The 288,358-nt window shown below is 41.0% G+C and overlaps 11 protein-coding genes and 1 long non-coding RNA gene across 13 annotated transcripts in view; 5 read left to right on the top strand and 7 right to left on the bottom strand.

Annotated features, from left to right (window-relative positions):
• The window catches only part of cntnap2a (contactin associated protein 2a), a 185,463-nt gene extending 116,201 nt beyond the window's left edge, over positions 1–69,262 (bottom strand). The window contains exon 1 of the mRNA XM_068748225.1: positions 69,166–69,262. Coding sequence (XP_068604326.1) covers positions 69,166–69,262 — 97 coding nt within the window. The remainder of the gene's footprint in view (positions 1–69,165) is intronic.
• Positions 69,263–107,078: 37,816 nt separating this feature from the next.
• On the top strand, positions 107,079–158,357 carry tpk1 (thiamin pyrophosphokinase 1). The gene is made up of 8 exons (XM_068747982.1): positions 107,079–107,158; positions 111,303–111,377; positions 118,843–118,912; positions 128,388–128,460; positions 130,960–131,055; positions 134,045–134,191; positions 138,080–138,188; positions 157,783–158,357. The coding sequence occupies exons 1-8, from the start codon at positions 107,116–107,118 to the stop codon at positions 157,932–157,934; spliced, it is 765 nt and encodes a 254-aa protein (XP_068604083.1). The 5' UTR covers positions 107,079–107,115; the 3' UTR covers positions 157,935–158,357.
• Positions 158,358–158,535: 178 nt separating this feature from the next.
• On the bottom strand, positions 158,536–160,044 carry sec61g (SEC61 translocon subunit gamma). The gene is made up of 4 exons (XM_068747983.1): positions 159,937–160,044; positions 159,476–159,578; positions 159,225–159,327; positions 158,536–158,703 (listed from the first exon to the last, which is right to left on the bottom strand). The coding sequence occupies exons 2-4, from the start codon at positions 159,567–159,569 to the stop codon at positions 158,694–158,696; spliced, it is 207 nt and encodes a 68-aa protein (XP_068604084.1). The 5' UTR covers positions 159,570–159,578; positions 159,937–160,044; the 3' UTR covers positions 158,536–158,693.
• A 1,159-nt stretch (positions 160,045–161,203) lies between these two features.
• Positions 161,204–166,373, bottom strand: zgc:112332 (uncharacterized protein LOC553712 homolog). 2 transcript variants are annotated; one of them, XM_068747979.1, is made up of 7 exons: positions 166,363–166,373; positions 165,763–165,878; positions 163,185–163,340; positions 162,881–162,985; positions 161,844–162,053; positions 161,491–161,683; positions 161,204–161,306 (listed from the first exon to the last, which is right to left on the bottom strand). In XM_068747979.1, exons 1-7 carry the CDS (start codon positions 166,371–166,373, stop codon positions 161,204–161,206), a joined length of 894 nt encoding a protein of 297 aa, XP_068604080.1. The 2 variants fall into 2 exon arrangements, with proteins under 2 accessions (XP_068604080.1, XP_068604081.1); XM_068747980.1 differs by having other exon boundaries at positions 165,763–165,875.
• A 593-nt stretch (positions 166,374–166,966) lies between these two features.
• si:dkey-73n8.3 (uncharacterized protein LOC100150965 homolog) lies at positions 166,967–169,775 on the bottom strand. Its single transcript, XM_068747776.1, has 8 exons — positions 169,762–169,775; positions 169,528–169,643; positions 168,986–169,141; positions 168,775–168,879; positions 168,347–168,556; positions 167,618–167,810; positions 167,299–167,450; positions 166,967–167,029 (listed from the first exon to the last, which is right to left on the bottom strand). The coding sequence occupies exons 1-7, from the start codon at positions 169,773–169,775 to the stop codon at positions 167,348–167,350; spliced, it is 897 nt and encodes a 298-aa protein (XP_068603877.1). The 3' UTR covers positions 166,967–167,029; positions 167,299–167,347.
• A 2,765-nt stretch (positions 169,776–172,540) lies between these two features.
• On the bottom strand, positions 172,541–183,115 carry tnfrsf11a (tumor necrosis factor receptor superfamily, member 11a, NFKB activator). Its single transcript, XM_068748170.1, has 10 exons — positions 183,041–183,115; positions 179,012–179,090; positions 178,543–178,668; positions 178,035–178,181; positions 177,860–177,950; positions 177,045–177,121; positions 176,801–176,908; positions 176,554–176,603; positions 175,337–176,249; positions 172,541–172,824 (listed from the first exon to the last, which is right to left on the bottom strand). Exons 1-10 carry the CDS (start codon positions 183,113–183,115, stop codon positions 172,541–172,543), a joined length of 1,950 nt encoding a protein of 649 aa, XP_068604271.1.
• A 2,573-nt stretch (positions 183,116–185,688) lies between these two features.
• relch (RAB11 binding and LisH domain, coiled-coil and HEAT repeat containing) lies at positions 185,689–209,883 on the bottom strand. The gene is made up of 31 exons (XM_068747858.1): positions 209,439–209,883; positions 206,417–206,506; positions 203,338–203,409; positions 203,141–203,196; positions 202,919–203,032; positions 202,475–202,669; positions 202,268–202,362; positions 201,673–201,799; positions 201,362–201,537; positions 200,560–200,635; positions 200,380–200,475; positions 199,668–199,691; positions 197,174–197,286; positions 197,008–197,098; positions 196,361–196,432; positions 196,133–196,273; positions 195,813–195,977; positions 195,303–195,450; positions 195,046–195,202; positions 194,839–194,962; positions 194,322–194,370; positions 194,068–194,147; positions 193,842–193,948; positions 193,437–193,536; positions 191,969–192,051; positions 190,181–190,244; positions 189,942–190,080; positions 189,727–189,843; positions 188,612–188,700; positions 188,247–188,317; positions 185,689–186,910 (listed from the first exon to the last, which is right to left on the bottom strand). Exons 1-31 carry the CDS (start codon positions 209,881–209,883, stop codon positions 186,790–186,792), a joined length of 3,597 nt encoding a protein of 1,198 aa, XP_068603959.1. The 3' UTR covers positions 185,689–186,789.
• Positions 209,884–210,935: 1,052 nt separating this feature from the next.
• On the top strand, positions 210,936–220,630 carry LOC137903678 (GPI ethanolamine phosphate transferase 1-like). The gene is made up of 28 exons (XM_068747808.1): positions 210,936–211,162; positions 211,323–211,444; positions 211,531–211,629; positions 211,866–211,972; positions 212,130–212,254; positions 212,385–212,515; positions 212,677–212,796; positions 212,991–213,031; positions 213,126–213,185; positions 214,390–214,482; positions 214,735–214,790; positions 215,094–215,172; positions 215,450–215,655; positions 215,780–215,896; positions 216,248–216,347; positions 216,427–216,519; positions 216,827–216,918; positions 217,465–217,570; positions 217,646–217,754; positions 217,888–217,990; positions 218,075–218,177; positions 218,371–218,457; positions 218,896–218,951; positions 219,077–219,152; positions 219,330–219,403; positions 219,555–219,597; positions 219,715–219,767; positions 219,898–220,630. The coding sequence occupies exons 1-28, from the start codon at positions 210,936–210,938 to the stop codon at positions 220,019–220,021; spliced, it is 2,802 nt and encodes a 933-aa protein (XP_068603909.1). The 3' UTR covers positions 220,022–220,630.
• Positions 219,467–221,917, bottom strand: LOC137903679 (uncharacterized). Its single transcript, XR_011105788.1, has 3 exons — positions 221,865–221,917; positions 219,700–219,776; positions 219,467–219,619 (listed from the first exon to the last, which is right to left on the bottom strand). It is a non-coding gene; the product is annotated as an uncharacterized lncRNA (long non-coding RNA).
• Positions 221,918–222,393: 476 nt separating this feature from the next.
• On the top strand, positions 222,394–231,409 carry LOC137903713 (GPI ethanolamine phosphate transferase 1-like). Its single transcript, XM_068747850.1, has 28 exons — positions 222,394–222,620; positions 222,750–222,871; positions 222,958–223,056; positions 223,269–223,375; positions 223,714–223,838; positions 223,967–224,097; positions 224,259–224,378; positions 224,573–224,613; positions 224,713–224,772; positions 224,981–225,073; positions 225,323–225,378; positions 225,767–225,845; positions 226,122–226,290; positions 226,436–226,568; positions 227,206–227,305; positions 227,385–227,477; positions 227,775–227,866; positions 228,405–228,510; positions 228,586–228,694; positions 228,828–228,930; positions 229,015–229,117; positions 229,311–229,397; positions 229,785–229,840; positions 229,975–230,050; positions 230,231–230,304; positions 230,456–230,498; positions 230,616–230,668; positions 230,798–231,409. Exons 1-28 carry the CDS (start codon positions 222,394–222,396, stop codon positions 230,919–230,921), a joined length of 2,781 nt encoding a protein of 926 aa, XP_068603951.1. The 3' UTR covers positions 230,922–231,409.
• A 1,113-nt stretch (positions 231,410–232,522) lies between these two features.
• On the top strand, positions 232,523–233,476 carry gpr141 (G protein-coupled receptor 141). Its single transcript, XM_068748184.1, has one exon. The coding sequence runs from the start codon at positions 232,523–232,525 to the stop codon at positions 233,474–233,476; it is 954 nt and encodes a 317-aa protein (XP_068604285.1).
• A 1,144-nt stretch (positions 233,477–234,620) lies between these two features.
• On the top strand, positions 234,621–243,885 carry hnf4g (hepatocyte nuclear factor 4, gamma). The gene is made up of 11 exons (XM_068747834.1): positions 234,621–234,651; positions 238,869–239,034; positions 239,206–239,300; positions 239,758–239,864; positions 239,994–240,143; positions 240,379–240,466; positions 240,939–241,091; positions 241,855–241,904; positions 242,085–242,271; positions 243,253–243,372; positions 243,764–243,885. Exons 1-11 carry the CDS (start codon positions 234,621–234,623, stop codon positions 243,883–243,885), a joined length of 1,269 nt encoding a protein of 422 aa, XP_068603935.1.
• The last annotated feature ends 44,473 nt before the right edge of the window (positions 243,886–288,358 follow it).

The following is a 288,358-nucleotide window of genomic DNA, read 5'->3' as shown; positions in this document are numbered from 1 at the left end:
TCATGGGATATTAGCTCACAATGCAAATCTTAATCATGTTTTAACAACAATGAAACAAAACAAAAAAAAACATTGGCTTTGACACAAGGACTGGATTAGATGGGGATTGCTTTGTTTTTCGACTACAGTAAGTGTGATATTGAATGAATGTAGGTATTGACCTTGCTTCCAAATATTTCCCAGCGCTGCAGGTACAGCTTGAATTTAAAATAGACACTCTGTTCTAAAGGGATTAATTTATTGTACAGTGTGGTCCGTGGCCAAATCTGGTTTAGGTCTAGTATTGATCACAGAGGCTAATCTAGTGGTAATTTTGAGATGGACTGAAAGCACAGAAATGTCACTGACAGGGGCTCGTGGCTGCCATTACAGCTTCGGCCTCATTTTGTGAAGAATACATTTTATTATTGATGCCTGACTGGCTGATGCCATTTTCCTTTTTAGCAATGCAATTCTGTCACAGGGGGTAACACTTTGAGGTCAGTGCGAAGGCATTTGAGAGAAATTGAGTCAGTTTATTATCAATACATCTGCATGTCCAGGCTTTCTATAGACAATACAGATCCATTATTCAGAACAGAGTATAACTATATAAAATACGACGAACAGAGACAGTAATCAAAAGGATTGAAACATCTTGTGAAGTTTCAATAACCTTTATGCAGCTTGATGAACCAAAGCAAAAAAAGATCAGACAAGCTCTAAAAAGGGGAAGGGAGATGTAATGTGGATGAATACACTGCCACAACCAGCGACAATGAAAAGGCAAGATCACCCTTGAATCAGAAATTAACTGCATGGAAGATCAATGGGTTTATAGCTAAAGAAGAGGAGCAGAGCAGGATGAACCCGGTGCTTCTCTGCAAGGAATGGCTTCAGTATTTTTCTTAGGCAAACTGCTGCATGCCATCATCGCCACTGGTGAGATGAGAATCTCATAATAGGAATTTCTAAGCTTAAAGTTACATTTTGAATGGTTCGTTTCTCAATTGCATGCACTCTGTAATTTTCTACATGTACAAGGCATGTGTCAAAATGATTTCTAAAGATGCAGCTGGTATTTTGATATTCAGCACCAAAATCATAGCTTCAAATGTCAGTGTTCAATAACAGTAATTACACAGTAATTGTTTAACAATAGTAGTCAGTAAATAATACCTGTATAGTTACAATTAGATTAAAACAAAAACCCTGGAAAACACCTTATTGGTTGTTATCTAAATAGAAATGCTTTTCTTCAATTACAATTGTAACAAATATTATTATTTTTGTAATCTTTTGGCTCAGATGTTCCCTGAAAAACTTTGTAGTTTATAATAATTCTCTTGGAGAAATGTGTCCTGAACTGGCGTGGCAGCTTTCTTTAGATTACCAGCTGGATAATGTGTCCTCATGATGGCCTCTCTATCCCTAGTCTCAAGAAATAGTATCCATATTTGTTCATTGAAACCAAAGCCTTAGGCGAGGATCTGCAACACATGCACACACACACACACGCACACATACACACATGCACACACAAAGCGTTTTACTTAGATTTATGATAAAGGCTGACTCCACATCTTCTGCTTCCCTCTCCATCTGCTTATCTTTATTGACAGCAAATAACTGCTTTCTGTCCTCGTCTTTTTTAATCTCTCAACTGGTGACTCATGTTATAATTTGGGATATTGAAGCACTGATTGTCAGCAGAAGCTGGATAAAGACAGTTATTGTACAAACACAGTGTGGATGGCTGACAGTACATTCAGTTGTGTTTATTTATAAGAATATCCTCAATTCTTCCCTCCGAGCACCATAACTGATTCAGCACAATCCTCTTCAGTAAAGCCAAACCCTCGGGCATGTTCAGGAGCAACTTCCAAAAGAGACACACTTGGTTTTATTTTCTCATTCATGATGAGCATAAATTCTCCCTCTAGTAACCTGCCTACCTGCTTTCTTTCACGTTTTAAATTGATCAGTTCACTCTCTGCTCTTGTTCTCAGTGTGGTAACACGCATATCGTTTCTGCACCTAGATATAAAAGATACAAGTATCCATTCAGAGTTTAAACCACGGCCTGCACAATCATTAGCGTTATCAGAAATGACCTGTTTAATAGGTGTTGAAGGTTTTGCAGGGAAGGTGTGTCGCTGATCTTGATGATAAATGGCATGAGCTATGGCATGAGTATAAAGTTTTTTTTTTTTTTACCACACTATCAATTATCAGAAAAGTCTGATATTAGTGGTGACAACATATTTTCAATGATTACATCATAACAATATTCCAGTTTTGCAAATGTTGCAAGCATTGCACCGGTCATGTTGAACCGAGTAAGTGTGCATTCAGCCCTGTATCGGTTCATCTTAAACCACTGCTGTTCAGCCTGTGTAATAAACCACCTCCATCCTCCTGCCCACACTCAAACCCATTTATATTCACGTTATACAGCCAATTCTGTGAAACTCTCAAATTTACTCTGTTGGTTTTTTTAGTCAGCAGGTATACATCTCCCCCACATATGCATCTTTTGTTTTCGATAATTGCAGTCGTCTTTTCCCCCTCCACGTCTTTTGAGCTAAGCCATGCATTATGTTAATTGTATTGCCTGAGGGAAATACACTTGTAATTCTACTTCTGCAAGGAGAGCAAAGGCTAAATTTCAATCCCCATTTTTTTCTGTTTATTACGTGAGTTTTGCAGTAACAAGACGAAGGAAGCGCTGAAGCTAGAAAGCTTGTCTGCTAAAATGATAGCATCATTCATGCAAACACACACCAACACAATAAACGCACAAATATGACTCCAGACAATAACCTACAGATCAGGAAGCTAACACCTACATTGCCTGTCATAATAAGAAATCAATTGAGAGACAGTCTGAGGTGAAACTATATACAGGGTTGCTTATTGCTTAAAAAGATTCTATCCTTTAAAATAATGCTCTCATTTTTATAGATTGAGATGTAATATATATATATATATATATATTACATCTCAGTCTTTTTCTGTCTGTTTCTCGGGAAAGTCTTCATGCAGCATGTGGTCAACAATTTGCTGGAGTAAGAACTTATCTTGGCTGTAGCTCAAGACTCCTTAACCCCTGGTGTTTTCTGAATACATACAGTATGCATGTGTGTATGCCATAATCTTGTAAGATGCAGTACTGGTAACATACAGTATTAGTAGCTGTGATCGATTAGTTTGTGTCTGTGTATATCATAACAAAATAGCAATACACAAATGTGTTGAATAACTATGCATCAGTGCATATATACACTCCGACAGTCTGAGCAGGGATTTCACAGACTGCCCTTGAATCTCTATTTACAACCTGGCTCTGATTCACTCTGCCTGATTCACTCTGTCTGATTTTGTTCAGACAGAATGAAAAAGGTAACTTTGTATATGGTGTGTTCTGTCTTTTATTACTTTGTCTTGGATGTGTGACCAGTATGTGAGCAGAGGGGTGTTTTCCTGGTCCCCTGCTATTCTCTTGTAATAGAGAACATGTGGTAATAACAGTGATCTATCACACTGATGGCTTTGCACTGCCACCACAGTGAGAGCAGAAGCTGCGACAGCGTGGGACAGCAGAAATGAACAGAGCTCAAAACAATAGAAAACTATTGGCAGAGTCAAGCAAGGGAGCAAACTTCCCCTTTCGCACAGAGGTCAAATCAGTCATGCATTTGATCACACAAGTCTTTTTCAGGAAATAGACACTTTGTTCCCTGCCTTCATTAGATGGTGTTGATTTGTGCTGAAGTCAGAAAGCAAACCCAACAACAACAACACGATACTTGACAGGAGAGAGCGTGTGAAGTCATGATTTTGGCTCTGTACAATGAGATTGAGAATTGGGTATCTGCATCGGGGGTATATACCAACGAAAAATGTCTAACTTCCATACAAGCCTTCAATGTACAATAAATATTATTCTGCAACTTAATGCACCAACGTTTGTTCACAAAATGTTAGTAGCAGAAAGAAACTCAGTGAAACCTCCTCTTGTTCAAATGAAAGACCTTTTCCTTCAGATTTAAATCAAGTATCTGCCCTGTCTTTAGGCATGTTTAGAAACCCAACCTCGATAACATACCTCTGACTCCTATCTCCCTCCTTTCCACTCATTCTTCAACAGCCTGCTGCAGAGACTTTCAGTATTACGAATATGTTGAGCAGAAATAAAAACACAACTAAATAACTGTTGGAGTCTTTCACAACACCACTGTTTCTGTAGTGGGACGTTTATTCATAATGCGTGCTGTCAGATGTCTTGCAGGAGAGTCATCACGCTGAACGATCATGTCCCAAGGTGATGATGAAAAACAAGGACCACAATTATTTGTGGCTTTGTAATAATGATGCTTTCATCACGCTGTGATGCATCCGTGCACAATTGACATTACATCATTAAGTTGTAGCCAGGGAATGTTGTGATTGGTTCTTTCCCAGATTAAGTGTTGGGCAGACATTTCTTCTCAGAGGGAGGGGTGGAAATGTAAGCACTTAAAGCTCAGAATGGCTGGAGTGCAAATTGAGCCATTGTTGTCTGCTTCACTTTCATGAATAGAAAATGCAGTTGCTGAACAGTACATTCTTTTTAGCTTGAGTGGCTCAACAATAGAGCATCCCTCTATTGACTGAAGTAAGATGCAATTCCAGCTCAGTTTATGAGGTGCAGAGGTGAAATAGTCTAATGAATGTGATTAACTATAAGATAATCTTCCAATACATGACTTCAGGTTAATCTTTCCATGCTAGATAGTATGCCTCAGCATTAGCCAATTATTTTCCCATCTTGTTTTGATGCCACTAAACTGGCAGCAAGACACCGAAACCATGCTTGAAGTCTTCCATTGGCCATGCTCCTTTCAACCTTGAGCTTATCCTCTCTCTCTCTCTTGGTGTCTTGGACTCTTTAAACTCTGTAAATCGCTAATGGTAGCAGCAGGCTTGAGCTGAATTCCCACTGACAGAACTAATGAGAGGAGCGCTGTAGCGGTAGCATATGTCAGTGTTGGTGCAGCTGTATTTGCATTATGAACTCATAGTTGTGCTTCAACAGTCTTTTGCTCTACCTGTGTGACTTCACCTCTCCAGCCGAGCCTCTCACCATGATTTCTAACTCTCCGTCTCTTACTTTTCTTTCCTCCGGTTCTTTCACCAGTTGTCCCGGAACAAGGTGATGCATCTAATGAAGTGCAAATGCTTTCCAAGAAGAATGATGACGATTACCTGCTTGTACTCCTCACCTCTTTCTCGCTGTCTTTTGCAGGGGCTGCCTTGCACCTGCTGCACCTTTTCTGCACTTACGCCACCGCCTTCATTCTTTCAACATGTCATTCCCTCCCTCGCCTCCTCATTCCTAATTCCACCAGCTGTTGGTGCTTCCTAATAGCCGTCATGTTGATGTGGACGGACTCGGGACCTTTTATCTCATACCGTTTAAATGTGGCTCATTAAAGTAGAGGGTGGGGTAGAGGTGGGAAAGGTGACAGGATATGGCATCATGCTATTGCGCTTGACTGTGTTCTCTGACAAGCTGTTATCCAGAATGTTCCTTCAAGGTGGTCATAAATATATAATGGCATGAAGTTCCTGATCATGACAGGCGTTGCACAGTACATTGTAGACATATAATTGAAACAAGGTGATGAATATAATTAACAACTTGAGGAAAATGAGCCAAGGGTGGGTACAAATAACATATCTAAGAGGACCATGCATGTAAAGCCAAGCACACACAGGCAACTAACTAATGCTACAACCTAAGCGACATTGAGACAGATTAGCCGTGAAAAGATTGCAAGAAAATTAAGAGGGAAAGGATGCATAAGATAAAAAAAAGAGAGAGATGAGTGACGAAAGACAAAGACAGCTGGTGTTTATTCACACATATATCAAGTGAATCACGAAGAACAAGTTTTTCATGAAGGCAACTAACCTGGAACATCTCGCTCAAAATAAACTAGCATCCAACGCCCACACACCATCACACAGAAAAGTGACAATGCAAAACACTGTCAAAACAAACAAACAAACAAACAAAAGCAGAAACAAGCAGCTTTTATCCACACTTCCAATAAATAAGTTGTCTAATCCCTACTCTGAAGCCATTTAAAAAGAAGCTGGAGAAAGGATGTGCATGGAGACGTATTACAAGCAGGGTGCTGCCAAGTGGAGGCGTATGATATAAAACAAAACAAAACAAAACTGACGGAAATTCTGCTAGCCAAAAATAATCATGGTGCACTAACATAAAGGCAAATTTGAATAATAATATTTTCCAAGGGCAAGACATATTCTAATGTAAAAAGGTTTTCCCTAGTTGGTGTCAAAGGTCAAGGGCAGCATTGTTTATAAATTTGTCCTCATTACAAAATGTAAAATCCATTCAGCAAACAGATGACTGCACACCGACATCCACATTACAAACAATAGACTTACCTGAAGATGCCAGTCAGTCGGGAGCATGGAGAGAAAAACAGATTAAATTTAGGGTAAAATTTTACAGACACAAACGATCACACCAATCGAAACACGTTGCGTATCATAATTCATTATGATGAAAGTTAATCACTGTAATGCCATATGTCATGCTTATTCACATCGATATTTATCTTCCAGACGTCTGAGCACTTTGACAGGAATTGCATTGATGTAGTTCATCACCCCCTCCCCCCCTCATGCTTACACCTCATTGATTTATGGCACAAACGAACAGAATGACATGGTTTAAAAACACATTCCACAACTTAGTATTAATATTTTTGTTAGTATTGAGGTACACCGCTGAATGAAGGTGACTATATGGTTTAAGATTGCTAAGTGCCAGGGTGGTTAACCATGTGAATACTCCACTGAATATTTGCACAAATGCTGAATTTATATCATCCTGTGAAACTGCAAGTTCTGCTCCCTAAACCTAAAAACAGTTAATCTCTAACAGCTTTTTAATTAATTTAGCGGAATTAATTTTGTTTTCCTCTTTTTGGTGTCATATTTTTTCTTCAACTTATTATATGTTGGGTACAAATTATATTTCACTTCTATGATAATATAACACAATCAAATATGTTTTAATGTTCACTTCGCAGAAAGTACCCCAATTTCCATCTGAAAACTGTTTTCTATGTTGTCTGAGTTTGTGCTTTACACACTTGCAACATGTTTTTCTTCTTCATAAAATACATCCCAAGTAAATGTATTTAATTCCCACTTCAAATAAGGGATTTATGTTGCTGCCTAAGCCAGATATGCATCATGAAAGGATTTCAGTTAATGTGATGAATATTTCATAAACTGCTGTTTCTGGAATTCAGTTAATTTGCATCTTGGCTTGTGTTGAATTTTTCAGAATTCAGTTTTTTTATATATTTTGTTCAATATGTTTAACTTCTGGCACTTTAGACCCCCAGGATGATTTCATAATCAGAATCAGAGAATCAGAGTGGTTTATTGCCATTGTCAGTGAGGGTTCACAGACTAGGAACGTTTCTCGGTGAAGTCGTGCTACATCTAACATTAATGACAAAATACAAAGACCATACAAGTACAGACACATCAACAGCAGCCGGAGTGGTTACACAGATGTGTACTAGCAGGAAATCATCAAATGTGATCTATAATTTTTATTAAGAAAAGTGGTCCCCACTTCATGTCCTCAACTTTACAGAGAATCAGATAGCACTCTCTAACTCAAGCATCTGGTACTAAAAGACACAACCCTCTATTTTTCTCAAAGACAAAAAACATACAGTGGACACATTCAAGTAGGCCAGGCTGCTGGGAGAAATCACAACCTGAGGCTCCAGATGGTTTGTCACACAGAACCATCTGATCAGTCATCCTTGGGAACTGTTGGGAAAGGGCAGGTGCTTTCAGAAAACTACTTGGCGGGTGATCAGATAAACCATATGTCCATCAACATCTTCCACAAGCCAGCATTATGCAAAGGGAGACATAACGCACACGATGTACAAATGCTAGTCAGGAAAAACACATGTTGTGAGAAGAGTGTGAACATATTCAAAGTTTTGGTTTCTTCGTTTTGATGCAAGTGATGCTTTAGAGAAGAGAACTCAGGTGGAGGCAGGAAATCACAGTGTGTTCATGTGCACTGATTTAATCACCATAAAACCTATTGTTACAGGTTGTTTCAAGCCTGGCATATCTTTAAAGTTGGTTTTTTTCCAGGTATTTTTTTGTGTTTATTTCAATCACATTTTGGTAAAACAAATTGTCAATGAAATTATTTTGGTGATCGTTGATATAAAGCTGCAGCCTTTCTGTGCAAACTTTGCACAGAAAGGTCTATTTCTTAACTTATTATTAACTTACCTGGTTAAATAAAGGTTAAGAAAATATATATTACGGGATTTGTCAACACAAAAAAAAAGTCAGACACCTGGGTGCATGATTGGATTTATTCGGCTCAAATTTTGCTTTGTTATCCTGGATTCTCTTTATCCCTTATTCCAATTAAGGACTTTAGGGTTCTCATTTACATGATCTCTGGTACCTGAAGTCAAGTTGTTGGAGAAGGATGACTATACCCTTAATCTCTTCTTTTCACAGGTCTCTTAGTCATCTGCTCTCTCTGATGCCGTGACATGCATAGACATGATGGCATACGTGTACCGCATACTGTATAACCAGTACTCGCAAAGTCATATAGCAATACTGAAAAGACAGCTGGTTAGATGTACAACACATAACGGTGAGGCTTACATGGGACACCAAAATCAATGAGAACTTAATCAAACGTACTGCTTTTTTTCTTCTTTGTACTTTTTTGTAAGAGGAAGTAGCATACACTTATTTATTTTCTTTAATTAAAAAGACAGTTAAAACTGCAGCAATCCACAACTTTAGGCATCGAACAGACACTGAATCACCTGCAGAAGATGCATGGGAATAAGAAGGTCGGAAGGTCAGCAAGGTTTGCTTCCATCTGACCTGCTAAATGCTACAGCACCTCCATATGGAACAGCACCACTGTTCTGCATGCATCAAAGTACACACTGTCACAGTCGCTGACCTGGCAGACTGTGGGTCTGCTCTGTTTCAGTGCACTGGTGCACCGCATAGCACAGCAAAGGCTGAGGAAACGGGTAAAACAGAACATAGTCTGTCAGATGGTGGCAAAAACCACATAATGGTCAGCTCACGAAAACGGCAATGTTAGTCTACAGGCCAAAAGCCATAGTAGCGTTATTACAAGGACAAGTGCTGTCTTATTAATCTCCCTTGCCGTGTTTGTATCTGTCATGTGGCTGAGATGGGCATACACACCCCTTTTGTAATGAACAGTGCACCTGCCCTATGATCTGGCTGAGATGTGTGTGAATTGGTGGGCAGACACCACCTACGCTGGGCACCATAGGTTAGCCCACTATGATGAAGGTGATGGGAAAATCACCACCAATCAAAATGGAGGATTTTCTTTCCTTCCTAAAGGAGTAGATAAACAGATACCACACAGGTAAATGCAAAATAATGCAATCACGGAAACCTCCAAAATACATGTCTGCTGGGAAACTGTTGCACATTTCTAGAATTCCTAAATTGCAAAGTCATTCTGGGAAAAGCAACATTTGTAATGCTGTTCATTCTGTAGAAGCAAATATGTTCATTCACTTGAGGAGAAGAAAGTGCAACAACCTACAAGGTAACTTCACGTGCTAACTTAGGCTATTATGCGCCAAAATAATCATCCGTCTGACACCGCCACCATTGACTCAAGTAAATGCCCCATTGCCAAACAGGCTATGCATCCCTCTTAACTCTTCTACATGTTGTATGATCATTCAGGGTTAACAGCGCAGCAAATGTGGAACTCAAAGTCGTTTCATGAGCTGAATCTCTTCAGTGAGCAGTGATCCCTTAACGGTATCTGTCTTCGCTGAAATACATCCAATAACCTTCATGTGTAACGAGTTTTGGCCTAATAGCTTGCCATCTTGTCACAGATTTATTGAATATGGAAGCTCTAAAGACTTGATGAGTAGTCATCCTGGAAATTACCCAACAGGATGGAGCAAGACTGGCAGTTTATGGAATCCGCGCCATGCTCAACGGGCGACAGAGTTTGAAAACTGCCCGGTAACACCCCATCTCACCTCTTTCTTGCCGTGCATTCCTCTCTGCCCTTGGCAAGAGAGATTCAGTTCGACAGGGGATAGATGGATGTTATAGATAAAGGGATGGAAAGAGAAAGTGATAGAAGGATAAGCAGGGGGCCTAACCTCTAATTGTCAGCGCTGCCTCATGCCTACCAGCCTACATGCCTCGTTTCCCTATCTGTGTTCATACATATCTACATCACTGTATGTCCATCTATTTATTTATCTATCCATCTATCCATTGAAAGCATTTGTCTCGTCAGCGGTCAGAAATCTATACATTCAAATCCTGCAGCAGAAAGAGGAAGACTCAAAATTGTAAAGAAAACAGGAAGGATAGAAGATGGATTTGGGTAAACATGAATGAGGAACGAGAAGCGAAGAGGGCAGGTTGAGAGAGCGCAAGTCTATCTTCACAAGCTGACACTGACATTTAGTACATTGCTCGTGGAGTCAATACAAAGCATTCTGCATCGGAGACCACACACATACACACACAGCACACTTAACACATGCACACACACAGACACACACACACGCATTATGGATTTGGTCCTCTCCCCGAGAGATGGATTATTGTTCCACTTCATTCTGAGAAACAGAGAGAGGAGCACGCCTGCAGGTACAGGCAGACAGGCAGGAGGTTAGATGGAGTAGCAGGTAGACGGATGGCCACAGAGCAACACCAAAAGAGCAAAGCGTCTGAGCTTCAAATTGCAAATGAGACCCATGCAGAAGATTAAGTCATGTTGAGGGGAAACATACTCCAAATGACAACTTTAAGTGCGCCATAAAGTGCTTCGGAAAAACAAGAGGGTTGTGAAATGAGTCACTTGAAACAGAAGCTCTCTGCAAGAGAAAATTAATGTTCTTTCTAAAGCAAAAGAAGCAAAGTAGAAAAACAAAACACTCATCTTCATTGGAGACGAGATGACTTAAGAAAAAACTCTCCGTTTTGTCATTTTCACATCTTCCAGCACATTCTGCCAGAGCTGCGTTGTTTCTCACCACCTGCCCTTTCCTCATTTAGCACTCCACTTTTCTGCATCCGTGCCCGTGCCTGACGCTATTCCTCCGTGCCTGTCAACAAGCTTCTCTGTCTTATAAATAATTACGTTACGGCTCCGCTCGCCAAAAACCAAAGTGCTGACTGGGAATTCAACACAAGCAGAAACGGAAGCAGCTCCGACTTGCCACTCCTTTTCACCGTGCACATGTGCACTCAGGACTTCCAAGTTTACTGACCAGTCACGAATAATAAGCAGTTTGTGGGATCATTTACATCTCTATGTTGCTTTTAATTAGTTTCATGAGTGCAACAAGACAGCTTCGCGAGCTCACTAATTATGCACTTCATTAGGAAATAACAATGTTGACAAACAATAAGAGGTGGGGGATTGCTTGTAGGAAATGTATGTGTGTGTGTATGTGTGTGTGTGTGTGTGAGGATTGTGTGCCCAAAGGTGTTTTTGAATTAATACATATTGTATACATTTTGTCATCTGGTGCTCTCAATCCAAACACTAGAGGTATCAACAGGTCCGTCGGGTGTTGATGCATTTCTGTGTTGAGTTTTCCCATGATAAATATATGGCTGATATTCTGCCAAGCTTTGCACTCCTGGGTCAGCAGTCTCTCTGACTGATGGACTCCTCGAACCCAAATAGCTCAAAAACGCACCCAGTGGCAAGCGTGAAAACACTTACAGACAAACCAGGCCCTTTAAATGTCTTTTTTTTTCCTAAGATAAAAACACAACGTAAACCTATACCCACACGGACAGATGGAGAAACTCATATCCCGTTTTCAGAAGGCCAGCTTAGCAGTCAGTTCTAACTGTGCTGGGAGTCTCTTACTTTCCATATGACCTTTTGTCACTTTGCCGCTGACATTTTAAGTATGCTATTGCTAACCTGTGTCAGAGGCCTTGTCTACTGGTTGCCAAGCAAAGCCGAACTGCTGAGGGAATTACAAAAAGATGGCGCATGCAAGTACAGAGCATGACTGAAAGAGAAAAATATAAAAGAAATTCAAATGAGAGGCTGGGGTCATGGCTGAAAGTGAGGTCAGATAAAGGTAGGTTGAAAGGTTTAGCAGATGAGAGTGAGACGGAAACTCAGACAGTTCAGAGGCAAAGGGACTCCAAAATATAATGATAGCTTTTAAGTGAGACTTAAGTGTTAGAAAGGATGGGCTGAAAAAAGTGATTCATCACAAGGAAAGAGAAAAATGGCAAAAGATGGTGGGGGAAGAAAAAAAGACAAAAAACTAGAAAGAGGAGGGAGTGACAGAGAACATGAAGTAGCCGAGAGCAGAAACTCTGAAAAGGGTGCAAAGGTGGGACGAGAGAAGCTTCATGAGAGAGTGCTATAAAACAAGAGTGTAAGTGGGTGAACCTAAGAGAGCGGAGATGGGGTGTCACTTTGGAAATTACAACTGCCTGTGGTGGAAATGTCACAGAAATATGAGAGGCCATTTCAAAGCCGCGACAATATGTAAGCGTCATTCATTTCCAGCCAGAAGGTCTGCAGGATCAATAGCCTTGGTATTAATAGAGACCCCTCTACTGCGTTAATGAGACAACGTGGCCCCAGCAGCAGTGATAGAAGAGACATTTCCACCTGGCTCAAAGACCATCCTGTTGACAGCAGGGCAGGGGACACCGTCCTTTTACCAACAGGGCCGACATCAAGGCTCGACTCATTCAACCGCTGTCCTGGAGTTTCCCAGCAGAGGTGTGACAGGTAGAAAAGAAACACAGATATGACACTGAAGTCGAGACGGGTGTCCTTGTTTATGATCCATATCAGTTTATATCCTTTTAAGGGTTAGGGTGGTGATGCAGGTGATGACTCAGTGGTTTCCACTCATCAAGGGCATGTGTGTCCTTTCTCGGCCAGGCTATTAGATTCAGGTGGAAGGAGCTTTTCAAAGGAGGAGTGGGAATTATAAAAAGGTCACGGAAGGATTCCTTCCTCTGTCAGCACCTGTTTTGTCACTCTGCCATCTCCCCCACAGGCTAGTTGACATTTTAATAAAATGTTCAGAAGGACAATTAACATATCAGAAGTGAGACACGTTGGGCTGCATTAGAGTGTCACACGTCAAACAACTGCACATATTCCTCTTTTCCTCTGAAACATTTTTTTTTATTCCAACTCATGGCAGAAAGGGGAACACCTCTGAGAGTTTAAGCATAATGGAAACAACATTTCTGAGGCACCAATGTTGGGGCCTTGGCCGTCTATTCAGATGCTGGGATTTAAGGCTTTGTGGACCCTTCGGCTCTGATTAAATGTAGCAAATCTTGGAACTTCGGCAACAAGGTCCTTGCTGTGTTGCACTCGGTTGCCTTTTGAACACTGTCAGGGTCATACAAGTCACCGGGAAACACCGCTGTCACAACCCAACAAGATAAAACAGCCCTGGAGAACTATCACGCATCATTTCAGAACAAAAGCTTAGGTTTTCAGACACAAAAGACACATTTTTACCTGTTGAGAAAACAAAAAACTTAGGTACTGCAATAATTGAATATTAAGAAATATTTAGACAACTTGAATGTCAAAATCAATATGAAAACAAATAGCACCAGAGCTCACACATTTGCTAACTGCTGTAGTCATCTTTACTGTTTGATAGAGTATGTATGTGGAGCAAATAGTTTAAACCTACTTTAGTATTCCTTTCCCTTTGCGCAGTACATACAATTGTAATATACTGTGTCTTTAAACAGTAAAAATATACTTACATGTGTATATATATATTCAATATGCCATATTAAATTTGGAAGGAAAAGTAAGTGATGATTTAAAATTTTAATATAAGCAACTCAATGATGGTGAATCAATTTAGCACAAATAATGACATCGAGTAAAAGCTTTGCCGTTCCTCTACTCGAAACGCAGAGACGCTTTCCATCGTCAGCTCAGACATGTCAATCAAGTCTCCCGTCTGACACAGACTCCTTGCAGAGTCATCCAGGTCCAGCCCGCTACCGCATGAGAGAACAATCAGTTCAAACGTGAAGCATCGGGGATGATTAGCTCCCTCTCCTGTAATACGCTCTATGATGGGATTTAAAAATGTGTCGACATTTTTACACTGACATTTGAATAAAGTCTCTCTTCTAGGAGCTTTGATGTAACTTTGATATTTAAAAACTTAACATGAGTTCCATAACAAAAGCATTTCCTCCACAACTTTGGTCCCATCAGTTTGAAAATTCTCACTGTTCTATGAATCAAAGTGGCAGCTTAAGTCTCCTGTGTCCGCCTTTAAAGCTGCAATCCAAGAGATTAAACACAACACCAAAATGCAAGAGACGCAGCACATCTATCCAAGTTCCAGCATTAACATATGCATGATCACGAACTGCAATAATCCACTCTGGTATGCATGTCAGACCCTCTTTGGTCAAAGGTATTAATCATCACCAGAATAAGTATCCAATTTAATCAAGTAAATTTTCTGTGGTAATTTTCTTCTGATAGCATTAACGGATGCACAGTTAAACACACTCTTGTTAAGGTACTGCTTTGCACGCAGATAATGTGGCTTGCTTGCATAGCACACGGAGTAGTAAAAGACCTCGGGCTGTAATCAGAGCAGGTTCTGGGGGGTCAGAAGCCTCCTTGGGGAACAGGACCAAGTCGCAAACAGCAAAGCTCTGAATGAAACATCAAATCACCGTTGTTTGAAGCAAGGGATGCACGCATAGCCATGAGATCAAATGAGTGTGAATGCATGTCCGATAGTCAATTGAAAGAACTCCCAGCATTGTGTGCACGTCCGTACACATAGGTGTGTGTGCGTGTGTGCTTGATTTGGGTCTGCAGTGCACACAAGAGAGATTTGGGGCATGAATTGATCAAAGACACTTTGATCGTGTGGACTTGGTCCAGTCCTAAATACTGTATACAAGCTTGGTGCACACACACACACACACACACACACACACACACACCATGATATTGGGAGGGCAATCATACTCGGGGCCCTATGTAATGGCAGCTAAATTTAATCCCATGACAGCTCCTAACTTGAGTGGAGAAAATCAATCCATGCAAATGGGGGCTCAAATTGCTACAATCAAAAGTTAAATGACTGGCAGAGTGACGTGACGCTCTGCACAAGGCCAGGCGCTTTCTTTGGCTCTTCTTTGTCTCACCCAGTTCAGTTGGCGATATGTATTATTCAATTCCAAAGAATTGCATTCATCTTGAGTAAGAATGCATTTACTCTGTAATATTAAATCTTCAAAACTGTGGCGCTGCCTTCACAATCAGTCCATTCAAACTTTGTTTCAGTGCACATTTATTCCACTCCGTCACCTTTGTCTACTCTTGCAATCTCATTGGGTTTTTTCTCTGTCAATATGCATTTTCCTCACAGCAGGAATGTTCACCTTGATGCCCCTTCCCTCAACAATATATATCTTTTTTCATTTCTGTTCACCTGTCAATGCCTCTGGGTTACAATCACACACATCTGCAGATTCATCTCCCTGCCCTGTAGAGACACAAGCTTTTCTTTAACGATTCAGCAGCACCCGTGATACATCTTTTCCTATTTCTTTCTGTGTCAACTCTCTATTGACAAGAAATGTCTTATTTTTATTTATTTTTTTGCTTCTACTTCTGAAGGTGATAACATGTTGCAGTGGCCTGTAGTGGATCACAGTGGCGCCATGATGACATAGAATAAGGGTGCTGTGATTTGTCAGTCACTGGAAAAATAACAATAAGACACTTCAAATACCACAAGTGCTGGCATGTTGCTTACTAAAGCTTCAATCGGGATGATTCAAATTCCGGAGGGATGTGAGTAATGACATTTTTTTTTTTTTTCAAGCTTTCCTTACGGCCACTGTAGAAGTATGAGTAATTAATACCCTGTTTGAAACACCTAACAAATTGAATGGACATAAAATACTTGGAGAAATCACTTGAATATATGTTATGCGTTTAAATCGTTGGTTGCGTGTTACCGAGGAAGATGCCGCCTTTGGTCAGCCAGAGCCATCAGTAGCTCAGATTTCCTTTTTAAGGATGGAGAGACAACAGACGACAGAGTCCAGTAAAAGTGGAGTAAGATGGAGAGGAAGGTGTGAATGTGTGGCACCGGAGGTGCAACGTGCCTTTATGGAGTGTGGAGGAGTCAGCACCAGAGGACAAACACTGCATATCTCATTTGGAAAAGTGGAAGCAACCATGCGTGAGCACATTGCCTTGCGCACACACTTTTCTCCCACACACACACACAGTAACACAAACACTAAATAAGTATTCTGAAGTGATGAAATGATAGTGATAAAATGCCCTCTCCTAATTCATTCAGCCATGATGAATATTCTAATAGGAGATAAATGAGGATTTGTTCCTGCTCGGTCTCGGTGATGTCTTTCAACGACACCACATCAACCCACTGAACATCAAATAGTGACATAAACGCAATCATCACGCCAACATGTAAATGCACAGGATGTGTTAACGCCTTCTCCTCACTTTCACTCTGTCGGCAACCCATCAGCCGCCATCCAGGAGTTCTAAAACATTTTTCATTGCCTTCTTGCATTTATCTCGTATCATCAACCGAGCATAATAAAAAAAAAAAAATCAAATCTATTTAAATGGTTTGTTAAAAGAAAGGTGATGCGAGGCTGACAAACAATGGAAGGCATTGTGATTCATGCATGTACTAAGGTTTATGAGTGAGCAAGCTTGTGGGAGACCTTTGAATTTAAAAGACTGAATCTGACCTTGACCGAAAGTCAACCCTGTATTTTTACAGTTTCCCATCTGTTTAACTATCATCAAAAAAGAATTTAGACAGGCAACATGGTGGGCATACAAAGCTTAATTGCTCTTAATGACAGCTAGACAAAGTTGTACAAAGTGCTGGAATGGCACATAGTTGATCCGTGATCCTTATAGATCTTTCTAATGGTTCAGTAAACATGTAATCATAAAAAGATATGAGATACTGTAGCTGTACGAATTAATGGATGAGGCACTTTTCTAAAAGCCTGTTCTTGCCCACGCTGGTTGAAATGTTGCTGGCTGAGACGTCATTCATTATCGATGGTGTAACTGGGAAACTGCATGCTTGATAATGCAGAAATAGATCATACGACTGTAATGATGAGAGGAACTTTGCAAACATCTGCTGTCCCTTTTACTGGAGCAGCTCTGGCTTATGCTTTCTTGACAAGCACAATCGCTTGATCACTGATGTAATGTAAGAAGAAGAAGAAAAGGAAACCATTTTTCCTTTTTTTGATTTGAAAAGCGATCCAATCGTCTGAACCTTTACTTTTGTGGTCAGTTGCACCCCTGTGGCCCCATTTACACCCCCCCCCCCCCCCCCCAACCCCGCCCACTCTCACAGGATGGTATTAATGCAACAGGTCAAACATGTCTGACAAGGTGCAAGATATGCACTTCAGTATTTTTGTATTTGTAAGCTTTTTCTGCCACCGCGTTGACTTTTCCTTCACTGGGGTACTAACAGATCTGAAGCCTGTGCAGATAATAGAGTACACTCGTTCGACACTCTGGTTCAATTCAGCAGCAGTCTAAGATGTTGAAGCGGATTTCTTACGGGCCCATATACTTTAAAAACACACCCTCTCAACAAATCTAATCTGCCCATGCTACTTTACTACGAACACCTCTAACACATACCCAAATAAGCCTTTCTACTTTTTCTGCTCTTAATATTGAAGAATCTAACAAGGCAAAACAAATTCAGAAAGCCTTACTAATTAGGGTAGAGGTTAATTTGCCCCACCGCACTGCCGCCAAACTGCAGCACATACATGCATTAGTATCACAAAGACTGAGAGAACATGAAAAATGATAAAGATGAAGAGAAATGGAGGGTTAATTTGATCCCAAAAAGATTTTGGGTATATGCTCATGGAACTGGCGCACAAAGGGGAGATTACCTGTTTATATGGCGATTTTATCTGCACTGATTCTTAATTTCCTGCTTAATACAGGTATTGATCACAAATGGCTCTTCCTGATCTGTGTATCAATGTCTCATCGGTGCAGCAGGTCAAGAGGCCACTCTATCATTCATATTACATTTCAGTCGATGCGCACAAAGGCCTCCCTCCTTTGATTTACTTTCCTCAGTCTTCTTCCACATACACTCGGACCGACTCCCTGTATCTTACTGGCTGCATGCTAAAACCTTGACAAGCACGAACATTGAAACCGACGGATTTGTCAGGAGAGGTGTCTTATCGGCGAAAGTAATTGACCATTTTTTTAATACTCTGTTAATGAGAACCGAAGTTCTATAAAGCAAACCCACTTTGCATACAGTGTGATTTACATTGCACACGTTCAGCATTACTCTTATCAAAGCAAAAGAACAACATAACATTATTAAAAGTACACAACAGTAAACATGACTGCTATGTGAACAGGTCGCGCTTGCCAGGAGAATTTATTCTGCTTTTCTAGCAGACAGCAAGAAAAAAATAATAATATTGACTGAAATGCAGGTGATAATGAAACTTGTGTGTGCTTGCTAGCTGAATGCCAGCACAGTTGAAGGGAGTAACTTAACTATAGTCACCCTGAACCAAGATAAAGCCCGACTGATGATCTAGTCCCACAGAGCCAGGCACGACTCCACAGTGTTATAGCACTGCGGTGACACTTTCATTTTAATAGCATTTCTCACCCTCTTCATCAATTACTCACACGGTTGTGTTTTTCACACCAGTCCAACCCTGAATAGAAATTCTGTCACATACCAAAATATTTAAACATTGCACATCTGCGGTGAGTAGAGCACCGAGGAGTTGCATGGATTCCTGCCCACATAATATGGATGAATGGGCCCACTGTCCTGCTGGAAGACTTGCATCCTTCTGCAATCCAAGTGGGTATTTGAGCGTTAATAGAGTGTAACCTTAAAGAGGAAAAGCTTTGTAAGAAAACAAAAACACAAAACACTCAATATTCGATGGATTAAACATAATTTTCTTCTGCTTCCAGTTTTCCTGGTTCAATTAAATTACGCTTCGGTCCAGCTGTTCTTTTTCTCGTTCTTACTTTCTTGTATTTGTATTCGGATCACCTTAGTCGTGGGTGAGGCAGCAAAACAGTACAGGAGAGGGCAGGGAGTGAAAAGGACACAAGGAATAGTAATTTATCGGAAGTGGAAGCGATAACTTCTCTCCATCTCTTTCTTGCTCTTACTGTTCAGCAGGAGTACACATGAATATGCAGACCCACAGAGTGGCTCTGAGACAAAGGCCAGAGGGATACACAGAAAAGGAGGCTCACGGAAAGAGAAATGGAGTGTGTGTGTTTAAAGAAAAAGACAGACAAGATGGAATAGCCATAATTTAGATTACTGTTATAATTATTTGAAGTTAGTTGAGTCAACTCCTCATCAGCAGTATTGATGTGAAGTGTTGAGAGGCTACACTGCTGGGGTTTAACATGCTTTTTTTTTTATCGGAGAACCCTTGAATTGATCTGCCATAGAAAAATGATAGCCTGTTCTTAAAGGAAGCAGCACAACATGGAGGATGAGATCCTGACCAAAGCCAGTTTTACAGCGATACCGCACTAGTACAACCCAAGGGATCAACATTTCAGAACGATGTAATTTTGGTCCCAGAAGAATATCAAACTGCATACTGATTCATATCATATCTCAGTGGCTCATACAGTTATATCAATACAGCGTCTGGCAGACAAACGCGCTCTCCGGTCTGCTTCATATCAGTAGAAGTTCCCCCAGAGATGAAAAGTGCCATCAATCATCTTAATGCACAACAGTGAGGTGATCCAATAGCATAATTGACTTTCTCTAAGGAGGAATCTATAGGAGAAAATACTTTTTGGATTTTGGGTCAGAATTTTGTGCATTGGAACTGGAGTTTTTACTCCCATTATTTCTGTCATTTTGTAGCAACAAAACTGGATGATAAATTAAAGTTCCCATACTATGAAAAATAGAAAATATACGTTTTCATGGTTTATCAGCAAAAATAAATGTCCCAGTCCAGGCCCAGAAAAAAACCACATGTCTTCTTTCTCTTTCATTACAGTTACACACACACACGCAAAACAGTTTCTAGTCCAAGCCACCCCGCTTCCAGAAATGGGCTTGGCTAGCCTGAAATCATTTGCATTATAAATTAGCTCAGCCATTATTCAGGAGTACCGTAATTGCTGAACTATTATGCGCACCTGTGAAAAAGCCGCACCCACTGAATTAAAAAAAATATATATTTTGTACTAAAATAAGCCGCACATATTCGTAAGCCGCAAGTGCATTGAGACAAATGCTATTTAACGGAACACGGCTCGTAACGATATCCGCAGCAGGTCTCCAAGGTGAACAGCCTCTGGCATGTTAGAATAAGGGAAGTCGGCAAATCAGATCCGTAACTTCGGGATAAGGATTGGCTCTAAGGGCTGGGTCGGTCGGGCTGGGGTGCGAAGCGGGGCTGGGCTCGAGCCGCGGCTGGGGGAGCAGTCGCCCCGTCGCCCTCCCCTCTCCGCCCGTCGGAGGCTGCGCGGCGCGCGCGCCCGCCTGGCGGGGTGTCCCCGTCCCCCTTGCCCCCGTGCCCCTCATCCTCCGTCCGCGGGAGCGTGGTGCGGCAGGGGTGGGGACGCCCGGGAGGTCGAGGGGGTGGGTTCCTTCCCCGCTACGCGGCGCGTCCGACGCCGCGTAGCGGATGGCGGACAGGCGGCGGGGACCGGGTACGGCGGTCCGGCGGCGGCGACTCTGGACGAGCGCCGGGCCCTTCTCGCAGATCTCCCCAGCTACGCGCAAGCGGGGCTTTCCCTCCGGGCGGGCGGGCGTTAATTTTGTAACGAAAATAAATAGTCTTTAACGAAACACGGCTCGTAAAGAAAGTGGGAAAATATACGTAAATTTGCCGCGTCGTTGCATAAACCGCAAGGTTCAAAATATTGGAAAAAAGTAGCGGCTTGTACACCGAGAATTACGGTATGTATCCTACAACACATGATCCAAGTGGTGTTTTAGGCAGGAAGTGTATCTATGGTTGGATTTTTCTATGCTTGTATTAATTCACAATATATTGGCCTATATGTTTCCATAAAATATCAACTGAAAAATATTTCAATCAATCTCAAACTCTCTCTTGTACTTCATGTAATTCCACAAAGCAGCAGCCATTCAGTGAAAAAAAAGGCTTTTCCAGGATTTTGAGTCAGAGGAAAGCTGAACAATTAGTTTCTCATTTCAGCCAGATGCAAAACAACAAATAACTTACACTGGTATTGGTATACTTTTAATGAGCCTTTGCACAGTCATACAGCCTACCGCAAAAGCACACACACTACTATCAGAAACAGCAGGAGCAAGTAATACATCTCAAAATGCAATGTTTAACCAAGCAACTGTCTTCCTTTACAGTTTCTAAACTGCACCTGTCATGTCTTTGTAGTATCTGTTGCTCTAAATGGATGCTTAGAGCATCATCATCTGTCACAAGACGTGTGAAATAATTTTAAGACAAAGATAGTATGCCTACATCACAGCAGAACTGAAAAGAGGTTGGCATGAACAAGTACTTATAAAAAGCATGGAGTATACTTTTCCAACCCAATGTCATCCAAAATCCAGACTATGATAAAATTACAGATTCAATTTTCCATGCCTGGATATTCATTATATTCTTATTGGCCTCTTGTTATTTTTCAGGATACAAAATAGTTTTTCAATCAACTCTTCCTTTGCTAAGGTTCACCGCTACACAAAATCTCATCAACTCTTGCTGACAAAAGACTACAGATAGGGTTATATTATTATTGGGTGCCTCCTGTGTATTATCCTGTGCCTACAGTACATCAGTGTGGAAAGATAAAGCACGCATTGTGCATAAAAACAAACACACACTCAATCATAATGTTTGAATGTTCCAAACAACCTCATTGTCAGCATAATCAGGAAGGAAAGCCAGGTTGGAAGCCCACAGTCCACCTGTATGGTTGAAATGATAAACACTATTGTATTTGGGTCATCAGGAAGACTCAGCCAAAATCAGGGTGAAGGCAACACAACTATGTTATGAAGACAATTTTTCAAGTTTGACAGCTGCAGCCATCTTCAGGCATTGAGGTTAGATGTCTCCTGTGGCATCATTCCGTCCAAATACCATCTGGCCTGTCTCATTCCCATTGTGCCAGATAATGCCGCAGTCCCTTGGTATCTCATCCACATGCGGACAGTATCCTTGAGCATGAACATCATTGATCAATAAAAGATGATCCAACTGTATAAATGTGACAGTTTCCAGAGGGGGGGGGGGGGGGGGGGGGTTCCATCCAAGTTGTGCACTACTTTCATAAATGGAATCAGTTGGTGTTTTGTGTTTAAACCAAACTCCACTTGTTTTTTCCTTTCCTAAATTGAAGACATCTTTCAATGTGACCAAACTAACTACGATTTCATGTTATCCATGGTGGTAGAAACGATAAGCGGAAGTAAAACAGTGTGCAACTGGTTGAAACAGAAAGGGTCTCACAAGATGGGAAATCTGCTGAAAAATGTGTTATGTTTAAACTGCATGCTTTCCAGAAGTCTGCAATGTGGACATGTTCTGTGAACTAGAAAAGATGGGTCCAAACCAGTGGTGACCTCATCCATCTTGATCTTGGAACTTCTAAAAGTAGGTCCAAATTGGGACTGTGACCTTGTCATCCTACTGATTTCTGAAGACACCCAATATGGATCATATGTGTAAATTGGAGCACTGTCCCTGCATTTTTTCAATTTGTAAAGGCAAGCTAGCAGCCATAACAATTGCCAGGGGGGTAAACCACATTAGAAGCTTGCATATGTGCAGAGGTGATAATGGAGATGTGAGGCCAGAGTTGAGTAAATTCAAAATGGAGAATTGTGCATATAAATGTGTGGGTGAACACATAAGAGTGTTTAAAAGAAATTGCAAGGATAGTTTGTATAAAAGTATTATGCTGTCATTCAGAGGGCCTGGAGTCTTTATCGAGTTCTCTATGAGGGAACGGACCAAATGGTTTGAATTGCAGGACGATTTACAGCCGTGATTCATACTTCAAAAGACTTTGATTTTCCCCTGGCCTTTCTGCTTAGATGTGCTGAACTCTCTTTGGATCAAGGCTGTACTTCTCAGATACACTTTCCAAACCCAATTTGAGCCAACCTCAAATCCCTCTCCCTCTCTTGACCTCCGTGCTCTCGGGACAATCTTAACACACTGACAACATTTGCTTGATGCGCTGGATGTGCAAGTTACCCTACCACTATGCAAATGAACGTATGCATGCCATCTTTGATCTCTCACTCTTTTCTTTTTTTGCACACTGCACCAGTGACAAGTGTGACCTCATTTTGAAGAGTGCACCAAAATGTGCTTGGCGGCAAAGTGACACATTAATGAAGGGAAATTTTCAAGTTGAGGGCAACAGAAACGGAGAAATTCTACAAAGGTGTTCTTAAGTTAACTGCATGTCATATTTGTTCTGGCCTTTGTGTAGAAGCTGACAACAATATGTGGACACTTTGTGAAACTTTATTCCATCTCATTTACTGCAGGATGTTTTTGTTGTTTAGTTAAGTTGAGTTTAGTTTTAACTAATATTTCCACATCCAGCAATGTTTTTGTTGCTGTTATTCTTGTAAAATCGAAATCACCCAGAGCAGGTAACTACTACTGAATGGCCAAGTAAATTCTATTTTCTGATTTCTCTGCTACTAAGGTTTTAAAGTCTTAGCCATGCCAATTAAAGATCGTCTTCTTCTCCATTCTAAAGCTCCTCTAAGGCCAGCAGGTCTTCATCAAGGCTCCCCCTGCTGACAATGCAAAGATCTTAGGAAATAAGAAGCAAGAAATGATGCTAGCCCCCTGCAAATGGATACTCGGGAATCCCAAATAGCTTTTGTTTAATAAGGGGCAAGCATGTATGGGAAAACCACAAAGCATGATGAGAAAACAAACACAAAGAAATGGATGCAAACAGATAGCAAGGAAAATGCAGGTAAAAATAAATACAAGTCATTGTCTATTTAGACAGCCCTGCCTTCAGTGTGACACCTTTAAACAGCCTGTCTGGGGTTACCCTCAAAGGAATTTCCTCTAAACTCATAACCCTTCTTCCACCTTTGTCTCCCAAAGCTTTCAGTCTTCGTGTCACTCTCCCCATCTCTTATTCAATGACTCCATCTGTCCGTCTATCTCTTCATCTCTCGCTGCGACGACATCTTAATGCCTCTTGCCTTTCATCTTTTGGTGTCTCTTTCTCCTTCACTTTGGTTCAATCCGTGCATCTGTTCCAATCACTAAACCAATTAAATGCTGTCTGCAATTATCCCCTTCTTTATGCATCTCATGTGTGCGTGCGCGCGTGCATGTGTTTACATGTACCCCTTGGAAGAAAGTCCAATCATTATTGCCCTCTAGACATACATCCACACAAACATACACACATGCCAAGAAGGTCTTGTCACATCAGAGGCAGACAGGCTGTGAAGTGGTTAAACTTGGAACACGATCAATCTTTAGGTCATTTTTTCCTCCAAGAACATTTTATTGTTTTTTAATCCAGCAGTGGAAGTGGCAGCCTTCAGTGTGGATATAAATCACAAACACAGCCCCTGCTGTAACTATGCCCAGAATATATATATATATATATTTTTTCTTCCAGTGGTCCAACAAAAGAAGAATGTGTGTCGTGTATAGAAAACTTCTGCTTGGTGTGTTTAAAACATTTTCATTCCTTCTGGTACTTTTGCATTGCACACCTCAACCCGTCTCAAGTAACACTGCAAGCCGACTAAATATCTTCCGACATGTTGATCAGTACCACACATCCGGACTGCTGTTCTGTGCATTTTAATTGGACGCCCCTGTTAACTACTTCTGTGCTGCACAACCACTCTGAGCCCCCCTTTGGGAAGCATGGAGGACTTCAAAAAAACAAAGAAAATGCTGAAAAGAAGAAAATTAATGAAGACGGAGGTGTAAGAATGTGTTTGTAAGAGACAAATGTGACAGTGGCGGATAAAAGGGGCTGAATGAGCCTTAATGTCTAGCTGGCATGCTGTCATTGGGGCTGGACTGCAGCACAGACTGGAACTGTCCGAGGTCCTGTTTGCTCTGAGAAATAAGGGTTGCAGCTGCTCAGAAACATGAAGATCCACGGATGGAATTATAAGCCCTGGTAAATGTGGGAATGGCAGAAGCAGCATAATCAATAAAGAAATCAGTTTATAATTGCTATTATATAATGGAAAATGTCACAACAATAAAGTTCTCACACACTAGCTGTTGTTACCGCCACCATAAATGCTTTCAGTGCGAATGGTCTTTATATCCGTGTGTGTGTGTTTGTTTACTTATTGACAGAAGCAGAAACGTAAACATTTTCTATGCATTATACCAAAATGAATGACCCGACTCATCTGCAAACACTGCACACATATATATTCCCAGCAAACTTATGGGAGCTCAGAAAGTGTATTTTCTGTGAGTCAGTGCTCCGTTACGTCATGTCCTCTTCTTGTTTTTATACCGTGCAGAAGGTTAATTAGAGAATTTAACTTTAGGCTAAATTGCCAAACGCATGGATTTAAAGATTTTAATTTTTACTTGTGTATAATGGCATTAAAGATTTTTGAGCAACACTAAACTTTCATTTGTCAGTGTTGGTAGGAGCTGCCTGTTTTGTTGCTGGGTGTATTTGATGCATTATAGAATCTAAAATTGTATGCTGTATAAATAACAGAATAAGACATGAATGCCATGGCAACGGTCTTTCTAGGTCATTATGAGAGAAATGGGGACAGAGAACATTACTGAGAATAAAGGCAGACATGTTGAAAGAGGACCGTCTTCTGTGTGATGTCGCTTTCTCTCTTCTTCACCCCTTCTTATTTCTTTGGGTTTTATGTCTCACCCACACTCAGTATGTAGTTCTATTTTATCTTGACCCTTCCGTTCACTTTTTTTTACTTGTTTCCCTGCTCATTCTTCTTCTCAAACTGAGCTTATCCACTAAAAAGTGATCAATGGTCGAGACAGTTGTCGGATCTGAGTGACTCATTTCATCTAAATGGTTGTCCCTCCTGAGATTCCGTGGCAACCCTGTGTACAAACACACCTCTGCATCTTGGTGTGCATACATCAGTATGCATCAGTTTACACTGACATGCTTACTGTATGTGTGTGTGTGTTTTTTTTCCTTTTGTTTTTTTTTTTTTTTAATGGGAGAGGTGGGAAGCGGAGAGTCCCTGGGAGAGGCAAGGAGGGTATCCATGCAGCAAATTAAAACTGGCCCTTTTCACTTCCAACTGTCCATCATGAAGGATGGGTTTATAAAAACAGAAGGAAACAGACACACCCGCATGCAGGACAATGTTACACACTTTTGGAATAAGAACAGTCACTCTCCCACCTCTAAAACACACACACACACAATATATCACACATCACTAAGTGCAAAGTGTTGTCAATACCCAATCTCATCTCCATGTAATTAGTCCCTATAGATTCTTTATTGAACCCAATCAGGCAGCAATAACTCAAACATTGACATAAAGTCATGTCTGCTGATCAAACGACTCGAGCTAGTGTAGACGGACCAAGCACCGAGTTTCATACAAATCTCCTAAAAAAATTCAATACAATGTAATATTCATAGGAGGGAAGCCTTTATGGGTAACTTTCTGGAAGTGATTCTGATGCTGCCGATGCCGGATGTTTGCCAGAAAGTGTCACAGCAATTAAACCAATTCTTGTTCGAGCAGGTTCATGCTTGAGTTCTCTGTAGATAACGGAACAAGCTGCATCACGACTACAGTATGTTCCAATTAGATTCCTATTAGCCTGACTCAGTCAGTCATGTCACCATACAAAGTTGGTAGAGACTACGACATATGAATTAATACTACAATTAAATATTTTAGGAGTATAAAATATAAATAAAAGAACAGGAGAGATTAAGAAGCTCATCATAGCTTCAAATGCTTGCCTGGAAAAACAGAGCTGGCTTTACCACACAAAAGAGCCTGAATCAAAATTAGTAGTAATTGAAGTGACCTCTTATGATAACGGTTGGATGAGCTGCAATAGAACTTCATACTTCATTCAACTCAATGTAATTTATACTAAAGCATTTGATCAACATGTACTACAAGTTAAATGATGACCGGTATTTAAATAGCACCGTCCCTACTGGTCCTGTCCCAGTATTAGGTTTCCTCTTTAAACTGCATGCAGCATTTTGCTTGTATCGTCCCTCTATAGCATTAAAGCCTCCCGTAGATACGTGGAGATTATAGCATAATCTCTCCCGTGAATGCAGCGTCCTCCTCCAATCATCATGCCGTTGCTTCGGGCAGTACCAATTAATCAAGCAATGCTCATCATGCTAATGTTAAAAGCAAATTACCTCCTCACTAAGTAAAGCTCATGAAAAAAGAAAGAAAGAAATGAGCGCCGTGATTGTGCGATCGAGAGTGATGACCTGAACACCACAAGAGTGTGTAGTACAACGGTCGAAGATCTGTCTGCTTAATAATCAATGATCGGGAGAGCAAACGTAATGAACAGGCCGATGTTCAACCCTGCCGTGTAGTTTCCATTATTATTTTAATAAAAGCATCCTCTTTCATTTCATAGCTATAGCACTTAAAATGTGCCTATGTGCTAAAGTAAATTATAACTACACAATAAAGCAAACGGTCTGCTCTTCTGTATCTTTGTGTTGATTACCATCACTTATGAGGCTCACAGCTTGCCAGAGAGGGGCACACATCTCCCACGTGTGTCACGCCTCACTCAAATTTCATGACTGCTTATCGGTGCCAATAAGCAGGCAGGCTTGACTGAACTGCACTGCTCTCTTTTCTCATACACATTTCCGAATCATTAAGGACGAACTTTATTGTGGCTTTGCAGATATTCTCCCATTAAAATATTTATATGGAGGCAAAATTATATCTCCGACATCAAATGATCACTTTTTTGTAAGACTATGCAATTAAAAGTCATCCTACGCTGCGCTCTAAGAGCAACAACAGGCTTCCACTCTTCCCCCTCTCACATACACTTTGCTCTCTCATCCGTCTGTATCACTGGTAGTGGCTCAGTTATGTAGTGGTCACAACAGACCATGAATATCAATCTGAGGGAACACAGGCAACGGAGGGACGGAAGCAGGGAAGTGGGGGGTCAGAGTTCCCCCGCTAGCCGGCAAAATGGAGAGCGACAGAAACTTGGCCTGGTCTCCATTCTCAGGTGTTCTGTAATTCACCTTGCAGCGCCTCTATCTCATTCTACACTACGCTGCACTTCAATCTGTCACCGCGGCTCTCCCTCATTTTACACCCTTCTCTTATTATGTGTCTGTCACCCTCGTCTCCCGCGGCCTAATGCTCACCATATCTCGATTGGCAATTCATATTTAATGCAATACTTAAAATAATTATCTCTCCCGGTGCCGTCAGCTGCAATGACGTTGTAATCTGTGCAGGCAGATTTTGGAACACCTTTGCGTGTCCAGGGTGTCTCAAAATGAGTTCCCTGCAAGAGGATTTTTTTTGTGGGTTTTATTGTGCTCATGCACGTGGCCTTCAACGAGACCAGCATCTCTGTCCCCGTCCCCGTCCCATTTCTCTTGTACACACTATCAGTCTGTTGTTCCACTTTCAACGCTTCCTCCCATCAGCCCCCTCTTTATCATTCTATCTTCGGACAGAGCGACCATCTGTTGTTCAGAGCTCACTCTTGATGAAGGGGGGAGTCAGACAGATGTAGGAGATCAATGCTGTGATAGTCATTTCTGTCAAAGGAGAACTTTAAAGGGGGAGAAATTTGAGCTGACAGTGTCACTACAGTCAGAGGAAAAAAAAAAAAAAGGATTAACAGGGAGTGAAAGAAAGACTGGAGATGAGAAGCAGAGGGAGTGACAAATGGTTTGATATTGTCATTTCAGTAACACAAGCAGTGGCGGAACCTGAGTCTCTGATATGCGCATGCATGATTAACTGTTTGTTAATGCAGAATAATTAAACCTTTTATCCAAATGAGCTTCGCACATCGATTACCAGCCACACAAATTGTATGTTATGTGAAGGAATGCGTGCATCCTCCTTCACATCCAATTGAATCCAGCTCAATGCAGCACCGCCCACTTAAAATCAACACAATTAACCAGCATTTAATGTGATCCAATCGGCTTCTGGTTTCAAATAGGGCAGGTTAAGGGTTTATCTGAGAGCCACTTAAGCAAAGTAATCAAATGAACATTCATCAGAATAATGCTATTATCTTACTTGCATGAGGAGCTCCACAGGTTTCAGTTTCCTGACCATATGCAAAACGGGATCCAAGCCACAAATCACAGGCAGAATTTGTGCTTTGGATCTGCATCAATAAAATAACTTCAGAAGTTAGTTTGCTTGGGAATGGAATAAATGGAAAAAAATGAAAATAGTTGTATTATAGGTTATTACAAAATAAAAGCAAGAAGTAAATGACAATGAATAATAATGAAAGAGATTCAGGTACCATCTGTGACAGACTTCAGATTGACGTTTGCTATCGGAGATGAAATGTTTGCCTTCCAAGCAAAGAAAAATATTTCTCACTGAGCTAGATGTGTTTGCCTGCACCACAGGGAAAGTGCAATGCTTTGCTACAGTTTTTTGACACTGAAAGAAAAGCCATGTTTGCCTCTAATGATATGCTAAATTTGCTAATATCATTATTATTGCCTTCTTTTTTTTATTCATTTGGTTATGGTTTGCCTCAAGGGAGTTTATTGCATGGAGGAATGACCAGAGACTGTCATGTTTCCATGAAGGCAACACAATCATTTGTAACATACGTATTCCCTGGAATTAAATTATTGCTAGCTTTACTTTCTGCATCTATTTTTGATGTGCGTTCCCGTCTCAGTAAGGCCAGATGTATCCTAGATAACTGGGCAGGGCATTAGGACAGTAGGGATGTAGGTCACTAATCCTGCACAACATCGCTTAACAAACATAGTGGGAAGGAAAGGAAAAGTGAAAGGAGAAAATCAGGAGAAAGAAAGGGAATTAAAGACAGAAGTGAAGAAATCAACACACATGGAAACATATTGGAAACATATCCCACAGAAATGGTGCAGGCAGAGGGCAGAATTCGACAAGTGTATTTCAGGTGCAGAGAAAAGCTTCCAAACATCCATGCTCGGTTTACTGAAGATCCTCAACTCACTGCGCAAGAGTCATCAGGAGGCAAGTTCTCCAAACAAGATCCAATTATAGTGAAAACAACGTTATTCGACAGAACAACTCACAATGCTGCAAATAACTACAACCTACATTAGAATCTCATCAACAGTTTGTGTTAAAACAAAATATTCCCAGAGCTCGTAGGGATCCGAGACATTTCTGGTGCCAGTGAGTGAGTGGAAAGAAGGCGGCTAGCTATATGGAGCAGCCTGTGCCACGATTTTGAGATGTTTTTGCAATGTATTATTTAATTTGTTTATGTTGACCAGGATTGGACAGTTAATGGTAATTTGATTTACCATTGTATTGTTTCTATTTTCTCAGTCCTCTCCATGGCAGCTAATTACATCAGACTTTATAAATATAATAATAATTTCCCATGAACACTAGCTCAACAAAAGACTGAAACAAATAACACTCGGTCTGTGCATGAGAAGGCCTTGAGAGTGCATGACGTGAAGGGAGGAGGGAAGAGAGCAATAAATAAAAAAGTGTGTTAGAGAACCAATGCAGAGAAAAATAAAGGATTCTGACAGCTGAATTAATGGCCAAATGACTCAGTCACGACAGCCCATCAAATTAGAATGAAATGCTGAAAAATGCAGGATTTCTCATGATATGATCAAGAGAAATAATAAATCAAAATATTTGCCTGTTCAATCGCGGTGGGAATGAAGTCTGAAATTGGCAGGGCTGGGATGCAACACAAGGGTATAATAACCCAATATAGGAATCCATATGAATCAATTCCACATATACGGTATGATGTTTGTGTTACTTCTGCTGTGTGTGTGTGTGTGTGTGTGTGTGTGTGTGTGGCTAGCGCTGCCGCCTCACAGCAAGAAGTATGCGGGTTTGAATCCGGACTTTGTATGTTCTCCACATGTCTGCGTGGTTTTTATCCGGGTTTCTCCCACCACCAAAAACATGCAATTTAGGTGAACTGACGACTCCACAGTGTTTGCACGAGTGCTTGTCTGTCTCTGACGTATCCGAGGTGTACCCCGCCTCTCACCCATGGCAACCGGAGATAAGCTCCAGTAACTCCCGTGACACGGAAAAGCAGCTGTAGATGAGAAAGTCGTCTCATCTAAAAGAAAATGGATGAATGGATGTTTTTACTGGTCCTTTTGTTTTTTTCAAAAGGTTGATTCGGAAGTGAAGCAACGATTTCATGATAGAAATAAATTAAAATATGATTAAATTAAGCAGGTAGTTTTATCATGATCACTTTGGACCTCAGAGTAGTGGCATTGGATGGCATCTTATTTTTCTTAGGCTCAGCTCCTTTGATAAAAGGTGTACCGGCATTTGATGCTCCGGCAGTGTAGGAGAGATTGTGTCCCTTTACTTTGCCCCTCGTAATTGTGCATGCTGCCACAGGCCTGTCTTGACACACCCCCACCCTAAACCATCACAATCCACCATCCATCCGTAAGAACAGCTTTAGCCAAGCGTTTACCCCGTGCTGGCACAGCACTTACATTAGCTGAAAACAAGTGTGCTGAGCTGAGTCCAGTGATATGGAGTTAAGTTGACCCCTGTGAGACTGAGCAGTCTACACGATGGGGCTCAGCAAGGTTTGCGGAAAACTTACTCATGATTTAGTTCACGTAAATATCTTATTGCACATGAATTGCATCACACAGCTGGGAAACTGATGATGTTTCCTGTATTCCCTGGCAAGCAGGGCTTTCGATTCATTAACTACCTGACTATATAATGATTCAACTACAAGTCATTTTATAAGCCCAGTCACACAAGGTCAACATTTTGCTCTATGCAAATCTGTATCTGGAAACATCAAGCCACGGAAGTACGGTAATTCCTTTCCTGCGTTATCTTGCATCAGAGAAAGACAAACATTGACACTGTCAGAAGTGACGTCTGAATATTAGCTACCGAGCTACGTGGTACACTGATTATATTTTTATAATATCTTTTTTTTGTTTAATGCTAGCAATCGCAGCGATGCAACACCCATTAATCTATTTCATCATTCCCAGAAATGCTCAAAACTGTGCTTCAGCAATGCATAAATGTTCAATCTGAAGGCTCAATGGTTGACTTAGCACACTAGATAGTGTACATCTACGGGGGGAGCCTAAGGCACTCTGAAGCATGACTTACAGAGGTGCCCTCTCCAGTTCTTGTTCAAACCCTTGACTCTGCAGCATGTCACAGCACTTTTCTCACTTGCTTTCCTAAGATCAATACTTTGCCTGCCATAATAAAGCAAAGACCTAAAAAATAAACATACTGTGTCTTGCCATTAATCATCAGCTGCTCCTGCTGGAGGTGTTGCTGGCAGGTTTACACTGGACAGCAGCGTAGGCAGGATAAATCATTGGGGTTGAATTGTCATATGCTGCTGTGCAGCATGGCTGACAGCCTGAGCACAGACAAAGTCAGATAATACATTTCCCTCATAAACACTTCTATTGAGCCCGATTTCAAATCTATGCCACTAAAACTAACAAAAAAATGTATGCAAACGATTTGCAACCACACTTATATTTAACGCAAACACATCAAAAACACATACGTGCAAGTACTACGTCCTCAGTGTTCCATTTTGTTGTGTTGCCCATTGCCCATGTGGGTTACGCCTCTTCTCCTCTCCATCTGCTGTGGGGAGCACCTGCAGCTGAAATGTGTTTGCAATACGGCCATGGCTTTTTAAAGCCCTGATTGCCAGCGTTGTGGTGCCAGCGGGCCAGTTGGCAGCATTTGTGCTGCGTGCAGTTAAACTCTAGTAGCATAAGTAACTTACTTTCTTTTCAGAAGTGTGTTAGCCTTATGTGGCCTTATAATTTGGTTCAACCTGTTCCCCGTTTGTGTTTTGCTTTGATGAAGTCATTCCTTATTGAATCATTAATATTCGGCAATTTATAAATAAACTCTCTTCTAAACATCACTCTCCCTATTTTATTATGTTTCAGTTATTAAACTTGGTGTGTAACTCCACCCATCTCCTGGACTCGTCGGGAACATAACCCCGGGACAGTCTAGCTTCAACGTCATCATCATCGTGTGTTGAGTGAGCTTTCCAACAGAGCACCAACGCCACGTTTAAGACTGTTATGTGTCAAATTCTACCGACATTCCAGATGCAGGCTGGAGTTTGATAAGGAGCACTATGCAGTGCATCCACACATCAATCCTCCATGGGGCAGTTAGGAGGAAAACACACAAAGTTGTCTGCAACTTATAGGTTTTATAAATGGCATGACCTGCAGAAGTGTATATATATATATATATGCATTGATGACTGAATGCACACAAAGGTTTGTGGACCGGTCTAACAACCTCGGTAAGATTATGACTATTTTGTGGTTAATGAACTGAATACTTTTTTGAAGCAGAGGTCGGCATTTTGTGTAAATTACTTCCTCAATGCACCATATTCAGTAACTCACCATTACATGTGTGTTTCCTCTCACATCAGTGTGCTATACCTGAGGTGAATATAGATCGAGGGCTCCCTGCTCTTCCACTTCCAGACACATGCACATGGTGGAGGTAGCTTCACTTTGACATTCATACTACAAGGTTACACCGCCTGTCAATCATGTGGATGCACATTGCACCCAGACGCAATATCCGATGAGACACACAGCACAACAAACTAATGAATAATGTAATCTCACTGGCCTTCACACGAGTAGGAAAGGAGGAAGCAGCGGATACAAGCCATTACAGCACCAGGAAGATGCTGCTGATGGCTACCAGTTGCTTTATATAACACCTGCATGAGTACATATATTACTACAGAGCTGCAGTCAGGGTGGTCTTTAGATCTGGCGGACTATTTCAAAAATAGAACAGGAAAGAGTCAGTCAGGGTGGTCTTTACAGGTCCTAAACTATACTGCGCCTCTGTTTACTGCCACTAATGTCAACACAGGAGTTAACAGTTCTCTGTGCACTGGATGCAGCGCACAGCGTAGTAATATATTGAGGGGAAACACCTTCTCGTATTCTCTTTTAAAAAAAATCATATCTGCCCCTGAATCTGAATATATTCACCTCTTAATTTAGATGTGAACATGTGAAATTGCTTTGGCTCTTAAAGGCTATTTCAGACCGATTTAAAGTGTTTACTGCAATTTTCAACCTCAGTATTTGGCCCATCTTTGTGTCGAAACTGAATCTAATTTGTGACATTTACGAAAAGGTCTTTCATTTTCACTCCTTGATCACAATCATAATTTGTATGCCAGTGTGTAGGTGTGTGTGTTTGTATGCAGCATCAGTGTGAACAATAGGAGCAGTGCATGTGCATTTCAATGCGGATGAGACTAACAGATAGCCATCCATCCATTCTTTGCTTACACCATTTTCATACCTGCCTATTTTGCTCTGTGGCTCCTGTGGGCATATTCTTTGAAGGCTGTCCCAGATACAGCAGTTTATACAGCATCAAAGAGGTCTGTACAGCCATACTGTATGTCTGAATGCTTCAGGACATGTCGTTATTTCTCTGGTATGACAGGTTTACACAGCTGCTTCAGTATCTTTTCTATACACACAAAAACCCAAAATAGATAAAGGCATAGACAGACACGCAAACACAGCGCACACTCTACTCAACTGATTGTATGGGAGCTTGCAATGGCAGCAGCAACAGATTGCTTGACATCATTACCTTTCACAGATCACAAGATAAGGCCCACCTTGTAAATGCCCCATAAACAGGAATCAATCCAGGTAAGATGGGAACTGTATCGATTAGCGTTTCTTCCTGTCAGATAGTTGGAGATAGGTCATGTGAGGGAGTGCATGTCAAATCTGAAAGGGTGGCGCACAAAGTGCTTAAAGGGAAGAAGTTATTTTTAAGTAAATATTTGGCACACAGTCCAATCCTGTATCACATCCTAGCAAAGTGCTCTGGAGGAAGGTGTATGACTACTCGATAAGGCAGGTGGAGCTGGTGTGTTGGCATGCAAGATGAGCAATATGGAGTGAAGCAAACGACAAGGATATGACTGGGAAGAGGCACGACAGAGAAAATTGGAGTCATAATGCGGACGTGGTAAAGTTGGAGGCAGGAATTGAGAGGGAAGAACAGCACGAATGTAGACATTGCTCACTTCAGGTTTAAGAGAAATGAATGAGCAAAGATTTGGTGGTTTCTTGGGGGGGAAACAAACTTGGTAGAGAAGGATATATTGGCCTTTTAACTGGGTAGATAACGGTGAATGACAGCGAGCAGATGTGAGGAGGCTAGACAGAACGACCAGAGCTAGGGAACGGAAGACAAATCAGAAAAGCAGCATTCTCTCACAGGCTCATAGCCCAAACGGGTCACAATCCCAGCGTCCTAGATGTTTTTTCACATCAACATGCTTGTTTTTCCTCGACACCTTTATTTTTGTGTGAATTTTTGTAAGTGAACATACAATTAAATGTGCTGCACTGAGATGCAATGACTTTTCGCATCACTGAAAACTATCATTAAAAGTTATTTTTAAAGAAATGCAACCAAGTTGTGCGATAAGTTTGGTTTTTCGCCTTGTTCTCTTTAGCCATTAGTCATGGATCCAAAGAAAGGCAGCAGAAATACTTCTGGAAAACAAAAGAGGAAACTAGTGCGACTGTTGAATTGAAAAAGGAAACAATCGCCAAATATAAAAAAATAGCATCCGTGTCTGGGATCTTGTTGCACAGTACGGTATGGAGAAATCAAGAAAACATTAGGACAGTTACCCAGTCTAGTTTATGAAGGAGGACCCCCTTTCATAGGAATAACCCTTCTCCCTTCCTTCTGTCCCTCCGACACCGCAGCAAAAACGCAATGTACATGATAGAGAATTGTGTTAAATTAACCTTCATTTTGCTTTTGTTTTTCATACCATTTACACTTTTATGTATCCGTTTAGATATATAGTTATAGTAATATAACTAAATGGATATTTATCTGCTGTGTAGTGCGTCAGTTGTGTATTTATATGCATGCAGTGTTTTTATATGCACTTATTGTATTTATATGTTGTTGTATAATAGGGTCACAGTTATACCCTCTTATTGGAAAAGGTGGCTTAGAAATTAGAGACCCAAGAATAGCATCGGACAATGCATCTCACTAGAAAAAGAAAGCAAAAAGTGTGAACTGCTTTGATTCTGATTTCTTTTTCACTTTGAACACTTGTGGGACAGCAGCCCAGACCTCTGACCCAGAGTTATTCAACAGGGAACTCTGGCAATAATGAGGAAATTTCCTCTCCTGTTATCTTAATTTATTACAATTTGGATAAGAGGGGCAGACAGCTAGTTCAAATCATGTATTTTTTCTAAATAACACAGCCACAAGCGGCTAACAGCTTTTGGTCAACTAATAAAAGCTGCCAATCACCTTTGGCCCGCTTGATGGAGGCTGCCAATCCCATGTGGTCTATTGTGTGAGTGAATTTTAATGATGGGGAAGGGAAAGAGGCAAAGGGGACTACACAAAGGCAGAGGAGGGAAAGTAAAGAAAGCACAAAGTCTGAGGGAGGAAAGTGAAGAAATTCAGTGAAAACTTTATGAAAAACAAACTACCATAGCATTTATTTAAATGACGATGAATATATTTATTAGATAGAATGTTAGGGTACAAGTACAGTCACACAGTAGCATGTATTACAGTACAAATACAGTCAAACATCCTGTCTAAGAGGAGCATTTCAAAAAAGCCCTTGCGGTCTTGTTTCCGTTGAAAGTCCTTAGTACATAAATCGACATTTAACAATACAAATTTAACAAAACAAATAAAAACAAAACCAATATTAAATTACTCAATTGATGCAAAAATCTACACCATGTTGTGATTCAAAAAGGCAAAGTACAGTTTTGGCTTCAGCAATGGCCACAGTGGAATATTATTAACTGCGTCTTCTGGTTCTCCATCATTATCACTCTAATGTCTGTGGGACTGAAATTCATAACCCGCAACTGAAACCTACATTTATTAACGTAATTCGAACCCCAGGTGATAGATCAGGGATTAGAGCTCATAACACCACCGTCTGCCCAATGACCCAGTGAACTGATCCATTTCTGTTGTAGTGCAAGGCTCCTGTATTTAATCAAATATTCTGCTCCTTTTTTTCAGTTTGAGCAGTTGACAGAAAAACAGGACGTTTTTTTAAGCCACACATTATAAAATATTTCCTGCAAATTGATTTTCAAAAACGAATAATCTGCACTTTCAAGTTACAATTAATCTGTGGTTCTCTAATTTGACCCTAAATAAGAGAAGTTACAAATTTTATTGGGGAGCAAAATGGCCTTCAGTGTCTTCCCCAAGGATGCCTGAACATGTAGACTACATGATGAAAAATAAATTTCTGGTAAATTTATTTATTTACATTATTTAAATTGCTTTGGCCTTGCATAAAGTATGATTAGATAAGATGAGTGAGAGTTGGACTCTGCCAGGACTTCCCTTTGTCACCGATTCTGTTCATTACGTTTATGGACAGAATTCTTAGGTGCAGCCAGTGCGTTCAGGGGGTCCGGTTTGGTGACCACAGGAATGGGTCGCTGCTTTTTGCAATGACGTGATCCTGTTGTCTTCATCAGGCTGTGTCTTTTTAATGTATTGTTATTTTGCATCAATTGAGTAATTTAATATTAGTTTTATTTGTATTGTTAAATGTCGATGATCTATGTACCAATGACTTTCAACGGAAACAAGACCGCAAGGGCTTTTTTGAAATGGGAGGAGGGAGGAGTAGAGCCGCTGCTCCTCCGCGTTGAGGAGCCAGATGAGGTGGCTCGAGCATCTATTGAGGATGCCTCCCGGACGGCTCCCTGGGGAGGTGTTCAGGGCACGTCCTACCAGTAGGTAGAGGAAGACCCAGGACACGCTGGAGAGACTATGTCTCTCAGCTGGCCTGGGAACGCCTCGGGATCCCTCCAGTAGAGCTGGAAGAAGTGGCCGGGGAGAGGGAAGTCCGGGTGTCCCTGCTTAGGATGCTGCCCTCCGTGACCCGACCCCGGACAAGCAGTTTGAAGATGGATGGATGGATAAAGAAAGCATTCACACCGTCTGCACTGACATCACCTCCCTGTTAGTCATCTTAAGTCCAAGCTTAGAACCGCAAATTTTTTCCAGCTATTGTGAAATTTAAAATATGAAACTAAACTGAAAGTTTCCACTTTCAGTTTAGTTTTTTTGTGTTTTCATGGTATTTAAGTTGAACTCAGCCGGAGCCTTCTCCCACTGAGCGGTTGTAAGGTCAGTGACTTCCACCCACTGTGACGTCAAATACACAGACTCTAAATCTAGAAGCAAGGCTCATCCAGAGTACCCCCCCCCCCCCCACTACACGCACAGACACACAAAATAGCTCAAAGAGCACTTTCTTGGTCGAAACAGCAATCTTCTATGGCCTTTCCGCTACATGGACTTCTCAATCTGGTTTTCTGCTGTCAAATTCCCTCTCTTTAGTACACGTCTCACCTGTTTTGTCGACCATCCAACACAGCTCTTCTGCAGGGCCTCTCTTTACAGTCGTCCACACCTCCTTTCACTCAACATCTGTCTGTTTTTCCTTGCCTCTCTTATTCTATCACTTCAGACTGAAAGCCTCAGCCCTACATAGTCCATTCCTCACTTTTTCTCTCCCACAGGGCTACACTGTGGTGATCGTTCCTGCCGACTTCACTGTCAAATCTTACATTTTATTATTGGACTGCCGGCAAAATCTATTCATCAAGATTGTCTGCACTCTGCAAGCATTCATACTGGGACTCACAAGAGAACACACTGGACCTTTGACAGGTTTAATTAAACTCATAATGGGCTCTTTTGCTGCTCAATCATCTCATTTCATAATGCATGTATGATTTCGGACACTATGAATAAAACCTAATGAAAGTCATTTTAGACAAGAAACCAAGTCATTTCATTCATCACCAGATAAATACATGGAAACAAAAAGATAAAGATACAAATATTACTGTGATATTGTACAGAGTGGTGTTCAGATTCCAAAATTTTAGTTCAGATGGTTATTTTTAGATAATTTTTCACTGGAAAAATATAGAAAGGATGATGATGATTCTCTGGGTTGTGCATCGCGCATGCTTCCTTACATATGGTGAACAATATGCCACATTCTTTTGACACATAAGACATACAGTGAAGTACATCGTACTCGTAGCAATACACAGGAAGGTATCCGATACCGTAGCACTCGTCAGTTTAGTAAAGCAGACCGTGATATAATCACTTTGTCATCATTACTTTCAGTATATAACATGATGCAGAATTGCATATGCATGTATGCATACAAAGATCCTGTCAGTACGTTCTTGCATTTGTTGAATACTGCAAAATCAGCGCATTCTAGACGATAAGGTTCAGATCGCAGCAGCCTGGGGTGAATTAGGTTGTGTCTTTCAATCCTCAGGCAGGAAGGAATTCCGTGTCATTTTTGCGGAGCGCTACCTCCCAAAGGCTCCACATCAGTCTTCATTGTAAAAGGAACCAGAGGCATTAAAGCACGCAGGAAGATCAGTGTCAGCGTCCTAAGCAGCACTGTGCCTTGTGTTTCTGCGGGGATAAATCATTATTATCCAATGAAAGCCATGTGACAAGTTGTCTGAAATGTTATGGTTAAAAACAGAGTGAAAAACTTCAGATTCTCCTACAGAGCTGGTAAATCTGTCACAGCTGAGACCCAAGTGTGCTCAACCATGTCTTTGTTCTCTGTTCACCGTCTCTCCTAACTTCTGCTGTCTCATCTCCAACCTTCATGGCTCAGAAAAGCTGGCAAAAAAGATTTAGTCAAGCAGAAATGAGTGGGGCGGAAAAACAGAGCTAAGATTTAATCATCTACCCATCCATCCATTTTCTTTTATTCATCCCAGTTTATACAGTATGAGGATGTATTGCACACACCTACACATACAGTACATAACAGCGTGTGTTGTCGTGAAGCTTAGCATTTCACTCGGCAGATACTCTTTCTGGAATTTCACACTGACTGAATGTACAGACATGCACAGCTGCATTTGGGAAAAGCATGATGAACGTAGGAAAGCATATAGAACGGGGCTGCTGGAAGAAATAAACAATGGCATGCAGGAAAGCTTAAGGAGACTAGAGGGAAGAGGGGGAGCAGGAGGAAGCCCTGGAGAATATGGGACTAAACCGTAGGCATCAATGGCGAACAAGTTGAAAGAAAGGAGGACATAAAAAATGAAGAGGCACCGCAGCTGGAAAAGGCAGATTATTCTAGGGCGTGTTGATGGTCAATGTTCAAGATGCCGCACAAAGTGGTGGAGTCTGACTGACAATAAAACAATCTTAAAGAGACAGTAACACTCCAAACCACAGGAGAACCAGAATAAATATTTTCTGCATGTCCATCTGCCTTCACCTGATTTTTTTTCATCCTAACATTCTCACACATTCTTGTTATGGCTTGTAAAGTGCTCCTCCTCACTTCCTCTTGTTTTTCATCACACACTCAAACACGCTGAAAGCATTATCTACCAATTTCCTGATGGGCAGTGTGCCACATATATGCTGAATCAGCAGGGCTCTTGTATTGAATGGCATAACAATTTCTGCTACCCTGTTAGAATCCAGTGTGAATGTGCATGCTCACTCAGGAGCAAATCTGTGTAACTCGTTGTTCCTCTGACTCTTACTAAACTACACCTTCAAAAATTGGTCTTTTCTTTTCCATGCTGTGGAGCTTCAAAGCACAGAAGGAACCATGCCTGGGGGCGACAGTTCCTTTGAATAGGGAGGGCATCAAACCACCCAACATAAATTAATTAAGGGGCTCTAAAAGGCACGCGCCTCATAATTGGTTTATTTTATTGTGTTTTTATGCACTCTTTTTATATCATTCTGCCATGATAAAGTATATGGTCCATCTACATTAACATCTATTAAATTGTACCAACAGCTGGGACATCTGTGTCCTCAGACATCAGTTACTTATTCCTCACAGTGGTGCAAAAGATACCGCAGAAAAAAAACTGCAATATAATTAAAATATAAAAGTAGTAGCAGTAGTAGGTGGGGCCTAACTAAACTAACTACTAAACCTACTCATTACCATCAATGAACATCTAGTTTTTAATATTAATTTTAAGAAATATATTTTAAATGTACTGCTACCTTTTAAAAAGAGCAGAATTGTATTTCTGTTTGGAGTTGGACTAATGTAAAATAGCTGTAATCCAAAACGAACTCACCCATCCACATAATACAAGGAAGGTCATCATGCAAATATGAATTTTCTTGTCGAGCCTTGATAGGACTTCAAAGAATTAAAATCAAACAATGTGTTTGAATCCATTTGGTTTGGAGAACTGTTTAGCTTCATGCAAATCACAGAGGAGAGATGCAGAGAATGCATGAAAAATATATTTTCATTGTGTATAGGATTAAAAAAGGATTTTGCCATATGGTGCACGCATGGCAGTGTAAGGAGATAAGAAAAGGCAAGGAGTACATTTGAATAAAAGAGCTGGAGAGATGAATAAATGTTGAATATAAAAACAGAGCAGAGAGCACGAGGAGATACGAGGCAACCGGCGACTGTAGTTCTCATTGACAAAGCTCTCTTCTGCTAGCCAGGATCTAAATCGCCTCGTACAAACACCTCCAGGTTAGATGGTTTTATTCAACAAGAGTTTCTTTTATATTTTTTCAAACTCAATCCTTTTCTTTGTTATTTCTCTGCCGTTGTGTGTTTCTTGCCATTGTTTTCTCTCTCTCTCCTTCCATCCACAGACTCTCTCTACTGTCCAGTTTTTCTATGTACCCCTGTCATTCACTGCGCCAGTGTCATTCCGGAGCGCAATCAAATAATGTGATCCACTTGGTGTAGAATCAGCTTAGCTCTCTGTAAGCTTGGCTCCAATCAGAGCACATGCAGTCAACAGCTTCAGCTCTAAGCTGCATGCAAACAGGATCCCCCCCCCCAAAAAAAACCCCAGCTATGGTTCACATCTAAACCGTTAGGTTAGAAGGAATTTATTAACCTCCAGCAATTATCACCATTCATCACCAAATATTTTCTCATCATATTCTTGCTTCTACCATCATTGATTCTCTCCGCTGGAAATCTGGATTTCTGCTGATGTGAATATTGCTAGACTAAACGCTCCATGTGTATGGCTTTAGATTGCCTCCAGGCTGTTCCCAGTTTCCTCCCTCTTTACACCTTTCCTTATCCTTTCACCATCTATTCTGCTCCAGTGCCAATTCTCTAATGATAAGCCCACTAACATGTTCACATCCTGTGCTGCCGAGAACAGAGGTTAGGACAGCAAGCCAACAAAAGGCAGAGATTTCATAAATGAACAAACAAATGTGCAGCTTCTCTGGTTAAGTTTTAGCAGCTACCCTGTTGCTCAGAGCAACAGCAGCTCATCCTGCGATCGCGGTTGACCTTTCACAAGCATGATAACTGGAACAACATTTGCAAGTGTTTGTTTCCATTATTGAGTTCAACAGATAAATTAAAAATACAAACAAGTCATCAGCTAAACAAAAAGCTACCCAACAAAACAAATTTGGCCTTTTTCCACATGTTGGGTCTTAAAAGGTAAATCATCCAGAATAAATATCAATATCATAATACACATTAGTTTCACCCCCAAACACACAAAGCTTTGCAGACAAATATGTTTGTTGTCTACATTTCCTTGTTATAAATTAATTAATTCATTTTCTTAACCAATGTATACAAAATCTGTTACGGGAGCCTATTCCTGCAGTCTACTGGAGAGAGGGGGGGGGGGGGGGGGGGGTACACCCTGGACAAGCCGCCAGTTCATCGAAGGGCCACACACAGAAAATCATTCACACACACTCACACGAATGTGCAATTTTAGCATACCCAATTTACCACAGTTGCATGTTTTTGGTGGAGGGAGAAACACAGAGAACCCGGAATCAGAACCTGTGACCTTACTGCGAGGCAACAGCGCTACTCACTGCGCCACCGTGATGCCCTCCATTTACTCCCATGCACACGAACAGATCCCATCCTGTTGTCGAATTAATGGCATGCATTATTCATTCATCTACAACCTACATGAAATGGGTAACATAAAAACTTGCTTTTTAAAGATACTGCGTTAAATTCAATTTCATTAACTGGAGAAGTTATGGATGGATATTATGTTGGGGGGGGGGGGATAACATAGCAATATAGTAAAACAAAGAAAGGCAATTCAATCTATGCAGTCTTTATGTAATTCCAGCATCTCTTAGTGTTTGTTCATCAAGCTCTATGCGCCGAGGAAAACAGTGGGGTATTTGTATGATAGAATACTTGCTGCTCACACCAAAATATAACTTTCTGACTACGACTTAATTTCAAACATTCAGGCATCGTAGCCGTCACTCTAAACAACAATCAACAAAACCAACTAAATCTAAATGTCATCCTAGTTCTCTTGATTTCTCACCAAGTGCAATCTTCCTTTCTATCCTCCACCCTCTCGCGCTTCTCTATCAAATGCTTCTTTCTAGATTTGACTTCCGTCTCACATTCAGCCCAGTTATCCGTTTGAGATTAAACCCTTTTTGCACACCGGTTGGTTTCAAAGGTTCAAAGCTGCTCACCCAGACAGTTGAACTGTGGACTGTAACACCACAGCGCTAGCCAGACTGGGTCAAACGGGTCATTCCCAACACTCGCCTCTGCCAATTAAATATTCTGTTGGTGGGTATATAATTGGGCTTTGCACACACGCGCACACAGATCATAATGTTTGCTGACACTTATTGGAAATTCATAGCATATGCACTCTAATGGCCAAGCACAAATGGGGTTATGTCCATTAGGATTAATTCTTAACTACGCGGCATTTGATCTTCATTTTTTTGTAGGTTTTGAACAAGCGCGTTTTGAGTGTGCATGTATGTGCCTGTGCATTTTAGGGTGAGTGTAAAGGAGGTGCCGCAGCACACATTATCCTGATTGTTGAAGCATGCAGTCAGGCCCAAGAGCCACAACACAGACTGCACTATCGATCTTTATTCACAACCTCCTGACTGCTTGGTTCACCTGCATCTGCCCACACGGCGATAGAAAGAAAAATGGAAAACGGGCAGATTAAACCATCAGTGGCCTTCCACTCATCTGTGTAGCAGCAAAAGCGGTCCAACCATTTCCCTTAACGGCCCAGGTCGTTTGTTTAGCATTTTGTCCAAGACAAAGATAACGTTGAAAGGAAACGTACAGGAGAAGGCAGCAGAGACAAGGCATCAGCGTACCCTGTGCTTTTCTGCAAAGGGCTCTAAACTAAAGTGAACACCATATCAGTGGTAGGTGTACCGTTCTGTCCTTTTATTCACCGCAGTAACATTATATTCTGCTGAGTGGGAACACCTGGCCAGTTATCCCAGGTTACGTAACCCCGCCCACCCAGTCACCAGTGGCATTCCTGGTCAGCTGACTCCTAAACCTATGCCATCATACTTGCCTTCTTGTCTTTGGCGTCTCACATACACCACTTATCCTTACTTCCACACCCTATCACAGTATTCATAGAACTCGTTCAATAAACTTCCATAATTCTTCGCCCTCGTTTGTTGCGGCTGTCACAGTGGCTCTCACACGGGTGTCACTTTCACACTCAGCACCGACAGTTAATGTTATATAACGTCGCTCCTCTCCATGAAACTATGAGTGCATATGTCAGAGTATCGGTAAGGCACATTGCTATCTCTTAGCAGTAGGATGCTATTGTGCAAAATAATCCGTAAGGTTTTAGTTGTACTTGCGTTTTACTAACTCAGGATAGCCGCGGTGTCCGAGTGGTCGAAGAAACACGGTGGCGTCCGGCAGCATCTCGAGCTCAGCATTTTATTCTACACCGCAGAAGACAGAGTTTCCCCCTTCTGAAGCAACAGGCAATCACTCATCACCCAGTATACTCCTTAATTAAGAGGCCCAAAACTATGCAGCCCAAATTGAAGGGGTAAATTAATTTACATGTAATAGAGAGTTACATGTTTAATAAGATTTATTGACACTGCAATTTAACAATAACCCTTAAAAAGGAGATAATATATGAAGTTACCGCCTAAACTGTAACTTTAACAATGCTAAAAAATAAAATCCCCAGTTTAACCTCCCCTACTCATGAGGCCACTTGAAACAGTCCAATTAGGGTGATGATGCACACCTGGCTTGATCTCAGATGGGCAAGCCGCCACGTCAGTGCCCCCGCCCATCACCTCTAAGACAGAAGAAGCTGATGAGAAACAAATATCAAACCAATAACTTCTGTGTGACTAACTAGATAAGGATCCAACCATTAGCAGTTAACACAAAGATGAATTGGGAAAGAAATGTGAGATATTAAAGTGAAGAATATCCAAGTGAATGAAATTGTGGAGAATTAAATAGTTACAAAAATATACAAAATAATGAAGTGGCCATACTTAATGGTAGAAAAAACAGCAGAATTGATTCCATATGATTTCATTGTCAACAAAAAAAAAGAGATAAGAGTCACAAATTAGCAGGAAAAACTGTTTCTGGTTTCTGTTGCCTAAAGTGTGAACATTTGTCTTGTTATAAGAAAAGGTGATGCAACAGTGTTGAACACACCTCTGTCCAAATAGATTTGTAAATACATTTTAATTGTTTGAACATTAAATATATTGTCCCTGTACTGAATAGAGATCAAAAAAGGGTCAACGGTCAAATTGTATCAATGTTGCATTCTGTTTTTACTTTGCACTGCACCAATGTTTTGGATTTGTAAATAGTAAATAGATTTGCTTCCTTGAGATCTCATATTGTGACTCAGTAAGTCAGAGTAAAAAAATGTCACAAATTAAACACTGTTGTCATGAATAAGACAAGACAGAGCCTGGGTTACTCCGTATAACATCATCCGAAACATAACTCAGGACTTCTCATCGATCAGCATGATTCATTTCCTGTAACAGATCTAACAGCATGAAGCGCACGAGAGCAAGAGAGTTCAAGTCAGAGGGAGCAAAACCTGCTGACTGAGGTTGTGCAGCTTCATATACAGTAACAAAGAGGGATGGAGACTGTGTGAAAGTAACAGAGGAAGAGAGAAGCAGATATTGAGGTGAAGGGATGGAGAGAAGGAAGAGAGAAAGAGATGATGTAATGGAGACAGAGGAAGACTAAAGGATAGATATAGATAGGTAAGATAATACCAGAAGAAATGTGCAACATGCAGTTGAGTCTGTTAAGTTATATACATACACTTCAGTCAGATGGGAACTCAAGTCACTTTCCTTAAAGCAAATGCATCAGAGTCATCAGTACCTCCATATAAATGCACACAATCATAATAATAGAAAATGAATATTCTTCTCTGATATCACTCTTTTTGTTTTTGCAGTTTGTTCTCAGTCTTTAGATAAACCATTGCCCACTTTAAATAAATCATCATAACTGGGTTGTGAGGACTGAAATATTAGAACTAATACAAATCAGTTTCTTCACAAGTCTTAATGACAACCAACAGTTTCACTGTCAATCTATCGTGGTCGACAAGCTCATCGACCATCTCCACACCTCAACTTCTCTCTCTCACTCGCCAACATTAATCAAACGCAGGTGACTCACACACTCTGTCAAACGCATTTCACTTGAAACTCCACATTGCCTTGTATCATCCATCCATCCATCTTCTATCGGTTATCCGGGGCCGGGTCACGGAGGCAACAGTCTCATCAGGGACTTCCAGACTTCCCTCTCCCCAGCCACCTCCTCCAGCTCTGCCATGAGGATCCCGAGGCATTCCCCTCCTAAGGCACCGGACGGTTTGCCAGAATTTCTTTGAGGCCAACCGACAGTCCTCCTCCATAGCCACTCTGAACTCCTCCTAGGCCCGAGTTTTTCCCTCCATAACCACTCGGGCCGAGGCATGCTTGAGCTGCCGGTACCCGTCTGCCGCCTCCTGCCCCTGTGGTCTTGTATCAGAGATTTTCTTTTTCCTACTCGGTCTAAATTAGATTTTTTAGAGGCTCGTAACTGGTTTATTACTTTTAGGCTGACGTTGAGGTGATGCTTTTCTCGTGAGCAGACAACAATCAACAAGGTGTCATTGGAATTCTTTTGTTTAACAGAATCTTTTTTCCCCAGATATGGAACAGGTCAGTGCAAGGAAAAGGATTCAAACTGTTTGATGGACATATTTGGAATTTGAAAAACAAAAATCCTGGCTGTCTTTATTTTTATTTGAGAGGGCGCTCGCAAAATTTGACTTTCAAATTTTGGAATTAATATGACAACTTCTGACTGCTTTTCTCCTCATCCAACTCCTCCAGTGTGTCCCTCCAGAGAGCTGCAGGAGACACATTTGTCCTTCGTCTGACACATTGTGCCCCAGTGGTTTATACCTCTGCACCTCCACCTCTCTCGGTTCCCTTCATTTCTTCTCCTAGCTCTTGTTCACTGTCCATTTCTGTCTTTCTGTTGAGCTTTTGCACACATGCCTGCAAAAAAAAACTGACAAAAGGACATGCAAATTACCACACACACACACACACAAAGAGATGGCCCCAAGCCTCACTGGGTGTAGGAGAGAGGTCTCTAATCCTGTACCAGAGAGAGTGGGCCTGCTGCGGATTAGAGTTGGGTTGTGGGTGGCTAAAAATATAGAGGGCACAGAGGGGCGGACAGCAAGATGGAGGGTATGACAATTAGAAATCCCACTTTCTGATGGCCACACTGATGCGGGCAAAACCTAAAGTGATGGGCGATGTGTTTGATCATCATCAATCAACAATCATCCTCCTCCTCCTCCTTACTGGCTTCTCTACATTCTTATTGGACCTGTGGTGACCATAGATAACACTAATTATAGTTATAATAATAATGCATTGGTTTTATATAGCCCTTTCCAAGGCACCCAGCGATGCTTTACATTGTGCATTATTCATTCACTTCATACTTGGTGGTGGTGGAGCTACTATTGTAGCCACATATGCTCTGTGTTACTCTTTAAATGCTAAGGAGGGATTTGAATTTAATTTTCAGGTTTCTGATGAACTATTTAATTTATAGATTTCACAATTCATCAAGGAGCTACTGTCATGGAGGGCTAGCAAGTTAGTCCAAGTGTGGTTTTTATTCTCCTGCAGGTTCATGAGGCAGTAGAGTAATCCGGTGGTGGTTCTTGAAGTCCCCTCCAGCCAATATTAACTTGTCCGTAAGAGGATAAAGGTAGGAAGACAAAAACCATTAATTAAAAACAATTATATTTTGGCAATGCAGATACCCATTCTCTTTTTGTAATGAAGACAGTCTGCTTAAGCAGAAATCCCTGATTTTTTTCAGAATGCTGCCATCAAATTTTGTGTTTTTCCAAATTAATAAAATAAAACTTCTCTTTTCTTTTTCAATCTCCAGCCTCTTGGCTTGACTCCTTTGCCAGCATTACCTTAGGACAAAATACAGCCTTTACCAGTGAAGCTGCTGCTAATGGACCATTTGCAGCAGCTTCACAGGACCAAAACCCTGGGATGTGCAATGAAAGGTAGACTCTTGTCATATGCTTGTTTTGTTGCGAATATGACTGTAAAAAACATTTAAACATGCATGCAACTATTTATTCACTCGTCATGTGTGGCTAAAATGTGTAACTGAGCAGTAAGAATAGAAATGTCCATGGTTTGGGTCAGAATCAACATGCTGATTGTGACTGAGATGTGCCACACAAACTTGCCCCTTGCACGTGTTGTACCCCCCAGTTACACCTCCCAATGGTGACAGCCGACCTCATTTGAAAATAAGCTCTCATGCATGGATCTTACACTTGGGAGAAAATTCAAGCCCAAGCTACGGCTTATAAAAAAAGATAGAGAAATTAGCACAATGCCAAAAAATGTCTGGGGTTACATTTTCTGCAGTTTCCTGAGAGAGAAATAAACACTAGCATCACCCTGGTGATAAAAAAAAAAAACCCATAATGATAATGAACATGGTCAAGGGTTACCAACTAATGATTAGCTAATATATTTTATTAAGGAATTCTGTTTTGAAATAGTCTGGAACTATCTTGTTTGGGTTTCAGTGAGCATGGTGTTGGTGGAGGGATACACTGAATATTTGTGCTCTGATTTAACCAACCACAAAATCTAACACTGTTTGCTCTCTAAACTACAATAGTTAAGAAATATTGTGAAAGTAAGCTGCAGCATCACAACAACTATCTGTGAGATGCTTGTGTTTGAATACAAATCAAATGACGACTCATGAATGGCAACTTTACCACAGCTTAAACCTCTCTATCCATTTTGACTTTAGTGTTTCCAAATGAAACATGGGGGAGAAGAAGACAGCTGGCTCTGTGTGTGTGTGTGTGTGCAAGAGGACTTAAATCCAAACCGAATGCAGATGATAGGCTTAATCCGGTCGTTCTGTAGGTCATGATGAACCTACAACATCAAAACACCCATACAACCATCAGTATGGATACACTACACACGTCTTATATGTTGCTCATTGGTTAATTTAATTTACTCATTTGTGGAGAAGCGCAAGAAAATGAACTAGATTCTGTTTTTCCCAGTTTGAATTTGTGGCATGGGGAAAAGGAATAACTGTCAGAATTAAATGGGAGAGAGAGCATCGTGGCGCCCGAAAAAGAGAGTTGCAGCAAGAAATGAAGACCGAGACAAGGAGGCAGAGTGAACGTAAGACTGGTGTGCTCTGTGTCTGACCCCTGATACATGAGACTTTCAACAACAAGAAACCTTTTAACAACAGGAGTCCATTTAGCTCAGAGTGACTACCATGGAGGCTCAGCTCTGCAGCATCCTTTCCATTTGTAACACCGTATGTGGAGGAACACACAAGAGGAACAAACACAGCAAAACAAAACCATGTTGATAACAGAAGTGGCTAAGCCCCATCATTAATGTGGGTGATTCACTGAGTCCTCCTCACTATGATCGCAAGGCAGAGTGCAAAATGGACAGGAATGGTGGAGTGGAGGACTTGTACCCTCCAGGGAAATAAATTGTCAGCCCTAGAAGCAACCTTGGAGAGGAGAAGAAAGCAGGTGGGCACAAGAGAAGAGAGACTCACATGTGAGGAAAGATGAATAGAAAGCTAGAAAGAGATGAGGGAACTTAGTGTAAAATGTTCATTGAGAGACTGCATCGTGAACCCCCCTTTATTTTCAGATATTCAAAACATACTTAATTGTTATTGATTATTAAAAAAAATACAGCCTTTGATTAAAATGACATTTTGCTCAGTTTTTTGAAAACATTATGTTACATCGACTGCCTCTTCATGTAGAATTCAACATACTGCATATGGTGCTTACATCATTGCCATTTAACAACTGTCAAGTAGCGTATTGAAAATCTGTTTCCCGTTCAACTCATCTACAAAGGAGTGTTTGCAGTAGCATTAGAAATAGAGAGATCATATCCTTATTCGTTCTAGCTGTTTATATAAATGTTGTTTACTCAAGAATAAAAAGGACTTTGGATTTACAGTCTTCACAGGATTTCCCTTTTGCTTTACTCTGTGTATTTGGACAAAGCTTTAGAATTTAAAACATGCATCCTTCGGTACAAAATCCCATATGTTCAGGCACCAAGGTTTCTTGGCAGTAGTGTATGATCTGACTGGACCACCACACTCCCAGGATGCAGGCCGACTTGTGATCCCCAGCGCCTCTAAAAGTGGAATAGGAGGCAGAGCCTCCGCTCACCAGGCTCCTCTCCTCGGGAACAGGAGGCCGATAACCTCTCTAAATTTAAGAATAGGTTTTAAAATGTCCTTTCCAATAAAGCTTAGAATTAAAGCTGACTTAGGCCAGCCCTTAGCAATGCTACTACAGGCTCAGACTGCTGGGGGACTTTTTCCCACCTCTCCACTCTATACATTAATCTCTTATTAATAACTTACTAACTAACTCTCTCATCCTGCAATGACCCAAACGCTGTAGTAGGATTTACAGCTGGAATCCTCATTGATGCCAAATTATGATGCTGCTGCTGCTGACTGATTATTATAACTATTCATACAATTGTTAATACTGTTATTTGATTTATCGGTTTTGCTGTTGCAAATATTGCAGTCCTTCTTAGTGGCTATCGTTCCTATTGTTGTCCATCCATGCATCCCTTTTCTCCCTTTTCTCTCTCTCTCAGTCAAATCAGAGGGCCACCGACCTCGAGTCAGGATTTGTTTGAAGATGTCATTGTGTTAAAAGGTGAAGCTGGGTTCTATCTTCCCCTGCAGGTCTTTCCCTGCTACACCTGTAAACTTTCTGTAATGATCTGGCGCTGTAGAAATAAAGAATGAATTGAACTTCCTGACCTTGCTCTTTTTTGGAAAGTGCCTTGAGATAACTTATGTTATGATTTGGCTCTGTAAACATCAAATCCATATGCCTTAGCATGATGACCATATATGTCAATAGTAATGGCAAAATCCAGAAAAATCAAAAAGAAATAAACGAAATAATGAAAAATTAGAACAGAAAAATACTGTTAGTCTCTTTATAGAGTTCACAGGCAGGAAAAGAGTGGCTGACCACTAAAGCTGGCAACAGTTACTCTGAACATGCTTTCAAACATTCTCTAGAACAAAAACATTATGCCTCATACTCAAAGTGCAAGGTGCGCACAATACACAGATATGCAATCAAATATGGAGGTCAAAGACACAGTTTACCAAGCAGACTCACATGCACTCTACACATGGTCAGAATAAAGACAGTGTTAGCTTTGCTGCTAACGAAGTCTTTGTAGTAATGACCATGATGGCAGAGGTTTCAATGTGTGCATCTTTTTATGAGAATTTGTAGACATCCTTTTCCCATCTGACTTATATTTATCTCTAATTTCGAAGATAGCAAAGAGAAAAAAAAGCATTAAGGCGAGCTCAAAACAGATTCAAGGGGAAGCGAGTCAGACAAATTGAGAGAAAAACACGAATACCGGGTCTGACTGATGAGATGGATGAGGCAGCCAGTGAGTGACAGAATGCAAAGGGGAGTGAAGGATACAGAAAAGAAAGGTTTGACTTAATGGTATGCCAAGCTTCAATCAATGCTCCACCCAGCTCTCACCCAAACATCTTAGCAACAAGTCACATTCACAATCTCGAGCACACAGCATCAACTTTGGTCTGACAGTACGAGTGTCAGGGCATTGGCTCAAATAGGTTTAACTTAAAATAAATGATAAAAGAACAATAAGCTCTGATGGAAAAGCAAATTGAGGATTTGTTAAATGCATGACACTCTATAGTCTATATAGACAAAAGGTTGCACACAATCACAATGAGCAATTGTAGGATAAGAGACGGCCACATTTAAAACCCAAACTGACGGATGGAAATGTGTGTGTTGAAAGAGAGAGGAGTAATGCTACAGGAGCGAGTGAAGAGAGGTAAACAGACATGAGGAGGACGTGATAAAGCCTGGGCTTAGATGGGCCTTTATGGGTTCACAGACACAGGCACCCTTTGAAGTTGTGAGGAGATTTTGGGCTTACAGCGCTTGCAACAGAGACTGGAGAAAGGCGGACATTTGATTAAAGTTATGCACACAGACATGACAAGATATTAGAAATCAAAGAACCAAGGACTGCATCAGAAATTGATTTTGAAAAGAGGAAGATGAAGGAAAAATAAATCTGCACCAAAAAGCAGGATAGATCTCCCATTTCAAAATGAGGAAAAGTATCTGTGCAATCTTCAAACTTTAGATGCCGGCTTTGATACTATCATTAAAACACCAACTGTAGACAGAAGGAATAAACTGCAAAGCTAAAAATTTCATATTAAAAATAAAGAAAAATACGAGCCCTGTTGCAGACCTTTGTTGTATGATTACATTATGTAGTACAGTCCATCATCAACTAATACTTGACTCTTGGAGTCCTTAAACCTAAAGTGATATATGTTTGTTTGACATTAGAAAGTAATACGCTTTTGAACCATTAGAGGTACACCAAATGGGATTGGGTCTTTACATCAGAGGAAATAATTTGTTCGCAAATGGGATCTTCGTAAATTGTGTTAACGTGGAGATTTAGATGAATTCAGAGCTGATCCATTCATCACAAGTGCACACATGAGACTACATTGAAGTCTCTGTGCATGTTGTACTGTTGTGTTTGATCACCATGAGGTCCTCAACGATACGGTTCTGGGATCAGTTTGTTTTCTCGAGTTTTTTCTGTGCATATTATAATTACTCTACTTAGCCTTTTTGCTACACTCGGCCCCGCAGCTGCTGTTAGCATGGTTCACTGATGCAGGAGACTCAAATTATGTAGGGCAACTTGACTTATTGTCCTACCGGGGGCTTCATTTCATTGTGCCTTACTGTTGATGATTAACCAAGATAAGCAAATAGTGATATCATCTATGTGCACCATCATGATCATGACGTGGTTCTCTCTTTCATGTGGATTTTCACATTTGTGGGCGATGTTGCAATCCATGCGTCCAGCTTTCTTGGTGCGTTTCTGGAACTGTGAACTACTGATGAGCCAGTTTGAGGCACTGTACGGTTTCCTTGCCATGGTCAATTGATCAAATTAGTACACTCAGTCTTACAGCAAGAACACAGACTGAGGCACTTAGTGCAGAGACTGTACGAGCGCATCTTTCAAGTGGAAGAGGTAAGTAACAGACTGTAACTCAATTGGTCTTGCTACATTACAGTTTTGTGGTGAGGTAAAGAATGTGACTAACTAACTCATCATGGCACCATCCATGAGAGACACCCCCCCCCCCCCCCCCAAACAAAAAGGCTACAGTTACAAATGAAAACTGCCAAATATTGCATAAAAGAGAACAAGAGAAAACATACTTAGACAATTTCTTCCCGAAACATGAGTGTAGTTCAAAATAAATGGGACATTCTACAATAAATACCAGTCAATTGTAAAGTTGTTACAAGCTATTGCACCCCCAGAAATATGGTGCATTAAAAAAAATTACATTAGCAGTTCTTTCTGGGATTTGTGCACTTTCAAATCTTTTATATTTTTTCTCATTGCTCCCTAATTTATTTCAGTGTTTTTGTTTGGATGGAAAATAGCTTCTGAAACAAGCTAACGCAGCAATGAAACATCCAGTGCAACCCAATGAACATAGACACATAAAAGCACAGGGATGCATAAGGTAAGGTGAGATGACAAGTAATGGCTTATGATCTGTGTCAAAAGATCATAACAAGTACCAGTGTTAAAATACAGTAAAAGTTAAAGTCGGGTGTCCACAATTATACGCTTTAAAAACATATATAATGAGTATTTTGTCTTCGCTATGGAAAATTACACAACAACTAGCCACCACAGGGCATGTTACTCGGAATGATTCTTTGGAAGCTTGAGAATCAGCCTGGATCCCCAGAAAGCATAAAATCAAAGCCTTTTGTGCTGCTCTGCTCCGCTTCATTGCTTTAAACCCCCTCAGGCGTGAATTCGAGACGCAGCAACGTTTGGTTTTATTAGAATAAAATCGATTATTACACCACTAGAAATTGTGTCCACGCTTGACAGTGTCACCCCCTCAATTTGTTTCTAACAAGCAATAAGATGAGAACACAACCCAAATCACAGCACTGCTGCCTACATGCAAATAAAGACGCAATGGCATGTTGGAAGGAAGACGCTGATGCTGAAAGATGTGGGCAGATATATGCTTACAGATCAACGAGAGAGAGAGAGAGAGACCAAGGTAAATGCTCTTTAGGGAGCCTGTAGAAAAGAAGGATAAATGGTTTTTGAATGACAAATACAGCACATGCTGCGCTGTTAAGGTGCTTTATTTATGACATACATTAAAAAAGAAGTCAATCATGTAAATGATTGACTGATCAAGGATTAGAAGCATTCAAATGTATACTTTTATATTATTCTGTTCAATTAGGTCAGACATTTTACACGTGCTCAGTCTTAATTTCCTGTTAATGAGGTATTCCAAAGTACAATTACACACCTTCATTGTCAGCCAATCTTGCTCCTGCCTTTTTTTTTTTTTTTTTATCTGATTATTTACTGTGCCTCCAGTATGTTCATGCGCCCTTGACCTCCCCTTTCACATCCCATATTCCCCAGCTTCGTGATTTCATCAGATTCAGTCTCAACAGAGTCATGAGCCACCACCGCCACCAGTGTCTGCCTGGCCTCTGTTTAGGATTCATGTTGCTCCTGCTCAGGGCAGACGGCCCTCAATCACAGCTTCCCTGAAGAGTCTGAGCACAAAAGTGTCTGACAGACTAATTATCACACATCATCTGCTGCCATAAACAATTATCTTTACGTCATTCACTTGTCTCTCCTGATTTATATAAGGTTATAGTTAACTCTGTGTGTGTGTGTGTGTGTGTGAGAGTGAGGTCATTACTTGTGTAGTTTTTCCTCACATTTTCCATCCTAACCCACACTGGTCATTTATCAATACAATGTTGTATTTGTAACATTTTCACATCAATATATTTGTGTGTGGCATTTAGCTGTTCATTCATATTACAGAAACTATCCAGATCTCTATAGCTGAAGGTTTATATTTTATCTCCTGGTGTTTGGAGGAGACGCAAATGAAATAAAAGGATTTGGGGAACAAAGACAGAGCAGATCAATCAAGGAGAAATTAGAAAAAAGCTAAGAGCTGCATGTGATGAGGATAAAGAAAGATTATGTGACAGTCAGTAGGTTGCTTTCACAAAAGAAAAGGTTTGAAAAGGATATAAAGTAAAGTAAAGAAACTCTAAAGATAGATTTTTTTTTTATTCAGTAACAAGATCATGCTGCGACATGCGGATTACATTGATAATTTTAATGACGTTAGCAGAATCTTGTACCATAATGATTTTCACAATGTCTCAGGTGAATAATATAGGAACACTGTATGATTTATCTGGAGAACAAATGTTAAGAATCAGCGAGTTACATCAGAACAACAAGTCAGAAATGATGATCGTGAAGTGATGAAAGATGCAGTGCAAGAAGGAAAAGGTTGCTAGTGATTGTAAGGTTAAAGAAAGTACGGGGAACAATCGGTTCCAGTGATAAATTATTCATAATTATCTGACTGAGTGCATTATTTAACAAATACGTCAGTGGAAGGATGGAACCTGCAGCCACTCATTTACTATTAATGGTAGTTTGGAAGAACGTCTTCAACAACACAAAATTCCATCATACAGGAGATGCACTCTCACTCAGCCCCCTTACACACTGCATTCTGAATAAAACAAAGCAATTGTCATCACCTGGTGAAGGCTCTGCAGGATGTCATGCATCGTCGATCATCCCTACACATTATCCTCCTCCTTTGGTAAAGAAAGATGTTTTGCGGACCTGTGCCGTTCGTTGGGCATAAATGTTAACAGCCATATAAAATTTCATTCACAGATCTCACAGGGGTGGGGGCAGAAAGCCTTGGGCATACTTGGCTGTGGACGAGACACCACTTAGAGCAGTAGAAATAGAAATTAGAAGGTGTTGTACCTCTGGAGCCACATGCACCCGCTGGCTAAGGATTAATGCTTCTCTCCGTGTCTCTCATCGACACTACATTTTTAATAAATAAATACTATGAAGCAGTGAGGGCTGCCCGTGATACAATAAAACAACACCTGGGGGTATTCTTGTGAGATATTTTATTATTGACTTTATGTAAAAAAAGAAAAAACTGTGAAATGCTTTCAAATTTCATGCTGTAGAGGCATTTGGATTGTACTGGATTTGTCTAGCAAGCCATTCTTTCAGGCCTGTCAAGAGTAGCAGTCTTTTTGTCAAGACTAGACCTACTGCTTGCACTTGTGGGTAGTCATTCAAGTAGGCCAAAAACAGAACTGTGTAGTTGGTAGGGGGGTGGGGGGGCTCTACACAGTTTGTTTGAATGCACTTCACATTGCAGATATAATATTAAAATGCTGAAATAACCCAGCTAAACTTCATGACAGCACCAAAAGCGGAACTGCACCAAGTGTCCCAGTAAAAGTGAGAACCAGCGTGTGCACAAATAAACAATTTAGAGGCTGGGGAATGCAGTGCAAATGCCACTGCTCGTCATTGACCAATGGCTTCTCTGTTCCTCCCCTTGACTCTGCATTCCTCTGTCTTCTTTCTGTGCCTCACCCATTCATCTCAGCAGCAGTACAAGAACCCCAGCTCTCCTTCTACTTATTATATGCAGCTCACAATGTGAAAGCGCCCATCAGCCATCCAGGATCTTTTGGGTCTAGTTTTTCCTCATGTTTTCCTTCTGTGCAAGCCAGTTATTTCCCTATGCCTAAGACTTCTGCGTCAACTCTCCTCTCCAGCAATCACCACCCACATCTCATAAATCAAAACCTGCGGACAGCACACACCACGGCCAGAGTCAGCTGTCCAAATGAATCTTATACCTACCAGCCTTTCCCTTTTTCTACCCAACATCAAACTCTACTTAAAGCTAAAACCCAGTCTCGGAGTCTGCCTCTGGGCCCCAAGTCAAACACATACCTGAAACAATAAAACAAAGATTTGACATGTGCTCAGGACTGCCCCCAGAGTAGATCTACTGGATGTTTTGAGGTTATGGACCCCGTTCTATAGCAGTATACGGGTTGTTGCTCGAAAAGAGAATAAGATCACCCATTTGCAGCAAACTCAGACCCAAACACATAAAGACTGTCTACTGTGCTGACATTAGACAATAGTTGAGGCTTGTTAGGCGAAAGAAGCGAAAGAAAGCACTGGACATTATTTGGTTTATCGAAAAGATGCTTTAAATGATAGGTTAATTCTCAGTCATAGTATAGAGAATAAAAAAAATATTTGATATAAAAGTATAATATCTTTCTATTATAATATATATATATATATATATATATATATATATATATATATAATATATCAGACTTTCTATTTTCAGGAATTTAGATCTGCATCAACCATGGAGGAGTGATGGGGGAGATTAACTCACTAAAGCTCATGCGCACAAACACGTCTGCACGGAATAAGACACACACACTGCACGTCAGGGCGGTTTTCACAGACTCACACATTGCCACCCTTTGAAGTTGGTGAGTTGCTAATGGTTTTGGATTCCATTCGGGGGGGGGGGGGGTCTGTGGCCTGCTGTCCATTAGCCGGCGGACACACTCTGCTGACTAAACACACTTCTACTGGCCTTGTCCTCTGTTTCTCTCAACCATGGCCCACTTCATCTCGGAGATTAAAGTCAGAGCCCAGCTCCTTGTTTTTCTGACTCTTCTGAGTTCGTGCACGTGTGTGAAATGTGCAACTGCCTGGGAATGTTTGAGCAGATACTGATGCTTTTCAAATAGGTTTCTTGATTTACCCACCTATCCATCCATCTTCTTGAAGACGAGACGATCGTAATCGTCTATAGCCGCTTATAACCTTTGCCGGTCACGGGTCTGCTGGAGGCTATCCCAGCTGACTATGGCCAAAAGTCGGGGTACACCCCAGACACGTCACCAGCAAATCGGGGGCCACACGTGAACAGTCATCCACACACACACACACACACACACACACTTCACTTGCACCTATGGACAATTTGGAGTAATCAATTCACCTAAACTGCATGCTTTTCAATGTGGGAGGAAGCCAGAGGATCTGGAGGTAACCCATGCAGACAAAGGAACGGAATCAAACCCAGAACCTTCTTGCTATTGGGCAACAGCGCAACCCACCGGGCTGTCAACTGTTGCCCAGTCTGCTTTTAAAGTTGAAAGTTTATGCATTGATTCTTTCTTTGTTCTTATTCCGTCTGTTAATCAAGAATGGGTTGTTTATTAATCATGGCTAACAAATGAGTTGCTAATCTATTTGAACGAGTGCTAGGCTTACCGTTACACAGTCTTACATGTGTCAGACTGTTATGATAAGCAGTATTATTTACAAGGGACAAAGTTTAACTTTTTTGCAGCTTTCCAATACACACACAGTGATTGACAAAACTTTACAATTTAAACTGATTGCCAATTTATTCAAGGATCCAGCCCTTAATCCACAAAAGATTTGAATGAAACAGGAAATCACATTATTGCACTGACTAAGCGGTGTGTTGGGAATCACACAATGAAGCCCAAAGATGATTAAATGAATTTAAACTTTGTAGAATTTGTGAACGAAAGGAGTACTTTCACCATCCATTTGAACATGGCCAAATGCAACCACACCAAAGACGTTGACATTCCAACATATGCCCCACGTCCATAAATTGACTCGTGTAGAACATCGTAAACATAGGAGGGAATGATTGTAGAAATAAACAAATAAGTGAAATAAAAATAAATATTCTCATCCTTCCGCTAGCAAAGCTTTCTGTGCCACTGCCCATCAGGGACTAAAAGGACTAGATGTACGGACCGCACTGGCTTTACACTCAGATAAAGGAGCAGATCCCATACTGAGCTTTTTGGACAGCACTTTGCACCATGCCCTTCAAAGGATGCCAACGATCATTTGCCTCCCTTCTCTCACAGTCAATCGATAGCGCACTTTTCTGCCTCCTTAGTAAATAGCAAAGAATCTGCCGACTGTACTGTGAATGTGTTTTTTTATATATGACTGCATGCGAGCAGTAATTTTTCATCACAGAAACAACACTTGGAGTAACCTGCACACATGAACATGCATGCCTTTGTGCACATGCATATGTAGCGGCTCACTGACTCGTTCATACTGAGACGTGCACACGGGAAAGAGAATGCTCACATATTCTGTCCATCACCCGAGCTGCTGACATACAGGCGCAGGACAGGGTGATGGCTGAGTAGATACATCTATAAATCAGATTTGATGTTTCCTGTCTGCAGGTCCGCCTATTTGTGTGTGTCCGGGTGTGCATGCTTTGCTGTGCCATGTGCTCAGTCAGCATCTCCGTTTAACCCAGACACAGATTAACAAATTGAAACTGATCTGTGATCAGCAATGCTGTAATCCCTTCCATTCTGGCTGCCATCATTTCATCTCTAGGCGACTGGTACAACTGCCAACCGACAGAATGAGTATCTATTAAGTAATAACATTATGAATAATTCCCAATGATTCCCAAAAGCATACAGGGAATGCCAATGGCATGCTCTCATTAATCAACATTTTACGGAGTATTAAACGAAAATCCAAATTAACCAATTGATGGCTGGTCTAACTGAAACTAGAACTGAGCCGCTGTTGTACCGTCTTATCTACTTATGTTGTCTTGCATTACCTTTTCTGGCAAGTCCAATTGTTCTAAATCGAGGAATTATTTTACAAACTCGTGCAAAATATATTCACTAATTGTTTGTCCTTGTTTCACAAATGGTAGGATTAATTAGTTGGTGTTATTTCTGAAGAGCAAATCAACTGAACATACTGTGTTGGAGGAGAGACGGTGGCACAAAAGAGAGACATACACCGTACTCTTATTCAGAAATATATTCGTATTCTCTTTTGAGAAATTATTATTCAACCTTGCAGAAGTAGAAAGTTAAGTTTCTCTCAAGAGTCTTTGCAGAGGTGCCACACATTTCATTGGACTGGTATAGGTGTCGAGGTGGCAGTAATGAAATGAATTGACTAATTAAATACAAGCAATCCAATTTGGGTGATTGCAGTTTCTAAATAGTAAATACTAAACAGTAGTTGTCTGATAAAAGGGAAAGGCACTAGGGAGAGAAATTGAGGACAGCAGAGTGTCTGAAGCTGCGTATCATCGTGGGGCCTGACTTTGACCTGGTATATTTCTGGTTTCTCTAAGCAGAGCTCCGTCCTAACTGGTTTAATCAGTCTGCTGCATAGCTGTGCAATTTAGAGATGATACATTTGCTGATGCATTTGTGCTTTTGTTCCTTTCAGAAATATCCCACTTATACTCGAAGAAAATCCACTGCATACATTGCAATAAAGATCAGGATGTCTGAAGGCGTTCCAAGCATATATTAAGCCTGAGAACCAACCTTGGTCCCCTTTTTTCTCTCTCGCTCATGTCTATCATTTTCTTTCAATTTTCATTGATTTCTTTTGTGCCGTTTTCTTTTTAATATTCGAATCCATTAGGTAGTGCCTTGCATTAAATATGCTCGACAAATAAACTTTCCTCGGTTTGTATTGTCCTACTTACTCAACAGGCGCTTATTTTGTGCCCCCCCCCCCGACATGTATGTGTGTATATATCCATACATATACACATATGCATACACACACACACACACACATTAAATTCATACGTATAAGATTGTATTTATTTCTCCCTTCACATTTCTTCAAAACCATGTGAAAACTCACTTTGTGTAAAGTTTTTTTTTCCCCATTCAAACTGTGCTCTCTCGCCCACGCTCTCCTCAACGAGCTCCTATTCAAACAGCGCTCTCGCTCACCCTTAATGTTTGTGAAATGCAGAGCTCTCACTAGGAATAAGCAGCAATTGCAAAATGTATGAATGTCATCAATGCAAAGCTCTTCACTCCAGTGAAAACGTCACCTTGACCAACACATCCTTGGAAACGCAGTCGCTGCACTAAAATTGTTACTCAAATTGAGAATATTTGTTAAATATTCCATGATGTTTTGAAATGCATAAAAAATGACTAGCAATACATAACATTAAATAGCAGTAGTATATATATGGCCCTTTGCACCCTCTTGGCCTCTGAAGTTGAGTACCCCTGATGTGGATGCTGCAAAAACTCAAACTGTCATCTAAGCTGCAGTCAGCAATTGGATACATGTTGATGTTATTATTAGTTTAGAAGTTATTCACAAAAAGCACACTTTAAATCATGGCAGCTTCTTCTGGATCTCGATCCGTAGCTTTTGAAGATACAACAAATCTGTTTGTCCACTACTAATTCCACAGTGTCTTGGTAAAGGTCAGCAAAAACAGAAGCTCCTTTGTGGAGGTAATGAGAGAGATATTATTGAAAGTGTCCAAAAACAAAATGGTTTTGTTGTTAAAACCTACCCTGATTTCAGCTGGATCTGTTTCCTCAGGTATGAAAGATAGAACTATGGAATACGGGACGACACATAGAACGGGAGAACCTGAAAGTACTGAGGAAACAGAGAGGATGTTCTGGCAGAGAACTGTCCAAAGAAGCAGCAGCTGATTAGGTGAGATGTGTAACAGGTGTGTCTCGTTCAGTTCAACAATGCCTTCTTAGCTGTGCAGGGCAGAAATCAACCTGCAGCAAAAGTCACCATAGCAACCCTCACACATGGGGTTTAATGTTTAAATGTAAAAAAAAAAAACTCCTGACTTCATTCTGGATCAGATACAGAATACATTTTGAATTTGAGTGAATTGAATGCATTAAGATGTGATTTTTTGGAAAAGGTATCCATTATGAGTAAAGGGCTAGGGGAAGGCAGATGGCCAAGATATGATTTGTGAAAAGATACACAGTAGCTATATATAGAAAGAAGAATAACGTTGGAATAAAACAACAGACAAACACTGGCACGGCAAAGGGAACATGTAGACGCAGGCGCAGAGAAGGCTGGAGAGAGAGGTAGAGAAAGGAAGCAGTGACCCCCCCACCTTACTAATCTCACCTTACAATGTAACAGCACCTTGAACCACAGCCACATCCAACCTCAACTCGCCTGCAGAAAGAAGTATATTCTAATCACATTCATCCAAACCCACACACACCTTATCATCAATGCACACAACCACACATAAGAAGCATTCAAATCTTTAGATGTCCTCTATGTACATCTGACAAGGCCCAAGTCCCCCTTTTAATTAAATTAATCCCTAATCCAAATTCCAGCATGCTGTATGTGCCATGAAAATGGAAGCACTCAGGGATCTGCTCTATTCTGGGTTCTTAATGTGATTATACAGCAATGCTAACTGGTGATGTGTTGAAAATAATGTTACTTTTGCTGCCATTTGAAATAAAGCACTATTAATTCTGACTGCAGTTTTTACTTACCCAATCATTGATGTGCTTGTGCTGGAGTGCTTACAACAACACATGCACACACAAAATATCGTACACAATACCAAAATAGAGAGACATGCAGAAATACACAAATTATGTTTTCCAGTAGCTACTGTAGCTGGGCCCAGTGTGTTCCCATTCTGCCTCTCCTCTTTTCCTTGCAGTCTAAAGAGAAGAACATAGGAGCGGTTCTTCAATGGAAGTGGCCCAAAGATTGATTTGCTTAATCTTGGACTGTAAACGGGGTATTCAAACATCTTAGAAAAAAAACCTAATTGAATGCAAGGGCTGTGAGTAATAACAACATTTGTCTTAGCCGCAGCGCAGTGCCCTTTTCCATTGCACTTTTCCACATGAGCTGGTGGCTAGATTTCCAGCATCCATTATGACAGACAGGGACTTGCACACATCCAACAACCCTTTTTCAAACAAATACACATTTTCCCTTTGTACCTTATGAATGGTGGGGCCCAATATCTATAGTATAAGAAGAGCACAACCCTGTGTGTGTCTCTGTGTGTGTGCGTGCATAAGTGATACAGCTGAACAGATGTTGGATGGTATTTATTAACGCGTAATCCCCAGATTCGTTTTACTGTGTGCGGCACACTCAAAGGGTTAATGATGCAGAATATAGGTTAAACTCACAGAGCAACTTCAAAAACAACAGTTGACTATGTTGCTGACATTATTCTGAATGCAGCTCTATATGAATAAAGGATAAACAATGGAATAAAGCGTGCTTACTTAGAAGCTATCAACTAGCTACGAAGTGATGTTTGCTGTTTTATTCTTACATGATCAATAACTAATTGGTTAAAGGGCTTTGTTTACATCTCATTAAATTACTGCAATCACAATATAATGTCCTCTTTATGATGTATATTACAAGTTCATTTCAGCTCAAAATCATAGAAGTCTGCTACATCCATCCTATAAAAAAATCTTCCTTCAAATGGCAAATCAATACTTTGATATCTAATACGACACAAATAGCAAAGGAAAATTCAAGCAGTTTTTCTCAGTTAGTGACAAAGTGAGAATACTGAAAAGTACAAACCTGCAATGCAGTGTCTTTAAAGTCATTACAGTGTAATTAAACCACATAAACACAACATTATTATATTTCCCTCATAATAGCCAGCATATCAATATCCAATTTTCCATCCATCCAAAGCAGGGAATTAAAAACATGTCTTTCCACAACAACACCTTTGATCGCCTCTTGGATGATTCTGGGTGGTTCCAATGCTAGGTAAAGTATGTCATCCCAATCCCATTGGACATACCCATAAATGCCACCAAAGTGAGACATCCAAGAGACATACAACTGGCTCCTTTCCCGAAAATGTTCCACCTTACAGTGGTGAAAGGGTTTGTTTGAATACCTCCGAGATCCTGGGAGTTGCACTGTGCAGGGCAAAAGACCCAGAAGCATCTCTGAGAAAACTAAAGAGGACCAGATAAACGGTGTTTCTTCAACTTGTATGAATTAGCAAGAAATAAGCTGCTACACCTCAGCCGGCGCCCCCTTCTGGAGCCATTGAAGATCCATTGGCTGCAATGTTACCAAAAAACCTAAATTGATCTCGAACCCAGGATTCTTTTCTGGATCATCACCAGAATGAATATTATATAATATTGAATGACAAGGTGTCTTTGCTCTGCAGCGATCTTTCTTAGAGCTGTCTCTCCTGATCTTTCTCTCTCCTCTGATTAATAATGCATCCTTCTCTAAAAGTCCTCCTTGCTTCCTCTTTCTATCACGCCAGTCCACTCTCCATCTCGGACACCCTTGTCTAATGAGGTGGACAGATTCCGACATGCTGTAATGAGAACACATTCCACTAGAACAACTTTCAGATCACACACACACACACACACACAAAAAAAAAAACATGTACATGCAGTATTTGTTCCTTCAGGTGCAAATTGTTATTGCTATTATTCTCAATGTCCTGCACAGGTTTGTGAGTGTGCACGTTTGTGGGTGCGTGGGAAGAGGTGGATGGAGAAATGTGTGAGCTCTGTGGTTTGAGCCTGTGTGTGTGTTACTTCACTGGCATTGTTACGAGGTTTATGCTGCACGACCTGTCGTTGCACATTTGTATCATTCAGCCTTGCTCCCATGACAAAACATAGATAGCCTTGCATAGCCACTCATTTCCAAGAGAGACACTCCAGTCCTTCATGGATGCCAATAAAGCTGAGAGGGAGTAGAAAGACAAGCATGGTGATCTAACTTTTCATTTATTTATATAATTCAGATGAATAAAATTATGAATAGGAGCACAAATCTCTGCTTAACCATGTTAATAGCAATTATTTAGGAAATTGGATGTTTTACATCACTGCTGTACTGTGTATATACACACACGCACACATCTTTGTTTCATTATCATTCAGTGCATTTATTTTTCAAGTTAAATTCATATCCATTTATTATGGGCTGCTATGAACCACCAATTCTTATTCTGTGTGCTGTGAAAATAAAGTGCTTTCTGAAATGCAAGGGGCTTAGGTCAAGCCAGTACTCTTGTCTCAAAAGTACTGCCATGTGCTCATATTTTTCAGTGAGCTAAAATATTCATATCCTGATGGGAAAGCAAAACTTAAGAGCGGTATAAGATGTGTGGCGTGCTGCATGTCCGATTGGAGATGTGGAAACATGCACATACATGAAGGTGGTGCTGCTTTGTGAGCAAGTACATCAAATTACTTGCTCAATCAAAATTGGAAATATTTGTAACCATGCAAGAATGGAAAGGTACTGACTGTTGGAAGAAAATGTGTGAATGGGAAAAAAGGAGGAAAAAATGCACAAGGGAGAGAAGTAATTATGGCCCGACAAAACAAGAGATGAGGAGAGCCCAGTGGGGATAGTAAAAATTAGAGACAGTTAGGGGAAAAGAAGTGCAGCAGGCAACAGGGGGTAAATAGAATGAAATGCTAAAAGAAAGAGTATAGAATCAGACGACTAAAGGGGAAGGAGTAGGTGGAAACCGGAAAAAGGAAGGGGGACTAGGTCATTAATTGGAAGGATAAATGCAGGTGAGAAGGGTGAGGAAGATCTACAGTATAAGACGAATGAGGAAAAGGGGTTGAGGGAGATGTATTGAGATAGAGGGAGAAAAGGGAGCAATACATTACAGAAAGCAGGATAAATTTAACTGAAAGAACACAATGCAGAGGAGAGGAATGGCGGTGAGATTAACAACTCAACTCTGGTTTCCAAGCCCCGAATGGATGCCTGATAAATCTGCCGTAGACAAGCAAGCACAGGTACTGGCACACGTCTAGTATTGTGGTAATCTAATCTGGGCCAAAACAGCCTGTTTCCTCCAGCACTAGTGGAATTATCACCTCTTGCTGGAAGCAGTCATGCACACGTGCACACCTTCGCACACTTCGCAACCCAGAGCAGGCATCATGTGTTAATTTAAAAAGCAATATCTCATTGATATTTCTCACGGTGACTGATGATACTAATTACAGACTTATTTGGAGACTGTAGAAATGAATGGCACCACTTCTGCCAGCGTGACTGTGGTAAAACTGTGAAGTCACACCAGACTATTTTCTCATTTTCTTGGCATGAGCCAGATCCAGTCATGTCGTTAAAAAAAACTGCTACCGGTACTTTGAAACGCAACTAAAAATGCATGCATGGAACTAAATACCACTATGTGCTTGCATTTGGACTCATATGACATGCAAAGAATCACAATAAAGAACAGGAAGCCCCGTCATTCTGAGCGGCCCTGAAGGTGCAACCAGACTGATGTCTATGCCAAACGGCCAGGCATGCTTAATGAGATAAGAAAAGGCTAATCGGATTCTATATCAGACAGGCTCTAGGGGCATCCCATTTAGCCACCCACGGGGTCACTAACACACTGACTTAAAGGCACATCCTTTATTTCTCACAGTCCGGTGTCGAGAATGTAAAAAATGTAAGGCGTGCCCTTTACATGCGGAGTGATGAATAGCAACGGTGCAAAGTGGGAGTTCTCGAGGCTGGTTAAAGAAGGGATTTTCTGTTTCAAAGAAAAAAATAAAAGTTACTATTTAATTCGATTGTGCATAAAGAGTCACACATTAATGTTCCAATCACAATATCAGCTCCAACACAAAATGTATATGTGAGCCACCTTACCCAGCGGGAAGTGTTGATTTCGGCTGAATTGCGCTCTTAGAAACATTTTGAGTTTACGCCTAGGGGGGCTCGACAGTCACTGGGTCAATCAGCCCATTGACTTTAAGTATAAGATATATATGTTAATCATTTCTAGTCTGCACCTCAGACCATTGGTTACTATTGCTGCTTTTTTTTTTTTTTTATCACCCGTCTGTTTCACATCAAGCCTGAGGAGGCTAAAAGTCTGAAATCAAATTTAAACTTACATGTGAGTGAAACTAACGCTCCAATTCAACGTGCAGTTGAGTGTGATTTTTGGATGGGCTCTGCTCTCTGCCTCACACACTATACTGCTAACTTGGGTCTATACTCTGACATTCCTGTTGTGTCCTGTTGTCGTATAACCTTTCGGGAGGCATCGTTAGTGCTATGGATATATATATATATATCTAAATGTTTGACATTTCTAGTTGCTTAAAAATAAATTACCAGTAAGAGCATATGCCATACATTAATAGTATATTACAAGATACAGTATTAAGTCACACTGATATTTTTTCCAACTAACTATTTATGCATATTATATGTAAATATATATATATATATGATTATTTACATATAAAATAAGCATCTATATTCATATACTTGCTCCAGCCTGCAGCTGGAGGTGCCTTAAACGAGAGATTGTGCATTTACTTTCCACAGGAACGCTCAACGGGGTCGCGCCTATCAGTTAATGCGGATGAACGCGAATTTCCTTATAAGTGGATCAACAAAGTTTCATAATTGAAGCGTCGACAATGAATCCATAAAGTGCGCTTTTGCTTCACGGAGCTCCTGCCCCTGTGACTACTCTCTTTCTTTCACCCACCCACTGAAGCGCACACGCAGATGTTGTCCTCTTCATCCAAACACGCGCAAAGGGCTCGCGATGGAATCTCTTCGTCTGTCGGATGGGATGATTAATGAGGCGCGTCCGCGGGACCGGACAAGCCCCGAGATCGGTCACCGACTCAGTCACCGTAAGCAACACCGGAAAGAGACTGGACTAAGCGTGTTTTTTTTAGACCTATCGGTCCAAAAAAAAGAACGCTGAAATAGTTAATTTTAAAATGAAAAGAAAGATGAGCAGTAAAAAAAATTATGTTAATACTTTGTAAAAAAAAAAAAAAAAAAATCTAATCTTATATTGTTGCTAAAACAAAAGCGACATATAACAATCATCGTCTGGTATAAAAGTGTTAGAATTCTTTTTCACAGAATCTAGACTTTAAACTCATTCTTCATGTACCTTTCGGTCAGCGGGATACGCTGGAGAGCGTCCACGTTTCCCATTGGTTCTTAACTTTCACAACTGTTTAAGATGTTCAACATGTTTGGAATTCATTTTGGGTGAAATGCAGCACAACGTCTGAACGCAGGTGCGACGATAATGTCAGCGCAAAAGAAACCCTGAAAGGGATGAAACGAGAAATCTGTAAGTACTGAACCTGAAAGAAATGTCCGGACTGAAACTGCACGAAACACCAAATGAAACAAATCAAGGATGTAAATCCTGCCAGAGCAGCATTAAAATCCGTCCTGCTAAAAACAAATGGCTCCACGTGTAACGTGTGTAACGTGAACAGCAGCCGGCCACACAGTGAGGATACCTGCATCCCCACCGGTGAAAGCACCGTCCCTGCCGCCGCTGTTCTGCTCCAGAAGCACCAATCACCCGTTACGCGCCGGGAGACGCATGTGATAATGGAGAACAACAACTTACGGGATGTTAGCAAAGCTCCGCGTGCACTCTTGACATGGCTGAAAATCCACAGAAGAACCAGCGATAACATCGTCGATCCCTGGGTCGGACAGCGCATCTTGCCCCGCGGTGCGGACGCAGCAGGACGGGAGACGGAGAGGAGACGGCGCGGTGGGGGGAACGGCAAGTCGGTCCGTCACACTCGCTTCTCAGTCGAGGACTGACGAAAAGGAGCCGGACTCTCACTCCCTCTTCTCTCGCGCTCTCCCTCTCCCTTACACTCTTTCTCTCTCTCTCTCTCTCTCTCTCTCTTCCCATCTGTCTACTCTGTGGTCCCTCGCTCTCGTCAATAAAGTGATGATGTAAGGATCTCCGGTGCCTGGAAGCTGCGCACTTCTCTGAGCAGCTCGCTCATTTGGCGATTTCTGAATCAAGTAAAAATAGCAGCACTATCTCGCCCTGAACTGGACGACAGTGATTCCACAGTGGTGTGTAGCATATAGCTTCCAGGAGTTCAAGGAGAGATGACCGCGCAGCTCTAATCCACTGAAGTGATTTCTCCTCCGCGGCGCTCCGGTGCGCTCTCCATGGTGCTGAACTTTCTGTCGCGCTCCCGCTACAAATGGTCTTTCTTCCAGTTTTATTTTTTCGCCCACCCCCGTCCTTCTCTAGGACCTCGTTTTCATTGACTTTTGCCACAGTCTTTATTTTTCCATCTTCTTTGATTATATAAAATTAACATTTAGAATACAGCTCTCTGCCCAATTTAGTTTTTGCTACAAAAATATGTCAGAAAACATGAAAGATGAACACATTATTAGATTACCTGTAATCTAATGTACCTGTACTAATGTTGAATTATTTTTATAGCGTGTTTTTCAAGAGATCAACTAGTTTCAGAGTGCAGAGATGATGGTTTAGGGAAGGTCGCTCAAGCGGCATTAAAACATTAAAACACATGTAATAACGTAATGAAGGGGAAAGTGTCTCCACAATTTACACATTGATTGAAAAATACGTTCTCAATTCAATTTAATTCCGTTTTATTTATATAGCGCCAGATCACAACATAAAGTTATCTCAAGGCACTTTGCAGGATTAGCAGGGAAAGACCTGCAGGGAAACACAGAACCCAACGGCCCACAAGAGCAAGCACTCTGGCAACGGATGCAAGGAAAAACTTCCCTTTAACAGGCAGAAACCTTGGACAGAACCTAGGCTCATGGTGAATGGCCATCTGTCTGACCGGCTGGGCTGAGAGAGAGAGATAGAGAGAGAGAGAGAGAGAGAGAGAGAGAGAGAGAGAGAATGGCAGGTCGGAGACGAGTCAAAAACAAGGAGATGGATAGGGCCACAGGTCACACTAAAGATAATTAATCCATCTCAGTTCATAATAGCCACAGCTCTGCAATGCTCTGGGCCCTGGGCCAATTCTCTGGGCTTGACCCCTTTTCACCCTCTACAACAGGGATTCACATGTCCATGAAACAGAGCTACCTGCGTTAAGGTACGTCTTTAACCCTTGTATTATGTTGAAAAATAATTACGTTGTTTATGTTAGGGTCATTTTGACCCGCACTGTGTAAATCCACTCAAAACAGTAAAAAAAAAACGCGTTAAACCAATAACATCTTCATTTTAGATTATATGAACATTTAGAAAAGAGATTTTTAATTCCAACACTATATTTAAGAACTATTTGAAGTTTTTTCCCCTTCATGAACACTTTTTTTTTTTCATTCGACTTGCTCCATTTCCTCAGATTTTCAATGTTCCACAGCTCTGGTGTCGCGGTTGTCAAATCGGATCACACGAGATATCATTTGAAATGTCTCCAGAGACATTGTTGCTCGAAGGATTGGCCTTCCATTCTCTTGATTCCACAGACTTGCAGTTGCTTCTCCCTTTGACCTGTAGACTCCAGCTAATACCAGAATTCAGATGTAAGCATGCAAGTCAGTCTGATCCAGTGGCTTCCATTTCTCTTGAAATACACACCTTCCCTCCAAATTGGTCATGTCCAGTATAATCTTCTCTATTGGTGGGGATATGAAGAGCTGAAATGCTGATTGAATATCATCGACTCGTGTGACAGCAAATCTTGTAGGACCGGGAGTCCTTTTGATGACATTGGAAGATGACAGTCCACCTCGGCTTTGGTGTGGTGCTGTTGACCATTTTATATTACCAACTTTAGATGCCCATGTCCCCTCTGTAAATGATTATTGCTGCATTCTTTGGTGTTCATCTGATGGAGAGGCAATGGCAGACTCGTCCTCTGAATCCTCCTCATTGGAGGAAAATTGACAATCTGGATCATCAATAACATTGTCCCCGGTCTCTGAAATCTCTTCCTCTGCATCACTAAAGCCAAAGTAGCATCAACTGTAAACCTTCTGGAGCTCATTTTTGGTGTGTTTGTCAAAGAGATGACATGAGAACAATGGCAAGGACAAGGGAGAAAAGGTTCCTCCTCTACTCACACCTGGGTCTCTGTGTCAAAATAGCTATTCAGAGGGAGTCAAAATACAAATAATTGGGCAATCTAAATAAAGGACATAAAAGACATCAATGTTTATTTTGGATCTGAACAGTTTCTTACCCTCATTAAAGTGTCCGGGTCAAAATGACCCCAACATCATATTCGTATACAAACTCTGCACAGACATTATACTGCACATCAAGGTGTCCAGATTTTACACACAAGTTCATGACCCAAGATGAGGAAAAGTCACAAAATTGTGTGACGAAAAATAAAGGATAACCAGTACTTTGGTCAACACGAAAACTGAAACGGGTCAAATTGACCCTTAACATAACATAAGGGTTAACTGTAGAATTTGACAACATGTGTAAAACAGTGGATAAACTTGTTTCATTCCCTCTGAAATGTTTCCACTGAGTTCTTTTTCATTGTGCAGTATATAGCTGTTGGTGGTGAGCTGTTGGCAGAGGTACAGGAAGAACACATTGTCTGCAACGTCAAATCTCAGTGTGTTTTGCTTGCACTCTGCCTCCCTGCAGTACTACTGAGGAATTGTTGGTAAAATTGATCGGCTATGTGTCCTGCACAACTTCAGTATGAGACCAGGTTTTTTTTTTAAGGTGAGAAGCGAATTTGTCACAGATCACCACACTCTGGTCACATTCCAGAAGTAGCACATTTTGATTGTGACTCAGCACAACTTGGCTTGGCTGAACTGGTAATGGAAATGCAAATTATAATGACATGGTTTGCTTCTGTGCAGCCAAAGAGTCAGTGGAACGTCCCCATTAGGTTGAGTGCTATTTTTAAACTAAATGCGTCAGCGCTAAAATGCTCACAATGGGAGAAGATTTTCACACCAAGTATAGTAGTGGTAGAATGTATAGTTTTACATGCTAGGATAGCGTAGAGTATACTATCACAATTAGAATTTAGATGTGCAGTATTTTTGATTGCCATCCAGTTTAAAGCTTCATTGCATATTAGTTTGCATCTTATTCGTTTATCTGTGTTAGAGTTGTATTACCAGGGGGACAAACGGGAAAGTAAAGGCAGCACAAGGAGTGCACTTTATCAAGGCTTATTTATTCTATCTAAACAATTAAAAGTGGAGATGTGGGCAGTAATACAACTGTAGTGCAACAGCAGTTCTGAAGGGACAGACTGTATGGTGGCTCAGGAGGGATATTTGTACTCCTTGTTACATTGGGCAATTATTTAATTTGAAATGGATATGGCTTTGGCATAGTATGTTACTTTGATAACTAAGTCTTTAATAAAGGCATAATTAAATGTCCCGTTTGTCCTACATCTCCTTGCATGTATCTTGAAACCGTATTGCAGCCAATCTTCCAGTGGGATCAATACTGTATTCATTTTCTTTTATACCTAACCCCAAACCTAACCTAATTCTGAAAAAACCCTGTCCACATCATTAGGAAACTAGATTACAAACTGGGAATCATGTGTGATAGTACATAATTTAAATTCCAAGCCATCCAATTGTTGTTTAGATATTTCAGGCTGCACAAAAGTGGCGGAGTAGGCGACCAATATACCAAATTACCACCTATTGAGCCACAATATCAAGTATGACTTCTTTTCACTGGGAAGGAATCTTTCAAAGAAAAAGCTTCTTTGTATACTTTTCCTCGCTCTCTCGCTCCTCTTCCTTTTGTTGTCTGTTTCTCTCATTTTCCCCATGACTCCCTCCTCTGCCTGTCGATTAGACCAACCAAGTTATTATTTGGTGCATGAGGTGAAACAACACAAATAATAAGCTGTACATAATAAATCTTGGTTTTGTTTAAATTGCTGAACATGTCACACAGTCAAGTAAAGTAACGCTCCTACAGAAAAAGAAACCCTCTTTAGGTCAGAGAAAGCTCACAGATGAAAAATTAAATAGATCTAACAATATCTGAAAGTCTCCAGAGAAAGATTATTTTTAAAAATAGAGCCACAAGGATGAGAATAAAAAATAAAATAAAATAAAAAACACTTCCCCCCCCCCCCCCCAAAATAAAACTTGAATAATAATGATTTGTATAGTATCTTAGTTAGCTGTGATAAGAGCTGTCAGTTTTCATGCTGTACGCTCAGTCAAATATGATAATATCTTAAGTGTGTTGAGAAATCATTAAACATTTTAACTTCTCATACCCTTCCTATAAATGTTTAAACTTTAAATGCAATATGTACATATAGAAAGGGAAATAAATATATGACTAATAATCTGATTTATGATGATAAACCATTCACACATAAATGTCGCTATGAAGGACCATGCTTGTAGTTTTTCATTTTACCCGACTGAGTCATTTGGTTACAAAGGCTATGTTTACATGTCATTATTTAAATTTCAGCAAAGTAGGGCATAGGATGCAAAGGATGCATCTGATTGCAAATCAAATTGAAGAAACATGCACAGCTGTTGAGATGTAAGTCCTGTTATATACCCTCAGATCCACCTATGCAATAAAACTGCATAAGCTTTATTTGTGTGTTCAGTGTTGGCAAAGATTTAACTAACAGCTGTCAGCACTCCAGCTAATGAGCTTCAACAGTTGGGTTTGCTAACAAAATATTAGCATTAACGTCTCTGACTTGTGGACACTCATGCCAGTAACTGAACGGAGTGCCTTATTTTTAAGCTCTTCATTATGCTCCTTCTGGCACACCACACAACATGGACAACATAACAAGCACCTCAGCCTCTTGGCTTTGTGATTTTCTTCTTCCATTTTCTTCAATGATGAATTGGCTGAGATGTTCCCCACACTATATTTGGAACTAACTGGTGTCTCAGCAGTAAGGGCTGCTTTTGTTTCCAAAAGTAACACAAAGACCAGTTTTCCCAATAATATATGGCCAGGTAGAGATTGTAAATAAACTTCCAGATGCTCCAATTTAACATTTATATAGCATTTCAAAATAATGAAGAACAAACTTAAATGTCCCAAAAGTCCTAATTGGGAATCTTTGTGTCTTAATTCTGTGTGCTCAAGTTATTATCTTGTGGGAACAAGAAAAATTACCTGTATACACAGCATAGAAAATAAAATTAAAATTAAAATCACTTTAAAGGACATTGGGGCCCTGCACAAACCAGAAACTCAATTCAAAACAAACCTACAAAAAAGAAAAATGCCAAAAATGAGCTAGAATTCTTGTATGTTTCTATTATCTTCAGTAGCAAAAAGAAGTGACTGTCCAACAGGTCGCATTGCATTTTTCTCATTCACTCGTAACCTGTAAACACTCCCAAGTCACACCAACCCGCCTACATGCATGCCTTTTATCATCTCACCAGCCCTTATCATTTGCCAGATTCTCATCTTGTCCATGTTGTGCTCTTAGTGCACCAGGTGTTTCAGTTATGTATACCAAATTTTCCATCTGGTGTCCGGTGTCGGTGTTTTAGCTTGAAGCTTGCCTTACCCCTCTGGATTATTTTCACTTCCTTTAATGCTTTCTCATACCTGACCATCAGTGTCTTCATGCAAACATTTAACCTTTATTAGTAAGAGCTAAAAGTGTAATCCCTGCCAGTGTTGCTCTATTTTGCTTGCCGTGTATTTGCATTGCTCATGCACCACGAGAAGGTAGAAAGCTGCTCCATTTCAAAATAAGCACAGTGGAATTGACTTATGTTAATTAACGACCTTTGGTGTCAGTCTATCCAAGGATATTTGCATATTCTGAAAATAGAACGAGAACTTGGAAACTCAACATCTGCACTTCTGTCAAACGCTCCTTTCCCTCCCTTCAAATATATTACTTCTATGCAATTCAAATGACTGTGCATGTTGAACAAATCACTTCAACTTATGCAGTATGTAAATTACTATAAGCAAATTCCCTTAATCATCCCTGTCTGGTAATATGTTGTTTGCTTCTGTGCAGCAAACAGGTAGTGCCATGAGTGCAAATAATGTAAAAGAGATGCTTCAGGAATTCAGCGGGCACCATTAGAATACGTTTTTAAAAATATAAAGGGTGTAAAGTTGGGAGAAACAAGCCAAAAAAGTATGCAAAGTTGTTTTGGCACCTTTAATAAATACATAAAATACTGACCCACCTATTTAGTTTAAGACAGAAGGAACATGTGTGCGTAAAAGGAAGGCATTACATCATAATAACTGAAGTGAATAACGTACCGTAATACAGAATACAAACTTTACTGTCCAGATGCAAATATTTGGAAAAAAAAACTAGAATATGTAAAAAAAAAAAAAACCTTTGTTTTTATCTGCCATCGCCTTCTCCCAAATTGTCCGAAGAGCCTATCAGATGCTATGTATTGTCTGTAATCTGATGTCATACCTTTTTTTTTTTATCCTTTACAGAAAATCCTGTTGAAAAGATCGCCATGGTCTGTTACTGCCACAAAGAGCTTCCTCAAGTAATACAGTCAGAAAAGATAATACAAGTGAAGTAAAACTGGACAAAGGGAACTGAAAGTTGCCGATGTTGCAATTAAATCCAAGTCCTTTTTCAAAGGCCGCTTAGGTCAGGCAAATTTCCTTTCTCTTGGAAGACAAGGGACAGATGCAATCTGGACTTACAGGGAATGCTGGTCTTTTAATAATGTCACAGCATAATTGGTCTCTGAAACATTTCATGGCCTTAATTAACTAAATGAGCCTAAAAGAATGTGTGAGGCCAGAGGTAGAGGAGAAAGGCAGAGCAAGGAGTAATACCACCGATAGAGATCAGACACCTTATCTCTTCGGTTCACCTGTCTGTTCTCCATTCTTAGTCCTCTCAACTATGCACCCACACTCCCAATAGGGTTAATTCTCTTAACTTAGATTAGGGTTCTTCACATTCACCTGCTGTCTGGTACATGTTGGATAAAAAAAAAAGAAATTATCTTGCTGACTGTGAATACTGTCATGTATTCGGCCGTAGCATCCTTTCTGTGACGTAACAAATGGGGGGAATGGAATTTTACGTGTTGCAAATGGATGTGCAGAGTAACTGAAATACCTCAAGGGCCTATGTGAATTAGTTTTGGCTCAATCTGATCTACATGTGCCTATTATCACTTAGTGAGCACTTATAAGGCACAATTGGTGTGAAAAAGATTCATTGAGTACACACAATATACACTCTTAATTTTAGGACAGTCTGAGAGCAGAAAGATTTCAAAAGTGTTGCACTTAAACTCTATCGTTACTGTATTTTAAGGTCAAAATTAATTTTAAGGGCATTTCCCAATACAATTGTTACCATCGGGTGACAGATTTTGTTTAAAACTTCTGCTTTAATGGATGATTCTTTAGGATATTGTGCCTAATGAATGGTGTTTCGATCCATCTTTTGATCTGCTACAATAATGTAATGAATTTAAATTAAAGTACCTCAAATTGAGGACTTTTTGCAGAAATATTTCAGTGAGATTAAAAAAAGACATTTGATTAATTGGTTACAGATCATAATTAATATCTCAAATTTTTTAATCTCATTACATTAATGTAATCTGTTAATACAGTTGATAAAGACAGCCTTGGGTTTTATCCCTAGAGTTTTTACATATTTTTCTGTGTCCCAAATAAAATGGAAAAACTACTTACCGTAATGACACAAAACACACATCAGTGTCTTACATTTTGTGATGTTAAAAGATATAAAACAAACAACTTTCAGGTGATGGACTTATAAAATACAGTATAAACTATCACTAATCAATATTAATAACATGAATATAATTTTTCTTTACACCATCTTTTAAGAGAGAACATTCAGTGGGTGTCATCACACAAAATCAACTTCAAGGATTCCCCATCTCATAGCACCTCTGCCACACCGGCTTGGACATGTGCCACCACCCTCATTAGATTAGCAAAATGCTTAATAACCAGGGTTAAATGATAAAACATTCCCAAAACATTCCATCAGTCAGTAAAGGGCACAATATCCTTAATAGAATGTTCACTAATTACGATGTGATGGGATTGCCTGGGCTTGGGTTCACCGTGGCACTCGGATTATTTAAGGATATGGGTAATGTCATCAGACATTTTTATTTAAGAGCAGGAAGCTAAGATGATACTGGCTTATATGTGAAGTACTGTAGATGGAAAGCTTTTAATCGAGGGAGATGGCATGTGAGAAAAAACACATTAGGAGGAGAGACAATCAAAAGCAGATAAAAGGGAAGGGGGCAGAAACGGAGGGAAAGTTAATGAACTCGAAAGTGCTTTATTATTATTCCAGCTCCTTTGCAGACTTAAATGTACTTTACAGGTCTGTGGCTCAAGCAGTTGTCCTTTTTATCACATACTTGAAAATGCAATTAGTCTTTTCAATTTCTCAGGCCGCTCTTCTCTATTTAGTCATAAAGTGAGGTAAGATCGCAACAAAATTTCCCTCATAAACATAATTGAATTAATCGTCTCACATAGAAGAGATGTTTCAATTTGAATGGAAATGGTGAAATATTTAATTCTATTACTTCGGCCTTATTTAAAGAAAACATGCTAACTAGACTTAATTGGCATGTTAGTTCACACACTCAAAAGTATTTTGAGTGTTAAGATGTTTATTCTTTATTTATACCACTATCTTAAATGTTTTATTTTTTATTTTTGTCCTTGTAATCGTTAGTGGAATTATCTACACCTCTAAATGTTGATTGTTGATCTGAGGCCACAGTTGCTCCACGACATGGCATTATTAATATATGCCATGGTTGAAGAAGATTATTGGATCTTAACAAGCAATTTGACAGGGAGAAAACAAATCTGAGGGTTTGTAAAGACACTAAGGAGGTGTTATTACGTGTAGTAGGATATTTGAATGACTTCAGAAAGAAAACAAAGGACTTGTTCTTTCCCACAACAACATAATCAGGAATATATTTTTCTCAGGGATCTGTCTGGGCATGACTCTCTGTCTGGCTGTCAGTTACCCACCTCCAGCTGCCAATCAATATACACCGAGAATCCATCCAGTAATGTTGCTTACCGTATTCTGGATGTTCACCAGTGTTATCTATCCATCCATCCAGCCATATTCTTCCACTTTTTCTGCTTTGCGGGTCACAGGAGTTGCTTGAGCCTATCCCAGCTTGCTATGGGATATTTATTTTCTCAGTCCCCTCGAAAAAAGTCCATCTTCACTATAACATAGGTGAGTAAGATCTTCACATGATGAGAAGGTGGCCTGGCAAGATTCCAAGCCAAATCATTCACAAGAAGCTGGAGAAGAAATATTGTGGTGTCTCTAAGACTGCACTATTTATTTTTGCTTTGAAATATCTTCTGTGTTTTGTCATCACTCCAGTCTTTATCACTCCTGCAAAGTCCAAAGCAGACTCTCTAGCTCTGAGCAGTTGTGCATTTGTTGTGTGCAGACGTTTTGCTGTGGAGGCATTTGTGTTGGCCATTTGTCCATAAATGGGATTTATGGTAGCAAATCCAAGGCTTTCTTTACCAGCTTGTCTTCACTCTCAAGTAATGAGTAAATCAGAGAGAAAGGATGTGTGTGTGTGCAAGTAACAAATATTTTTGCAGGATTTTTCGTCTCTTTAGAGGCTGAACGTCATGATGCCTCCTAATCTGTGAGGATTGCCTGATTTGTGGACGCTTTCAAATGTAGCAAGCCGCCCTTTTGCCCTTGTGATGCTGCGGTCCTCATGACTGAAATCCCATACCCTGCTCCCACTTCTTCTGTACCCCACCAAGAAAACACACACACACACACACACACACACCTCTTACCCTTACATCCTCCTGCTAAAGCTCTCCAGTACAGCAGATACAATGTTCCACTGAATGCATAATGCATACCTACAGTATTGTACCATTTTTTCCCCTTGCATTGACCCTACAATGTAATTTCCACAAAAACATTAGCGCATAATTTAACACTTGTGTTTTTGTTTTAAATGCAGTTTTAGGTCAAAAGCAGGGTCAAAACAAGTTATATTATTCATCGATTTGTTTGCCTTGACTGAGTGTGTAAAATGAAGCAAATAAGACCAAGAGATGAAAGGCAGTGCCGCTTCTGTTTGTGGTTTGTCTTTTGTTTTCCTTTTCATAAAGTGAGATACTGAACTTTCAGGAACTTTAAAATAGGTTCATAAAAAATACAAAGTGAAACAAAATGATTATATGCTACCTGTGTATTTTTGCAGTATGATGTTTATGTCCCTTCCATTAAAGTGCATTCCTTGAACTTTAACTTGAACCCTCTAAGACAATTACATTTAAAAATGGGTGCATCGCTCTATAGCAAAAAAGAAAAAAAAAGGTGCAACGGGTGCCCGAGTACAATATTATTTCAGTATTTTCTGCAGAGAATTGGCTCTCACATTTTTAAATATTCATGGATTTGGTAGACCGGACTTCATCCCCAACCCCAAACTATTAATTCACCCAACACCCTCATTATTTCATCCATGAACTCAAACTCACCTCATATAATACATTTTAATATCAATATGACCCCATCTTAACACAACCACCTTGCCCAACATTAAATTATTACTAAAACTAGGATGATGTAATATTTCCGCCAATGATGTTAATGTCTCCCTTGTAATTCTAGCTGGGAAGTTTTGATGACTCATTTCGGTGCAGGGAGTGTGGGGCTAATGGGAAAGTGACCAGGGCGGAAGATAGAGACATTTTAAATTTATTTGGCAGTAAGAGCAGTACTGGCAGTAGATACATATATATATATATCACATACACACACATACATATTCTTATTCAAAGCATCATCAATTACTCCGCATGACGGCAATTTTTTACACAGTTGATCTCTCAATTTAGAACAGATTTCCTTTTCACCTAATTGGACGCAGTGTAGGTGGTAACTCAATGTTGCTTAATGCCATTATGCTGTGTTGATTCAGCTCCAGATGTGCCTCCAGTGGACTTCATGGCAGGTGGTAGTGTTTTTATGGCACCTGCACTGAACTCATGATCCAGGGATCCATGATCATTCCCCATGAGAAGATAAAGCATTATATCCGTGTAGTGAGAGCTTTAGTAATTAGGACAGAGACCTATTCTGGTACGAATGCCACCAAAATGACGCGGTTAGTTTGTCAATGGTATTAATCACCAGAAAAATAAAATTGCTCACATTTTATTTCTGATAGCCTTTTTATATTCACCCCGTCACATAAGGAACCTGGTATTTGTCAACCATCACTATACTTTTGACATATTTTGATGTATAAATTATGAATCCTTGCCAACACTTCTGGAATGGACACACCATACTCGAAAACAGGTCTTTGCGAGGTGGTTGAGGTGAGTTGCTGCAGGAAAACAATGGGCGAAGGAGGGAATTTGCGTTCTTGCCAAGAGATTATTTCCTGCCTGAATATTTAGCCGATTTCAACAAAACTGCTGCGACTCGCCTCTTGCGAAGTTTCAACACGAGACTCCTAGAATTAGACTTACTCCTATTAAAGACAAATTATTTTAAAGCGTCTCCCTAAACATGAACTCCTGTAGTTCGATGTTGGAATCATCCCAAATTATTACTTTGCAACCGCAATTATTTATATATTAAGACATGCTAAAATATCCAGTAAATCCACCTTGTTCAGACGATTGTAGGTTATGACAGATAAAACCAAACAAGAAAAACAACACGACATTAGTGAATCTGAACTGAATTTCATGCCATGTGGGTTTAATAGAGATTAAATAGCACAGTGAAAATGGCTGATGAATTAGGTGCAGCAATGAGCAGAAATGCCAATAAACAAAAGGTCTTATCTTGGGTCAGACAGCTCTGCTTCTGTCTGGGCCTGCCTCGCCCAAAACGACTCCATTAGCAAATACAATTCCCATCGTTACAGATGACTGAAAACAATATTAGAAAGAAACAATGCTTGCAGGCAATCAGAGACGCACACACAGCATGAGCCAGAAGAAGGTTTGCGTGATTCTAGACAACACACACAAATGCATGGAGCCACATGTACACCTGCTCACATACACAGACAAGTAGAAACAGTGGTATTATTTTCCTCTTGAGCAATTTGATCTGATGCCAGATCTTAAAGAAGCCCATTGAGCACGTGAAAATTCTATGAAGATACCGCAGAAAAATATCAGGAAGAGAAAACACTCCCTTCTAGCTTGCCAGTTTATTCCCTCTCTATCGGAGGAAGAGGTTTTTTTTTATTATGAAGCAAAAACTGTAGAGGGTGATTTGTGAAAGCACAAAAATACATGATAGAAAATGGGAAAAGGATCGAGAGATGGAGAGATTACTGATATTGTTGCAGGGGTGAATTGTGTGGCGTTAGCTAAAACTCAGTGTTTGTCTCAGTTGCCACCAGAGGATTTGTGGCACTTTCTGGCTGGAGTTCAGAGAAACATTTACCACAGCAGGTGATGTGTGTCATTTCAATCTTAAATGTTAACTTCATTGATTTCAGTAAAATAATCAAGTTTCTGTTTAAAGATAAAGGAAATCTGCTTCAGTTACAATCTACCTAATCAACACGCTGATATTAGCTTGTAAACTTGGCATCAATCCAATAGTTGTGTCTACTTTAATTGCTTTGAATCAGCACATACGGCCCAAAACCTTTAGATTTTTTTAGACTTTCTTTTCCCCTCTCTCTGACTGTCAGTTTGTTTCCCTTGGCCATACAACATTTCTCTTGTTCTGCCAGTCGGTTTGTGTTTGTGTGTGTGTGTCTGTAGCTGCAGTGTTGCTGATTGCTGTTCAGCAGACAAACAAGGTCTGAACCATTCACCTGAATTCCATCAGCTCATAAACCCGGATATTTCAGCCACTCATTGCTGTAATGCTTAGTTTGCCCACATAGTCATAAAATGATGGCCAATCCAAGCGCCAGTGCTGTAATATTTGACTTACTGCTTTTTTTCTGTGCCTCAATGTCAATACCTTGTGATCTCTAACAAATAGTATAATTATATGTTAATCAGAATATCTTGTTTTTAGCTGCGTTTAACTTACCGGTATATATTTTTTATGTTGAATGCATTCAATATTTGTTGGTAATTCAAACTATATTGATAATATTAGCTCAATTTAAGGTCACCTATATGTAATGCATATTTTTGATTGTGTGGAGAAGCCAGAGGAACCAATGCAAAGACAGGGAAATCATGTAAACTCCACAGAAAGCCCCTCGGTTGGGATTCTTGGAGGTAACAGTGCTAACAACCATTCATGCTTCCAAGTTTCTAACCAAAGGGAGTTAATAAACAATCCCTGCCTCTTCCAGAACAAAGTTGTGGTATGTGTCTCATATTTGATTGATATTAACTCACTTTATTAAAGAGTTGCACATCAGTACATGTTCAAATGTCTCCAAAAGGAGAACTAGGAATTAATTTCACATTAAAATAGATTAAAATTGACAGTAAAACATGCAGCATTTTGCAAGTAGCATTGCAGAGAGCTCTGTGATAATTCCTTGATTGAGGCATAAACAAACGTTTAAAATAAATATAATAATATCTGCTTTAAAGACATATCCTGTTGTTCAAAACAGAACTGCACGCTTCTTGAAGATTAAGTTGTATTTTTTTTAATTTATTTGTTCTCTAATGATTACGAGTCTCTTATAGAAATCAGCAATATAATTTGACAAAAAATAAATGTTCATGGGGAAAGTCATTAGTACATTCAGCCTGTTTGTTGGATTACCAAATGCTGGATGCCAGTGGCTATGTCTAATGATCTAATGAGTTAATGATCCATCGAGCAGTGCTGTCACCCAGTAATGGCGACTCAGCAGAAATAACCAATACCAATCAAGGTGAGGGAACGTCTGACTCAAAACTATAAAGAACCCAGTCCCAATCTACAGACACATCTTAGATATATTAGCAAAGCATGAGTCAGTTCTGCAGCACGTACACAGTCTTTGTCATCAAATACATACATTTAATGTTGCTGCTTTGGTTTTCTCTTTTTCAGTTTAATGGATACAAGTACGGATAACATTATGTGATCAAAAAGTAATTTGCTGTTAGCAAGGTAGCAAAAACAATGAATGCATGGGCAGCTGGGGAAGCGGAACCAACAAAGGATAAGAATAAAACAGAGATTAACCCGTTTTACGCTTTGATTTGTCCTTGAAGCTGCATCCGACGTGTTCATCCAAATTAATTTCTTCAGGGGCCTGCATAGTTGTGTACAAGTAAACATTCGAGACAGCATGATAAAGTGATTACAAATACAGTCATACAAATCCACTGGTGGTGGTGATGGTGTGTGTGTGTCTGTTGTTATTAATTGTGTTTATTAAATGCTCCTCATCGCTCTCTCTCTTTCATTTATACCTCACAACCATAGGGAGCCCCTCTCCAGACACATGCACTTCTGCTCACATACAAGCATGCCGACACATGAACAAGACAGTGTTGTTGCCACCAATGTACAGAAATTGCATTTAAATGTGAAGATCAGACCGTGTTAGTCATTGTGAGGATGAGAAGAATGAAGAGTTAAAAGGAAGGCATCCAGGATTTTCCAGAGTTCAGCATTAATTTGAGGGAAAGAAATATAAAAACAGTTTTAGGAAACTGCACTAAAATTGAACTAAAATTCACTTAAATCCAATTCTAAGACTTACCTTGCTAACAAAAATTACTTAATGTCAGCATCCAAATAAATATTTAACTGATATTGCTTTTCACATCTTGTCCAGTGGAAAATCTAGTTGTCTTTTCCCAAATGTTGATTAGATCTGATTAAAATGCCACCATGAAGGCCAATAATGAAATCTTGCTGATGCTGATTTTCTGGCCTCTTCCTTTATAATCTCATCACTGGCTCAACCAGTTCATTAAATTGTCAAATAGAAATTAGGAAATGCTCTTTAGCTACAGCATATTAACTGTGTTAAGGGACGTGTGAATGTGAGATTAGGACCAACTGAGCTGATCCAGCACACAGCGCCTCACCGGCATACAAATACATTATACTGTATATTCATCGCATAAAGGCAGCACAGTTTTCATGCTCCTCAGAGTTCAAAAAGAGAAAATAAGCATTTGTTGGTCATTTAAATGAAAGCTCTCACACCAAGTTACACATATTAAAAATTTTAAAGCTCCATATATTGTTGACCAGCTTTAGCGAATCTATAGGTCAGTTAAATGTTAAACTTAAACAGGACCCTACAGTATGTTGTTGCTATTTGAGAGTTTCTTTGCTCTTTGAAATAGGTTATCTTCTCAGCAACATTTGCAGCTGTGGTAGCTCCTGTGCTTAAAATTAATCCATATATTAATAATGTCAGGGCTCGGTCTCCTTCTTTGGGACGCGACATTAAAGGAGAGGAAAAGTTTTAATCCATGCATAAATGATGAGGGAGTTTTGTTACTGAAGGATTAACATTTCCGACTCTTCTGCACAAGCACCTTTGATCCCATCTTACACACACACACACGCACAATTTGCCAGCAGTATCAAATGTGCTGTCTGCAAATCCTGCTCTGTGCAATTCAGACTAGTGTGAATGTTTGTGCTGTGTTGTGACACGATCAAAGGTGCTGGTGCAGGAGGGGTGGAAATGATAATCCTTTTGTAACTGAATTCTCTAATCAGTTATGCATGGAATGATACTCAGCCTCAGCTGAAACTCAGCACACCAGGGGCAGAGAGAGAGTGGGAGAGAGCACGGCGACAGAGACAGACAATAGCAGGAACAGATAAGACCGGTTAGCACATGCTAATGCTCATAAACTCATTAATATTCAAACATTTAGATGCACAAGGACCACCGCAGACTTTGCATGCGCAGGACTGGATTTAATTCAAATGCATTTCAAATACATTTTCAAAGAATTTGACTGTCTTGTTTGATTTTATTTTGGATGTAGATTAAGTAGTTTTTAGTATTTTTTTTAAACAATAAGCCGAAAACGGAAATAATATTAACGATTACTCAGTAAAGTTGGTGAAGAGAAGCATAAAGCCAACATAGGAGCAAATAAAACAACATATTGCAATATTAAATCTTACATTTCCTTTAAAATCAGATTTTATGTATAAAGTAGATATTTTCCATCCAAACTTGTCGGTAAGGGTTATTGTTGGCTGGTTCTCCAATTTTGGAACTGAATTATCACTTGGAGCTGAGAGCTACAAATTCACATGGACCCATTTTTTATGGCATGCAAATAAAATAACAGAAACAGACATTTAGAAGCACATGGATTCAAACTCAAGCTGTAGCAGTGTACCTTGTTTGGGCTTCACACATACATTTACATTAATATGCACACCCCTGTGTGAGATGTGTGGCGACAGTGACCAACTCTGATAGACAGCCAAAGGAAATATGTATAGAGGGAAAATGGATCAGTGAGGTGAGACATTAGTATTTGTTTGCCCTCCTTTCCCTGCAGCTTGTTATAAGCAATTGTCTGAACAATCTGTCATCCAGATCGCAACGGCTCCCCTATTGAGGCTCGAGATGCGAATACACACACACACACACACACAAACAGCGAGTGATCATTAAGCCCCTGCCAAACTGCAAGCAAGTGTATGCTTTGTTGTCTCCCGAGATGGGGTAAATGGGGTTGATTATTTCCATGTTGGTTGGTTATTTTAGCATGCTGGCTAACTAGACATGGGTTATCATGGAGTCGTTTAGCAGGGTTAGAATAAAGGGGAACTTGATTTGCTCCTAAATTTCAAATCGCGCCTTAAAACTTGACTTAACACTCATCCTCAAAAGTCTTGTGACTTAATCATTATCCTTATTCGTTTGTTAAAATCAAGGAAGTGTGTGACATTCACAAGTTCAATATCACACTCCAACAGCATATGATTGTGGGCTGCAGCAACTCCAAGGGGAGAACACATCAGTGTCGTGAGGAAACTTACTTTCCCTCCAGTTCATTCAAAGTAATTGTCAGGACAGTTTGCAGGATCACCCAATTTCTTCCTATGTACAGAATGTTTTGTCAAGATGATTGATGTCAAGCTATTCCACTGTGAGCTCTTCTTGTTTGCCCAAAGTTGCCCATTCCCATGCGAGGCTTCTCACTGGACTGTTGCAGTCTCATGAGTAGGATACTTTGTGTCCAACTGTTTCCGAGACTGCCGGAGAGAATCCAAATCCATATGTTAATTTCTGAAGCAGAGTTCACAAAACCAGGTAATCAATCCAAGCATGCATACAACTCCAAAAAAGAGGCAGACAAAGAGACAGAATCCAGGGTTCAGTGCACAGCAGCCAGAAACAGGAATGCTGGAAAGCAGGATGAAACGCTAACAATCTGGCAGGGAACCGACAGCTGAATAGAGTGCATGTACTGTGGAGGCTGATTGGGAGATGAGCAGCAGGTGGCCACAGCAGCGCAGGCGACAGGAATGAGCCGATTCCATGCAGAGATGTGGCGAAGGGTCTGAAAAGACATGAGGTGTTAATGACCAGAGAATGAGGAACGAGTGAAAATAAACTTAAGGATGGGCATCGCTTTTGACACCAACCTTCATGCCTGTTCCAAATTTGGCAATGTTATATGATTCTGATTGCATAACAGTAACAAAATCTCCCACAACATTTGGAGCCTGAGCAAAATTGAAAACAATTTCCACACAATTTAGAAAGTCTGAAGTTTGGAAAGTTGCTCCAACACAAATAAGAAGGTCATCGGTGCTTTAAGCATTTGTTCCTCTCAATGGTTGAATAATTTCATGCATATAAATGTACAGAATATTTTAAACACTCTTTTGTCTCAACACATCTTATTAAGCTACAACTGTAATGACGGCTGTGAGAGGATTTGCAGTCCATGGCCAGAAAGGGAGCTGCAGTATTAAGATCCCACCAATTCAACTCGGCTCAGCTGTTAGTTTAACCCTAACCCAAGGACACTCGTCACTAAAACTCCCAACCGCTAGTTTGCTATTTATTTACAACATATTTGACCCTCTCCTTTGCTTAGCTCTTATAGTTTGCCATCTTAAAATGCAATCACTAGATCAAACCAATCAGGGGAAGGTTTCTATCACACCAGTTAAAAAATAAGCAAATACATTATGGATATAAGACAGATGCTGTGCTGGCATGTCTCAGCGTATTTCTTGGCTCACTGTAGGAGTTAAATGCTGCTTTGAAGTGCATAAGATCAATGGTTTTTCTGTTGCCTGTCATGAGTCGAGGAGGATGACACAGCCTGATTACAGAGCGGGACATATCGCAATACATTTAAAACACAATCTGACATGAATGCTGGACTTTCATCATACTTTTGACATTTTTCCATGCATTGATTCAAACAAGTGACAAATGAAGAGGAACTGATCCTGGTAATTGCTTTGCAAGCTTCCCATTCAGCCCAGAATGTTAATGAATTAAGAAAGTCTGTGAATCAAATGCCACTCACCAGTGTCGGAAGACTTGACCGTCCTAGGACTGATCAAAAATTGCCTTCAGAGCCAACAGCAGATCAAGGGTTTAAAACACAGGAGTCAAAGTTAAAGTTATTAAACAATTATGGATAAATTAGGATTAGGACCATGTGCGCAGGTTGCATGTATGTATCTGTTTAGGTTGTTCACCTTTTTATCGGCATACTCCAAACGCCAGAAAGTATCATCAAAAGAGAATTATTATTTTTTGTTTCTGTAAGACAGGAAAAGAAAGGAATTTATTTTAGATAGTGAGCTCTCAAAGACTTCCTCCTCTCTTATCTTTGCTTTAGACAGATCTGCAGCAGAAATAAAGCCTCTTATAGAGTCCCCTCTAGCCGTCAACTGCCCTGACAGGATCAGATTTGACACCACACTTTTTTTTTAGCTCTCCTAGAAAGGTTAAAAGTACTGTTTAGCATATCCCTGCCACCCTTTGTCTCAATGGAGATCAAAAGTGAAACAAAAAGACACCGTGTTGTGGGAATATGTGTAAAAGGCTCAATGCTTGTAGTTGCTGCTTTTACGGAGAGCCATGTGAAGACAGAACAGGGACCCAGGCTTCATGTGGATCTATTCTACTACTTTCCCACAGCCATGCTATTTCTCAGTCAGTGGTGAGGTGATCAATAGAAGATGGGCTTTCTTTGCATTCAGTGGATGAGATCGTTTGATTTTTTGCATGCTTTTGTGATGCATAATTTCGTAAAGCATTTTGTATTTCATATATTAAACTGTACGCCTTTTCTTTATTTAACCTACATGTTCTCATTTCTGAGTTTCTAACAAATAAAATGGTGATTTAACCATTTTTAATCATGAAAGCAGTGGAATAAGCAACAAAATACAGATCTTATCTACTAGGAGTATCAATGGAGAAAGGTATGGGAAAGGCAAAATGATATGGGTCCAGTGTTAGGTGGCAGGCAGTTCTTCATATGTGCCAGGATCAGTCGCTTGAAGCACTTCACAGTAATGGGTGTGAGTGCGGTTGTCATTCAGGCACGCCAGGCTGGAGTGTGTCGGCACTGGAACAATGGAGGTGGATTTGAAGCATGCTGGCACAGCTGCTTGGGTGAGGGACAGGTTGAAAATGTCTGTAAAGACGCCTATGAGCTGCTCAGCGCATGTTCTCAGCAAGCGACCGGGAACGCCGGTCTGGGCCAGCCACCTTTCATGTGTTGGCTTAGTGCAGCGTGGACTTCTGTGGGGGTAAGGGAGAAGGGCTGGTTGTCTGTAAGGAGTGTCAAAGTGATTTAAATCACTTCGACACAGGGCAGCACATATTTAATGGACCACAGACTCAATCAGGTGTTGCCACACTGACTGTTAAGAGAGAAAAAAGCTTAATCAATCCTCACCATCATGTCAGCTTACTGAAATGAGACCATGATTGCAAATATGGATAACAACTCCTCGTCCTGCGCCCCAACAACAAGCAAGGTCAAGTTAATGAGTGTTCTTACAGGCATGAGGAGGTGGATGTAGCGGGATGGCAGTTGCTGATTATTGAGCTACTTTGATGAAAACAGCCTCTGGAAAGCAGAGCAGGGTAAAGGGAAGGGTAAAAAAATGAAGATGGAAAAAAAGAGGGAACGGCAGTGATATTAAAGCCCTTTCTGGCCCACTGATGAAAGACTAATCATGATAAATGATTCTTAAGTCTCGCTCATTTTTTTACTGGTAGACACGTGCACATGCATGCGCACACACACACATGCAGAAACATTTTGCTAAAGAATACTTGATTTATCTTCCGTTGAAACCAAGTCAGGCTCAAAATATGGAAGGAGATTGCAAAAGCGAGATGGATGGGTTAGATAAGTTCTGAAAGGTACAATATAAGAGCGATTTTCAATGGGTAGCCCAAGATCAGAGCAGCGGTCATTTTTTTAGTTGCACAGTATGACACAAATGGCAAATAAATATGTGGACAGTACAGAAAAAGGTAAACGGATATGTCATCAGTCATGTCATCAAGACGTACCGGTACTTACTTTAATGTGCAAAATCTTATGTTAATGTGGAAACAGAATGAATAACGGGAAGTACAAGGAACACAAATGATCAAAATAAATGTATCAAATCCAAAACCCTGACAACAAACGGACAAAAAAAAAAAAAATAGATACATAGTTTGTCTGATCTGCACCAAGCTTTGAAATACGTCTTTTTTTTTAAAGAATGCCAACTATTTGCTAGGTTATATCAAACGATATCAATATCATGTGCGGCATATGAATATGAAAGCAAATACCAATTATATTTGGCACATGTTGACATTTGCACAGATTTATCCATCTCTATTTTTGAATGAGTGTGAAATGTTGAAGTATAAAGTGCTGTCAGTGAGCACAAGGGCAGGAAATGTAAAAAGCCTTTTATGTGATTTATATTACTGTACATGCATTTTAACCATAATTTCCCATGCCTGTACACGAGGAATAAAGAAATCCATTGCTTCCCATCAACGACTGCAGCACTGTTTGATGCTGCATCACACTATAAAGAAGGGGTAGCTTGTGGTGTTTAAGGATTGAGAACTGGTTGCAAATTACTGATGCAAACACCAATAAAAGCAGAATTACAGTTTCTGCTCTCACACAAACACACATCGGTATACTTTATAGATTAAGCATGCACACAGGAACATTCAGACACATGCCCCTGTATCTCAAACATTCAGCTCAGTGGGTGAGTTTGGATTATCTCCTAATTTCTACTTGTCTCTGCTGTAGTTAATGGCTTCTGCCTAATGTCTCCATAAGCTTTATTGAGAGGAATGAATGTCAGGTACAACTGCAGGCCGCATCGCATTTCTGCCTCTGTCAGCTAAACTGCATCGTCTGCCTGCAGTAATTATTACAACACACAGCAGATTCAGCACCAATACTGTATGTGCACGCAGGGCATTAGCTAAAGAGCTAGAATGTATGAGTGGGTGCGTTTATTTAATTTTATCTTTGTATTATGTGTGTGTGTGTGTGTTTATGATTGATTCACTGCAAATATAAAATAAAGAAGAACAATCACTGCAAGGCAAGAAATACAATTTGACATATTGAAAGGGGTCATTTTATGGAGTGTGACTGGTCGAGTAGGGAAATTCATATTCCCTGTCAAATGAATTGATTTGGAAATTTTAACACATTGTGCTGATATACAGCTCAGAGTTTACCGATTTTTCTGTAGAACATGAAAAGTATTTTGAGATAAAGGCTGAAGGGTAAAGCCTGATTTGTGTCATGTGTATTGTTTGTTTTGTTTCCATATTTCTCTCTCAACGTGAATCATGATAAATGGCACAATTCAGAATAAATAAGGTAATTAAACATTTTTAAACTCCACAGCCTAAGGCTGTTGTCCTGGTTTGCTGTTGCTGGAAGTCTGACTTACCAAGCCGATCGGTTGGCTTGTCCGTCAAGGAAGTTAATTTCACACAATTATCTCAGACACTCCCATCCATCTTTCCATTTTCTGTAGACGACTGAGGTCGTCTTGTCTACAGCTGTTTTATCCACCTTGCAGGTCCCAGATGTTGCTGGAGCCTATCCCAGCTTACACCCTGGATGTGTCGCCTTTACCTTTTTTATTTTTCTATTCATACAGTATATGTTATCTCAGAGATTGAGGTTCTGATTAAATCACTTTATTGCATTGTTTTTAACAAGGGATCTTTAACATAATTGCTTTTTTGCTTTTTTTTTGTTATAATAACGAGATCAAGAAAAACCCCTATTTCTTTGGATTTTTCTAAATAGCGTTGGAAGAGCATTTGCATTAGCAAAGCCAGGGAGGTAGATGCTGAAATGAATGCTTGGGACAGACTTTCAGAACAGATTTGTTGTGTATTTCTCTGTGTGCTGACATTGCCTGTCAGCATGTGACAGAGAGAAAGCAAGATTTCTATCAAATCGTGTTTAATCTCTTCATTCATCCATCCATCCACCCACTGATCCAGTGAAACAGTGAAAGAGACAGCACAAAAGGGCTTGTGTGTGTGTGTCGTTGCATCTCAGCTCATTCCCACTTGATTTAGCGCTCATATTAAAACAGGAATATATTATAGCTCAAATTCAATTTGATAAGAGGGCAGTGTCAGCATTTTGTCTGTCATCTCCATTGATTGGAAAAGACTGGGATGGATGTGGATGCCTACTCTTATTCAAAACTCTCCGATTCTCTCGTGACTGTACAAACACACACAGCGAAGACAAGTCAAGACATATTTCTGCGGCTTTAAACTTAATTCTGGTTAACATTCGGGGAAAGAAGCTGGCTTGCGGCCTTTTCCTGAATAAACAATGAAATAATGTAGAAAATGCATGCAGTGTATTCCAAAAATTAATTATTTGGCTCAACATTTCTGACTTGCAACAAACATTGCTGTCATGATTTACCCTCCAGTTGCTGTTAAGCCTTGGCACCTGTGTGTGCTTAGTTCTGCTAGGCATTCTGTTATTTTCATAAATATGCTTAAAGCTGATGGCATCCACACTGCAAAAAATAAAAAAAGATGATCTGCATATTCTATCCCTATGGAGTAAGTATGTAGTTATAAAAGAAAAGTGTGTTTGGCTGATAGGTGAGCCTCTGATAGTGGTCTGTCTTCTTTGGTGGGAAGAGCAGACAGGTTAAGTAGCACTAAATTGAGAGTCTCAAGCTAATTGCACTCTGGTAAAACAATGTGCCGTATGTCGGTCATACTGCGTGTACACACGTAGCCGGGTTTCTGTAAAACCGAATATCCTTCCCCCTCCGCTTAGAAAAAAGTTTCATCCACACAACCTCGTTTAAAAAAAAAAATCCATCCACACCTTACTGCATAAGTGCATTGTTAAACACATTCATAAGAATACCAAACCATTCAGCCCAAATCCTATCCAATCAGAACGTTCGCAAAACATGAAACATGGTGCCAGGCTCATTTGTGTGGACCGACGAGGAGGCAGAGCTGCTCCTGAATGTAGTTTTGGACTATAAACTTAACATCATTTTTAATGACAGAAATCTGCGGTTTCATGTGGATGATAGGCCAAACCGTGGAAAAATCTTCGGTTTTTGATATTCCCTGTGTGAGAGGCCCAAATGCTGTTCGAGTGGATTCAAATACATCCTCAATGTGTCTAAAGAAGGTTCAAACCTGCACATAACTCTTCACCAGTAATCATCAACCAGATGGTAACGTCAAGTGTAAACAGGCTCATAGGATTTAGAAACACTGGGCCTAAATGTAATCTGGTATTGGGAATAGGTCAAAGAGCAACATGAGAGTACCACAGCTCATGAGCAGGCTAAAAACTGTTAAGCATTCCTCAGGGTTTATTTCAGTTCAATTTTAGTTGCAAAGTGAAGTAGAGGACATAGTCTGCGGTGAGGTGTAGCTAGGGTGAAATTTTCATTATACGGTGGATGATAAGGAGTTATTCTGCTGTCTTGCATCTGACAGAAGGATCATTTCAGCACCCAGGAGGGCGAACAGTCCAGACGGCACAGTGATAGCCAGGACGCCACAGGGAAGAGAATGCAGAAGCTATTAACTACAAAGTGCAAAACTGGAATATAAGGTTGAATCATTGCCCGGAGGCAGGGGGTACAGTTCCTGTTGGATCCCTTATATTGTTTTCCAGCACTAAGGTGACTTAGAGGAATTTAGAAAAGTAGAATACGGTGATAATGGGTGAACTGCATGGAACAGAAAGAGGCGCACAGGGAGCTGAGCCAGCAGGGCGTCTACTCAGGAGATAACTCGACTTTGGACAGGGACTAGAGTGGAATCCCTGGTGAGAAAAGGCTGGATTTGACAGATGTTGTAAATCTTCTGAATCGTGTCTTTGCAAAGTGAGGTTTAAGAGGTCACTGCTGGTCCCACTGGGGGATGTGTGAGGGTCTGGTGGTCCGGGTTTGTTCTTATACAGACGGTATAGAGGTCCAGAAGGAGTAAGGACTTGCAAGAGATGCAATTTGTTAGGGGTGCAGGCAATGTATAGTCCTCGAGTTGGTTTAAGAGGAAAACGTAAAAGACATGTTTGCTAATTAAACACGAGTGACCCACACGCATGAGAAAGCACTTTAGAGAGAGGAAGCAAAAGCTAAAGAGTAGAAGGACAACCCATATGTTGGGAAATGGCCTCCCTATCTATGTGGGAGAAATTCCTTGAATCAGTATTAAAATGTAATCAAATGTTTCTGATTAAAAGAGACACATTTATAAAAGTTAATCTGTCAATAACATTTCAAGCTATTCTGCAAAAATGTATTAATCAACTAAAACTTCAGTTTACTAAATGGATGGTCAGTTGGGAATCTTGGATTCAATCTCATATTCAAACAATTGGAAATCTATTATTCAAAAATATTTGAGACAATATTTTATTTACTTATGTTTACTTATGTCCATTTAAAAAAACATGAGGGATCCCACTTAAAATCTTCAGCAAACTTCTCTCGCACTCTTCTATCATGCATGTCAATTGCCATTCACAGAAGCGAGACATAACTCTGCCTAAGAGCACTCATCGAAGGCTGCAGCCTGGAAATGGGCTCGTATATATGCAAAAGTTGAAGGTGTGAATAGCATGAAAATGTCCAAATGCATTACATCTTGCCAGTCAACACAGATAATTGCTAATAGGGATTCTGCGGTCAACACCGGGAAGAAGAGTTGCAAATCACAACTCAGGTTGTGTAATCTACACCTGATTAGGAACACAGAATTCAGTATTGCTTGGACCGCTGCAAAAATAATCTTCTGATCATAAATATATGTGCGAGTAATCTACGTGCATTACAGATTGCTTGGGAGCTATAGTATGTATCAACATATGACTCTGGTACATTTAAGATAGACATGGCTGCTCCTCTTCCTCGTTCCTCTGCTTTCAGGTGATAGGCGGCTTTAACTGTGAAGTCAACTTCAAGTTATGACAGTTTGGGTCCAATTTTAAATATTGCTTGCGCTCGTGAATAAAATACTGATTCAGCAAGATTAGCTTGATTTCAGATTGCAATAAACGTGTCAGCAACACATTGGTGGACGTTATCTTCACAAGAATTTCAGTACCCATCTACCTCAATGGCGCCATCCCGACTAAAGTAATCCCCTTTTCAAATGAAATGCCTCAAAGCCAAGTCGGTCTGCATGTAAACTTTAATTTCTTATCACTTTAAATTCCCTCTCTGAGTCTTTTCTTCGTACGTTTTAATACCCGGCCATTTCCTCATGGAGAGCTACATGCTGTCTCAGCAGCAGACAGACAAAAGCAGCGAGGGACATGGGGAGAGGCTCAGAAGCTTAGTGTCTATGGGAGGGTGACCCTATATTGTTCCTAATGCATAAGGGACCAGGAAGAAGACCGGAGGATGAGCATCCTTGGCTTAGCGAGTAATGCATAAAATGAATTTCTTCCCCACATCTACTGATTTGCTGCTTATTCACTGAAATTCCTCTCATCGCGCCTTCCTTCCCGCCTTCTATATTGCATTTTCCTTTTGGCTGAGCAGCTCATAAAATTGATGTCATGGCAGGATCATGAGTATGTGAATGTGGGCATATGAGAAAAGTGGTGCTAAATAAAAAAAATTGCAAATCTGATTGCAGGGAAAAATTGATTCAACGAGAAGGAGAACAAATGTGTAGTGTGTGTGTGTGCGTGTGTGGCAGAGATTAAGTAAGAGTGTGTGCGAGTGGTCTTTGCATGTGGCAGAAAGCGATGCTGTCCCAGGTTGTAAAGGCAGGTACAGTTGCAGAACGCTAAGCGCAGTTAGCTTTTCTCTCGGTAATTGCTCCTCACCATAAATGCTAATTCGGTGTCATGACTGCTTGACTGAGTCCCAGATGGGATTTTTAAATTGCCCAGGCGCTGTCTAATTTCATTCTGTTTAACCCACCAATGCACAGGCTCTTTACGGGGTTTTGTGAACTTAAACATTCTGTTATCTTTTTTTTTTTATGTCTGAAGTCCCCCTTGGTTTTCTGTGTTTAAATCTGTTGTTCTTCTCAAATGTCCCAGTAGAGTTCAATCCATCGAGCTTAATAGAAATAAAAAAAACAATTCATATAAATCTGGAACCATAGAGGACATATATGCTAAAGACAGAAATTACTGCTAAAAATATGAGCAAATTGTTAAACATTCAGAAGTTGCAAAGCCCTGTGTGATTAATGGCATGCTGTTGGACCATCACGGAGCTCCAAAGTGAGGCAATTGAAAAGAGTCGCAAGCTTGAGCTGAAAAGAGACACTGTCATTGCCAGTACAAGGGATTCAAACACTAAAGTTGCAGCTTTACAAAACACTGTCATTACGGCATTAACCTTCAAACAATAAACTTTAATTTTTGAGATGTATTTTTGGATTGAAGTTTGTGCGTGTGTATGGGGTCATATTGGCAAAGCCAATTTCACAGTCGGTCTTCATCTTTTTACTGTCAGTATGATGAGCACTCCATTTGCTTCGCAAGGCCGTTCGGTTTTTAGTGTGTGTGGTGTGTGTGCATTCTTCCCTAATACGAGCATACTGTCGGTGACTGGGTTTTCACACCAGGGTGCACACCGAGGGTGGAAATATTGTTTTGCAATAAGTGCCTCTGCTGTATCCGAGAAGTAAGGACTTGGAATTCTTAATATGGATGAGGCTGTAACAAACCGAGCCTCATCTAGCTCATAAAACTCCTCGTCTCGCATCTGTTGACTTTGGAAAAAGAGCTATTAAGGACTTTGTGGTAGCTTCACTTTGTCCTTATGTCTTCCATAGCAGGAAGTATTTAAACAGCCTTTGAGCATGTGAAGAACGGCAACGCTGCTCTTCTTTCAGCAGTGTCCTATGTATATCTATTGTAGACGAGTCCACGTCCCAGAGGACACGTGATCAACAGCAGGACTGGGGTCAAGAATGGCTCATTAATGAAGGAGATCAAACACAATAAATTCCCTGGAAACCTGGCAAATAATGTTATAATTGCTACATCTTGACACAAATAGGTGAAATAAATTGCTTCAGTGGATATAATACTTCAGGTTCTGGAGGATCGGATAAAAATTGCCAGGAAAAGTAAACCTCTTATTTTTTTGGTGGAATGCTGGGGCAATTTTTCATTTTAATTTTACGTTTCAAAAACCATATGTTTATGCCACAGTTCATAAATTATTTTTGTAACCCACTTAATTTTGCCAAAACCTGTCCAGTATTACTTTCTGCTGATGAATAATGCTTCTGCTGAGACAAAAATCCTCTTTTTCTTAATTTTGCAGTGCGATATACCGGCTTATATGGCGTTCATTAAGATTGGCATTAAGGTTTGCCTGTGCCGTGATTTGTGAATCAACAGGGCAATCTGACTTCTCACATTAGCTTATATCATCATCTCTGGGATCAGGTGCACCATTCTCAGCATCACCATATCAAGACATATCATCTCAGATCCCTTCACTGCTTCATATTTTCCATCTTTACTGTCTCACTTCTCACATTAACAACCAATGCATGCAGATTAGGCAGTTGTTATCTCTTGAACACTCTCAATATGTCTTGCATGTGTTATGAGGCCAGACATGAGCATGAAATATAGATATTGAAAAAAATATTGCTGTGAAAAAACTGCTGAGAAATGCATCAGTAAAGGTTCCCAATATAAATAATATATTTCATATCCATTTTTCTCCTCAGCATATACACAGTTGCTATACCATCTAAGTATAGCAATGCTTCATGCACTGAACTCTGCAAATAACATATTGCATATTTTTCCTCTCCACTTCCATTTTCTATATTTTTTCCACGATGTTGAGACTGAGGTAAGCAGTCATTCCGGTTCTTATCACACATCTTTCCTATATTCTAATGATCTTATACTAGTTTATCTCGTGGGAAACGACCATAACGTGCATCAATTTTACGGTCTTGCAGCGATGCCAGTAAATTATCTGGTGGTGTAGAAATCATTTTGCTTGTGAGTCTGGAGAGAGTCGATATCTCAGCAGTTACCGATGAGCGCAACACGTACAGTCGCAGAGAAGCTTGACACCAAATGTGATTTAGCCTCATATGCAGGGATATTGCTCGTTGGAATTGAAACCACGGAATGTTACTCGTAAAATGTCTCTTTCTGTATAATGCTCCTGATCTGTTGCCAGGTTTGTGTGCACACTAAAACAAGCAAATCAACATTCTCACTCTTTCACTACTCATATTAGGCCATGCTACTGCCTTGCCCCCTATGCTAGAAAGACTCAATCACAGTGATGGCTACGGGGCAGGGATCCATGCAAGTTTAGTTGAGACATTCTGGATGATAAAGTCAATATGTTCTAATTCAGAATGTCTTTACTGACCACATAAGACAACCAAGACCAGTCAAATCTCTCTTCCTCTCACTTTTTTTAATCCAGCGAGAATGGCCATTACAAAAGGATACATCTGAAGCATCACTGCCACATTGATCAAAAACATTCTATTAGAGGGAAGAGCCTTGGGCATGGAAATGACTTCCGTATTTGTTCAGCATGTTTCCTGTGCTGCATTCAAGTTGTATTTATATGGCCCAAAATTATGAATTCCAGTGCCTCAGTTGGCCGGTCTAGTTTAGGGAAGTCTCTGTCCTTGGATGCTTGCGGACCCATAAACAAATGAAGACTTTCCACATGCACAATCATAGAGAAATTACAGCATAGTGTACAAAAGAAAGCATAGAAAAAAAAGGAACTCACAGAATGTGATGTCATATATGCAGAAATAAACAAATACATATTTCTACTGTTAACCTGTGTTAATTCTCATTTACCCTTTACCAATTGTTTTCTACAAATGCAAACTTCTTATTCTTATTCTCTTATTCTATATTACTATTACTATTATTACACAGTGTGAGCTGTTTTTGCTGCCTTATTCAACTACCATGAACATTTTATAATGAGCTACTAAAAATCAGAATATAATAAATGACTGCTAACATCTCAAAAAGGCATAGGACAAATGGAGCTTATGCTTGCATAAGTGCAATGTGATCATTTCAGAGCCAGAGTGAGAACTGCGTGTGTGTGTGTTTGTGTTTGAGAATACAAGACAGAAGAAGAAAAAGAGAGCTAGAAGAGATGGTGTGTGGTACGCTGTGCTGAGGGATAAAAGAGCTGCCCCAAGAGACTGCAGAGCGGCGTACGACACACACACATGCACACGAACGCAGACGCTCTTCAGGAAGATTGCTTGTAGGTTAAACCCAGCCCCAACAGCAGCTCTAGCAGAGTAATCTATTCTACTCTGTATCTGACAAAAGAAATCTTTTTTCCGCCTGTCCTTAGTCTCTTTCCTTTGTTCCCTCCTTTTTTTAGTTTCCTCTTTCCTTCCCAGCTGGTTGTTCTGTCCCTCTTTTTAACACCTCCTAGATTTCTAAGATGAGATGTGTGTTAAAATCCCATTAACAGAAAAAATTCAAATTCTGAGTGCAAAATAGGAAACTATTAAACACACAATAAACCTCAAGATGAATAATCGACTAGGAATGTGACTTTGAAACTATTTAAATAGGATTAATTTCCTTAACCTTTTCAAATCAAAGAACGATGCACAGTAAAATACACAATTCTTCATTTAAGATGATCACAATCATCACATCATAGTGTTTGTGAAACTGTGAAAATGTTGAATATTCTATCATGTATTAGCAAATTTAAAGTCATCTCAAAACTAAACTAAACTTTAAACTTAATTTATAAAGTTGAAAAGGATCTGACAGCAATCTGGCCTCTTTCTCCGACCAGTACCGGAAGGGAACCGTACCAAACCAAAAACAGATCTCATCTCTTCCCTTACTAATGATTCTCAAGGTGCGCAAATGCACTGAATAAATATCACAAGCACATTCACTAAACCCATACAATCCTCCATTGTATAATCATCAGTTGGTTCCGAGTTAATCCAGAGCTCCTCTTTATGGAGTGAAGAAGCATTAACCTTAATATCCATCTTAAAGAACTGCAGATTTAAGATTAAAGCATGTGTGATTGTGCTTGTAGACGAGAGTGTGGACAAGCATCTGCTTTTTTTTCCTATTGATTGTCCTTTTGCCGTTTGTACGTTATAATATAATAATGTAGCAGTGTTTAATAAACAGTAGAAAGTTCTTTAAATTGCTGCAGCAAAAAAAGTGTAATTTCTAGGAAATATGTCTGGGGGAATATTACTGATTTGGAGTTTAGGTAAACTAAGGCAATTTCGATGCTGATGCAGATTTGTGGAGGAGATTCAAACCCGTGCAATTACAGCCACCACTTAAACCGAGCTAAGAAGACTCCGACTCGTAAAACTCAATCCATGTGAGCACAGCCTTGGGACATATTTTCTGAAGAGCAAAGTTGTTGCATTGCTGCTGTGTCACAAGTTCCCGCTGTTGCTGTATAGCCAGAGGATTTCACCGGTTCTGTCCCTCTTAATTCTGATACTTTTTCCACATAAATATGGCCAGCACTAACCGGAGGATTAGAGACCCAAGCCCAGGACCAGAAGATTACCAGTTAAAATCCCTGGATGTGAACTGGTGAAGGATTTCTTTATCATACAAGAAAATTGCAATTTAAAGAGTTGCCTTGGGCAAAGCACTTGACCCTCATCTTCTCCAGTGAAGTTTCAGGAGCGAATGTGTTGTGAATTTGGACTCTGACGGCTTTTTGGTGTGACCGTGTGATTATACACTCAAAAACCCTCTGTTGGGTAATGAAAGGATTTTCTGGGAACAGACTCAGTGACTTCAGGAAATATAATACAAACCTGGAAATACTTGAAATTATTTTCAATTACTTTTACTTAGGACTTCCTGTGGAGCGATGGCGACGGTGGGGATTTGGATTTCGGGAAAACGAACCCTTTAGCTTATAGAAAATTACCAACCCCTCCCTCAAAGAATAATGCACCCAAGATCCATCAGAGCAATGAGCCGGTACCGAAATTATAGTTAAAAACTAAATGTTGATCATTTAAGTCCATCATCAAGTTCAGAATCATCATCTTGTTCTATGGTCTCTTCTTGGTGAGTAAATTCATGATGCAGCTGCTCAGCTGTTGTTTGGTCTGAAAACTAAGCAAAATTCAACATGCTGGTCTTTTTCTCCATCTCTTACAGTAAAAAGCACATCCTACAAGGGGTGCACACACGCACACACACACACACACACACACACACACACACACTTGAAAGCAACCACAGAAAAACCTCTGCTGAAATTAGAATGCTCCATTCACTGTGACAAAAAAAAAGAGGAATAAGGGACGTCTGTGTTCAAACGGGGAGCCCTCCCTGGTGGCCATCGGTCCTGTGGAGAGTTGTCGATGCAATTTAGTTCAATATGTACATTGGAATTGTTGATCACGCAGACGCCATCACAACTCGCTTCTGTGCAATTATAAATCATTTCCAGTCTGTAGGAGGCATTAACGCAACAGTCATAACCTCCTACAGCGAGCTCTGTTTGAAATTAAATGAGACAATACTCGCTTGTATTTACAGTCTGTAATCAGTTGGAGTGACAGAGGAGTTTCTCCTACAGTTAGTAAAAACCTCCAGTTCCTCCACCTATGAGAATGCAGCTCCACCAGAGGGCAGGGTTACTTATTTCCATCGACATTATTCTCTGAAATAAGTGCCTCTTTTAAAGTTGACCTTATTCATCATTCAAGCCAAGGTCTCTATTGATAGACAGGACAGTTTGCATATTTTATTCTGGGTTTCTGTGAGATGTAATTCCAGTTATGTGGTGCCATGAATTTATCAGATTTATTCAGTTTGTTCAAAAAGAACAAACAAATGCTTCAGTCCCGCTATTGAGTTTACATCAATGAGATGTTTTTATAATAACTCGATGTAGCAATCTACAATAAATGTGTAACACAGTGTATATTCCTAACAACTTTCAACTAATAGGCACAAATAACCTTCCCAGAACAAGTGGAGTGCTGGAATGCTGACCTGTTCAGGATCATCCGCAGTGTATTTTACACCTAGGCCTCCAGTGCCATCCTTCCAACCAACCATCTGAGAATAAAGTTTACACTGACAGGATACTGCACGACATATCCAGACGATGACAATATTTTGTCAGAAATTATGTGAAACATGGAATTTGGTTGAGATTGTCAGGACTCACAATTGGAGGTTAAAATTACAATAGGATGAGTCAAGAAAGACAAAACAGATTGGAAGGGGTTCTGCAAATAGTCTTTCCGAGGAGTGGCAGTGGTGAGTGTGAAGACACACTCTATTCATTAAACTGATTGATCCATTGAGTTTCTGTTGTTCTCTGTGTTTGGACAACATAGAACCCAAGAGACTTAGCAGAAAAAAGCACGAAAGATCAATGTTGTTGTCAGGTAAGAATGAAGTTGGAAGTAAAGAAATAAAGAGAGTGTGAAATGGCCACACATAAAGCCATAAGCACCAAAATTACACCAAGAAGTTACAATATGCAGCATTTCTTTTTCTCCGATAATAAAAAAAAATCCAGCTATCTTTAAGCTTAATGATCTCTAAAGAAATATGTATGTCCCCCTTTACAAGGTATTCAGTTTTTGAAGAACTATAGAATAAAAATGTAATACTTGTATAACATAAATAGTGCAGTATAGTTAATTATTGAACTTCTCTGCCTTCCTGAGGCTGTCTACTGAAGCCCTCTCACTGTGACTGTCTAAAATAACCTATGTACACAGCTGTGGAAGTTTGCCTCCACCCCCATCGCCAAACCCCAGTTTCTGCTGGTATCGAAGGGAGCTCAGAAGCGTCCTCCCCTGTGGCATTACCCAGCACCATCTGCATCATCCTTCTATAGCCTGGCAGGGCACACTGCAACTCCCTCTTGATATGTTCCAGCAGTTTCTGGGAGGCCAGTCCAGTCCTCTTTTATTCTCCACTCTTTGGTGACAGATATTGTGCTCCAGCTTCGTAATTCTGGCCTTCACAGAAATCTTCCTTGGGCTCCTAGCAGTGGAGATATAAATTTTTCAGATGACTACTACTAAAACCCCTCCATACACTTTAAACCATATATTACTCCGTCTACTTATGTATACCTCAACGGATGACGTGCCTTCGGGGCAGATGTGTGGAATTGAATGATGAGTATTTAATAACCAACTCATTTTAAGAATCACATGTGGGGAAAAAAAAACTTCCTCTCCTGCTCTACTCCTGTCTTAGAGCACATTGTTTGGCCTCGGCAACAGATATCAGCTTATATGAGCTGTTGGAATGATGCTACACCACTCCCAAGGTTGGTTCTTAGCCTTGATGCTGAACGGGGACATACGTCCTTGGACAATAAAATTGTGACCAAAAATAAATTCACCAGTTCGCCTTGAATCTATGACAGGAAGGGATTAAATGCAGTAGAGTAATCCCAATGGGGGGGGGGAAGCCTCCCCATTCTCTGCTAATGAATAAGGAGGTAAAATAATGACCATGTCGTCTTCAACAACCTGGATCCAGTCAAACCTCTAATATGTCCTACTTGGTTTTGTTTGGCCCTTTTCTTGAATCTCTGGTAAAACGAGGGAAATTTAAGTGCCGCTAATTTTTGGGGGGGCTGCGTGAGGGAAATCTCTGTGAGTGCAGCTCATTGCATTATGTTGTTTCTGTCATATTTGGACATAGCAAAAGAAAATACTCTGAAAACAGCTGAAAAGGAGGCTAATTTCCTCCATTGCTCTTGTGTCCTATTCACTTTTAACTAAAATGTGTCATGAACACCAAAAAGTTATGCAGGCAAGTACTGGATGAATATAAAACCTGAAGACTAATTAAGTGGACAAAGGCCTGCATATTGCAGTGTCCGTCAGTGAAGTCAAGCATGACGTCAGTTGTGGACAAGTTACTAATTTGAAGCTACCGTGTGCAGACTTTTTTTTTTTTTCAGAATTTGTAATTTGAGCTGCAATCCACTTTTATCCTGTAAGTGAAATAAAGTGAATACAAAACCCAAGAGCATGATGTAAACGGGCAGACAGGCACAATCGGGCGAAGTAAAGCTAAAAGCAAAGGATGAGACAAAAGGGAGCTTGAACAGGATAAAAACAAGACAGATCAAAAGGAATAAAGGAGAGAATGAAAAGAAGACGAAAAGGAGAAATGACAGAAAGAGTCAAGGTAATGATAGGGAGTATTAAAGATAGAGAGAATGCATGAAAGAGAGAGAGAGAGTCTGAATTAGCATGTCATTGACTGTCTCCCTTCTTTTTTGTTTTATTATCTGCCACAATAACAGGTGTATTCTGCCGGGGGTGAACGGCAAAATAATGTGAACTGTGAATTCCCTGATAGTAGGTATTAAATAAAACTGAAGACAAACACACTTACTTCACCTTGATATGACCTTGAGGAGAACATTAAATAAATCGTCCACAGCAATAGCTCTCAAAAGATACCCTTCTGGTAATTAGAGAAGCGATGTTAGAACACGGTCTTCTGAGCTTTGGTAACTACAATGGTGTTTGTTACTTAGCAGGTGCACCAACTGGCAGCACCCCGTGGATCTGTCCTGCTTTATAATGAAGGCAATTAGCTACACAAGATTGATAGCCAAAACCCAGAGACCAACCACTATGTTCTGCAAAGAGATAATTAAAAATCAATTGGCAGGAGATTTTGATACACCATTATTACCTTGCACAGTAGAAAGAAAGGCAACAATGAATACCTGGCAAAGTTCCGCTTCATGGGAATGGTGTTTTACGGCGGTTCATCCCTCTGTCAACCATGAAGGTGCTCCTGCTGTTTGTTAAATGTGACTCGATTGTCTCTTTATCTTAAGATGTTTGTGTTGAACAGCTGTAGCAGTACAGACAAACAAGAGTTGTATTGACCTACTGCAAGTCTGGAATAGAAATTCATACCTCCAAACATTTTACAAATATTTCTCTAAATTTTATGAGTTGAAAAAAGAAACCTGCCTTCTTTTTCATTAAGATCCATCCAGCAGTTTTTTAGTTAATCCTGCTAAAAAGAAAAAAACAGACGCCGTCAAAAACATATTAAAAAAATATATATTTCTCTACTTGCTGGAGGACCTTCGCATCTCATTAAAAACATCCCGACCTGTATTCAAGCATCGCCAGCGCTGTGTGCATAAAAAAGCATTTCTACTTTTGACCTGTAGGGGTCCTCGTTTAAATTTCCTCCTACTCTCCCGTCGGGCTCAAATCTCCTTGTTGTGTCGTTGACTGTTTACGCTAGTTATAGCGGAAGCAGCTAGCTCTATTTCCACGTTTTTGTTCGTTTTTGTTTGCTTGGTGTTTTTATAAAGACGTCGACATGTTTATATGTAACTTCGGTTTGATACAAATGAAACACGGCGTCAATCATCTGTAACAATAATACAGTTTATCCGTGGCAAGCAGACAGCAGCCTCGTTCAGTCCGCCACGGTCTCGCCATACATCATTGTTTGTTGCGTTCAAGTCTAGAAAGGCATCGCGTAAATCCCAACCTCCGAAAAGCGCTGCTACAGTTTGTGTCACGGAAAGCACAACCGTCTCAGGTATAGATGTGTTTATGTGCTGTCGTTTTATTCTGGATTTACATCGGTAGTTTTAAATTTGGTGCCGATGATTTGTGTATAAATGTGGCAGCACTTGTTTGCAATCTATGGATGCTGCCTTTTTTTCTGCCGCTTATATCGATCCCCACTAATACAGGTGTATCTTGTGAAATGTGGGGATATATTTATGCAATTTATATGTGAAATCAGGGGCTTGTTTCAAATGTAAGAACTTGTTGTCTTCTTTACTTGTTATTAATTATATTTACAATTTCCTCGGTTGTGTTTGACACACATTCAAATTAATAGCAGAGGGATCTCAGTAGCTTGTTAAACAAACCTGTTGTGGGTTAAAAGTGAAAAGCTTGTTAATGGAGTGAAGTTGATGACTAATTTCTGCATATTTGTTGCGTACTTGTGCAACAGGTGTGAATATATATTGTAGCGATCACGAGGGCCGGTCACTGTGCGTGTGTGAGGCGCAATGCATCATGGGAGTGACTGGGTTGTGCTTTTGGCACCATGAGTGAGAGGGGTGTTGGGTTGAATGTCCTCAGCGCAGCAACCATGTGCAGTCAAGTCGTCCTGTGTCACTAATGAACTGCGATATTAAACCGGTGCGCATTAAAACATTTAAGCTCGTCTCGGGTCGCATTTTTGATTTGTATGTTAAATTACTGACAATCCTTTGACTTTGTTACTGTTTTATCTCTCAGTGCAACTTGTAGCTCCTCATAATGCATGTATTAAATTATTATATGAGTAATTTCTGCTTACCATAAAGAGTCAGCAAGGCTGTCAATCATTTGCTTGAGTATAAAAAACAAACCTGCCATGCGCAATGAAACATTTGCAGAGGCCAAAGTCTTGTCACATATCTTGCTCTGTGGTGCAGACATTTGAAAAGCTATTAAAGACAAAGTAGTGATGCTTTCAGGAAACGGTAACACGACTGAGCTTTAATAATTTAGTGCTGCAGCTATAGTTAAGTTTAAAACAAATTTGGCTGCTTTGTCTGTCTGTTTCTGCTTTATGTTTCTGTCTCTGCAGGTTAGAAATTTGTTCAGACACACCTGCGATAATATTTAGATCATGTGCAGCATATCGTGTGCCAGTCCAAGGTGCAATCAGTTAATCATATGCCATCAAAGAAAAACATTCATTCATTCATCCTCTGAACCGATTTGGGCCACACACAGACAAACAATCATTCACACACACACTCATGCCTATGGGCAATTTAGCATAACCAATTCACCTAATTTGCATGTTTTTGGAGGTGGGAGGGAACCGGAGAACCCACGCAGACACGGGGAGAACATACAAACTCCTCACACTTCTAAGCTATTACAAGCATCATCGCAAACGCGCTGTGTCAATCTTTGGATCTAGTGTACTTGATTTCAAAGTAGTAAGCCATGCGGAGGGCTGGTGGATAAATCATTCTTAGAGAAGTTACAAAATGGTACGACTTCGTTTGACCGGTTTTAAAACAAATCGAGGACGCTTGAAAAAACATGTCTCCTCCCCTTCAGTTCCAGGTGAGGCTCCTGACTGACAACAAGGCTCCAGTGGATCGTGGCCATGAATGAAGAGTTGACGCCTCTGGACTGCCTGCTGCCCTCAGGTACCAGCTCTCACAGACACGGTCCCTTGACACATACACACAATCAATCACACGGCACACGGCAGTGAGACACACGTGGTAGGTTCACTGACAAGCTAGGACCAAAACTGCCACAATTAAAAAATAAATTCTATATATAAATATGAAACAAGATTCAAAGATGTAAAATAACTGGAAATAAATACGAAAATGAATATAGAAATATAATTAAATAGCAATAAATAAATAAAAGCACTTTTTTTCATGCTGCAGATGAAAAATGCAGCAACATGTTTTTTTTCAAATGAAGGGCCGGTCTTAAGTGTGCCTTGGGTTGAACTGTTCTATTGGCAGTTTTGGTCCTCCGTATATTTGTGGCAGATGCCCAGACACAAAATCTGTAAAAGTCTGATCAAAACACACACTTACTCACATCACTGTCACACTCGTCTTCTACTCCGAGCGTTTCTTCCCCTCACTCTGACACACACAAACGGTCTCGGGGGAATTGAAACTCGAAAGCAAATTCATGTATGTATGTATGAGATGCACTTTGCTGTCTTTTGGTTACCGCGTACATAATGAATCTTTACTTCACTTGTTTTGTTAGCTATTTGAGAAACAATTACTGTGGACATTTTTCTGAAAATAAAGAGTCTCGTGGCTTGTTAACACCAGTGTCATATAAATCCACTTTGTTCAACCACAACACCGGAAAAAACAATTTAAATTTGACATTTGACTAAGATATTCCCAGCACTGTATCGGTCTTTTCAAATGCCGTCTGAGATTGTTTTTGTGGCAAGATGTACATTATCTTGTTGATGCCCTTATAAACAGCAAACTGCGCAGATGGTTTTTTGCTGTCTGCTCCCCAGACCCAGGAAGAAGCTGGTTGTAGCTGCCTCTAGCAACTACTCTTAGGTCAAGGATTATGTGAGCTCCCTGGTGGTGGATGTGAGTCTGGAGGAAAGAGGGCTGATATGAGCCTCAGGGTCTTTACTCTTTACTCAGAGCTGTAAAGGTCAAGGAAATATTACAACAGTTTGGCCTGTGGAGGAGATGGCAAGTAGATGTGTCCCCATCACCCTTCTTTTTTGTATGTCTCGTATTACACCTCCAGTCACATTTGTTATTTCCATGGCATTTTCAAGCTAATTTTGTCGTTCTCACAAAAAATATTCCTGCATCACAAATGGAGCTCAAAACGAAAATTTGTTTCCTAACCAAACTCTAGAATCTATCACCTTTGAAAGAAACTTAAAGGTCAGATATACCCTTTTTCCACAAGTTAACGCAGTTCCCAGGTACTTATATGAAATATCTGTGACAGTCTTGGGTCAAAATAGCAAACAGATGTTGCAGGACAGCGTCCCTCTTTTCTGTCTCAAACAGCTGTCAGAAACGCCTCTGAAACTAAATTCATGGTACCATGGTAACCGGAGAGGTGACTTTTTTTTTAGCACACACTAAAACATTTTTGCCAATTTTCACCAGAACATTATTACCAAAAATAAACTTTGTCCACTCTGTCCTTCTTCAACTCATGCTTGAGCCACAGGTAGAGCGTGGATGTGCCGAGCGCAGACTCAGGGGAGAGTGCAACCACATCTTGTGAACGTGCCCCCGATATGATGTCACAAAGGGAGAGTGTGCTGTCAGACATGTTTCAATACTTGATTACAGAACTACGCAGGATTGACTGGATGGTTCAATTTAGCAGTTTTTGGGTTGGCAATGACCCAAAACCACCAAATGGTGTAGAAGCAGTGTTTCCCCCCCCTTTGGTAAGTTCAAAGCATCCAGCGCAGGTATTGATAGACCCGAAAAAGGCAGCAGAGTTGGGTGGAGGGGCCGATCTTTAGCCTGATAGTCTGACAAAGCTATACAGCGTATACACTTGGCATTCTTACACACGTGTGTAATTTGCTGGAACTGACGCAGGAACAGAGCAGCAGTGCTGATTTTCTGTGTTTGTATTCCTCGAGAAAGTCAATAGCTGACAAAGGCCAGCATCAGTCAAGAATCGCTCACCTCTGATAGGAGCTTCGAAGCATCGAAACAAATGTTTATTCAAGTATGTTAGCTGAGCATTAAACTCTCAAATTTGACGACTGTACAAAGGTTTATTCTAAGTATTTCACAAATAGTCCTGCAGATGCTGAGAGACCAGAACGGGTCAGAACATGTGTCCACATGATGACATTTTTTTTTGAGACGTATGAGATTCCCATCATCTACTTTTGAAATCTCAATCCCAGCTGCACGCTATGAGACTTTTCCCTGCATTAGTTACATTTAGAGTTTATTTCTTTGGCATCTTGAGTTCAAACTCTCACAGAAAATGTTTATCTAGAGACTCTAGTTACATATAAGCACAGCCCCCGGATGTCTGCATTTGGAAATCCCCCGCGTGCATGCATTGCCTTTTAAATTTCCCAATTTGAATTATAAATGCCTATTCCTGCAATATTTATGTGCCAGTTTGTTTGTGTGTGTGTGTGTGCGCGTGCAAGTGCAAGTATGTGTGGTTTATTAATGCTGTCTGGGATATTTAAAATAATCGCAAGGTGACATTTCTTTGAACAGTGTGCACGAAAGGCAGCGTACCTCCCCTTATGTATGGGGGGGGCTGAGATGGGGGTTATCTGGAAAGTCACGGCTTGTTGAATTTGTCTACTCTCTGTACATTTTCCAGCCAATTAAGAGACAAGACTGACAAATCTGCTCCCTGCCTCCTCATCTGACCCCTTCTTTTTGCCCTCCCTCCTTTTCTCCTTTATCCTCTCTCCCCCCCTTCCTTTTCATTCGACCATATTCTGTCGAGGTTGACTTTTAGGCTCAGAAACGACCTTCTTTTGAAGCCAACAATTTTCAACAACAATAAGCCCTCTGCTGCAACAAAGTCACAAACCCAAAGGACATGTTTTCTGCATTTTCTCTGTAAATCCTTTGCAAGAAATGAGGTTATGCACATTTCAGAATGAGAATTTAAACCCTGGATTGATGGGGGGTTTTTTTCCCCCTTTTTCTTCAACGCTACTTTTTCTGCCCTCTCTGCATTCACAATTTTTCAGGAAAGCTATATTTGGAAAGAAACAAGCTTTGTTGGCAATATCAAGTCGCAATGCTCTGAGATTGGAATGGAGAAAGTTTGTGTGGAATTTCTGTAAGTACCGGTAGTTTAGGAAAGAGTGAGGAGGGCGTTCTAACCGTTGCTTAGTCTTGTGTATGACGTTCTAGCTTTGCAATAAAAGGACACCACCTTTACTTTTCACTGAGAAATCAATCACAAGTGCATATAAAGTGAAAGAAAAATGAGCATGAATCTAAATGCAGTGACGTGAAGGCAAGAAGAAGAGAGACTGTGCTTCCGTCTCCGCTTTGTTAAGACTCTTCTCGCAGTACTGTTTTTACTTTGTCAAAGTTTTCCATTATTTATTTCGGGGCGTTTTTTCATTTCCCACAGATGAAAAAAATGACATTCAACAGTATTAGTCAATGGATCTGCGTTAGCAGTAGAGCAAGAGAAGAGCTATAAGCATGATGAATGTGGGGTTGAGGGACGAAACCGATTTGTGAAATGATGCACCCCGGGATGGATACATTGACAGAAGATGGAGGCACAATGGGAGCGAGGAAGAGAAGCTGTCGGTTTCATTTGTTCTGCTTTTGAAAGGGCTTACCTATGTTGTGATGTGGGTACAGATGGCGTCACCAACCTAACTCGGTACATTCAAATGCAAATTGATCAGATGTACTACAGCTGATATTAAGATGGTGACGATTATGGTTGGGAATTTTGTGTTGAAGAGATTGAAAGGTACCGTTGCCGTCACATCATTTTGGATACATGTTGTGCTGCGTTTGAAACATTGGAGCTTTTTTAGTATCAATTAGGAAACTATTTTAAACTTTCCACAAACATTGAATCAGCATCCAAGCTTTGCATGTGTGTACTTTGGTGATAACGTCGTTATTTATAATCTTATTTGTCATCTTTGTTCCCATGGACAACATCCTCCCAAAAGGCTCTTCTGATAGAGGATGTGCTGTGTTCCTGCTATGCTGTGATTATGCACCATTGTCATGCTGTGCCTCTATCTGATTGTGTATGAGTCATGACTCCCCCCCCCCCCCCCCCTACATCTATGGTTTCCTACAGGGACACAGAGGATCTGCCTGATCATGTTGAACCAGCCACTGGATGAGGTCTACCTACATGTCCTCTGGAGTAAAGGTACACACAGTCTTTAGATCTCATCTTCCTGCACTAACGTTGTTTTGTACCTGTTTATCCTCCACAATGCAAAAATGTAATTGCTGCACTGAAAATGCTCTCTGCTCATATATGCCTTGAGATCTGTTTAATGAATTTAAATAATACCCCCAGGAAGGTATAGCTGATGAGTCCTAATTTCTCATGCACCCCCTTCTCATGAATGCAATATTTAAGGAAGCCTCGAGGGGAATTTGTTCCACTTTTGCACAAATGTTTACTCGAGCCGTCAATTGATACACATTTGGCCCCCAAATGTCAGTGTGGCTTCATTTGTAATTTCATTTTTTATTTACGTAAAATATAAAGAACTATTTGATGAAATTTCAATTTTGTGTCCGCTTGACTAGATTGCAAATCTTAACTTGAAATTAGACAATTTTTACACCAAAATCAAGACTAAAAAAATCCATGTCATTCTGGTTATTTGTCTTGAGCCTTAAATTAATGTACTAATTCATTGCACTGAACTTCATGCTTAACTATGGAATCTGTTTTGATTATAGATGCAAAAAAGCACTTTATAAATATCAGGTAGGCTAGTTTCATTGTAATAAGGGTCGAGATTCATAAATGCTCATTTAAATGTGCTTGCATTTGCTATTAACAGATCAACACAAGTAGCAGCGATAGTTTTCCACTTCACTCAGCAAAAGAGTAACAGGCTCTGGCATTTCAATTACAACAAGTCCATCTACTCTGAGCTGATTCTTACATCCGTGAGACCAATTCGCATCCTTTCATCGATGATGGGTCGACGGTGGGGTTGCTGTTATGATATGAAAAAATAGGAACAAGCACATTTGTACATTGTTGGTTTAAAATCCTTCCTTATGCATCAAATTGTCTAAATTTTTAAAGCAGGACACTGGGGTGTACATTAATATTCAAACAAATATTTGTTACAGAATAAATGCATACTGAACAATTCAGCTTTGCCCAAGGGTGATTTTACTTGAATATTTTGACATCAACAAACTGCTAACCATGGTTTGGTTTCCATGTATAAACCAAAGGAACAGGCTAAAATGACTTTGTGGTGTTTCTGTAGTAACTAGAGGATATCAATGGATTACATTTTTTCCATTTGCTTCCTGAATACTCTAAGACCCTTTATCAGAATGAAAGAAACTTAAATGTGAAATATTCAAAAGCACAAAGGGCCCATTTTTAAAATAGAAAATAGGTTTGTCAATGGAAACTGAGCTCCAGACTCCCTGAGGTGTCACTTATGAGACACGCTGATGCATGGCGGCGGTGCCACTCAGTTGTATTAACTATGTAAAGATGACTGTGAGCCTCCTAAATCAGGCTGTGTCTCAGCCTCGACACTGTGACTGTTTTTGGAAAATAGTTTGAAGTCATCAGAAAAACAATTAACGTGACTGGAAAAATAAATGCATTGAATTTCACATCACATAATCACATTTGCTTGTGATTATTTTGCTTTTAGCAAGGACAGAGTGGGGAGAAGTGGCCTGGATCACTGGTTCTCCAGAGCGTTGAAGCTAAAACTGTGAAACAACTAAACACATTGTAGGCACAGTACATTATAAAAAGTACACAACTGTATAAAGTCAAGGGAAGAATTTATGGACAACCAAGGTTAAATAGACAATCTGTATTTTCCCCTTCATGGATGATTTCTAGAAAATGTTCAACATCCGATAAAGCAAAATCCTCTTCTGATCTGAAAGCAAAGGTTGCCGGTTGCACCAAGTTAAAGATTAGCCTGTTTAGGGAGATTACTTGAAAATATAGAAGTTGAAGAAGGAAAATCATTCAAAACATCCAAGGAAATGAATGTGATACCTGTGACAGAGAAAAGGAAAAGGCCTGGAGGTTGTATGTACCTCTGAACGATACAATAAAAGATTATGTTTCTTATCAGAAAATCGAATGCATTGAAAATGCATTTAAACATATATGTATTTTTTTTTCTTACAATTCCACTGGACTTCAGAGATTGTGTGTATTTCAGTTGCCAGCATGCAGAGAGAGTATACATACATGCATGAGATTTATAACACTTTGTTTACTAACCAGCATTTGAAGACCGATATTTTGATTTACCACATTTTTCAAATTTAAACTGTGACCATATTTAGAAACTGTAACTGAGGCGAGGATTAAATATTAACCAGATGCATCGTGGGGCTGCTGCATTTATCCCTGTGGCTGATCGTTTCACACAGGAACAAGAATCGCGATCAGCAACCGTTTGGCAGTCGCTGTATGATAGATGGACCCACCAGATGACAGAGTGGTACTGTTGTGAGCTTTGGTCATTTGATATCTTTTTAGTCAGTCCTACTTTTAAAAGAAGTTTCAGAGATGTGGGATAATCTCTCAGGTTCCAGAGGCGATGCTGTGGTGTGGATGTCAGGAAAGCAAACACTTTCTTGATCATTTGCTCTTGGCAGCAGTTCACATAGGAGACGCTCTGGCGGCACGACGGCCATTCGTGAGTGGCAGATCTCAGGGCTCTCGCAGCATGATCATTAACACACTTGTAGAAAGTTTATCTTTCCTCACTTCATAAGACATGTATATGTAATGTTGTTTGAACAGCCGTTGTCTGTGAAGCACTTGACCTCTTGGAGTATCACTCTCCAGATGGCTCCACTCTCCAGGTCCCCCCCACCCACACTCACACCCACAGTGATATAGCATTCTCGGGTCGTCTGATGTGCTGCCCCTGGGCCCCCTCATCACCTGTGGGAGACTTAGAGCAGCAGGGAGCTAAGAAGCGTTGGAGGCCGAAGCAGCACAACGCTGATCAAAGAGAAACTCATTTACAGGTGCCAGACGCAATGATGTGAGGTGGGATCAAGCCGCTTATCTCGCTCACGCACACTCTCGCTTATCTAGTCCATCGGTCACGCACCTCCTCATCCAGTCACTCGCACTCGTCCACACAATCAGTTACTCATTTACTTACAGACCCCTCACTGTGTAACACAAACAAGCAAATCAATAAAGTAGTCAGTGAAGGCAACTCTCTCCAAGATGGAAAACAAAAACAGGGCTGTGTTTACCTCAAGCACTTCTGTTTCATCATCTGTTCAGCAGCTCATTGAAGGTGAGCTTTCTGAGCATCTCCCATCAGCCAGTCGAGCATCAGCCTTGCAATGAAGCCTGGATGGGATATGCAGTTACCGCGTGCACACGTTTACTCCACTTCTCTACTCTGCATTTAAGCACAGGTGGAAAATGAATGAGGATGAGAGGAAGAGCTAGTGAAACTGTGCGACCCAGAATAGCAAAGAGAGGGACAGAACAGCAGAATAATAAAAAGTAACCGGGTGAAACTCGGAGGAAAGGAAATTATGTGTTTTTGCAGGAAATCAATCAAATCTGATGCGAGGTGTAAAGAGCAGGGTGGATCTTGAGACGGGGTGACAGATTGAGGTGGAGAGGTGAGTTGAGAGATGGGGAGAGGGCTTCAAGGCATCACAATAAGGAAAATGATCTTTTTACCACTCTAAATGACCATTTCACCTCTTCTCTGCTGTGCTAAAGTCCACCCAGACAGCCGTTAATCCTCACCACTAACCTCATCAATACTGTGTTTCTATGGAATATAGCCCAGACCAGTGTGTGTTTCTGCATGAATATGAATGTGAATGCGGATAGTTTCTGCACTAGACTCGGCTTCTGTAATAGATTATTAAAAAGCAAGCATCGGAAAGAAAAGTTAGGAATGTAAGGATAGTGCATCGGATGGCTTCCTGTCTGCTATATCATATAAGGCTTCTGGGAGGGATTATTATGGCAGGTTCATTTACAAGGTCATATCCCTTGACTGCTTCGGCTTCAGCTAACACAACACCACTACCGGGATTCGTCAAGATTTTGTGATGAGCTTGTAAGTTATTCATATCCTACTCAGAGAAAAAGAAGGTAGAAGACGGTTATGCTCTTTCTCTCACACTACAAACAGCCAGCAATTCGTTGTTTTCTGTTGTACAATGACAATAATTGCATCCCCGCCACCTTTTACTAATTTTAACATTCAGCACCCACTTGTATAATTTTCGGTAATGAAGACAAACAGAAAGTCTCACGGCAGTCACTCCCACGTCAGTTTTAGGAAGTTTCCGTCACTTGAATGTTTTTTTTCTTCTTTTTTTTTGTACTTTGAGTCTTAAGAAACGGCATTAAGAATGTCAACCCTAAAACTCCAGGAGGAACACAATCTTGACAAATTGACATGCAGAGACAAGGACAGTTAATGCCACAAGGCATATGTTTGCACACTCACGGACAACCTTTCCAGAGAATGAAGCACTTAATTGACAAGTCAGGGATGTAAACTATATAATCCATTGCTGATAGAGACAGTGTGCGCAGCTCCAATGACACCGTCTGCTCTCCATTTTAAATTACCGGAGTGTTTTGGCTGCAGACAGCTGGGCATTAGAGATAAATGACATCAGTAAAACATACAGTATGAACTTGAATATTTCCAATCAGTGGCTCAACGTCAAAACGCAACGACTCTAAGGCCTGAGCTGCAAACAGCCTACACTGCCCCTGTCAGCTGCAGCCAATAGATGAACACAAATGCAATCATCTCGTCCCTTTCAATATTCAGTATGCTACTTCACACTGTGACTGACATGGCCTGTTTGTGAAGTCCTGATTTGTGCATTGATTTGGGTAGAAGCTCGTGTCTTGATTGCTACATCAAGTTGTTGTTAACATAGTGCCAAATCAAATTCACAAATCATGTTACTTTGTCAACTGCAAACAGCTGGATGGACTTGCAATGTGTCCTGTCAAAAGGCAAAGGTTGTCCAACTAATCTGAAAATGATACACTTTTTGCATTTGTGTTTAGGTTTCTGTGTTTGTAGATGTTTATACACATATATTTACTGATAGCTTTACAGTCTTAGTTTCTCTACATTTCCAAAATTGTCATTTTGAAAGTTTCTCAGCCTTTGCACTCCACTAGAGATAATGAGTCATTTACATTCCAATGATTTCTTGGCATGAAACATCGACAGCAGGCGGTGTAGGTTAGGAATGTAAGCACTACTTTAAGGGTTTTGAACATCAATGCAACTGCATTCCCTGTGTGCAGGGAGATAGATACCTGCCTCTGCTGGGGAAAAAAAGATTTCACCTCCATTTAACTCACTTTATCAAGCCTACGTTATCCTTCCATTGTCTTCAACTGCTTATCCTCATTAATTTAGATCCACTTCCTGTGTGTGAGGTGACTTAGCCGCTAAACCTCTGTGCTTCCCATAATGAGCAGAGTAGGCTGAATCTGTGTGCACACATTTCATAAAACATGCTCCTATATTTGTCATTATAAAGTATATTTAGGAGAGCAGCCATCGGTTTTACCTGAGGTGCGTGTTAGATAGCCACTAGGAAGCACGACTGTTATCGTTGTTGATTGAAAGACGTGAAAGAAGAAGACTGTAGTTTTGCCAAAAAACAAAACATGCAACACAGATTTATTCAAAAACCTTCTTTGCAATTGTTACCTGAGGAAGGGAATGCCCTCTTACTTCACTGATCAGGATAAAAACGACTATAATATAATAATGTGTGAATAGAATATTCATTTGATATCTTACATCATCAACATAATTTTTGTAAATATGAGGGCATTCAAAATTTGAGGAGCAACAAAATTCTCAAGGTTTTGGAGTACACAAATCCACAAGTAAACCGGTCTTTTGGTACAAGATTGAAAGCTATATTGGAAAGGCTCAGTCAGAGGATGGGGGGGGGGGGGGGGGGGGGAGTTCACTACAATACAACTGCATGATTTTGTACAGGATATTAAATATGACCCTGTGAACAATTCACAATACCATTGTTGGTAAACAGTGCAGATTATTTATTTGCATTTAAAGTGTGCCATCGTTTTCAAAATTGGGGTTATAATAGGCATTTTTCATAGCAGTTATGTTTGCCCTGTCGAAACAGGAAAAACCTAGTAAAGAATAAAGTAAGCCAATAGTTTTCAGTTTAGGTCATGCAGTTCCAGTTCCATGCTAACCTGGCTCGATCGGAACTTTTAATTGTGCTGACACTTGTCTTCCCACCTTAACGAGTGAAAAAAATGTAATCGATGGAGGGTGCTGTTAAGCGGAGAGAGAGCTTATCACACGTCAAAACTGAAACCACACCTTGAGGTTTGCCAGAGGAGTGCAAAACTGAAATACTGAAACAGCACAGATACCAGATATGAAGCAACTTTAAGAAGAGGGAACAAAATTGAAATGAAGCCCTTCGACTGGAGATTGTTCTACACATTATGCATTCTTTTGTGTGACTTTTTTTGAGAACAATAAAGTGACATTCACAAAGGGCATGAGTTCACCCGTCAAGGGATTTGGGGAATGGACACAGTTGTGAAAAGAAATCTGACCAGCCCCCACTCCATATGAAACAAAAAGCAATCTAAATAAAACAATACATGCACATCAGCCTCCGTGATGCAGACTTTAATTACATTAAAAAAAGGTGCAAGTACACAATTGTATCAATTTCTTTAAAGTCGAGCGCACCACAACAGCCCGAAACAGAAGAGAGCTCTTAAAAATAGGCTGTCTGTTCAATTTGATTAGAACAGATGCTTTGAAAGAGCATACATTTGCAAACAGTTTGCATATAATTTTCTGCGGCTTGAATACCACTTCAAGAATATGAATGACCAGACTAATTTGTCTGTTTTTTTGTATTAAAAAAGGCTGAATCTGCTTTTGCTGACTTTGCCTTGAAAGGGTCAGATCTTTGTGTTCTTTTCTGTTATATTATGTATTAAAGGCCAGAAAGGAATGATGTCACATGGGATGTGACTACTATAAGTGTGCAAATTGTTAAACGAAGACATGTCTATTAACAATTCAATTAAAACAACAACAAAAAACTGTTTATCTTGCGGTCATAAATGGCAGGCCAAGTTTCCTAATTCCTCGCTTCAAGGTATACCAGACATGTCACTTTCAATGGCAATAATTATTAGTATGTAGCTCTGAGTATTTGTATCTCACGTCTGTGAATATAATCGTAAGTGATGTTTCATGTCGAGGGTGAGGCTTTTTCAAATGTGATACGTTTCTGAGAGAGAGTTATTGTACTGAAGGGTGCAGAGAAGATGATGCCTGGTGTGTTGCCAGTGAAGACCAAGGTAAGGTGGTGCACACAGATCGGAGATTGCAAATCATTCCAAGGTTAACAAACACAGTGACCTTGAACTCACCTCTCCACAAATGAAAACTGGTTTATCATGACTCTAAACTTTGCTTATACCAGCTTGAACTGGGTCACATGTAACCGTATCTTTTTAAAATGTCATTTTTTAAAACGAAAACTGTGTCCTTTGTGGATTTGTCATTCATTTGAAACAGAGTGCCTTCAGTGACGCAAGTTCAGCTATCTCCATGTTTGTCTATTTGTAGCTCTCTTGAAGGCATGTGCTGATGGAGCTGCCAATCACCTTTATAACATCACTGCTGGAGTTCAAGACAGGTGAGTCGAACTCAGGTTCTCATTTGCATTAGTTTCTGTTGTGCTTTTGCTTGTATTTCTTCCTCTCCGCATGCAGTTACAGTATGTTCTACAGAAATATGACATTGAGACTGTACATGCTGTATTCTGCATTCAACACACTTTTGTTTGCATGTGTCTTTGCCAGATGAGAAAAAAAAACACCTTGTTTATTTAATAGAGTTGTGTGTTTCTGACTTAGTACTATACGTGCGTGTGCTGCAAACACATTTCCTTTCGTGCATGTGGCTAATGGATGTCTGCTGTCAGGACAGAGATCTGGGGTCTACAATGTCCCTGAAGTGTTGAGGCTTTCACATTAACACCCAGAGTGTGAGCAGGAGGGTACATATCAGGAACTGAATGGTGTGTGTGTGTGTGCAATTCTGTCACTGCAACAGCCATTATGAGGTGAGAGTATTAATGCGTTGTGATGTTATTTAAGCCCCTTCACACTTCTCCTCTGTGCTGAGGGCGGCATGGGTTGGGCTTTGGGCTGGGAAGTCCACCGGTTCGAGTCCCATCTCAGACAAAATGTGGAGTGTGTGCTGGTGGCTGGAGAGGGGCCAGTCTACCTACAGCACCGTTTTCACTGTTTATGCTTCTAAATGATGATGCAAGGTTAGTTATAATTAAAGGTTAAGCTTGAATTAATAGTGCACAAGCACTGAGGGGCCCAAAGGACAAAGCATGTCTGTCTACATGCACATACTTATTGTCACATTTCCAAAGGGAAACTTGCCATGTATCTCTGGCTCTGAGTTTAGCATGTTATGTCAGTGTCTGGTTATCACTCATGTGTGTAAAAATGCTGCAGATTTGTCTTCTGAGCCTTTAGTCTTGAATCCTATCAACTGCCTGCACAGTCGAGAAAATGAAAGTGGCAGGGCTTTGGGTGGGGACGTGTAAATCAATCACCAGTGAGTTAAGATGTGTTCCTCATAACATTTCCATAAATAATGGACCACGGAGGGGTAGGGGTGAGGCAGGGCAGATGGAAAAATGCAAGTATCAATCAATGCTGTTCCAGTAGTTTTGGCACTAAAGACAACTGCAGCTCCATGTAATAAAGTAGAGAGAGGTATGGACAACGACAAAAAAGAAAAAGATTGCTTTAAAAAAACAATCCAATGTTGAAACCAAGAGAAAGACACAATAGACAGCTGTGGGGCGCACATTTATGGATAACAGGCGCATTATTCACTCCGATACTTCAGAAGTCCTGCTAGCAATGCTGACAGTGTTGCTGCCTTACTGTACGACACATTGCTTATTAACATGCACTTTAACGAAGCTCATCTGTGAAAGTGGCATTTATACCATATTGTTGAGATATTGTGACAGAGGTTAATGCTGTGATCAACAACACTACTCGAACCCTCTCTATCATGGTACCAGCATTTTAAATGTTCAGTGAAAACCTAGGCTAAGGTGATGCATATAGATAGAAACATTCAAATCATCCTAAAGTATAGGAAACACAACCCACCCTAAACACTGCTTAGATATCAGTGTCCTTAGTGGATTTGTGTTCATAGAACTCCCATTCTGTCTGTTTATAGAAGGCATCTGCTGATGGCACTGCCAATCGCCTTTGTTGCATCGATGCAAGAGTTCACATTATCTCGGCAATGTCGCATGAAATGTGATGTTGCTGTCATGCTGAAATAATGTGGCAGTAATGTTTTAGAGGGAAAGCCCAAATTTAAATAGACAGATGCAGACAGAGGGATGGGCTCTAATAAGATAAATGTATTGAAGTATCATAAAGAAAATAGATAAACTAAAACTCCAGAATGCATATACATTGTGCACAGCGACACATTTCACTGGCGAACAAGCGAGAAGGTGCAAAAGCAAAACTCCATGCTCCGTATCAGTATCTGAAGTGATTGCACGGTCTTAGATATTGGGTCCACACTGGATTTTATTTTTATTTTGCAAGGATTGTTTTTTTTTTTTTTTTTCTACATGCAAATAATGGCAATGGAGATTCATAAGTGAGGAGTAAAACATAGGAGTAAAGTTTCTGGATAGGGTTTACAGCCTCCTGCTCCAACACAAGAACAGAGTTGTTGCATGGTCTTTCACAGCTTAGAAAGGTACATGGCAACCATGATAGGCGTTAGGGATGAGGAGAGGAGGGGGCATGTCAGGCTACATCTTTCTGCCTTTTATGAGTCAAAATATTTTTCTTTTACTCCATGGGTGGCAACATTGCATATGTATGCTTTCACGCAAAATCCAGATGGAGCCTGCATCAGTTTAGTCTATTTTGCTGATTGAAAGTGTTCTCTCAGATTAAAGTGAGTAGTAGAAGCATGCTCACACCATGCACCATTGATTTTCTATTAGCAGTTTTTCCACATATCGCTGGCATCTCTATTTACTTTGTTAAGCCATAATGAATCAGAGTGTTCTGTTATATGATGATATACATATACAGACGACTGATGTGTTTGCACATGATTGCTCTATTTAAGCAGTTGCTCAAGTCTTAGAAAACTGGGTCAATTATTTGTTCTTTCCTTGTTATCGAATCCCAAGTACTGCAATTAACTATTTGGATTGAATTAATTCCAGTGTTCACTACAAGGGCAGCACCGTGGCGCAGTGGGTAGCGCCGTTGCCTCGCAGCAAGAAGATTCCGGGTTCAAATCTGTGCGGAGTTGATATGTTCTCCCGTGTCTGCGCGGGTTCTCTCTGGGTTCTCCGGCTAAAATGGCTAAAGATGAGAAGAGTGAGATTGTCTTGTCTACAAGAAATTGGATGGATGGAGATTAGGTACAAAGGCCTTTCCATTTCCCTTACTGGGTCTTTCTTATCTCAGCACTCAACAGTTTTTAAAATTCTACGCCATTGATTGCCTTCCAACCAGGCATCAGATTTTGGTGGTCAAAACTAAAATTACAGTTTTATAGAAAATCACTTCCCTTTTTCTCACTGTTACATCAAATCACCTCGATGTAAGATTATTTGACTGATTGCTTTTAAAGCATGCCAGGTCTAAAAGCTACCTCATAGCACCTGACCTTCGTTCTGGCTGTGGTAAAGTCAATGCTCAGATCTAAAGGTGACGGCGTGACCTTTCCCGCATGGTCAGGGTCCCACAGCTTTGACTTGATGTACCGGAGAAGAAAAGGTCCGCAGAATCAGTAAATCTCTTCTTGAATAAATCTTTTTTTACAGCCTAGCTTTTATGTGATGTCATCCTGTTTTTTCTTTGTTATCATATCATTATATTGTTTTATTGCTTTTAGTTGACTTGTGGGGAGCCATATTTTACAGTTTTATTCCTTTTGCTTTATTGCTTTTTTTCCATGATTTGCCATCTTCCCTTTATTGCTTTTTATTACTTTACGGTCTTGATTCTCTTTAGGTATTTACTGACTGGTATTTTGATTTTCTCATACTCTGCCCTTGTCATCTGCGGTGTATATCTTTTGTATTTTGGTCCTGACCATTTTAAAAATCTGTGTCATATCTCTATCTCATTTGCTTGGCCTTGTCTCCTCTGTTACATTATCTCCTGTCTTTATTCATTCAGCATTATAAAAAACAAGAAAAAAGTTAGTACTGTTCTTATTTTCAGTCTTTGTGTAACAAGATGCTGTAACATGAGATATTGTTGTTCATTATTTGTCACCATAAAGAAGCAGATTCAGCCAGAGACTTTGAATGTCTTCGAGGTGAACCAATTATAGATAAATATACAGCATACTGCGATGGATGGTATTCAATGCATGATTGTGTGTTAGCCCGTATTAAATAATATAGCCAACGCTACCCAGATGCGAGCAACTGAGATGTAATACAATATAAACACTGACTGGTGGAAAACCAGTCACGCACCAGCTTGCACAGAATATTTCCCCAGGCACAAGATAACTTACCCAGTGCTTTACAGAAGATTTATTTCAGCCCAACTGTAGTAATATTTAATTGGCCATTTATTTAAAGGGGTTGATGTGACACCCTACGGGAGATGATGGTGCTGTCATGTTATTGATAGCGCTGCAGAATCTTCTGACATTCCTACATCCGGCAGAAGAGGTAAGGATGTAAAGGTTTCTCATTTTTCAGAACATTATTCATGGATTTAAAAGTTCCATAAGGGATATCCCAGTCTGCAACATTAATCTTGTGGATGCTGGTGATCAGCCTGTCAGTGGGGGGGTTATGACTTGCAGCTTCTACTTCATTATGCATGTTCTTGTGTTTTTTCAGGCTCTTGACTTCAACGCTTGTCTCTCAATTTATTCATTTGGGGATACACGCTTTGTTTGCCGACCTTTATTGCTTACATGTTAAAATGTGATCGCTCCCGATGGTATCCAAAGGTCGGAATTTGGTTGACAGTTTCTCAAAATGATTGGCAACTGTTTTTCAAAACCTCATTTCATCCCATTATTCTGAATCTGGTCATCTGCTTTCAATTTGTTAAATTGGCAGAATCAGTGCTTTACAATTAGAATTAGAGATATGCAGGGTAACAAGATAAGAATTTGTGTCTCCGTAAGGCTGTTGTGAATTTCAAGAGTACTGAAGCAGATGAAAGGTTTGTTTCACTGTTCATGATGTTAATGACAGCAGAATGCATCTTTGTGGGCTCATGGCACAAGCCATTTCTTAATCAGACCCCCCCCCCCCCCCCCTCCCGCAGGGCAATTGCCTTTCTACGTCTTTCTACATTTGTGTACTGCAGCTGTTGCAGACTGTAGCCTATGATATTAGCATTATTATCAGTAAATTGAGTTCTATCAACAGAAATAAGTCAAATTCTGCACATTTATTTGCAGTCATAAAAGCAAGATTACAGTACGTAAGTTTAAAGCATATTCAAATGAGCTACATAAATCCCCTCGACTCATAAAACGAATTAAGTTATTATTATATATCAAAGTTGCACAAAAAGTGTTTTTGTGTAGGCTGAGGCACTTTCTAAGAACTAAGACCTCCTGGCTCTCCAGTAACCCTGTATTTTCTCCACTTTTTAAATGACTATTCTATTTTGTCTAATTTATGCTTCTAATCAAATCCTCTGAGACAATGAGTCAAGAGAAGGATGAACAGGGCTCAGTGTAGGAGGAGGTAATTGTACACGAGCAGGATTTAAAAGATTTGCTGTGTGTGTGTGTGTGTCTTTACTGGGAGCAGCAGACTGTGAATGTGTCAGTGTTTGACTAAGCATGTTTATGAGGAAGACATTTTCAGAGCATATCACTGTCAGCAGTGTCTGCATTTTTGGTTTGGGGGGGAGATAGAGATAGAAGCCTCAGAAAATTACATTTTCAAGAGTGAAAGTCTTAGTTGCAAAGAGATATCTCGAGCAGCCTCTGTGTGTCTGTGTCTCGTTTCCATCTTGCAAATTGTATTCTTTCCACTCACTAGAAACTCCATTCTGTTTGCGAGGATTTTAGATAAGTCAGTATTTTGTAGCACTGGGTTCAAGATCCCATTGGTGCGATCAGCAAAGATTTTTAAAGATATGTTATTTGTTAAAAGTATTTTTTGATGAGACCATAGAATTGTCTCAAATGTGCTGGAATCAAAGCAGGGTCTGAAGACGTCATTCACGACTGCTGAGGATTTTCTCTTGTTTTATTTGATACCATCTTTGGCCACAGAGCACTTCCATTTTCTTTTTCTGAGCGGTGTCTCTGCAGTGATATACCCATACAAGTCGTTGCACATTCTCTTCCGAGTTAATTGCTCTGTGTTTTGGATTGATATGCTGAGCCTTGCCTCCTGACATGAGGGCTTCGTGCTTCTGAATTTACATGATGTTTGTGGTGCTCGCCTCTTTCTGGTGTACCTTGTAACCCAGCGAGTAATTGTGAGAGTTAATAAACAGCGTGTTTTGAGGATGGGGCGGGGGGGTACAGATTTGACTGTGGTTGGTCTGACGGCATTGGCCTGGTTTACTTTGGAATTACCGGTAAACAATATTGGACAAAAAACACAAATACAGACATGAAACGCATCAGACATGCTTCACATATGCTCACGGGTGCTGCTATTAGACATTTACATGAAAGTGTAAGGGACACATTTATATCAGCATGCAAGCGAGCTCACACTCAGACTCCTCGAGGTCTTGCCAATTAGATTCTGTATTGCAGTGCGATAATAAGGTTCCTGTTACTACTGATTGCTTGTTTTTCGTTTGCAGCGCTGCTCCATTAAGAAACCAGGCATAAATAAACCGCATACGGCTCACATCTCTGAATGTGTCCCTTACACACAAACGCATCCGATAAACAGGGAACGATCCCGCTCGCGCTCTCTGACGGAAGCGTTCCTCTCGGCAGCAGCTGGTTGGTCTTTGGCTGTTTTTTATTATTATTGAAATCAGCAATAGACCATGTTAATTCCCACACCCTGAAATGCATTCTGCCTCCAAACAGTATTTCGTTGAGTGAAATATATCCGGAAATTTATATTCAGAATACAACGCCTGTATGAAAACTCCCAAACCTCCTGCCTCATGTAATTTTCTATTGTAATCCTCTTAATTGCCAGTATTAAGATATTATTTCTACAACATTTATGCCGTTTGTGTATTACTTTATCCTGCGAATCAAAAGCTGGAGTAAACAAAGCAGGGTGAATTTATTCATTTTGTTACCCAACATTTATTTTCTCTTCATTAGATAATCAGGTAAAATAAATAAGGAGCGGAGTGCAGTGGCTGCAGTAAAGAGCAGGCTTTCAAACCCAACAGTCCAGGTTCAGATTCCTCCCCAGGCACACGTGTTCCAGGAATGATGATGCTAAGAGTATGCATTGTTTTCAGTAATAATAACTGCAAATCACCGTCAACACCGACGTCCAATATTTTCAGGGTTTATTTCTTTAAGCTTATATATAAAAAAAAAAAAAACACCTGCTACTTTGTTTCTATTTTAATATCTGGCATTTTCATTTGTAAAGTTTTGCTCTTAATGTGTTGTGTAGAGGGGGCCGTGGTGCACAACGGACACACAATTAGTTTTCTCCCGATTTTCCTCTTCACTTGGTATGATTGAAGGCATTGAACGAGCATAAGAAATGCCCCTATGTTCGTCCCCGAGAGGTTTTGCCGTACTATGCAAGGCCTGTCTTTTTCAGCTCTGAGAACAGCCATTAATGAAATGCACAAATTTAACCAATATTCTCAAGGCACAAAGTTTATGTTGATGAGTTACTGCATATAGTCAAAAATCTGTTGTCAGAGATAAACAGGTCAAGCCGCTTTCTTTAGCTTGCTTATGTACTGTATATGCGACGTTAATGGTGCACCAAAATAATCCCACCACCTCCACTGGCTCTCCCTCTCTGATTGCGAGATAGGAGGGATGAGAGGAGTAATCAGAGCTCCGTGTCCTCAAGTGATGAAAAGATGAGAGAAGGGAGATGATTGTACGTCGTGCTGTGATCCATGAGACGATGAAAGATATGAGAGGGAGAGTATACGCAAACCAGCATTTAGCTCTAATTAAGTGGTCATATGGAAGGATTAGTTTAACAGAAACCGGCATGATATTTTGGTTAATAATAAGGGAAGAGAATTAGTTGGGTTTTTTTTTTATCTTAATGTTGCAGAGCGATGGAAGGAAGTGCCTTTAATTACATGGGAAAGTAAGTAATGCAGTGCGGAAATGAGACTGGAAAAGGGTTGGAAAGAGTTTGGGAAAACAAATTGCAGAGGATGTAGAGAGAGCGGGCACACACACACACACACACACACACACACACACACACACAAACAGGCAAAGGTCACACAGCCATCCACACCGACCGGTAAAATGCTCTATTTCCCATCCAAATTAAAGTGTCAGTTAATATTAATGCACAAGTGAAGACTGTCAGACACTATGCATGCACACACACACACACACACACACACACACACACAGACTGACGGCATTTCCGGTCATGCATGCAGACAAATAAAGAATTGAGAATCTCACCAGGTCTATTACTAGAAGTCGATGGAGTCATGCACAGGGGTCAGAATTATGTGTGTGTGTGTGTGTGTGTGTGTGCACGTCTGTGAAGCCCTGATCAGACCCAGTGTCTTGTCTTGTCTCTCATCCGTCACATGAAGGTCATTTCTTCATGCAGCCACCTTTCTGCGTTATTGTATGCGTATTGTATGTGGGTTTATGATGAGGGAATTCCTACCTTTATCACATATTATTATTGTTATCCTCGGTTGTCTTTTGTGCGGGCTTGTGGGTCCGTGTGTTTATGTGAGCAGATCGCATGCAATTGCTGCTCTGTTTGTCTTGCTGTATCTTGTTGTCGTAAACGGGAAAGCTGAGGAGCACGCGAGGGAATAATCCTCCTGTATCTCTTTCTTCAACCGAATGGAACATTGCTCTCGCCTCTTGCTGGGGAGCACGTAGACACACACCATCCAGTCAACCATGAAATCATAATACCAGACCTGTTAACGCCTCTAGATAGTGGCAACCTCATGCCTGCATGGTCCTGCTCCTTATACATAAACACAAACACACACACACAGAGAATAAATAGTTAGCTATCTGTCTTCCTCTGACAGGAATTTTCTACTCAGTAGTTGCTGGTGGAGCTCAGGATATTTTCACTGATGTCTGAAACAGACCTTGTTAATTCCTGCAGCAAATGAATTAAATCCACGAACCTCTCGATCTAGGAGTCAGTCTACATTCCTACTCTCACTTATGGTCATAAGGGAGGAGGCCTCTGGGAAGACCTAGGACACGCTGGAGAGATGATGTCATTTTCATTTTTGAAGCAGCAAACATTTTGTTGATGGTGTCAAATGTTTTGAGACAAACTTTCATTGAGTTATCTTCACTGTCTAACTCATATCAGGAGCATACATGAACAAACGGGTCCTAAAATATTATTTCTACTAATTTAGTTCACCATTTGCTCATCAGGTTTGCTGCATTTATTCAGCATGTTTCAAAATAGCAATTTGCACTATGACCTGCAGTAATCCAGCCATACTCGGCTTTAATGGAGAATGTAGCTCTGAGTGTAATGGAGGAGAAGGAGCGCCAGCTGCACCATGTACAGTGTGTGTGTGTGTGTTGCATCCTATCAATAATCAATTATGTTTGTGTGTTTTATTTGAGTTCATTTGAATGTTTTTAATCAATCTATCATATATAGGTTTGATTGTATGTTTACATCAACCTATGTATCTCGACAGTCAGCGTGTGTGTGCGTGTGCGAGTAAAGTGGGCAGCATCAGTGCCACAGAGAATTACCTTGTCACTCGCCATGTCTCTTCGTCTTCCCCCCTGGTGGCATCACTCGTCTCCCCGCTGCACTGATCCAAGAGCTGACACATGCCCCGATGTCCTCTTCCCCTCTCCTGTCTTCTCTTCTTCCATCTCTCATGCTCTGCTTCTCTGTCTTTCCTGCAATCACAACTCTCTCCCTCTGTCACTCATCCTCTCCTTCTGTCCTTATATCCCAGCTTCCTTCCTGACTATATCAGCGGGGATTTTGATTCCATTACTCCCGAGGTCAAAGCTTTCTACTCAGACAAGGTGAGTGGAGCACAACTTGCACACATTCTCCAAACTACAGTTGTATTACACAAATAAATATAAATGGCGCAGGGAATTCAAAATTTGTCAGTTCAGAGTATTCTACATATAGAAGTTGCCTTTAATTAGATATAATTTTCATATTATCCATGTTCTGTTGCCCAAACTGAAAGATGTTCTTACTTGTGTCCGGCCGCCCTCAGCCGCAGACTGTTTTCCTTAACCTCCAGACATATTGGACACTCTAATATGGATTCAAGACCTCAAGTGACACTGACTAAATATTCTTGCAGAGCAGCGGCTGGCAGTCATTTGACATCAGCTTGAATGTTCTATTATACGTTGCTGCCTTAAAGTTCACACTTTAAAGTGAGCCATGTAGTTGCTGTTTGTCGAGTTTAGATACCTGTTGTGACACCAAAAAGAAAAGTAAATTACTTCCTAACTATAGACCTCTTGAAAACGTCTTGAAAGTTACCTTCAAACTAACTATTCCTGCCTTTTTCACAATGATTTAATTGGCTAATAATAATAATAATAATAAACAAATGCTGCCAGAAAAAGGGAGCTTTGTGACAGTTGAGATAAAAGTTGGGTGGAGTACCGGTAGTTTATTGAGCCAAGTGATCCAATGTTGTGAAGAAATGCATCCGATTTTAAAAATAGATACGTGTTCTCTCAAAGTGACCTCACTCTGCACTCAGAGAAACTAAATCCGCAGCATCTTCACATGAAATGAACCATCAGCTCAGCTTGAGTTTGAGAGAATCTCTGAATGCAAGTGGTGATGCGGGCTAACGGCTGAGGTCACGCTGACTATGTTAAGTCACGATCTAAAGTCGATTCGGATTAAATGGCTTTTATGCTCACGACTCTGCAGGAGTTCCACCTGCGGCGACGAGATCATGCAGACTGAATCATCATAGTGGGTACAACTTAACAGTCAGAATGCCTTCAGCCATCGCTCCTCTTAAGAGTCATTTAGACGCAGTCGTCAAACACCACCTCTGAAGCTGGTTAGAGTCACGTCTCGTATTCAGGCAAACTTGGCAAACCAAACATTTCCTATTAACAAATGCGGTTCAGTTGTTTAGAACAGGCAAAAATGTCAGATGAAAACTCTCAAGGGATAAAGGTTTGCTCATTAAATAATAAATGTAGGCTGAGGCGTCTCACAAGCACACATAATCTGAGACAGTAACGACGCTTTACTGCTGCAATCATCGTGCTATGTTCTTTGCGTTCCTCAGGGTGCAATTTGGATAGCGTGCAGGGTATTGGCATATCTTTTAGCAATTAGAAATTAAATGAAAATGTTCTTTGCCCAATACGAGAATCAAAAGGCTGGACAGTTTTGTCAGAAAATCAAGTGTGGCTTGGTGGACAAGGCACCTCGATGACCTCAACTTAAAGTTGCAAAGCAAAAACAAAGTTCTGTCTTCTTTACAGGAGGAAGTTGGACATTTTCAAAGTGAACCAAGAGAAATGTACACATTTTCCTGAAATGCTAGAAATTCAAGGTGCTAAAAATATTGACTCTCATGTTAAGTTCATGCATGAAGTGAATGGAAACGTCTGCAGTCGTTTCGGAAAGGGCTCCTTCCTTTCATTCAGAGTCCCTTTCTTGTCAGAAATGTCACCACATTTTCACAGGAGGATAAACGGGTTGAGTGGGCAGATACCGGATCTGATGGAGAATATTGATCTGCAAGCAAATGTGGCTTTGAGAGAGCCACATTTGCTTGCTTCTGAATCAAAGGACAGCCAATACAGACGGCACGTGTATGCGCATGCAATTTGCAATATATGACGTCGTTTCTTTGCTACCATCTAAACTCATTGTTAAGCCCAGTGCAGCCATAGAGAACACTTTAATAAGTATTTATTTCAGTGTGTCTTGTTTTTATGGACTGAGATGACACCAGGTACATTTTGTTGAAGATTAGCTTTATCAAAAATATATTACGACAAAACTGTTCCTCCTTCCTTCAATAAAAATGTGAACCAATCTGGTGTCTTCAGTCTGGCGTAAATCTAATTTTAGGGACCTCAGCATGGATGGATGGTTGACTTGCTACATATTTTTAATGCATATTGTAGACTTTAGGTGTTCCCTCAAAGGTTTGTGGGAAACATGAATCATTCTGCAAAAAATTCAGGAACAGGGAAGTTGTTTTAGGAGTCGGTGCATCTACAACAGGAGACCAAGCGAGAGAAAACCACGGCATGGTAGGTACATGGACGCTGTAGTACAGATGGTCTGACTGGAGCCTCCAGATTATTCAGCAATGCATCCCACAGAAAAAGCAGGCAAGCCTAAAAGACTGCTTTAAACCTCTCTTCATCTTTCTATGTGTCTGATTTTTGGTTTCCCTTGCTCCGTTATCCACCCTCTCTTATCTATACCTGGGCCTCTGTTTTGTGTACTGTGTACACCAAACTGATTTTGTTTCGTTGCTTCTATGTTTGTGTGTGTGTCTCAATTCTTCTTTGTGTTAGGGGTGTGAGCTGATAGAAACACCGGACCAGGATCTAACTGACTTCACCAAGTGTCTTGCAATCATGTTGGAGGAAATTCAGAAACGGCAGTTACAGGTGGGTGTACCCTCACACACTGAGAACCTGACAGTTTTTTGCTTTAAGTAAATGCTTATACATGTATGGTATTTAATTTTTTTTTATATATGTAGAATGTTGGATGATGTGATTAATAGTGCTTAAATTCTTTTCCTAGAGCTAATTTAGTTTAGCAGAAACACTGAAAAGAAAAGCCTCACAACCTCACTAATGATCTCATTACACAGTATTGTTTGTGTAATCTGCTATAGGGGCCATGAGCCAGACTATCTCCTGACGAGGGAGCAGCCAATTCCTTGGTAACTCATGTTTAATAGAATATTGATCCTATTATTATTCTTAAAATAGTGGCAGTCCTTAGAACACAGTTTTTGAAGTCGTAAGCACTAAGGGGAAAAAAAATAGTCATCAGGTTCTTGAGATGAGCTATTCAAAAGGCCAGTAATGGCGGATTGTGGCCGACTGCAGCCAGACCGCAGGTGTGAGATAGAGTGGGCGTGTGAATATGAAACATTGTGCTACTGGAGGAGAATATGTAGGCTTCCTCAACATTCCCTGAAGAAATAAGCTGCTGCATTAGCAGTTGCATCAGGAACATACGCACCTATGCATGGTTTCCACATTACAATTGTGGTATGCCTCATTTACAATGAAGCATTTTACATTTGTTCTGATCTCTGTCCGTGTAAAGCATCTTCTAGCTGCTTGGTTTCCAAAACTCTGCAGTGAGCAACCAGAGCCAGAATAAAGCTCCAGTTATAGCCAGTCACTGCTTCATTTCCTTTCTGACTCGTATAATGTAAGCAGAGTCGTACAGAATTTACAGGAATGTAGAATACAACAAACAATATAACATGTATTACAGTCATTTTAACAGGGGACATGGTTTACTTTAGTGACATTATTAGAATGGTCTTGTCCGTTTGTTCATGTGCATATTTATTGATTTGTCTCTTCTTGTCCTTAGCCTCCCTCTCTCACGCTCTCTCTCTCTTCCTCTAATGTATTTAGTAATACATTTTAGAGCAGCATGATGACCGTTGCTTCAATTAATTCAGTTCACATCGCTACGCTAACTGGCTAACACAACATCACAGAAAGCTACTAATACACTAAATGCATTTGTGTTGCAGCATTATGCATTTTGACTTTTTTGACTTTGGTGTCAGAGAAAATATTATTGTGTCCTCTTTCATGGGCCATTTTTCTGCCGGGTTAATGTTTACTCTGCCTTTGAACTGTTGCTGAGTGTTTGTCCATCCATCTGCCTGCGAGAGATAGCAGAACGGTAATCAGGTGTCGAAGAATTGCTGATGATTACATTTTTGTTTGTTTACCAGGATTTTTCCACTTCCTTTTTTTATTTTCTTCCCATCAGCAGTTTGTTTGCAGGAGTACATTTTGTAAAAAAAAAAAACATTTCTAATTGTTTAATATCGTTCCTTTTTTTGCTACCCAATAATTTCTATCCCGTTTAAACGAATGAATGAAATGCATTGGTACAATTATAACAGATTTGCAGAGTACCAAACACTGTGCTCCAGTTGGGGCTTTTAGACATTCGATGCATTAGCCCCTGAATGTTTCGTTCACATGCCTTATCACTTGATTTGGATAATTAATCATCCTATTACGTAGGGAGAAATGCCAAAGCATGGAATCACAGTGGGTGGTTCTGTGTAATAATGTACTGTATATGCGCGTGTGCGTGTGTATATCTGTTAACCTGTTTGTGTACATATTTGTTGTATATGCACGTGTTTGTGGTGTATGCCTCTCTCTATCAGATGTACAACATTGATATTTTTCTTCTTAATACTTCTGTATTTCGGCAGAAGTTGAAGCAGCCCTCGTCTTTTCTGGTCTGAGGCAGGGAGAGTTACGAAACATTCCGTTTGGTGAATAGTCACCTCCCATAAAGGCGTAGTGAGGGGTGACAGTACTAATCCAATCTGGATGCTTTCACTTACTGGAGATGCTGATTGCATTGAAATAACGTTAAATTGCTGGAATAGTATAGTAGGAATAAAAACACATTTCAGATTAGGAATCGGTGTGGAATATCCTCTATTGCAATTTACCAAATTTATTCACTCTTGCATTTAAATAAAATAAAATAAAAGATTTAGTAGAAAAAAAAACTGCCAATGACATTCATTTGATCAAGTAGGATCATACTGAATTATTGCCTGCCACTGTGTATCCCTCTAATATTTACATACAAATAATACAAGTCAACATCAGCAACAGAGAATAATTCCGAGCATCCCATTAGGCTATTTATTTATTTTCAGTATGGGGCTGAAGTGAGGTGTTATTGATGGTATTTGCCTCGTTTCCCGTGCTGGTATGACTGTCAGTCGTCACCCTCTGACAGCGCCTCTGCACTCCAGACTCTGTTGGGTTTGCAGGCTGTCAGCACTGGTGCTTGACTGCTTGGGGACTTTGTATGAGGATATAACTGCTGAGAGCTGTAAATATGATGCTTCAGCTGAAAGTTAAGAGGAACCTTATTTTAACTCTGTGATTGCAGCAAATGCCATTTGTGGAAGTAATCCACTTACCTTATTCGATTGGCTGTTAACATGTTCACCTTACAAAATGAAGATGCAAATGTTTATCCTAATTTTAATGGGCCAAATTCATTATTTTATCTCCCAGTGGTTATTGCTCCTGCATTACGTTCTCTCTCAAAGCTCTGTGCTCTGCTCTCTCTTTAAAATATATTGCTACAGTTTAATCTAATCCTCTTGCAATTTGGTGCAAACCATATGTATACATCTACCTGAAAATGCTGTTGATATATTTGCTATTGATTGTGCACTTTCTGTAATTCCACTTTCAGTACCTCTGATCATACATCCCCCTTCCTTTATTTGTTTTTCACAATCTTCGCTGTTTTCCATTCAAACAGTAGACCCTTGCCAAAGCACCCGTCCCATTTATCATACCATGGCATTTTGTTTGCGCGTATGTGTATTCTAGTAAATTTTGTTTGTCATTCCAGGTGGATGCTATCGTGACTCTTGGTGGTCTGGCCGACAGATTTGACCAGATCATGGGATCTGTTGAGACCCTGCACCACGCTCTGTCCATGACACAACTCCCCCTGTTGATCATACAAGGAACTAGCCTGGCTTATCTTCTCAGACCTGTAAGAATGTTATGAGAACATATAAAAACGACGCTCAGGCAGACCTTCAGCGTATTTTGACCCGACTAGACGATATTGTAGTCTAATTTCCTGCAGTCTAACCACTCCCCTACGCTCTTTATATTCTCTTTTCTTACAACAATTCACTTCCCCTTGTTCTGCAGCCACTTTAATTGGAGTGCTACACCCTTTCACTCTTTGCTATGTAATCAACTTCAGGAACCAACACACACATGTACAAGCTAATTTCTCTCGTCTTTTTTTTCTGCCACATTGCATGAGGCAAAGTCTCTTTTAATACTCTCAAATCGTTTTTTTTCTCATCACCAGCCGTTTTCATGTTGCTTAGTTGATTGAGTTTACAAATGGGCTGAGCAGCCGTGATATTAGGACACACTGCCCCTGATCCCCACCCACACATTTGGTTTGTTTTTGTCCTCTTTCTGTTGTTTATTTGCAGGATCTTCAGAACAAACAACTGTCACAATTCCTGATGACACCTTGTAACGTGTCAAGTAAACCCTTCTCTAGTGAGCGAGAGAAGGGTTTACTTCTCTACTTCTTGTCATTATTCCAAAGACATGTTGTCATTTGCTGCTTCATACCTCGACACCTCCAATTAATCTTACTTCAGTGAGGGTAAATCAAGCTCGTTTGTCAACGCAGCTCCAATTCGCTGGTGACTGATGAACGCAGACGCCTCTACACGAAGGTGAACGCAACCTTCGACAGACTCGGTGCTATTTGTTCAAGTTACATCTGTAATTGAAGTGTTTACAACTTTTGCCAAATATCCGCACCATCAGTATTCCGTTCAATCAAGGCTTTTTTTTTACATGCTTAGCTTTGGGATTCGGTGTTGCAGCTGATACATAGAGGGATAGTCCTGGTCTGCACACAGCATGACAAGACGCAATGAATTCATTCATTTAACAAGTCAATATATAGCTTATGTAGACTTAAAACTATTCATATCTGCATGCAATAACCTAAATATGCATATTTTAGACATTTTGTATAACATACTTTCACTTATATGGATTTATTTTGGAGTAACAGATGAGTTCTGACTCAGCTAGATCTATGTTTAAACTTTTTTATTTCCCAGTTGAGGTGTCACAGTGTTATCCGGCTGTTTGGGGAAAATCACTGATTTCTTGTTCCTTTTTTTTAATGCTCACTCAGGACATTGTATAATTCTCAAGTCTTTATTTTTGGGTAAGGACACTGTAAAGGATGCACATTTGAATATTCTCTTACACGGCATGAAAATGTTTTAATCAGCCGTGCTCTCAAGGCAATGCCAAAATAACTAAATTTGGACACAATCTCAACGCAAGCCGTTTGCACGGATGTCATCCGTTTTATTTTTGTAGTCTTATTGCCATCAGGTCCACTGAGTCTCTGTCAGTGGCCTCAGAGACCCACATCTTCTCAAGTTAGCACCTAAAGATTCTTGAGAGAGCCGAGGGCTTTGGGACAGGAAAATCCACAGTGCTGCGTCAGCCCAATCCAGGCAATAAATCATTCTAAGTGCACGGGCTCGAGGTCAAATGTACAAGCTTGTTTTCCTGATGCCCTTTTCAGGAGTGAATCTTGTCAGTACAGCTGATTTAAATGATTAACTGGTTTAGTTGAGTTACATTAAATTGATCCAACATCTGTTCAGTTTACAATGATATAGCATTCAGATGTGAATCAAATCTAGATATAAAATAAATCTAGAAAGGAGGTAAAGAACTGATCTATAGTAGGATAGTCTGTTCTATATAGAAGCCAATGAAAAGTGTCTCGATGACAACGTTCCCAAATAAGACCATCTGAAAATAAGACCTTTATTTGAAATCAAAATGAATACGGTCATTTTGATCATTCATAACTTAGATTTCTCCCATTTAAACAGAAGCACCATTAGTGTGTCTTATTGTGAGCATTTTGATATAAGCAACTCAAAGTCATCACACCTTCTCACCGTCTCAAGCATGAGCAATAGCATCTTGGTATTGTTGGGCGTTTTGTGAATTCTTTCTTCTTTTTACTAAGCATAAAAGTCTGCATTTCACATCTATGAATGTTTTGGCATCTTTTACATGTGTCGTTTCGGGTCTCTGAGTGATGTCCACGGTCTGAGGAGTTGTTCTTTTGTGTTCTCCACTCATACATATGTTCCTTTACATGGACTGAAGGATGGACTGATTAAATTTCTGTGCTCAGAGGTCAAGGTCACTCTGACCTCACGCCCGTCCTATTCCTGTGAATGCATCATCTCCGTAACCCCAGAGGGAATTTCATTACAGCAGACACAAATGTTCACTTGAAGTTAAAGATGGGCCCATTACAGGTTGGAGAGGTCAAAGGTCAAGATCATCAAGGCTCTCACAACATGCTCATTTCATAACCCTTGAGTGATTGTATGTGATAATGACAGAATTTCAGAGCAATATTTCTCAATTGCAACTCGAGTGGTGCAATGGACTAATTCGGGATGAATTAATCTTTAAACTTTAAATTGAATATTGGAGGTAGCACCAAATGTTCAGACAAATAAACGCAAGAGAAAACGTGTAACTGCATAGAACCTCATGGTCTCATATTTCTCTTAAATAGATTCAGCAGTCACCAGGTAAGTTTTAAAATGAAACTTTACCTGTTGGAGTGCAATCTTTCTTTATCCCCTTGCACTTTCATATCGCATAAAATGTTACTGTGGCTGTTATCTAGCTCTGAATAAAAAGTATGTTCTTAGTAAAGGCTGTCCAGCATAATGTGTGTGCTGTGGGTGGGTGTGTGTGCGTGTGTTCTCTTTCTCTCTGTTTGTCATGTGCTGCTCCTTTGACACATTTGCACAAAGAGACCGTGTTTATGTATAGAAAACATCCTCAGGGATGTTTCTGGAACACAAAACGCTTCAAAGCTTAGATATTTCTCATAATTCCTCCCCTATGGGTCCACAGCTCTGGGAAGCCACACAAAATGTATCACACTTTCAAGGTTTCAAAGCTGTTTAATTGAATGTGACTTTCTTCATCGCCTATGTGTGACTCCTTTAGCTCTACCTGTCACCACTTTTTGTCTTTCTGTTTTAGGGCTTTCGTGTTCGGCAGTTTGAGTTTACATGGTTATCTGTAGACATTCGAATTGTTTATATTACAACATTATCACATTACAGTTTCATCCCAAACATGTGACTGTGTGCTGGGCGAAGGAGAGAATCTTTATTTTGACCTTTACAAGTGCCAGGATCGGGCTTCATTATAATTAGTGCATTTAGAGCAAAGTCATTATTCAGCTTGAAGAGTCTGACACTTTGTACCCACTTGGGATTTTAGTTGGTTTTTTTTCTTCCCAATTCTTAGTTTCTCAAGTGGGTACCGTGACATTTTAAAATTCTGTTAATGTCGGTTTTCTTCATGAAACACTTCTCCGTGTCTCAGAGATGTTTCTTCAATCGGCCCCTTCTTTTTTTCCCACCACTGTCAAATATCTGCCCTCATTGACAGATAATGTTCTTTCTAAGCTACTGCAATGAAACAGCGCGACCGATGCTGCACTGTTCAAATGAAAATTTGGTTTGAACCGCTGTTGTTGTATCAGTCCAAAACCGTATCCATACTCTGACACATAGCAAAATAGGCTATGATTTTAAATAACACATTATTTCTAAGTGTGCATAGAAACTAAAAAAAAATGGCTTGCGGGATTGAAGAGCAATCATTTATTTTATCGATCCTTGTTCACCACAGGCGGAGGAGCTCAGCTTCTCATTTGCGGCTGTAAAAAGTCTTTCCTCACATCGTTTTCTCTTTTATATTATCCTATTATTTCCTCCCGTCTGTCAACAAATAGCTAAATAGCCATTCATTGTCAGTCGATGCTCTGTGTCGGCAGGGTAGCCACAGACTGGAGGTGAACACAGGCTTAGAGGGGGACTGGTGCGCCCTTATTCCTGTTGGCGGACCCTGCCAAACAGTCACCACCGGACTCAAATGGAACCTGAGTGAGTCCCTTTTGTTTTGGATTTAGCGTTCCGGTGATGCTCCGCAGCCGATAATTGGTCTCCAGCTTTCCTTGTCACAAACCTTCATTTTTAAGCTCACAAATATGTCTTGTTTTTACTCATATGAAAGCAATACATACAAATGAATGTAATGCCATGTCAACCACTATGTGAACTGTCTGGGGATTAAGTGGGTCTTGAACATGAACATTTTCACATTCTTATCTAAAAAGGATGGAGGATTTTTCATTCATTTTTTCCAAGTCAAGCACCACAGGCTCTCCAAAGAGGACAAATTCTTTATAAAGGTTGTTTGTGAGGAGGCGCATGTTTGTGAGTTTTGATCATTAGTGTATCTAATGCTTCTAAAGTCACCATTCAGAACTGAATCACATGTTCTTCTGCTTCTCGAAAAAAAAAAAAAAAATTCACACCACACCATCATGTTTTTAACTGCTGTAATATTGATGCTGCTGCGCAGAGATATGTCAATAAAAATCAGGGGTGGGGGGGTACTCAGCTGACTTGTTTCATGGGTCTGAGCCACAAACAGATCTGTGTTTGGAACATTGATGGTTGAGATGTAGCCCGAAGAGACGCTCTGCAGTGAAGGAGAAGATATTCTTGATGTTCACGCAGAGCTGGAAAGACCACTCTGCTCATATCAAAGGGGGGGACGGACTTAGCATCAGATCCAGAGAAAAGAGTAAATGAACATAGGATAAATTGCAGATGCTTAAATTGCTTCGGTAACATTCGAGCATGTTCCAGATTTTGAAGGCGCACATACTACAATGAGCTTGTTCTATTTCTAGAATGTTCTGTGCAAATTCAATCACACAGCCATCGGAGGACCCCTGTGGTCTTAGCCCACTCTAAGCCTTATGGCCAGCTGTGCTGTTAATGAGTTGGCACAGACTGAACTGCCATCAGTGCAAGATAACATTGGACCTTCTGTCAATGCGTTTGCACAACATGTCCGTTTCTCCGTTGGTGTCCGCTCTCATTGTTTGTGCATACCTTTGCGTGTGTTTCTGAGAGTCCATACACTTGAGTGAGCAAACTTGTGTTCGCATGCTTGTTTCAATGGGCCCGTCTAGCTTAACTTGCTTTGTGTGTGTGTGTGTGTGTGTGTGTCTGTTTTCGATCATCTACTCGGCACACCTGTTAAATAGCCTTCTGAATAGTAATGAGAAGGATACATGAGTGCTATGCAGATTAGCCAGTGATAACAAGAGGTCTAATTAATAACATGCATATTCAGAGGGCTGGAAGTAATGATTTCCCATTGGGATTGTGAGGAAGGACAAGAATATGAAGGAGAAATTAGTGTAATAATATTTCTTTTTTTTCCATCTTGCATGGTCAAGCGCTGCAAAGCAAATCTCTTTCGTATTACTAGTTGTGCTTCTTGCAATCCACTATTCACCAATTCATGCATTTATTCGTGCTGTTAGAATATGGACGAAGACTCTGTGTAACTTTTCCACGGGCTCATAATAACTCCATTTGCTGGCATCACTCTTAGTCTTGGACTCTTTAGAAGTCCATTGAAATGATTCCCCACACTTGAATATAAAGTCTGTCTGTAATGAAAAATTTATGATCTTTCCATAAAGAAAATGTTGCGGGCTGTCAGCCATTAAAGCCTCGGTGGCCCAAAGGAGACTAGTTTTTTTTGTTTGCTTTAAAGAATAAAATTGTGTAATGATTCATACCGTTTTGATCCAGAGTGCAGCTTTAGGTTGACGCGTCAGTTGGTGAGCAAACGTTTTTTCCTTTTCTGGTTGTAAGGCTGAGAAGAGGACGAGCGGAAATACACTTAACCTAAATTAATTGTATAATGGAATATTGTTTTTATATTAGCTGATCAGTCATTTACATTTGTCAAATTTGATTCAATGCATTATCTATGTTTAATAACAGCAGCAAACTTGATCTTTCCATTTGAATATTGTTGAATTTTTCGTCAAACTTTTACAATTAAAATTATATTTTACACCTTCTGTGTCAATATACCTATCATTTTTAGACTGAAAATCTAAATTCAAGACCAAAACGCTCAATAACACATATTGTATTCCCATATGGGGGGCCTTTAAGATCTCATCAGCTGTCTCTTCTAATGAATACGAGACTTTTGTGAATTGGACTTTTTATGGAATAAGAGCCTTGCGAAGGAACCAGAAAGTGAAATATCTGTAGGAACCTTTGAGCACATTGGTTGATTCCCCGCGGTTCTGGAAGAAAAGAGCACAGCCAACACTTGAAGGTCATGGCAGAAATAATTAACTTCGAGACGTAATTTACAAATGATGGCCTTTCCATTGAAAGGAAAGTAGGTGAGAAGTGATGGTTCAACATCACCGTGATCACACCGATTGGAATTTTCTGCCTCTCTCGTTTTAATATAACTGGAAAAATAAAATAAAAAACTGCAGTGCAGTAACGATACTGCGGTGTGGTGATCGTAACGATGTCAGAGGGGAGTAAAAGCCTCTTTCACAATCATGCGTGCTCTTCCTTTTTCCTCATTGGTAGATACTGTGATGCCTGAGCTACTCGTCACCTTCTGTGTGTTACATTAATTTCCTATCACGTCTAAAATCCAGCTCTCTGTCATACCATCTCTTCGTGTGTGCGGACGAGCACGCTATTGCTACCCGTGTTGTTTGTATGTTACTATATATAAATAGTCATACATAAGTTGAAGATTGATTATTTTAAAAATGTTAATAGGCCTACAGCGTAGGCCTACAGCGTTACCTGTACCCACTCCATCATGGACTCTACCCTTCCATTTCCGCTTCTCACGCAACAGGATTGTGAATCATTTAAAGACTGGGGCGAAAGATGGGAACACATGTATGAAACTACCATATATATATATATATATATATATATATAACCTATTCTGTATATTGTATGATCAAACCATTTGTTCCAAGTGGTGTCTCTGTTTGCTCTGTTTTTTTACATGAGGGGAAATTACATTTGAGAATTAAGTGATATAGATTTTGCTAATTACACAGATTATTTCCCTGCAATGCTCGTAAAATGTAAACATCTTTAATCAAGAAAGGCCTTAAGGTTGAAAATGTCAACACAGTGAAAGAAAAACTTAATTACCGTATATGCTACAAGTCAGAGCTTGATTTATCAAAACTAGTACTCTGAGCAAAATTTCAGTTTTCACAATCATCTCCTCAGTAAAACTATATTTTATTGACTATTTGAAACTCAAAATTTAACAATAAAGGAGAAGGCAGCAAATTTACTGTTGGTTCTTCCTATATGGTACTACCGTGTTACTGTTAGCCTCTCCGTGTCAAAATAACCAATGTGACACCACCGTTAGAAGCTAACATGCGATGTGCCAAGTCTGATTCCGGCCTTGTTTCATTCATTCACGTGCCACACGCAGAATGGTTGGCGTGAGGTGAAATGTGTGGTGGGATGTTCAACGAGACAAAGTGTGAGGTTGACAGAGGTAAGGAAAGGAAATGAGAGCTGGCAAAAAAACAAAACACAAAGCAGTTGTGACGAGATGAAAGAGAGAAGAGGAGACTCTGTATTTATTCATTTGATGCCTTAGGATGCCACAGAGCAGGAAATGAAAGATTAGGAAAAGTGTTTGGAAATATGTGGCAGCTTTGAGTGGGAGTCAGACACACACACAAACAGTTTCATCAAGTTTTCCTTTTTGCACTTTTGTACCCCCTTTTCTCCCATCTGACAGTCTTCGGTGCTCTTATTGTCCCAATTATTTGATATAGATTACAGAAGACGGCGGCTCGGTGGCGCAGTGGTAAGCACTGTTGCCTCACAGCGAGATGGTCGCAGGTTCGTCTCCGGCTTGTGGCCATTCTGTGTGGAGTTTGCATGTTCTCCCCGTGTCTGCGTGGGTTCTCTCCGGGTTCTCCGGCTTCCTCCCACCACCAAAGACATGCAGCCTAGGCTGATTAGTGACACTAAATTGCCCGTAGGTGTGAGTGTGTGTGTGGCTGGTTGTCCGTCTCTGTGTTGCCCTGCGATGAACTGGCGGCTTGTCCAGGGTGTCCCCTGCCTCTCGCCCATTGACTGCTGGGATTGGCTCCAGCTTGGCCCGCGACCCGATAACGGAATAAGCGGTTAGAAAATGAAATGAAATGAAATTATTACAGAAGATAACGTAAGGAATGTTTTGTGAGTTTACACAGCAGACAAGCTGCAAGGCAGTTAATTCCTTACTCTGGACACTTCATCACAACAGAAGCGTGCTACTTCTTTGGCCAAAAGACCCGTTTTATCCGGTATGTTTATTTCTTCTTTCCCCCCCCAACCGAGTCTCTGCATAGACTTTACTGAATTGTATGTAACAAGCAGAACCCAGTGCAGATGGTGTTGTATGTTGGGCTAAATTCATACAATATTGCTTACTTTTTTAATCTGGAGGTGTTTTAAAATGATTATAGCGCAGACGCCATGCTATTAAAGTAATATTTTGAAATTCTGGGAGAAGAAAGGATTGATGCCACTGTCATATAAAGATGATTAGCTTAGCATACAGACTGGAGGCAGAAGGGAACAGTTAGCATGGATATTCTAAGCGTTAGTAGTGTGTCACTTTAACAAAAGCTCGTTTTAGATACCCGGCTTTCGCTGCACAGCCACATTGATGATTTTCTAAAAGCATTCTTGCCCGAAGCAGTCATGCACATTATTCCAAATGAGATAATTAAGACGACTCTGCTGATTACTTTTGATTAAAGTAAAATTCTGTCATTAATTTGGTTTTCCTCTCCTTGTCTCTGTGGTAGCAGCATTCTTGCGACGTCTTGTTGCATCCACATGAGAGCAGGACATTCTTCACAGTCTCTGTCTCTGGTTTTTGTCCAATAATACTAACTTGGAGCAGACGGAGATGTTCTCCACTATTTTTTTAATGGTTGTGTAATATAGTGAATTACATGCTTCACCACCCCACGCCACCAGAGGGCGTGGTGGACGAAGGGGACGCGTTTGGGATGCAGGAAGCCGAAAGCAATGACGTAGTGAGCAACTGTCCTGTCCAGAGCAGTGACGAATAAACCAACCCGACCTGAATATCATGGAGTGATTCCTTCATTTATGACGTTACCACATATTGGCGACGAGGATTCTGGATACATGATTTCAAATGACTGACGGGAGATGAAGGGAACGGATTGACTGCAAGTGGCGGGAAGAGAAAAGAGGAACGGAAAAGGTCCTAGCAAGAGGGCTAATACGGGACTGGCAAGTTAACGAGCGAGTTAACGAGCAAGCGTCGGAGCATGAATGTGACGGTAGGAAACCTGTCGGCATTTGATGCGCAAGAGCAGACTTGGGAAGAGTACTGTGAGATCCTGGAACAGTTTTTTGAAGCTAATGGAATTGATGGCGGTGATAAACAGAGAGCTATCCTCATTAGCGTGGTGGGACCAGCCACGTATAAGCTCATAAGGAACCTGGTGAGTCCAGATAAGCCCAGTTCGAAAACATATGATCAGCTAGCAGCCTTAATGAAAAACCACTTCAATCCTAAACCGAGCGAGATTGTACAGAGGTACAAATTCGATTCACGTTCCCGTCAGCCTGGTGAGGGTGTCGGTGCATATGTAGCCGAGCTGAGACAACTCGCTCGTGATTGTAACTTTGGCACGACACTGGAGCAGATGTTAAGGGATCGTCTTGTGTGCGGTATTAATGATGACAGGATTCAAAGACGGTTGCTGTCTGAAACCGACTTGACGTTTGAGAAGGCATTTCAGATGGCCGTAGCGGCTGAAGCTGCTAGTAAGAATGCCCAAGACTTACAATCCAAAGCACCATTGCCGTGCAACAGCGTGACGATGGAGGGAAAGGAGCGAAGGGGCGCGGATTGGAAAAAGAACGAGTGCTATCGATGTCATGGGAAACAGCACAGTGCAATCGAGTGCAGGTTTAAAGAAGCGAAGTGTTACTGTTGTGGAAAAGTAGGCCACGTTGCGAGGGCTTGTCAAAATAAAAGCAAAGGAAGCACGCGACCTGGTGAAAAGAATCCACACAAAGAAGAGCGGCGTTGGCGTTCCCAAAGAGCACACAAAGTATGTGAAAGGCAGAATAGTGATAGTTCTTCGGAGCAGGAAGAAGTGTTCACATTAGCCTGCGTCAAAGTGGAAACCTCAATCAAAAGAGTTAAGCCATTTGAACTAGATTTAGAGGTGAATCGGAAGAAAGTGACCTTTGAGATTGACACAGGATGCAGCGTGAGTGTTATGAATGAGACAAAGTTTCATGAGATTTGGAAGGAGGACAAACGTCCACAGCTGAAGGAGACCAGACTGGTACTGAGGTCATATACCGGTGAGAAAATCAAGGTGGCAGGATTAGCACAAGTGAAAGTGACCTATGACCAGCAGGTGAAGACATTGCCCCTAGTGGTGGTAAAGGGTGTGGGACCTAGCTTGTTAGGAAGAGGATGGCTGAAGACCCTAAAGCTGAAGTGGGATGAGATTAAGCATGTGAGAACAGTGGCCCAGGGGCTACAGGAAGTGCTCTCGAAACATGAGGATGTTTTTAAAAAAGAGTTAGGCATGTTAAAAGGCATGAAAGCGACAATTCGTGTGGCTCCCGAAGCCTGTCCAAAGTTCTATCGGCCCCGCTCAGTTCCATATGCCATGAGGGCTAAAGTAGAAGAGGAGTTAGAGAGACTTCTGAAAGAGGGAATTATTACGCCAGTTAAGTATGCTGAGTGGGCAGCACCCATCGTACCTGTCCTGAAGCCGGATGGTTCTGTCAGGATATGTGGCGATTACAAACTAACTGTAAATGGTGCCTCCTCGCTAGAGCAATACCCTATTCCCCGTGTGGAAGATTTGTTTAACACACTGGCAGGAGGGAAATGGTTCTCCAAGCTTGATTTGAGTCATGCTTATCAGCAGATTGGGATGGATGAAGAGTCCAAGAAATACCTGACAGTCAACACACATCGGGGCCTGTTCACCTACAATAGGCTCGCTTTCGGAGTGTCATCCGCTCCAGCCATTTTCCAAAGAACAATGGAAAGCTTACTACAAGGCCTGCCTAGAGTAGCTGTGTATCTGGATGACATTTTACTGACAGGGAGAGATGAGGCCGAGCATCTGAGCACGCTGGATGAGGTACTCAGGAGATTGGAAGAAGCTGGCCTGCGACTTCAGAGACGCAAATGTGCGTTCTTACAAAAGGAGGTGGAGTACTTAGGTCACATTATCAATGCCGGAGGCATGCACCCAGTGCAAAGCAAGGTGACAGCTGTGGAAGAGGCCCCACAGCCAACCACTGTGACTGAATTAAAAGCCTACCTGGGTCTACTAAATTACTATAATAGGTTTCTCCCTAACCTGGCCACGCACTTAGCACCGCTTCATCAGTTGCTGAAGAAAGAAGCTCGGTGGACCTGGCACAAAGAGCAGGAGGATGCTTTTCGATTGTCCAAAAACATGCTGAAATCAGCCAAAGTCCTGGGTCATTACTCAGCAGATAAAGACTTGGTACTGGCATGCGACGCCTCACCATACGGAGTGGGTGCCGTATTGTCTCATGTAATGGAAGACGGCAGCGAGAAGCCATTAGGCTTCATGTCACGCACGCTGACACCAGCCGAGAAACGTTATTCACAACTCGACAAAGAGGGCTTGGCCATTATATTTGGAATTAAGCGGTTCCATAAGTACATCTATGGACGAAGGTTTACAATTAGCACGGACCACAAACCGCTAATATCGCTTTTCCATGAAAAGAAACCTGTTCCACAGATGGGGTCACCGAGAGTGCAACGGTGGGCGATACTGCTGCGAGCTTATGAATATAAGATAATCTACAAACCAGGCAGGGAGCACGCTAATGCGGATGCACTGAGCAGGTTGCCGCTGCCACACACGGATGGAGAGGATGACACAGACCAAGTCCTTATGCTGGAGGCAATGGAAGATCCACCCATCACAACAGCTCAAGTGAAGCAATGGACAACCAAAGATGAAACACTTTCTCAGGTGCTGCGATGGTGTCTGCAGGGATGGCCAAGAGCGGTAGATACAGAGTTCAAGCCCTACAGCCAGAGAAGGCTGGAGCTTAGTGTGAAAGATGGATGTGTACTCTGGGGAGCTAGAGTGGTTGTTCCGAAGAAGGGAAGGAACGTCATACTGAAACAGCTGCATGCCACGCACCCTGGCATTTCTCGAATGAAAGGCTTAGCACGCTCTTATCTTTGGTGGCCGGGGATGGACTCAGACATTGAAAACGAAGTTCAGTCCTGCAACACCTGTCAAGAAAACAGGAAGTGTCCAACCGGGGCACCACTTCATCCATGGGAGTGGCCTGAAACGCCCTGGAGCAGACTGCATGTTGATTATGCAGGTCCTTACTTAGGCAAGATGTTTCTCGTCATTGTCGACGCACACTCCAAATGGATTGACGTATACCAAACGAACAGTGCAACAAGCCAAGTGACTATTGAAAAACTCAGACTGTGCTTTAGCACTCATGGTCTGCCTCAGACAGTGGTGTCTGACAATGGGACTTGCTTTACAAGTCAGGAGTTTGCGACATTCATGATGAAGAATGGCATACAACATAGGACATCTGCACCGTTCCATCCGGCATCCAATGGCCTGGCGGAAAGAGCAGTTCAGACATTCAAACAAGGAATAAAGAAAACAAAGGGTGACACTTTGGAAACAAAAGTCGCACGGTTTCTGTTCCATTACAGAATCACACCGCAAACTACGACAGGGTTGTCCCCAGCTGAGATGCTCATGTCCAGAAGATTGCGGTCGACCTTGGATCTTTTAATACCGGATGTGAAATCCAAGATTCGCTTGAAACAACTCAAACAGAAAGAACATCATGACTCTCGCAGTAAGTGGAGGAGTTTTACTTCTGGGGATGATGTGTACGTTCGTAACTACAGCCACGGACCCACATGGATTCCAGCGGTGGTGGAGGAGAACACCGGACCTGTGTCCTATACGGTACAGACAGGAGATGGACGCATAATGAGACGTCATGTTGACCAGATTCGAAAAAGGCAGACAAAGTTGAGCGATGTGTCCGGGCCAGAGGTGGGGGTGGAGCCTCACAGCTTTCAGTTCCCAGAGCGGGCAGGAGAGGTCAGGCCTCCGGACTTGGTCGTTCCAACTTCAGTGGGAGGGGAAGTGACAGACCCTGCTAAGGCGGCCCCGGTTCAACCACCAGCTGAACATCTGCCGGAGGATGGAGCAGAACCGTCACTGGTGCTGCGCCGATCAGAGCGCACAAAACAGACTCCTACTTACCTGAAAGACTTTGTGAGACAGTAGTGAGATCCCTCAAGGAAGAGCAAGAATGCGCTCTGGGATTCACTGGAAGGATGGTAGTCCACCCACCTTCCTAGGTAGTTCTTGTTGTTGTTGTTGTTATTTTTTTTGTGTGTTGTAAGGTTGCATCTGGGTTTTTTTACTCAAAATTAGAGTTCCATTTGAACTGCAATACATGAGCCTGTTAATGCATTATATATGAACAAAAACGTATTTTCCATGTACTCTATAGTTTTATTTATTTAAATTATTCTTCACTCAACAATTGGCCTTTTACTTTTTAACATGAAATCTTGAAATGTGTTTGCTTTTAAATCCAGCTTTAATATTTAGGACTGAGAGTGAAAAATAGATTGCGAGTTAAGTGACAATAACTCAAGTATTTATGACAAAAGCAATGTCAGAGTCAGATGAAGACTGTTTGTGTTCCTCGTAACCTTTCGTAAACTGGGTTGCTGATTTCAATGATTATGTGAGACGAGGAAGAATGTTTATACTCTTGATTGGCCATGTCCAGGCACACACACTCCACAGCCACCTCTTGAACAGAATTCTTGATTTGTGATTCTTGTTGCCGACAGCAACACTTAAAGATCCATGCAAGTGTAACTCTGACTTCCATTTGTTGTCATGCTTTTCTTCGCCCTTGATCTAACCTGCATAAAATGAGTGGCAGCAGACCGCCCACAGCAAATAACCACTGTGGCATTAATCTGGCATTAAGGGATGTCATTTTGTCTCTACAGCCATGAAAGCAAAGGACGATTTGACCACTGGAAACCATTAACATTCTCGGTTCCTGCATAGCAACCTTCAGATCAAACTCTTGTGAATACATCACTGCCTAGAGCCGGTTCACCATTATTGTTGGCTCTGTACTCTGAACTCATTTGCACTAATAATGTTTACCTTGCAGAACCAGCTATATACCAATTTAAAATCCCATACACACATAGTGTGACAGTGTATTTCATTATGTAGTGCTACAGTGGAAATGCTGATTTATTTTTAGTGCTTTTCATGCCTGTTTTAATTACCATAAGAAAACTCATTACGCTTAGATCATTATTTCTTCCCGCAGCCCACACCTACAAATGAACTCTTTTTTCCTCGGCAAACATTTTGAACTAGAAAACGACAATCAGAGATTGCAGACCCTCGCCTCCAAAAGACTATTGGATCTTGAGAGACAGTAAACAGGGCTTCCGGATCAGAGGGGCCAGACCTGCTCTAGCTTGCTGCTCCGGAACGTACTACAAGACTCCATCTGGACTCTTTTTCCCATCATGCCATTCGTTTCCCTCCCTCTTAAAGTGACAGTTTACAACACAGGCACAATTCCAGATGTACAAATAATTCTGGAATCTGGATCCAGATCCGGATCAACGCCATTCTCGGGGAGGACCGAGCCACAGACAGAACCTTGCTTGTGTAAAAATTTCAAGTCGATTGGGTTACTAGTTTTTGAGTTATGCGCTCGGACAGACAAACAGACAAACAAACAAACGCACCCAATTGCAATACCCTCGCCTCCTCTTCGGCGAGGGAAATGAGCCACACATGTCTCAGGCTTTAAGCCATGTCTTTAAAAAGTAATTACCCACCATGCCTCTTATTGCCTGGGATCTATTATGTTCCTTATAAAGTAAATAGAGGTCAAGAGCTATTGTCACCAGATGAAGCACCTTCAATTTGTGCATTTTGAGGACTCTTATGTTGCCACAAAACTCTACTCAAACAAGTAAATAGTGAAGCTGTTTATGATTATGAAGGTCAGCGAGACAAAAAAAAAAGCTCTTATGACTGACAGTACTGCTATCCTTTATGTGTGTCCTGTCTGCTGAAAACCTCCTTAGTAATTTCTTTGAGACTCAGCCTTCTGCCATCTGACAGCTTAATATTTAAAAAAAGCCTTTATCCTGCAGCAACACACAGCTAAGAGCTTCTAGAAGAGTGTGTGTTATTGTGACACACAATCTTTCGGCTTAGCGCTGATCATAATGAACGACACTTTTAAATAGCCATTATCCACAAATCATTTCTTGCCTGCGTAGTTTCTATTTGGGTGGCTGGACACAAATGTGCCTTCTCTTTTCGATAGGAGTGCATTTGGTATTACTGAAACTTTATGTACACGTATGCAGATGCATTTATTAATGTGCGTTATCTGTATGACAAAGAGTGATGGAAAATTCACTGGATCATGAACAATGGTTGTCAGTCTAACGGCAGGCAGAGGAGACTTTCCATTCCTCCAGCACTGCTGCACAACACTGTTTAAGTCATGTATAAGCTCGTTTTTATCAGGTTTCTACATCCATGCACCAAAAACACACACACACAAATACACTAGAATGGCAGTGAACATGGTAACAAGGTGGCGTGGGATGAATGTTGCTTTGAGGGTCTAACATTTGGAGAAGGCCAAATTGCTTGACTCCTATATAGAAGATAAATTGTGTATTTGTGTTTTCTTAGAGTTTGCTATAGCTAATTAGACTATCAGCTGGATCAGCTGGGTTTTGGCAGTGCAGTAGTTTTATGGATGTATTATGTAATTTTGTATTTTTTTTTTGTTTAAAGTCAGTTCTTTTTAACAGCTTCCGGTTAGACCGTGAGCTTCATTAGTTGATAGCGTTTTGAGATGGAGATGAAGTTATTATACCAAAGACTTAATAGCACAATGCTTGCATTCGTGTAACTCACAGCTGGTCTGACTTATATCTGAATCTCCTATCAGAAAATGTATGTCACAGCATTTTCATGATTTAACGATATGTTACTCAGGATAAAGGATTTTCAATCAGTAATGTCCACTCTTTAAATACATAATCTGACAGATCCATGTCAGAGACAGAGACTGTCTATTCAGTCTCTCACTTCATCTGTGTCTCTTTGCCCAGTCCCTCGAAAACACCATAATGCATTCTAAACATAAAACATATGCTAAAACACAAGCTACTCCAAAGATTGTTTGTGAAATGTCATCAGGATAGTAAGGAACCTTCAGACGACCTACCAGATGGGCTTTCTTAGCTCATGCTCCAGCGCTACGAAGATTTGTGCAACACTTCAAGTAAAGGCTGTGAACACACATACCCACACACATACCCACAAACTGGTGAAACTTGAGGCTTCTCCACACAGACACACAAAATCCACCACAGGTGTTGAGTTTGATAGAAAACAAACATGTGAACAAAGATGGATTTCAGCAGCAGTGTCTATCAGAGAGCAGAAGCAACTGAGAATCTTAATTAAAAGTAAACTTTGGGCAAGATTAGAAGCATTGCCCTCACTGTTAATGAGAGCGTGTTTATGAAATGTAAAGCACCAGCATGCAAATTAGATGATCTTTTAATAAGGACAGCATTAAATGTTGCATATTTTTAGTTCCTAACAGTTCATGAGGATGGAGATGCACTTCTCTTTGGCCATTTTGACACTCATAAGAAGAATAATGAGCTAATACTATATTTAATCACAGATAAGCCCATTCTGTGACCTTATTAGCACTATTCTATAACTGCCAGTAGCCTTTATTTATTTTTTACTTCATAATACATCCAGGAAGCACAAGTTGAGCGTAAGCTTGATCGAAAATAAAGGGTTTAGGCTGAAGCTAAACGCTTATAGATGCCTAACCCTTACTAGTTTTCATTCTTCCCCAACAAACAAAGATATAGAATCTCAAACAAACGAGTCTAACATCCTAAACGGTAAACTATGCAAGTCCGTTTCTACATAACCAATAATTGATTAATCAAACAATATATACATTTTTTTAGGTCTTTTAACTTTCAATCCAGTCTGAATTCCTGACAGATTAAGGTGCTTTAACTTTGTCTTAAATTGTCCAACATTTGTACTTGGTTTGATCACCTCAGGCAAACCTACCTGTGAAGAAGGAAAGCATTTCGGAGGCAGCTTTCCTTCTGGCCTCTTTGCCTTTAGCGGATGAGCTGCTTTGCCAAGGTGTTATTTTGTTGGCATGAGCTGCAGGGATTTTCGTTGTGTTCAGGTTTGAAATTAGGTTCTGTGCTGTGATATCATGTACAAGCTCGCCGAGACACATGACAACCTTATTGAAATTGGATACCTTTCTGTAGCTGTGAGATGGTGGGAGAAAAACATTTTGACATGAATTCAGAAACAACAAGAATATGTCAGCTGGGTTGCCTTTAAAAGTTTTGTTTCTGCTGCCGAGATGATGCACTGCATCTAAAGGCTTAGGCGGTGTGTGCAGCTAGAGATTTTAGCATTCAAGAGATGTGCAAAAATGCTGGAAAGGATTTTCAAAGCAGGGTGAAGAAATGTACTTTATCTTGTAGTCACACAAATAGATGTGTCTGACAAAGTCGGTTCATTGAGGTCTTACCCAGTGTTCCTCTCAGAGACAGACATCTCGACTGTAAGATCTCTCCTTTTACTTCCGTGTCAAGCAAACACGCTCCCCGACCTTCTCCTTTTGTCTTTATCTCCCTTTCTCCTTCTCCCACCTCTGTTATCCCGTCCGTGCTCTTGTCGCCTTGCGGTTTTGTCCTTTTCTGTTACGTCTAAAGAAAGTAATCTATCCCCCGTTTATCTCTGCTTTGCTTCTTTTTCATATCCCTTTCTACACGTTCTCTCACTCTATTCCTCTGCTACACCTTTGCATGATGCCGCAACTATTTACCTTTGTTTGTCCCCCGCTTTTTCCATTCTCATACAGAGGTCCAGGACAGGGGAAATGAGAAATGTATGTATTCTGTAGTGGTGCAGTGGGAAGAAAGAAATGCTGTTTTATGTTTTTTTTTATTATTAATCTGTAGATTTCTGATATTGTGCCCATTACACATAGGGGGGGGGGGGGGGGGAGTGAAGACGAGCCTAATGTGAGCTGCTGCTTGCACCCCCACAAGCTAACACATTGGCTAAGAATGAGCACACACATATACTCAGATACATTCACTATTGACCAGATATGCATAAACTACCAACTGACGTATACACACTTGCAAACACATACACAGTAAATACACACTATCAATTTATGTACCTGTACTCCATCATCATTAAACAATGATATCTAAATATATGGTTCTCTCTCCTGTCTTTAAACTTTTGTGTCTTCACCGACTGATATTACATTCACAGCAGAGCGTAGTTTTCTTATCTGAAAGTCAACTTAACCGGAACAGAGTCTGTCACCTCACACTTAGACAAACCCAGCAGTGCCATCATAAACATTTAATGGAAGCGGCTATCATTGCACAGCAGATGGTGCTAACAGTGCAAGTGCTCATCTTGGCTCGTGGCATGGCCAATAAATAGCCTTAAGAATAAGGAGGATGTCAGGTGGAGAAAATGAAGGATACTGCTGCTTTGAAGCTGCAGGCTGATATGTTATGAATAGATGTACATTTTCCAAATAAGAACAGCCATATTTTTCACCGACTTTTAAAATCTAGGAGACAGGTTCTTTCCTTGTAGTTCAACTTTTAGGTATTTGTCACATGTCAGTCAAGGTTTTGTATTTTCATTGAGTGTGATCTTTGTGTACACTGGTACTGTTCAAACCAAGAATGATTCAACCAGTGGGAAAAAAAAGGGTGGGGTGGGGGGATCATCTTAGAGTTTTAACGCCTCCCTTATACCAAAAGTAGGTCAACTATGAGGAGAGCGGAGGAGAATTTAGTGATACTAACGGTATTGACTTTATGGCATGTTCGCTAGCTTGTTTTGTTCATTACATAGCGTATTATCTAAGAGCAAGGGAGAAAAACATACATCTCCTGTGTTAAACTGGCTGATGAGCCAAATCATGCAATTGCAAGACTTCATGGGCTGTTCATAAATTTAATACTTTGTCACTCTCTATTATGATAGGTTGTCCGTATCTGTAACCTACCATGTTGCATTGCTGAAGTACATTAGTATACGCTATTTTGTAATTTATTTTATCCGACGTAATTCAATTAATTTTTATAGCACCAGATCATAACAAAAAAATATCTGGAAAAATATCAGCAAGGAATTATAGAACCCAACCTGTCCCACACGAGTAAGCACTTTGGCAATGGAGACAAGGAAAAACTTCCTTTTAACTGGCAGAAACCTTGTACAGAATCTAAGACTCATAGTAGGTGGCCATCTGCCTTGACCTTGACCGGTTGAGTTGAGAAAGAGAGAGAGACAGAGACTGTGGTACAAAGACACTGACAGAAAGGGGGAGAGATGGAAAGACAAGACAGGGAGAAACAGAAGCAGACGGAATACTGTAATGCGTTTACAATGTACGCAGCGGTTCATAATACAAAGAGGAAGCTGCTAAGGAAACTTGATTAGAGAGCAGCTATCCAGGAAATAACAAAAATAAAACTGCATGTACCAAGTATGTATATTTATACCTTGAAAGAGTTAATAGATTTTTGGTGGTATTGACCAGTAAACAGAAGAGTAGGGTTTTGGCTCTGGGAGGTGCATGGACCAGTATAAACAACGCAGACACAGGTATTTGCTTTTGCGTGGCTGGTGCCTTATTAACTGTGCAACAGCAGGACACAGACCAAACAGCGTTCCCGATATTTACACTCTGCAGAGATGTTTCATCCCCCCCCCCCCGATTCAAGGCAATTCACCAACTCAAACAACCAAACACAGGAAACACTGGCAATCGTCCACATGTTCATCATTCACAATAAAGAAAGTTTGGCTGATTGTCCATTATTGTATACCAGGAGGGGGTCCCTGAACATAAAGATTTGTCCAAAGCACGCAAAAGAGTTCATGGAGGTGAATGGGAGTAGGAGGGAGAGGACTGGCTGCAACAGCCCCCTACCAGACTGCCGGGCGTGGTGGTGGTTAAGAGTTGTTCAGGTTCCTGAGCGGGTCTGTGCCTTAACGAGCACACCTGGCCTGGGGTTGAGCAGACAGGACCAAATATCAATCACAGCTAATCATGTGTGTGTGCGCACGATCAAATACAAACTACTACATTCAACAGCAATGATTAAGTTCAAGTATCATTGTTTCATTTTAAAATGCATAGTTACGACAACGCAAAAGTGCTATGTTAACACTAACAGCACACAAGCTCACTTCTAGCCCGTCACACCTGGGACCTAACAGAGGTGACGTCCATCTTCTAAAGGAATATAAGATGCAACTTGAGTTTAGAGCGGAAGACTAGAGCGTAACTATTTATCATGAGACATACCTGCTGCAGCCATCCTTGTAGCCTCTCTGCCCATGGGAGGCACGCGGAAGGTTGATAGCCTGCTCAGCCAATCTTACTCCTTGTTAAGTGAAGGTGTGTGAGTGTGCGGTCTCATGACCCAACGGTGCGTTCGTGGACACACAGAAGAGTGGGACATAAGGGATTGGCAATTTCATGTCTGTTCCATACAGATGCTCTTATAGCGGTGATGTTGCTCGACTACTGAGTCGTTCTAGAACCGAGGTTCCACAGTACTTGATATATATATATATATATAGGACAGATATTTTTCAGTGTTATGGTCTTTGCCATCAAACAAAAGGCAATGATTGGCTAATATAATTAAACAATAAAGACACTTGTGATTTATGGGACTTCAGGGAAGATGTGGTCTTTGTGCTCTTCCTGTAAGCCTGCTGTATTTACGCTGCTGCTACACTGGCCTTGGACCAGACTATTTAACAGCTCCATTACGTCTTCCTCTCCTGTCTTACCTTGAGTAAACAGCAAGAGAATGGGAGAATATATGTTGAATTGATGTCACACGTTCAGCTCGTTCCAGGAATTGGAGAGTTTAATATTGAACAAAAATTATTTATAGACTTTTTTCTATCTCTTTTTCCTGTTGACCCATTTGTGATTACAGAGTGCTAGTTTATCAGAGATCATTTAACACTAATGTATCAGCGTTTACAGATGCACCTTTTAACGAGAACTTAAAAATAGAGTATGTTCATTACTTTCCCCTCTTTCAAAAATGGCCCCTGACACCCATCTGCCCCTCTGTGGCTGCAGATGACAGGATGAGTGTTTGTGAGTCTCTTCTCCTCTCTCACCCTCTCTCCCGGGTAATTTGTTGTATAAATATAGTCTACTTACGGTTGACGGGCCTTTTCGGCCGTGGCGCTAGAAATGCAATTACAGCCAGCAAACATCTCCATTGATATCACTAAAAGGTGCAACGCTCATTTTGGTCCCCTCGGAACAGGGACCGTTATTGATCAGTATCAGCTTTGAGGAGGGGATTACTAATGATGTAATCCTAAAACCTTTTGTGTTCCGTAAAGAACTTGTATGTCTGTGTGTGTGTGTGTGTGTGTGTCCATGATTGGATCTGTGTGAGAGGCAGATAGAAATAATGTGTGTTAGTAAATGCAGGTGTCACTTTGCACGCTGTTGAGCATCCCAATGTGTTTCTAATGCCCTCTGTTGTAGCACTCTGCTGCCTCCGGTTGTCGTTTTTAGAACTACACCAGCCGGCACTCATTATTGATGTTTTAAGAACTGGAGTCAAGCAAGCGATCTATGGGCGGCAGAGACATGTCTGATCCTAATATAATCACAGTGTTCTAAAGAGATGTTTTATAGATATGGAGCCTTGGCAGCCTGCAGAGGAACACAATATTTGTGGCATACTTGCGTGATTTAGTGTCTTTGAAGAAGCTGTAGCGAAACGTTGTGAAGTGACTGTCCCTCAACTATTTTTCCATATTTTTAAATCCTTATTTTTTTTAAGCTCTTCATATATTCTCCCTTCATGTTTGATGCACAGCCTTGACTGAATATCATTAATTCCTCATTTTATTCTTTGGAGTAGAATAGAATCTGTATTATCTTTACCTAACATGCAGAAAAGCTACAGCTAATTTGTAACACCTGGAATTCATGTGTGTGCTAAGAATCGAGTGTGTATTTTGTTTTATTAAAACTGGTGAAGCTCACACAAATTGGAATTTAGATATATTGCATTAATGATCGTGGCACTCAAACTTCCTTAACTGGAAGGCTTAAGGATTAATAATTAACAAAAAATCAATGCCCTTTAAAATTCTTTTTAATTACACAGTATACTACATCAGCTAACTATTATTAGCATGCAGTAAGGATGCAGTAGGCCTATATTCAGCTGATTGTATCCACCTAAATGATGACGAGGCTGTTTTGACTGAATCATGATAAGGTTTTGATTCGTCTTGCCCTTGGTCTCTGTCAGACCATGAATGTTCTTCTATAAGTTGTTTGAATGCGTTAAAAGCTACAAATCAGTGTAATCAGTTTAAGCTCATTCATTCACACACTGATTGATACCAGGCAGACACAATTGATGATTAAATCATCACAGCTAAAAAAAGGAAATATTAAAATCAATGTTGACCACACCCAGAATTTATGTTGCTGTGATAGAGAGCTTCAGAGGCGTAAACAGATGAGAGTTTTATAAACACTCGTTGAATTACAACCAAAAACCACCTCAGATATTTAACGGCATGGAGCCTGAAATCAATTTTGAAAATGTTTTGATTTGCTGCACAACATAAAAATGTTGTGACAAATAATAATGAATGAATACATCCTCAGGTGTAAAGTATCCTGAAGTGAGTTTGCCTTTTTTACATGAGCCGTGACACAACAGCGCCACTCTCAGGGCGTTTTATTTTTTACATCAGCATATTGACAATAAAGAATGAAAATAAAAGGAACCTCTTAATGGGTAAATTGAAAATACATTTGTAATTTTTACTGTTTTGGCCTGTTGTATAAAATACTGCACAGTGGTCGACTTTTCTGTGGGTGGCAGCTGAAGGGTTCTCTGAGTGGATTTGTTAACAATTCAGTAACCTCAAAGTAGCACGATGCTCAGTGGCTTTAACATAATAACCTTCAAACTCTGTTTGGCCTCAGAATCCTTCCCTCGACCCAAATTTATTTGGTCAGACTGAAAGCGTTGTGGACTGCCTTGCCTCAGTTACTCAGGGGGCCTATCCCAGCTTGCTGCAGGCGAGAAGCGGGTACTTCCCAGATGAGATGCCAGCTGGGACACACAAAAGACAAACACGCATGTTCACACATGCACACTTACAGACAATTTGGAGTGACCAATTCGCCTAAGCTGTATGTTTTTGGAGGTGGAAGGAAGCTGGAGAACCTTCAGAGAATGCACGCAGACATGGGGAGAACATACAAATTCTGCACACAAAGGAATCCAACCCAGTAGCTTCTTGCTGTGAGGCAACAGCACCGCCTGCTGTGCGACCGTGCCGCTCCTCTATTAACCATATTCCCTTTTTTTTTTTTTCAGATAACCAGGTCCTGCAGTTTGGCAAGATAGTGAGCACCTCCAATTCATATGAACCCACTGACCCTGGAACCCCCAGGAAATCTGTTACCGTGACAACTGACCAGCCTCTACTCTGGAGCATGGGGATAATAAAGAAGTGGAAATGTTGCTGAAGAAATTCTTTTATTTAGCATGAAGTACAAAATAATTATTAAATATATTTCCAATAAGATTAAATGAGTGAATTGATGGCCTGTCGCTTCTTTTTGGAAATTTTGCCAAGAAAATTCAAAACTCTCAACATTCAGTTTCCACACCATAATGATCATAAGACCAATAATAATTTATGTCGTGTAGTTTTTTTACAATTGGGTTCTTTGTGACAATTTTGTTTTTCAGCGTCCAGATTTTGATTGAATAAGAGACATTCAAGGAATTCCCTTGTCGGCACCTTATATAGCCAAAACTCTTATTTCACTTTTGTCCATATGAATGATCAGGATTCCTTTGTGAAAACACATCTCATATCAGATTAATTCAAAGTGTTGAATAAGATGCCAGCATGTTCAATTGAAGATACTCACCACCATTTTTTTTCTTACCATCATTCTGCTGTACAGGCATCAGTTTTATATAATTGTCATTAATATTTGAACACTGTGGAAAACCTTCATTTAGCCTTAAAGTACCTGTGCCTTTTGATCAGATTAAATATCTTAGCTCTGACAGTCAGTTCATGCTGCAGTGGTAAGGTTTAAATGAAAAGAGACCAAATCAATCTGATTTATTTTATTTACACTGGGAAATACAAAGGCATTATTATGTAAAAAAAAAAAAAAAAAAAGCCATCCCTGGAGTTCCCCACCACACCAGCCTAATCAAACTTGTCCGTCTTCTCTGGGTATTGGAATCTGATTTTTCTTATCCAGGATTTAACCACCACTAGAAAAAGACAAATGAGAAAAGCACGTTTTAGTGACTATGTACAATTTTGATTTTTCCAAGACAAATATTTGAATGTAAAACAAGTTACTATGAAACATTTCTTCTCTCTGAAATACTGTCTATGCTGACTACCATGTCGGCGCACAGAATGCTGTACGACTGTCAATTCAGACTGGGCGTAAAAATAATACAATGAATGCCAGCAGTGGGACCAAACTTGTTTCTTCATCCGTTTATTAAATGCATTGGCAAGGCTTTACATAAAAGAATTGTATAATGTCAATAAAATCGTAAATTCATTCACACTATTGTATAATTTATTTGCTAAAATAAACAATCTTCCTTTCAGAAACAATAAGCCAGCCAAAGCAAGTGCCTTCATTTAACTTTACACTATTATCCCAGACAACTAAGATTTACTGTCCCTTAAAGCATTAATACAGGAATTTAATTATAAAAAAATACATTTCAGGAAGTGAAGCCTTTATGCCTTAATGATAAATAAAATCAATACTTACACAATGATATTGTTGATGGGGATGTGAATGAGTTTGACAAAGAAGCCAATGAAACCCATGATGGCGAACCCAATTGCTGTGGCCATGGCAATCTTCTGGAATTCTAAAGAAGAAACAAAAACACACTCCTTTATTTAGGATAAACTTCATATTAAGCAAGTTGGTTCCAAATCATGTCAGCGGACAGGGTGGATGAGAAGCCAAACGCTCCTCCCAGTACAACAAAGACCGGGCGAGATGGAAGATCCTACCTTTCCTGTCGGGTTTTGTGCATCTCTTTACCAGCCTTATAGAGTCTTTGACGAACTGCCGGCTGGGCTCCACAAACTGCATCACCTGATCCATAATGTTATGCTGAGAGAAGAATATAAACAACGCTATTAATGGTCAAGCTTCGGCTGACAACAGCCGCCTGTACCGCTCTATGTTATAAATGCAGCAATAATCAATATCCCTCGCATCTGGTAATTGGTATTAAATAGTAACGTTATTTTGGATGTCTAACACGTAGTCTTATAATTCAGTAGGCTGGATGTTTGCTAGCTTGATGTCATCCTAAGAAAAGCTGCGACGTCGACGTCACACTGTTAGCTAAAAAAAAAAAAGAAAGGTCTAAAATGCTATTATACCCGCAAATGATCTACTCATATGTAAAAATAAATATATATATATATATACATAGTTATGTTTGAAAAAGAAGTAACTTGCTTACCTGTTTCTATCGTGCTAGTTCAGAGAAAAGTCTGAGGAGTGAGAGCCACGTAGCTTTCAGGCAGCTTCTGTTCGTGGAAAGGAGTGCTGACGTTGCCTCTCATTGCGCATGCGTATGAGTGTGTATCTTTTTTTTATTTGAGCTTCTTTATTTATTCACACTGCCACCTACAGGTTTGGAGGTTTCAATACAGAAAGAGGAAACGGAGTTTGATAAAAGCGCCACATTTTTTATTACCTCGGCCAAGGAGGTTATGTATTTGACGGCGTTTGTGACCATTTAGATCCCATTAAATGTTGAAAGCATTTTTCATTGTTGGTGTATAAAGATACCAAGAACAATTGATAACATTTTGATGATAATCCGGATCACCATGTGGATCCAATCATTTTTTTATTTTTTTTATTTTTAAGCATGCATTTAATACATCATTACCTATGCCAATGTTGAATTGAATCTAAAAAATGTAAATTAAGTAATACTTAGATTTTTGGTGCAAGCGGAATGAGCTGCTTGGTGGCCATTTAGTAAAAAAAAAAAAGAAAAAGGGCAGGGGCACAATGAGTATGTCATCCAATGTAATGATATACAAATGCATATTCTGTTGTTGGTTTATTAGAATAGTTACTCTTCTATTTAAAATAGTGCATTACTGAAAATGAGCCTGTTCAATGACACATAGCACATGTGCTACCCTGAGGGAGCGTTGGTCCTGGACTCCTTGATGGTGCTGCTCAGGACATTCCTTAGGTCTTAAATACTCCCCCACGTGATTTAGATTAAAATACTGTTCCTTAATGGAAATGCTGGCATTAGCTCTTGATCTTTGTTCCTCATTATACAGATTACATGGTGTGACAAGTCACAAGGATGATGCTCATGTCCAGCGAAGCGGAGGGAATGTGCTACATTCGACTGCATTCTGCCGTCATGTTGAGATGGTACTGGAAGTACATAAAGACCTTCAATTATCTCACTGTTAAACTCACAGAATGTTCCACTCCACTTAAAATTTTACTCAAGTGTCACATGTGTAAAGTATCTAAAAAGGTTATGCCAACAACTTTAAGAATAACTACATTTAGGAAATACTATCAGAATTCACAAACATCGTAACGTTTACTTTAAAGTACAAACATGAACAACTGCAATATGATTTACGGCATTACAGGTCTAATTTATTTATATATACATATACCTATATCATCTAAACTATCATCAACATCAGTGCCTTCATAAAAGCATGTCTTTAGTCGATGTGCCCCTTTCACTGCCAGGCGATGCCGACCATGTCGCAGCTGATCTGCCACAGCTTTTGGGCCAAGTCGTCGTCAGAAGCAGCCCTTGAGCAGCTCGCCGTGGCGCAGTCACTAAGCATTCAGAGGGAGGGGAAACAGCCATTACTACCAGCATGTTGCATTTTAGTGCCTGCTCAATAATAAAAGGTAAAAAATAGGCGACACTCCCCTCTTTAGTATTAACCCCTTTGTTAGTCTGAGCAGCAGAAGCTGGCGCTCTACATTTTGCAGGTTGGCTGAACACACCATCCTGTACCTGAAATAGCCTCCGCTCTGGCCGTCCAGGCTCGGCTCCACGCTGCAGTAGATGGTGGTCTGCGCTCCCTCCACTGTAGTCTTGGTGAAAACCCTGAAGATCTTCACCGCCAGCTGGACACACTGGTGCTGGTGCCTCCACAGGTCTGACTGCACCACCCCCGGGTGCAGGGAGAACACGCACACTCCTGTACCTGTATCAGGTATACAGTCACTCACACACTGTCGTGCTGTGATTCTGTACACATTTATGTAACATATGTATTTCTAAAGAAAATATATTTTGAGTGAAGTGTACAGTTGTTCAAATAATTGGAAGCATTACTCTAGTTGTAATCTAGAGTCTCATCTCACCTTGTAACCGTTTTGCGAGAGAGCGCGCAAAGAGCACATTGGCTAGTTTGCTCTGTCCGTATGCCTTCACTGTATCATAGCTCCTCTCACTGTTGATGTCATCTAGCCGAAGCCCGGTCCAGGTGTGGGCCACCGACGCCACGACTATAATACGGGCAGGAGCTGAACGTTTGATAAGGTCTAGCAGCAGGTACGTCAACAGGAAGTGACCTGCGGAGATACACACATTACAATGAGTTTTTACTCCCCAGGGAATCTAAAATAAGTACTTTTTTTAGAAGGTGTCCCAAAGAGAATTGTCCACATGCCATGTGATTGCCTGCTTCAAATATGATGCACTTAATGAGATGCAATAATCATCATTCTTAACTTGTATATGGTGGAGACTGAAAAAGGAGGAGGGGATGTCCAGTAAATAAAACTTTGGTTCATCAAAAGAGGAGAAAAATGTATTCATTTTCTTTTGATCTTTGAGACCTTCATTCATGTCAGGTCATCCAATCAAAATTGAGGAAATGTGTCTATTTTGAGGAATTAAAGCAAACGACACCAAAGTTAGCATCAAAAATGACTTTAGAGAGAGCTTTGAATGGAACCCCTGTCGACCCACTTAAAGACCTGACTTGAATATCTTTGCTTCCCTCACTATTGTTCTCCATTTCCTGTTTTACTGATTATCTATTCGGTTATTTTTAAAACATACATATAGGAACACATATATTACAGATCACCATGTGGATGGTGTAAATCCAATTAGGAGGGGAGTGAGCTGCTTGGTGGAGGTCTGAGCGCTTTTCTAGCTTTTAAGTATTATTTGATATTGGAAAAATATATATCCTAACGTTTTTAGTAGGGGTATCCCTCCTATCAGTATCCAACCATTTTAATAAAGTAAAACAAAATAGTCCACCTTGACTTTGGAGCAGAAAACAACAATTTGAAGTCTCTCTGCAATTCATCTCACTAACAAACAGTACAACTGATTAAAGCACAGTGTAATAATTCTGCAGAAGCTCCAGCATTCAAAAATGACTCACCCAAATGATTGACACCCAACTGCATTTCAAACCCATCAGCAGTCTTGGAGTAGGGACACATCATGACACCCGCATTATTGATCAGGACATTCACCTGTTTCTCCTCTGAAAAGAACATCCCACACAAACACAAAGCACAGTGAAGAATCAGTCAAAAGAATGAGCTCCAGTGTTTTGCTCACAGACTTGCTGACAGGAGGCAGAATGCACAGAATTACCAACCTGCCGTACTTCAGAGAAACTTTTCCAGGAGCCTATTGGAGGAACTGTGTGCAATGAGGTAAAGCCACACTGAGCTGCCCACCTTTGTTAATCAATTCAGCAAACGCTCTGATAGACTTGGTGTCAGACAGATCCAGTTTCCTGCTGACGAGGTTCTCGTTTCCCGTGTCTTCCAAAATCTCCGTTCTTGCCTCTTCTGCCCTCTCTAGGTCCCTGCAGGCCATCACGACACGCGCTCCTGAAAACAACGGAGGTCACGACTCATGAGTCCGTCCCAACCCCCTGATTCCATATTTCCCTGCTTCTCAATGCACACATAAATCCCAAGTCATGCTTGTGGGCCACCCGCAGCTCTGACTTGTGTTCTGAGGATCTATGAAGAGACCTGAGTGGGAACACATGAGAGGAGCCTTCACCAAACGTCTTGTGGCGTTGAGATAACAATGCGTCGCCACAATGCAATTTATTTTATTGAATTTCTGATTCATAGAGTTTTTGTAGATTTGAAAGACAAAATAATCACTTCCTTAAATTACTGCAGATATTTTACCATACAAGTTGTTATTTCCCTTATTGACTTTTATAATGGGTAAAACCGACATCAGAGGGAGTGTTGCAGTCACACATTTATGTCACTTATACTGATTTCCATGCATTTGCATCTGAGAATAATAATTTGTCTCTTTCAGTCTGTTCAGCTGACTGAGGATCGACGCTGTTGCTATTCGCTGCCGTCACCTCAGAGAAAACTATGTTTCATCTCGAACAAAATGTAGAGAATTTTAAAAGACACACATTTCCTTGCCTCGCTCCACGCATTGTCGGAGGATGCGAGAATAAAGACGCAAGTCAAAAAGTGTGAAAAAGAGAACAGACTTCTTTTCGTCCCTTCTCATTGCGCTAAGGTGAAGCCAAAACTTGCGAAGGTTTCTGCACTTGCTGGAACAGACTCCAGTCCATTTATGCTCCAGAGTGGGAATAAGCCAGTGTAACAAATACAATGATGGGTGTGTGTGTGTGTGTGTGGGGGGGGGGGGGGGGGCATTTTGCTATGAACCCTCTACTTGTTCTTGCAGGTATGGCGGTGCCAGCAAATCCCATAATGTTTTAAATCACAAGACAAAGAAATGATCAGCCATTATACCTTGCTGAATATAAACCTGACAGTGATTAAGACAAATTTTCCAAACACAGCAGGATTTAATCCTTGGAGTTTCCAAGCTTCAAAAGATTTGCTCATTTGCAGGCATATAAGGCCAACTACTCCAATGGAGGAGGACGTGTCTCCATGTCTCCATGGTGCTTCCAATCCTCTTCTAATGTTCTATAAACTCTCATTTAGCCAACTGCTCTGCTCGCATGAGCACAACACCCCCTCAGCTGTGTCGCTTCAGACACAAATTACAATGCATTCTCCTTAATGAGCCCGGAAAGGAGCCATTAATCAGATGGAGCGTAGCGTCTGCCTCCCGTCACAGTGTCTTTGTTTCTCCCCCCCCCCGTTGTTCCCATGTGGAAAAATCCTACTGTTCTCGCAGCCAAGTTCACTCAATTAAATGACACAGTAAACAGCGAGAATGGAAGAGGGGTCGAGTTAAAAATCATCTCGCAGATGATTACGCAGCATGACACATGCACGGATAACATCAGCATGCAAATAAGGAAAATACTTGAAAGATGCCTGCATGTTCTGCATATTTAGACTAATAATGTGCGGTTATGAATAGAATATATATAGAAATATGAATAGGATTAGAGGCAGTCTTCAGTTTTCATCACACAGTGACCCGAGGAGCCTCCTTCTGTTATGAAACCTTCCACATCTAATCTACTGAAAACCGATAAAGTAATTTGGCAGTGCTCCCTCCAGAAGCAACGGACAGCGCATTATTATTATGCCTCTCTAGACTGGAAGTAATGATTCTTTTTTTTTTCACCTCTCATTTCTCAAGATGCTGCAAGATAATAGCATGTTGACATGCATCGCATAGAGTCTAGACTATTGGACAAAAATAAGATATCCATGTGCCAATAATGTGAGTGAAAACAAACACACATGTTATTCTCTTTAAAAAGGAGAGGCGGGTGCCATGCTGGGCAGACAAATGAACAAACTGAATCACCTATTGGACAGTTTTCAAAGAAGTGTATTTGTGTGTATGCGTATCCCCCCCATCACTCTTTGTTGCCTGCCTGACTTTAGGAGGGGAGCAGACCCTCACAATACTCCCTCTGTCCCCTTGATGTCACATCTGTCATTCATCACTGCTGTTTTGAATTTTCACGGGTTCAAACCGCTTCTTAATCTCCCATCATTTTGGCCTTGGAATACGTTAAAGTTATGCCTCTCACACCGACTCGTTATGAAAATCCCTTCAGCCTGATATTCCCACCAAAACAAAAAGAACATTGGATTAACAAAAGAGGAGGATTAAGCCCGATTCTATGGTGGTGTGAGGACAGAGGTCACGCTTAAAGGTCACATTTAATAGCTTTAAAACCACCCATGCATCGGACGTGTTTCACTCCAGGGAAAAGAGCGGCTTGTGCAGAGGGTGAAAGTTGGAGAAAATGAAAGAAAAGACAGCAGGGCATGGACACATTGATGTAATGGAGCCAAAAATAAAGACAAGTGAAGACATGGGAGGAAAAGGCTGTACCTCTTCTTGCCAGGTCCCTGGCAGTTTCTTTGCCAATCCCAGTGTTAGCTCCAGTGATGATGACCGTTTTCCCATCTAACCGCTCCTCTGTGGACCAGCGGTTACAGCACACGCTTCTGGATAAAGCACACACACAAGTAAACCAGCAATGGTGGAAAACAAAGTAATAAAGTAATAGCTGTCAATTGTCTGAGTTGAGACATTCAGCCTACAAAAGACATTTAGAAATCTTTGTTTTAAACATAATGCCTACACACACACACGCACACACACACACACACACACACACACACACACACACACACACATATATCCTCCACATAAAATAGATAATCCATCTCTTTATTCTTTGATTATGAAATTACAACATTTGTCTAATTTCCTTTTTTTTTTTAGTTATGAAAACATTCTAAGTCATTGTGACAGATCTATAAGACAGAAACAAGAGAGTGGCAAGTACTGCACAAATAATTAACAACAATTAAAACGCCTGAATCGACGCAAATTTTCGGGAACGGAACGGTAAAAATCCGAAATACCTCGAACGTAGCTGATGCGTTCAAGATCATGCCTTTAACTTGTGATTTTTGTTCTTCTTACCTGCAGTACATTTTTCCACTTTGGCCAGAAACGACTTTTCCTCCTCCAGCGCTCCAAACAGTTCGTGGCTGAACGTCGTGCTTGTCATCTCCTCCTCCTCCTCCTCCCACAAAAGCGTTTGTCATGGAAACGCCTCGGCTGGGCCAATCAGGTGCGAGCTGACGCGTAATTGATGCTGGAGTTCAGGAGGCAGGGAAACAACAGGCTGTGCCCCCGACCGACTCCGTGGCCGTGCACCGTCACACGTAGCTCACGGGCCGAGCTGTCCCATTCACGTGGAATATGAAACAAACTCCACGAATAATCCAAATAGGTAAAATAAATAATGCATTTTCAGAATCAGTAGCCTCGTTTTTGCTAATCATTAAAATATTGCAACATTGCATCCTGGCCACTTGAGGTCTCTCCAGGATCAAATCTCAGCAGATTGCCGGCGAATTTTTTTTTATTGTCTGCTGTCTATTCACACATTTGCTGCCGAATATTTATTTTTAGTTCCTGATACAATCAATAAACATCAGAAAAAGCCGCCCCCCCCCCCCCCCCCCCCCCCCCCAAAAAAAAGCATGAGAACAGCTTGGAGTGACAGCAATATATTTATTGACTCCATGATCTCCATCTTCCGGCAGAATGATGGAACTGCCAGGGAGCAGGGCTGGAGGTCGACCTAGGAGAAGATACATGGACGTAGTGAGGGAGGACATGACAGTGGCTGGTGTTTGGGGAGGACGATGCAAGGGACAGGGTGAAGGTTGATTTGCTGAGGAGACCCCGGACGGGACAAGCAGAAAGTCCAGTAGTCCATCATGTCTTTCTCAATTTTGCTCCAATAAAAATTCTTCATGTCAAATTCTATTGCAGTGAAGCCACATTTAAATCCTGCTTGCATCCCAGCATACGTCACATTTTCAGCACTCCTTGCATACAGGAAATCACCTCATGAATATTACTTCATAGCATGTAGGAGAGCCAACATAAGACCACTTTATCTCCAGCGGACCCCCAGCATGTGGCAGCTTATCGCCCACAGCTTTAAGGCAGTGGCGTCGTCCTGACCTGCCCTGCAACTCTCAATTTTGGCGCAGTCCCTGTGAGGACAGGAAAGACAAGACAGGGATTAATGTCCTCTTTATGCAGGCTAATGTGTTTGTCTTTTAGTTTTAAAATGCCTTTTCAGACACTTTGATCACCCTCTACGGGGATTTTGTGCAACATTAAGGAGGGAGCGGCTTGCTACCCTATGGTTTTAACTGACTTGTAGTGTCCTCCGGTGAGCAGCTGGTTCTCAGGCGTGACGATGCAGTAGATGGTGGAGTAGGCTCCCTCTGCCGGGGTCTTGATCAGATAACTGAAGGTCTTGACAAAGTTCTGAAGGAAATGCGGGACGTGCCGTGTGATGTCAGTGTTCACAGAACCGGGGTCCACAGAGTAAGTCGTTACACCTAGAACTGTGAACAAAGGGATGCATTTAGGGACGGAACTTCCTCTCAAATGGAGTTGATGTTCATGCCAACGGCACAAAATAAGATGGTATTATGTCTGCATAAAACAATATATTAATATGTAATATATTTTTTTTTAAAAGCAATATACACCCTCTATAAATATCTATAATACTGATCATTCAACTTGAACTAAAGAAAACCTTTCATTGTTCAAACACAAAATGTTACATCAAATAAGGTATAATTGGGCTATGGATATGCTTTGGAATATTCAATATTTATTTTATATGTGATTAGATTCCTGTGGCAGATAATCTGGGATTTATGGAAGAACAGTTTTCAATAAACAATTGCATCATTCACCAAATAAAATTTCTCCTCCTTCCATCTCTTGCCCAGAGCGGCTGTGGTTAAGGCATGAGACTCTCACACTGGCTAAAGATGAAGATTTAGCGTTTCATGCACAAAGACAAAGCAGCACAGAAAAACACACACACAAACAGTACATAACCTACCATCTGTCACATGCGCACCCTTACCCTCAGTCCTTTTGGCCAGCTCTCTGGTGAACAGCACATTGGCCAGCTTGCTCTGCGCGTAGGCCTTTGCAGGGTGGTAGCCTTCCTCGCTTTTCAAGTCATCAAACTGGATCTTACCAATGTTGTGTGCAACTGATGTCAAATTGATGACCCGGGATGGAGCGGAGAACTTCAGCATGTCAAGCAGCAGATAGGTTAAGAAGAAATGACCTGTAGTGGAAGAAAGCAGGTGAAACAGAGGGAGACGCAGGAGGAGCAAAAGAGGAAAGGAGCAGGGACTGCTGGGAGTAGAGGTACGACAATGGCTTATGTCTCGGCATCGCTGCAAAGATTTACTGCAAGAATGAAAACTAGCAAGAACCATCAGAAAAACCTTTGTCTGGATATCCCCACAACTGGTGTAAGTTTGCAACATGTGGATCCCATACCCAAGTGATTGACTCCGAAGTGCGTTTCAAATCCGTCCACTGTAAGACTGTAAGGACAAAGAGCCACACCTGCATTGTTGATCAGGTAGTGAAGGGCCTTCTCAGCTGGAAAACAAGATACGTTATGACATCATAGTTTAATAAAGTCATTTATACTGTAGTTTGGAGAAAGTGGTGTGTGTGTGTAGGTGTGTGTGTGTCTGCTACCCACAGTTGTAGACGCTCTCAGCAAACAGGCAGATGGATTTGGTGTCAGCCAGATCCAGGAGTTTGGCAACTACCTTGGCTCCCTTCACTTCCCTGATGATGTCACGGGCGGCTTGTTCTCCCTTCGCCATGTCTCTGCACGCCAGGATCACCCGGGCTCCTGTGGAGTGGACATTAATGCCCCTTGATGACAGCTGCATAACTGCAGAGCCCGTTCATGCTGAAATTGCAACAAGTTAAGGTGCGGCTGAGACTCTCTGCTCTGATTTTGTGCATTTCACTGGCGTGATTTAGTTACTTGAAAAGGGAACTCGAAATCAGCTTTGTGCACACAAACAAGGAACTTGACTCCGGTTTAACATGCTCACAAAGTACAGGCTTGATGGGCATTTAAAGTTGGGCAAAAAAGATTTTAAAAAATCACAGAAGATAATAAATGCAGTAAACTTCTGATGCTTATATAACCTTCATTTAAAAGTGTTTTCCGGTAAAACAAAGAGCCTCTAAGTGGCTCTCATTTGACTGCCATTAGTTCTGTTTGCTTGCCTCTGCCGGCCAAATCCTTGGCTGTCTCTTTGCCTATTCCACCACTGGCTCCTGTCACGATGGCCGTCTTCCCCTCGAGACGCACATTTGAAGACCACTCGGGGATAAACAGGGACCTGGGAAATGTGCAACATGAAGGCATGAAACCATGAAGTCACTTGAAGCATCGGCACCAGCATACATCCAAACATTTTATCTTGTGTTTTTCTGGTGACGATGTTAAAAACTTCTCACCTGATTGCTTGCATTTTTTTTGAGGTTTGTATAATCCAAATGGAATATTCCTCGTGGGGGTTTGTCACAGCTGATAGCTCAAAAGTCGGCTCCAAACATGCAAAAGGCAGGACGACAGGAGAATGGCGCAGAGACAGTGGAGTGAGGGTGTATTTGGAAGATACAGATCCCTCTCTGTTGAAACTCTGTCATTGTAGCCAATCAATCAGTCAAGCTCCCATGGCAACGATCACATGAAGAGGAAAACGAAGTGGATGATTCAGCGGCTGCCCTTCTTCCTGCAAGGGCCTAAACGCCAAATATCTGTGCGCGATGAATGCGCCATTTCCTATAATGATGCACGAATCCAAGTGAAGTTATATGAGTTATATGAGACATGCAATGCATCATATGCTCTCATCTGTGCAGGAGCCGGATAGCCTGATTGTACAATTACCGGCGGGGGGGGTGTGATCCTACATACAACTGTCTGTGCAGAAGAGTCGCTGCTGCTGAAATGAAGACCCCGGATCCACAGGTGAGCCGGCTGTGGTGTCATCATTTCACCGCAGTGGATTTTCTGGTGCTTTCCAGGGGAAGCTCTCAGTTATCAGGTCGCTGTTATACCGACTGCTGATTGGGGTCACTTTTATTTGATCCCTAACAGAGCAGAACCTGAGGAAAAGCCTATTTTTTTTGTCCACCTCGGACGCGTCGCCAGCGCAAGTGGGGCTACAGAGACAGACAACTGTTGACACACACACACACATACACTCATACACTCGGGACGATTTCGAGCAATCAGTTCACCTAAATTGTTTTGTTGTTGGAGGCGGGAAGAAAACGGAGAACCCGGAGAACACCCACGTGGGCACGGGAAGAACATACAAACTCCACACAGATTAGATCCGAACCCGACAGGTGACAGTGCTAACCACTACACCACCGTGCTGCCCTACTCTATTTTGTTTTATTATTATTGAAAAATTGTGTACATGTTTGTAAATGAGTTGTGTGTCTGTATTAGAACATTTGAATCAATATCTGGTCTGTGAACAAACAAAGCCTCCCTTTGTTCTTTTTATTGGAGCACAGCGACCACTAGAGGGTCGGCTGCGATGTCCTACATGTTCTCACTGAAAAGACTAGGATAGATTGTTTTCTAACACATGGAAGGTTTTTTTTTGGGGGGGGGGGGCATTTGAATCTATAGCCAGGTTCTGTGTTGGCCGCCCAGCCGGGTCTCATGTAAACCATGTGGAAGCTAGTCATAACTTCCTGTTTTCATAAACAACCATAAAAAGGCAGGGTGACATGCACACGCATGCACACACACACACACACACACATAAACACACTTCTGCTGACCCAAACCAGGCCTAAATGAGTGCTGCCAGCTCTTCTCATGTGGTCTCTCTCTGAAGCTAGCTGGTCTGACTATTTAGTTTATCCTCGCAGCTGCTCGCCATCCCCGAGCCTGATGAAAGGAGGCCTGTCTTGTCTGCCTGTCTGTCTGTCAACATAGGGTTAAAGACAGATGCCTCAAATGCCACACGTGTCATTAACATTTCTGCAGAAAGATTGTGTTGAGGAGATAAACGACTCACTCATCGTCAATCCAAGCTGAGAACGGTGACATTGAGAAACCACAGAATGAAGAAAAGTGACAACCCGGAAAGGATGAGATGCAAAAAAACAGATTTAATTTTCAACCAAAATATTCTGGTAGTCATTCATTGATTGATTGATATGTACATGATTCTTGGAATGCTGCATGCACATGTTGAGGCTGTGATTGAAAAATACCTTTGAACTCCTATTAATGGTTGCACTCAAACACATGCACGCCTCCAGTTACATGAGAAGAAGCGCAAAGAGGATCGAAAAAAGAAACATCAAGCGCCCTTCCAAACACAAACGCTGATCACAAATGCATCTTTGGAAATGAAACATAGACAATTTTTACTTTGTAAAATTGAAAAACAAATTAGAACCCGGAGGATTTGCTTTTCTTCATTAAGACCTGCATTATCAAAACAAAACAAAACAGGAATAGCATAGTTTATCAAATGCACAGCATTTTTTTCTTCAAGATACAAAACTGCACTTGTGGTGCAATAAGGAGAGAATGTTTTCCATCCATCCATCTTCAACCGCTTACCGGGATATAGAAAATGTTAAATTAATGTCTCATCTTTGAAAAAGAAGCTTTTAATAATAAACCCTGAAAACCAGAAAATATAAAGATCCACTCTTATCATGTTCTTCCTTTTTATTTTTATTTCTTTTTTTTCTTGATTGTGCTAGATTTTATTTGAAAATTATCAGATTTTCTACAGCATTTCCTTTCATAGCATGATTTTCTGATAGCAAATGCAATTGATTCCACATGGTGGATATAAAGTGTCAAAATGCCAAAATCTAAAGGATTAAAAACTAGACTACATTGAAAAACTTAAACTTTGGCAACTTAATAAAGGATTGGGGGGGGGGGGGGGGTAAATGTCTATAAAGACCAAGCTGCAATTTCTGTGCAAAAATAAAAGCATGACATTGTTCCAGTCTGAATCAATTTCTCATCAGTGTTTGTAATGGAAGGAGTTTCCATTATAAAAAGCCTGCAGCTTTCCACCTGGAAAAAACTACTTCAGAGAGACCTCGGATGAAATTCAGCGACCACTGTGTAAAATTTAAAAGATAAAATTTATAATTTTAAGTAAAAGTCTTCCTTCATTTTTCCTGGGACAGAAAGTTGATATGGTAGACATATTATTTCAGACTCTTAGATAGATTATGATGGTCACTTTCCAACTGGCCGCTCCTCTACCACTTCCTGGACTGGTAGCGTCGCATCTTGCAAGGCACTGTGGGAAATGGATTCCCCTGGTAAGATCAGGCAGTTCTGAAAAAATGGGGCTGTCTCGTCAGCCTCTTCCTGGACAGGACTTCCGAAGGCATCGTCCTGCTCCGTCCCATCGCTGCCCAGAGACGTCTGGCTGACGTAGACAACGATGACATCGCCGCTGAAGTTCATCACCTTACCGCTAGAGATGAAGGTGGTGTTGTGGTTTCCAGACACCTGACCTGAATGGAAAGATGTGTGGGGAGAAGAGAAGAAGAGGAGGTGTGGGAAAAGGGAAATGTGTTGAAATATCTATGTATCTATATGCACATACACGTATTTGGAACTATTGTGGAAGACACTTCTTCGAATTTCCTCCCTACACACGCAGATGGAGCTTCCTGTACGCATGACGTAAATGAGAGGGGTCTATTTCTCGGCTAAACCTCTGATGACAAATTGACAGTGGGTGTAGTGATCGTGCAGAGTGACCACAGAAACGCCAGAGCTACATAGACCACCGTACTGTATCCTCTCTGCCTTCGATGATTCTAGCTATTTTTTTTTAGCGTGAGAAACTCAAGATCTCTGAAAACTCAGAAGTTGACACGAGTTTAAGCTGAAACAGACACGGATGAATAAAAGAAAAAAGTGTGGTTCAACTCTTTCTGACCTTTATTCCATCCAGTGGTGGGCGACTCCAGATGAGGACGTTTTATGATTTATCTCAGTTTACTGTTACTTTACTTGATACCACAAAACTTCAAGAACAACAAAAATCTTTGTTCAGATTTACTGGTGCCCGTGCAGTTTCTCACATATCTATTTCCTATTTTTGTCTTGGAACCGATCTTTCTCCACATTTACCTTCTGGTTCCAATTTTATCCAGCCTTCTGTCTGCCTTTCAGCTGACAGAACCAGCCAACCCTCTGTGACTCACAGCTAATGCCTCGTCTAATCACACACACATGCACTTGCACGCACTCACACACACACACACACACACACACACACACACACACACGCGTACACGTGGCGCAACGACCATTTGCAATGTAAGCAAACTGACACTAGCAGACACTTATACTCGACACGCTGAAAAAGTCAGACACAACTGCACACTTGGAGAGCGTAACTGAGTTCCCACTCTGGATGCCTTTCCCAGAATACGAGTCACAGGGGTTGAAAGTATGTCATTTAACTTAGAAAACAAACTCCTATAGAACCAATCTTCCTGTCTCAGTCTCAAACAAAATTGCAGTTCTACAATGTCCCCTCCAAGATCTTTATGATTTCGCTTGGGCTGCAGTCTGTTGAGCTGCTCCTGAACAAATGGATAAGGACCGCCCGATAGTTGCCTGATATTTAAATAACACTTTGCAGGAAAATCCATTTGATCACGTGCCATTATTGAATGATGGGAAATGGGGTTTATGTCAACCCGACAAATGTGTAATTCATCCACCCAAGTCATCAGTGAGAGTAGAAAAAACATCTTCACAAGTTTGGACTGTTTTTGTTGGGTGGCCAGGGCCATAAAAGCATTACTCAAGTCGTGCACATCTTGCTTAAATTAAAACTGTGGCCACTTTGTGCAACCCTATGGAACTCTGGGTAAACAGGAGCGCTCTAGATGGCATGTTTCACATTGGCGCATTGACATCGCGTTAGAGTGTGGTTCCCTGGCTCGTCAGACACACACATATCTTATTCCTGCTCCCTGTGCGGTCCCACCGAAGTTCGGGATCCAAGTATCAATATTGGTTTTAATAAAAACACATTTCTTGGAAACAATCAAATGTCTTATTCTCACAATAAAACCAATCCTCTGTTGCATGCTTACCAGGTAATACCCCGGTTTGAGCTAACCGCGTCCCAATCAGGCTGCTCTGATAATACCATAACAGCTCAGTGTTTCAGGCACAGTAAATATGCCTCCCAGACTTTTTTCTTTCTTTTCCTATTTTGGCAGTGAAAGAAGTTCTCAGTTAGAACAATTCAAGTTTAACCACGTGGCAGTAAAACTTTCCATTAAACCAACATTAACTTAATTCTGTTATTCTTGGTGGCCAGTCCCACCTATTCTGTGGTGAGGGAGCATTGCTGTGTAGTACATCAAATTATATATGGCTATGACCATGTGGCAATGCAGTGGTGAGTGCCTACATAAACAGAGAGCACAGGATCCACGATGCAGACAACACTCTGCTCCCACAGTCGTCATAATGATCTGTTATCCCCTTAGCACACAAACATTGCGCGTTCAGTTTTCGTTGACATTGATGGGTGGTCATACCAAAAGTATCCAGGAATTATCCGGTGCCATAACATCTTTGTGTTCTCTCGAGAGCTACAAATAGACTTTCTGGGAATGTACACGCTGATATATGGAAGCCTAATTTACACAACGAAAGTAAAAAGTTCAGCAGTAAAAAAAAAAACTGTCTGTCTATGTCTTACAATCATTATAAACTAAGTCACGTAATGAGACAATAACATTAACTTTAATTAAATTACCTTATTCAAATAGTATCCAAATCAAATCAAAAGATGTTGAATGTATATAATTATAAAGCTTGATAGTCAAGCATGAAAAATATTATACAACAGTTGTACATCTTTAGTTACAATTTTGATTCACACACTGATGCTAACTTTGATTGACATGTCATATATATATTTTAACATACAAAACGCTTTCCTCTATCTGGTGGAAATGGACCTCCAACACGGGAATTAAAATGTTGACCCACCTGAGGTAAGAGTAGGTTCCGCCAGCTGACTATGGAGACTCTCAGGTGTGCACTGCAGTTCTGATTCCACAGATGAGAGCTTTTTCCCTCTGCCATCCCCCCAGTTAAGCCCTTGGCCTTGCTCTGGGCTTGAGGCCTCTGGGGACTTGTCCAAGTATAGATCTCCAACAGATGAGGACGTCACCAAGGTCATTGCATACGCTGTACTATTATCTGTGGAGGTGGAGTCTGTGCTAACTGGTACCGGGCTGTATAAATCCTCTTGTCTTCCAAGAGACCTGTCAGAGAGGTGAGATTTGAACTTCGGTCTCAGCTGAGAGAATGGCAACTCAGGACTAGATGGAGTGACTACAGCAGAGTTGTGGAGGAGTGGTGGGGAAACGGAGACAAGAGATGCAACTCCTGCCTCACTTTTGGAATCCTTCCTGTCTTTATTCCCATTATTTTCTGCTCTAACGCACAAAGTTTTCTCCTCTTTCCTATTTTCATCCCCATCAAGTCCTCGACAAGAGCAGGTTCCTGGACTCCCGGGGCTGACAGCCTGGCTGCAGTCCTCATTCTCCCCTACTTCCAATGGCTCCCGGATGGGCATCACGCACGCACAAGATCCTGCCAATAGAAGCGACACACTCCTGACCTCCTCCTTTTCTGACACCTCCTCAGGTTCTCCAGATCCTTCAATCTGATCCTCCTTTAATGTCTTCTCCTTGGTCCCTTCTTCATCTGCTATTTCCCCTGTGAGGGCCAGTGATACTTTAGCATCAGGACCAGAGTCGGAGAAGGTGCATGGAATCCCATCGGTAGGGCTGTGGGGCGCTTGACAGATGAGTTTGGTTGTCTCACAGGGGGTACATCTGGGGCCTTCATGGCCTTCTCCTCCTGCTCCACTGTGGTACAGCGGGGCTAAGGTCTCCTGCAATGACAGACACAAATAAAGAAGCATTGTGAAGGCTGTATTGATGCCTAATTATGTTCACTACAGAACCAGCTGGTTTGCTTGTCTTTTAGCAGGTCAAAATATTATAAACATATTTTGATTCGATTTTTTAAATAAGTATTGGAGTGGTTATGTATCACCCAAAAACAATGCATTGGTCTCAAACGTCTGTCTACTTTATTTATTTGTCATATATATCATGAACAATCGACTGAAATTAATTATACATGTTTTTATATTATTATTATTATCTTGCTTTTTAACCAAAAATCATCTTTACCTGTTGTATCGTAGTCCTCTTTAGATTCTGGACACAGGATCGCAGATTAACTAGAATTGAAGGGGACAGCAAAGAAACAGCATATTATACCTTAATTTAAAAAAAAAGAAAATACAAGAGCAGAAAATATTGTTGTATTTTCCAGTAGTGAACTGGGTTCTGATCCACTTGTGTACATACATATTTGTCTTGCTGGGAACTGACATGTGAGAAAAAGAATGAAATGGGAGAAAGATTCAGGACCTACCAGAAAGTAATTTCAGTTTGTCTTTATAGCAGAAGAGCAGCAGGATGAGGAGACACAGAACGGTGATCACTGGCAACACTGAAACAATCACCCAGGAGGGGGCCGCACCTGAAGAAAAACAAACAGGGGGTGGTCAAATTGATGATTGTCTCCTCTGCTTCTACTGTAAGTCACCAAAGAGTTGTAAATACCTGCAAGAGATAAAGTGCATCACACAGATTTTCTAATTAGTTTTGCGTCTTACCTGAAATAGGAGGGCCACAGACCGCATCGGCTTTAGCGCCACCTGGTTGTGCTTCGCTCCTGCCTTCAGCCTTACAACTAGAGAACAGGATTAAATCATGAAGGGTAGTTGCACGCATTCACATTCACGTTTGTCTTTATTTTCCGCGACTGTTCTACTGGCCAACCAAAAAAATCAGAGTAAAGGGGACTGCAAATAGAAGTTTTATGTACAGTGTTTCATTTTTTTTTACCATCGCCAAGGAGCTTAGGTTATTGCCGGGGTTTTCCTGTCTGTCTGTCTGTTTGTTTGTTTGTTAGCAACATACATTTAAAAGTTAGACGGATCTTTATGATATTTTCAGGAAATGTTGTGAATGTTACCAGGAACAGATAATTACATTTTGGTGGTGATCCAGTAGAGATCCAAGATTCTGAAAAAAATCTGAAGATAGGTCTTGGTCTACCGTAGACCCCATTAAATTTTGAAAGCAAAACCCCATTTACAGATTCAAAAATCAATTAAAAATATAAACTCCGACTCACTTTTACGTTTCATGGTTGGTGTAGTAGAAAGATACCAAGAACAATTTAGAACCTGTTGATGATGATCCAGATCAACATATTGATCCAAGAACCCAGATGCAGTTGAGATATCAATACCTCCGCCCAGGCGGTTGTGCCTAACTACTGATCTAACTGTGTCAATGTGAAGGTGGCGGCGGTTTGTCTCTGAGTGCTTTTCTTGTTTAAAATGCAGCAATGCTTACTTGTGTCATCATCACTGTGAAATAAATGATGAAAACGATTGAACTACGTGTGAATGTTTACACTTACTTAGTCCACTGTTTGCAGTGTTCAGCACTGTTGTCAGAAGAAAAGAAGCCTTTCTTACATGGCACGCACTTCTTCCTCCCATTAGTGTTCTCTGGAATCAACCGCATACATTGAAATAAATATCTAATCAGCAGTGTGGTGCCATTGAATGATTTTGATTCCGTGCTTTACTCACCGGCGTCCAGCTCTAGTCCAGACCCCGCTCTGCAGGCCGGTATCCTCTCACAGTATTCACAGTTAACGGGATAGCACTGGAGGCCGGCGACGCAGTGGCACGGCTCCTCCGCCACAAGGTTTTCAGGCGTCTCCATAAATCCTTTAACTGGAGTTCAAAGCACAGGAGCAGTTTAGTGCACAAGTCCTTGACATGAATAATGATTCGTGTCTGCAGCTGGCTTAAAAGATTATCCTGATAAAGATGCAAATCGATGGGAATTTATTTTCAGACATGCATTTGCATGAACAAAATTTTCCGTCAGTACTACAAAAACATTTGGTGTGATTTATCAGGGGTGTTGCCTTGATCTTGATCTGATATTGTTCTAGACGGGTTCATATTAAAAGGTATCTGTTTTTCCTTTCTCCAGTGTAAGTAAACATATAATATTTCAACATTCAATGCCTAACTAGTGGAAGCTTTCATGCTGCTTTTTGCTGTCCTGGTTCGAGCTGAACGCACTGACCTGGGTCACAGAACTTCTGCTGAAGACAGCGCGTCTCTTCGGTCCAGCCAGGCTGGTATTCGCCACGGTTACATTTGAGACACACAGTTTGGCGGGAATCAGTGCAGTCAGAAAACACACTGGAGCCTAACAGGATGAAAAGTGAGAGAGAAAAAAAAGAGGAAAAAAGACAGTTAGATTTAATCGTGCGTTGATCACAGTTAGCAGTAAAACCCTAATGAGAGAGGAGAAAAGGGAGGAAATTAACCAAATAAAAGCTTTCCTCTTTTGAAGGAGAGGCTACTCTCGGCGGTTCAGATGTAACAGTGAGTCATGTGAGTCCTTACGTGTGGTTGAGTATTTTTAGCCAAAATATTCTATTTTTAAACATCCTTCCTCTTTTGATCTTTGTGAATAGAAATCTGTTCGTATTTGATGCGATGAAACTATGTGTGTGTGTGTGTGTGTGTGTGTGTGTGTGTGTTATTACCTGGTCCACACTTCATGCAGCATCTGGAGTTTCGCAAGTAATGATTTTCATCACACTGGAGAGATTTGGAGACCACATTCTAAAAAACAAACAAACAAAAAAAACACCAAAGCACTGAATCTTAGCTTTAGCTTTTTATGTGATTCACAAAAGTGTATCTTCGACACATATTGAGGGACAACAAGGAAAACAAAAGTAGCACAGACGATCAAATTGAAATCATGACTTCTTCCATTCATATTTCTAATCCACACGTGATGGGATCTTATTTCCCATTTCCAAGGCATGCCAACAACATTTTCCAACTCTGTCAGAAGCACCTGACCACGGTACTGTGTGTCCTCCGGAACAGTCAACGAAACCCACTAGTAAGTGCATACCCAGTTTCTTCAGTAGAATCGAGTGGCGTGGCAACTCGTGAGTTGGCGCAATCGACTAAACTTGAAATTGAAAACACGTGGCTGTCGATATTGTTTCAGTTAACACGTTGTTGAACTTTGAAAGCACAAACTATAGTTTATCAAGCTCATGAAGTAAACGGTGAGTGTAAAGAAAAAGATCTCGAGGCGCTTGTTTATCTAAATTGGGTTCTCATCTCCTCTTTTGGAATTTGCTGCAATTCAGTCTGCCGATGTCTTTCAAAACTGTGATCTGTAGGATTAGCGTGCAGTAGCAGAACTCTCGTAACAAAGAAGACAAAACGGAACACGCTAACATGTGTGCGCTCAAAAAATCACGAGGAACACCAGTAAAAAAAAAAGTTATGCTTGCCACGCACTCCAAACACACACTCCAGCCTCCTTAAATTAGGGGCTGGTGAACGCCTGGCCACAATGCTGAATTAGCCAATCTGGCTGTTATGACAGAAATGATGCCAAAGCCACAGTGTCTATTTATAAATGTAGAAAAATACAACCTATATGCCTGACTGCAGCCCGAACTCAAACCAGCCTCCCTCTCTTTCTCTTTCAGCCCTTCTGAACCCCCACAGACAGACGATTATCTTAGTTTGAATGTAAAAAATGTAGGAATTAACATTGGGATTGTGATATTGTCTCCTTTTCTGTTTCTTTCTACAAACTTCAACGTCAAGTCGTTATCTTTCTGTACGGCTTAAGGCTATCAAAAATGCAATACTGGCAAGTGTTTAATTACCTGCACCCGGCCTCTTGCACATCAGCAAGTCTTTTTTTTTTTATAATCCAACCAGAAGGATAATGATGCACAGCTCTCGGAGCTTGGGCCACAGCACTAATGAGGAACACGTGCTGCAGCGAACAGAAGTACCAGAATCACAATGGTTCCCACACTTTCTAAGAACACCTACGCAGGTAGCTGGAGTTACATAGGAGCCCTAGAGCAGTGGCGGTCAATCTGCACAAGTTGGCCACCATGCACAGGAAGCCAAAAGAATGCTGGGAATTGTATTTGTTTTACCACCACAGCTAAACATTGGGCCTCTGTGATGCAAGGAAGCATGTTTTGATTCACTAAATATATATGTATGCGGAAAAAAGCTGATCCACCCTATGTGATTGTAGGTTGTCATGATGGTGAAGATGGAACAGCCTACCTCAGAACAAACTGAATGCTGCACTTGTTCAGATATAGCTGTATTTTTGAAGATATAATTGGTAAGAAATGGGAGGAATCGCTAAATGTACGGTGGAGTGAAAGGGCAGCATGAAACGGAAAGAAAATTCAAAAGAGTCACTGAATACCCTTTTTTTTTTTAAAGTTAATTCCAGGAGGTTTTGTTTGACTTTGAAAAATCAGTTGTGTGATACGATCACACAGGAGTGCTACACGGTGTGCATTCCATTTGCCACAGCAAAACTGGAAAATTTGCATAACGGCCTCAGCGGCAGTCGGCAGTGAGCCAAGAGAGGCACGGTTTGACTCTTAGGCCTCCAGAAGTTCCAGTGATCTGTGATAAGGAGGTGTAAAAGTCTGTTGCATAACAATTGAATCTTTGTTCATTGTTTGAAGAATCAATAACAGGCGCAAAGGCCTTCAAAGCATATCCTTTGTGCACCACCTGCTCAAATCAGCATATTTTCCATTTTTCCATAGCATAATATAAAGATAGTTTATGTTAAAAAATACTTTCAAACTTTACAAATAGCATTATTTGTACATACATTATCACTTTTTTTTAAAGGGTTGTGCATTATTCATCTGTTGTTCATTGTCTGATTTTAAAAACTGGCTGATCTCCTTGCTATCCCAGTCTGTAAAAGCTGGATATCAAATGACAGACAGAGCAAGTTTCTCCTGCATGTGGAAAATAATCTGGTGCATATAAAACAACATAAAAATAAAATAAAAGGAGAGCAGAGAGTCAGCACAAACAGTGAAAGCCAACAAGCTGTATATGAAACAGCAAGGATTAGAGAGGAGTGGATTGTGGGTTTTCAAAAGCCAATACATTGACAATAGTTTGTCAAAGAAAATAAAAGATAAATCAACCATTATTAGCCCAGGTGTAAAAAATGTGACAAAAGTATGGAAGTGAATTATTTTTCACTTCATTAGAACTTGGATGACTGTTGCACTGGACATCTATGCCACTGTGATAAATAAGTGAATGAACTGATACCACAAGTTTGGAAAACAATTTCCATGACAACTCTAATCTGTGTTTATTGTTTTTAATTGATCCAGCCTGAGCTTATTCTGGCTGTACATCCCTTTCGCGACACAAAGCTCCATTGTCGTTCAAGCCTGCATGCCTGATCAATTTAATATCTCTGTTGTCTGTGAAGCTAAATCCATTTTAGATCTGCATGCCTGATGCTACTTTTTGAAGACATAAACAGAGACATAGCCCTGATCGCTGATATGATGACGGCCAACTGACTTGGCTGGAATGAAAACAGATAACGTGATGGGGGACTGTTGATGTGTGGGTCAATGACAGAAAGATGGTTCGATGCAAAACAAATACAGGGATGGATGGCAAAGCATTGACCATTCAGTCCAGAAGCCATGTGGGTAGGAAAATAAATCAATCCACCGGCGCTCAGTTTATTGGGGATATGTTGAGCTTTACACTCTTTACACTCTCTACATCTTGAAATAATTTTATGTTGCTCACTGTCACAGACAGTTTCAGTTTAATGTGGAATGGGTCAGATGAAGCGGTTGGAAAACCAAGAAAATGAAGGGGAATTCTTTCAGGACACTGAGTCAGTTGTGGCGAAATCATGGTGAGAACAAACCGAAGCCAGAGCTTTGCTCAGTCACCTTAAAACGTAGATGAAAAATATTTCCTCCCCTCCATGCAGGAACTCCGTTTCCGCTCTCGACTAAAACAAATGTGACTTGAATTCGACAGAAGAATCATCTTTCATCGAGCTGTGCCATTACCTCTGACCAGGGACATGATGCTGCCCTCCTCTGGCATTAGTTCTTGCAAAAGATTTGGAGAGGCAGAGAGGAAAAAACAAGGACTAATAATGAGCATCAGTTCCAGTCAAACTCGTAACGATTCTGGTTTACAGTAAAAGGGCAGTGACAGATCACTGGTGCCCAGCAGTCCTACCACTCCAACCACAGCCTACAAGCTCCACCTGGACAGAGTTAACTCCATGGTGTAAACAACAACATGGGGAGCTTGTCATGAGCTGTTTCACCTTCAATCCGACTATGGCAGAGGATGATTTTTTATTTAAAATGCTGATGACATACTTCAGTACCAGCCGGATCAGATCGAGCTGGGATAGAATGCGTAATGAGGGGAGAAGAGCATCCAACCGCCAGTGGCCATTGTTGCGGTCAGAAGAGAGGATGTGGACTCGTCCCAGTTTCCGGTGTCCGTGCGTAAATTAAAATCATTCCCACACTTCCTCCTCAAACCCGTTTTTAAATGATCGCGGGTCTAGTCATTGCGAGTAATACAATGAAATATAGCGCAAAGGTGGGAGTGCATGCAAAGGTGACCATAAATTATTTCAAATGGACTTCAAGATTTTGTTACCGGGATAAAAAAAAAGAAATTCAAATTCTGTGTGCACCGGATGTTTTTACCTGTGCGTAAAAGTTGACCACGGCGAGGGTTATCCAGCCACGGACAATCCATCTTGTCGGGAAGTTTAGTCTCATCTCTCCTGGTCAATAAAGGATATCTATAATGATTTAAGGTTTCTTTCTTCGCCAAGACTTTGTCTCAACACCAAGACGGGACTCAAAAATCACTTATTATCGCGTGCGTAAACGCGACGGGTACTCCACGCCGCCTCCTCCGCAGGACATTCTTGCGCCTTCATCCCCTTTTGGGCAGCTGCCGATCACAACTCCCCGCTCCGCTCATGCGTCTTCTTCTGCTTTCACCTCCGCATTGTGGAGGAAACTGCATGGCACGGCTTGTAAAAATTGTGGGAGGGAGGGAACTCCACGTTGTCATGTGTGAAGAAGAAAGTCAAGTTCACCTCCCTCTGGATGACGGTGCACGAGAATGATGCGAGGTCTCTAGGGAGGGGGAGGGGGGGGAGGGGGGGGACAACAACAACCCTAGATTGACAGTTTTGCTGTCAAACGGCAGGAACAATTTATTTTAACAGTTGCGGATTACATTTTCGTGCACATCATCAAACAAGTCAGTTAAGGTTCCACAAACGGGAGGGAAAAGTATGTATGAAAAGTATAGAGTGTGGGGTCAGCAATGGCCATTACGCACGTTATTAAGTGGCGTTGCTGTCTCATGGAATCAGCCCCTCCATTACGCACGCCCCAGTGCTGAGAGGCAGAAATGCCACTGGGTACATCTCTCTCTCCAAAATTTGCATGGCAGGCTCAACCCATCCGACTTGGAAAATCATCAAGGGGAAGGAAAAGATGTGGGAATATGTTCTTCTTCAAGGTGGCAGTTAGCCTATGCAAATATTAAATTGCATGTCTCAACCATGAATGGATAAAACAGTGAATCCGATTGATGTGGGGAAAAGCAGCAGGAAAACAGGGAGGGAGACAAACACAACGTCATTCCTGAGAGCAAGTTGTACATCCAGGGAAAAAGAGAGCGTAACGTGCACGCCCTACTTGCTGCACATACTGGATAGCAATTAGATGGTTCACGGAACCCTGCACAACCACATGTCTAAAATTTAAAAGCGACTAACTTCTAGTCAACAGGTAGACATATTAAATACATTTTTAACCTATAACTCATCAGGATTTTTGTGTAGGTGAGAAAGTGACGGTTTTGAGTTGAGCCAGTGGAGGTAATGGTCCATGTCTTCCTTCCCTTCCTGTACAAACACGCCGAGAGAATTTGCTTCGCAGTTTGGCCTCTCTCTATTTCACACAGTAGCAATTATAAGAGCCAGCTCAAAGGCTTTGACCAATCAGAAACCGAGCTCAACTGTCAACACGCCCAAATCATTCACACCATTAAAATCTGTATCACAAGAAAGCTTGTTTTGATGTTTAAACAGACACCATGCTGACTTACAAGCGTCTCACTTCAAGAAGTGGCCTGGGTCAGAGCGCACGCTGTGCAGCTCTGCCAGTGGATGGCTTGTATTGATTAGCATCCACCCAGAACAAGTCAGAGTTCATAAAGTCAGCCAACTCCAGACTGCTCCTACAGGATGCTCATAAAAGCACACAGCTGCTTGCTGAACGGTTTCCATTAAAGCAACACAGAAAGAAAGACGCCACAGCTTGCTCCGGTGCCGTGGTTTTTAAAGGGTTCAGGAGTCCATGTTGAAAGCATCAAAAAAATATGATTGGCTAAGAATAAAATGCACATGGGAGTGATCCACGCCGCCGGTGCCAGTTGATGCTCACGTTTTCCAGAACATACGCACACAGGATGACGCCCAGGTGTACGAGCAGGTTTTCATATCCGCAATATGAAATTTCATGCTGAAAAGCAGGATATTTGACCACATAAAGATCAGACTATCAATGCAAATCACTGAGCAGGCTTCTGAATCCATATGCTGATACACAAACAGGATAAAACACACACATTTACATGCCCATGACTACAGAGAGCGTTTAAGAATTAGTGGCAACATTCCTCTACTTGCGCTTAAACTAAACTCTCAGCACATTGTAAAAAAAAAAAGAAAGGTAAATCTGTGTAAATAGATTTTAGTCCTACAAGTTCAGTCATATAAAACACAAAATACAGCCAGGCCCCTTGCGTCCACCTCTGCCCGGTATCAATTATTTGTCCACCTGGCGTGTTATCAGTGGTGATGGTTGAATATTATCTTAAATATGCAAATTCACTCTCGTAATGTTCAACCACTGAATGCAGTTCCTTCCATCCAACCTCGGCCATTTCCTTTTAAAATACATAACTGTGCTGAATTCGCTGAATTCCAGTCCAGGTCAATCACAACTGATCAAAACGTGTTGCAAACAAAATAAAAGTACACGTTGTACGGATTGATAGACATACTGTAATCTGTTGAAATATCTGAGATTGTACTTCTGCGTTATAGTTTGGGGCGAGTTGCTAGGAATGCCCCTTTAAGCGAACTTTGGTTTGCTGTACTGGGCGGGTGAACCACTTCAAAGAGTGGGATGTGTGGATCAGGGACACCAGGAGCGTGTCCTTCGTTTTACAGCCTTCTACACCTGTCGAAAATTAACAGCCATGAGCTGTAATCCACACTTTTTTTTTTTTAATCCTGTAGAAATACTTCTAAAACCACAACTGATCTCAGTCTTTTATTACACATCATGACACCACTTTCAAATGTACATAATGGATACCCATCCTCTTCAGTTCAGTGTATGATACCGGTATTTACCATTTCTCAGAGCATATTGAAAAAAAAGAACAAAACATAGGCCAAAATACCCACTTTAGAAAAAAAAAGAAAAAGTACAATTATCAGACACCGCAACAGACGGACAAGATGGGGAGGGAATAATTATGACCAGTGTTCTCAACGACACGCCTCCAAAACGGATAAATTCAATCTGAATTAAAACAAAATACAATAAGGAAAGTGAAGTGCAAAATATCTTTGGAAGTTGGAATAAAGTATGCATTTAGTTCATTAAGACATCAATAAGTTATAAAATAGAAGCTATCAAACAAAAAGCACAGACAAGAGTTTAGAGAGATGCAGGCAAGTTCTTTCTGTTCCATAGCTTCAAGTAGACGATACCTCAGGTTTTCTAAATGGGCAGGAATAAAGAACAAATGCAAGCCAACGCATCTGTGGAACGACTCTCCTCTCCAAAATGACATTTAAAAGTTTAATTAAAATCAGACACACCATGTCAGAGAGTTTGTTTCTTAAAGATGCGTGAAGCTCTTCTGGCGCAAGAAGAACTACACTGAAGTTAAATTCTGTGACACGGTCATGTCCAACAAATACCCAAGAAGCAATCCCCTTGTCGGGGCAGTGGGAATCCCAATACCGATCAGCTTCTTCCTCCTCTCGAGCCCTTCTTTCTGAAGTGACGATGTTGACTAGACCATTTAATGGTAACATATCCCTCCCTGCATTCTACTTTTGTTATGACTAAAGGAGAAGAAAAAAATGAGCAGAAGTGGAAAATCTCAGCCGTCCCGGCAAAAAAAACATTGCTGTTCACCTGAGGAGTGAACGGACTCTTGCTGTAACAGAGATTTGAAATCAGGACAACTTTCAGCAGACCTACACTTCTTGAAATTTAATCAACAAAAGGTTTGTTTTTGTTTTTTCCTCTTTAAGCTGAACCCCTGTTTCCAGTAGAGTGAAATATTCCCGGCGACAGCAGTGGGAGTCTTCAGTTAGCTGCTGTGACCGATCCAGTGATTAGACTTGCGGTCACTTCTTTCTCTGGAAGACGTTGGCCAGCATGGCGCCGGAGGTCGTTAGCTGACCCATCTTGCTCAGGAACTTGGTCTTGGCGTCCTCACCCACCAAACTGGAAGCGATGGACATTGAGCTACAGATGCAAAGGGGTAGAAGCTCGGTTGGACCATGCTGAAGCAACAACCTGTAGCTTAGAGTCATTCACATTATTCACTGACCGAAACACGCAGAGAAAAACATGCTATCTGCCCTCGTTCCTTCGCTACAGAGGAAGTGCCGTTTGTCAGCGGAGCTCCTCCTGATTTTTACTGTCCAACGGCTGCACGTGTTCCTCTTTTGAGCGAGCACACCGACACTTTGGAGCAGTTACAAGCAGTTTAGTAGAATTTCTCAACAGAAGAACAAACATATCGGCACTAATGCCACACTTAAGTCAACGGCTGCCGGCCGCGCTGACTGATGCCTCATAAAAATGCGGCATTCAGGACCTCACATTTCCTTGTGGTGTGTTTTAGGTTACAGTTCAGCTTATTAAAGGAAATCCACAGGGCTCTGTATCTTGACCCAATCATTTTTTAGGTTTAAACCCAAATAACCATCAAATGGTACCTCTAGTCTTACAAACACTGCCCTCAGCCTCCATGTATCATTTGATGGGAGGTGTGATTGGCCCACTACTGATGCAGCCCAAATAGACTGCGGAGTAATGTTGTGTTTGATGGATTAGGAGGTTGGTCATGCCAAGATGCGGTAAAGTGTTCAAACGTCTGGCTCAAACGCACGCATGCGGTGTGGCATGGAAATGTCAACATCAATGAAAGAATCAATGATGCTTAAATAGAAATAATTACACGGATGTTATGCGATGCCACTTCAAAAAGTCATTCCGACAGATTGTTCACTCGGCTGTGACAGCCAGACGATATCAGTGGCCAGATTATTAAATACCAGAAGGTAAATCATGGGGGGGGCTCAAAACTTCTTTAAAAGATACATGCTGTGAAATTAAATATCATTAATTCTAGAAAGAAACCTGGAAGAAAGACAGACCAAAATGAAAGAGGAACAAAATACTCTTGGAACATCCAAAGATTTTAACCTCCCAGAGTTCAACCAAGGATTTTGGTGGGACAATACCCACAACTACTGCACAGTAGAAGAGCACGGGCAGAGACACGCACACTTCTGACATCCATATAAACACACTCCCCATTTTAATAAGCCCCGAAGTCATGCAATCAAGATGGCAGCAACATTTTGCCACTCTATGGCAAATGTCCCACTCGTCTCTTCTTCTGCTCTTTCCTTCTGTGAAAACAGTCCCAGTATCACTGCTGTTGAGTGACCCCCTCCCAGAAGATTACATCTCTCTCCTCTTAGTACTTTGAAGCCATAATATGTTGCAGTCTCATCATGACCTAATTTGCTCATTATTTCAGAAAACGTGTTGCTATGAATGAAACACTCACCCTTGTGCATCTGCCATGCCTCTGTTTTCGACCTTGATTTCACATTCCTTGATCATTGAACTCAGAATGACCTGTGGAGAACGTGACAAAGACAGATTTAATAACCCTTATTAAAAAAAGTCAACTGAATCCCAACAAATACATAATGACTTGGTTTATATATGCAATGGCATGCTTTAAAGATTTCCAGTTAGGAAAATAATCAATGTCCCCTTTCAGGTAAGCTTTGCAGACCGACTGAATGGAGAGGAAAACAGTGAGTTGGATCTTTAGTGAAATTCTGACACATGAATATAGTCGGAGAAAGAGCATGACATCCCCTCCATACTTCATGCGGAGGCGTGTCTGTGTACGTTTCCCCTCACCTCGTGCTCGGGGGAGAGCTGCTCCATGTCAGTTCGGAGACACCTGAGGCCAGGTAGGAAGTGGTTGACCATCACTTCCTCAGAAATGACTGCAGAGTAAATTAAGGACTGGAACACGCACCTGAAAACACACGCCAGTTCATCCACACAATCATTATGAATGAGTGTATTATTATCATCCGCACAGCAAGAACCACTATAAATCTCTACCGGGGTCACAGACGATCTGGCATCGAAACCTATTTTAACTGAAGACAGCCGATACATATTTGGCTGTAGTCGGGGGGGGGGGGGGGGTATTTTTGGAGTTGAGAATGTACAATTTCAGAGGTTGTCACACTGATTACCAGAGAAAGAATTGCAGTGGGAGGTAAAGCCTCTGAGGTTAGGGCTATTCCTCCTGGACACTACTGCACTGTGTAATCACAGCCTGACAAAGATCCACAGGAATGAACCTCAGACCAGCTGCAGTGTGTGTGTGTGTGTGTGTGTTGCATCTGGGTGGAGCAGTGTGAACAGGACACAGAAGGGGAAAAAAACAACAATACGAAGTGAAATAATCAAGGAGGAGAGGTAACGCTAACTGAGCCCTATCCTGGGAACTGTTACTGGGGATTAAAGCTGATGTTTAATACTTTCTCTCTCTCTCTCTCACACACATTGGCCCTCTCTCATCCTTTCCTTAACCAACCCTGTAATTATCGTGAGCCCCAAAATGGAGGCAGCTTATTTTCCCTTTCACCTTCTTCCAAACGACAGGCAAACTGTGCCAACACACACATAGAACCACACCGATATGCTCCACGCAGGCATACAGCAGCAGACGGGAGCACATCGAGCTACATCAGCGTAGCTAGCATGGAACCAGTCATTTAAACTGCCCCTCATGTGTCTCACTGATACAAGAGATGACGCTGAACCCGACTCGTCCTGGAGGCGGATTTCTAGTAAGTCGTTTGGCAACACAAAGAGCAGAGTATGTAAAAAAAAAGTGTGTGTGAAACGAGTTCCCGGAAAAGCAGACAGATATTTCCCTGAAGTGTCACACGATTATCTAACTGTTACGTAGCTCCTGCTCAGAGCGCAAGCCCAAGTCTTCCCGTGTCGAAGGATACAGCAGCAGGAGAGGGCGCTGTAGGCTTCAAACAGCTGGGTGGCGATATCTATCCTCTTGATCTCCACCCCCTGGCTGTTGTTAGCCAGCGCCAACTTGTGAAGGTGCGGTAACACAACTAGGAGTTGGGAAAAAATGTATATGCAGGAAAACCGCTTAATGCACAGGACAGGATGAGCGACACAGAAGACATGGTGTTCTGTTTCTGCCCTTTACATTCGTCTCTGAAGCGCGGCTCAGCATTGGGTCCAACTCGTCCAAATGTCCTGATGATCTCCATGTGCAGAGAGTGCTGGTCTTGGTACTGCGGGTCTTCCAAGAATGAGGCCAGCTGCATTTTCACACGCTCCAACAGCTACACACGTTGCACACAGAGGGCATTACTCATACAGGTTTTATTTATTTACTGGATTTCAATGTGTGCCAGCTATGCATGCGAGCAGCTCGTTCGCTACCTCTTTCTGGGTGACGGTCTCCATGATGGTACCAAAGGCAGGGATAGTGGATATCCTCACTGAGCTAAAAGCAGCAGGAGAGCAAGACAAAGGCTTTACCAGTCAGTCACTGTATAACTCAGCGTTTCTCCATTAGATTTGATTTCAGCAAGAATCAGAATCAATCAACATGATTAACAAGTGGTGAGCAGATTTATCTGGAAGCGTTTCAATCACAGACTGTGGAATCTCACTAAACAGACAGATTAAAATACAGATCAAACTTTGGTGTTTGAATGATGTGTGCTAATTCATACTAAAGCCAATATGATGTAGAGCTACCCGTTTTCATTATCTGGAATTTATCCAATTAAAGAAATATATTAAATGCAACAAACTTTTTGGATCAAAATCAAACACTTCAGGATTATTGTCTGTGTCAAACGTCTTTATTCCAATTTAATATGCTCACTTTATCCTGTTTGACCAGGCAATCAATCCTGCTAAGTTCCTGCTCGCCTCTACTTACCTAAAAACTATTGATTACGTTTTTACTGCGCAACTGTGTCATTAAAAAATGCCCAAAACACCACAATGCATAAAATAAATATTCAACAATAATGCAAATTCAGATTAAATCATTTATGAATGGAATACTGTTGGGCTGATTCATTCCACCGACGGTAGCAGCATGGAAGACAAAGATACTTGTGCTGAATCTACACGTTTGGGACAAGTGTGTACCAATTAGCATGGCATTTCAATAAAGAGAGCGATGAAATGAAAAGGGCTGCATTCCAACGGCGTCGCACTAACTTCATCATCAAGACAAGAAATTGTTTCAATCATAGAAGATCCGATGTAAAAAGGGGTGACGGAGGATCTAGATCAGTGGGGCAGTTTACAGCAACCATTCAAGCTGAGAGGACACTGATTTACACCGTCAGGATGCAGCCCCCACAATGACAGTGGATTCAGAGAAGGTTTCTCGTGTCGATTGACTCACAATTCAGGCCCACTGCACAGAGTTATAAGGGCCGGAGCCGCCCGGCGATCTACTAACGCCTCACTCATGCCTCGGAGTACCAACTGCAAACCCACCACACATCAGGATGAGAGAGGGGGGGGGGGGGGGGGGGGGGGGAGTTTGGGTTGAGAGGACACGGAGACAGAGGGAAAGATAGTGGGTGGGAGGAGAGCGGTAAAAAAAAAGAGGCAAAGATAGAAGAGAGGAAGGATGATGTGGACGAGAGGGAGAAAGAAAGATAAAAATAGAGTGACAGAAAAAACAAAACAGAGAAAAACAGGGTGAAGACAGCCAACCGCTAGCCGACGGGTCGATCAGGGGGAGGGGCCCCGCGTAAACTTAGAGGGGTGGGGAGGAAGAGGAGGAGTGGACGGTTCACAGATGAGCATACTGGGATTAAGCTGTTACTGCATGCGGGTAACACATACGAATATGGATTGGTTAGTGTTGCAGACGGATGAGGTGGCGAGAGCTGGCGCGGGTTATTGATGCAGATTGATGACACAGACGTCCAGAGCGTTAGTGTTACGCTGATGAACTACCTCATGGCCCAGTCTAAAACCTACACGCCACACATCTACGCCAGGAGAATTACAGGACAACAGGAAGTTGTAGAATTGATTCCATATCAAATGAAATATCTTTATCCATTTAGGAAGTGGTTTTGTGCTGGATTAGCTCCGGGCAGGTCCAGACTTGTTTCAGGGCGATAGTTCTCAGGCAGCAGAGAGAAGGGGGGGGGGGGGAGACGTGGTGCGGTTTATCATTGTTGTTCCACTTACATTTCAGGGTCGGAGGACAGTGTGATGAGAGCCGGCACCACTCTCTGAGCTACCAGCGTCTCATTCACCCCCTTCACCAGCAGCTGGTCGGATTGGACAGAGCCAGCCGTGATGTCACAGAGGTGGGCGGGGCATTGGACAAGAGCGAGCAACACCGGCAATAGATAGAGAGGAAAGAAAAACAAAAGCAAAAACAGAAAAGGGTAGGGAAAAGGAAAAAAACAAAAAAATAGGAAGAAAGTGATATACAATGGCAACAATCTTAGCTGCAAGGCATGGAACGGCACTGCATGTATCAGGCAAGTGTGTGTTCAATCACACACACACACGTACATGCACACGCAAATATGCAGAAGAAATGGCAAAAACAATACAAATACGTTTAAAGTACTGTGAGTTTAAAGCTATGGGGGATTTTCCACAGAATCCAGGTCAGATTAGATTTCATTAATTGTACTTGATAAAGTAGTTGGCCGTAAATTGATCTGATCTGGCATCCGTGGCGGTTTTGAGGATGGTGGACCGCTAATCACTATGGAATGGTGAAAGTGGGTCGTGTGGACAAAGGGCAGGTACTTCACAAAACGAATGGTGCGTGTGTGTGTTTGTGGGGGGGGGGGGGGGGGGGGGTGAATACCGCCTACAGTTCCTCCTCCCCCATGTGCAGATCAATATACACAGGTCTAGTTCCATCACTATACCTAGATCGCCATCCCAACACCTGACCTTTAAGTGTGCACATATGTCTACGGACAGGGAGGAGCGATTTAAGGTTGTTTTGCATCACTGGAGTACGTTTGCCTTGGGACCCTGGCTTTAAAATGGAAATGATCAGTAACAAATTAGAAGCATGCAAAGAGGAAAGCTCCCTTTAAAAATTATATTAGCCTTAATATTTCCAGGTGAAATATTATATAATACAACGGTAAAACTCACAAGAACATCTTTGACTGAAGTATTCTTTCCAAAAATCACTGGAAAAGAAGCAGCCTTGAACTATTTGAAGCTTTCAGGTTGCTGACTTTAGCCTCTCTCTGACATGCAGCAGATTCTGTGACCAGTGCACGCTGAAAGGTCTGATGTTGGTTCTAGGAAGGCGTCACTGCACAGTGGGAACCAGAGCGCTGATAAGCGACAGCAGCCTTTACTTACTCAGAGTGGCTAAAATGCATGTAAAAAACCAGCAGCAACAGCAAGCAGAGCTAGCACACGTACAGCAAATAGGTAAACACGTAAACACAATAGCATGTAACTGCTCAGTAATTTAATATCTAGTATACAAAAGACCTATTTCTTTATACTTAACTGTCCAGCCATGTTATTCTACTAATATGCACTTTGTGCTAAAGTCACTTTTTTTTTTCTTACTTGCTAAAAATGTATCAACAATGAGACATGTTTTGTGGTATTAGATCACGATCTGATCAAAACTCATTAACCAACTACTCTATCTGTGTGTGTGTTGTACCTCAAACATCCGTGCAGCAGTGCACCGGACCAGTGCAGAGGTATGGACAACCCCATACCACAGCACAGTTAGCAGCAATTCATGATACACTGGGTTGGCACTGAAGAGAGAGCATAACATAAATATTTATATAATACGTAAAATACCAAACTGAGACACAACAAAAGCCCTGCACTTCAATTATCCTGTTGAGATAGCAGGGAATGAATTTCACACTCTAATACAGACAGGAAATGACACAAAATGAATTAATAATTAGGATGGGATTCGTAATCCCACTATAGATTATCTGATTTAACAGTATGTGAGGTTTCTGCATGTTGTCAATTTTTAAATCTATTACAAAAATGAGTCATAAAGAGACATTCATATGTTAAGTCTAGAGAGAGAGAGAGAGAGACTCACCCCAACTCTACAAAGGAGGCCTTAAGGCTGTCAAGAGGTGCATGGGATAAAGACAGGGTTGTCATGACATCCTCGAGGAAACCCACCAACAACTTGCGATCCTCCTCCTGAAACAAACAAAATTTAAAAACAGTGAATTTTTATATCTGTTACAATTTCATGAATCCACATGTTAACATGCACAGCTGTGAAAACAGTAGTTTCCCGGAGACATTGTGCTATTCACCTGGTTATAACACGTCAGCACTCCAGTGGCGTAGATTGGGACCGTGGCTTTTGTGAGAATATCATTTCCTTCTGAAACATCTGGGGGAAAAAAAATATTTCCACAATATGGAATTGAAGCCATTTAGCAGCAATCTGATCGCAAACCCTTTTGATTTTCTAACTACAGAAATATGTTTGGAATAAAAAAAATAAAAACGTGTGAACACTCATATCTACAAAGAGCAAATGCTTCTGTGTGTCAACGCCACCTACCAACATTCTCTTCAGAAAGTCGAAGGATCTCCTGGAACTGGGGTTTAACCTGGAAAGGTCATAAAGATAAAGAAAATGTCATCACTTCATTTTTAAATATCACTGCCGTTTGAGTGCTACACAGCACGCCCCCACCCCCACCTCCTCCTGAACATCTTCTGGGAATAAAAACACTATAGCCATTAATCCCTAAATGCTAACACTTAGTAGAACATACTTCAGATGCCTATTAACGAGCAATTTTTAGCAATACTCACTGGTGCATTGCTGTTTGCTGTATTATTTATAAAACACATATTATATTAAAGACAAAAAAAAACTATTCCATGCTACATAAACATAACATAAAATACTGCATACATCTTAGGCTTCGAATATAGACAATTAAAACAGCTTAATATAAATACAGTGGCCTGGCAAATTTATTAAGCAATTCAATAATTGTGTGATATAAAAGGAAGCTCATTTCTAAAGGTGCTGGAATTTATTTTATTTGGAGGGGAATGTTTGGTTTTACCTTTGTGCTGGTAAAAATCTTGCCAAAGGTGCGACAGAACCTCCAGAAGAAGCGAGAGAACTCGTGTACACACGTCGATGATGTGACATTGATACGACCCACGATCTCAATGAGCTGGGGGAGGCTGGAGGGAAAGGGAAATGAGTGCATGTGCAGACTTGTGATACCACATACAAAGCTGGTTTTGTCTTTATGCGCGCTTCTCACAATTGATTGACCACCCAGAGCATGCTGTCCCAGCCGGTGGTCCCTTCGTGCTCCAGCTGGTGGTCGTAGAGCAGCAGCAGCGCACTCAGCATCTCTCTGCTGCCAATCATGGTCGACACATCCTGGAGGGGAGAAGCTGGTCTGGGGAATCGAGTGACTGGACAGAGGAGAAGAATAGAAGCACAGGAAAGGTTACCAAGTCAAAAAGGACCAGTTAAATAATGTGACACCAGTGTGTGTGTGTGCTGTTGTCCTACCCTCTATTGCAGGCGTGTCTCCGTGGAGCTTTACGCTGCTGGTGAAGGGTGCGTTCTGCAGCACCACGGCAAACAGAGGAGGGATGAGAGACTGTAGCGCTGAGAGGAACACGTGCAGCTTGTGCTCATCCAAACCGTGTTCTCCTTGCTATAGGAGGGAGGACAGGTTGCCTTTGAACATTTATGTAAATTCAGGCACATACAGGTGGTTGTTGACTTATGACTTATGCGACTTGTGCCAGTTCTACTTGACGACCGCACTCGTCTGTTGACTGTTTACATGTTTGTACGACATACGAGCGGGCAAATCGAACGTACGACAGTTTCTGCGGTCTCACCCACGATGTCTGTCAAGAGGAAATTGTCTGTTTCTACTCCTTATTTACAGAATCAGGAAGCAGCACAATATACTTACGGTAATTTAACATGGGCTGACAACTACCTGTATTTAAAAAGCATACGTGTTCCCAGATTTTAAACTCAACAATGATGTTGCATGCTGGCTCTCACCATAAGTAGCTTCTCTATACGCGCCAACAGAGAGGGAATGAGTACTGTGTGCAGGGTGCCCAGCTCGGTGGTCCAAGCAGCAAAGGCAGGAATGAAGACCTGGTGGACCGCACTGACGACCCGCTCCGATGGGTCCCCGAGTGACAACAGCATCAACTCAAAACCCTGGAGGACAGACACCAAAGAATTGAGAGACAATGAGCATGAAGAATTTACACTACGGAAATGGTCATGGCAACAGCTATTTACTGAAACCCTGAAAAATAGATGAACACATAGCAGAAGAGTTCCGTCCCACTTTCCCCCCTCAACACACATACCTGGGAGTACTTATCAGGGTCATCTATGTAACCCATGATAATACCCAGACTTTTGACCACAGCTTCTCTGACCATGTCAGCCTTATCCTCAGCCAGCATCTGCTGCATCATAGACAACACCAAGGAGCTGCGGATCTCCTTCTGCAGAGATAGGAAACCTAGGTTTTATTTTATGGCTATACATTCATGTCAAATTAATTCTACAAGCGACATTCTACACCCTCTTACAGGAAAATAAGGTACTAAGGCGCCACAGGACTCCGCCACCAACAATCTCCTCTCCGGGTATTTGTGGTTAATCTACAGATGAGAAAAACAACAATTTCAGGAAAAAGGTGCTGGAAGCAACAGACATTGCACAAGGGAGAGAAGTAGACTGGATGGCAGCCACCGCAGAATGGAAACAACTGCAGTATCGTCAACACGCTGACCCTGTGGAAACCGCCATCAGTCTTTCTCTGCAGATTCTCAGCCTGCTAGCCGCTGGCAGCTGTCGTTACCAAGAATTTTGTTGCTCTGATACCACCTTTATGTCAGGGCCACCATAGACATGAAGATAATCCTGAATCAGATACATAAAACAGCGAGACACAACTGAAATCTTTTTTTAGTTCACACAATAATAGCATATTTGTGGATTTGATCTCGGAGTTTTCTTTGTCATTCACAAATCTACATAAGAGGAAGCATCAGAAATATTTTAAGAAGCCCCATTTCATATTAAATATCAGAAAAAAGAAATATCACGTAGTGAAAAGTAAACTCAGAGGCACAAAGTGTTTTTCTTCTTTTGGTGCAGGTGAAGCTTTTTTTGGCTTATCATTGAGAATTAGAGATAGCGTAACAAAAGTCGACCTGCAGTGTATGTACTGTACCTGTTCCCAGCACTGAGGTAGTAGTTCAGCCTCCGCACGGGTGGGACCCACATGTCTCGCGAATGCAACACACCCCGTCAAGATCATTTGTCTAAAGAAACAGATGTGTATGAGAAAACACTGCTGGATGAAGTCTGTTTGCTGACTTTGTCCTGCCTTTACAGACCTCTGCTCATCATCCGGTCTCTTAATTAAATTAAAGAGGATGTGGAGGAGCTGGTCTCTCTCTTTAGGCTCCGGGTGAAGGCAGGCGGTACACAAGATGAGTGGGATCAACTCCTGCAAGAGAAGTGAGGAGACAAACAGAAAAAGAGAGAGAGAGAGCAGTGGTATCAGTTTCAATCTTTATGCATAAAGAGAGTGAGACATAAACACACAGGGAAAGGACGGTTGGGAGCAGTCAAGCAGGCCTGAAGGTTTATCGAGGTCAGGGGATAGGAGGGACATCAAGATGGTTACTGAAAATAGGAAAACATGGGAAGGTCGCTGGACGACAGACACAGGAGGAGTCCCCTTTGAAACCAACAGCAGGAAGACAAATCTTGGAGTCACGCAAATAAAATTACAACCACGTAAAGCTAGCATTATAGAGTGCATGCACACACCGAGAAACAGCAGAGAATAGGCAGATATACAGAGAGTATGGCTATCGTATGGTTCCCCTTCTGCAGCTCAGCGGTATCCATGGGTTCACACCAAGTTTATGGACCTTCCACCTCGAGGGGAGACAGCTCAGCCGGCCTCGATAAAGGACCTCCTTGGTCAAATGCTGGTCAGGCGATTCTCACCACACACACCCAAATTAAAGAATGCATACAGAGTTAAAAATATGTTCTTCTTTTTAAACAAAATTTGTGTTTTTCAGAACGATATCTCATTCTCCTGCCAAGTGAAGGAATAACAAGTAAAACCACAAAATCCTGGACGGACAAACAGACGTGACAGGAAAGAAAGTTGTGATGAGTCATTCGCTCAAGGCTGGACAACGCCTCTGGAGTCAGTGCCATGCTGGCTATCTTTTGAAAAAGAAAAATATGGTATTGAGGACTCTGAAGGTCATTTTAAGTAGTCATGTGTAAATTTAATACATCAAAACCAACAGCAAACTATGAATGAACTTAACAAATCCCAATTTTGTGCCTGACTCACGTTGAAGGTAGCTGAATGTGAAATCTTTCATATACATTTTTTATTTATTCCTATATTTAAAAATTAAATACAAATCCAATGAAGCCAAAACTATCATTTGTATCCCACTCCCACCAGATGTCTATTCCTAATTTTTCCTTTCATATCTTGTGCACCTCAAATTCTCATCTTTGGTCTGAAAACTATCATGATTTTCCGTCTTGCCAATACTGTTTTTTAAAAAAAACCAATAATCTGTACAGTAGTGAATCTGATCAGCGCACAGTATTTACATCCTTTATAGTAATGCATCCTCTTGTTAAAAGAGACATTGTAATTAAATTGTGGTATAAAAAAGAAAGGTAATTTAACTTTCAACTCCAAAGAGGATGAAAACACGGGTAATACAAAAAGTATTTCAGTTACGATGCCACACAGCAGAAAAACACTCTGGTTAATGATTTACAGTGTCTGATAAAACAGCCCGGTGGCAGGCAGAGTTTCAATTTGTCATTCAAACATTTCAAGTCTTTCAAGCTTTTTGTTCTTTAGTGGCTGCTCTTTTCCAACATCAAGGTGTGTCACTGGGCTTGTTGCAGGTAAGAAAGCAGCAAGAAGGAAGTGTGAACAGCTGCGTGCGTGTGCTTAGTGTCATGGCTGGTGAGTCTAACGGTCATTACACAAAGTCCACACAGCTTAAGAAGAACCCAGAGGCGTCTGTGTTCTCGCCACTATGTTTACCTTGATTTTGCAAAGAGATTTAGTGCTCCAAAAGCCATGGTGGTTGACTGGAATAACATAAACATCATGATATGCAAAGCAGCCTGACCGAGAACTACCCCAACCAGACTTGCCTCTTTCAAGCCCACCGTTTGGTGTCTTATCGAGTTTCAACCATCTGTCTTTTCAAGGCAGATTGTATTTGTATGCTCGCAGACTCAAATTGCATGCAAGCAGTTATGTGCAGACAGCACACCTGTGCAGATGTTTGTATTACAGACTGGAAGGAGCAATTGCCTGTTATGCTTAAGATATTAAGATAACTCCTACTCTGGTGTCCTCAGTGGAAATAACATTTGGCTTGTGACAACAAAAGTAGAAGGAAAGCAGGTTTACCAATAATCACTGAACAAAATCATAAGGCACAGCAGTTGGAAAACGTTAACAATAATTAAGTCACTCAAGAATCTCAAAAGACACGTTTAATGCATGTAAAGTCAGTTTCAGCAAAAGAAAACAGATTAGAGGACCAATTAGAAAAGGACACAGGTTTAAGAGGCATACTACAGTAAATTATCCACCTGAGGCGAAAGCTGCATACTATACAAACCATCAATGCATATTAGCTCATTAAAAAATATATATATATATTACTTCAGTGGCAATGCAAAATAACTTCATGAGTCATTAGCGCTTTCAGAGCTACTGCTAATTAGAAGGATGAAGCAGATGTAGCCACCAGGAGTTGGGCATTCATTACACACAATTCGGGTCAGGTAGGAACCATGCAGATGAGTGCTTGAAAGACTCACCTGGCAAAGATGTGCAACCATTCTCTAGAAGAGAGGCATGCATGAGAGTGAGAGAATGAGTGAGTGAGACAAAAACAGAGGAACAAACAAAAAACCAGTGAAGGCAAAAAGGACAGCAAACATGAGCGGAGGGTCAAAAACAGCAGAGAAGAAACAATGAGAACATCGGTCTAAAAAAAAAAAAAAAGAATGCCATTGAAGAAGGTGACACTTCCAATCAATAGATTGACACAAATCAGCTGAGCATCAGCAGGTAAAAGATATTTAGCAGAGGACACAGTCAAACCAAACCTGCAAAGGATATCAATGATAATGGTGCCAAGTGCAGCTTTAGTACATTTAAGACAACTGTAAATTCCAAAAAACAAACCACCGAACATCCAATTCGGACCAATGCCAAGGAGATTGGCAGCATTTACGCAAACTACACTGTACGTTAGCTGAATATTGGAAATGCATCACGGCTCAAATCCAGAAAAGAGAAGTGTTTTCAAAACAGAACTAAATGGGGCGGATCAAAGAGTCTGGATGGAAATTTGTAAGTCAACTATGACTGTTTCTTGCAGGTTTCAAACTTTAACCCTGCTGAGCCTCGCTGCTGTGCGTGCATCTATTTGGACACTAAAAGAAGAAGATTCTGATCATGACAAAAATGAGAGGGATTTACTGGAGGATGGTCGATGCACACGAGGAAATGCAGAAAGATAGTTACCTCTCTTTTAGCGAGCAAGACATTGGGCACAATGTGAGGGAGACAGCGGCCCAGCATCAGCATCACGCTCTCCTCGCTGTCTGCTATACGAGACACCTGAAAATGAGACATTGTTATTGCACTTGTTAGCCTAAAATATGTAGCACTTCTTCATCTGTCTGAAAGAGTGCATGAGCTGACCTCTGCTCCCAGTCGACTGTCAGAGCACATTCCGCAGAAGGACAGCAGCGCTTGCAAAAAGGCTGGGGACAACTTCCTGAGACACCACAAAAAGCAGCAGAGCAAAAACAGTCAGTACAGTCTGGACTGGAGATTTCCCTGACCACCGAATGATTGAAGCCTGAACTCTGCAACCTTGCCAGAGAGCTTAGCGCTACCACTCTCCCATGTCACTGCTGTGTTTCCAAATGAATGGAAAAAAATATATAAAAAAAAACACTAAATTATATATAGAGAGAGGTGGGGTTCGTCTGCAAAGGCATTACAGCGACACTGGCAACTGTTCACAAGCAAATGATACAGAACTTTAATTAGATAGCACACAGATCTAACATTTCCAAAAAAGGATATATATGAGGTTATGCAGGAAACAGCATTCCATTGACCAGATGATTCACTACTTGCGGGTGCACGAAACATACTAGAGCAGGGGAGGGTTGGTACGAAGAAATGTTTATATATGACCATAAGCCAAAAGTTCATTTGCAACAAGGGCTGCTCTGTGCTGTGAGAAAATTAAGCAGCTTCGCAGGTCTGATACGCCCTGCTGTCTTCTCCACTGCGGCTACATAGACTGATCGCTACTTCCACCTAGTGGCTACACTTAGGCGTTATACCCAGATGGGTCCAGGTTCAAATGAGGGAAAAACTCCTGTCTGAAAGTGGGCTTCTTCATTCTAGACTGAAGTACCCTACACAGGAACGCAGCAGCCGTATGAAAAGCAGACGCAGTTCACATTTGTTTGTCTTCATTTACACTGACCTGTTTGGTTGATTAAACTGGACAGGAGGCCGATTCTTGAGCTTGTTATGAGGCTGAGGGTGGGGGTGGGGCTGCGAGTGGGTATGTGATGTGTTCTGAATAGGGGGAGGGTCCAGGTCAGTTTCAGGTTCTGAAGCCCCCTGGATATCCAGATACTTTCCATTATCTGTTGGCGGCTGAGGGTAAAACCGGATTAGTTTTCTTTAAACTCCTTTGAGAATTGCGAAAATTCACGGGAATCATTTCAACGAGGAATTAGTGTTATCGATGCTCCACTGTCTGGATGGTACATATTCAGTCTGGCCACATACCACAGAGAGCGGATCAGAAGAGGAAGTGGTGGTGGTGGAGGAGGATGGGTTGGATCTATTTTGGGATCCCAGATCCAGAGTTGTTGGTGGCGGGGAGGAGATGGTCCTCGTCAATATCTGAATCTCACTGCGAGTCGATGACAAGGAAATGGAAGAAGACAAAATCATAAAAAGCTGCCTAACACTTATCCATGAAGAAGTGAGGAAATAGGTTCCTCAAATAGCAGAATAGTTTGCTAAAATGGTTCAACAAGTCTGGATTGTGGAAAAGAAATTTCATATGATGCTTGCTGGTATCAATTTAAGGTTCCACATGGAAGGAAAATAAGTTTCACTCAAGCGTCACAAACTTTCTCTGTAATTTCATGCAACAGTGGTTTTTCCATGATGGATCTACCCCTTGGTCCGTTTTGGTCACAGTTACCAGCATAATGTGGACAAATGCCTTCAAAGCGCTTTATTATGGACGTTTCTCATTTTCCTCCGGTAAACGTTCCTAATGTAAAAACAAAAATGCTGGAAAAAAAAAAGAAAATGGAAATAACAATACCACCATCTAAGCTTACTGAGCGTGGTCATGCACTCTGGCACACACCTCTGTAGTTTCTTAATCTGTTGGGCGAGGGTCTGCTTGTCGTTGTTGAGTAGGCCTATCTGATACTCCAACTCTTGGATAACTTCAGTCTGTTGCTATCGGGAGAAAGAAATGATAAAGAGGCACTTTATGACATCATCTGAAGAATACATGCTTCGAGAATTCACCACTCCTGAATAAGAGACATCTCAATCCCAACACGCAAACCTGCTGGGAGAGATCGGGCTTCTTTGGTGGATCTTGGGCGAAGCAGTTCCCAGGAAGATCACCAAAATCTACCCCTACTGACACATCAATGGTGTCCCGAGGAGACGAGAGGGGGGTCCCGCAGTTCCTGTAGATCTGTAGCAGGTCAGGGGGCTTTGGGATGTTGAGGCCGACATCGTCCCATAACTCAAAGTCCTGTAAAGAAATAAAAGAGCACAAGTAGACAAGACTAATTTGTGGCAACAGTAACGGCACCCTCTGCATAGCTGGAAGACAAGCAGAACAGCTTTTGAATTTATTATGGCCACGTAACCCTATCACTGCTCTGAGATCAGAACCCTAACACAGTTGCGTCTTATACTTGAACTTGGGCATTAGAAGAGTTTGAATAAAGACGACACTGTACAATGTTTATTACATGCAACAACACAGACAAATCATTACCTGATCACCATTTTCATCAGAGAAGGTGATGGATGAGAGCTTGTACTCATTTTTCAATAAATATTCATTTACAAGGAAGTTTAAGGCTCTTTTCTCCAGTGGGCGTATAGGCTCCTGAGGCACAGAGGAAAGCAGTGTTACCATCACACGGGCTTAATATATTTTTCATTTGAGGAAAAAAGGACAGAAAGTCACAAATGTCTTCATTCTAAGATTCCCCACCTGAATTTCAGGACTTGACTTGAAGTTTTTTCTCTCCTGAGAGGGCACTTCACTCTCTAAGAAATTGAGAAGACGTTAGTGGAGTTTGAAAGGAGGCTGAATGCAATTCAACGAAAAGAACAAAAGACAGAAAGCTGTAAAAAAAAGAAAAAAAGAGCAAGGGATCAGATGGAGAAGAAGTTAAAAGTACGCCACACCTGCTGCCTGAGTCAAGTTGGCGCGTAGAGCCTGAATGGTCTCCTTTGCTTTCCGTAGCTCAAACTCCAGCACTGGACAGGAAGTGACAACACACACACACAGGAAGTGCATCCAACAAAAGACGAGGGAGGGATAAAACAAAACAAAGATGGACATGAAAAACAAAACAACCACACAAAGGTTTGTAAGTCATTAAAAAAAAAAATGGAAGCATGCAAATCATGTGTCTAAGAAACGCATGCAGCAGAGCATCATGGTAAAGCCAACTGGATGACGGTCTGTTAGACAAGTGCGTCCAATGCACTGAGACACTTGAGCAAATCTATTTAAGCTCATGAAAAGTAGCCTCGATAACCTAAGAGCTGTCTGACAGAGGATTTCTTCCAGGCCTTACTAACATGTGATACAGATCAGATGATTTCAAGCCACTCAAAGGGCAGCCAATGCTCAAGTCTTTATTTCTTTACAGTTTAGGATAGGCCATCAAACAACGAACAATACAATCCAGGACATTCTTTCCAATATGATCGAAACAGAAGACATTTTGGGGAAAAATTTTGATTTGTATAATGAAATTTATACTAAATACTGGATAACGAAAAAGAAACACAAAATTCTTAGACATGTTAGATATCACACGCAAAAACTAAGAAGCGATGGAGCAGGAAAACTGTTTGCATAGCTGTGCACTGAAAATCTGTTTCATCCCCCGAGCTGCCATCTGAAGTCGAACTTTGACGTTTAACAAACCAGTAAAAGCAATTACAAAGGCTGGTTAAAACATTCTTACTTATTCTCATATTTAGTAATAAATACACCCGACATTCTATTTTGTTGTCTGTCGTCAATTTGCAGCTTCTACAACATTTCTGAAAATGTTAAATGTCCTTTAATCCTAACCTTTCCAACAGATCAAGAGTGCACAGGATGCAAGCGCAACAAAATGGAAAACCAAGAACGGAAAACCAAGAACGGAATAACGGGAAGAAGATAAAAGAAAAAGAAAAGAAAAAGGCTAGTCTGGATGGAATGACTTGTCCAGTATTGTTCACTGGGGTTTGATCAACGTCAGGAGAAAGCCAGAAAACCCAGAGTCAGACAGCTGGGGGCAGGCATCTTGGCAAGAAGCGGTTCGGGGGGGGTGAGAGTGGGAGTGGATGAAGAGGGAAGAGAGGAGTGGGAATGTGCCAATTTGGCAGAGTGGGCGGTGGGTGTGAATAACAGTTATTTTTTAAAAAGATGCAGATTTTGCCGTTAGGAACCAACATCTCTGCTGCATGGTTTTAACCGTGCCCCGACTGCGTGATACAAAATGCTGCATCACAAACCGATAGCAGCACCCCAGGTCACCATTTACATTTGAGCTGCAGCCTACTAGTTACCACTTTAAAGTGTTACCAATTATGATCAATCGCGAGACAAAGAAATAATCATTTTACAATATAAGAGCATACTCTCATTCTGAAGAGGAGACGATTTGGCTACAGAGAGCCCGTCACGTAGGCATGTATGATTTCAAGTTAAGATTAACCGGGAGGGATATAGTTAACGTCATATTACTGCATAAAATTATTAATCTTTTTTTTTTTTTTTTTTACTTTGGTTAGCAGTGTAAAAAAAACATATCTTCACGCATGTGAAAACAAACCATGCACTTGTAACCGAGCAGCCGCTCTTCAAGCCAGCATTCTGGGATGAGCTGGCATCAACGCCACATTCAGCCGATAACGTATTCGAGTCAAACTGTCTGTCACGACGCAGCGTCGAGGGGAACGGCTGGGATTTGAGAGACAGGTCCCATTCCAAAAACACCACAGTTAGAGTAAAAGAATATCAAAATACAGTAGTCTCTCGCTATATCGCGGTTCACTTCCCACGGATTTGCGTGCCTGACATACGTCTTCATATATCGCAGATTTTTCTGCTATATTCACAATCCGTATAAATGTTTCCATTTCCATTATTTTATTGATAAAATAATCTTTTTTCTAGCCTTAGAAAAACTAAACCATAAAAAGATAGTTAAAAACCCACATTAAAACACGTACTGTATCGGTACTGTATGTTAAATGTTGCAATACTGTATATATATGTGTTGCAATACTGTCCATATTGAATCAGGTGTGGGTTCGGAAAGCACAGAGAGCCGCACCTCCGTTCGTTCCTGCATCTCCCCTTGTTGCGCCTTGCTCATCCAGTTAGCAGAAACTCCAATCACTTCTGTTTGCGCAGCGATGCATACATTTATTCTTTCCAGCACAGACAGGTTTATTCGTCCGACTGTTTTCTTGGTAAAGAACACGAGCACTACAATCACCATTACGTGATATGCAATACGCTGTACACGTTACACAATACACGACGAACAGAAAATATGACCACCACTGCGCTCGCTCCACTTCCTCATCCATAACGTTCCCACAGGTGAGCTAATGTGCACCTTTCTAAACTCATAAAGCACACGCCCACAGTAACACCCACAAACCACACAGCCTGATGATGTGTCACCTCATTATACACTTTCACCAGTTTGGCTCCTGCACTACTGTCACTGTATTAGAACACAAAAATAATTATAGGTGTGTGGTAGAGGGTGACACAGCAGTGGTTGGGTTGATAACAGTGCAAAGATAAAAGTACACACAATAAAAAAATAAGTACGGTGTCACTACTTTACGGATTTTCTACCTACCGCAGGTGGGAGGGCCCTGGAACATAACACCCGTGATAAACGAGGGACTACCGGTACTCTATTATATATTGGAAGCTGAACATGTTAAAGATCTTTTTGCATGGCTACCATAAAACACACACACAAGGCAGTAAGAGAGTTTAACACCATTGTTTAATGCGAATGATTGTGTCAGCGTCTTTCACAGCTGTGTCACGGTAACATCAGGAGGAACATATTTCATTTCCATCATCACTATTCACCGTGACCGTCTTTGTCTTTGCAGCTGCCAGCGCTCGTTCTCTTTGTTGCCACGCCACCCTGCCATCCCTTCTCCTGACTGCAGTCCATCTTTTATTTACCCAAGGTAAGCGCGCTTTCACTGCCGACAGGACGGTTCATCTCACCTGCCACCCGCTCGTCCGACTCCCGGTTGCCGTCATCCGAGTAACGGGCAAAATCCAGAGAGTCCAAGGTGCTGATGCTGCCTGCTCGATCTGGCGGGGGGGGGAGAGACCGACACAGCAGTGAGATGAGGTCAAAGTATAAAACAAACACGGTGAGACTTTAGCGAGTGAACTACATTTGACTCTATTCTACTTCTAATGTAACTATTTTATTCATACTCCATTACGAACATACGCCCTGTACTATGTAGGAAAAGCTTGAAGATGTTTCACCTTTGATCCAAGAGGCGCCAATGGACAGGTGAAAGAAACATCTTCAAGCCAGTCCAGTTGACTTCAGTCAACCATCACCTACCACGCCCTGGATGACTGAGAACCACCAAAGATATAAGCTATGTTATGATTCAGAAACTGATAAGTGAGGCTTCTTTTTCTTTAAGTAAGGACAACAGTGCTTTACGTTATCTTCATGTCCAAGTTAAAAGGTTAAATATGGTCTTTTGCTTCAAGGAAGGGTTGTGTTCTTTTTTTATTACATCGCAATCATCCCATAAAAGTAGTCAGATACTTAACAATGAATGTTCATACTGTGGTTAAAGGCGATGGTGCAGTGCATGCTTTGAATTCTTCATGAATAGCTATGCAGTGATAAAAGTAGACGGGACAACATGTAGCAGATCACAAGACTTGACTTGGCTCTCAGATGTCCGAGGCTCGACGGCCACACAATGAGTCCAAAGTCCAACAGCTCCAGAAGCATTGATCTAAAAGAAAATCTGCACTGCAGGTCCAAGTTTATCAACACAAAACGGAAGCCACACTACACTAGAGATCGTGTATGTTGATTAAGGAGTCTTTAAGGGCAAAAGACGGAAACTAATAAAAAAGCTGAAAGCAGAGAGCTCGAAAGTTAAAATTAAGCTCAGAAGTATGAGTCAGTTTAATTGGGAGAAAACAAACAAAGAGAACTTCACGGTAACACCCATTTCTAAACCAACACCTCTAAACTATAAGCCAACATCGAGCTACAGTGACTGTGCAGTAAGCCCACGCATCAAGCTGAAACATAAGTGTATCTGTGGTCCTATTGCACTGAGCTATGCTGGCCTCATTCCTTAGACCACGCTGTTCGTTTTCTTGCAATACAGGTGCAACGTTGGCCTATTTATTCTCCGATGTCCAGATACAGCGGAAGGTCAAACATAGCATGTAGGCAAGTTTTAAGACGACGCATGCTTTGCCTTGCAAAGCTAAGAAGGAGTGGCCGTGTTGGTAGTGAAGCGCAACTTGAAATCATTGCCGGAGCAGAACGTGAGTATTTACAGTTCACATTTAACCCTAAAAACAGACATGTGATAGAACGGCACTTTTTGCTTAAGGGTCACAATAATGGACAAAAAATGTGTGTGTGCGTGTGGAGGGCACACCTTTCCATCACAGCTCAGACGCTTGCGGCTTTGGTCTCTAACATACAGAGAGAGACTGTGTACTAATGTAATCCAGCATTCCATGCTGACAGGCTAGTGCTGGAGTGAATCTCATTGGCTGCCATCTGTTAACGCTAGCCGAAGAGCAGCTGCCAAGGACCCACACTTCTGTCTCCCGAGACATCATGTTATTGTCCACTGCTACTGCATGTAAATCAGGATCAGAAATCTCTTACTTATAAAACCAAACTCTCTCTTTCCCTGCCATTTATTTCCCTGCTGTGCTCCCGTCCGATTGTTGTTAAGCCACTTCAGTGTTAATGCAAAATTCAGCGCTTCTTTCTTTAGATAGCCCTGAGCCATCTGTAAAACCAAACACCAATTTGAAATCCTGACTTGACGAGGAATTCATTTGGGAAGTCTCAAATGAATAAAGCATGCATAAGATAAATTAAATAAAACACAACATGTGAGATTCACTCTGCATTGATTCTGATTCGCTGGTTTTGGCAGATACTGAAACCAGTATTTACTTTGTTAATTTGAAGGGAGAGTACAAATGGCAAATCACATCCACATTTTATTGACAGGATGCAAACAGAATCTGCTCACACAGCAGAAAAAAGGATCGGTTAAGGAGCAATGACTGTGTTGAAAGAGGACACTGAACAAGGGATGCACAAACACAACACAAAGCCATGATCACAATCCTTGACACTGGATCCCTTATTATTTAAAGCATAGAGAAAGTAGGACTGTAAACATCAATCCAGCCAAGGGTCAGTGACATTTCTCCTGTCCTTTCTCTGCTGGATCTTCAATAACAGAACTTTTAGAGGGGCCGAGTCACATCCTTTAAAACCAAAGTCATTAAGAAGATTCTTATTTTTATTTTTATTTTAAATTGTGTCAACAATGCCATTTTATAACTCACACTATCCCCTTCAAGCCACACACAGCCCCCTAATAGATCACCTTTTTCTTTCTTTCTTTGAATGTTGTCCGTTTGCTGCCCATTGAGGAGGGTCAAAGTGTCTTTACATGTCTGAGTTAAACGTGTAAACATTTGCTCCAGTTACCACAATGAAACAGGCCTACAAGAAAAGCCAACCAGACTAACTTGAATGCAAATCTCCAGAGATTTGCCACGGTTTCTGGTAATACTCAACGATGGGATACATTTATTTGTGTCTTGGGCTGTCAATGTCCATTTTGCATTCTCTTCAACTGCAACGTTTCATTGGCCTGATTTTACTTAGATAAGGTCTTGTAAAAGCAGGTTGTAGAACTAGATGCCCTCTCCGGTCTCCATATTGGTTATGTCCCAATAATCATCATACTATCACGCATTTACCCGAACCCAGCCAATTAGATGAGGGGTGGAGAAGCCTCTTCACTTATCGCAGATGCTCCAGATTAGAATACATGAACACACCCGACCAACATGGGTCTTAATCCGGGAGACAGGGTGCAGACAACTGATACCTCATGATCGATTTGGCTTCTATATCCAATAACGTTTGATAGCTTGTCCGGCTAACTCTGTATTGTGCGCCATTATCTAGCTACGTGACTGCCACTCGGAGCAGACTTACTCAATGGTCCTCCCGGTGCGAGTGCTTGGTCTTTGGCAGGAGGGGTGCCGCTCTGTCGCTCGAAGTTGCCCGGGTTGGAGAAATAATCTCTCAGTCTTGGGAGCTCTCTGCCCGCTTCGAGCAGTTCGGCGTGAAATTCTAGGGCCGTAAGAATGTATTGGTCCCGTAGCAGCTGAGCAGCCATTACATCCACAGACACCCTCGTCTCGCCACTGCCCGCCATGCCGGAGTTGACCGCGGGCGAAACGGAGATGCCCTCACCGCTGGGGCTAGTCCGGTTGCCCGTCAGGAGGAGCGTCGGTGCATCGGCGTCCACAGGTGGAGAGAAAGGGTTGCCCGATGGCGGGCCCGGCGCGCCGCCACTCGGGCTCCTCACTGTGTCGTTAGGGTTCCGTTCAGCCTCTTCTTCAGAATCACTGATATTAAACGGGTTGATCGACGTCATGTTTTCACGGTAAAGGTTTTATAGCTAACCGGGCTAATCAGAACCGCGTCTTCCTGAATAGCTGAATTATGCTAGCTATAGGTAGGTGGGTTTGAAGTGGGAAATGAAGTGACGCCGTAATTGGTCGAATCTGGGCAATTTACCCTAAAGCCCGCCTTTTTGATGGGACAACGCAAGATGATTGGAGACTGGAGAGAAAATAAAGAAAACGGGGCGGGGTTTCTTTTTAACAGCTGATAGACGTGGTGTAATCAAAGACGAACCTTTTCGTGAATGCATTAACCAAAATTAAAAACGAGGCTTTTTCCTTTTCGGATCCAAAATATGAATATTTATATGAGACAAGACAGAATCACTAGTACGCAGAAGTATTTTCTTTTTCGAGCCCAGATGCAGTCATCGGGCTACAAAATAATAGTGCCCAATAGTGCCCCCCCCCCCCCTCCCCCTGTCGCACATCCAAAACAGGATTTATTTTTCTAATGTTCATTCTCCACTCGTTTTTCAATATCCATTTCTGAAACAAACTTAAATAAAGACAGACCCAAAAAAAGCATCGAAAGCGTTTTTAAAGCAAACATCTCAACTACAATACCCAAAATGCATTTGCCAAGTGTGTACGTCATCGTAAGGCGACAACGTCGGTACAAGGAAGTAAATTAAAATGAAACGTTCTTTTTTGAAGTAATTCGGCACTCAGTCCACCCTAACGTCTTGGACTGATCAAACACAGCAATGAATGACTTTCTAAAAGGACGTATTTGATTTTGTTTCGTATTGACTTTTAGACTGACTATTTGCTCCTTTTTTCCATTAACAAATTGACGTCGTCGTTCTTACCAGCATATGCCACTGACGGTACTCAGGTACGATTATATACTGTAACTCGTTTTCTCATTGAGCTAACCTTCAACCGTAACTATAAAGTTACACTGTATAATTCTGTTTGTCAGAATCCACCTCAATTTAATTTTGATTTCAACTGATGATACATTAAATCATTGTTGTCTGACTTGTCCCACAGGTGCGCCATACAACATTCTTCAGGTGTGATGCATGTGATCGCCTTCTTCTTAGTTGGGCTGACGGTCCATGTGGTCTTCTTCCTGTCTATCTTTGACATCTACTTCACGTCTCCCCTTGTCCATGGCATGACACCCCAGGCCACATCAATGGCTCCCCCTGCCCACAGATTATTCTTACTGGTGGCCGATGGTCTCAGGGCAGACAGTTTCTTCACACCCCTACAGAACGGCACGTCCAGGGCTCCATTCTTGAGGTTGGACACTGACACAAAGTAGTGATCTTCAATGTGCTGTGTTTGAATGTGTGTTAACGAGTCCAGTACATAAAGTCCTTTGTGAACATAAGACATATATCTGTCACATTTATCCTCGTGTTTTTTCCGAACTCTTGATGTTTCTGTTTCCTAACATCAGGTCAGTGATAGAGGAGCACGGTACCTGGGGTGTGTCTCACACACGTCTGCCCACGGAGTCTCGTCCTGGTCATGTTGCACTCATTGCAGGTTTCTACGAGGATGTTAGTGCTGTTACAAAAGGTAGGTGTGTGTTTGTGGATTGTGGTGACTGCTGTTGTGTGTGTCTCTCACTGCAATTACACGTACCCTTTTGGGTTTATTTTTAGGGTGGAAGGAGAATCCTGTAGAATTTGACTCAGTGTTCAATGAGAGCAGAAACACGTGGGCCTGGGGCAGCCTCGAAATTATATCCATATTTACCAAAGGTGCGCGCGCACACACACACACACACACACACACAATGTGAATCACTAACTTAATCCAACTAAAGACAAACAATCACAAATAAAATCTGTGCAATAAAAAAAAAAAATGCTCCAGTTTTACATACTGTAAGAACAATAATAGCATTCTGATTATTTATTTCATCGTGATATTTCTGTTATTCCATCATTGCAGATATTTTATGGTCAACTTTTTTTGTTTTGTGGTTTTGCTCTAGGTGCCCATAGAGCCAATATTCATGCCAAAACAAATGGGACACAGGATTTGAACTTTGCCTCCATGGATGCCTCCAGGCTGGACATCAAGGTCTTCACTGAATTCAAGGTATGGTCATAACAGTAGATAGCAGGGCAGCTGCTACAGGTACAGGCTATATTGTAGCATCATCAGATTACTTTGGTCGTGCCAGTGAGGATTTTCACATTGAAACTTTGAATGAATGAATGACTTTTAAAAATTTGTATTTTTTTCTTTCATCCAGTCATTTTTACAGTTGGCAAAGTCTGACCCCAGAATGAAGGCCAGTCTGCTCGAGGATAAAAACATCTTCTTCTTCCATCTGACGGCCTTAGACATGAATGGACATGCTCACAGACCTGCTTCACAGTATGAGACTTTTTCTTGTTATTTTTTAATTGTATTCAGTTTGATTGTAATCTATAGCATGTAATCAATTGAGCATGCTATTTCAAAGCTAAATTCACTTCAGTTTTGTTGTATTTTTCTTGTTTTCTAGGCAGTACCTGGACAATATTTGTGTAGTTGACACGCACATAGCTGAACTGGTTTCCGTGGTAGACGATTTCTTTGGGCATGATGGGAGAACAGCCTATATATTGACCTCTGATCATGGCATGACAGATTGGGGTAAAACTCTTAGTCGTCTGCTTTGTCTGTCCCTTTGGGATTAATAAAGTAATCTGAATTATACCATTTCATTTGTCTTCAAGTGTAACTTCTGGATTTGAATTTAATTTGAGTCTAAGTCTTATATTATGCCATCTGATGATGTGCGTGTCTGTGTCCAGGCTCACACGGTGCAGGCCATCCCTCTGAGACCCGAACACCTTTAGTGGTGTGGGGGGCTGGTGTTCAAAAGCCTCACAGAGTGACTGAACCCCAACCATTTAGTGACGGATTCCTAAAAGGTATTTAACTCATGCGAAGTCAGAGCTGCTTGCTTATAAGTCTGTATGTTTGAGTTTGAACCCTGGGTCTACTACGTCCACCAAAGACAAGTACTTTTCAGCAGAGCAACATTTTGTATTTTATTTTAAATGAAAACACATGTTTTCACAACGTGTTTTATTGTTGTGGTGATTTTAGTTTGTGAATTTATCAGAGTGGAAGCTGGAGCGCATTCGTAGAGTTGACGTCAATCAGGTGAGGCCTCTGGAACTTAAAAAAAAAAGTTATTTCCACTAGATGTATAAAATGAACAATTGTCAGTAACACCATTGCTACTTGTTTTCTGCAGGCAGATATCGCTCCCCTCATGGCTTCTCTCATTGGGGTGCCCATTCCTCTTAATTCTGTTGTGAGTCCAGATATAAACCAAATACAAAGGAACTCATATTTCTATCTTGTGTTTTATTTAAGAATGCACAGCATTAATGAAGTTGTCATAATTATCAGAGGCAATCTGGTATTTAATACAAATGACGAGGGCTGCAGCTATCGATTAATTAATTTGAGTAATTGGATAAAAATACATTAGTGTTTCGGGATATTTTTAAGAGGTATAAAACAAACAAATGTTAATGGTTGCAATAACATTTATTTTGAACTGCACACTTATTAGGATTATGATTGAACTTTAATTTCACAAGTGCATTCAATGCAAGTAAAAATGAGTAAAATACCTGAGTGAAGCCTTGTATATTAATTACCGTATATGTATTTTTTTTCTTCCATTCAGCAAATCTCATGCATGTTTAATAATTCTAAATTACACTTGTAAGTGTGTGTATATATATATTTAAACAATGCAACTAGTATGCATCAAACATTTTCAAACTACAAATTAAAAACTGTCTTCACATTTTAACACGCACTATATTGTTGTTAACGGGATGTACGATTATTATACGTCTTTCAAATTCGTTACAACAAACGAGCATGTAGCATGTTGCCTCGTGTTTGAAAAGAGGGACTTTAGTTATATGAAGCTAGCATATTCTGGTTGTTTGGATGATAAATGTGCTCGACGCTTCCTGTTTAAGTGCTGTAACATCGATGGAGTCCTGTTGTCATACGCCAGCTCTGTTTGACAGAGCAAACGTTTCACAGCGTTCTCTGGGTTTTTTCCAGTTTAAAATGTTCCCAAACTTTGGACAATTCCTGTCTTTTTCTTTTGACTCCTTCCTCCTTTTCTCCTTCATTGGTTTTTCTTCTTCTCTATCTTTATCCATGCTCTCCGCAGCCACACTGGACTGTGTTCCCTCTGCTTGCTCTGCTGGCTTTCCCACGGACATCCCCGGACGGCTTCCCCTCTCCTGCGGAAACAACAAGCTTCACTTTAGTTCCGGGCGGTACGCGTCATCAGTTTATGGGTGATTTTAATACCCAAAACGAATTAAACGAATCTTTGAGGCAACACAATTGAAATCAAAGCTTTTTTCTCATCGAATCACTTGATTTCATCGATGAATCGTTGCAGCCCTACAAATTCCATATCCCACATGTTCACGCAGAGTATTTTCTGATTTTATTTTATTTTGTGTGCATTTGTGTCTGTTCAGGGTGTGTTACCTCATCTCTACCTGAACAACAGCGACCGATTCAAGGCAGAAAGCATGTACACGAATGCCCTTCAAATACTGGAGCAGTTGAAGGTAGGAGATCTTTGCGATAACTGACACGCTGTCATATTTCTAAATACAATTAATCATCATTAACTATGAAACTTGATAAATATGCAGTTATTAACTGAATGCATTTCAGCACTTACTAATATGTTGGGATTCATGTGAATGTTTCTCCTTCAATGTGTAATTAAGTGATCTGTAAAGTTAACTCGACGTCTTATGATACAATAATTGATTTGATTAATTCTATGGAGACTGATCTATATATTTGTTTGTTAGATTAAAATGGCACAGAAAAAGGATACATCCTTGTCTTTTCTCTTCATCCCATATCAGTAAGTAAATATAATTATTTGACTTAATGACATAACTTTTCCTTGTTGTGTTAATTTAGAATATCTTGCATCTTTTTGAAATTCTTTTCACTGACACAGCACACAGCACCTTTTTAATGGCATGCAAAGAGTCTGGAATTTGCAATACAGTTTGTTTGAGTGATGCTAAATTCATGTCATGTCTCTGGAAGGCTTCTCAAATAATCAGCATTGCTGAACTAGCAAATACATCATTTACTTATTTTGATTAAATGCAGTTGCACAAATTCTTGTCTAAGTTGCAAATTGTCATCATTTTCCCAGACCACTGACTGAGTTAAAACAAGCAGAATTCATCCACAAGGTCAAGATGCTGATTCTGATGGAGAGGTATGAGGATGCTGTGAGTATCTGGGAAATGATTTCTTGAAACAAGTGATGAAAATCAGCTTCTGAAATCTTCTAGATTCTTGAAACCGTATGTCATGCATGGTGGTGATGACGGTGATTTACACACCAGTGGAACAAGTTGTGGTAACTAATATCTACAACATCAAAAGTGTGTATCCATGATAATGGAGAGTTTCATTGTCACTCTGAATTCCTGGATGATCCGTCTTTTCTCACCGTCTCCACAGTATATTTGCTTTGGCTAAAGTGCCTCTCCTGTTTCCCATTAGATCTCTCTGTGCCAGACTTTCATGTCCCAAGCTCTGGAGGGTCTGGTCTACTACCACACCTACGACAGGTTCTTCCTTGGTTGCTGTGTAGTGCTGGGATTTGTCGGTTGGGCCTTGTACGTTTCCATAGTCATCCTGAAAAGCCATTCCAGCCTGGACAAAAATCCTGGTATCCTCAAACAGGTCAGGATATACATTATACATTGCAACTTCCTTTACCTGGAGATTATTTTCATCAAAGGAACTTTATGAAATATGGATATGGGGTTTATTTTTTTCTTTTGCTATTGCTCACAAGTGTGTGCTGATCCCAGGCCCCAGCCTGATGAAGCTGTTTATCTGCGTGATGGTGGGGATGACGGCATTCCTGCTTATCCAAAGAAGCCCAATTACCTACTATGTTTACTGCCTGCTGCCTGTCCCTCTGTGGTACTTTGTCCTTAAAGAGTGAGTAACATTTGCCTTTAGATGCATAGAGTGGATACAAATATCGACACATGTACGCATACATTACAGACCAGTCAAATAAATGTGTCAAGATCTCTTACTGTTCTCGGATTGGTGGAGCAGGCACCACACAGCCACGGGGTGTTAACAAATGTCAAAACACAATATGGAAGATCTCATCAATACACGACTGTTGCACTTTTCAATTGCCTATACAGTATCTGTAATTTACCTCCGACACACATCCTCACGCACTGTAGTGCGGTGAAGGGTTAATTATATTCTATATTATATAAGTGTTGCTTGCATTGATTGATTGATTGATCTTTTTCTGTAAATGGATAAAAACAGGTCTGGGCATCTCATAGCTTTGATTCGCTCAGCTGGCTCTCTGCCTCTTTGGAAATGTTTTGGCTATTTTGTGCTGGTGGCGTTTGGAATTGAGCTCCTGGTAAGTGTTTTTAATGAACACATACAGAAGTTGTACAAGGTGCTGTACAAATCTCACTGTGTTCCTCTGCTGCCCCCAGGTGGTGAGTTTTTTCCACCGTGGCATTCTGACTGTGGGCCTGGCTCTCCTGTCTCTCTGGCCCTTCGTGTCTGGACTTTTTGGCAACACAAAAGTAGCATTGTCTCAAATCAGGGCTCCTGTGTTGACGGTAAACATAGATAATCATTCTTTTTCTTTCCACTCCTGGTGAGGTTTTGTAAACGATGCATCAGATACACAGTGGTGAAAACATAGTTGTTTTTAACACCGGACGGTCAAAATAAGTCCAGCTGTTTATTTATTTTGTTTTATAACACTATCTTTCTAACATGAGCCTCAGCATTAAAAAAAAAAGCCTAATCACTATGCTGTCAAATAGAAATAGCTAGTTTTAAATCATCCCATGCAGTATCTAACACGTTGTGTCTGTCCCTGTTTAGTTCCGTTCATTAAGCTGGTTTGTGGGCTGTCTATCTTTGGCCATTTTCCCCCTGATGCCTGTTGTGGGCAGAGAGCCTAACACACATCTTGTGTGAGTACTTCATCTGTTTATACAACATTGTTTTTCTCTCTACAAAGGAAAGCTTAAAGATCATCACTGAATGCTGAACTCAGTTTTGTAGACCACTAAAAGGGAGGATGGTTGGAAGCAACATTGCCGTATTAAGTGGATATAAAAAATGGGCGAAATTAATACAAAGTTAAAATGAATTGCTTTGTTACATTTTAAATTACTAAAATGATGAAACACCATTTCCAAATCATCGTTATCAATTGAAATTCCACAGCCCTGATTTGAAAAACAATGTAAAGTTACAGTTTCCAAGACTGAGATGAGCCTGGTGACATCATCACGGGATACTGTCTAAAACTTGAGAGCCCTGAACCTGAAGACATGGAGTCATTACGACATGGAATAAGTGCAGTTCCTTATAAATAGTTTCCTAAATCCACTTTTGAAATGTGGATTATTGGAGGAGTCAGAAGATGAAACAGCATTACCTTTGAATGAAAGCTGCAGTATAAACCATGATCTAATTTACACCAGTAAGGTTACCTCTGCTCCTTTTCTGCCCAGTTCTTTTGCTGGTTTGCTGACTCTCATCGCTTCAGTCTGCTACCTGTGGTCATCACAACACAGAGCACCGCTGCGCCTCAGTGACAAGGCCCAGTTTGCCACCCAGGTATCTACAGCACGTGTGTGTGTGTGTGTGTGTGTGTGTGTGTTTTCTAAACAGAAGTTGTGTCTTTTCAAACAGATGGTCCAAGTGGCAGTTTGTGCTTTCATACCCTCCATCACGCACTGCAGCCTGCGGCAGCATCAGGGGCTGCCTCTGCTTAATCAGATCATCAGCTGGGCCACATTAGGTAGGTGTGGTCTGTTTATCAGGGAGCTGGTAAAGCTAACAAATAATGCAGGTTGAGGAATTGTGCTTCCAGTTCTACTGTGTAACAGTAATATCTATATTAGATATGTAACACGTTTCTTGTCTTCTGTCAGCATCTTCCTTGCTGGTTCCTTTGTTGAGCTCCACTCGTCTTTTCCTCCGACTCCTCAGCATATTCCTGTCTTTCATAAGCACATACCTGCTGCTCAGCACCGGGTAAAACATGTGACACACACCATAGTGTCTTTTGTGTAGATTTTAGAGTTAGAAAATAATCTGATTTCTAACCTGATCTTTCAGGTCAGAGGCCTTGTTCCCTCCTGTGTTGTCTTGGGTGATGTTTGTGTGGATCAACATTGAACAGGAGGCATTGATCGCTCAGGGTGTCTCTGGCAGGCAAGAGGTACAACCATTAACAAATTAGATAGTTCAAAGCAGGCTTCATAGACCATCGGGCAAAAATGCCCGTCGTCAGATATGTGTGTGATTTCAATCTGTGTTGCTCAGTCTGGTAATGTGAAATTTAAATCACATCTCGTCTTACTGATCTTTATCGTGTGTTATGGGTCTGTCTTTGTTTATGCGTTTCATTTCAGCTCTCCACTATGGATTTCTCTGCAAACGTCGACATCGGCCAGATCCGACAGCTGAAGCTGGATGACATTAGAAGATCTTATTTTTTTGTATCCTTGCTTGTCTTCCTTTACTTCATAAAATGAAATGAAATAAGCGAGATTGGCCTGTCAAACTCTGGATGCTCATCTGTTAAAGATGATGTGAAAAATTTAATTAAATACCACGTTAATGAATAAAGACGTCACCTGGAGATACAAACTTATCCCCGATCACCACCTGGTCAGCTTTTATGATGTGAATGAAATTCATCTTTTTATCCTTTTCATCAGCAGGAGTTTTATTTTCCCATCAGAAATTCATCTTTTTATCCTTTTCATCAGCAGGAGTTTTATTTTCCCATCAGAAATTCAATTGTGTTGGGGCCTTAAAATACAGATACTGTAATCTCTTACAAATATTCCTTAATAGTAGACGATTACTTGATGAACTAATTATTTTGGGGTATAATGTTCTCTGGTCTTTCCTTGACTGAACTATTTCTGCAGGTATTCTTTTTAATAACAGCTTTCTTTGGCACGGGGAACATAGCTTCCATTAACAGGTATCTACAGCTTTGTCTTTATACGTGCATGTTGTTGTCTGTTCAGCCTAAGTGGACTAAATGTCCAGAGATCTCTGATCCGTCGTCTTTGGTCTCTGTTTCTGATTCTTTCTCCTCTCCTTCAGTTTTGACCCGACGTCTGTTTATTGCTTCATCACTGTTTACAATCCCTTCATCATGGGAGCGCTGCTGATGTGGAAGGTACCCTAGTTTAAATACTTGTTTTTTACAGTGTGTGGAGAAAAGATTCCAGATATTTTGCTTTTTAGCACAAATTCTCTACTTAACACATTTATTTGTTTTGTGTATTGATATGATCTCAATCTATAATAAATGAACTTTAATTTAATGAAGGTCGTGCCCTTCTTTTTCTTCCAGGTTTTTATTCCATTCATTATAGTAATGTGTACATTTGAGACCATCCAAGTTGCAACACAGCTTTCATCCAGAAGGTAACTCCTCACAAATGCTTCTCTTTATTTGTTGTACAGTATTAGTATTTTATTTGAAGTGGATGTCATGCTGTACACAGGGCTAATGATATACTGTTATTTAATCACTTGTAAGGCTGTCCTTCCTCATGGTCTTATTCTTCTGTTCCAGCTTGTTCCTCATTGTCATGGTCCTCTCTGATGTGATGGCTCTGGTAAGGCATTTCCTGTTCATTTCTAAGTCAGAATAAAACGACACTGTTTTTTCTTTCCTGCCTGTCATGATACAAATGTCACACAATTAATTTTTAACCCACTCTTCCTGTCCTCAGCACTTTTTCTTCATGGTGCAGGACTATGGGAGCTGGCTGGATATCGGCACAAGGCGAGTCAACTGGGGGGAAAAAAACTTCATTAATAACCCTGCTCTCATAAACACCCTCCTTCACTCCTCTTTTTATGTGACACACACGATTATGCTTAAAATGTAAAATGTGTATCTTTGTCTCTTGCAGCATCAGCCATTATGTCATAGTGATGTCGATGATGATCTTCCTGATGGTGCTCAGCATCGTCACACACACCTTCACCTCAAAAAGACTCATCCCATGGAGGAGACAGAAGTTGCATTTCACATAAATAAATGTTTATGTTCAGGGGGCTCTGGAACCTCTTGAACTTGCTCTCAGGGGAATTTGTCACATTACTGGTAAATACATGCTGGTTTACCAGAGAACCGCTTCATGTTTCATCCTCAGCAGAAATATAAACGTCTTACTAGCAGTTCTTATTTGTTGTTACATTTAGACTTATTTAAAATGATCAAGACTTCCCTCAGCGATAAAAACTTGCTATGTAAATATGGTCAATGTTTTACAGTGTTTCCAGAGGGTGGTGTTTGCACTGGATTCTTTTGTCTCTGTCTCAGTGGATTTGTGTTTATATTAATCATTGATGAATTGACTAAGGCTCCTTGAATGTCTGCCAAGAGTGCTGATTTATGATCCACTGAAGAATTGTTACTCAATAATTCTACACTACACCTCTTCCAGTCAATCTGCTGCAATGTTTCCTTGCTTATTTGGAAAAGGGACATCATTATTTGTGACCAAGGAGTGGAATGGGGGAACTTTACGTGTACTTTACTTTAACGTGTGCTTTACCACTACAACCTCGGACAGAACCCAGTTCCTCATGTGATTCTATTTGCAAAGTCCTCGGTAAATGTCTGTCATTAAAGATGTTGTAATGTGACACCGTTGGGACGTCTTCTTTGAACAAAATAGGATAATATATTTGATGTTACATTGTTTTTGCAATCCGTGGTGGATTTCCATCGATTGTTAAATAGACTGCGAAACTCTGTCCAGTATCATTACATTTGGGGATGATCCAGAGGAAATTCTGGGTCACTTTTAAATTTGCATTAATGTTGCCGTCAATAGAGCTTTTAAAATGTGTTTCTCGGAATCTCGGTTAGTTATTGACCAATGTTTATAAAATGCGACCGAGACCGTCTTTGAAGTAAAAATCTCAACTACAATACCCACAATTCATTTGCGACGTGAGTCCGTTAACGTAAGACTATTACGCCGATATAAGGAAGTAAATAAAAATGTGGGGGGAAAAAACGTGAAGGTCTTCAGCACTCATTCCATCCTAACGTCATGGACTAATCTTAAAAAGAGGACAATGTTTCGCATCGACTTTGAGACTGACTATTTGTCCTGTTTTCATTAACCAACATACATTATCGTGCTTCTATACCAACATATTCCAGTGACTGTTCTAATAGGTAAGATTTTCATGGTCTGAACAGATGTACCAAATGAATGTGGAAGTCTATGTGAAGGGAAAAGCTTGACTGGCAGCTCGTCTGCTGCCGCGGAATGCTAACTTCCCCACTGAAGGGCAGAAAACTGTCATGACCAGGGGTGTCAAAATTATAACGGTATTTGCGATTAATTAATCACAGTCATATTTAGCACGTTATGTTTTTTATTCGCGTTGATCAAATTTTTAATCTCTAACTTTGCTGTTTCTGTGTTGCCTGTTTATTAAAACCGTTAATGCGTTGGGCTTTTGGTGCTCGAATCGTTGCGGGCGGAATAGTCAGTGACAACCTGACGTGGCCATTGGCTGCGTTTACGTGGACAAAATCTCATCAATCCGATCGGAGTTCGGAGAAAAGATAATGATCGGACGCATTGTGTTCATGGACGCTAAAAATGTAGATCCGATTAGGATTTGCGCGTTCATGCATCACACTTTCGGCCTGAATAAATTATTTTGACATGCGCAATTTTTACCAAATATACCGGAATTACTCGAAGAAGAAGCCGGAGCGACTTCCGTTGTAAACAAAACATTGCTCCGCACATTTCTGCTTGAAACGTCGGCGTTATTTCACGCGTTTTCCCCGTTTGCGCTTTTAGTTTACTCCTTTAATATCTCCGGCAACATGTTTGTCTCAGATATTGACCAGTTCTGTCTTGCGCCCGCCATGTATTTCGCTCGTTCTGCTTCAACTCGCTTCCGGGAATAACAGAAGCGCGTATGGATGACGTCACAGACATGCGCGGTAAGGACGGTTTGGTTAGTTGAAAGGTCTGCAAAGACAAAGTCGCTGGGGATCGGTAAAGTCTCAGGATCAGTTCAGAACAACGGAATGAAAAACTTGGAAAATGTTCGGGGTATTTTTAACATCGCCGATTCGCTTATTTCACTGTCAATCAAAAATTGACAGATCATCCAATCATTATGCCCCGGAGGCGCTGATGGGCGGGACAAAGCCCAGTATTTAACCTTAGCTATAAAGTTACACTGTATAATTCTGTTTGTCAGGATCCACCTCAATTGAATTCCTAATCTCATTGTGTAGCCAGTATGCCATGACAATAAAGGCTTTCTATTCTATTTCTATTTAATTTTGATTTCAACTGATGATACATTAAATCATTGTTGTCTGACTCTCGTCCCACAGGTGCACCATACATTCTTCTTCGGGTGTGATGCATGTGATCGCCTTCTTCTTAGTTGGGCTGACGGTCCATGTGGTCTTCTTCCTGTCTATCTTTGACATCTACTTCACGTCTCCCCTTGTCCATGGCATGACACCCCAGGCCACATCAATGGCTCCCCCTGCCCACAGATTATTCTTACTGGTGGCCGATGGTCTCAGGGCAGACAGTTTCTTCACACCCCTACAGAACGGCACATCCAGGGCTCCATTCTTGAGGTTGGACACTGACACAAAGTAGTGATCTTCAATGTGCTGTGTTTGAATGTGTGTTAACGAGTCCAGTACATAAAGTCCTTTGCAAATATAAGACATATATATCTTGATGTTTCTGTTTCCTAACATCAGGTCAGTGATAGAGGAGCACGGTGCCTGGGGTGTGTCTCACACACGTCTGCCCACGGAGTCTCGTCCTGGTCATGTTGCACTCATTGCAGGTTTCTACGAGGATGTTAGTGCTGTTACAAAAGGTAAGTGTGTGTTTGTGGATTGTGGTGACTGCTGTTGTGTGTGTCTCTCACTGCAATTACACGTACCCTTTTGGGTTTATTTTTAGGGTGGAAGGAGAATCCTGTAGAATTTGACTCAGTGTTTAATGAGAGCAGAAACACGTGGGCCTGGGGCAGCCCTGATGTTATACCAATGTTTGCCAAAGGTACTTGCACGCACGCATGCACACACACAATGTGAATCACTAACTTAATCCAACAAAAGACAAACAATCACAAATGAAACCTGTACATTAAAAAATGCTCCGGATTTACATACTGTGAGAACAATAATAGCATTCTGATTATTTATTTCATCGTGATATTTCTGTCATTCCATCATTGCTTGTCAACCTTTTTTGTTTTGTGGTTGCTCTAGGTGCACATAGAGCCAATATTCACGTCAAAACATTTGGAGCAGAGGATTTGAACTTTGCCTCCATGGATGCCTCCAGGCTGGACACGTGGGTCTTCACTGAATTCAAAGTATGGTAGTGCAATTGCAAAAAATAATGACAAATGTTATGAACATAAAGCACCCTCCAAAATCAAAGAGAAATGTTTCAAAAACATTTATTTTCCACTTTAATGGCCATTTAAGGCAGCAGATTTTTATTTTTGAGAATGTCACTGATGCTCTCATGTGGTCATAAAATGTTGAGATGCTTGGAGTCATAACAGTAGATAGCAGCACGGCTGCTACAGGTACAGGCTATATTGTAGCATCATCAGATTACTTTGGTCGTGTCGGTGATGATTTTCACATTGAAACTTTGAATGAATGAATGACTTTTAAAAAATCTGTATTTTGTTCTTTCATCCAGTCATTTTTACAGTTGGCAAAGTCTGACCCCAGAATGAAGGCCAGTCTGCTCGAGGATAAAAACATCTTCTTCTTCCATCTGATGGGCTTAGACACAAATGGACATGCTCACAGACCTGCTTCACAGTCTGAGATCTTTTGTTATTTCTTCATTTCTATTCAGTTTGATTGTAATCTATAACATGTAATCAATTGAGCATGCTATTTCAAAGCTAAATTCACTTCAGTTTTGTTGTATTTTTCTTGTTTTCTAGGCAGTACCTGGACAATATTCGTGTAGTTGACACGCACATAGCTGAACTGGTTTCCGTGGTAGACGATTTCTTTGGTCATGATGGGAGAACAGCCTATATATTGACCTCTGATCATGGCATGACAGATTGGGGTAAAACTCTTAGTCGTCTGCTTTGTCTGTCCCTTTGGGATTAATAAAGTAATCTGAATTATACCATTTCATTTGTCTTCAAGTGTAACTTCTGGATTTGAATTTAATTTGAGTCTAAATCTTATATTATGCCGTCTGATGATGTGCGGGTCTGTGTCCAGGCTCACACGGTGCAGGCCATCCCTCTGAGACCCGAACACCTTTAGTGGTGTGGGGGGCTGGTGTTCAAAAGCCTCACAGAGTGACTGAACCCCAACCATTTAGTGACGGATTCCTAAAAGGTATTTAACTCATGCGAAGTCAGAGCCGCTTGCTTATAAGTCTGTATGTTTGAGTTTGAACCCTGGGTCTACTACATCCACCAAAGACAAGCACTTTTCAGCAGAGCAACATTTTGTATTTTATTTTAAATGAAAACACATATTTTCACAATGTGTTTTATTGTTGTGGTGATTTTAGTTTGTGAATTTATCAGAGTGGAAGCTGGAGCACATTCGTAGAGTTGACGTCAATCAGGTGAGGCCTCTGGAACTTAAAAAAAAAAAATCAGTTCTTTCCACTTGATGTATAAAATGAACAATTGTCAGTAACACCATTGCTACTTGTTTCCTGCAGGCAGATATCGCTCCCCTCATGGCTTCTCTCATTGGGGTGCCCTTCCCTCTTAATTCTGTTGTGAGTCCAGATATAAACCAAATACAAAGGAACTCAGATTTCTATCTTGTGTTTTATTTAAGAATGCACAGCATTAATGAAGTTGTCATAATTTTCAGAGGCAATCTGGTATTTAATACAAATTCCATATCCCACATGTTCACGCAGAGTATTTTCTGTAATTATCACAATATATGACTTTATTTTGTGTGCATTTGTGTCTGTTCAGGGTGTGTTACCTCATCTCTACCTGAACAACAGCGACCGATTCAAGGCAGAAAGCATGTACACGAATGCCCTTCAAATACTGGAGCAGTTGAAGGTAGGAGATCTTTGTGATAACTGACACGCTGTCATATTTCTAAATACAATTAATCATTAACTATGAAACTTGATAAATATGCAGTTATTAACTGAATGCATTTCAGCACTTACTAATATGTTGGGATTCATGTGAATGTTTCTCCTTCAATGTGTAATTAAGTGATCTGTAAAGTTAACTTGACGTCTTATGATACAATAATTGATTTGATTAATTCTATGGAGACTGATCTATAAATGTGTTTGTTAGATCAAAATGGCGCAGAAAAAGGATACATCCTTGTCTTTTCTCTTCATCCCATATCAGTAAGTAAATATAATTATTTGACTTAATGACACAACTTTTCCTTGTGTTAATTAAAAATAATTTGCGCCTTTTTGAAATTATTTTTCCCTTGTGCAGCACCTTTTTAATGACATTAAAAGAATTTGGAATTTCCAATATTCATACAGTTTGTCTGATTGATTCATGTCATGTCTATGGAAGGCTTCACGAATATTAACCAGCATATGAAACTGTTGCTGAACAAGCAAATATATAATTTACTTCATTGTGATTAGATCCACTTTCACAATTTTTTGTCTAATTTGAATGAATCAATTTTATTCCGGTTCACTTTTCAGTGAGACAGAGACAAAGGACAAATTGTCAAAGCTTTTGTAACTCTGATGCATAATGTCATCATTTTCCCAGACCATTGACTGAGTTAAAACAAGCAGAATTCATCCACAAGGTCAAGATGCTGATTCTGATGGAGAAGTATGAGGATGCTGTGAGTATCTGGGAAATGATTTCTTGAAACAAGTGATGAAAATCAGCTTCTGAAATCTTCTAGATTCTTGAAACTGTATGTCATGCATGGTGGTGATGACGGTGATTTACACACCAGTGGAACAAGTTGTGGTAACTAATATCTACAACATCAAAAGTGTGTATCCATGATAATGGAGAGTTTCATTGTCACTCCTGGATGATCCGTCTTTTCTCACCGTCTCCACAGTATATTTGCTTTGGCTAAAGTGCCTCTCCCGCTCCCGTTTCCCATTAGATCTCTCTGTGCCAGACTTTCATGTCCCAAGCTCTGGAGGGTCTGGTCTACTACCACACCTACGACAGGTTCTTCCTTGGTTGCTGTGTAGTGCTGGGATTTGTCGGTTGGGCCTTGTACGTTTCCATAGTCATCCTGAAAAGCCATTCCAGCCTGGACAAAAATCCTGGTATCCTCAAACAGGTCAGGATATACATTATACATTGCAACTTCCTTTACCTGGAGATTATTTTCATCAAAGGAACTTTATGAAATATGAATATGGGGTTTATTTTTTTCTTTTGCTATTGCTCCCAAGTGTGTGCTGATCCCAGGCCCCACCCTGATGAAGCTGTTTATCTGCGTGATGGTGGGGATGACGGCATTCCTGCTTATCCAAAGAAGCCCAATTACCTACTATGTTTACTGCCTGCTGCCTATCCCTCTATGGTACTTTGTCCTTAAAGAGTGAGTAACATTTGCCTTTAGATGCATAGAGTGGATACAAATATCGACACATGTACGCATACATTACAGACCAGTCAAATAAATGTGTCAAGATCTCTTACTGTTCTCGGATTGGTGGAGCAGGCACCACACAGGGGGGCGGCTGTGGCTCAGTTGGTAGAGTGGGTCGTCCAGTGATCAGAAGGTCAGTGGTTCGAATCCCAGCTCTGACTGTCTGCGTGTCGAAGTGTCCTTGGGCAAGACACTGAACCCCAAATTGCTCCCAGTGGGTCTGGCCGCACCTTGCATGGCAGCAGTCGCCCACTGGAGTATGAATGTGTGTGTGACTGGGTGAATGTGAGGCCTCATGTAAAGCGCCTTGAGCGCCGCGAAGCGGTGGAAAGGCGCTATATGAGTGCAGTCCATTTAACATTTACACAGCCACGGGGTGTTAACAAATGTCAAAACACAATATGGAAGATCTCATCAATACACGACTGTTGCACTTTTTAATTGCCTATACAGTATCTGTAACTTACTTCCGACACACATCCTCATGCACTGTAGTGCGGTGAAGGGTTAATTATATTCTATATTATTTAAGTGTTGCATGCATTGATTGATTTATTGATCTTTTTCTGTAACTTGATAAAAACAGGTCTGGGCATCTCATAGCTTTGATTCGCTCAGCTGGCTCTCTGCCTCTTTGGAAATGTTTTGGCTATTTTGTGCTGGTGGCGTTTGGAATTGAGCTCCTGGTAAGTGTTTTTAATGAACACATACAGAAGTTGTACAATGTGCTGTACAAATCTCACTGTGTTCCTCTGCTGCCCCCAGGTGGTGAGTTTTTTCCACCGTGGCATTCTGACTGTGGGCCTGGCTCTTCTGTCTCTCTGGCCCTTCCTGTCTGGACTTTTTGGCAACGCAAAGGTGCTACTACTACTACTGTGTTCACGGTACACTCGGATAATCATTATTTTTATTTACACTCCTGGTAAGGTTGTGTAAATGATGCATCAGATACACAGTGGTGAAAACATAGTTGTTTTTAACACCAGACTCTCAAAATAAGTCCAGCTATTTATTTATTTTGTTTTATAACACTATCTTTCTAACATGAGCCTCAGCATTAAAAAAAAAAGCCTAATCACTATGCTGTCAAATAGAAATAGCTAGTTTTAAATCATCACATGCAGTATCTAACACGTTGTGTCTGTCCCTGTTTAGTTCCGTTCATTAAGCTGGTTTGTGGGCTGTCTATCTTTGGCCATTTTCCCCCTGATGCCTGTTGTGGGCAGAGAGCCTAACACATATCTTGTGTGAGTACTTCATCTGTTTATACAACATTGTTTTTCTCTCTACGAAGGAAAGCTTAAAGATCATCACTGAATGCTGAACTCAGTTTTGTAGACCACTAAAAGGGAGGATGGTTGGAAGCAACATTGCCGTATTAAGTGGATATAAAAAATGGGTGAAATTAATACAAAGTTAAAATGAATTGCTTTGTTACATTTTAAATTACTAAAATGATGAAACACCATTTCCAAATCATCGTTATCAATTGAAATTCCACAGCCCTGATTTGAAAAACAATGTAAAGTTACAGTTTCCAAGACTGAGATGAGCCTGGTGACATCATCACGGGATACTGTCTAAAACCTGAGAGCCCTGAACCTGAAGATATTATGACATGAAATAAGTGCAGTTCCTTTTAAATAGTTTCTTAAATCCACTTTTGAAATGTGGATTATTGGAGGAGTCAGAAGATGAAACAGCATTACCTTTGAATGAAAGCTGCAGTATAAACCATGATCTAATTTACACCAGTAAGGTTACCTCTGCTCCTTTTCTGCCCAGTTCTTTTGCTGGTTTGCTGACTCTCATCGCTTCAGTCTGCTACCTGTGGTCATCACAACACAGAGCACCGCTGCGCCTCAGTGACAAGGCCCAGTTTGCCACCCAGGTATCTACAGCACGTGTGTGTGTGTGTGTGTGTGTGTGTGTGTTTTCTAAACAGAAGTTGTGTCTTTTCAAACAGATGGTCCAAGTGGCAGTTTGTGCTTTCATACCCTCCATCACGCACTGCAGCCTGCGGCAGCATCAGGGGCTGCCTCTGCTTAATCAGATCATCAGCTGGGCCACATTAGGTAGGTGTGGTCTGTTTATCAGGGAGCTGGTAAAGCTAACAAATAATGCAGGTTGAGGAATTGTGCTTCCAGTTCTACTGTGTAACAGTAATATCTATATTAGATATGTAACACGTTTCTTGTCTTCTGTCAGCATCTTCCTTGCTGGTTCCTTTGTTGAGCTCCACTCGTCTTTTCCTCCGACTCCTCAGCATATTCCTGTCTTTCATAAGCACATACCTGCTGCTCAGCACCGGGTAAAACATGTGACACACACCATAGTGTCTTTTGTGTAGATTTTAGAATTAGAAATTAATCTGATTTCTAACCTGATCTTTCAGGTCAGAGGCCTTGTTCCCTCCTGTGTTGTCTTGGGTGATGTTTGTGTGGATCAACATTGAACAGGAGGCATTGATCGCTCAGGGTGTCTCTGGCAGGCAAGAGGTACAACCATTAACAAATTAGATAGTTCAAAGTATGCTTCATAGACCATCGGGCAAAAATGCCCGTCGTCAGATATGTGTGTGATTTCAATCTGTGTTGCTCAGTCTGGTAATGTGAAATTTAAATCACATCTCGTCTTACTGATCTTTATCGTGTGTTTTGGGTCTGTCTTTGTTTATGCGTTTCATTTCAGCTCTCCACTATGGATTTCTCTGCGAACATCGACATCGGCCAGATCCGACAGCTGAAGCTGGATGACATTAGAAGATCTTATTTTTTTGTATCCTTGCTTGTCTTCCTTTACTAAATAAAATGAAATGAAATAAGCGAGATTGACCTGTCAAACTCTGGATGCTCATCTGTTAAAGATGATGTGAAACATTTAATTAAATAGCACGTTAATGAATAAAGACGGCACCTGGAGATACAAACTTATCCCCGATCACCACCTGGTCAGCTTTTATGACGTGAATGAAATTCATCTTTTTATCCTTTTCGTCAGCAGGAGTTTTATTTTCCCATCAGAAATTCAATGTTGTTGGGGCCTTAAAATACAGATACTGTAATCCCTTCCAAATATTCCTTAATAGTAGACGATTACTTGATGAACTAATTATTTTGGGGTATAATGTTCTCTGGTCTTTCCTTGACTGAACTATTTCTGCAGGTATTCTTTTTAATAACAGCTTTCTTTGGCACGGGGAACATAGCTTCCATTAACAGGTATCTACAGCTTTGTCTTTATACGTGCATGTTGTTGTTGTTGTTGTCTGTTCAGCCTAAGTGGACTAAATGTCCAGAGATCTCTGATCCGTCGTCTTTGGTCTCTGTTTCTGATTCTTTCTCCTCTCCTTCAGTTTTGACCCGACGTCTGTTTATTGCTTCATCACTGTTTACAATCCCTTCATCATGGGAGCGCTGCTGATGTGGAAGGTACCCTAGTTTAAATACTTGTTTTTTACAGTGTGTGGAGAAAAGATTCCAGATATTTTGCTTTTTAGCACAAATTCTCTACTTAACACATTTATTTGTTTTGTGTATTGATATGATCTCAATCTATAATAAATTAACTTGATGAATTTAATGAAGGTCGTGCCCTTCTTGTTGTTCCAGGTTTTTATTCCATTCATTATAGTAATGTGTACATTTGAGACCATCCAAGTTGCAACACAGCTTTCATCCAGAAGGTAACTCCTCACAAATGCTTCTCTTTATCTGTTGTACAGTATTAGTATTTTATTTGAAGTGGATGTCATGCTGTACACAGGGCTAATGATATACCGTTATTTAATCACTTGTAAGGCTGTCCTTCCTCATGGTCTTATTCTTCTGTTCCAGCTTGTTCCTCATTGTCATGGTCCTCTCTGATGTGATGGCTCTGGTAAGGCATTTCCTGTTCATTTCTAAGTCAAAATAAAACGACACTGTTTTTTCTTTCCTGCCTGTCATGATACAAATGTCACACAATTAATTTTTAACCCACTCTTCCTGTCCTCAGCACTTTTTCTTCATGGTGCAGGACTATGGGAGCTGGCTGGATATCGGCACAAGGCGAGTCAACTGGGGGGGAAAAAACTTCATTAATAACTCTGCTCTCATAAACACCCTCCTTCACTCCTCTTTTTTATGTGACACACAATTATGCTTAAAATGTAAAATGTGTATCTTTGTCTCTCGCAGCATCAGCCATTATGTCATAGTGATGTCGATGACGATCTTCCTGATGGTGCTCAGCATCGTCACACACACCTTCACCTCAAAAAGACTCATCCCATGGAGGAGACAGAAGTTGCATTTCACATAAATAAATGTTTGTGTTCGGGGGGCTCTGGAACCTCTTGAACTTGCTCTCAGGGGAATTTGTCACACGACTAGTAAAGACATGATCAAGACTTCCCTCAGCGATAAACACTTGCTATGTAAATACGGTTAATGTTTCTGACTGAACTTTTTACAGTGTTTTAGAGAGTGGTGTTTGCACTGGATTCTTTTGTCTCTGTCTCAATGGATTTGTGTTTATATTAATCATTGATGAATTGACTAAGGCTCCTTGAATGTCTGCCAAGAGTGCTGATTTATGATCCACTGAAGAATTGTTACTCAATAATTCTACACTACACCTCTTCCAGTCAATATGCTGCAATGTTGCCTTGCTTATTTGGAAAAGGGACATCATTATTTGTGACCAAAGAGTGGAATGGGGGAACTTGACGTGTACCGGTACTTTGCTTTAACGTGTGCTTTACCACTACAACGAAATTTTCGGTAAATGTTGGGAATGTTACCAGGAACAGACGATTAAATTTGGGAATGATCCAGAAAAGATCCTTGATTCTGGATCACCTTGAAATTGTCATTAACATTGCGGTCATTAGAACTTCAAAATTTGTTTCTCAATATCTCGGTTGATTATTGACCGATGTTTATGGAACTTGACACAGTCATGTGGGCGGGGGGGGGGGGGGGGGATCTTTATCTCGCCACCGAATTTCATCTGATCGCGAATGAGGTCAGGAAAAAATATTACATTTTAACATTGAAGACCCCATTTACCGATTTAAAATACACGACTCTGATTAACCTTTACTTTTCAGGGTTGGTGTACAAAGATACCAAGAACAAGTTAGAACCTCTTGATGATCCAGATCAACATGTGGATGGTGTAAATCCAATGAGGGGAATGACAGCTTGGCGGAGGTCTGCGCTCTCAGTGCTTTTCTAGTTTTATTTTGAATTACTACTTTTAGACAGTGTAACCTGCAGTCTAATATTTTTTAATTATTGATACTAATGTAAGATTTAAATAATTGGATTCAAGTTAAATTGGAAGGATTTCTTTATATACTTGATAAATACTGACTACTGGTTGTAAAATTAGAACATGCACTTTGGTCAAGAATAAGATGGCAACAACTCACAAGCAAACCTAAACTGCTCAAAATGAAAATGAGAAGACTGGATTGAAGATAAAACAACTCATGACTCCTTGTTTAGATGTTAGGCTTACATGCACCAATCGCATTACTTCTAGATGCAGTGGTGAAATATTTGTTTCTAGGTGAGTGGTAAATAATGAGGAACAGGTTCTGGCTGTGCTTGTGTCACTTCCTGCTTCTGACCACACGCACAGAAAGCACCCACGACACAAACCTGGATGTGGCATGCAGCAGGGCAACACTTCATCACAACGTTGCCTCAACACTGGCACCCACGAAGCACGGCTTTTCTCACGTATCTCAGTGTGAAACAACTTCAAACTGCTTTCTGGAGATGATGTCACCAGCAGCCGGTCTCAGAATCTAAAGGTGCGTATGCATCTCTGCTTTTAACTTTTCATCCATGATGCAATCACTTGACAAAAGACAGCGTGTCAATGGACTGTATCTATTTTTTTTCTCAATTAACATGGCTTCCGCCGGAATCCAGAGTGTGCAAGCCATGGCCGTAAACTCCACCATGAACGCTGGCTCTGTATTCGGGATGCCGGAGCCACTGGATGACGCTAAAAATATCGATGAGTACCACACAGTCCTCCTGGCCATCTACGTCGTTGTTCTGCTCAGCGGAACCATTAACCTCGGCCTGATGATGCACATCATGAAGTCCAGCACGACATCCATCACCTCCATCGCTGTACTCAACCTCATTTTCACCCACTTCATCTTCCTGCTCACCGTTCCCTTCAGGATTTACTATTACGCGACTGACAGCTGGAGCCTGGGCCTCAGCTGGTGTAAAGTGTTCAGCAGCATGATCCACATTCACATGTACATGTCCTTTATCTTTTACACGATCATCCTCGTCACACGCTTGATGGCGTTCCACTGCCAGTCCGAGCGAGTAGCCTCCTACCGGAAGATGCACGCGCTCCTGGTCAGTGCAGCGGTGTGGGTTGTGGTTATTGTTGTGGGGCCTTGCATTATCTTTTTTTCATATGGCAAAAAACGCTTGGATGGGATTAACGGCACCGCCGCCGTGAGCGATTGCTTCAGGTTTGGAGAGAACATTGAGCCTGCTGGTAAGGTGTTCAACTACATCATAAGCGCAGCGATTATAACAGTGACCGCAGTGCTTGCAGCACTTCAAGGCAACGTCCTGTGGGTTTTATACAGGAAGTATCACCAAGGATGCACCTCTCAGCAGGACTTTGGTGCTCAGCTGAAGGGCATGTGCTTCGCCTCCATCATGGTGGTCTGTTTCATTCCCTACCACCTGTTCCGGGTCTATTACATGGAACACATTGATCTGCAAAATGTCAATGAGGTGTTTCTGAGTCTGACCACTTTTAACTGTTTGGACATGCTGACGTTCCTGGGCAGGAGAACCTGCTACGTGTGTGTCCAAGGAAGGGCCCTTTGAAAACCATCAGATGGTTCCCGAGTGACTTGATCTGCTTTATTTTAAAATAAACTTTGCATTACTGATCTTAGGTTTTTTGAAGACAAAACATCACGCTTACTATGTCAATAAAAAGAGACGGGATGATGTAACATGAATTCAAATGCACTTAAGACAGTTCTCATTAATGTTCTCGGGGTTTTTTGCTTTTATCATCAAATCAGTCTCGACTGCATTGAGATATAAAACAGGATGAGCTAACAACAAGTGTCATTTTGAATGCATGACAAGGCCTGCAATCACTTTTAAATCAATCCAGCTGTATCCAAAAGCTAATTAATAGACCTAGAATTGTATTTTTTTATCAACATCCATGCATTGGTTTTTTGAAACTTTACCAAGTTGACCAAAGCTCTTGTTCAAACTTTATACAGCATAATGGTAGGGAAGACAGAACCGGCTGACCCGGAGTACCGAGACAAAGAAGACTCAAGTGCTTTAGTGAGGAGACAGGCATGAGCCGTGACATCAGTCAGCGTCCATCCATGGACACCTGAGCTGAGCTATCAGATCATCGACTCCTGACATGTAAGGTAGTCTAATAGGGCAGGACGGGGCACGGCTAGCTGCAGGTAGCATCAGCAGCGCATTACATGGAAATGTTTGAAGTCATGTCAAAAAGCTTTATTTCTTGACAGTCTGTTGATGATTTTTCTCTTTTTTAAATGCTTTGTGAACTTAACCACTCACATATCACTCCTTTAATCTCTTTGTACACAGCTCAGCTCCACAGCTGAGGAATAAATGTCTGCGATCTTGACTTTATCTCCATTATTTTGTGAAACATTACCTCAAGCCTTGTGGAGGTTGGTATTAGAGGCATTGGCGGACACACACACACACACCTGGTGATCCTTTTCCTTTTGCGTTTATGGCGCTGGGTTACTGTTTAACGTCCCCACCCTACTTTGAGTTTGTTTAGTAAATCGATCTAATGACGGGGCTATGGTGGCGCCGTCCAATGTGTTGTTTCATGCACTATACGGTCTCGCTGCTCTCCAACCTTCTCTTTTAATGTCGTTGAACACCTTCACCATTTACCCGTCGTCGGCTTCGCTGATGCCGCACTGAGGGACTACTGGAATACAAGGACACAGCCGAATAAATGCACATTCCAGACAGAAACAGGAACAAAGGTAAGTCATGGCCGTCATGGCTGTGAAATATACCGTCTTTGAAATCCAAAAATATCAGCATGGCAGCAAGAATGAAAATCTGTGTCGCTGCTCTTTTGGAGGAAGTGCAGATTACCCCGAGCAGTTCTTTTAAATCATGGGATTTTAACATTTTGGTTGTAAAACGACGGTGATCGGTGTCCGTGCACCTCAAGTCAGCGTATCAGGGGTCCGTTACAAAACTCTCTGATGACAGTGTTCTCACCTCTCAAACAGCAGAAGGGGGGTTTTTCTGAAAGCAGATAAGAGAAGCTCACTTTGTCACGCATGCTGAGCTGTAAAGATCACGCGATAAACTGTCATCTGTACAAGAACGGAATCTGTGAGAGATTATAGCGGGACATAAACTAAGTAGCAATATGACAATAAAGTTACAAAACCTTCAGCCCCAAAAAAAGAAAAGATGTACAACACAATATAAAAACCTTTGACTGTTTCAGCAGGTGGGGGTAACGGCAGGAGTGGGCACTAATTCCCCGCCCTCAGGAAAGGTGATGGCAAGTTTAGCTGGGTCTGCATGTGGCTCGAAAATGTCATTTACTCTGAAGAAAAGCTTCTTTTCTTTATTTTTTCCAGAATAAAAGCTTTTGTCAGAATAAAAGCTGATCCCTCGGTACAGTTTTAAATTGAGGTATTCAACTGAAGTGCTTTTTGTTTCTTTTTCTATTCAACTGCCCCCCCCCCCATTTTCAGGAAATAGTGGCTTAATGGGGTCAGCCTGCTTCCTGATCATCTTCTGCGAATAATAAACCTCTAAGATGAACAGAAACAACCGTATTATGGCCTGTTCACACTCAGATGGGTTCTGGGTTGCGGGTTTTATGGCTCCAAAGTGCTTTTGGTTGCTGGGCAGACACAAGGCTTCTCTCTATATTGTATCCTACTGGCATTCCAACTGAACTCATATTGACTTTATTAATTAATTTCCATTTAATTTATACATGTGTTTATAGTATTTCTATAATTACTTCCCCTTAAAATGATTAGATTATAGGATTATTATTAGCATTATACTGGACTGAGACTCCTTTAGTATCTAGATGTACTTAAACTGGGCTACAGTTCACTTTGAAAGTATTAGACTCTATTGTTTATTTGTTAATATGGCGATTATAGTTGAAATAATCAACTGATTAACTTTGTTTTTTGTCACATAAATGATATGATATATGATTTTTCTTGTATTCAAAAATGTGGGGAGATAAAATAATAATAAACACCTGAATTCTGCTCTTCTGGTACTCAAAAGGTGTAGCAGGATGTAAAAGCTTTTAACAGAATGAGGATTGTATTCCAATATTCCTCTTTAAAGCATCAAACTCTTGCTTTCTTTGTGAGTGCCAAGTATGAATATCACACGAGGGCCTCTTAGAGAAAAGCCCTCAGGTGCTGTCTATACAACCACAAGCTTTCTCCTCTGTCTTTGGTTTATACTTTCTAATCCTGCCTGGTTGCAGTGCTGTAACCTCCCGCTGCAGCGCTCGGTGTCAGTCCTTTGTGTGTTGGGAGGTGATTGTAAAGACTAAATTCTTCCTCACTCTCCACAAACTTGATGAGTCAGGAGGTTTGACCTCAACACCTGGTTAAAATGTAATCTGCAATCTCTTTCTCTCTCTCTCTCTCAACCCCTTCATTCCATCATTCCATCATTCCAGCCCCCCCTCATTAACTAACGCATCATCTGTGACCTCATCCTAATTATTACTCCTTCTTTCCATGTCCAGTAACTAATTTGTCATAATGTGGCCACAGTGACACTTTATTACGCTCGTGCCTGCTCATATACTGTATAGTCCTTTTCTTGCTGGCCCACTTTTAATGTCCTACTACTGATGTAGGACATTAAATTTGCCATAGGATTGCTCTTATCATTTACAGCCCTCTCCAACACAATGTCTCACACTGATTACCTTTAAGCCACACAATGAGATTTACGGTAATTACATTCCTCATGTGAAATTGATGTGTTAGGACATTTTAACTGGTTTATGGTAGTAAATTAAAATGTGTTTACAACATTCCTGCCATGAAAGGAGGGGACAACTGTTTACTTTGCATTTTTTTGATATCCCCCCCCCCCCCCCCCTTTGACATTTATGAGAACATTTCTTCTGTTTTCACTATAAGCTTGGACTTACACACGTGAGGATGGCAAATTTGTGTCTTAGCAGAATCACCATTCTTAGAGGAAAAAAAAATGCTGTAAATGTCTCTTTTACTGTTAGAAACACGACAAACGCTGGTGTTTGCTTATACAATGTCACAAACAGTAAAAATACAATAAATTCAGGATCTAAATTTAGAATCATAACAAACAATTTAAGGCTATAGCACTGGGAACATTAAATATGTTTACAGCAACATGTTTTTTTTATTTACACATGCATATATATAATAAAGTTGCATCAACAGAGGGTTGGATGCAAACAGATGATAAAAAATCAGCTTTAACCGCTTTACTGTGTGTCTTTATGGATCATTTCTGCTGAGGTGGTGGTGCTATTATTCCACCATTGATTAGATTAGGAAGGACACACACACACACCTGGGAAGGGCCGACTTGCACACACATTAATAAACATGCTACTGTAAGAACAACCTTGTATATGTGCACAAAATCTCACCAACAAGTGCATAAAGAGGAAGCAAAACCTCCAAAATCTGATTAAATTTGCTTAATGGGTCACAGTAAGAGTTAAAATTAAAAGAGGCAGAGGGGAGGAGAAGAAATATATCTCCTTCACCTCTATCTATCCATCCCTGTGATAAGTGTGCAGGAGAAGGACAGATAAGTAATTCGCAACAAGGTGAGAAGTCTTGGCTGCAGCTCCACCCCACTTCTTGAAAATGGTCCAATCAGACGGGATTGTACATATTTCATGCAAGGGACCTGCTTTGCAATGTCTGGAAGAATTAGAGAATGAATGAGACTTTTGCTTGAACTGGGAAGAGGAGAGTACCGGAGGAAGACAGAGTCCAAACGGGAATGAAGTATCCACCTGCTACTCAGAGTAAATCTCTGATAGATATGGAAGTAGCCAACTATTGTGAAGGCCTGGATCCATCGTACAGCACGCTGGGCTTTGAAAATGCAGAGGTGCTCTATCTGGGTGGAGGTAAGTGTGTTTGAATGCAGAATGTGACGTCTTTCTTTCACATTCACACACCACCACCGCAGAAACCCTTGCAAAAAGGACATGCACATACGCAAACATTGAATGTATTTTTTTTTTATTACTGATATAAATGAACAGACATGAGTTTCATACACAGATTACCCATAATCAAATGTACCTGCTAAATCTTAATCTGTATGCATTTGTAGCTTCTTCATTTACTCTATGAAGGAGGATTTGGCACATGGCATCAACCGAGGGTGCAGGTGCAACAGTTTACACGGGTGAGGTGGAGGGAGACCAGCTGAAGGCAATTAAGTTCCTGTTTGTGCAAGAGGAATTCAGCGAGGATTACTTTATGCAGTGTAGGGCCTCCCTAACATGTGGTCCATTTATCTGCTAGGCTGGTTGTTGGAAATTAATTCTACTAATTTATTTCTTATAAATAGATCTAGAGTTATGAAGGAAAGAGAGGAGGCTGGGCGATGAAGGCATGGAATCACAGCCATAAAATGTTTTATTGATATGTCTCAGTGATACTAATGTCACCTCAGAAAGGTGAGGGTTGACTCATCTTACATCAGGGTGTGGTTGCTTTTGTGTGTGTGTTTGAGTTTTTATATGCTCTGATCATGTCTATTTGGACGTCTTTTTGAACCTCAATGCGGCGATAACGGTATGTTTCTGGTGCCAATGATTGTAATAATTATGATCATGCTGATGAGGGTAGAGATAAAGACATCAGCAGTAATGCTGCAAACACCTGAAACTAACATTCTGTTTCCTGAAAATTGAACACTACACACTCTGTTGCAGATACACAAAGTACCAAAATTACACTTGCTAGGCTTAATACAATATAATTGTCATTTAGTGTTTCTTTGTATGTTGGCTTCAAATAGATGGCGGTGCAGTGAATTATTGCCAATAGGAAATCGGAGTGGATTTCTGGATACACTCTGCAATTCATGGTTTCTGTTTGTATTTACAGCAATGTATGACATGCAAGAGCACGTGCACATGTGTGTGATTTCCTGTGTGGGTGTTTTTTATGTGGTTCAGACAGCATGCCGACAGAGCCGAGCTTGCCCGGGCCGGACGGGGTCAGCAGTAACTGTGCCATCTGTGGAGATAAAGCCACAGGGAAACACTACGGCGCTTCCAGCTGCGACGGCTGCAAAGGCTTCTTCAGACGGTCCATACGCAAGAACCACATCTACACCTGCAGGTAGAGAACCCACAAACACACAGCACACACATAAAACATGCTCTTCCTCACCTTCTTGATCAAATGGCAATATCTATCTTCTCTATCTGGATTGAACTACTGACAGCTGAGCCAAAACGTGTCAAGACGCCATTCCTTTAAGATACGAAGCTGTGTGTTCACTGTGTGCAGGTTCAGCAGGCAATGCATTGTGGACAAGGATAAGAGGAACCAGTGTCGTTTCTGCAGGCTCAATAAGTGCTTCAGGGCTGGCATGAAAAAAGAAGGTATGGAAACCTCCGTCCTGCCATCTGGATGAGGCAGAAAGCAGAGAGCATTGCACTGTTTCTTAAGATCAAGTTTTCTACCATTTTAAACTCGGCTAAACGGTCTATGTAAAATGTTTTTTGTACGCACAGCCCAAGTTTTTACAGTGTATAGTTAATGGTTTGAAAACTATCGTCTCCACTGAGGAAAAAGGGCGTCATCGGGAAATCTGAAACCTGCTTGAAGATGAAACTGGCTCAGCTTTGTGGTGTGTGCGTGTGTTTATGAGGGATATAACCTTGGCGCACTGTTTTATGACACCTAATCATGTGTTATTCAAACATGTTGTTCTGGATTGCAACTGGTTAACGTTTGACTCCTCTTGCTGATGCCAGCCTGCATGGCTAATTTAATATTAACTGCCCTGTAATGTCTGACGTATTTTTCTATCTTTCTGTTCCTTTTTATTTCATGTAGCTGTACAAAATGAGAGAGATCGAATCAGTTCCCGCAGGAATACACCGGTTTCCCAAGACTTGCCGCCCATCACAGTTTTGGCCCAAGCTGAATCGCTGTCCCAACAGGTGAAGCATTTCCTGCTGAGTTCTCTGTTTTTCCACTAATAGGAGTTTGTGTGCGAATTTCATTCGACTAAATTACCAGGAAGCGACTAATCATGACCCCGGGGACCTGAACTTTCGGTCTCTCTCCAGATCACGGCTGCAGTCGGAATAGCGGATATAACAGAGCAGAAGTTGGCGGCTGTTGGTGAGATTTGTGATTCTATGAGACAGCAGTTGTTGGTTCTGGTGGAATGGGCCAAATATATCCCTGCCTTTGGAGAACTGCCACTGGATGACCAGGTACCTTGACTGTGATGCATGATGGGTTATTATTAATGGGCTGCTCTGAAAATCCATTTTCAGTTTGGATAGAAGGAACAATCCTTTCCGATATCCCATGATGCACTTGGAAGTGAATATTTGCATTGACAATTTAAGTGTTTTACAGATGTTAAACTAGCATACAGTGTGATTTACTGTTGCGTTGTGTTCTTTGTTTAACTGTTTTTATATGTGTGGGTACGTTTATCTCCAGGTGAGCTTGCTCAGGGCCCACGCAGGCGAACACCTCTTGCTTGGGGTCGTGAAAAGATCGATGCAATTCAAGGACTTCCTGCTTTTAGGTACAAATAATCAACAGTAATGGCGTCTAAATTTAAATGTGGCGCATTCCGGTCCTGAAGTGTGATGGCTGATCAAATGTGTCACCTGAGAATGATTAACCAAAGGTTTTCTGTTCTCTGTGACTTCAAAAGTGTCATGTAAACTGCATTACTCATTCTGGGGACATGTACCAACAGCATACTATAGGCAGGGCTGCCCACTGTGCACGCACGCATGCAAACACACACACACACACACACACACACACACACACACACGCTTGCATTACATTTCTATTTCTTTGGGAAGTCCCTTGCAATTTTACCATAACCTCGACTGTAACCTGAATAGACTCTACAAGATTCATCTTCTCTCTCTTTCAGGGTTAAATGTTTTCACACCAGTGCTCCACCCCACACACAGTCCCATACCGTTCACACCTTGTCGGTTCCCTTTATCACCAACGCTGACCGATGCACTCTGTTTCTGCAGGTAATGGCTGTGTGATCCACAGGAACAGTCTTGAACCTGAGGTCTGCCGGGTAGCCAACAGGGTGCTGGACGAGCTGGTGCGGCCCTTCCAGGATATTCAAATCGATGAAAATGAATATGCGGCGCTAAAAGCCATTGTGTTCTTTGACCCAGGTAATAAAAAAACAAGTATTTTAAAGGGTTAGACACGAGTGTTTCTTTTTTTATTGATAATGAAGGTATTGTCTGTATTTTAAGTTTCATTTATTCAAAAGATTTATTTATTTATTTTCATGAAGCCAAAACTTGGAATATTATGCTAAAACTTTGGATATAAACTCTGGTAAAATCCTTGTAATACATTGGTGTAGATTCACACTCATCCAGGTCATGATCATTTGGAATTAGGATTACTCTAGAGACAAATTTACTGTGTATTTATTGCAATGCATCAGGTTTGTAAAATATTTACTCAAAAACTGTATTATAGATATATTTTGAAAAGTATAAATGTCTTGCTTTCGAAAACAGTATTGTCTCAAGATGAAATAATTAAGGCAAAAAACCAATTTAAAAATATAGAAACTAAATGATAAAATTAATGACTCTCTCATGCATCTGTTGTCATATTTGTCCAGATCGCTGTTTTCGCAACCAATCCCACCCATCTGGTTACATTTCACCTCCAAGTCGGAGCCCAATTCCTTCACTGCTTTTGTTTTTGTTTTTATCGTCTAGTTCTAGTGTGACCACACTCTCTGCCCCCACTTCCCTCTTCCCTTCACTAAATCCCTACATTTTGCCTTCATGTTCCAGTTTGACTGTAATTACTCAATCAATTCCATTCATATCCTTAATTCCATGCCTGGTCTTTCTGCTTTCTTTCCTCACCCTCTTGCCCTTCATCCATTTCCACATTTTGCCTCCCTATCTGCAGATGCAAAGTCTTTACAGCACCCTTCAAAGATCAAGGCTATGCGCCTGCAGGTATTTTAAACAATTTACTCTTGCTGCTTGCAGTAAAAATGGTATAAAGGAGGAGAATCTCGAAGCAGCCCTATTATTAAATTAAATGTTATATTTTATTTAGAATGTTTTTCATAATGTGATTCTGAGGAGGACAAAGGCCGTTTACTTGCAATGAAGCCAATTTTTTTTTGTGTGCAGATCCAGATGAGTCTGGAGGACTACATTAATGACCGTCAGTATGACTCCAGGGGTCGTTTTGGAGAGCTGCTACTCCTGCTTCCCACCCTGCAGAGCATCACCTGGCAGATGATCGAACAGCTCCAGTTCATTAAGCTCTGTGGCCTGGCCAAGATAGACAACCTGCTGCATGAGATGCTTCTAGGAGGTAAGACGGGAGGCATACAAACCTGGCTGTATCACAACAGGCAAAAAAGTTTGTGCCATCTTTCAACAATATCCCAAAGAGTCGAAGAGGAGGCTAAAATAGAGTTACTGCTCTGTGCAAACATAAATATGTATAAATAAGGAGTTCTGAAGTTAAAGGTAGAAAGTATCGGGCCTGCTCCAAACTGGGCCACAACAGAAAACTGAAGCACAATATATGATGTGGAAATAAAGTAATACGTAGTCAAACACTTTTTTCAACACATAAGCAGAAAACAACTCTACAATATGACTCGGAAGACTGTACCGAAAGAGCGCCGTTTAATTTTAGCGTCCAAAAGGAATGTAGAGCTAATGCTATAAAAAAAAAAAACTCTATTGAAGAATTGTGAGAGGATGTTCTATTTAGTTATGTGAATGCAGAGCTTATACTGTGTGCATAGTTGTTTGTGCAATATCACAATTCCTATACAAGGCAGATTCAAAGTGCTTTACAATGGCAAAGAAATGCGTTCAGCACAGAACTTAAAGTAATTATAAACGTGATTTGAAGGTCGACATTAAAAGAGAATGAATCATGTCGGCACGAATGCTAAGTTGTAAACTTAAAGTCCTGGATGTTTCTCTTATTCATAAATTAAAATACAGTATATTGGTTTGTAGTGAATTCAATAAATTCGTGAAATCATGCATGTATGTAAATGAACTTTTAAAGGTGGAGACTAGAGCAGAAAGTCGGCCTATCAAAAGCTCTAAAATAGACCTTTATTGAAGCACTGAAGAAAACCATGTACAGTGACCTACCCATTGCTCTCGTCTAATGAGGGCTTGTGAAATTTCTCAAGATGCAAGAAGAGATGCGTTTTTGGAGCAGAGTGTGTGAGCCTTTAAATGTCACCTGATTTAAATGGCATGTTTCTGTACACTTCTACCGCTGTCTGTTGGAGCCCATGACTAATGAATCACTGTGCTGTGGCATCAGGCCTTGCGTCGGAGCCCCCACATCCGCACAATGAGGCACACGCCCATTTGTCCCAGGACCCTTTGGCTGCACACGCACTCGTCATCACCGCCATGCCTGCTGCTCACACTCCACTGATGGGTGAGAAAACCAAAATGACACACATTCACTCTGACGAGAGCGGATCCCCGTGACGGACGCGGGAAAAATATCAAAGTGAAGTGGTAGCATAATTTATCTCGTCCCATGAACTGTCACCTGACTGTGTGTCCATTAACTTTGGCTGTAACATTTACGAGAATTGATGAGTATTGTATGTGTTCATTTAAAAGTACAAAACCATTAGGTGATGAAACGCCACCTAATGGCCACACAAGATTGATAGGGAACAGCGTCCATTGAGGAGTCAGTGTAGTTCTACCACTTCCCATACATAACTCTGTATATATAATGTCCCCCCCCCACACACACACACAAAAAATATTTTGACATGCAAAGACATAAGTCTCTCTGTCCCTGCCTTTTCCTGCAGCCTCTCCAGACACCCCCATCCCATCGCCTCCTCAGAGCATCGCTTCGGAGAAGTTCAAACCCTTTTCCCACCCTCTGTGTCCATCAGACAGCCCCTCATCTTCCAGGCATGCAGATCCCTGACTTCTCCCTGTACGCTGTCAAAAGAGCTGACGTGGGATTAGTTTCCTCATCCTCTATTCAACTTCCCAGTCATGGCATAAAATTCACGGGAGAGACCCCGGTTCAGTCTGTGCTTGCATCCTGCTTCCTCCTCCTGCGACTCCCGGTGCCATCCCATTAACTAAGACGGAACTGAAGAAGAGCCAGATGCAGCACCTGCAAAGCAATATTTCACCGGTTTTTAATTCAATTAACTAATGAAATGCCAAAATTGGGTTTAACAAAACATGCTGTGCATGTTTGTGCTCAGCTTTCAGATCAGTATTTTTTATGGTTCATTAACAACACTAAAAAATCACCAGATTGCCAAAAAAAAAGAATGGCGTCTTTAAATATTTTTCAATTGTTTTAACTCCAGTACTGCATGGTTTGGTAAAGATGTGAAGAAAGTAGCCTTAATATTTATCAATTTTGATGTTCAGTCTATTATTTGGGTATTTAATGAGTTAAAATAGGATAATATTGAAGAAATACCATCTATAAATTGCAAACCAATAGCTTACAGTCAACAATTTGCATCTAGCCATTAATCAGAAATGGAATGCACTGTTTTGTTTATGAATTTCAGCGACATTTATGAGAATAGCTTTTGTGTTCTGAACAAGTTTACAATTTATTTTTCCCACCTAAATTATGTGATGCACAGGGGAGTTTTAACCGGTGGCTTTGTGGTACTTTAAAGGGTTCGAGGTTTTGTTTTTAACACTACACATTGAATCTGTGATTTATACCTTGGCACATGGTGTTCTTAATATAGCTGTATAAACAACTTCAAAGGGGCCATCATCAACATGAATATGGTAGTTCTTTAAACTCATTTCTGAAAAGGGCAATGCAAAACTGAATGATGGTGATGTTTGCGTGAGCTTGCTTTACGTAGTACAGTAGAGACGGTAGGTAATATTTGTATTGTATTGTATTTCTAGAATCAGTTTTTAAATTTTGGTTTTGGTTGGCTAGTGTTGATTAAAATGCCATTTGTAATTAATCCAGAATTTTGGGTCAAATTAATTGACGGCATATTGACTGAAAAATTGGTACTCGCAGCTTTATGATGCAGTAGCGCCTCCTTGTGTTCAAGAGAGGCAATGCAACTAACTACTCTTCAATGGGCTGCTTATTGTAACTGTTGAACATGCTTTAGTTTAGTGCACCAAGTGAAACCAATGTGTTTATTTATTCATTCATTTCTTGAAGGGAAAAAGGCATTTCTTTACGATCAGTCATCTACAGATGTAATAAATCATTTTGGTGGACTTTGACTGAGAAATTGAAATCTTTTTGTATTGGACCCTGAAAGAAAAATATCAGATGCCAGACAAAACTAGACGACTGGTGATAAATCGACAGGATGTGTTTCACTATGGGTTCCCAACATGCATGCATGCTGAATCTGGCTTGTCCAGTCCTCGCTTTAGGAAGTCATCGCACAGTTCCACTGGCTGGGCGATTTTTCTCTCCAAGGCTTTATTTGCAAGCTCAGATGATGATGCTTATCTAAAACCAAACCCGCTGCCCCTGTCGCTCCATTTCGTAGCACACGCTTTCAGACAAACCCTAAACTAAACTAGACTGGGGAAAAACAATCATTTCAGCAGAAACTGGGCTGCACTGGGGGCGTGGAATTTCTAGATCGATTTTGTTTGACAATCCACATACAATAATTTCCCTGCTGTTCATGTGTATGCGGAAGCAATTGTGTAGCTATAGTTGATAAAACCAGGGGATAAAGCTGAGGCCTCTCACTGTGTATCGTTGTCTGGGTGAAAACACAGAGGTTATTTATAGCAGAGGAGATGCTGCTGTCTAGAATCAACATAGCCAAATCCTCCTATCAGCTCCATAATGGACAAGCTACCTGGCTTAGGTCAAAACAACACCCACTACGGGAGGATGTGTGTGTGCTCCCAGCTGCAATTTATTTCTAATCTGTGCAGGCACATGTGTGTATGTGTGCTTTTTGTATGTGTGTGAATGCATGTGTACACAGGGAGCTTTAATCAAAGGCCTATAGTGAGGAGCTACGGGGTCCCTGTCTGTTTCTTTTTTCCTCTGATAAAACTCCGTGTTAGCATGCCAGTCACATTTCTCATCTGAGACGCACCGCGCTTCTCCCAATACCTCACCACTGCCCGCAGTGACGGCACCCTATTGCACACCAGTATGACGCTCGCTTCACCCGAGGAGGACAAGAATGGGTAGAAGTTAAAGGATGAAGGGATAGAGAGGTGGAGGAGGGAGGGATTGACAGGAATATTACTTTTTTTGGTCTTACTATTTAGTTGCATGTTTATGAGGGAAGGGTCATCCTATTTTCTGCTTAATCCAGGTGGGCATATTAAAAGGACTCTTGCCAAATGCTTTCCTGTAAAGAAAAAAAAGAATTATGTGAAAGGTTTAAAAGCTCGAGGTCCAGCCTAGCTTGTGACTGGTAAAGTCACTGGCTAAATAAAATCACAATGATAAATGTGTTCACAGTGTTAACATTTTATTCAGATGTTTGTTTTTTTTTATCGACCAAAATTGCATGTTTTTCATTCCTTCTCTTCATTCCAATAACCCTCCCATTCGTTTTTCCGTGGCTAACCACTAGATGGCAGAATAAGTCTGTGTAGATTCACTACGGGCAAATCAGAGCTGATATCCGTGTACTTTGTAAATTAATATATTAATTTAGAGAATCTCTAATAATTCAATGCAGTAAATATTTATTTAATTAGTTACAACTTCTGCAGCACAGTGATTACACATTTCCATTCTTGTCGAGGGGAAAAAAAGACTACAGACACGTTTCATGTTTCCTAAATGTCTCAAATAAATGCATTTAAAAGTTAAATCATTAATTTAACATACAGAAAAATAAAACGACTTAAAGAACAGATGCGATTAAGGAGATTGGGCTTTTAACTTTTCTGTAAATCTGAATTTACTTAGCTGGTTCCAAAATGTTTGAAGAGATTTTCATGTTTAAACTATGAATAAAGACTTTAAAGTCACGCCAGGGCACCTTTGGCGCCGTCTGAAAATAATGGCATGTGTCAGCGATCCCAGATCAACGCCAGAGATTGGAGACTATCATTCCTCACTGGTGCATTTACCCATAATTCCCCTCTGTCTCCAACACATCCGATGACTCTTCCTCTACGAGACAAGGTGAGGCTGTACGAATCTCTGCATCCAACTCTGGAATGAATTTAAAACCTCTCCTGAGTGATTTTCTGTGTCTCCGTGTGTGTGTGTGAGATGCATGCACGTGTGGTTTCTGATTATACCACAGCATGGGTGAAGGGAAGGAAAATACAGTGACAGCTTCATTTCCAAAGCTGAGTTCACATAAATGAGGGATTAAAGCAAGCAAGCAAGAGGGTTAAGGCTCACCTCAGCCTTCAATGACAGCTTTCCCGCCTTAAAATTCCTCTCTTCCTCTCTTTTTGCCTCACTTTTCCTTCTTTTATTCTGTCATTCCCTGTTCAGATAAACTGTTCTCCCTCGATGCAGCTCATCTAGCTTACTAATATAAATCTATGCAGTTGAAAATAAAAAATAACACAATTCATTTGCACAATTGCAAGGGGCCGAGTTGCTATACATCATGATGATGAGAACCAGGTTAGGCCAATGAAACTAGGGGTTAAGGCCAGGGTAGGGTCTGTGTGTGTGTGTGTGTGTCTGGGGTACATTAGGGAAATGAAAAGGGTGGACCACTGACGGTTTCTGAGATGCAGACTTGTTGGAATAAAGGAAAATAAAAAAGACAGGAGACAGAAGAGATGACGGGGCAGATGATAAGATGAGTAGGGCAGTAATGAAAACGGTCCTCTGTACCCCGATTACATGTGAAATGAGATTGGAGAGAGAGGCGGGCAGAGAGACTGAAGGATGCGTACTGTGGAGGGGGAGATGGGTGTGCTGGGAGGAGAAGAATAAAGAAAGATGGAGACTCATTTATGATAAACCATGGCGAGACTCAGCAGGAACAGCCGTGCTGCGGGAGTGCAAAGGGGAAAAAAACGGCAGAGAGGAGGGAGACGAGAGGAAGAGAAGAGGTATTACAACTAGGGACAAAGCTGCCCCACTCTGAATGATAAGTGTCTCGTGTGCAGCAGGTTATGTGAAGTTCACACAAACAAATGACACCCATTTGCCAGAGGCGAGGGACACAAGTGAGAAGGAAGGGGTGAGCGAGAGAAAAGGACCGCAGAAGGAGAGAGGGGACTAAATTCAAGAGCAGGGCCTTCAGAATGACTCCATCTGTGCAGAGGAAATGCTCCCTGTTTTACATCTCTAATGTTTGCACAGGATTGCAGCATAAAGGAAAACATCTTCAATCCAAAGCGTATTAGGAACCCTGTAGCGAAGTGCAGTGAAGGTCTGCGGTCGGGGCCTTCAATTACAGCCGTCTATGGACCTTGGTCAATAACACAAATGCATTGCAAATTGCATCGCGTGGGCGGGTTATGTTTTGCACCATAAGAGGCGATATCAAAACAGCAATAAGCACACGTGAAGAAGACTGACTTTCTTTATCCAGTAAACAGAGCAATATCAAAGGTAAGTACGACCGGACACCTCTCTTTGAAAAAGCCTTCACCGTTGTTCTTTTTATCAATGCGACATTCAAGCAAAGAGTCCGCAAGTTTTCATCACAGGCTACCCAAGCGAGCAGTCCATCCACTTGTTACTCCCACGTCTCCGGTGCATTTATGTTAAATTACATGCTTTAGTGTTTGGTTCAAATGACATTCTCCATATTCAAAGAAGCGCCATGTTTAAGAGCTCTGAATAGCTTCAACGTGATAGGAATGGATGCACTGGAGAATGAATGGGTCCACTTTGTGTTCTTCAGTTCAGGTCATAGATTTGGATTTGGATTTGGATGCCAGCACCTCAGTGAGGCCAATAACAGGCTGTTTCTAATGATGATGCTCAGCAGGTATGAAGTTTGCTTTGTCCACCTGCTATAATGTGCCGATGGAGTGTGAACCATTGTGAATGACATTGTTGACCAAAATACAAGCCAGGAAAAATTCGACTGTCAACATGGCTATAAAGCAAATAACCTATAATTTAGAATCTGCCTTTGGCCATTCAGGGTCTTTTACTATTCCTGGAGGTATAATTGTGCTGGATACCTGAACTATTTACTGTAGTTGTTGTAGTTGGTAGGCTTCAGCAACACACGTGCCACGCAAGCCGTATAAAGCGGCCACAGACGAGACGATTGAGGGTGTCTCGTCTGCAGGAAAATGGATGGATAGTGAAAGAGCAAGGCAGCAAGTTTCGCCGATGAGTATGGGCATCACCAATGACTCAAAATGCAACATGTATTTTGAATATATCAGATTATTGTTGCTGCAGGAATTATCACCTCTTTTTCTTCTGAGATTGATTTCTGCCTGATTTCTTAACATGACAATGAAAAAAATCAATAATAATTTCCATGAACTTAAAAGAAACGTCTAGGATTTGAAATAGATATTTACAGTAATCTCTGCATTCACCCGCTCATACGCCTCAATAGCCAGAGGCAAGACGTTCAAGAAGATTCACAGAGGCATTTTGGGAAATGTAGTATGCTGCCAGCAGAAACAGACATGAATAAAACAAGAAGTGCGTCTGCACACACACAGAAAATGAATAAACAACTAGAAACAAAAACTAAATTATATGATTACATAGAAATGCATTCTTCAGCGGCGGTGGAGAGTGCTCAGCATTAGCATGCTGAGGCTCATCTGTGCATTCATCAGCGGGAAACTGTGCTTTGTTGAGCAAATGCAGTTTAATCATAAAAAATGAGATTGGCATATACCTGAGGAACCTCAGCAGAATTAGACAATGGTCCATTTTACATCCAGGTCATGAGATTAGTAGGTCTCCATTTTGAATTCTATCATCAGAAACAAACCAAGTGTAAATCATTTCTTTCATAGAAAGAGGAAAGGCACTTCATTGCCAAACAGCTCCAGATATAATTATTTTACCTCAAAATTATACGGAAACTCCCTTTAAATGCTACAAAGGAGCCCACTGTCAGCGTATCATTAATTATTTCATGTTGCTATTTACCTTTACGCTGGCTAATTATAATCTCTATAAATGTGTGCGTTTCACTCTCACACACTTCCCAGACACACTTTACCTTCACGATGCGGAGACTCAGTGGTGGTAAAAGCTGTGCACTTTACACACATGACTTCCTGTCCTAATCAAGGGCTTTCTCAACTCCTATCTGAAAGACGCACATGACCGACTGCTTCAGCGGACACCTACACACCGCGGGCGTGTGTGATGAGGCCGTGAGTGTATGTGCGCATGCATGCCTGCAAGAGCTCACTAACCCAGCTCTGAAGTGGTAAAGGATATTAGGCTGAAATTGCAAAAAAAGATTGCAAAAAGTGACATCCCTAATAGAGAAAGATTACTGTGTGCAACATCAGTTTGATTTAAGTCACATACATTTTCCTGACAAGATTCTGGAGGGAGCTCTAGTATGGAAAAGCTCCGTCCATTGTTTGTGCGTACAGACGCAAAATAAATAGACATTCAGAAATGAAAGCAACACATTGAGACACAATCTATTTTTGGCATATGCATTTGTTACACCTGACAGTCCCCAGCGGTCAATGGGCGAGAGGCAGGGGACACCCTGGACAAGCCGCCAGTCTATCACAGGGACAGCCAATCAGCCACACACGCAATCACACCTATACGGGCAATTTAGTGTCACCAGTCAGCCTAGGCTGCATGTTTTTGGTGGTGGGAGGAAGCCGTAGAACCCGGAGAGAACCCACGCAGACACGGGGAGAACAGAATGGCCACAAGTCGGAGACGAACCCACGACCATCTCGCTGTGAGGCAACAGTGCTTACCACTGCGCCACCGGGCCAGTCATTTAATAATTTGACATTTAGACTTTTCTGAAATTCTAGTTTTTATTTTATTTTATTTTTTATTTGGAGCAAAAAAAAAGCTACCTGTAATTGGAAAATTCCAAAGCTCTTTAAAATCTATCTGGCATGTTGGTCAAACAGAAACGATGTCAAGGAAAAGGAAACAGTTAACAGCTGCTCAATAAAACGTTTAACATGTTGCCACTGTAAGCACACATAACATGAAATGAAAGTTGGTTGTTTTGATAAGTCGATGGAATTCAGCCCTGGACAAATATTCACTATAAATATTCTCATGTTTAGGATATAAATAGTTGTACACAAATAGACCTTCTGAATGTTACTTTTAAATGATTCCCTATACTGTTTTTATATCAACTCCAACCTTAATAGCGAAAATATATTCTTAGCAGCTCAAAAGTTGTAGTGCCTTTGTAAAAAAGAGGTCCAACAGTTTTATTGCATTTCTCTGATGCCTTAAAATAAACACACAAAAATCTTGTGTGGCGCACAACGGAGAATTTGTCAGTCAGCCCTACAGGCCAAATCATTTGGTTAATTAGAAAACACTTCCTAGAAGGTTTACCTCTCATTTCCACCTCATTAAAATTACAGTCTCCATCACAACAGCCTTCAATACAGCTGGTGTCAAGTGCAGCATTAAATCTGGGACTGCACCAGGGGAGGAGATGTCAAAATAAAAGTCCCCCCCCCGCCTCAGGTCAAAAATATTCTCAAATCCCTGCGGTGGATGATCAGTATCAATCAGAAATAAAGTTTGTTAGCGCTGAGCCTGGAATCTGCAGGACAAAAGCACCAGGGAGGTCCTTTATTTAGCTAATTCTCCTCTGTTTGAGATGTACATATTTCCACGGCACTTTGATAAGGCCTTGGGGACATGCATGTTTTAATTAGACCTGAGCAGCCTGAGCCACCCGGTTGAGCAGTTCATAGAAAACTTTGAACATTTTTTGCTGAAAGATTCCCTTTTTGTGACAGGCAATGTGTAATTAGCGGCATATGTGCATTTGCATATATGCGGCCTGTGACATGTTGCATCTTATTTGAATAAGTAGACATGTCTCAATGTGATATCCCTGAAGTGAATTCATGAATATGAGCCACTAATTATACCAATCTTGCAAATGATCTATTTAAATATTAATATCTGTTCACTTTGCATTGTTTGCTGGGAGCTTTTTTAGTCGGTGAGCTGTGCGTGTTTGTTTGTGTCAGTTCCAGTTACGATGCGGCGGGTGTTGTGCTCCGTGCGTAAAGAGTGTGTGTCTCTGCATGTTCTTTCATGTTTAGACGCATGTGCTGTCTGGATGCGCGTATCTGGTCTCCGGTGGGGACAGACAGTGTAAGGTTCTCATTTTTATAGTGCTGATAAAAGCCAATCAGAGACGCCGCCGTGTATGACAAGCTGTGGAACAGGAAAGACACCTCAGCGTGCCGCATCCACCTGGCAAACAGGAACTAGATCAATGCCATCCTTATTGCTTGGGGTTAATTTACACCCAGCATATCAGAAATAGATTTCCCTTCAAAATGCTCAACATTACGTTTAACATGTACAGTACATACAGAACATTCATGCATGAAACACACATCGGCACGGGCGTCTTTGAGAGGGGCTCAAATGAAGAGGTCACTGTCAGTACAGAATATATTAATTTATGCATAAATACCTCTGTATCAGTCAAAACAATAAAGCAACCTTCAAGTTCCAATCCCTGGATCAGTGCCTGAAGGAGAAGTGTGAAGCTTTTGAGTTTAACCCAAACACGAGTCCTCAACATCAGCTGACATAACTTTGTTACTTTGTATGTGTCATTTTATTATCATTAGTCTCCACTACTGGAATTCCTCGTGGGTAGCAAAATAACAATGTCCTTGGACAAGGAAACCATTTTCATTCAGTGCAGATGACAATAAACTCTTTGAATCATTGAATCCTAAATCCTGGAATCCTTTTCGCCACCACTCTGAGATGCTTTGGCTGAGAATGTAATGCAGACATCGATACAAAGTCACATACTCTGCATGACTGAGTGAATATTTTAAAGATAGTCATATTGAAGTAGTCACTTCAACATCTGTGAGACGTATGACTGCTGTGACAGGAGGGATGTTTTGATGTTAACTTGAGGAATGTAAGTCAAATTTTAAATATGCCATGATATGTTATACTATTGTAATGAGCAAAACATCATGGTTGCTATGATACACTTCCAATGCATAAATGTACCATGAAATTCAGTCAGGCTATGAATGTAGTTATTATATCATACCTTATGTTGTATTTATTTATTTTTTCAAATTCCCACTGATATGATTTTCTATTATTTTTGTCTTTTTGGTTAATAGATAGTAAAATCTAATTTTTTTTTATGTAGAACTTAAGGTTTGACCCCCCCCCCCCACCCCACTCTGACTGGTTATATGTAATTGCATTCATCTGTGATTCTCTTCATTGATGTTTGGTGCTAAGTGTGCTGGACAATGAAAAGCCTCTGGACAAAGCCATGCTAAGCAGATGAATGCTGCTCAGCCTTAATGGCATGCTAGTTCTGATGTACGGCAATCACGAGGCCATCTGCTTAAAGTGGATGGATTTGTTTGATCCATCTTTGCTCTAGTGCACACATGTGGGTATTTGAATGTCATATCATCGGCTACCTGGTGTGATTCAGTCAGGCATAAGAAACCTTGGAAAGTGAAATGTGTTTTTTTGTGCGTCTGCATGCCTGCCTGCACGTAGTGAGGTCTTCCTGATCCAGCAGTGTATGGCTGTAACAGCCAATCAATCAGCAACACAAGCCACTGCCTTCAAATTCATTCAAATGGAAACGAGTATGGCATTACAGAGAAACAGGGTATTTGCAAATTAAGTTGTGTATCTTAATTGTTTTTTTTGTTTTTGTTTTTGTTTGTGAGCCTTTTTGTAAACTTCAGAAGGCATTTGTTCTTGCTTGATGTATGCTTGCTCTGCCTCGGGCAATGTTTTTTATGACCATTATTATTCAAATGAGCAAGAAATGTGTTTTGAAAGTCCTAAATCATTGAGCGTGAATGGCTACTCTTGGCGTTTATAAATGACTTTCCGCACAAGCGAGCCTCTGTCTGCACGGCTTACTTCACTGAGCTCGTTTGAGCGTTTGAGTTCTGTGGACAGAATTCATGTCGGTTGTCCATTTGCATGACAAGTTGAGTAGGAAAGTTTGACAAGATTCTCAATAGTGCTTTTTGGCTCATTTCAGCTTTGGTAATAAACTGTGTTGCCTTGGTAAATCTAAATGCAGGTCATACAAATGAGCTTCAGCAGGTCAAAAGCTGAATATGGTCCACATGATTTAAAATGGCAGGGATAAAGATGCAGACATTTCAGAACTATTTAATAAACATGGCCCCAATATGTATAAGTAATATTTTCTTTATTAATTGATTAACTTCTTATTCTAAAAATGTCAATCAAAGCCTTGAAGGTAAACCACTAATAATTGAGTGGTTGCATCCACTGATTTGTTTTTATTTATTTGGAGCTGTTGCCTGAAGAATGATGTCTGCATGCATATTAGTCTTTTTTCAAAACATGAAATTAAAAGAAATATGTCCGCCATGAATGTATTTTTGTTAAATTATATGTCATTTGTTTATGCTTGCTTTATTTTATTTCAATAAAAAAACAATAACAGACTATTGTGAATTCACAACTGCGCTTCCAAATGAATAGCCGAAGTAAAATGCCCTAATTCCAGTTAAATTCCACATCAAACAGAGCGACGCAACTTGTCTAGAAAACGGCTCCAGTGGGAGTTATGATCGGAATGTTTTCTAAGATGATAAACCTCCATTGCCACCACAGAACCAGCTTCTATCTCTGTTGATAAGATGTGGTTTGAAGATATTTTTGTACTGGCGTGACCAACCGAAATCTGTGTAAAACAATCTGCTTACTCTAAGACAGTAGCTACTACACACACACACATACACGCACACACACACACACACACACACACACACACACACACACACATCTGAGCTTGTACTACACATCTCATCTTGTGTCCAGACACACAAAAGTGCAGACGCACACCACATCTTGATTAGGTTTTCATAAAATCTGGGACTATGCTGAGTCTGTAATTGACTTTGACAGCAGAAGCCTCCATGTCCTATGGCTATGTTAAACGAACAATTTACATCTTCATTTCAAATTCTACATGGATAAAATGCTATTAATTACATTAGTCTGCAAAGAGTCATCCCAGCTGTGTAGAATGTGTATATATCTCTGTCTGTGTGCGTCTCATCGTTACACACGTAAACTTTTTGTCCACACATGTGTGTGATAAAGTCTTGTGGCTGAGCAAAGTCCAGCAAGTATTTTTCTGGGGGGGGGGGGGGGGGGTTGAAAGGGCTTTCACTCGCTTGCATTTCTGTATAAAGCACACCACCTCTGTTTTATGGTTAGGATAGCATTTGTTAAATATATTGACTTTGCCGTAGTTGCACAGACGTTGACCCTTACATCACATTTACTTGTAATGGTGTTAGTTAGAGAATATTTTACTGTGGCTTGTAAAATATAATCACTATAAAAAAATAAAAATACAATTTTCACCTGGTCCCAAGATTCCAGTTTGGGTTCTGTTGCTTATTGAAATGTCAGTAGTGAATGGATAGATCGACATATATGAAAGAAAGAGCCAGAGAGGGAGAGCAAGATCGGCCCAATCAAAGTGGACCCCCCCCCCCAATTCAAAACAAACAAAAAAAGGGGCGGGGGGTGGTGTTTTTGCATGACGATCAAGCAAGTTTTCTCTCGAGTGCTTCCTGTCAGCTTCAAAGAGCACTTTAAGAGGCCGGGAAAGTGGCTCTCTGAACAGCAACGGGAACAGTAGCATCTCAACCATCATCTCTCAGCCAATCTCTGTGTGTGTGTGGGGGGGGGGGGGGCAACACAAACCCCTGTGTTTACTTTGGAGATAGGATGATCAAAGAACAACACTAACCACATAATGAAGGGGCAGATGGACCTTATATGAACTGGAGAGAGAAAGATACAGTGAGCGAGAGGGAGAGAGAGAGAGGTGTAGACAAAATCAAACTGCGAAAAAGCAACAATCTTTTTAGCAGAGGAGAGCGAAGGAGAGGGGAAGAGAGGTGTGCAGAGGGGATATGATGTAGTGAAAAAGTGTGAGCCATCTCGTCGCATGCAGACTGCCTGCACTGAATGAGAAAGCTAAAAGGTAATTTCACGGATAAAGAGGAGGCCTAATGCATAGAGGTAATGTAGCAGGGGATGGAACAAAGGCAAACTTTCATCTCTTTAAGCTTGGATGGAGAGAGAGTGAGAAAAAGCGAGAGAGAGAGCTTTGATGCTTTGAAAATGATAATAACAATCTCAAAGTCAGCCTCAGAAGAGAATGTGCTCCCCTCACTGTGCCCCATCCCCTCCTCTTCTGCCCCCTACCACTTAATACAACTGCACAATGACTGTCTAGGACAAGATGGCATGTGCACGCGCGCGTGTGTGTGTGTGTGTGTGTGTGAGGTGGAATGGTGAATAAATTGTGACATGTAGGGTCCCCCAAATTACTCATGGAACAAACACAAAGATGATGAGAATAAAGAGGCTCATTATACCTGAGATTAGAGGACTTGTGTGGACACATTTAGGGATGAATTTATGTAAAGATGATCTTTCACATATAGAATATAAAGCAGTGACGTGCAGTCAGGGGAGGCAGGTGAGGCACAGCCTCACCTGTCATCATATAAAATCATATAAAAATCATGTATTTGTATTATTAAAAATATAAAAATCATATAAGATATAATCTAACATCAGTGATATTACATTATATATTTTATGATTTTTTCATTTTTAATAATACAATTAGTGCATCGCGTGTTCTTGTGCTCAGCGGCATTAAAATACTGCAGAATGAGGCCACATGTAATACAGCCTACAGCCCATAGGAGACCCGTGAGTGATTCAGCGCACTCATCAGCTGATCCGCTCCTTAGAGACGGGCTTGTAAACACGGAAGCGCTGGATGTCTGGCTGTCCTGCAAGAACCCGTCTTTTCTGCTTTTCTTGCCTTCTTTTCTCAACTTCTGACAATCCACCTACGTTGCACATATTAATTGCCTTAGTAATTTATTGTAATTTATGTAATCTATTGTCATTCATTGTCATTTTGCATTAGTGGTGTAATTTATTTTAGATTAATTGTTAGTTTGCATCGGCGGTGTAAAATCATTTTATTTTTATTTTTCTAATGTTACGTTGCATCAATTGAGTTACTGAATATTGGTTTTATTTGTATTTGTATTGTTAAACTTGTATTGTTAATTGTGGATGATTTATGCACGAAGGACTTTCAACGGAAACAAGACCGCAAGGGCTTTTTTGAAATGCTCCTCTTAGACAGGATGTTTGACTTTATTTGTACTGTAATACATGCTACTGTGTGACCGTACTTGTACTCTAACATTCTATCTAATAAATACATTCATATTCATTCAACCGAAGAATAGTCCGACCGGGAACAGCGGGCGGAGCAGGGCTTATGAGGGCTGGTGGCGATTTGGCTCAATCTGCCTCAGGTGCGCCCGGGGTGACCGCAGCCAATCCCCACGCCGCAGGTCCAGGAGCGAGAGGCAGAAACAGGTGTGCGTAATAAGGCAAATTAACGAGTGCAGCAACATGACCCTCACGTAAACATCAGTTAAACTTTAACTGATCAACACACGCACCCACACACATTCAACGCTGCACGCACACTGATACGCAGAGTTGAATAATTTCACGTCATATAATTTCATTAAATCTTTTGTAAATACGGAGATTATGTGTGGTCTCCCCTTTTTGTCATAAACTGATGAGCCAGGTTTGTGACAATATGTAAAAAATGCTGGTACAAATTTTTAAACAAAACCCGTTAAATCAAATGATGAATAAGCTGTATGTTCATTTATTTGTAAATCTGACTGTGCCTCACCAGACATGAACCTCACCGCACGTCACTGATATAAAGCTCTTTTAAAATATGAATGCCAATAAAAGATTCACGGAGCACACAGTCGTCCAGTTTTGTTCCGCCCTGCCGCTACTCTCTATTAAAGAGAACTGAATGAAGCTGTTTTAGTCGCAAAGCACTTTTCTCTTCTTCTAAATCTGTCTGGAGGAAAATACCATTTTGTTTCCAGAGCTTCCTGAATGCACATCGCAAGTATGGATGATCACCATTATAAGACATTTGGTTTTGAAATGATGAAGGTGGATGACATACCGAGCCATCGCCGAAGTGAGAGTACATATTGTCAAACAGACTATATCGTGTCGTGGTCCTGGAACATTCACGCCAATGAAGGGGGGCGCAAGGTGTTTACCATCGCTCAATCAAATAAAACAATAAAAAATTACGATTTCTTGTGAAGTACAATTGTCTCGCTATATGGATTAATTGATACGTAAACTGTCTGCGATTCTCATGCCTTACTCAGAGAATGTGGCCTCCTCCTGTTGATGGAGAGAATTTGAGCGTCCGATCACAGATTTAATTCCTGCACAAAATGTCCTTGTGTCCTGCCTCATTGGCTATTCTGTCCTGGTTAGTGCCAATTGCAGACAGAGAAAATACTCTTTTTTTAAAAAATATCCTTCCTCCCTCATTTAGTCCCCCCCCCCCCCCCCACCACACACACACACACACACACACTCCTGACCCCTCAGAGTATCACCAGACCTCAAAATTGCATTGAATATATAAATGCTAATGCTAATAACGGCTAGCAGGAGCAGATAATGTCCTTGACTGGGACAAGAAAAGATCCTTTTCTCTTACACGACTCACTGCTGCTGAATAACATTAGAAGAGTTCACATCCGAAGCTCTTATTGCTCTCCCATTCTCTTTTTCTCTTTTCCTAATTTACTTGACTCCCCCCATTCAACTCTCGCCTTCTTGTAGCAGAAAAATCCAGCTGAAGTGTGAAATATTAATTCATTTATCTGCGTGATAAGATCTTGCTGCCTCGCTCAAAATTCCAATGACATCCATTTGCCATTAAGTCAACGTAACACACAAGCAATGAGGTCTCTGGAGCTTGTCTGTCTTTGCGCCCCCCCTCCCCCTCTATACCGCGGCTCCATTTTTATGCCTCTGGAAGCTTTTCATGGTAGGAATTAAACTATAATACTTGTTTCAGTGGCATGCATGTTAATGGCTGCAGCAAAGCTGTCATTTAAGAGACATGAGGAAACGGCTCCAGCGAACAAAATGTCCTCTCGTGGAAGCACCCAGGGTAACCCAGGGTCTTTGGGACTTTTATTGTCTCTCTAAAGATGGAGATCACCCTGATACCAAAATCCCTGGAGTTCTGGAATGAGTGTTCAACTTGTTATTGTGCATTCTGATTGGTCTATGTTTAAGAGTGCCCAGTGGGGTCCAAAAAGCCTCTTAGGCCTCCTCAGTAGTGCCCGTGTGTAACAATGGAGGATTTAAAGGACCTTGCACTGCCAAAAAAAGAAAAAAAAAGAAATGTCCCATGACATGAATAAGAAGCCAAATATTCCATTGTTTCATATAGGAACTTGGTTCCCTTTGAAGACGGATGTGAAGAGAGCTGAGCGGCAGAATTTGCCTTTGCCTTCGTTTCGTGAAAATGAATTATTTGTCTTCTGGCAGGCAGCTCTCCGGAGGTGAGAGGCTGCCTCTTAACATGAGCAGGTATCAGTCTTAAAACCGCTCAAAGTAATTGTAGCTTTGAAGTCACACACATCACAGATGGCACAGTCAATATTGCACCAACGTTTCCGGCTGTTTTCCTCCCAACTCCGCCGTACTTCTGCTCCTTTCCTTGTGACGAAAAAGCACACTATTTGCCACAAACTTTTATTAAAAGAGGCCAACCATCAGTCAGTCCCTGCAATCACTCCAGCAATCACATTAATCATTCTTCTACACTTTATTTGCATCATTTGGCAAAAGAATTTTGTAACCCCGGGTGAAATGTGCTTCACAGCTACATCTGGTTCTGTGTATCGCTTTTGACAGCATACTCCTCAAATCATGTCAGCAAGATTCAATAACGGCAATAGTCACTGATGACTATTAGATTTCCCAAAGTTTTCAGGCAAAACAACTTTTCTTTTCAACCCCCATATTTCACTCAGACCCAAAATGAGGTTTCTTCATGAATAAAAGGCGTTAGCATGGAGGTTCGAAAGCTAAGTAGTGTGATAAAACTACAATTCCCAACAACACGAATGACTACAGGGTGCATTTATAATTAGGGCATTAACCACAACCTGTTTCTTCTGGTAGCTGTTAGTTGATATCTGTGTGCAACTAGTTGTATTTAGAACATAAATCTGCAACAAATCGGCTTTTAACACGATCAATACCTGCACTGACGACAGCCATTCAAGAAAATAAATGCAAACAGACAGAAAGTGGTGCCAGGTAAGGAAGTTGTTAAAGTAGTTCATTGTTCCCGCAAGGGAGAGTTTATGGAAAACACGGCCTGCATCACACACAACCAGTATTACACAATTACCTATTGTAAAATACCACATCGGAAACCCGATAAACACCAAACAGTAAAATAGCCACAGGAATCCACACTTAATTACAACCAACCACAAAATAGTACAAATAAGCACAATTTTACGCAGCAAGAAAGATCCCAAGGGAAACGGTACCAGACTAAATCTATCTGTGGATGAGACTTCTTGGGCCTCCACATCTACCGTATAATGCTGCAAATCACAACCACCTTTCAGAGCCTCTGCATGAGGAGTTATTGTTCTGAAATCCCTGTGCAGCTATCGGATGTTCTCAGGGCCAAAATGTATCAGCAGAGCATGCAAAAGGGAGGTGAAGAGGTAGGCATTGGCAGCACGGAGAAAGACACAAGGTGGGAGAGAGCAGCCAGTCAGGGGAACCGGCATGACAGGAAGACAGCAGGGAAAGTCTTTAGGCCAAGCTTCAGAGGTTGCACACATTTCCTGCCTTGATTAATAAAGTCTAGCTGGGGCTCAGGTCAGCCCTCTGCGCATCTAGCGCCGCTCCAGCCTCACAGACGTGCACGTTCGGTTCAGCACAGCCTGCCAGCATTCTTCTATTGACTGACATGGCCTAACCCCTTTTAATTGTCCTTGAGCAGAAGCTGCGCCAAAAGCACAAAGCTGTGCACGGTTTATGTGTCTGAAGACACTGTCTGCACTGCCAAAATATCTAGACATTTGATATTCTTGCACTCTGAGAGATTCTGTGCAAATCTGCAGACAGAGCTGTGTGTGCATCTGCTGGCCGTGCAGCCCAACCAATGATAATACAATAATGAGGTCATATCAGTATTCACCTCGCAGCCCGGAACAGGGTGGAGTGTTGATAGAAATGATATTAGGCTGTCCAAGATTAAGCACATTTACTCAAATACATACTCAGGTACTTTCAGCCTATCCGTTCATAATGGGTCCATTCAGCCAGTACATAATGGGGCTCCGATTACAAACTGCATTTAAAAGAATCAAATAAAACATGTAATTTTGATCAAAAAGTAAGAAACACTCACCAAAATGCATCATTAGGGCAGCCCTTGCCCACAATTTAAGACATTAAGGGCGTTTAGCCACAAGGAGTGGCGAGCGTAATGGGCTGGGCGCGGGTTCATTGGGTTGTCTGCTAACATTTTTATTGCCTTTTTGCTCCATACTTTAGCCATTAAAGAGTTGGAAATGTACAAAATTTGTGTGCCAATTTGTCAGTTATTTGCCCGCTAAATGCCGAAGCACTTTGCTGTCATTTGGGGTGATCAATGCTTAATGAATTAGTCTGTTTTTCACCTCTGTTAAAGGCAGACATGCTTAGCACCTTCCCAATCCCTTTGAGACCCCGTCTGATGGAAGCCTTCCACCCTTAATTTATGAAAACTGAGGAGCTAAGCAGTTCATGCGTCGAGAAGTGTGAGCTTTTTTTTGGTAAATTGCTTTTTGTGAATTCACTGGAGTCCAAAACGGAACTCAGCCTCAACTTTCATTAATTGGCGGATGAACGAATGTCTTGTGAAGTGGTGATAATACAGAGGAAACAGAGACAGAGAGACCAGGGGATAAATGGCAAGAACTCAAAGCAATGTTTGCATGATGGGAATGAGCGTCCTAATGCAGTCATGATTGCAGAGTGTTTCCAGTGATTCCATTTAGCCTATTGAATTAGCTGTAGTCAGCTCGCTGGGCCCAGCTCTGCAGAAAACAGACACCCAGACATCAAAATCCAATTAAATGCATTTGTTAAATAATGTAATGATTGCCTAAGCATACTTTTTAGCTGGACTCCTTTCATTCTGACCCATAAAATGCCATTGTTTTCTGAGCGTTTGTGAAAGGTTATGCAGATTGATAGAATTAATTGTGTAGTGGGCTAAAAATGTCATTATAACACTTAGATGGCCATGATGGCCCATTTATATCCCCAGTCTGTTAGCGGCCAGGCATTTTAATTTGTAACTTGACATGATAATGTGGCTGGTTCCCCGCTGGCAGACGCAAATATTACTCACATTGATTAAAAGGGACCATTCTCAATAGCTGGACATGCAGAATCCATACACTGTTAACTTTCCCAGCTCGGTTTAGCTTCTATAGGACATAATAGGCTATGAATCTCTAATATACAGACTAAAATACGTCAAGCCTCACAACTGGGTGTTATTATTCATGGTTATGAAATGTAAAATTAGTTATGCTCTTAAATATTTCATCATACCCGAGTAGAGCTATGTGTAAAACATGAACATTGGCTGTAAAAACAAGGTACTATATGCAAACTCACCGACACACACACGAAAAGTAAAATACTTTAAAATACTCTACATTTGTGCTTTTGATTAGTACTTTCTTGATCCTGTTTCCAGCCCTTTCTATCATGAACCTTTACACAAAACTGAAATAAACCATCACATGGCTTCCGGGAGACGGTATCTCTGATATATTGATCAAACTGCAAGCGTCTCTTTAGAGGTCACTGACTTTGATTGAGACTAAATTAGACATTGCTGGAGAATTCTCTTGCATTATGAGCAGGGTGGGTGGGAGGCTATGTTTCCATGGTAACATATTCTAGGGTGTGAGAGGATAGGATCATTAAACCTCACTGGAGATTTAAGGGTCAAAGGTCAGAGGCTCTGCAGTCAATGGGGGCAGTTTCTGATCTACACATTCATAAACATATAGCGCGTGCACGCACACACACACACACACACACACACACCTTGATTCATAGCAATTAAAGAAGAGATTGACATCGCAATTTGTGTCCTCTTGATCATCTCTATTGGGTGTCTCTGAAGATTATTTCCTCTCCTCATTTCCATCGCTCACAATTCCACCTGTAATGAACACATTACAGTTGAGCACATTATGGGACATTTGCCAGGCCAATGGCTGTGCATCAGTTTAAGTGATGGTCATAATGTGAAACGATGAGGACTTGGGTTGCAGTGGTCAGTCTTTTCTCTTCCTCTAACGCCGCATCTCACTCGTCTGACTATTCGTCAGGAGCATTTTTGTTTCCCTTCCACAAACTGCATCTTTTAATCCACTGAAAAAAAGACAACAAACTCATTCATTAATTTGACAGCTGAGCAAAAGCACGCCGTTTGTTATTCACATTCGTGTCCAATTAAAAAAAAGACTGAGATCATCATTTGTAGAGTCAACAGCTGCAAACATTTTATGCTACACTTCAATAATTTAGATTAAAACTATTCATTAAAAAGACGCGATTAAAAAAGATTAGTGAATCGTTGTTTTGTGTGAATTTGCACAGCTGCAACTCAAAGATTTCTTTACTTTGTGACAGCGCACACACACTCACACACACACACAAAAAAAAATACCTGACAGAAGTCAACATTTACAAATTGCATTCACCTACTTAAAGCAGTGGACAAGCTGAAATGAGCATCAGCATCGTACAGAATGAGAACACAGACAGAAGTGTTTGGTGCTTAACAACAATGAGCGCCTTCATCAAAGCGCCATCTTTTCTCTCCCAAGTGTCACAATTTCCTACCTTCTTGTGACACATTTTTTTTTTACATGGTCTTTGAAAGTGATAAAACCGAATGATCAAAATACGTGGCGACAAATGGAGAGCCTCTGGTTTGGAGTTTTGATTTGCGAGAGTGGAAGGTGCTGCACAAAGAACAAATGATGACAGATCCTACTGTAGTTCTCTATATTATTACGAACCCGTATCAACTTTTTTTTCCCCCATTCAAAGACACCGCATGTGTTACATGTCCTCACTTTGTACTGGATATCGTACACCAAAAGGAAATAGGAGCAGGTGTCTTGTAATACGATGCATCCATGACGACAGTTCAAATTAGGATCTCAGCTTCACTAATAAACACAAACTGTATAAAATATTAGGGCTGGCATTTCAATAATGAGTTCCATCCTTTTATTTTTTTTGACACAGCCCGCGTGCTAATTTGAGAATCCTTTTTTAACCCCTGTCTTTCGCATTGAACTGAATCTCATACTCAGGAGAGACGCAGTTTAAAAAGGTGAAATCAATAAAGAAGCAAAGCTTTCTTGTGGAATCCTTTAATCAGCACATCTCTGGGAAAAAAGTACATATTTTCAGTATCTCGTTCGACTGAATTTTGATGGCGTGCAGCAAATAGCATGAGTCGAAGACAGCCTTGATAGACGGCTAATAATGACAAACATCAGTGCAGCTACTCCATTATTAATCGTGCCCAGGCTGCACTGTATGCGATATTCATGTATCATGGACCTTTACGCATCAGTTACTTTTGAATTCAGTCTAACTTCCACACAAAAAACAACACGTATGAAATATTGTATTTGCAATTACAAAACTGTGTGATATTATTTCTACTGATGAAACCAGATCACGCCGCCTTCAGAGTAAAGGTGCTTGTATCGACGGCAGGTACCGTAAATCGACGACGATGATGTATCACATTATCACGTCATTTGTTCAACGCCAGGCAACAACCCGGCTTTTCACACAGAAATAATGTCTTCTGATGACCCTTTCGGAAGTTTGTTCCACTCAGGGATTTTGGTAAATGAAGAAGTTCAGTTTGAATCTGCTTGACATGTAATTTGTCATTTCAGCAAGAGGGTTTCTCTAAACTGAAAATGAGACACACATCTCCTCTGGACCATGATTTCATTTGTTTTGTTCAACCACATCTTCAAGATCCTCATTCACAGTTTGCCTGTTTATTGTGGCGCTAACACCGAATGATGTGAGAGAGAAAGACATAAACCACAAAGCCTGTTGTCATAGTGATTTGTTTTTGTTCCCAGCATGTATAAAATAGTGTAATGTTTGTAACCGTGCGGGGAGGTACTGAGGTGAAGGGTTCTAATCAGAGTATTTTGCCTGAAACCTCCATTTTCTTTTTACAATCACGTAGGTTTAGCTGTTATTCCTGGTGGTGCCTGCAGTGCACATGTGCCTCAGACATACTGTAGAACGGAACGCCTACGACAGCTGAGCGATTCTGGACAAGCCCGTGGAGCTGAGGAAGAGCTGGAGAAAATAACTTCCATTTAAACCCATTTTCGTTTTTCTTTTGCAAATGTTGCAACATATTGGGTTTGGCTGTGGCATCTGTATATGTGTGTGGCATGTGTGAACAATGAACAGACTCTCCTGCTCTGCTCGTTGTCCTGACCCCCGTGGAGAGACTGAATAACACACCTCATCCTGCCCCCCGCCCCACTTTCTCGCTCATTTTCACGCTCTTCTTTTCTCCACTTCCAAAAGGCTTAGACTGTAGTTTTGCCATTTTGTTTAGTTTGTAAGTATCTATGTGTGTGCGTGTGTGTGACTTGCTCCTTCAGGAAATGGTGCATCAATGGGCATCATGTTGCTGTTTGAATAGCAACAACCCCGGGTCTGTCTGTATCTCAATATGGGTTGTCTGCTTCTGCATCTAAGGAATAACTGCTAATGATCATGACTTAAGGTGCTTTATTTGCTGTTGTATAAAGGAATACTATGTGAATTTAAAAACCTTTTTTTCTTTACAAAAGGGTCTTTTTGACCTAATTTCATCTCTTTTAGGGCCTGCTCCGTTAGTATATGATGATGGTCCATAATTATCTTCCTAATTGAGCGACTGCACTGAACAGAATATCGACTATTGTAAAGGCTCAGCCTCTCAGGACAAAGCGCCGTCCTCCCAAGCTAAATGATGCTCCGGTAAATGTTCAGTCAGGAGGTCTAATACTTTACAGACTTAGGCCACAGTTTATTTCTCATACCATCACGCCTCACACACATGGTCTAAACATTCTAAACAATATGCCATTGTCTGGAGGAATGACTTGTTTACTTCATCTGTTCACACTCACCCAATAGCACAGCTGTAAACCATCATTGTTAGCCTATCGGCAGCTATCTCTCAGTAGGATTTTCTCTGTTACCGCCAGTTTATTCATGCTACCGCTACGTCCTCCACCTCCCCACCACCGCAATCAAGGAAGATTGGAAGAGACATCAGCCACCACCACCACTGTTAATTTCCTCAAAGACCCTGAGCACCACACCAATAAACTAATCAAATGCATACTACACAAACCTTTATTTTTATTTCATCCACTTGCCTCCTCTAATTGAACTGATCTTGTATTGAACAGTGCAAAACCATAAAAATACTATATATATATTTTTTAAATTGCTATTAAAAATCTTTATATCCTTTGGGCAATATATGATTCGATGGCTCAAAGACTCAGTGACTAAAAGGGGTAATTTTTCACTTACAGCTATTAGCATCACATTACATGTGATTTTTTTTCTGCAAGTCATCATCTACTTGTTGATCTGAATTTGAGCCGCATACTATTATAAATCCTTCCACTTTTCACCGATCTCACCGATTTCGATGCCTGACTTCCAGTGCCATTGTACGTCCATTTCAATTCTTCACAGGACTCTGTGATGAACTGCAATATTAAACCAGGTAGAATGCTCATTTTCTCCTCATCAACAGGCCCAGCGTGTGAATGTGAGCTTCCTGTGGAGTAGTAGAGGGAAATGGATCACCGAGCCTCCCTGAGGTCCTGCAGAGTGATTAGGCTTTAGATAGGTGATCATCAATTCACACTGGCATCCATACCCACCATAATGATGGGGTGTGTGTGTGTAGGTACAGTGCATGTGTGTGTCTGTGTGTGTGTGAGAGAGAGATAGTCAATTAAAATGTGAGACTGGCCAAAGAGAGTGCTGACCTTTCCAGGAGTTTTAGACACCTTAACTGAGAGAGGGTTGTAAGGGAGCCTAAACGGAAACAGACACACAAACACACACACAAAAAAGTATTTCCAGACGCAGCCTGCCCTATGGATTGGAATTAATTAAACGTCTACGCGATATAGTGGCGGCTGATTGGAAGCTAATATCCTTCTGACTGTTTACCTGCCCAGAGCTGAAACCACCAACACCTTATATCTAACACACACACACACTAGGAAGCAATTAAAGGCCCATTTCCTCAGCTTATATTGTGAGGCCTCGCTAATTCTGTGTGCTGCAAAGCTGAAATGTGCTGGGATGTTTTTTTGTGCATGTGAACATGCACACCTTGGATGTAAGTGGGTGTAAGTATCAGAAACTGTAGTAAAACTGTTGTCCAACAACATTTTTGGATTGAAAGTGATGGGAAGCTAGATAGATAGATAGATAGATAATAGTGTACGTGAAAATTACTAAAGGCATTTGATGATAATAAAAAATAATGGATTACATTAAGTCAGAAATTAAATGATTCCCTTGAACTGGGTGGGTGGAATGAACTGTAGTTATACTGTCAAATTATATTATAAATAACCTCAAAGCCAAATGTACTGAGGAAAAGGGAATATTTAGTCTGTGGACCTTGAAGGGAGATGCTATTTGCTGCTGTTTCAAGGTTAATAATGGAAATCAAGCTCTGAAAGCTAAAAGTTAATAAATGAACATTTTGCAGACTTTCAAAGAAATATATTATAATTGAAAATTCTTTATTTGTTAAGGTCCATATATAAAGAATAAATGAATATATGTCCCGCCATAATGACTATGCAGTGTTTCCAGATGAGACATTTTGAACCGACAATTAGATGCCAAAGAGAAGAAGACGGATCATGAAATTATCGTAAAAGCATTCAATCAATCAAGCAAGCAAAAACACCAAACATTTTCTGTTTCCAGTGAAAGTTTCACTCTGACATCAATGTGACTTTACCTTATTTGTTGCAATAAAGAGCTTTTCTTCAACAAAACAAGCTATTTAAAGTTGTATCTTGGGCAGTGGGACAGTGCAGTGTTGGCTTTTTCATTGAAGCCACCCCGGCTACTCTCCTCAGCCTTGTGGTGAATCTGCCATCGAAGTGATGGTGTGTCACAACTCCTCATCTTGGGCACCACACCAACATTCATTTCCCCAAATGACATATTCACAAGTCGTACAGTGGCCAACTGAAGTGTGCCAACCATTCATGAGCATTCAAGAACGTTGATTTGAAAGCATTCTCCGGTCTCTCTAATTCTGCTGGGGGAACATTACATTACATCAGACCTAGACAAAGATAAAAAAAGAAACAAGATAGCGATAACTGGAGGAAGAGAGTGACGAGGGACAGCGATAAAGAGAAGAATAGCGGTAGACAGTGAAGGTGGACGTACTGTACGGGAGACAATCGGTGTGCAGGCTGGATGTCCTTTATGACTCTCAGGGCTCATAATAACCCAGCTAAACGTTTATATTAACACAGCATATCAGCCTTGCCATCAGAGCAGTCAATGATAGAGCGGAGGGGGGGTGGGCACACATAATTATACTCAGGCCTCGAAATGAACTGTCGTCAGTTTCATACACATACCGAGGAGGGAGGGATGGAAAAAGAGAAGTAAAATCTAATTTAGCCCTTCAAATCACATTCATAGGCTGGGACTGTCAGGTACCTCCTGAGAGTACAAGATATGAGAGAGAGAGAGAGAGAGAGATGTGGGGGGCTTAGGAGGCTGAAAAGGTCAAGCGACCTCAGCTTAGAGGCAGTAGCAAAATATTATGTTAATATGGACTGGATTTTACATACAGAGTTAATCAGTGTGGCCCTGAATTAAAGGGGGAAGATAATTAATTCTAGAGTAAGGGGTTATCATTCCTGTCTATTGTCTTGGCAAGGAAGGGGAGGGGAAAGGAGAGAGTCCCTCAGCCTGTGTAGAACATGGAGCGATAAGGGACGAGCCTGGACATGGAGGGAGGTGACATAACAGGCAGTAAAGAAGGACAGAGGAGGGTTCGAAAGTTAAAAGTGCAAAAGTATGTTGGATAGAAGAAGCACAAAGGCAACGTAATAAAAAAAAAAAGTCTCAGCATGGGAATGATTTTATTTTACTTTCTAACACTGCTTTCTCATCCTTTTGAGAAACACTATTCGTTGGAATGATGAACTGGCTGGTTTGGGCAAGTTGGGTAATCATCCATGCATCCAAAGGTGTGATAGTGGTGTTTGATAAGTGTACTGATCTATATCCTGTCAGCAGCATTTGAGATGTGCAAGTGCTGATCCTGAAGGTTATCTGCTAATCCAATTCACTGAATCATATTGAGCCTTTAAATCAAAAAATCTTTCGACAAAAAGTGAAAATAAATGATATGAGATTATTATTTTGTGTGTGTCTGGAAACATCCTCTTTTGCATCAAAACTATTCATTAAAAAATGTTATCCCTAAGGATTTTTTTGGGGCGTGGGAATGCTACCAGTGAACATCAATCAAATATCCAAGCTTCATATATACATTAAAGAAAATGTACTGGAGATAGATGTTAAATGTTTTGTGTACTTTGGCTTAAAGACAGACACCAGAATGCAATTACACATGTGCTATATAGTGCGACCATCAGGGCTCAGAATGGCCTCCCATCTTAATAAAACTCCAAACAGCCCTCTCACAATATGCAGTTGGAAATGTTGTTTTTAACAACATTTTTTTCATGCCTCATGCACTCAAACACAGGCGATAAAAAAGTCTGGAAAATCGATCCATGCAAAGATACAAAATGCATCTTTTATATCACGGGGGGGTTTCCTCGCAGTAATATGTTGCAAAGTGTTACGCTGCTGAAGGCTCAGTCCTTCTTTATGTTTCTGCCTCAAGACACTAAACTGATTCTCTCTCGCTCTCTGTCTCCATCTTTCTGTGCTCATGTTTAAACCATAAGGGAGACAGCCTCATTACATTTGACTCTCTCACCTGCCACTGCAGAGACAATATGACATGCAAGCACACCACAAACACTCCTGCATACACTCAAACATGCAACTGTGACTACATGCCGAATTGTCCGGCAAAGCATGACATAATATTACAACCGTGTGCAATATTTTCCACCCATGCAAACACGCACATTGCTGCACACCCGGCTTAGACAGAGTATGCCCTGTTTACATGGACTAATGTCTGTTAGCAGGTACTTACTTTGAAGTATCATCCCACCATGCCTGTAGAGCAAGCCAAGATTATGTTGAGGCTGTCACTAAAGGGTATAAACACACACACACACACACACACACACACACACACACAACTGAAGGTGCACACTGAGAGCTTACATCGTACCTGTGTCTCTAAGCAGAGAAAGCACCATCGAGCTGCTTCAGAAGGTGTGCATCACTGCTCTGATTTACATACATGAAGTGCAGCAAATGCTGCCTGATGCTTTCACCTTTGAAAAAAAAAAAAAAAAAAAGACCAAAAAGATTATGGCGGCTGGCGCTTCGCCGAATGAAACGTTCCAGCTAAAATGTAATTTTCACCCCCATTGTTGGCGGGAGAAACCAGGCGGATGACAAAAGATGGGATGGGATATGACGGGAAAGATACAGCAGAGGGAAAATCCAAGTCTTTGATGCTCCAGAAAACAGAATCTCATCAGAGCAACACGCCAGTTGATGAACTATGATTATGCAAACCTGACATGTGATAGATGTCACAAACAAAAACAAAGGAGAGTCCAAGTTTGCTGTCAACCTGCTCCTCTCCGCTTCCCCTCTGATATTCCTTTATTCAGACTTCAACATGTAATTCTGTGTTTAACACTGTTAATCAATTGACCTCCATTATGGGCTAATCCTTAACTGTGTCTAATTCATTGAGCTGAAAGTGTCATTCGACTTGGCCCTGTTCACTATCTTTTCAATGACACTTACTCAAATGGGACTAATGTGGCCTCAATAGATTCACTTTATTTCCATATACTCAATTTGGCAGAGGAGAAGTATTAATGTGGGGCAAAAAAAAGAGAAAAGGACTTGATTCAACCTTGTTTCCCTCGTCTTTGAAAGAGGCTGCTGGAGATTTGTGTCCGACATGCATATTTAAAAGAGAAGAGAAGTTGAGCACGAGTTTAAAAGAAAAACCTGCAAAGATTGGGTCGCATTTTGTGTTTTGGTGTAAGAAAAGCACAGACAAGGCCCTCTTAAAGTAGTTCAAACAAGGAAAAATATTATCAAAAATATTGATTTCCTTTGCTCAGGTCTGGAGTGTTAGTGTCTTTATGAATTTCTGCCAGCGTTTTTCATGGCAGCAGTGTTTTGCTGGTTGAATCTGAGCCCCGTTCAATGGTAATGCAATCATTCAAGTTTTACTCCATTTTCTGTCTCTTCCAGCTGAAATACCCGAGTGTACAGCTCAGATGGCAGAGCATGCATGTAAGGATAGTTAGAGACACACACACACACACACACGTGCACTCACACCCACACACACACACACGCACACACACAAGCATGCATTCATATACTGCAGCAAAGCCCACCTTTGTCTCACTATCAATCCTTCCTTTCCTGGACTGTCTTATTGCAACATGTTTCTTATCCTGTCAGCCTTTGCTCCAGAGGGAGAGGAGGTGTTTGTAAAGGACACATAGAAAGAGGAGAGATGAAAAGAGAGGGGGGAACAGAGAAGAAGAAACAGAGGTGGAACGAGAGGCAATGAGAGACAAAAGAAAAAGAGAGGGAGGTGAGAAAGAGGCAAAGATGCAGGGGGGGGGGGGGGGGGGTGAACAAGGGAAGTGAAAGGACAGAGAAAGCAGGGAGATAAAGGAGGACGAGTGATAGGTAGTTATGCTGCTGATATCCTGGTGTCATTATCATCAGAGCCAGGAGAAAACAGCTATATGAATCCTGAGACGTTATCTGATTTTAGGGTTTCTCTAGAGTCTAATAAATGTACATTTGCACCATGTCACTGAACACACCATGATACCTTTACTTGTCTTCACCCTTTCTGAAAATCACACAGTGACATAATTAAACACCAATGGCTGTCAAACAATAGGCAGATGGAGCAGAATTTCGCCTGCAGAACGGGCCCGAGGATGATTGGCGCTTTTGAAATTATCATGCTATCATTAGCGTGTTAGCTTGAAGTCATTAAGATGGCATGTTAGCTGTGTAAACAGTTCACCATAGTGTGTAGTGCGGTTTCTCAAGGGGATATTATCTGCAATTTGCCTTCGTATTGCATATCTCTTCATCTCAATGAGGTACTGGAGGTTCATTGGTTGCAGTGAATCAGGACTGGAGAAGCATTTATTCTGAAACATATCTTTGGTTGTTGGCAAGAGCAAAATTCCGGCTCAAATGAACCTCAGCTATGTAATTGTAAGGGATTTTTTTTTCTTGTTGTTGTTACTGAGAAGCATTTTTGCACAATTATTCTCATTTCCACTGTCAAACGTGTAAGTCATTGGAAGGGGCAGACTGCGCGATGGTTATCATGGCTCAGAAATGCATTCAAAAATGACTACGCTGAGGCTGTCAAAGACAATTGCATTTCTGTGCAACACATGAGGGCGAGTCGTGAGCGCTCAGACACACAGTTCGCGCCGATGCAAATGCGCTCAGGCAAACGTGCACACACATTTAAGCGCACAGACACGTGGAAAGAAGGTGTTCACACAGATAGCTGAGTCGATGTTCTTAATCCGAAGCAGACCCCCATCTGTCTCCCATTATAAAGACTCTGCCTTAGCCCCAAGAATGTCTACATTTCATAAATATTATCTGGGCCTGGCAAAGGCAGCCGGACAAAAGCCAGAGCGCAGAGCATTTCCCAGGCTGCATCACAGCATAATTAGCAATCATAACATCATCCCTACATGCCATACTGCCTTATTTTCTGGAAGCCACTTAATTGCCTTGAGGCACAAAAGAGAAAGAAAGAAATACATGCTTCCTTACCCTAGAAAACATAATTAGACAGAAATAATAACAGCTTGAAAGTGGGTCAAGTAATCCTCGATAAACAATAAAAAAATTTTTTTACTTCGCCGGACATGAGGGCAAGTTCCCTTCTCCCTGTTGTTACGTTCATGCACTCTGCCAAAGGTAAGAAAAACCTCGGAGCGAAATAAATGAGGTCCTTTGGTGAACAATGTCCCACTCGATATAAATGTTGACCTCAAAAACTAGAGACGATATGAGGAGAAAAGCATTTAGTGTGTGTCTTTCTTTTCTATGCTTGAGACATCCCATAATATCAGCAGAAGAGCGGCACACTGCAGATGTTATACAGCATATGATAGCAGTCATAAAATAGATGTAAGCTCATTACTGACACAAGTTTTAAAACGGGGGGGGGGGTTCCGTGGGAAAGAAAGTAAAAGTTAGGCACTTTTTGAAACTTTCCATCTTTCTTAAAGAGTTTACCCCCTCCCCGCCATCACCACTAACACCTGCAGCGCCCCCCCACCACCTTCTCTCTGTCTCCTTTACTCATTCTCTCTCTTCACTCTCTTTGAGTTAAGGAGGGTAAGGTAATCGTAATGAAATGACCCCGCGAGGCACGATGGCAGCCCCCGCCTGATAAGTTATTCCTGACTGGCTTTTAAGCTGCTGTCAAGCAATTTCCCTTGAAACCTCGCTTTGTTTTTTAGGGAAGGTGCGTGTGGAGTTGTGGTGGCGGTGGTGTTGGTGGTGTGCGTGCATGTGGGGCGGTGGTAAGGGAGGAGGGAAGGTGGGGGTGCTTTGACATCCCTGATTCTTTCCCATGAGGGGTACAGATGACAACCTGAAGGTATAGGTGTGTGTGTGTGTGTGTGCGTGAGTATGCGTGGGTGTGTATATGTGTGGGTGCAGCAGGAGACGTCTCACAGATGACAATCCTGCTAATTGAAATGACAGATTATTCTAATGTGCAGAAAGTCATTAAAAACCCAGCTGCCGTTTTTCTTCCTTTTTTTCCTCTTTCCCCTTGCTGAGAATATTTCTGCCTCTGAGTCAGAGCTGCAGAATCTGCACTTAAAGGAGATGTTAGCTTTCCTTCCTTCAAGCTCATGATTATTATCGGGACACCTGCCACATAGTTAACATCCAGGAGATACTTTTCAAACTTTCACTCACATGAACGCGGCTGCTAGCTGATAAAGCTGCCGTGGTTGGCCAGTGGAACTTTGGTTTTCTATTCTAATCGGAGAATGACTTATGAGAATGAGCATAGGGCGTTATCAATGGCAGCAGGATCAATCGGGATTGTTTCACACATGTGCCCAGCCTGCCCTGTGTTATCTCAGTGAATGGAACACGCATGCTGTACAATGCACTTTTATCATTTCTCTACATGTGACCGCAATGAAGAAAGTCAAACTAAAACAATTTGGACATAAGTGACATTTAACATGTCTGCCAGAACCTCGGAAGTCCCGGTCAAGTATCACATGTCTATTTTTGTTCATTGTCCCTACAGTAATGAACATTTCTCTTTCCAGACTATCCAACACAAAGTAGCTCTGAATGCGGGAAGCAAAAATAAAAACACGTCTGCCAGATTGTTAGGAGAGAAATCACGCGATGCACGGCTTGATCCCAATCCACAGTTGTCTTTCTTGGTTACTGGTGATAAGTTTTGGCCATACTCTCCACCGGGGACCTATTGTTCATTTCTGAGTCAAACCTCTTGTCAGTGCATTGAGGTTTGACACCGTGTAGAGCTTGAAGATCATCACACGAGGTGAGGTAGACAGGCATGGTAAATTTCTCTGCATGCACACACTTCTCACCATACACCCCCCCACACACACACACACACTTAAGCAAGCAGCCTGCATTGATATAGCATCATGATATCCTAAAACATTTGGTTAGCTGATATGGAATTTCTCCTCATCTGCCATGCAACAGATCCAGACAGCTGAAACACCGACCGGGGACACATTTTTCCATTTCTCTCTTCTACCTCCTCTGTCGCCTCTTCTCCTCTCTGCCTACTCCTCCTCCGTTGACATTCAGTACAGGTAAATATTTAACAGTATGCTATTGAGTGCCGTGTGCAGTGTGGCACAGGCCGGGCTGTGGTAGAGATATGTATATAGACAAGACTGTTTTATTAAGAGTCGCTGCAGACATATTAAGGTAAAGTATGCCTGACACCTAGGGAGGAAATTGCCAGTATATGACACTATTCCTCAATACTGTGGCAGCTTGCCTCAGTGCAATTTTGCACAAGGCGAGTGACAGAGGATGACATGCAGAGAGGGAGGGAGAGAGATGAAATAGTGAGGGTGGTTCGAGACCGGAGGGGTGTGTCTTCCAGTGAACGCATGATGTGTGCGTGTGTGATATAGGTGGCATGGTGGGGTGACATGCAGAGTTTGTAATTGCCTTACCCCCATGTGAAGGATTGGCCCAGAGGTAGCGCTGTTTACCTGTGGCCTGCTGTGTTTGTGGGTGTGAAGGTGGGAGAGGGGCGGCACGGGGTTATTAAGTTGTAAGCGGATATGTATAAGGTGTAGGCAGACACACACACACAAACAAACACACAGGAGCAGGAAACTCATGAGGACCTATAGCTGAGGACACCAGTCCTTTTCTTTTCAACATTCCTATACTCTTTATAGAAATATTGACCGTACTATACAATAGAATGCAATAATACCCATGCAAAATATGTCAGAGAATCAACTATAAAACTCTGCAGGTTTCAATAATCAGAAACTTTCTGTTTAAGGATTTAACAGCTTCCCTTCATTGCATTTTTTTATTTGCTGGTGTGGTACTCCATGATGCCCAAGCATGCATGACACAGTCAGTTTCATCAGTTTAAAGACTGCATAGTGATCAAGCTTTTTGTGTGATCGTGTGTCATTCCACTAATTTTAGCAGAAGGAAAATCTGTCACCACACATCATAAGTACTGGCCTCAGAAATGCATGGCGCTCTATGATTGTTCATGAAAGCTCACTGACTCAGGAGCAAATCATTCCCAAAGTGGAGCATTTTTAACTCAGAGAGTCTTTTCAAATTGGCTGATTATGCTAAAACATATTTTTAGTAAACACAACATACGAACAATCAACGTGCACCCACACACAGAACTTCCTGCTAACATAATGCAGTTCAACTTTAGACATCTAGAGGGTGCTGTTGCCTATAGTCTCAGCCACAGTTGAACTGCACTGCCTGTTCTGTCTGCTGGCCTGCATTTCCCCTTTTAAAATACACCAATTCTCCCAATTACATTCTAATTAAAAAGAACATCCTAATTAACCCAGCGAATGTATTCCGTAATGCTGTAATATTAACATGATCATCCCTGAGCTTGTAAATGATTGGTGATAAAAGCAACAGCAGAAATTAATGCCACTTACTAATTAAAATGGGGGAGATAAACATAGGGTTATAAAAAATGGGGTGAATTGGGAGCGACTTTATAATTTTAAGTAGTTATTATTACCGTGTCAAATATAAATTTGAGTCATCACATTTTCTTTGAAGAGTCAAAGCTGTGATTAGGAGGAGCGGAGCGTCGCACAGCATGCTTTGCTCCCTGCCAACTCCCCAAAGAGATTCAAGTGCTGCACTATATCTTAAACATGCAGAACAAGAGCTGAGCTGAAAGTGATACACCAGATCAAATTGCTATCATAAATTCTTCATAATTCAATAAAAACACACCACAGACTTTGTGTAACTAATACATTCCCACTGTCTTTCTTTTAGCATTCAGAGACACGCCGTTGTGCGGCAGAATGGTAGCACTTGACTGCTCCGGACTTGCTATTTCTAAATTGAACCAAAGGACAAAGAGGTGAAGTGAAGATGAGGTGGAAGAAACACAATGAGAGAACAAAAGCACACAATAATAGTAGCGCACTTCTGTGGCTGATCATCACCACCTATTCCCACTTGGCAATATATCTGTCAAAGCCCTCATCACCATCACAAGGCAGAGTCTTCCACTGATAATGACCCATTTAAAGCAAATAGCTCTGATCATCAGCATAGAAACATTACCATAGATATATAGCCAAGCATGCAACTATACCGGGGTGTCATTTGCATATTGAATGTTTATGATATGTTTATGTGTGTCGGGGGGGGGGGGGATGCATGTAACCCTAAGAATCCAAAAAAGCCGTTATTAAATAAGATTGTATAGGTGGAGCTTTTTGACTTGGTGTCAACCTACCTGACAAAAAGAGTTCAAGACAAGAAACACAAAACAATGCATATTGAAATACTTAAATGATAAAATCTAAGCAGGTAGAAATAATTATATTTTTTTGTGAAGTTCACATTCAAAGTTCACATTCAAGTTGATGGAATTCTAATATCCCGCAGAATTAAGTAAATATCTGTTATTTTTCTACAACCTCTTTTTGCATTTGTGCATTTAAGGGATTCCACTTTCTTTTCCAGACACCCATCGTTATGTGGACATTTCAGCAAATTAAGACAGATCTGTGCCATTTTTATGCTAGCATTTCATTCTGATGGGTTTTCTTTCCAACGTGGTGTTTTTCAAACGAAGGTCTGCTGCTGAGTCTGTTTTAATAGATCTACAGTATATAGTGTAAATCATTCAATGTTAGGCTACACTAACACCGATTTAAGTCATAAAATTACTCACCATATGTAGATATAAATGAATGCAAGTGTTTGCATTAGCATAATATCATGCATATTGCATGCTGAAGTATTGCATCTTTTAGGGCCGGTCACATTCAATTGAGGGACAGCATAAAATGGAGATTTGTTTTGATAAATTATTCTGCTCGAGCACCACCAGAGAGCTGTTTCAGATGTGTAATAGCCAAATGTAATGTCCAGGAATTAGCTGGAAAATGATGTGTGGAGTGTGCATATTTCCTACCCTTCATTAGAAATGTAATGCATTATGCCAATGTTGCACTTCAATGATTACTATTTAATAAAGCTGCATGGTTAAAAAAATGCAGACTTTAAAGATGTGTTTTATGCTGATATTTATATGTGATGTACATTTCAGCAGCATGGACTCACACACGAAGGCAGAGTGTGCCAGGGCCTGAGGCTCTCTTTCCACTGTAGTGATGTCCTCCTATTTCCATCAGGTTGCCAGTCACGATCTCAAGGACTCATTTGGAGAGTGTTTTAATGATCCAAAGTCCAAGAGTGACAATAAAAACATGGTAAAATAAAAAATACCCTGTTCAATAAAACCCACATGTTTACTGCGACTTTAGAAACACGTGCAGTCAAAGGGAAAGTCGTAACTGTCAGCCCTGCAGTTTTAACCACGTGAAGCATATACTCTCCAATATGTGATGAATAATAAATGCATGGGTATATTTGATTCCATCCAACACTCGTGAGCTATCACGACCCTGCAGTGTTTAAACCCAGATAACTGATGTTCATCTGTCTTTAATTACAGTTACTGAAGGTGTAATTGCAAACACTGCACAAGAGGCTGCAGGCGGTTGGAAAAGATTTTCTTTCTCACACACACTCTCATAATACGCGGTGCAGCGGCGTACATATATGTAACACCACATGAATCAAGCGCTAACATGGACCTGTCCTATTTTATACTTCAGTTCAGTATCTCCTCCCGGACCAAGTTGATTATAAAGCTCACTTGATTTTATAGCTCACAGATGCAAGTCCCAGGTAGCTTTATTATTAATGTAAAAAACTAAAAAGATCAGACTACAAGTTTGCATTGCCCCGCATTCTCTCTTCATTACTCTGTCTCCTGCAACCAATCAGTCTGTATGGTCTCTTTGAGGTTGGGATAATGAAGATTTAGTGTGCATTATGCAGATCGGGACATATTTTCTTTCAAAACAGCCAATATAAACTTCGTTAAACTCATTCCGTTTCAGGACACACTCAGAAAATTAATGTAATAAAAACACATGCACATCCTTATAAAGGTTAATGAATATAAATATAAACATTGGGGCATCAGCATCATTTCATATATATTGTAAATGGGGTTCAGGTGCTTTGTCTGGTCTACGCTGGCAGCAGCGAGGGCTGGAAAGGAGGTAGTTAAGGCCTGGTGCTCTGCCAAGCCAAACTCCTGAAGCATGCAGAGGGCTAATACTCTTCCTCTGATGTGTGGCACTGAAAAACCACAGGACCGCATGCAGGGTCCACTAAAACTCCATCACTCACTCACACCCCAGCAGAGATGGAGCAAGAGCCTGGCTCACTGAGGGGGGAGGCAGGGGAGAGTGAGATAGAGGTGAGGAGAAAGAGAGAGGAAGTGGGTGATGGGGGGGGGGGGGCACAGTCACCATTGCAACCGCATGAATGAGGAATGGCTGCATATGAGGAGAAAACGGCGGAAAAATAGAGTGACTGTAAAGTCAAGGTGTCTTCATGCATATTCCATTCATCTTTTTCTCCTCTAAAACGTCTCATTCCTCAGCGGGTGTGGGTAAATCAGATACCCTATATCAGATCACTGAAGCCAATGAGATACTCTGGAGTAGATCAAAGGTGTGGCTGCGGTTTAGATACGTCTCGCCACCATCTCGACGCAGTTCATCTGTCTTAAATGGCTGCTCATTTCTCTTGTCAGATAGGCTATATATAGCTGTGATTAAGATGTCTGTGGCAACTCTGTTAGTCTTTCGTCATTAGGAGACGATCAAGGCCTCAACTGGCATTGTAAAGGTATTTGTTTAAAATTAGCAGATGCTTAAGTGTTCTTCTTACGAGTGCATGTACTTGACACTGTAATATAGCGGCAGCATGACAACACTGGTGCACAAATTCACTTTGTAAATGCAACACACTGTCTGACTTAGGTACCCATAGTAATTCCACAGTTTTCACCTCTAACAAAAGCGCAGCCAAGAAAAGTAAAAGTTCTGACACTTCTGAGGAGCGCTGCAAAGCATGTGTTTCTAATGCGTGTAAAAAAAAAAAAGAAGGGTTTGTTAACGTGTGCTTGAAATTACAGCTAAAGTCACAAATGATCCCGTCTAAATCGTGACCTTAAATTAAAACTGACTTCAATCAGTCATTGCTCGGGCAAAAGCGTGCCTTTTTAAAAGATCAGCACATTCATCGCACAATATCACTTTACAGGAAATGACTGTGTGACAATGGTGAATGTGAATTTCTTCCTCGCCTATCTGCGGCTTTTATTTGTTCTGGCTTGTATTAAGTGAGGATTTAACAGACAGTACAGATTTCACCCACTTTACATTTTGAAGACTTTAGTGAGTGAGAAAGAGCATTTCGAGTCATGTGATTAATTTGCACCAATTGCGTGTAACTAAGTTAAAATAAGTGTATTTTTTTTAAGGAACCACTTTCAGACAGATCTATTCCTCTGTTCAAATAAGGCACCAGAGAAAACGAGCATCTATAGTTCTAAGATGGAAATCCAAATGCAAGCAAAAAGTCTGGTTAAAGATAGTTAGAAAATATAATGGCAATGGCCTGTTGGAGACTTTACAGCACATGTCATACCCACTTCTCTTCTCTCCCTTCCTTTCCTGCGCTTGTACTGTTTGATGTTTTTCCAAGAAACAAGTGCCGCTGAACTGAGTTTAAAGTGAAACAGCTCGAAAATGCGGAAATGCTAAATAGTCTAGCTCAAAAATGAATTTCATGGATAACATAAGCGACCCCATTAAGCATCCATGATCAGGAATCAACAACAACAACAAAAAAAGTGCAATAGATTATTTTAAGTTGATTTCTTTAGTCACCTTCTGTTAGAAAACCTATAGCAACTAGCAGAATCCCATTGTGCTTCTGTAATGTCTGAACGCCCCCTTCCCCTCTTTAATGGGGCACAAACATACTGAGAACATACTCAATCGACGCATCAAGGTTTTTTTGGGGGTTTTTTGCCTCTCCTACATGATGTCACTGGCAAACACTCAATGTGGGGAACACACGGCCAAACAGTGAAACAATTTGTTTAATCATAAAGTGCATTTACATAAGGCAACGGCTGCATAAATGAATGCATAATTGAACAGGTTAATGCATAATGTAGTGCTCCCCCCGGGACAATAAATAAAGTGCCTTTTGAAAACGTGTGAGACAGAAAAAAAGATAGAGAGTGAGAGAGAAACAACACTAACTGCCAGGCGTCAGACAAGACATGAAACACGCTCAACGAGACAATGCCAAGGCCAACAGGGTACAGAGCAGGAGAGGGGAAGACAGAAAGGAATACGGCAGGAAATAAAGAATAAAAATGGAAGCCTTGCTAAGAGGATTTCAGGATATGCTTCGTTTCTTTCCATAATCTGTCTATTAGCACCAAAGTATTTCTGGCTCTCATAACCGTGGCAGGGACACTATTAGTGACAAACTCACACACCAATACAACTTCACGCTGCCTCCTGGGAATTCATCCCTCCCTGCCCGTTTGTCCCGTCTTTGCAGCAGAACTCGCTTCCTTATTCTTCATCCTCTAACACCCTCCGTCTCATTCCACCAGCCCAACATGACTTACTTTGTTGAGACCCACTTGGCTCGTCAAGCAATGGCACGTTGCATTATATTCAAAATGAACTCTTCAAGGTCAGAGTATGGGATGCCACCAACTGATCAAAGCGTGCCCCTGGTTCAGCGCAGCAGTTTCAGTAGTGATGGGGAAGAAACCATAGAAATATTAAGGCCAAACAAGCCATGGACCTTCGTGTGATACTGAATGAGTCACTTTAAGAAAAACCTTGTAAAAGAAAAAAAAAAGTAATGCTATAGACTCTACTTAAGGATGCGAATCATCCCAGCCTCAATGTATCGTCTACTATGATAAAGTTGGTCAGAAGACGAAGAAAAAATCCATTATCAGATGCCCATTTTCATTTCCAATGTAACACCTATATCACGAAAACTGGCCATCTGATCTACTTGGAGTGAGTCGCTGTAGACTGGCGGAAGTATACGTCTTCACTTTGGGGAAATTCGGTTATGTGACACGCTCAATATGAATACATTTAGCATTAACAGGCAAGTAGCGCTCTGGGTTATACTTGTGTGCACGAATAATGATTTGTTAGGTTTAGAAATAGTCATTATGAAGTAAGGTACATGAAAACTAGCCGGTACTGTGTTTTGTCTTTGTTGCTGCAACTACTAAAGGACAATGCCCGGCAATAAACCAGGTGCATTTCCTAGAAAGACTACCTGTGCTGTTCTGGTTTGGGCATATTTCAATCAAAATTCATTTGAAATCAATGTAATCTCAACAGATTAGAGACATTTTCACCTTCACTCTGTGGGACAGATTACTAGTGATAATTAAAAATCTTTCATGACCGTCACCCGTTTCCACTCCCGGCAACCGACCCGAAACACTTCAGCAACCGAAAAAAAAAAGCCAGAACAAAACAGAGACCTGTCAATTTAACTTTTCATCGCTGTTGTCCAACAATGCAAACATTACACGTCTGCACATGGCTGTCAGGTGAGATTGCAGCATTTACTCTGTGATGTGTCACACCTGATTATGGACACGTTTCCTTCCCTCTCCCTTGTGCATCACAAATACGTGTGATGCACGCACGAGCGTGAGCATGCGACGAGAGCAGACATCAGCGGAGGTTTGACGGTTGATGACAGCGCGGCGACCTCCAGTGACGCCCTCCATTTTGTCAACGGCGACTTGTGCCGATTACTCCCAGCGCCATCTTCGTCTCTTGTGTGCTAATGAAAAAGAGAGCGGGCGTAATGACGAGAGTGACAGATGCATCAAGAAGGAAGAAGGGAAAAAAAACAACAAGAGGAAAATAAAAGGCATAGGAATCGGCGTGTGACAGAATATTTGAGAAAAAAAAACAAAAGCATGGCTACGTGTTCCAGTGAGTGCAACAGGAAGTAAAAAATAAGAGCAAGAGAGAGGGTACGTCTGTGGGCTTGCACAGCGTGAGAGAGAGAGATGAATACAGCAGGTAGAACGTAGAAGAGAAAGAGACTAATGAAGGTTATCAGCAGCCATATGGGGGCTCCCTTGGATAGAGGTTTAGGTAGTGAGGTATGGGGGGGAACGGCGAGTATGGCGAATATGATTATAGGTGTGTGACGGTAATGAATTCAGGTGTGGAACAGAAAAGGGATACAGGGAGTATTGAATTTCAAAGAGCGACGCCGACCCGTCGCTGCGGCACCGCTGGTCACTCTAAACGTGCATGTGTCTTTGCCGTGCCCACACACAGGTGCGTGTTTGTGTGCCTTTGTGCCGAGGCAGCGAGTAAGAGATGCGGTCCAGCCTGTGATTTATGTGAAAACTAACAGAGCTGTCCCAAGATGTCATTAGCTAAAAGGCAAATTTCATTATTTCACTAATATGGAACATGATGACTCGTTTTGATGTCTCTCTCCCTTTCTCTCTCCCTTTCTCTCTTTCCTCCTTTTCCCCTCCCATTCTGACCATATCCACGCCTCCCACCTTCTTTTTTGTCTATTTACCCCTCCTCCCTCTATCCCCCCCCATTCACAGGATCTCTTTATTCAGAGCAGCTTTTCCTTTCAAGGTTAAAGAAAATGGCCATGTGTGTGTGTGGGGGGGGGGATTTTCATTCGTGGTCGTGCTGAAGGAGGTGATGGTGATCACCTTCAGCCTAAAATCGCTCACACATACACACAGCTTGCAGTCGTCCCTGCGTCCTCTCCATCCCGGTCTTTGATGTGTGTTTGAGTCGATGGCTAATCAGGTAGCATCAGGCCTAGTCCTCATTTCCCCTTCACACCGGCCCCATTAGGGAGCAGGCTTTCTGGAGGAGGCCGATAAGGACAATATGCTCCTCTTTGGCGCTCTCTCTCCTCCACATATACCCCAAATATCCTACTATTTTCTCATTCTTACTTCCTCTCATTCTGCTCTTCCCAATTCCTCCCCGTTGAATCTCCAGTGTCTCCCCCGTCTCCCATTCTGTCTGTCTCAGCCCCCCCCCTTCACTTTTATTTCATTCATACCACCTTTTCTTAAATGCCCCATTTCTTTCCTCCTCATCTTAACTCTCCTCTTTTCCCATCTTAACCTCTTTACTCTCTAAATCATACCCTGAACCTCCTTCCCCCTCAATGCTTTGCCGGCCTCCTCCTGCATTCATTTCTCACTCTACCTTTTCCCCTTCATTTCCAAACGTATTCCCTAAATCCCAAGTGAAGTTCTCTCCCCCCCCCCCCCCCCCCCCATGCATCCCTCTTTTACTACATCTTATCATCTCTCCCTGTGGTCCTCAACTGTATTTCGTTCCCTTAAATTGTGTCGCTATCTCTTTATCCCTCCTTTCCAACAGTCTTAAACGGTACCACTGTTTCTCCATTTTCATTTACTTCTTCCTTTCCTCCTTGAGGGAACACAACAACTTTTTGGAGAAATCATCCTCACGTTTAACTTACCCAAGCAGATATACAGTAAAATCCGTCATATGTTCCATGTGCGATTGTTAAAATCTCATATTTACCATATCTTCTACACAGTAAAGGTTACTACGGAGTGTATCATTTAATAAAAATAGATGTAATATTTATGATTTATTGTTAAACGGGAACGCTTGCTGGCTTTTAGAGTATCCAACTGTAAGTCATGAATTGTTGATCATCTTTAACTTTCACTTATGCACTCTGGAAATGGAAAGTTTTTTTCTTCTTTCCTTTCACATTGATTGCATGGCAATGCATTTCTGTCCCTCTGCATTCATGAATTACATGCATAATTTTAATAAAAGCAAAGAGAGTGACGAAGAAGAAAACTGCATAGTTTTCCACTCACACTACATAGGAAATTCTGAAAGATAAAATTGCATGTTTAATGTATTTATTTTTGGGCTTTGTTTGCCTCACTAATAAACATGATTTCTACTTACATTATGGCCAATAAGCAGTGCATCTAAAAGTTTAACATCTCATTGATGGAAGCAGCAACTGCTGTTCCTATCTCATGTCTTTTAAATGCATTTCATGCTACTATAATTTAAGTAGTTCTTTACTGAGATGCCGGATTCATAGTCCTCCTTTCTGATAATGCCATTAGCCTCTAAAGCACAGAAGAAAGGAACCTATGGATGTGCCTAGTTAAGTTATCTTTCATCTGACTGACTAAAACATTGATATGGGATCACGCTGTAATTCACAGCAGTGAGACTCCCTTCTTCTGGATGCAACCCTGAACCTAACCTCCATACACATTGTCAAATGTTGCCATCTTCAAAATCTTCTTTTTTTGTCTATCAATTCAAGTCTTTATGGGTATTGTTTGCCTCATTTTTAATAGTTAACTCCATTCCGGGTTTACTTTTGCTTTTCTTTCCCGTCATGAATTTCCCACTGTCTTCACCCACCTCCACTTAATGCAACAAAATGCCAAAAAGATAAAATACGCAGTATATGCACTGTTGGTTGACAGACACAGCAATGGATATTGCAACTCTTAAAAAAAAAAGTAACTCAGTAACTCAATAATTAGATACAGAATAAAATAAGTGTGCTGACAATTACGAAGACAGATCCGATCAGTCAGCGAGCTAAAGCTCCAGACACCTGCTGCGGAAGCGTTGTGCTCCCATTGTGCAGCCAATCAGGGCTGTGCTTGGGCCCACAATGCACACGCAGCCTATTATACAATAAAAACCCACGACAATGACTCCAGAGTAACTCTCAAAATGGGCCAAAACCAACTGTAAAAGATTTGTATTTCTACCACAATTGTATTTTCTATACAACTCAGCAAAGGTTGCGGGAGTCAAGTAAATAGTATCGTTTATAGAAGCTTTGGGTCCTCTGGGATGTCGGAGCTCGTTGTGGAGCTCCTGTTTGCGCTCTTGGGGTGTTAAGTACAATATACATAAGCATGTATTTAAGCATAGCAAATGATTCCCAATAGGAACTGCAAATTAAACCCATATGCAAAAAATAAATAAATAAAAAAGCACTATACACTAAATTGGAAGTTATTTAAATTACATTATTGCAGCTGCTGAATGCAAATGTTAAATATGTAAAGTTTTCATGTTATAATAACAAACTGACAGTTTACTTCATGCCTGTCTACATAATTATGAGATATACACATTGCAAGTGGATATTACAAGTACATGCTTGTGACATTTTGTTTTGCTCATGTGAACGTGATAGCAAGACATTGCGACATTTTTAAATTAAAGAGAGACTTAATGATATTAACTGTGAACTGGGAAAGCCTTTTTTCAGCATTTATATTTTGTCAGGTACAAAACAAAATCTTATAAGAATCTAAATCCTAAAATTAAAAAATTAACAGTTTTCTGTTTGATTTTAGTTCAGACAAATAGTATAATTCAGATTTAGATTACTGTTCAAAATAAATAAAGCATTTTAAGTTTACAGAATGAATCCACAGTTTGTTTAGGTTGATTAACATATGAAGGTAGAACAAATGCTGCCGGACGACCTTTCATTGCTGTTGATCCACTTCTCCACAATCAGACAGAAATACTGTCTTAGCATTTCAGGAAAAACAAATAAAATCGGATTGAAAACAAATATTTTGTGTTCATTTCAATAACTTTAGTGAGTTTATACCAGACCTTAACTGCTAATACTGTGCCTAGCAAATAATGGAGATGTCATATAACAAATGGCGTAAAATTACTTTCGCTGATGTGTTTATTATCATTGCAAATTGTCTTTGCGAATTACCCTGCTAGAAACTATCTCCATCTGATTTTCCAATTTCGTTAAAACAAACACAAAGAATAATTTCAGACAATATCTTTTTTTTTTGCAGAGCGGCTTATGACATGGGCTATGAACTCGGGATTTTTGTGCCATTATTAGCATGGGCAGCCACACAGCGACCTACAGGGAAACTCATACTGCAGCCGACAACCAACACACACAGGCGCACACACACCATAGGCACGAGCACCCCAATCATTTGTATCTTGATATCGGGATCAAATAATGCCTCGTAAACACCGTAATGAGTGTTGTAATGATCAACAACTTCTCTGTCTCAATCTCGCCGTCTTGCTGGCGGTTGAGGTCCCCCACCGTTCACAAACCGCGCGACGTATAATTTGAAGCAAAATGAAAATGCAGTCTTGCAATATTTTGCTGGTTTACCACATATTTCCAAGGGACCACACACACACCAGTGAAATACCACCCACTCTCATTTGATGAAATTAGGTTAGGAAGGAGCCTGTGTTGCTGCTTTCTGGCTTTCTTTGTAAGAGAAGAGCTCACGGTGTGGAAATTAAGAGCCTGTATGTGCTCGTGAGTGCCAATGTGTGCATTTGTGCTTGTGTGTGTGTGTGTGTGTGTGTGTGTGTGTGAGAGAGGCTGACTAATCCCTCCACAGAGTTGAAACGAGTTAAAAACGCATCAAAGGGAAGCTTAACCTCTGAAACCTCACCGGGTTTTCAAGAACAACAAATGATCATTCTCCTCATTGTTTCCAGGGGGACTCTTTTCACTGCTCAGCGGCTGACTTTTCTCTCCGTCCTCAGAGTTTTCAAAAAGGCTGTGGCTTCATTTTTAATGACTGTACTGTTTGTGCAGGAATGCATGTGTGTTTAGTGAAAGGAGAGAAATGCAGTGTGAGTGTGCAAGTGGGTGCACACGTGCATTTGCACATACAAGAGTACCCCCCCCCCCCCCCCCCCCAGAGTGTGACATTGTAAATGAGGAAAGCCAAGCTAACAAGGACACAGAGTTCAGCTTGAAATCATTAAATGTACGACGACTCACCTGAAGATCAATACGGCAAGAATGTGTCACCATCCAAGCTTCAAAACTCATTTTAAATCCTTTCTAAAAAGGTTTAGCTGCTTTGAAATGTTCTTACCTGTGTCCACGTCACTCTGTGTTTGCAGTCATGTAAACGCCATTCCTAATGATGTCATTTTAAACACAAATCCGTGCTTGTTACACACGTGGATGATGATGAATATATTTATTAGATAGAGTGTTAGAGTACAAGTACAGTCACACAGTAGCATGTATTACAGTACAAATACAGTCAAACATCCTGTCTAAGAGGAGCATTTCAAAAAAGCTCTTGCGGTCTTGTTTCCGTTGAAAGTCCTTAGTACATAAATCATCGACATTTAACAATACAAATAAAAATAAAACCAATATTACAATAGAAAAATAAAAATAATTTTACACCACAGATGCAAACTAAGCAAAATAAGATGTCGATGGCACGTTGATGGATGAAATAAAAACGAGGATAAATTCAAGACAAATGTGAATGCGT

The sequence above is a fragment of the Brachionichthys hirsutus genome, chromosome 14 (genome assembly GCF_040956055.1).
Source record: "Brachionichthys hirsutus isolate HB-005 chromosome 14, CSIRO-AGI_Bhir_v1, whole genome shotgun sequence".
In the NCBI taxonomy this organism is placed as follows: domain Eukaryota; kingdom Metazoa; phylum Chordata; class Actinopteri; order Lophiiformes; family Brachionichthyidae; genus Brachionichthys; species Brachionichthys hirsutus.
This window is presented reverse-complemented; position numbering and strand designations above follow the sequence as displayed.

Bases quoted from the DNA above. Each gene is read 5' to 3' on its own strand.
- si:dkey-73n8.3 (XM_068747776.1), bottom strand. The intron at 169,142-169,527 runs GCAAGCAAACAG...TCCACTCCACAG, and splicing joins CAAGGATTTGGCCGGCAGAG to GAGCCCGGGTGATCCTGGCG. The intron at 168,557-168,774 runs GTATGGGATCCA...CTTCCACTACAG, and splicing joins CTTCGGAGTCAATCACTTGG to GTCATTTCTTCTTAACCTAT.
- gpr141 (XM_068748184.1), top strand. From the start codon at position 232,523: ATGGCTTCCGCCGGAATCCAGAGTGTGCAAGCCATGGCCGTAAACTCC.
- tnfrsf11a (XM_068748170.1), bottom strand. From the start codon at position 183,115: ATGAGACTAAACTTCCCGACAAGATGGATTGTCCGTGGCTGGATAACC. The intron at 178,669-179,011 runs GTAATAACACAC...TCATCCTGTTAG, and splicing joins CTGCATGAAGTGTGGACCAG to GCTCCAGTGTGTTTTCTGAC. The intron at 178,182-178,542 runs GTCAGTGCGTTC...TTTGAACTCCAG, and splicing joins GCAGAAGTTCTGTGACCCAG to TTAAAGGATTTATGGAGACG.
- zgc:112332 (XM_068747979.1), bottom strand. The intron at 161,684-161,843 runs GTGAGATGAGAC...TACCTGATACAG, and splicing joins TCTCGCAAAACGGTTACAAG to GTACAGGAGTGTGCGTGTTC. The intron at 161,307-161,490 runs GTACAGGATGGT...CTGAATGCTTAG, and splicing joins CAGAGCGGAGGCTATTTCAG to TGACTGCGCCACGGCGAGCT.
- hnf4g (XM_068747834.1), top strand. From the start codon at position 234,621: ATGCACATTCCAGACAGAAACAGGAACAAAG. The intron at 240,467-240,938 runs GTACAAATAATC...CTGTTTCTGCAG, and splicing joins CAAGGACTTCCTGCTTTTAG to GTAATGGCTGTGTGATCCAC. The intron at 241,092-241,854 runs GTAATAAAAAAA...CCCTATCTGCAG, and splicing joins CATTGTGTTCTTTGACCCAG to ATGCAAAGTCTTTACAGCAC.
- relch (XM_068747858.1), bottom strand. From the start codon at position 209,883: ATGACGTCGATCAACCCGTTTAATATCAGTGATTCTGAAGAAGAGGCT. The intron at 206,507-209,438 runs GTAAGTCTGCTC...CCCCCCCGCCAG, and splicing joins CGCACCGGGAGGACCATTGA to ATCGAGCAGGCAGCATCAGC. The intron at 190,081-190,180 runs GTAGCGAACGAG...CAACGTGTGTAG, and splicing joins AGACCGTCACCCAGAAAGAG to CTGTTGGAGCGTGTGAAAAT.
- LOC137903678 (XM_068747808.1), top strand. From the start codon at position 210,936: ATGCATGTGATCGCCTTCTTCTTAGTTGGGCTGACGGTCCATGTGGTC. The intron at 212,255-212,384 runs GTATGAGACTTT...CTTGTTTTCTAG, and splicing joins GCTCACAGACCTGCTTCACA to GCAGTACCTGGACAATATTT. The intron at 213,032-213,125 runs GTGAGGCCTCTG...TGTTTTCTGCAG, and splicing joins GTAGAGTTGACGTCAATCAG to GCAGATATCGCTCCCCTCAT.
- LOC137903713 (XM_068747850.1), top strand. From the start codon at position 222,394: ATGCATGTGATCGCCTTCTTCTTAGTTGGGCTGACGGTCCATGTGGTC. The intron at 223,057-223,268 runs GTACTTGCACGC...TGGTTGCTCTAG, and splicing joins TATACCAATGTTTGCCAAAG to GTGCACATAGAGCCAATATT. The intron at 225,846-226,121 runs GTGAGTATCTGG...GTTTCCCATTAG, and splicing joins TGGAGAAGTATGAGGATGCT to ATCTCTCTGTGCCAGACTTT.
- sec61g (XM_068747983.1), bottom strand. From the start codon at position 159,569: ATGGATCAGGTGATGCAGTTTGTGGAGCCCAGCCGGCAGTTCGTCAAA. The intron at 159,328-159,475 runs GTAGGATCTTCC...TTTCTTCTTTAG, and splicing joins CACAAAACCCGACAGGAAAG to AATTCCAGAAGATTGCCATG.
- tpk1 (XM_068747982.1), top strand. From the start codon at position 107,116: ATGAATGAAGAGTTGACGCCTCTGGACTGCCTGCTGCCCTCAG. The intron at 131,056-134,044 runs GTGGGTGTACCC...TTGTCATTCCAG, and splicing joins TTCAGAAACGGCAGTTACAG to GTGGATGCTATCGTGACTCT. The intron at 134,192-138,079 runs GTAAGAATGTTA...CTGTGTCGGCAG, and splicing joins TGGCTTATCTTCTCAGACCT to GGTAGCCACAGACTGGAGGT.